This window comes from Trachinotus anak, unplaced genomic scaffold, assembly GCF_046630095.1.
Source record: "Trachinotus anak isolate AG129_WGS33_773 ecotype Australia unplaced genomic scaffold, CSIRO_AGI_Tana_v1 ptg000033l, whole genome shotgun sequence".
NCBI lineage: Eukaryota > Metazoa > Chordata > Actinopteri > Carangiformes > Carangidae > Trachinotus > Trachinotus anak.
Genome location: NW_027273884.1, coordinates 3,465,069 through 3,753,426, shown reverse-complemented (window position 1 = coordinate 3,753,426; position 288,358 = coordinate 3,465,069). Strand labels below are relative to the sequence as shown.

The window sequence follows — 288,358 nt, the reverse complement described above, 5'->3', positions numbered from 1 at the left end:
ACATTGTTTGGTTGTGTCTGAACAGGTAGAAGCCTGTAAGTGCCTTTGCCTTTTGCATGTGCTTCATTAAGTGAGATAACATCAGGGTTATGATCAAGTAATATTCTTTTACTAAGTTCACATTTCCAAACCGTTTCCAGTGCACTAATGTGAGATTGTTAACATTTGCGGGTTGGTCAGTTCCTATCAGTTCTGCAAATTCTCTCCTCTCGACCCCCTGCTCCTTGTGCTGCGGCTGGCTCTGGCTGGTCACGCCTCATCAATCTCCCACTGCCAGTCAGGAAATAGTCCTCTTCAAACAAGAGGAGTTTTAAAGTTCAAGTTGATCAGCCTCTCCTTGTGTGACCTCGCAGAGTGAGTGAGGATAGAGCTCATGTCAGGTTTTCAGCTCCTTACTTCTTAGGGTGATCTCCTTTATCAGTTATAGTGTATATAGGCTGATTTAGCACAGAATTATTCAATATCATATAACTTATTAAGGCAGCATGGTGGTGCAGTGGTTAGTGCTATCGTCTCACAGCAGGAAGGTTGCATATTCTCCTGTTGCCTGCGTTGGTTTGTGTATCAGCCCTGTGATAGACTGGCATCTTGTCCATGGTGTTTCCCTGCTTTTTGCCCGATGTCAGCTGGGATAGGGTCCAGCCCCCCCACAGCACCAAAGGGATAAAGTGGTATGGCTAATGAATGAATGAATTATTCAATATTAACTTCACATATTTACCCCATACCCCCATACCCCAAGACCTGAGGTGCCCTCTGAAAAATGATCTAAAACCTGAGGACTCTTTTTAAACAACCTCTTCAAACCTGAGGGTTTTGCAAATGTTAAAATTAAACAGCTCAACCTTTTTTTAACCTTTATTTTTATTTTTTTTTAAATGATAATGAACATTAGAATAAAGGCAAAGAATTAACAAAATACATTTACCATAATGGATTTTACGAAATGAAGTAATCATACGCTATGTGTGTGCGTCTCATCCAGAGAAACACACGTCTCATCCAGTCTTAATGGGATAATAAATATTGAATGTAAATGTAAGCTTATGAGTTACTTATTCTCATACGCTGCCATACCAGGCAGCTCCAGTTCTGGTGATTGGATTCATCACAATATGTGTATATACGTATGACTATGAGAGATTCTGTGTTAATAGCAATACTAATCCTAATTAGAGCAGCTTTAATAATTTGAACTTTTATATATTTTGTGACTTGCACAATTATTACTCAGTTTGTCATTAAAATGAATATGCATCTTATTTCTGACATAAAATAAATGAACAGTGGGACATTGCATCTCTTGATTACAGCTTACTGTTTCATAATTATGCCATTAAGTCATAATTATCAGTTATCAAGCCTTACCTGTCTTCCCTCTGCAGGTCAACCTTTAAAAGTGGACACTAGTTAATGACTATAAGCTACAGTAAGTCATAGTTTCAACTTCCTATGTCCTAGATGTGGGACACTCATATGATTTCATCTTCTTCACAGCTACATTAGTACACAGGCCGAACAAGAGATGAGAGTCTTGCACATCTGTAAACACTCTGTAGGGTATGATGAATCATGCCTTTCAGTAATGAGCCTGTCCTTGCCCTTGTTGGTGCTGCACAGCAGTATCTGAGAGCAGACAGGTTCCCTTGCTCCATTGTTGTGCTCGATGGCATGATGTGAAGCATTGTGTGGAAAATTGCCTGCACTGCGGCTGAGGAGGGATGTATTGTTATGATGCATGCCTCTGAAAAAGACTGAAAATGGGATTCAGCGTTGTTGACAATGTACAGAATGGTTTATACAGAGATGTGTGCTCTTGTGTGTGAGAGACATTTATCTGACAGATGTCTGAATGCTGCAGCTGAAAATGTCTCACGTGAAATTTCATCCTCCTGCTCCTCCAGAGTTGAGAACTTCAGCAGGATTCTGGTGGAATAAAACCCAGCTCTCGCCTTCCCAGTGAACACAGACAGGGATGACTTCATCGTCACTGCTGAAGTTTCACGTCTTTGTTTTGATACATCCGTATGACTGCACATATATTTTGGATATGTTACATTACGTACTGCTCAGTTCACATGAGAGTGGAAATAATATAAATTAGGGCTGTCAGAATAAACTCCTTAACTGCGATGAGATTAAGGACCGAGCACTATTTTGACCCTTTGACGCACCCTTACTTGTTGTCAGGCAGCCACAGACACTTCCTACAAAGATTTTACATGGCAGAGCAAGATATTAGCTTCTAGTTCAGACAGACTGATGGTTATGTTTTGTCAAGCAAGAGAAAACAGTTCTGAAATGCTAAATAATAGAATTTTAACCCTTTTTTACCCTCAAAACAAGAGCAATTATGTAAATCTAGAAAATAATAAGAACTATAAATGTGCTGTTGTTTCTTTGCTTGGATGATTAGGGTAGCCAGGTTGTCTATGTGCATGCAGTAAAATGAATCATCAGTTTCACTTTTTCATTTGTCACCAGTTCTGGTGACAGCAATGACATTTAAACATGTCAGAGTTGACAGTGTGAATGTGAATCAGGACCTGTTTGAAAAAGTAGTTCCTGTTCGGGAGTGTATTTACCAGGTGACATGTCTACGTCCCTGCAGGATGCATGAGGTGCCATTCATCCCCCACTCCAGCATGGCTGCCTATGTATTCGTGCTAATGGTTATAACAACAGTATATTGGCTACTGCCTCTCATTAACTTCCTGAACTGCAGACTATTCTCTAGAAATTTAAATCTGCACTGTGTGTTGTTGGCTGCAGAACAAATTCAGTTTTGAAGGCTTAAAGGTCTTTATGATAGTACAATGCACTGTTTAACTAATTAACTAATGAATAGGAACATATTTTGCAGCAATTCTAAAGAATTCAGTTATGAAATAATTATTGTTTAGTTGGAGTCATTTGCATGGGGTTGTGTGAGGTACTGATCTATAGTTAGTGTGTTACCTGCAGTAGATTTGGATCAGTGTGCTGCCAGTTTAGAGAAGCAGCAGTTGAGCAATGTGCTGCTGTGAATGGGGCATTGCAAAGACGTATTTTAGCCACTTTAAAAAAATGCCCACAGGAAAAAAACTAATATGAATTTGAGTGCACACTTTACTTTGAATATTTTCACCACTCTTGTTGTCAAACAGCCCTTTACTTTGGAACTACAGTTTGTGAACCATTGAACTACCATGTTACTACAGAAGCACACTGATGGCGAGCATTGTAGTTTCCACAGATTTAAGTCGGATAAGCATAAGCGCACGCTTATGCATAAGAATATGGTAGTTCAACAACTGAGAAAATATTGTCCCACAGGCTATATGATATATATCTTTTTTCTATAGGTATTTTTTTAAGTTACTAAAATAAGTTTTTCTGTTGACCCCGTCCACAGCAGCACAACACTCAGCTTCTGCGCTCCTGACTGCTTCTCGGAATTGGAAGCAGGCTGATCTGAATCTACTGCCCATGATACACAGACTGTAAAGTAGAGAGACTACATACTATCCCACACAACCCCATGTCAAATCACCCCAACTATCACTTTAATAAAGTTTTGGGTGGGCAGCTCTCTGTCTGGTGAGTCATCAATCATCAAGTCATTACTGTAGCCCCTCTTTCACTTTCTAATAAGCCATCAAGTCTGCAATAGTTAATAGTAATAGGCCAAATAATAAATATGGTAAAAACACTAAAATAAGAAAAATAAATAAAAATAACAAAAACAAAAAAATCTGATGTTAATTATGTATTATGTAAATAAATAAGTCTAATAATGTATTATTAACAACACAGGTTTCTCACATTTTCCAAAAGGAGTACTCAAACAACTTAGAGTTGCACCTTCATGAAGCTAAACTCTCAAACCGATAAATAAATAAAACTGGTAAAATTGATGTTGAATCTTATTCTCAGCTGGAGGTTTTGCTCCACATACAAGGGATCTTACATTTCAGGCCCCTCCCTGTCTGGTAAATCTTTCAAACTCCAGAAACCAGGCTTTTAGTTAAGTTAGAGAACCAATGATGACATCACTATGCCATCATCACGGTTGTTCAAACCTGACAAAGCTCCTCCAGAACCACATGAGAAATTATCATAGAGCTTAGATCACAGGCTGAGTAGTGCATCTCAAGACAAATCTACTACACCTCAAGTTAGTTATAAATGTTAATGAGTTAATAAGAAAGTGCAAATCCACCGAGCCTTTAAATGGAAATGTTAACAAGTTATTAATAAATTCATTTTGGTCCAGATGCTGAGCAGCCCTTTTCCAGCTGTGCAGAAGGTTTACTGAGGCAACTACGATGAAGAAGCAAGTGTCCTGCTAGAGGAGGATAAACACCCTGCCAACCCAAAATGTTCTTATCCATGACTTATAGCTGATGTATACAGTATGTATTAGTAAATTATTAATTAACATTTATTATAGCTTATGAAGCCTTAAAGGATATCTAATTAGAAAATGGTGCCTCACACAATTTGCTGCATTAATAGAGAATTGGTGCTCGTCAGTGTTGCAGCCATACTTAGTTATTTTGACTGATATGACATGAGTATGAGTCTTGCCTAGTGAAGCGTAAGAAATGAAAGAGGTCGGTCAGGTTTTATTTGGACAATGGGATAATAGACAGAGAGAGAAACAATGGGAGAGACATCAGATGTAATGGTCCTGCAGTGTTTGCAGAAACAGCCTGTAGAGACATTTAAGACCCTAACTCTATTACAGAGGATGCCAAACTCCCTAAAATAATAATGATACATGTTTGAGTCTTGACAGAAATTCGTGAAGATGATTGCACTTGCAGTCTGCACTGTGGCCTGTTTATCAGGTAATTTCATGATAACGAGCTTAATCATTGCAGGATAAACAAACATATTACAGTTTTCTACCGTAGTCCCGTTCCCTCTTCCCTCCTCATTCATTTTTATAAAGAATATATTTTGCAAAAGACTCATACACATAACACGGAAAAAAAAAAGTCTCGAGATCACATCTTTTTACTCCTGACTCCCTTTCAACTTTGAGCACTTCCAGAGAAAGGCCTCTGTGCTCTGTTTAATGCTTTATTCTCTCTACACACAAAAGACGAGTGTTTGAGATGATATGGTGATTTTATTTGACGTTGGCGAGATGATCCAGTCGTCACATACTGCCTTAATGAGTCAGATGATGTGTTGTTTGGTAAGTCGTATTGGTTAAGTATTTAGTCTTTGTCAGACGAGACAGATTAGCAATATTAATGTGCAAATTGGCTTGTTGATGAAACACAAAAAACTGAGATCATACAAGAGAAGCTTTAAAAAAAAAGCTGCAAAGCCTTTTAACTTATGAATCAGCCCTGGTTTGCCAGGTGGAAAATACTTCTCAACAATAAGAGCAAACAGATGTTCGATGGCATGAAGAAGTGGCACTGCAGTCTAATTGAAATGAGCTTTTACTTTCTTGAAATGCTCCTTAATGCTGCATCGCTAGCTGCTGTGAAAACCTTATATTAAACTGGCGAAAAAGAAAGAACTGCTAATGAAAACAAATTTGTACTGCTGACTCACTGTGCGTATATTGATTTGCATGCACCCTTGGGTCTCTTTTACTTGTCCGTGGATTTTCATTAGAGCCGGTGGAAGACAGCAGAGGCGCCTCCTGCATCAAGGCTCCATCGCCAGTGGTTTTCATGGCCTGAGGCGCTGCTTTAGCCACACAGGCTCTCAGACATGTGGATGGACCTCAGGCCAGGATTGTCCCCAGTGTAAGGAGTGAAAGGATGGGGAGGGTCAGGACAGTGCACAAGCAGGATATCTAGGAAGGCGTAGTGTTTCCCTCCAGCCTCAATAGCTTGGCCCAGCGGGGAGATCTGATAGCCTGTCCAACATTAGTGACCTCAGCTCCACCTCAAAGTAATGAAACGGCTGGATGTTGGATCAGCTCGGGGGGAGAAGTCTATACGAGTGAGATGAAAAAGGAAGGAGTGGGGACTCTTGTGGTGTACAGCCTCCATCTGTGTTTCCCTCCTGCACCTGTGAAGGTACGTGGTGTACCTGCTGTTCTTCTCTACTCTTTTCTTTCACTGCAGAAAACTCTGTGTCCACAGCTTCTGTGGGGAAACTCGGATGATGAGAGCATCATAAAGAGAGGTAATAGTGTGCTTGTATCTCCCTGGGTGTACAGTAATTGTTGCAGCATCATAATGGAACCTGATGCTAACATGTCTCTGGTGAGGGGGACATTTTGAAGGACCCTAATGTCATCATTATCTCCTGCTGAGGTTACCCCTGTGTGTCTCCTCAGTGTCTGCTTGTGTCGTATCAAGCCCACATGAGAGGCGTGTTGGGGGGTGGGGTGGGGGGTTCGTCCTGCAGCGGAGTCCCACTGCTGGTCTCTCCTTTCGGCTAAGGAAACACACACTGGGTTGCTCAGTGAAACCAGATCAAAGAAGTACAGTTGTTGTTATTTCCAGGATAACTTAAGACCACTGAGAAATGTCATCAATTGTCCTGCTAGGGATACTCTACATCAGGGGTTTTCAAAGTCTGACCCTGTGGCGCCCTCTTAGACAAACTTTACACATGAGACTGCACTCCCACATGGAGTTATGGACATTCAAAGGTACAATATGCAAACTTTCCACATTAAAACGTCTAAAAATGACTAGACTTATATATTTTGTGAGTTGTGTACTTAAATTATGGACCAAACCTTGTGAAGTCTGTGATTTTAATCAAGGTAACTATCTGTATCATTTGGTCGTTTGTCAGGATTTGTGCATGCCAGGACACCTCAGTGGATAATAGCTGCTGGTAAAAACCTACCAAATGTCTCATTTATAAGTTATCAAAGAAACGAAGCACAGCAGTCTCAGCCTCCAACTATTTCGAGACGCCCTGTGGCAAATCATTAAATTTAAAGTGAAACAGCTTTATTTGTCATTTCCTTCAGTCTAAATCCCCTGGTTTTGGAGAGGAGGACACCTCTGTAGATGATTCTGCTGCAAATAAAAACCCCCCGAACGTCTGGTTTATAACTTATAAAAGAAACAATTGAAATTTGTTTCAAGCTTTCTCCAATGACTCTAATGGTTATAAACACCTGGTCTGTTTGTTTTGGAGAGAAGACCTCTGTGGAAAATTCGGCTCCTGGTAAAAACCTCCTGACCTACTGAGACTGAAAGAAACCAAACTGGGAGAAGTTATGACAATGATAGTGAAGACAACAGCTGCCATGATCCTACCCTATTTCATGATGTCGCCCATGATATTTTTGTTTTGATTGAGAGACCCTGAGCAACAGGAGTTTCATACCGTGGGTTTAAGTTATCAGAGAAGCATCCTGTGTAATGTTAGTGGCAGCTCGGCTCCCTGATGTCCTGTGCCCACGGACAACACTGATTTTTAATGCGAAACTGCTTTATTCAATGTTTCTAGCACTTTTAATCCCCTGGTGCCTTTGTTATGAAGAAGGGGAGACCTCTATGGATAATTCAGCTTACAGTAAAAACCTTCTGAATGTCTGGAAGTTATCAGATGGGGGACTGGGTTAGTAGCCCCAGGGCCCATGATACTTTAATGCAGCCTTGGCCCCAGGGCACCTGCCCTGTTTGCCTGGTTGGTAATCCAGCCTTGGGTTCTAATGGTTTACCTGACCATTAAAAGAACAAGGGTCTTTCTTTATCTGCACTGTAAGTACAAACCTTCATTTGCACGTAGTGAAGCATTTTCTGTCTGCACAAGCACTCTGTATTTTATGCTTTTATGCTGAGTACCATTTATGTTTTCTGTCAAGCTATTGACTCCTTGTCAGATTTTATTAACTAGAGTGAATATTGTAGCAATTTGTTATGCATATAATTGTACTTTTATGTGTTTTATTGTTCCACTAAAGTTTTATAGTTTAATTATGACTCCACTGCAAATCTCATTTGCGACACAACCTTCCTTACCAGGCAGTAAAGCTTGGACTGATCTTTGATGCATATCTAAGCATGCAAGCAGTTTTTTTTTTTTTTTTCTGTCTGTAAGCTCCACCAAATATAGACATGAGTAATATCTTAGGAAATGTATCATCCTAACTAATTGTTTAGAACACAGAGGAAACCATCCAAGTTTAATTGTGTATTTTGAACAACAGAATCAGGCTCTAAAAATGTGATTCTGCCAAAGTAGGGTCCACTGCTGCCTCAATAATGTATTATTAGCCAGCGTTAAGAATGTTAATGCCTTTGAATAATTCAGAATTGGCAGAATATATGAAGCATGGGGAATAGCAAATGCAAGGTCTGCCAGCACCCACCTTCTCCAACAAACAGCATTCATCTAAACTCACACCCTGGAGACCTCCACACATACGCACATACAAATGCACCAAGCACTACAGAACCCTACGCCTCCACTCATGCGCTCGTGTCCGGTGACTGACAGCACTGTGCAAGGTCAGGTCAGCCAAGGCTAACGATTGATCTCTGCGGGGAGATTTCTCTATTCATGAAAATGTAAATGCAGGTCGCATGTAGGGACGATGATCAGATGTAATTTGTAACAGCCGTGACCTGTGTAGAATAAACAGCGACTGATAGGTGGGATGATCGTGGAATCGCTTCTTTATATTCTTTTAATTAAGGTGACAGGGTGAGCGAGGGGCTGCTGGTTCTACAGTCCTTTCAAACAGTCCTTTGAGATTCTGGTCCATGTTGACATGACTGCATCACACCTGTTCTGCAGATTTGCCGGCTTCATATTCACATATCCTGCTTTGTAACACGGTGTACCATCATGCTGGAAGTAGCCATTAGAATATGAATAAATTGTTGCCACTGGTCCCAGCGGCAGGTTGGCTCCATGGATTCATGCTGTTGATGCCTCAGCAGACAAGATTCATCACACTAGGCTTCAGTCTTCAACTGCTCAGTTTTTTTTTTTTTTTTTTTTGGGGGGGGGGGTTGTTTCTGAACAGTGTTTCCCTCCATATAATTCCGGCTCTCTTATTTTCTTTTTCCACACCTCTCTGAGTAAACTCTAGAGACTGTTGTGCATGAAAATCCCAGGAGAGCAGCAGAGGTACTTAATACCAGCCAGCCTGGCATCAACAATCATGCCATGGTCACTGTCATTTTTTTTTCTCATTCTCATATTTGAAGTGAATACCAACTGAGGCTCCTGACCTGGAGCTGCTGAATTTTATACTTTACAACGCTGCCAGTTGATTGGCTGATTAATTGCATGAATCTGTAGATGTACAGGTGTTACTTGGTGAATTTATTTTCCCCCCACACATTTCCTTTCCCTCACCATACTTACATAAAGCATTTAATACAGCCATGATTGGTGCTGGTTATGAGTGTAGTGAAACAGCAAACAGCGCGTAGATAACTATCTTAAAGTCTGGATTATCCGATGTGGGGTTGTGTGTGGTTGTTATCTATATTCGGAGTATTACCTGCAGTCCATTTGGATCGGCACACTACATGTTTAGAGAATCGGCTGGGTGCATCGGCACAGTATTTACTACGCACAAGTGCACTTATCTTTCTGACTCAAACAGCTGATCTGCAGCGTAATACAGTGCGAGGTAGATGCACTTGTGCGTAAGAATACAGTAGTGCAGTGTTCTGTGAGTTCCAAAGGAAGGATCTGTTTGACAACAAGATAAAACTTTGAAAATATTCAAAATGAAGTGTACACTTGAACTGATATTAGCTTTTTTCAGTGTGTATTTTTAAAAAGTGGCTGTAACACATTTTTGCGACTGCCCCCCTCCACAGCCTGTTGTGGAGCCACTGTAAACAACAGACATCATCATGTTGTATTTGCATTCGTCCTAGTGTGTCAGCTGGTTTCAGCCCTTCATCTGTTTGCTTCTCTCCTCTCTGTGCTCACATTTACAGTATTTTAATAAACCTCCTCTCATTTACAAATGTTTCTTTGTCAGACAACAGAACAAGTTTGAAAGTAGTGACTGAACTGTGGCCCCTTAAAACTACATCTTAACTTCCTGTTCATCGCTAAGCTGCTGCTCTGTAAAATCTTTTTTTAATAACCACAGGATCATCTGACAGAACCACCAAACACAGAAATTAAAGACAAAGACTGAGCTGTGATCTCAGACACATTTACTTGTAAAATGATCGCCTAGAGAGAAAGTTAGAATTTCTTTCTGTCTCTTTTTTGAGTGACATAAAACCCTCATAGTTTAAAAATTCATAATACAAGGAGTAATATTTGGCCTTGTTTGCAGCTCATGTGTCCTGCCAACAGTTTTTTGACAACAGGATGTCTCATCTATAATGGTGGTCTATGGGGAAAATGCTTTTTGGCCTGCAGGGGATTTTTTTCCCTGTGGTATTTCTGTTGGAACAAATTGGCAATTGAGAAATTGGCAGCGAGGGTTAAGTGGTGGCACCATCATGCTGCTCAGTGTCTGCATGGACATCTCGATCTTATTATATATGCATAAGGAAAATTGGAAAGGTGGCAAGAAAAAAGAGATGTGGTGAGGAAAAGAACATTTTGTGTGTGTATTATATTTCTTTTTACAATCCATTTTAAATATTTATCTCACAATGAATTGATGTATTCAGATGTATTTGCCCCTCGTCTGATAACCTTTTACCTGACTGTGTAGAGTTTGTATATGGGCTCCTCAATCTACAACCAGGGACGATAACGAAAGACTGATTTCCAATAGAGCTGTGTTCAAAGATTTAAATTCTCGACATGAGCTTGCTTGACATGCCGGTGGTTTCAGTTTTACCCTGACTGACATGGTAACATGCAGGATTCCTCGCACAGCTCATTCCACACAACACCGCTCATCCCTCTCAGACACTGCCAGCCCCACCATGCAAAACAGAGGAGGAAGAGGTTCAGCCGCTGACAGACAGGCACAGCTGGAAAATGGAGACAATACTTTTCTGGGGGCCTGTGGTTGGTGGCTTCAAGACTCTGAAAAATGCTGAGACGTAGAGTCAAACTTGTATTGATCTGCCCTTGTGTCAAAACATGTCTTCCTAGTGCTCTTGGAGGTGAAATGAGAAATTGCCTTGCTTTATTGAGAATCAATGACAGAATGCAAACGTTATGTCGAGCACTTGCAGCTGATTTCCAGTTTTACAATTTGATGTTGTAGAATAAACCCCATGAGTTGATAGTAACTTGAATGATTCATCACTTTATCAAGTCAACTGAGAGTTGGAAGAGCTTCTCCCTGTTTCCACTTTGCTTTCTCACTTGTGATATTTTTTTGTTTTTCATAAAGATTATATTGTAAAGGAGATTTGCGATTTATTTCAAGGACCTGGAGTTATGGGATGATAAAGTTTAAGACTAATTCTAACTGACAGTGCAGGTGCTCACCTTCAGCTTTCTTCTGCAGAAAACATATTTCACACTTTGTTGAGTGCCAGGAAAAGTAGGACATGAGATACACAGTCGGCTGATGGCTCTATTTACAGCAGTTAAAGGAGACTGTTGTACTTCCGTTTACTTTGATTATGGATCGATGGATTTTTTGATATTTTTTCGATCACAGGTCAGATGTAGAAACAGATCATTTTAACAGTCCAAACAGAAAATCACAGATTAGCATAATGATGACGTATGGAAAAGTAATTCTCAGATGAACTGAGTAATTATCTGCACAATGATTCACATTAGTGATGGACTGTCTTGTAATACGCTCTGTCTCACTTCAAAGCTCACAATGTACTTAGCATAATACAAGAAATATGTGTTTCATCAAACTTATTACGACAACATAGCCACACATGCAACTCCTGTTGTTGAGAGCAGCTCAGATGTAATTTAGATTTATGAATTTGATGATAAATCAAATGTATATTTCATGCAGATGTCTGTAATCCTAAGATAAGTTATGAAAACGTGCTTCTTTCATCAGTTTTGATGCCGTCTCTAATCTTGGTCAGTGATGGCTGACAATGATCCTTCAGCATTTTAATACAGAAACCCTGACAAAGTTATTTTGTAGCAGATAAATCAACAAAGCAAATCTTAATACAGATTAGTCACATCATCCTGAGTCTACTTTTTTTTTTTGCCATAGCTTGAATTCCATAAATTATATTTCCTGCTCTCTCTTTGTGTTTGAAAAGGGTTTACACCTTTATTCCTTCATCTGTCTTTGAATTCATCAAGTAGTAAAATGTTTTATCTGCTAAGTAACTTAACTCATCTATAACCATAGTATATAGATTTATGCTTACTTTGGTATTTTATTTCTTTAGACCATTTTTAACTAACAGTGTACAAATCATTTTTAGTTTCAAATAGGCACAATTGGTTTATTGTATTGCTCATGATGACCAGAACACGCAAATATATTGTCAGACCATGAGAGGCTAATGATACACAAATAATCCCCAAATTAACTTGTTTGAGAGAATTGAAAAAAAAAAAAAAAAAAAAAGGAGTTGTGGTTGTTCTAAACTGGATCATGGAGGCCACTGTGCTCTTAGGCACCTTCAGTGCATTGTAGCCTTTCCCAGATCTGAGTCTGGGAGCTCTGGAGGCAGTTCCCTCCTCCTCATGGCTTGGTGTTTGTTTTGATATGATAAATGGACTGTGCAAATATAGCACTTTTCTAGTCTTATCATCTGCTCAAAGCACTTCACAATGGAAGCCTCATTCACCTTTTTGCACACACATTCATATTTATATTCACATATAGCACTTTTCCACCATACATGTACATTCACGCAGCAGTGATTCAACGGGACAATTTGGGATTCAGTATCTTGCCCAAGGGACACTTCAAAACGCAGACTGTAGGAGCCAGGAATCAAATCACTGACCTTCCAATTTGTGGGCAACCTGCTCTGCTTCCTCTCGCTGAAAATTCAGCTTTGGGACCTTGTATAGACAGGTGTGTGCCTTTCTAAATCATGTCCAATCAGCTGAATTGACCACAGGTGGAGCAAAGAGCAGAAACATTTCAAAGATGATCAAGAGAAGCACTTGAGCTAAATTTCAAGAGTCATGGCAAAGTGTCTGAAAACTTATGTCCATGTGATATTTCATTGCAAAAATTGTCTTCACTTTGTTATTAGGAAGTAATGAGTGTGGATTGGTAAGGTTTTTTTTTTTTTCTCTCTTCTTTTTGCCATAAGGCTACATGATAACAAAATGTGAAAAAAAAAAAAAAAAAATTGAAGGAGTCTGAATATTTTCTAAATGCACTGGTAAACAGACAAACTATTGGTTGTTATATGCAGAAGCAATTTAGTTTTTAACCATCACTCAAGTGTAGTGGTTGTCAAATATTCTTCCACAATAAACAGATGGGTGTTATATTTTCTTTAGTCTGTAGTCAGGGCTATTATGTTAAGTGACTTATTTATGGCAAAAGTATTACGGACGCTCAGGTATTAAATGTTAATGTAAACACAGTAATCCAGATTTAACCAGATTAGACCAAATTCTAGCTTCCATATGGCCAGAAGGCAGGTAATCACTGCGTCTTATCCCTCCTTAGGAATGGAAATTTCACAAGCCAAATAAAACTCATCATTCTGTTAGAGCAGGATTTATTTTTACTGTTGAGGACATCTCTTGGTATTATACTCACTGCTGCACTAATTAATATTTTGGTTCTATGCTTCAGATCTACATAGTCTAATCCCTGATCATAAAAGGCACAACAGTACAAGACTCACCTTGGGTTTCTGTGGTTGTCAGATCTGGCTCTGTTCTTCTATATTTGTTATGATCATTTATAACTCCCCAGCCTAAAAATGATGTGTCACACACTTCATTACCATGAAGACTAATGGGTTCTGATACTATTGTGACTCTTTTCAAAGGCGAAATCATTACACCCCCCCCCCCCCCCCCCCCCCCCCCCCTTTTGTAAAGTGGCTCTGCCATTCAGAATTCTTGACTTGAATCCAGCTGGAAATAGCTGCAGATGACGCTGCATGATATCCCCCACAGTGGATAAGCACTTGCTTGCGCCTTGGATTGGAATGGACCACAATAAGGCCAAAAGGCAGTATTAAGATAAGGGCCTGCCTGCAGGAGATAAATGAAGTATTCAGAATGCTTTGTTCTTTTTTTCCCTTGTTCCACCTGCCAGAATCAAGCAGAATCTGCTTCAAAACGTCCCCCAGTCAGCCGTTTGAAAAGGTAAGTGGCGCTGGACCTATCTAGGCTGTCATGCAGTGTTTTTTTTTTTCTTTTCAGGAGACATTTCAAAACAATGTGGCATTTCAAAATGCTGCAGATTTGACTGCTGCTGTCTCCTGAACATATGCACTGTGTTAGACTAACAAAGACACTGCTGCCTGCTTATTTTTATCTGGGTATTTATAGGCAACATGGGTTGGTCTAGTGGTACAGACAGTGCCATCAGATTGAAATGAAAAGCTGTATTGCAATTAGGCACAGTAAAGACAGAGGAAATACATGAAATAAAATAAGAAGGTTATGTTGCAACATCTGTTGTGATTCAGGCATTTACAAAAGTCATTTTGCCTTTTGTAAAACTCAATAAGCTCAGAAGAAAACCAATACGAGCCCCAAACAAGCAAACCAATTAAACGCTTGTGGTGAAGCAGATCCCAGGACTGTGGGAGTTTGGCTGCTCCTGAAATATAAGCTGTGGTTAAAATAAAAATAAAATGTTATATTATATATATATATATATATATAAACATTTTTTTTACATTAATATATGTGCAATCATTTTTTTGCCCAATTTCTCTTTGAGTTGGGCTGATGTAACATTTTCCACTCATGTTTTTTAGATGAGTAGCATTTTTTGCAGCATGCACAATAAAGTTGCTCATCCATCCAGCAGCAGTGAGGCATTGCACCTGATGAGCTTTATAATCCACTGGTGAGGACAAAAATGTGCTTATCTGTAATTAAAGCACGTGTGTGTTATGTGACTCTCATTGTAATTCTCAGACTTGTGTGCTGCTGTAGCTCCAAACATTTCCCCATGACGATGTCTTGGATGTGAATACTGTCAGTGTGTCAGTGTTGCCCAGAGCAGTGGTTTGATATTCCAACAACCCCAACTGCTTTTTGTGCTATCCAGAATCAGTTACCCTCTGTACTGGAGTGCTTTCCAATGCGTCATTAGCAAAGAGCAGAGAATAGTCTGGCTACCCCAGTTATAAACTATAAGGCATCAGACTTTAAAGGAGGAACTATTATTCTGTAGTTTGGAAGTAGTAGTTTAACAAACTCAAGGTTCACTTATCAGTATTTTCCAGACCTTTCAACTGCATCACTCTGTCTTTGCCAGTGGAAGGAGTTATCACAGAGATGCTTGTTGATCATAGACTGTATATGAATATGCGCATGTAGCCTCACATCACCCACAGGTTTGTGGTTTTGAAGCTCAGAGTAGGCTGCTCTGCTGTCGCCATCAAGTGCCCGACTGACTCTGCCTCCCCGCTAATCCAAAAATGGTGTTGAGCCAAGACTTTGGTGCGAGGTGGTTTGTGGAATGAATACACTCACCCACCTGTTTCTCAGAGCAGCACGCCCTCAATTATTTTATCGAAAGATATATATAATAATTTCAGGCTAATTCAAAAATGGGGGGAGCTGAGACTTTAGTGCATGCTGCTTTGATAACTGTGGCAAGCATACGCTCCTGTGAGCATGGTTGGCACAGCTGGATGACTTGCTTGAAGGCTAACCCAAAGCTAATTCATTACCTACCTACTGCCTAAGCTAACAAGCTAGGTATTGTAAGCACAGACTCCAATACCTGCTAATTAGTGCTTACATATAGATAATTCTAGAATTTCACTCACCTCAAAAACAGGAGCACAGAGTCAATTTGCATAGAAAATCCTCCAAAAGGCACCAAGACCACAAATATGCTGAGCAGACACTGAGTGGGTGAGCAATTGTGACGACACCCACCTGTCAGTGAAAGTGGTCCAGCCCCCAGTTATGCATAGCTTTAAGTCTTGATAAAACTTTAATGAGTGAGTTATATAAAATGTCACCTCCTGTACAGTGGCATGGACGGGGAAATTAGCTATAAAAACCAAAAACTATTTTTGTACCAGTCTGTAAACAAGTTTATTTACTCAAGTGACCATTCAGAAACGTAGTTCTTGGCACTTCCATGTCAGTTTCATTTTTCAGCCCTGGAGGCTGCTGCTTTTTGTTCATATGTGTTACGACCCTCTTAAGAGAATCTCCAGGGGAACACAGGGAGTAACATAAAAAGTACAGGCTGAACAAGTTCACACTGACAAACTACAATCAAGAGCATAGCAAGTTGAGTTGGTATTTATTGCCAAAGCAACACAGGTAACAAAAGAACAACAAGACCAACACAGAAACGTCAGGGTCTCCAAGGCCAAAATAATAACACCCCCCCATAAGCTAGAAAATAAAACTCAGGTGACCTACACAGGCAAACAACAAACCAACTCTGACCTCCCTGACTGTCCATAAAACATGAGAAAAACTTAGGTAAAGGAAAAGGCAGAGAACCCCTACAAAAAGTTCCCTTACATTATCAACTTGGCTTGCCCAGCAGACATACCAGAAATATACCAGGACATAGACAGAGCCTAGTTTACAGGATCCAAAAGAGGGAAGAAAAAAAAAAAAAATCACCACAGCAGCAACAGGGTAGCAAACAGCTTGGTGGCCAAAAGAGAAAAGAGAAGGGAGGAGCTGCAGTTCTGGGAGGCTGATATAGGCGTCCACTGATGAGGAAGCGACGAACAGCTGACTGATCTGGCACAAGCTCCAGGTGAGCTGGTTCAGGCAGCCAATGAGGGACAGAAGAGGAGGACGGGGCAAACCTTCAACGCACTTGGAGAAGAACACACACACACACTCACACACACACTTTACGACATCAGTGGATGTAACAGTGATCTCAGTAAATAATATATTTTTATTAATAGTGCTTTAAAAGAAAAAAAAAAAGATCATTTTATACTTCCGTTTCAAAGAGTGGACAGTGGAGTGGTCACAGGAATTAGTGCCTTGTACCTTGATTAAATTCAAATTCAATTTAGTCTCACTAGAAGTTTCAATTTAATTTCAGTGTGACCTCAGCTGCCTTCTACAGATTGCTTACTGATGCAGTTAAACCTGGGAGGAGTGGAGCTTGCATATGCTTTCTCAGATGCATTTCCAAGTAGCCTTTTTGAGATCGGCTGGCAATCAGCATCTGCCCAGCAGGGTGCATAAAGAGACAAAAAGGGGTCAATGAGGGCAGAAGGAGAGAAGGAATGGCATGCCATGCCATAAAGTGACAGTATATGGGATGCATCTTAACCACTAGGCCACCGGGATGCCCTATCCATTACACTTTACAGACCTCCACCAGTCCATGTTAAGCAACAAGGTTAATTCTTGACCTTACAAATGTCTGAGTCAAAGTGATAGTTCAGCTTATCTGATGTGGGGTTGTGTGAGGTGCTTATCTATAATCAGTGTATTACCTGCAGTAGCTTCAGATCAGCTCCCAGTTCAGAGAAGCAGCATGAACACTGGCAAAGAAGCTGAGCGATGTGCTGCTGTTGAAGGGGTCAGCAGAAAAAACAGGTTTTACCCGCTTAAAAAGATATTCATTGAAAAAAGCTAACATCAGTTAAAATGTGTGCTTTATTTTGAATATTCTCACCACTTTATCTTGCCGTTAGTCAGCCCTTTTCTTTAGTACTACATTTTATCAGCCACTGACCTATCGTAATCCTAAGCACAAGTGCACCAAACCAGTTGATCTGCAGAGTAACACAGTGTGCTTGTGCGTAGGAATTCTGTAGTTCAACGGTTCACAAACTGTAGCTCTAAAGAAAAGGACTGTTTGACAGCAAGATGAAGCAGTGAAAATATTCAAAATAAAGCATACACTATTTTTTTTTCTTTTCTTTTCTTTTTTTCTGTGGGCATCTTTTAAAGTGGCTAAAATGCACTTTTCTACTGACCCCATCCACAGCAGCACATCACTCAGCTTCTGTGTCAGTGCTCCTGACTGCTTCTCCAAAATGGGAGCGTGCTGATCTGAATCTACTGCAGGTAAAAACATTGTGCTACAGCCAAAAAGTCAAAATAATCTCCTTTCCTAACCACTTTTCCTTGACCTGAGGTCAAGAGAGGATGAGAAGGATAATTCATGAGGACTTAGGAAAAGTGAAGTTTCAATAGACTTTTTTTTTAAAACCAACTTTATTTATAACACATGGGAGATAAATATTCCTTTCAAAAGCACAAAAACTAACAGGACTAAAATGTTGAAATAAGATAACATTAAAGGAATACACATGCAGAAAAAGTTGATCCATTAAAATAATAATTAAATAAAAATAAAGAACTGAGTAAGAGGTCAGAATAAATTATATTCAGACATAAAAAAAATATTTAAGACATTTTTACACATTTGTTAAATGGAGAAACTTGATTTTTATTGTTTTACACAATGGGAGGAGATTTAGTGAAATGACATTTAGTATTTTGTTATGATGATATTGTCAACTAGAAATCTGAACAGATTTGAAAGAGAATAAATCTACAGTTATGGATTTGGAGCTCAGACAAGGATTTCCATCAGTTTTGGATTGTGTCAAAATCATAAAAAAGATTCTCTGTTGTTTCTATGTTTATGTGGGTTATGGTCTGTCCAATACATCCATAGGTGTGTTGCTTTAAATGTCGCTGCAGCAAGGAATTGTGGGACGACATCTTCTCCTTTCCTTTCATAAAGGAGGGTCCAATGTTTCCTCTGCTAAAGGAGATAAGACAGGAAGCACTGAAGCTCCTTTCCTTATTATTTACAGAATTCGAACAGCTCTTATCATGGCTGCCGCTTAGACACAGGAGGACAAAGTACACAGCTCCATAACTTGAGTTACAGTATAGGTACTCCTGCTAAAATATTACTCTAAGTGAAAGTTGTTCAGTCAAAATTGTGCTTGAGTTAGAGTACCCCTTGAATATTCACTTTGGCTCACCTGGTAGAGCATGTACCATCAACGGTTAATCCTAACCTGGCCTGGGTTTGAGTCCAACCTATGGCCCTTTGGTGCATGTCATCCCCTCTCTCGCCCTGAATTTCCTGTCTATCTCTCCATGTGGCTATCAAAATAAAGGTAAAAATGCCCCCAAAAAATACTTATGTATACAATCGTACAACTTGTCAACTCGTATTTTCTAAACAACCAACTGAATGACTGACTCACTGTAGAACCTGCGGAATAAAAAGTTTGTACAATATGATGGACATAAAAACAGAACTGAATCATCAAAAGGAGCCATTTTCGTTTTCATACTTCTTTTTCTTTTTAGGCAGTGACGAAGTTTGGTCGTGATGAACACAGCAAACATTTAAAATGAAAGGAATCTTTCTCATTTCTAAAATTGCAAACATGGACTGAAGATAAGGTCTGGGTCTTTCATGAAGAATCTTCCGCCTCATCTTTATCTGTTTAGCCGTAACCAACGCTGCCCCCCACCGTGGAATTAACCCTGTTTCCTAGTGAAAAGATATGCAATGTAGGCTGCGTGGGTCCTGCGGGTCACTGATCGCTGGGAGCTAATTGGAGCATCTGATTCCCGACCTTCGCAGCAGCTGAATCACCCGGATGCAGAAAGCAGCTTGTGACAAATGGGGGCTTGTCTGGGATAACCAAACCCATTCAGTCAGGATATATAACACGGAGGCTTGGTCTGTTGTGAATTGGACAGTTGGTGTTACAGACCATTTTAGTTTGTGACCATTGTGACTTATTAATGCTAAATGGAATTAAGTGCTTTTTAGCAGTGTGGATCAAAGTGCCTTTGGTACTTTATTGTAGTCAAGATATTTGGGGTTGATACTTGGGCTCTGCTGTGGCTGTGAATTCCATACTACTTGTACTTGAATTGGCTTTTGTTAATGAGTTTGTCATGCTAAACATTCAATGGCGAGTGTTGTAAAATCTGTATCCATTATCTGGTTATGTGTTAACTTGCCTTGAACCTATCATGCCTCAGGTTATCCAGGCCTAATGGTACAATTTGTTTAGGTAAGTGAGGATCAAGAATTGCAGTGAGGTAATGGTCTGCTTCAGATGTTGTGTGTTCTCAGTTTGATGGTTGGGCCTGGTAGCTTTGTAAACATAAGCACGACAGCTTGTGTTTTGCTTGTGAGCATTGTTGTAGCTTGGTTCCCCCTTTGTGTTTCGTGCCTTGGGGCAATTTGGTCGTTTAGTGAGCCTTTGGCTTTGGAGGAACCTTTGGGTTTGCTACTTTTGGTGTGGTGTGAATTCCAGTTTTGTGTGTTTGGTAGCTGGAGTCTTGTGTGGTCAGGGCATTGAGTTGCTCTTTCTAGCTACCAGTCATGGTTTATTGGACACTTGATGAGCTTTGGTGCTCATTTTGAGCAACAATTTGATGAAATACTTTGGGTAAATAGCAGAACTTGCTCCTCACTTTCCTGTGTTTCTAGGGAACACAAATCTGCATTCTGAGGTGGGTACTATTTAACATTATACCCCATGGATGTACACAGCAAATTCTATTGCTATGTACTAGTTGATAGATAGACAGACAGATAGATAGACTTTTTATTGTCATTAAAACTGTACACCATACAGTGCACATCAGAACAAGATTCCGTTGCAATGGCTCAAAATAATGCAACAAGTATGATTGCTATTTGACTTGTTATTTGCAATTCAATCGCCTTGTTCTGCTAATTGTTTCTCATCCTTAAATTGCTCTTTTGGATCTAGATCTGGTAAGACTGGGTACAGTGATTGATGTAAAGCTCTATATTCATATTGCATGTTTGGGCGTGTGACACCCCTGGCCGTTGGTTGACATAGGAGGGTCGTCAGCTGATGCAGTTCACCTGGGCATTCTGGACTATAAAAGCTGACCCAGGTGCTTACCTGTCCTCATCCTTCCAACTACTGACATCCACTTGTTTTGGCATTATTTGCTTTTGCACATACAACTACTCCACAGCACATACACCACTAACATGGCTAAACTTAATAATTACCACACCCCACTGCTTATTTGTGTGGCTTTTTGGTTATAATAAATTGTTTGTTTTTACTTTAACTTTGCGTGGACTCCCTTCTTGTCACATTCACTGTGGGCAGAGCGGATGTGTGAGACAGCTCGTCTCGGTACCTCGTGGGATTGTTGCAACGATTTGTTGAGATCTGTGTGACTTGTGCTGCTGCGACATTTTGTACTACTGAGGTACTTAGCTTTGAGGGAACTGGGCTAGTGAGTGTTTGCTCTAGACTGATTGCACCACATAATAGGTTTCTGTTGTTGTTAGTCGTCACTAGGAATAGGGGTGCTGCTTCGTGTCCTTTTGTTTAGATAGGGAGTGTAGATAGGCTTTTCTTGTTTTGTTTTATTGTAGCTCTGTGTGTGAGACCTCAACTCAGTTAGTGTCCTCTTTCTGTTTTATTCTGTTCTTTGATTTAGCAGCACCTGTTTTGCCCTGTTCCCCTCTTTCTGTTCATACTCATCATCAATTGTGTCTTTAATTTGTGTATGTACAACTATTGACACATCTTGCCACTAATAGATTTGGCTCAACCAATACCACCGGTTTTATGTTGCTTCCCCTTTCCCCTTTACCGAGCTGGGTTGTAACATTATCTAACAGCATCGTTGGGCCACTCCCAAGCTGAAACTGATCTGTTCATAAATCCAACAAGCACAACATGACTGACAGTGTAAGAGTTGGCTGTAATTGTTTTTTTCTCCTGTGACGAACACAGCATATGGTCTATCACATTTTGAAAATAAAAGAAGTCATTCCACTGACTAAAAGTTCTGCTTCAAAGTAAGAGTGCAGTGGAGTCAAAAGTACAAGATTTGTTTGTGTGTAGTGGAGTGAAAGTCAGTACTCCACTAGTGCTCAAGTAAATGTTCTTTGTTACTATTCACCTCTGACTATTGATAAGTGCTTCACACAACCCCTTGTCAAATAACCCGAACTATCACTTTAAGGTTAGCTTACATATTTCAACTTAAAAACAATATCTGCTGCGGAAGACCCTGTGAGATGGTGGAAAGCAAGTCAGTTCAGCTACTGAGCTCACACCAGATCCATCTTAGAGGCACCTGAGAAAACTCCATGTGCTGATGAAGCTATGTGATACAGTAGAAAGTTGTGGAAAGATGGTAAGTTGACCTTTATTTGGGATTTAGTCACATGTCATACCTATTTTGTTTTAGCAGAAAACTAAGAACACTTTAATATCTAAGTAAAACTATACTGTTTGCTGTCTGATGTGCAGATACAGAGACTCAACTGCTTATTAAAAGAAAATTTAAAAAAAAGAAAGCGTGTAAATGAAATTCACATTCAGCCACATGCTTCTCACATGAGTGTAATTAGTTTTCACCTTTTTGGAACAGACTATCAGAGAGCCATACAAACAAATAAATAAATACACAATGGCACACACACCGTTATTTATTGATTTGCGTTCTGTTATGAACTCCTGGTTTGTCAAGACATAAGGATTACTGTGAACTTATGAACTCCTTGTTGCGCAGTTGATATTAAATTTTCTTTTTGCAAATGTCACATTTTTTTTGGTCATGTCAAAGGGGGACTAAATGCTGACTGACAGCCAGGGATTTTCAGAGATTAAAAGGAGAGACAGAAATACAAGAGAAGTCATGCATCACTTAGAAATGCCAAGGGCAATTCTTTTCTGGTTTGATATGGAGAGCCGATGAAATCCTTTTGAAGTGGACTGTGCTCTAAGTGAAGCCTTTATGGGAGAACAGAGGCATATAATGAAATCTGCCAACCGAACAGCTCACAAGAGCAGTACAATGTTTCATTTATTGTCATTGGTGCAATTCATTAAACTCACATTGAAATCATTAATGTTGTTAATTCATGATTCTTTCTTTTCCCTGCATGCTATCTAGAATAACATGTCAGAGTGGATATTAACATGTGTATAATGACATGTGTGCAAAGCACCACTTTCCTTCTGCGAGAGCCATGCGTGACCCACAGAGACGATCCTTTGTGACAGGGACCTCGGCTCTGTGCAGGCCTTGATAAAACATTTATGGGAGCCTGGTGGGGTCACCTTGAGATCGCTGCTCGATGTCTGCCTGCACAAGCCGACTCCTTGTGGGATTGCATTAACATCACTTTTTCATCACGCGGGTTCATGAACCGTTGTAAGTCTGATTCTGAATTCTTAAACAAGGAGCTAATGGACAGAGGTGCAAAAAAAGGAAGAAGAAAAAGAAAATACAATTTTTGTCTACTCGTCTACTCTTATCTAATATCAATCATTGCATTATTATGTAAATTAACCACCTAACAGTCAACAGTCAGACAGCATATCAATGTTAATTTTGACAAATTAATAATAAACAATTTTTTATTTAGTCATAGTTCAGTTTTAAAAAATGACATCAGGGCTTCTAGTCATACTTTTTGCTTTTACTTCAATTTCCTGGTTTAAGATAGTAACCACCTCTCTCAGCTCACTCCTGGTACTCATTAATACTCCCCCCCCCCCCCCCCCCCCCCCCCGCCGATTCTGTCCTTTCTCCACTGGTTGTATTGACATCTTCCTTCCTTTCCCTTCTCCCCTCTTCTCTCTCCTTTCCTCTGCCTATCCTCCTGCCACACTATGGCCAGGGCATAATTATAAAAGGATTGTTAAGATTTTGCATGGATATGAACCTGTTTGAAACCCTCAATTTCTGTGTAACTTCTATGAGAGTGTGTGTGTATATGTGGTCCATTTTAGCTGGATGGTCCAGCTAAAAAGGACCAGCACCTAAATTGACTTTTTAAATTTCAACTTTTTTATATGAAAGGGCTGTCAAAATAAATCAGAATCAGAATCAGAATCAGGTTTATTGCCAAGTATGTTTTCACGTACAAGGAATTTGTTCTAGTGAATGGTGCAGAGCGCACCAAAACACCGAGGCAGCCATCTGCGGCGCCATTTAAAAAGGAGGAATGGGGAAAAAACAAGTGGAGAGGAGAGGAGAAAAAATAACAGAACCCAAACTATACTCCTGGGGGGGGGGGGGGGGGGGGGTACAGTGTGGGATTCGGGAAAAAAACCTCAGCAACATAGGCATATATAAACAAACACATCTTACAACACAGTGACTCAAGACAATTTGCTCCAGGGGAGGGGGGAAAGGGGGGAGGAGGTGATTCCAGTGCAGACAGGCAGCCAGCCGCAGCCGCTGCCATTAAGGCGCAGCTATCGGACCCCGCCCGCCGCGCTGGATGGGAGGAAGTGGCGAAGGCGTGGGATGGGGTTGGGTTGTGAGTTGCATATATACATGTAAGAGGTGTCCGTGAATGTGTGTGTGTGCATAGGCCTGGGGAGTCGCTTCGTCTAGTTCACAATCAGTGCCTCAGTTCGCAGGGTGTCATCGCGATAACACAGCAAGTTGCCATGGAGACATCCTTGATCGGTTCCTGGACGGAGTCAACAATCCACAGGTGTCCGTGGAGGGGGGGGGGGGGTAGGAGTAGAAGCGTCTCACTGCAGCGATCTCGTGGGGGAGTTGTTCCAGCACCGGTCTTGGCCAAGGCCGGTGCTGCGGGGGCCGGAACGCAGATTAGATTATGATTGTTTGGGTTAGGGCGAGCAGTCGTATTTCAATAGACACGGCTTACTCTGTTAGTCCATTCTGGTCATCTCCATCCATTCTCCTTTGCAAAGCTGCAAGCTTCTCCAAGATGTGACCCATGTTGCGATTTATGACCACAGTCTGAGCGTTAACAGCTCCTTCCAAGGTGGTTCCCAAGTTGCGGTTCACAATCACAGTCTGAGTGCTTACAGCTTTACTCACTCCATCAATTATGTCGGGCAGCGTGGGGATTTGGACTGCTGTCACCGTCTTCCGAATTTTCCGATACACCAGGGCAATGCCTAATCCAATCAGCAGAAAGCCTGATATCACAGTTCCGAATATATAGAGATCTTCGATGTCCTCAACGGAAAGACTCGCCAGGCACACGACCCTCCAGTCCTCCCAGGAGTCCCTCATGTAGCCAGCGGGGTACGTTCCGCCAGGGCAGACAGGTTCCCCCGAACCTGGGCTTCTCGTCGAGAAGATCCTGTCAATTGCGTTGAGAGACCAGTTGACCAATTCCATGATTTTAGATTTGGAGAACAGTGCGGAGAGAGGCTTCCAAGGTTTAGACAAGACAGGACGAGACGTGAGATGCAAAGCAGGGAAAAAAAGGGAGAGGAGAGAGGGGGAAGATGCGTCCGCCTTCGTTGGGAGCCGGAAGAAGAATTTATGAACATTTTTCCTTTCTTGGTAAGTTTACTAATAATTGCTTTATTACCCTACCCGTCCCCATTGGCTTAGTCTCTGATTGACAGCTCAGTGCCCTGGACATTGTTCAGTGCAGCAAGCAGTTGTTTCAGTTTTTGCTGACATGGTAAATTGCAGCACTGCATTTCTACTACTCACCAACTTTACTGGATCTCTACAAGAAAAATAAAGTCTAAGTATTGATCATGTTTTCTGTGCTGTACTAGATGTTTGTATTAAGTTAGAAGTAGCTTTGGGAGTAGCTTTGCCAGAGACAGTTGAGAAGTGAGATGGTTCACTTTCAGTTATTTCCTGTACCTGTGTGACGTGGGTTTGTCTGCCTCCCCGCTCCTTCAGGAGACCAGCAGCAGGTCTGAGTCTGTTCAATCCAATGGGAGAAGTAAACGTGATTACAGATTATGACCAATTCTTTCTCCTTATACTCACAGAAATAAACATTGGATAAATTTTTCACAAGCCACAGATCTTCAGAAAATTCTGATGTCAAAATGTTGTTTTTAGACTGACTGATCAGAAGAAAGTTTACTTTATTCAAGCCTGTCTCTGGTCTGGTTTCACCGCAGAACCACAGACATTTAGAGTGACTTGAAACCATGAAAGCATGAATTAAAAGGACGTGTGTGCCTGACTGCACCACCTGTTTTCGTTTCAGGTTGGCTATATGAGAGTACTGTATGTAATGATAGCTTTTATTTAAAAAAAAACAAACAAAAAAATAAACATGCTAATATTGGAATCAGTGGAGGCCCAGTGGAGTGGTCTCATTGGTATCATCTCCTTCCTCTGTAATGTAACATAATGAGACCCAGCCCCAGGTAGGCCAGTATATGGTCTACTATAACAGATTATGATCCAGGAAATAGATCATAATGTCACAAGCACTGTAAGTTTCTGTCTATAATCCAAATTAAGAACTGAACAGAACTAAGGTGAATAAATAAATGTATGACTTGCTCCCTGGTGTAGTTTATGGCTGTTTTTTTTCAAGTTACTGAATTGAATTCTGGGATTGACAACTGAAACCTGTCCCTAGACTTGTCTCCCCAACACCTGTAGTTTCGTGGGAATACATCAAAACAACATTCAGGAACGTATCACAGTAAATAATCTTAAACAACAAATTGCTGTGGTTGGTATTGACTGATAAAACACAATGCTTTGTAAGGGTCCTGGTCAAGCTATGAATATAATGTCTTCTGTCTAAGGAGGTTGACACATATGATGCACTATTATCAAGGCTAAACTGATTCATATTCACTCTCCAGCGAGGCTCTGCTGCTGAGTCTGCCAGAGCAGCTGTACAGAGCATGCTTTCATTTTTTGAAGCAGTCGCTGGACAAGGCCAGCACAGATAAGAGTCAGGGACAGGAGTTTGGAGCAGTGCCTGAGCATAGATCAAGAGCATTTTAAATCATAATTCTTTAAAAGGGCCTCTCATTTACCTTTATCAGGTTTCTGTTGGTTATCACAACTGTCAGTCAATTACCATGGTGATCCAATCATGTTATGTACATCCAGGAGCCACTGCCGTAGCTTCTCATCCCGTTCACAGAGAAACAGAAGATGAAGAGTCTGGAACTTATTATTATATCATATATATATATAAAGTGTGGTATGTGCAGAAAACCTAAAATAACTCCTATTATTCCACTTTGGAAATCACTAGTGGGGTGTGAGTGGATGTACTGTATGTGGTGAAGAAGCTTGACCAAGAAATTCTGAACTTCAGCTCTATCGCTGTCTTTTACTGGACATCCTGCAGTGTGTGTGAACTCTGTAATCAGCTATAGTTTATAACAGGAGATGGCTACATCAGCCAGCTGTTCATATGGGTGAGAGCTTTCTAAGGCTAATTTTCAATGATTAATAAACACTATGTAGAGTATGTAACACCATGACTCCAGAGAATAACTCTGTATTATTGTAATAGTTCTCAGAAAAATACTATCTTATTTTTTGTTACTGATTTTCATAATTAACATAGATTTTATATTTTACAGGAATAAATGAGGGTGGTACTTTCACCATTTCACGATTATAGTCATATACAATAATCTTATATTATACTAATATTTTTCCTTGATGTCTTCTTCAGGATATATGGTGTTACACTTAGCCACAATAATAAGCAAATTCAGTATACACAAGAGAGATACAAATTCTAAACAACTACCAGGACTTTCAGCAAGAGCTTGAGGGTAAAAGTTGTTAATATCATAAAAAGAAACTGGGAGATAAATCTGTCTTTGCTGAGACTTACAGTTTACAATCATTGTGTGAAGACTATATAGTATCAGACAGAGGATCCTTGGAGTTGGGGAAAGGGGTGTAAGTGTGCTTTAGCAAAGGACACATACACTCTTACTAATATTACTGTGCTTGGTTCACAGTTCATGCTTATACACTTTTATTCTTTGTTCTTCCACCTAAATTTTGCACTGCTCCACTTTTTAACAGTTTAACCTACCAGTGCCTACTATATACAGTGCATCTGGAAATTATTCACAGCGCTTCACTTTTTCCACATTTTGTTATGTTACAGCCTCATTCCAGAATGAATTAAATTCATTTTTTTACCTCAAAATTCTACACACAATACCCCATAATGACAAAGTGAAAAAAAGTTTGCTTGAAATTTTTGCAAATATATTAACAACTTGATTGGAGTCCACCTGTGGTAAATTCAATTCATTGGACGTGATTTGGAAAGGCACACACCTGTCTATATAAGGTCCCATAGTTGACAGTGCATGTCAGAGCACAAACCAAGCCATGAGGTCCAAGGAATTGTCTGTAGAACTCCAAGATAGGATTGTATCGAGGCACAGATCTGGGGAAGGGTACTGAAAAATGTCTGCAGCACAGTGGCCTCCATCATCCGCAAATGGAAGAAGTTGGGAACCACCAGGACTCTTCCTAGAGCTGGCCGCCTGGCCAATCTGAGCAAGCGGGGCAGAAGGGCCTTAGTCGGGGAGGTGACCAAGAACCGGATGGTCACTCTGATAGTGCTCCAGCGTTGCTCTGTGGAGAGAGGAGAAGCTTCCAGAAGGACAACTATTCCTGCAGCACTCCACCAATCAGGCCTGTATGGTAGAGTGGCCAGATGGAGCCACTCCTCAGTAAAAGGCACATGACAGCCCGACTGGAGTTCGCCAAAACGCACCTGAAGGACTCTCAGACCATGAGAAACAAAATTCTCTGGTCTGATGAAACAAAGATTGAATTCTTTGGCCTGAATGCCAAGCGTCATGTCTGGAGGAAACCAGGCACCGCTCATCACCTGGCCAGTACCATCCCTACAGTGAAGCATGGTGGTGGCAGCATCATGCTGTGGGGATGTTTTACGGCAGCAGGAACTGGGAGACTAGTCAGGGTCGAGGGAAAGATGAATGCAGCGATGTACAGAGACATCCTTGATGATAACCTGCTCCAGAGCGCTCTGGACCTCGGACTGGGGCGAAGGTTCATCTTCCAACAGGACAACGACCCTAAGCACACAACCAAGATAACAAAGTAGTGGCTTCGGCACAACTCTGTGAATGTTCTTGAGTGGCCCAGCCAGAGCCCAGACTTGAACCCGATTAAACATCTCTGGAGAGATCTGAAAACTGCTGTGCACCGACGCTCCCCATCCAACCTGATGGAGCTTGAGAGGTTCTGCACAGAAGAATGGCAGAAACTGCCCAAAAATAGGTGTGCCAAGCTCGTAGCATCATACTCAAAAAGACTTGAGGCTGTAATTGCTGCCAAAGGTGCTTCAACAAAGTATTAAGCAAAGGCTGTGAATACTTATGTATATGTGACTTTTTTTGTTTTTTATTTCTAATATATTTGCAAAAATTTCAAGCACACTTTTTTCACTTTGTCATAATGGGGTAATGTGTGTAGAATTTTGAGGTAGAAATGAATTTAATTCATTCTGGAATAAGGCTGTAACATAACAAAATGTGGAAAAAGTGAAGCGCTGTGAATACTTTCCGGATGCACTCTATCAGTGTTACCATTACAACCTCTGCTACCATTACAGTATTAGTTCTGCTGCTGCTGCTACTACTTGGTACTTCACACAGGCACTTCTTTCAGAGAGAGATGCTTTTTTTATGTTTGAAAAGGATGTAAAAATATCTCGTAATTATTACACCCAGATTTCTCAAATGTTCCTCGCATTTGCCTGACACTGTATGAAAATAAATATGTGGAGTCTATGGGCATACAGTAATTTACCATAAGTGGTAGTGTGCAGTGCTGTATGTTCTCTACTTCCCTCTTGTGGTAGGTCGGTGGATAATTTGGGGGGGAGGGGTGACTCACTACCTTTGTTTTGGGTTTGGGGGCAACTCTTTTTTTTTTTTTCTGGCTTGTGATCAAAGGTACTCTATAACAAAAGATGACACATTGCAAGGAGCGCCAGTGGTATGAAATGGTGTACACTTCCTGTCTCCTAAGTGAGCATGGTCGTGATTCAAGTCATATTGTTGTTATTCAAGCATAACAACAATACAAAACAGTAGATACAGTATGAATTTGCACCTGATTTGCACCTGATTTGCACCCGACTCGTTTTTATCTGCTGGCTCAATATGTGTCAAGTTGTGTGGGTGTTAAGTTTCTTCAGCTCTCCCCAAACTTGAAAATGGCTTGTTCAGCACAAAGATTCAGAGACAACTCAATTCCTTTTCTTTTGTTTTTAATTTTTCTAGATGGATGTTGAATGGAATAGGTTGATAACCTTAAAGTTAAACAAAGAAATAAATAAATATATGTATATGTATATATATATATGTGTGTGTGTGTTAGTAAATTAACATAATCCATGTATTGTTTAAACTTAAATAGTCCAAATAAAAAAGGTACAATTTTACTATTGCACAAAAATTAACTACATTCAGCATTAATAAATATGATTAAAGGGCCTGAAATGAAATGCAGAGTCCAGCATTGATATCCTCCTACCAGCTGTGTCTTCTGTGCTGACAATGAGCTGTTTTCTCTCTTGCCTTCCTGCCAGGAGTGAATCCATATGACTGACCTCCACCAAACATTTCTTCCCATGCTCTCCAAAACGGTGTGCAGGTGAACTCAGTCCCCCTATGAGCACTGGCTGCTGTTTCAGGTTCCACTGATACTTGTTACTTTGCCCCCTTCAGGCCTGGAGTACATTTGCAGATTGTGTTCTCTGGTTTTTAACACAACAATATGTGATCAAGTCAGCACAAGATCATATCAGTCTAACAATAGTCTCTCTTTTCCCTCCAAAAACAGTATATAACAATAATAGTATTATTAAGCAAAGAAAAACTTAATTTTTATTTCAGTTTTGACTTTTAATTCATGGTTTTATGCATAAGTCCCTCTAAACTTCTCTGGCTGGAAAGTGAAACCAGACCAACACTGACAAGAGAGAAGAGATCTGTGTCGCGAGATCTCGCAAGAGTGAGTTGCTGAGACAGAGAATAAAGTTAATTTTCTCCTGATCTGTTGGTCGGATGTCTGGTTGTCTGTTGTGATGTTAAAAAAAAATAAAAATAAAAATAATGCACACATTTGTGCTACAGAAGAAAGGAATTGTCCATCACTATTTTCTTGCAGTACGAACAAAAAGTCAGGCTGCACAGAGGAGAGCAGCTGACAGTGAGGGCAAAAGTCTGATCGGTGAGAAAGAAGCAGCAGGAACTGTAAACAAAAGGACATATTATCAAAAAAGTAAAAGACTAACTATTTACATGATTACACCATCATTTGTTTGCAACTTATGGGTTTTACTTTTGAGATGTTTTTTTTTTTGCTGCAGTGAGTTTTATTCTCTCATTGTTAGCTGGCTTGCTTTTTTTCTGTGGAACTGTAGATGAATATACATATTCCACATGATTGTGTAGTTTTTATTTCTCAATGAAAATTCCATTTTATCATTTCATTGGTGACTTTTTGGTTTTTGTCTTAGATTTGTTGTGTATAAAGGTTGTCAAGAAGTATTTTTTGTTTTAGTTCATTGACAAAATGAACACATGAAGCTGGTCAGTCAAGTTTGTTTCTCACAAAAATGTGAGGTTAAAAGAATAAACAGCATGAGAAAATAATTGTTTTTCACAACATAATCCAGTCAGACTAGGCTTTGGACTGACACAAAGTTAAGGGTGACAAGTAAGGGCAAGTTAATCAAACTGAATTATAAAACTATTATAAAAGTGCTGACAGCCCTCTTTCTTTACATAACCTTCAATCCAGCTGGTGCACCTTTAATCACATTCTCAACTATTTGTCAGTTTCTAAACTAAAAAGAACTGTATCTTATTCCTGTCAGTGAGTGGCCACCTGAACAACCATCCTTGGACCATAACAAATTAGCACACACCACAGAAAATGCCAGGTTTATCTCACTGCGTGCGGCAGCAAATATCAGTTTCATTTCAAGGCCACTTTCACTCCAGCAAAGTGGTGAAATGAATTGAGTTCTTATTAAAAGTCAGAACTGATTTAATCAGTAATATCATACACTGCTATTAACCTTTTTTTCATTTTTCTCTTCTCTGCTTTGTGCACATGTATTCACCATATTTATTATGCAGCAGTGGATAATATACTCTTTTCTCTAAAAAAAGACAGCAAAACCAGTGAAGTAAAAGAGTTTAAAGTGGCAACGAAATGTACTGATGCGTGAAGAGAGAATATAGCCATTATTAAGAATTTCAGACTGATGTCTTATCAGGTAAAAAAAAATGTATAAATTAAATTGAAAGAAGTCAAATTGCAAATTTTTGAATATAAATCACATCTTTTGAGTTAATTGTTTTACTCATTGAAACTTTATTTTGCAACTCATACAACTGTAGTGTATAGAGTTCACTATTTCTTCATTTATATTTACTTATATCAGCCTAATATAATCTGATTTTCTTTCTGATACATTGAACACTAACTGGAAGAAGTAACTTCCTTTAGTCTGCACTGGTTTCCTGGCAACCTCATGTTGACACTCAAGACTTCAGGGAGTATATTGGTATAGAGTGCTGCAAGGATGACACATTGTTGTAGGCCAACCTTGAAATTAGCATCACACTGCTGACTTTTACATCGGCTTTTGGATTACTGCAGAAAATAAGATCTGCGACAAACAAAAGTTCATGATAAGTGCACGTTTTGGTCAGCAGGATAATCAGCATAATTGAACACAATTTTTATGATTTTTGAAGCCTTAATACAATCAGAAATAGTAGAAAGCTAATGTTAGGGTATAAACGAACTGCAAAAGTTTGCAAAAACTTGAGTACAAACACAACGGACGGGTGAGTAGATCGACAAGATGATGTTTATTGTGCATGACAACCTCTGTAGTCTCATTTAGCTACGTCTTAGCCACCAATCTTTTTTTAAGAGATACAAAAGCTTAAAGAAATCAGGACAGGAGTATTCATTTACATATTTTCTGTCATAGAATACAATGTGAAAATGTCTTGAGTCTGTGTTAACCACAGACCTTATTTCTGTCATCTGGCAAAAAACCCATTCAAAAAAACTCCATAGACTTTGGAATGAGAGAACTGGAAATGCTAAAATGCTAACTTCTTTCCAGGTTTTAAGACTCATTCCTGTAGCACTCTATTGGCCAGGAAATATGGTGGGACATTACCCCTAAATGTCTGTATCCCGGGAAAAAAAAAAGAAAAAGAAAAAGGATTAATTAGTAAGCATTGTAGAAGAATCTTCACATCTCCCAAAAATGTCAAACAAGTCCTTTAAAGCAGCATTCATTGATTTTCAGCCACTTGGGGACAACATAACAAGCTGAAAACACAGTGTCTACCATGTTATCCTGTAATTTGTTATATTATAGCAAACATGTAAGCAAAATCCAGCAGCTACAAAGCAGCATCAGCATTCATCTGGAGTCATGTTTCTGTCTGGCCAACCAATGTAAGTCCATTAATGACTCTCCTTTTATGCTGTTCTGATTTTCACCAACTCCTGAGGGGAGTATCTGGCTGTTTAGCTGCTAAAAGCTCCATTATGTTCACCAGCTAGCCACTGATTTTGATGCCGCAAAGGTTGCAGTTTTTCCCTGAAGACAGCTGCCTGCTTCTGACAGAAAGGTGGTTGATGAGATCAGAGATTGCGGGCCAGCAAATCAAATGAATAATCCAAAATATACTAAAAGGCTGGGTTCATCACAAGCTACTGCTTTCAAAACTGCATTATTCATCCTTTAGTAATATAAAACATATGGATTAATTGACCTTTAAATGGACTTTCATTATATTTTAATCCTATTTCCTTTTAACACTCAGAGTAGATCAGTGTTTCCCACAGGTTGAGAATTGAATTGTGGTGCTGGGTGGCACCTTGTGTGATGTGTATGCAGTTTATAGAAGGAACGTGTAGGTTATTGTCTGTAGGTAGAATTCACAGACGTCCTTTAAATGCCACATGTGAAGACTCTCGGTGGATGACACCTCACATGCGGGCTATAGGTGGATGCTAGGCAGCTGCACACAGAGAAGCCACTTGTCCCCACTTAGTCTCTGCAGCACACACAACAGTTTTAAAAGAGTGAAATAAGGCTTTCTAATGTAAGATTTACCAAAGTTAAAGCCGAGTGATTTTAGATACCTGAATGGGTATTAATCAATCTGGGGGCTGTCCAAACAGTGTAATTGCATTGCAACTCCAAATCAGGTCACATTGCACAAATGATTACAGCTAATAATGAAAAAAATATTACGCAATCAGTGATGAAAATGCAAATATGGCACTGATTATTAAACTCAAAATGTGACGATGCCTTAATCAGCAAGGCTGCTAATCTTGAACTGGTCAAGTTTTATCTACACTCACACCACACAAATGATATTATAACAAGGTTTTAAAGCTGAGTAATAGTTACGTCACTTAAAATAGGCTTAGAAAGAAGAAACCACAGCTGCAAGCACTCTATGTTCAACCTTGTCCATACAGCAAAATGCCCAAATCTGGAGAGTTTTGCAAGCTCAAACACAGCAGATAGAAACTCAGCCTCTCCAGAAGTGACAGTACCGCCTGACAAAAACTGTGCAGCTTCACTTCTCAAGTCTTGTGTAAATTTGTGATTGCTGTCTGTAGTCTGTAGTTCTTACTGGCATGACTGAGGGCTGACTTTTTTTATGTTACGTTTTCTTTAAAGACAGCAAGTGTGTTTAGTTTGTAATAGTTTTTTTCTTTATTTGGAGGCCAATGTGTGCTGAAAGGCTCTTTTTATTGTATCTGTTTTTAGCTCTGTCTTCATAACAGCTTCTTCTTTACACTTTTTTCAACTATCCATCTTGTTCCAAAGTTTTGCAGACAATCCTACACTAAATAATTCAGCTTAGGCCTGAATAATATGCAAAAAACATCAAATTTCAATTATTTTGGCAGATATGAGTCACGATTTCAAGTGGAATAGTCATTTTTGCTTTTCATTTTCACTGATATAAAATTAAAAATGGTGATGATGTGATTTTTGCTGGGGCTTGTGCCAAACAAGCATCTTCTTTTACAACTGGAGAATATGACTTGTAGGCTTGGGCATCTCTGTAGCACCACAATGCTTATTTATAGTATGTCGTTTGATTGTCAGCAAAAAATAAATTGTTGCTCCTGCTGTTTGGATATTGCACTTGGCCATATTGTGATTTTGATAATATTTCAATTAATTGTGCAGCCCTGATTCCTGATTCGGCTGGTTACATGAATGGCATATGCATTAAACCAGTAGGCCTTAACTACCGCTGGCTTCAAAAGTGGCCTGTTTGAAGAAGAACGTGAGTCTGTTTATACTCCTTAGGGCTGACAAACAGTAATGTTCACTGCGATAAACAGCGGGGCTATGGCTATTTACTGACACTTCCCCCACAAACACTCACAGTGGAGAGCCTATCAGCCACAACACAGGTACCTGCACAGTAACTCTCTCAAAGGGACATAAATGAGGTTATTGTGACTGTCAAAGCTGCACCAGACTCCCTGCGTGCCCATCAGAGGAGAGGAAAGTCCAACAGTAGTGTCTCATGGCTGCTTGTCTCTGACTCTACTCGTGCTACACTGACCCGTGGTCAGTCTCCCTTTGTTCCCTCAGCCTCTGTGTCACACACTACGTAGCCACAAGGCCAGGCCTCCTGCAGTCGCTGCCCCCCTCCCTCCTCTCTTGCATTGCTACTCTAACAACATTAACGTTGTTGTTGTCTTTTGTCTGCTCCTGTGAGGAATCACCAAGCGGATGTCCATCTGCATATTTAATTTGGCATAGGTTTTATGCCATTTCCTGACACAGCCCGGGTTTGAGGGAGCCGAAGATTGAACCACCAACCTGGACAACCTGCTCTACCACCCCCCACAACTATACAAAAATACAAGGACATTTTAAACCATAAAATGTATCAAATTACCATTAATTAACGATGTCAGTTATTTCAATAAACATCATGTGATTTACAAAATAAATGTCGTCTTAGACTCTGTTAACAAAAGTATTGTTGCCATGAGCTTATTACTACTACTCATAATACTCAATAATAATAATAATAATAATAATAATAATAATAATAATAATAATAATAATGGAATGGGTTGAACACTTTGATGAACATTTAGCCAAGATGTTCTGTATCAACATGTTGTCTGATATGATAATACCAAGCACAACAGACATTATTTTTCTTACAATAAAGTATCATAGTTGCTGTTGGGCCATGTAATCGGGTGGCTTGGAGTTAAAAGCTGGAGGAGGAACCCAGTTGGTGACAGTGGGCTGTTCGGCAGCTTTGAGTGCTGTGTGTGCTGTAAACAGCTATGGTGTACCGGGTTCGGTAGTTTGTGACTTGAGCTTTACCTTGGTCTTGGTTCTCAATTAACACCTTGTTTTATCTCCGTTGCAGGCAAATCGGCCTTTTCCCTCCGAAGAAGTCCGTTTTCCGTAGGTGTTTCTATTTTTTGTATACCTCTGCTTTCCTCCTCTCTTTTTCCCTGGGTTTCGATTTGTTGTGTGTTACTCCCCACATCCCCTGGCCACATCGGGACATAACAGTCTCATATGAATAATAGTCTTCACTACTTCGCAAAATGCAAAACATGAGACACACTGATTTTATGAAAAATGTACTGGGTGGGTTGGTCCTGTCAATAAAAACCTGGCTGGTGGTGCTTGTTGGTCTTTATCAAGCTTGTCCAAATAATCCTTGTTTCTCCACTAACAAACAGCATCAATCTGAAGTTAAACATGTCCTCTTAGGGATTTATTTCAAGACTTTATTGAATTCTGGATTTATTTTAATCTTCAAGACTTGGCTAGGTTCTAAACCATACATCAGAACTATTAGTCAACAGCCCATGTGTTATATTTGTATAAACCTAGGCCTGCTGCTGTCAGAAACCTCACTAAGCACTATTATATATGGTGAGTTTGGCGTGACAGAGTTACATCGAGCAGGGCGATCATGCCATTAAGTCAGAGGCAGATGTGAGTGGGGGGATCGTACAGTATGTTGTTATAAATTACTAATTTCATTTTGTTGGAACATTGGTTCACATGAGAACCTCATACTTAATGCATACTGTAACATATACTAAAGGAGCTGTGGGACAGACACCCTGAGAAGGAGAACCCAGATTTCTCTGTTAGTATTACTGTTGTCAAAGTGGTTATAATTTTGTAAGACTACATAGTGTAGATGTGTTTGTATATTATGTCAAAGTTTTGTAGTTGTTGTATTTTACTTTTCCTCTTGGGTTTTCATGTGTGAGACTGGCAGAGCTGCACAAAACCAACATTTGAACTCCTCACTGCGCTTCCACTGTGACTTTGGTAATGGCATGTTTTTTTTTCTGGCTTTTATATCAGTGTTAATTCAATTATAATATTGAAATTAGTTAGATTATGACATAATTGTGAGGCTCAAAGGATGAGGCAAAGACAACCCAAGGACCCTCCAATTCAGTAAACAATGTTATTCTTGCAGAATTTCATCTTTCTAGAGTGAAATTCATCCATAATTCATAATGAGATTCTCTCTGATGCCGCGTAGTCAGCTTTTCAGACATATTCCATCGGAGTAATGAAACATTCAGACAGCTCGCAACACCCTGCACACTCACTGAAGGACACAAAACACTTACCCTGTGTCTCTGTGTTGTTGTTTGCACAACACACATGTAGCTTATCAGTGCACATGGGCACACAGTGTGTTTGGGCATGTTTGTGTGCATACAGTGCAGAAGGTGTGCAGAGCAGTAATTACTTCATGGTGACATTATTATTCAGAGTTCTATAAGTGTTACTATACAGTATATGCTTCTGTGCTGTAAAACACAACCCACGCAATATGTAATTCCTCTGACTGTAACTCCATTAGTATTGCTTAAAAAAATTATAAATGAAATTACAGTGTAGTTATAGTCTGCAATACAGATTGTGTTATCTGCTGAGATTTGACAATTGAAATTTGGTCTCATTGTAAAGTTCTCAAAGGAGTTAATAGGGTCAGGGATCACGATCCAAAAATCATGGAGGCCACTGGTTTAATCTTAAGCAGTGCATTGTGTGTTATAACCTTACCACATGTTTTATGTAGAATCCTAATGTGTGATTATAGCTGTCAGATAAAAGTTGTGGAGTAATTAGCACAATATTTCCCTCTCAAATGTAGTGGAGTAGAAGTATGACACTTCATATAGTAACACTTGTTTTGTTTTTATTCAGTATTTCCACAATTTAACACACGACACAAAAGACAACACAAAGTGAGGCTAGAGAAACACATTTAGCAACACTTTTAAATTAACAACATTTTCCAGTAGACAGCACATTTTAATGAACTAAATTAAGCTTTCCTGAACCCTGCTTCACATTTTGTCATTGTAAGCTTTTGTATTGCACTGTATGATAAAACAATGCAGTAGAAAATCATGTCAAACTATATGGTGACCATTCTAAAAAAAAAAAAAAAAAAAAAAAATACCTTCCCAGCAAATGGAAACCCTAAATTGTAGGAACTTCTTGGTGCTCATTCACATTAACCAGGGCTGTTCTCAATCTGGATCTTTTCCCTTAGAAATTTTAATGGCTCACCCTGAGACACCAATTTAAATTTGCAAGTATTATTTGAAAATTAATAACAGCTATTAACAGTGTCAATCTGTTCACTGGCTGTGTCACACAGTGTTACATGAATACTGAGCAAAAGCTGAAAGAAACAAAATTTCCTGTCGCTCTATGAATAATTGGAAAATGTCAGCGCTCATACACAAACCATATCCCACTCGCAGATGATTGAGATACTCTCCAACGTAATGTAGATGTTAATGCCCTTTTAAGTGCAGAATTGTGGTGAGTAGAAATCGATAAACCCAGCTACGTGCCTGTCCAAACCACTTCAGCTTGATCCCTCTTGCTAAGGTTACACTTAGATTTACAAACTCTCTGTGCTTCACGGGAAAAATTTCAAAGTAAAACTACTTCCCTGTCAACTGTTTATGTTTTGGGAATTGCATGCAGCCAGCATCAAGAAAAAATGTTGTAATCTCAGGTTCTGGACACAGCCTTCCTCAGTGCGTTTTATTCAACCATATTCTCTTTGTTTATTATGATTTAGAGATGTAGTAATATGAGGAGCAGATTTTTACTGTCTCATAGCTAAAGAGCAATGTTTATTTATAGATTGCTCATGAACTGAACAGATTTCCAGTATGCAATTATCACGGCCCCCACAGGACTATTGTAAGACTAAATGATTTCTAAATTGTGTTCTGTGGACTAGGGAGCATTTATCATGTTAAAAAGATTGCTCTCTTTCATGCTTTCCCCCTATAATGGATATTTGAAGTTGAGGCAGTCTTTTACAATAATGTCTCCGTCACTTTCCATCTCCTCTGCCAGATATTTATGATACCCTGTGAGATTGCTCATAAATGTAGTTGTTTTCATGAAAAGTCAGTTTGCCTTCATCCCAGAATGGCTGTGAGCAGATGTCCAGCCGCATTTCCATTAAAGACCTTGGTGAGCCTCTGACATTGTCATTGTCAATGTCTCCCTAATCCTGGATTTTATAAAAGATGGACTCCTCACTTCTCCTTCCTCATGAAGGTTATTCACTTTTTTTATGTGGCAGTTACTCGCAGATTCAGTGATTCAGCAAAAATGGTGAAATAAAAATGACAGTAACTTACATCACCTTCAAGCTGTGGACCAAATGCTTCCACCAGTGCCATAATATTAAAGGTTAACTTTGATCATGTCATCTTGAAACTCCGCCAGCAAAGCTACCACCTGAATCCCATAACACCCCCTGTTTTATGAGGGTGTCAACAGTCATCCAAGTAATCATTTACTACTGAGTGTCTGAACACCTCCATGCAGGAAGACAAGGGGTTCAGAAATGGACTCATTAGAAGATAAAGAACTTACCTTTCCCAGGCTGACAGGATAGCCTTTCAGGGGACGTACCTATCCGTCATTGTTCAAATATTTTAACAAGAGCCTGTACAAGTATCTGCAGAGGGCAGTGCTTCCACTGACTGTATGATTAACATGCTTTTTTTGCCATTGACAAGGTCTGAGATATGTAAAAAAAAAAAGTACTAATAGTAAACAGTACTTGAAGCTTTGCAGGGAGAATCTTCTAATTACTTGGACTTGGACTTACTTGAGACTTGATTTGAACCTAGCCTGAAGTACTTTTGTCTTTACTTGGACTTATCTCAAATCACTTTAGACCTGACCTGGACTGAACCAATCATCAACATCATCATCATGATGTTGAACAAATACTGAAGGTTGTGGTTAAAAAAATATAGTCTACAAGCTTGAATTACTGGGAAGACATCTCACTTTGTTAGTACGAACTAAAGATCACTCAGTGAGTCACAAACTATCTTTGGCAAGTGTTAACGGTGTTGTGCTAAGGATACACAAACTGACAACAGCCAAGTTTAATTTAGACCTGAAGCTGCAGGTAAAGTTTTCTACACTTATTTGCTAATGATTATTAGAATCGGAGCTTGATGAACCTGCATATCTTTCCAAAACTGTTCAGAACTCAGTCAGTCACAACTGCACCCAATCTTACTGCCACTTGTAAATTTTCACTGCCTTATCCAGTGGGATAGTACAAAAAGCTGGCGGGTCGTCTGGCCTGCTTTGATCTCAGCCAGCAGTCCACAGCAGGACTGCACCTCTGCAAAGTTGTGTAATTGCGACTTTATAACATTTCACAAGAATCTGAAGAAGTGGCAGCAATAATTTTGCAGCGGTGGCCCACTCAGATCATCTCAGATGACTTGAGACTTGGCTTGGACTCATCACAGATAAAGTGAGTCTTGATTTGAGTTTAGTGCAGATGACCTGGGATTTGACTTGAATTTAGGACTGTGCGATATGGTTAAAGAATTAAATCTCAATTTTTTTTCCGTGTTCTGGAGGATTCACGATTTTATATCGATTTTGCTCTGCCTACATGAACTCAAGAGAAAACATTGCTCCCATTCCAGCGGATGCTTTTGTCACAGGTGTTGGAATAGGTTTGGTGTTCTGCCACTTTTTGTTTTAACAGCACTTTTACAAACTCTGCACAAGCACGGTAGTCTGTTCCAGGTCAGACCTTGCAAAACCAAATCATGTCCATATGACTGAAGTAACATGAATAACTTCTTTTGGTATTTTTTTGTCGTCTTTTGCAGCTGCCATAGCTCACACTTCTTGTTTGTTTACCCAGAGGAGCTCAGACATACAGGGGTGTCTGGGAAATTGCACCAACCACTGCGCTGTGGTGACTCCAGAGAATTACTCACGCTGGCTCATAAATGACAGAGGAAGCATTAATCTCGATTTTGCGATTTAAGCATTTTAAAAATCTTTTACAAACAAAAACTGGAATTAATCAAATTAATTTGATTTATTGCCCAGCCATACTTGAACTTATCTAAGATGACTTGAGACTTCATTTGAATTTATTTCAAATGACTTGAATCTTGACTCTGATGATTTGAGACTTGAGTTGAACTTATCTAAGATGACTTAAAATGATTTGAACTTCTCAGATGACCTGAGTCTTGACCTGGACTTACCTGTCTGGTTCAGTTTATAAGTATTCTGCTGAGCTGTTATGAGTCAGTTAAAATGCTCAAACTGTCAAACTGAGTGTTTGACTTGGTAACTCAATTACTACACTGAATTAGTGCCAGTATTCCCCCTGAACTATAACTGACTGCAGAACCTCATTCCTATGCTGAACAAGATATCCACTCTCTACCATTCATAATTCATGCAAACATGATGTGCCTGCACAATTTCCACTGCGGAACATACTGTACAAGCAGATCGCATTTACTTGTTGTTTTTTTCTTTCAGCTAATTTTAAAGACAAGCCACCAACATCAATTACTCTAACTTATACATCTACATCCATAAAACAAAAGCTTCCTCTGGCTCCTTTGAATTAACTGCAGTTAGATAAACTTAGCCAAACATACTTATGAGAACATGCATTATGTCTCAATCACTCTGGTAGGAGACATGTTTAGTTTACACAGGCTCAGAAATAATTTACAAGTCAACAAAACCATGGCTATAAGCAGTATTTACTCTCACAATTAGCCTACCGCTTGAGTCATGCCTTTCACTGGTAAAGAAATAAAACTGCGCTCAGCCAAAACCTTTTTATTCACGTTAGTCTTTCAACATCTGAAATTCACTGACTGGGTGAGCAGGTCACATCTCTTCAGTGACCCGTGTGTGATTATACTGTACCAAAGACATGATGCTTATAATGCTCATTCAGACTTGCGACACAACCACACCAATAATCACAACTCTTTTTTTTTTTTTTTTTAAGATATTTTTTGCCTTTATTGATAGGACAGTAGAGAGTGACAGGAAAGGGGCAGTGAGAGAGGGGGAATGACACGCAGGAAAGAGTTGGGCCCATCGGGAGTCGAACCGGCAATCAGCTGCTAAGAGCTTCCTAACCACTCCGCCAATAATCACAACTCTTAATTAAATTCCACATCAGGTGTCATTAAACAGCTCTGGTGGCTCATGTTTCTCATAAAAAAAAATGTTTGTGTTCATTGGAAAATATAGTGGCTTTATGCATGTCATTCTTTTATCTCTTTGAAGTTAGTTTTAAGGCTCTTAACTCTGCATTCCCACACATTCTCCTGTGGCTGCGTTCACCCACATTTCAAAAAGCTTTTCAACAGCCTGCTTATGACTTTTACTTATTCTGAAGCAACATGCTGAATATTTATGTAGTCTTTCACCTTACTCTCCTCCCACTGAATATCTGTATTGCACCTGTCCTTCATCTTTCCTCATGAGTTAATGCAGAGTCGTAACAAATGTAATATTGGAGTAAAGGACACATAGATCCAACACAACTGTTCACACAGGAGTCACTTTTAGAGCTACATTAAATAAACAGGGTTAAATATGACGCGCAAAAGTCAGATTGGGCTCATTTCCTCTGCTCTGTGAACATAGCCGAAGAGATGAGCAGGCAGTCTGCCATGCAGCATGTGTTGCCTGAGAATGATATAAAAAGCCATTATATAAACTGTGACTTTCATTGACCTCTGTGGGTGACCAGTGGGTTGCAACACCATCCATAGATCTGTGGCCCAGTTTGCAGTGACCTGTCTTTAACACACTCAATAAAGTCAGAATGGAGAGGCTCATTTCAGAAGAGGGCCAGATGGAGTGTGGCCAAAACACAGCACACTAACTCAGTGACTGCTGAACGAATGTGTCATGATTTTATTTAACCATTTAGGAAAAAAGGATCTCTAATATAAACTGACTGGAACTGTCTAATGCAGCTCAGTGACCTTAGAGGCATCGTGATGGTGATCATAAGAGAGTCACAGTGCCAACACTTTCCCTCAAGCTTTGAGCTGCCAGCCAATTAGTGCGCTGCTTCCCATGCACAGAACCTGTTGACAGGTTAACCCAAAAATAACTTCACCGTGAAAGGACAAGACAGGTCCTTTAAGAGATAACGGCTGTGCAGCATGTGAGTGGAAGTCAGTGTGAGGAGATCATATACAGGGGCTTCAGACCCCTCCACCTTTTGCACATTTTATTGCGTTGATTTAAATGAAAACAGATTAAACTGACATTTTTGCCCACCTTTTGAGACAAATTAAGGAACCCCAGCATATTAGCAGGAGACATTTCACAATTTTCTGTTAAAATCCAAGCAGCAACTTGGACTGAAAAATGAAGTCAACACAAAATACTAAAAACTGCAGTTCTTCAAATGTCTCCAAAAGTGACTCACTGCCCATGGACTCTCATATTAAAATGTCAACCTCACAGCGGAAATAAACATGTTTACAGCCTGACACAAAAAATGATTTTAGCCTCTAGAGCTAATTTCCCCCTTTGTGACAACTGTAGTGGGGGATGAATTTTTAAATAACTGACCTGTTTAAATTTCATCAGGGCTTAGTTTTACATAATTAAGGTTGTGGCTGCTTTCAGTGACGGGTGGGTGAGCGTATGTTTGCCACAAACCAACATTCACCGAAGTCTGAGCTCCACACACGCCCAAACCTCTTTGCTGGGTGTTAGACGGAGTCAGACACTGCCAAGATGGCGACAGTGGAGCAGCCCACTCTGAGCTTCAAAACCACTCCTCAAAAATCTATGAGTGATGTCACAGAGGCTGCATCCATCTTTATATATAGTCTATGTTCAAATCCTAACTATACAGCTCCTCAGGTGAGCCTCCGACGGAAACAGGAAGATTAGCTCAGGCCTCCTAAAAAGCCCACTCAACCAATCAACTTACAGGTCTGTAGTAAATAAGAACTACAGACCATCTTGTGACGGGATCTCACCAGCCTGTCAACATGTTAAAGTTCCGACCCATAGGTGCCCTGGTGGCTCACCTGGGCTCAGTCCTTACCGCAGTGGCCTGGGTTTGAGTCCAACTCAGGCTCTATGCTGCATGTCACCCCGCATGCATGTCTTTCTCTCTGTCTCTATCGTAATAAAGCCAAAAAATAACTTCCGACCCGTGAGTATGCAGCAGTTGTTCCTACATTAATACTACAAATACTCAGCACTCATGGGTCGGACAACACTTATCTGTGAACTCAGCCGTCTTGTTGATCTCCTGTACACACCTCTAAAGTTTCCTGACTGCATCGTTCATGTAAGCGATGCTATCACGGTAACAAAATGTGTCCGTATACAGACATAGCTCCTAATTAAGCTCAATATAACCTCTTCTGTCTGTAATCCTGGGCCACAGGTGAGTTTGCTGTAACAGCGTGCATGTGCAAAATGGAAATGTGCAGTGTTTAAAACATTGTGTTCAGAAAGACCTGCAGCTTGTTTTCCAGGGACGAACACTTGACCCAAATCTGAAGGTAAGAATAAATGTGTCACAAGTTAAAAAAAACAAGCTGTTAAAAATTGATCATGAGAGTCCTTTAAATAGCACACAACTTATTAATGAGCTGACACTGTTAAAACTCTACGGGGAGCTCATCACACGGCTTGAAAATGAAGACGTTAGTGCACTGGTTGTTGTTCTTGTACTTGAACATGTGGCCTTGTCTCGATTTATATTTTAGCAAATGAAACTGAACATGATTATTATACATAAGTGTTAAGGATAAAATATGAAATACTTTATTAACTATGTACAGGACATACATTCCCAAAGAAAGCACAGTGGGGCATTGTGCATATTCATCAGAACAAGGCTGGGTGTTCTCCACCTCCACAGCCTCAGCACTCTCATCTGCATTAGTCATGACTGATGCTGGAGAGGAGACTGAATTGGGCAATTGTACTTTCACATGATTTAATGAAGCACATAAAGCATAAATGTTACACAGATATCACATTCATCAGAAATTGGATAAAGAGTTCAAGGAGAGAGGGGGTCTAGTGGGATCTGGGCTCTCACTGCAGGGGAGGAAGGATAGAGGAAATAGTGACTTTTCATTTCCATAGATGATTTGTCTGGTAATGGGTTCGGTGGGACTTGATAGTGACAGCAGTGGAAGGTCATCTCTGATGTGCTGAGGATGTAGCAAATATTTGGTTTTAAAGATTGTCCAGGGATCCCCAGGATGAAAAAGAAGAGGACGTCTGTGACTTGTTTCACTCAAACCCACACGTGTGCTTCAGAGTGAGGAGGTCAATGATGTGTCAGTGCAGGAAAAACAACATAAAGCATGTGATACAACACTGCAGCCAGTCTGCAGACAAGTGTAAACCAGGGAGTCCTCCGCTTTCTCTCCCCGCTTTGTCTCCCATTTTTTATACTCACTAATCAAAACAAATCAGGATGGCATTCTTCAAGTTGACAGCATATAGCACTCAGGAGAGTTGAGTCATTTGATCTGGATGGCTGGCTGTCCCTCGCCTCTGCCTGTTGCTGGTGGCAAGAGGCTCACAAATCTCATTGTATTAACACTAGCTTGTGTGAGAGAGGGGATTTAGGACTCCGAGCAGAATTCACTATTGACTCTGAGGATGAGAATCGTATACACTGTTTGGGCTTAGCAGACCCCGTGGAGAGATGATGGTCTGTAGGGAGAAGACAGTAACTGGCTGTGTTGTATAGCGTTTAAAGCTTGTTTCATTGAAATGAATGTCTGAAAGACCAGAGCATGAAAAGCAGGAAATACCGTGAACAGACAAGAAACACAACCTTTTTATGGTTTTCTCAACCATCTGGTAAAAGCTTGCTTTGTTGAAAAATGTCTCTAGTGTGGCCTGTTTATAGAGGTTCTCAAAGGTTATGCAATTTATTGGATATAAATACATATAAAAATATCTGACAACTTCATAATAACCTCTTACAAACTATTTTTAAAAACTGTCAGTGTATGGTGAAGTGTAAAGCAAAGGAATATAAAGTTTTCTCTTTATGCAGTGCTGTTAAAATCAAATATGAATTAATATAAAGCAAACTCCACAGGGCACACTTAAAGGGGCTATTTGTACGTTTTCTCTGCCGCTGAATGTGGTTTCATTCCTGGAGCAGGTGGTGGTGATTGTCGCTTGACAAGAGCTTCACCCATTGTTGTGTATACAAGACAAGAGTTTATAATACACCACCATACACTAATAACAGGGCAGATTGGAGGCTACATTTAGCTGCTACTGGGGTTAGCTGGTACTAACTTAAGTAGATAAAAAGACATGATAGAGACAAGTGTTAACATTTCCATTTCAATTGCTGGAGACAGCTCTTGGTGATTAAAGGAATGAAAGGAAGGAAAGTTTGATGCTGAACATTTCTGCTAGACGGGTAAGTAAACAGCTGTTAATGCTAACGCTGGCTATGTAGTAATAGCAGAATTTATTTCTCCTATAGATAGAAAATACTTGGTTTTTCACACACAAGTCAGACCTCTGGTCTGTGGTGCTGCTTGGTGTTTTCAACTAAATGCTAACATTAGCACGTCAACATGCTCACAATGACAAAACTAATTTGCTGATGTTAATTAGGTATGATGTTTACAATGTTCACCATCTTAGTCTAACTTTTGGTAATTACCACAAAACACAAATAGGAATTTTGCAGGTATGTTGGTTGGAAACAAAAGAACTGGACAATTGAAATTCTGATTGATTGAAGTATCTGTTCTATGACCTGGATTTCACTCAAAACCACAAAGAGGAAGCCAGAGGATCACCGAAGTCAAGGATTCATGGCAGTCCAGCTATAAGTGTTGAAATACAGTATTTCATTCTGGACCTAAGGGGGCCAACAGACGGTGTTTCAATACATAGAGCCATGTTGAAATGCATATGGTTAGTTAAAAAATTAAAGCTTGTTTCTTTTTTGTTATTATGTCCTTAGTGCAAAAAGTAGATTATCATATGAGGTAACACACTGGTGACTGAGCCTATGGCCTACTTATGACAGTATTCCAATATATATATTTCCAGTATTGTGAACAGGGTGTCTGTTGCGACATTCCCAGAAAAATCACTGCATTGAAGTACTGTATTCGCAGGAAATGCAATGTCTTTGCCAGTCACCTTAGCATTTACATACTAAGTAAGACAAAGGCCATTTTCAGCATTTTCTGACATGATTTTAAGACTTGTGACATGAAATAAGATCATAGTTGCTCAGAATTATGGAAAAAGTTCAATTATTGTTTGACTTCTTCATTTAAATGATAATAGTTTGTTTTGCTGCCCCAAGAAATGCGTTACCTGTTGCATTAAACCACATTTTCTGTTACCACCAGTAACTACAGGTGTCTTCCAATCAGGACTGAAATCTTTGAGATTGCAAATTTAATAATGCATAGAGATGGGTGCAAATGTCATAATGTTTTGGTAATTTTATGGGCTACTAACAGCATACTGTACATGCAGTGAGAATCCTGTTTTGGCTGATAGTAGAACTCTAGGAGAGATTATGGTGTACGCATAGAGAGGAGACAATGTATATATAATACGTATAAAATATAAAATGTACTGGAGATCCTGTACACCAGTTGTGCTATGATGTAGCATTTCAATGCTGTATCATAGAAGTGAGTGTTTGTGAAAGAAAAAAAAAAAACAAAATATGTCCAGGTTGTGCAGTAAACACGCAACACATTAATAATAAATTCAGACAGATGCAAATGCCATTATATTTTTATTTGTGTGGTGTGTGTAAACAAGCCTAGCATTAACTGACAGTACACTGAGGCTGCACAACTTTGCATTATTCAGCCCCTCTGAATGCATGCATTTCTTATCAGAGTCTAATTTGTTGTAGTTTAAATAAGAAGTGGCTGAAATAGCTGTGTTTAATTAGCTCATGGTCTGTGGGTAGGCTACTATAAGTAATTAAAATGACAGAGTGTAATTCAGACTTAAAGGTTATCTGAAGACATACATCCAAATTTCATTAATTACTGGCCCACTGTGTTCTGAGAGCATCAGCTGACCACATTTATTTAACTTCGCTGTGTTTCTTCACACTGTCTCCTTCACAATTAATCGCTGCGGTTTAATTGTGAAGCATATCTGCTCATCTTCACCTCCTGGTCTCCAGTCGTCAAACATACATGGCTGCTAATGTTTTAGCTTTCTGTGGTCTGCTTTTCAATTAGCAGCGAGCAGCCCTGCGAGCGTTCCACACAGCTGAGCGCTTGGAAGATATGATTTCAATGAATTAATGATGACTGGATGCTAAAAATGTCAAACGAACTACATCAAAGGAAAACACACGGATCCTGATCTCACGTCGAGATCTAAAAATGGTTACATAAGGCGATGACATTCAGATGATGCGCATCATTTTCCAGCATCAGCATGAAAGGTGGAGGAGGAAAAAAAACAACAAAAAAAAACACATCAAAGTCAAGAGACCTTTAAAGCTAATTAATTTGTCCTTTCAGAAGGGATTAGTGATTAGGTGGTTTCCTACTCGGATTATTTTTAACAACTGTTTCATGAAACAGCATATTTAGATTCAGCACTTGCATCAGTAGCACACCAGGCTAAATCCAATTGTGTCCAAACACTGACTGTTAAAAATAGAAGAACATGACATGTGCATAGAGGTTAAATGAAAAAATAATTTATAGCTGAAAGTAGATATTAAAGATTCAATAACCATGAGTGTAATTTATTCTTCTTAATCCACCAGTGGAAATCACACAGTGGGGAGACAAAAAGATAAAATATCACATATAATGAAGTTTTCCTGTTGATCAGCATGGCGAGCAGAGGTCATTCGGATCCAATTAAAGTGCATGATGCTGCAGTTTTGTTCAAACTCTCAGAAGACGGTTTTAACTTCTTGTGATGATCCATGAAGATCCTGTTTCTGAAGACTGAAAAAAATGTCAGGCTGAATCACTGGGGAATGGATCTGACATAAAAATAAGGACTCTGTGCTGTGTCTCAGTTCCCATACTTCCCTGCTCACACTTGCTATTTTGAGTGCTCACATTGACAAGTACAACAACATGCAGTGCACTAAGAACCTGGATGACGCAGTCAAAACAGAAAAAAAAATTACTGTAAAACAATGAACAACCCTGAATGGTTATGTAGCGTGGAGGGGGGGGGGGGGGGGGGGGGGGGGGGGCACCTGCATATTGTTCTACTTGTGAAACAGGAACTGAAGAAGGGTGACACATGTTTCAGGGGGCTCACACAGGAGAGTGAAACTTTTATTTTCAAGTCAGTGTGAGCAAAGCAGCCGGCAGGCATGCAACAATCATGGTCACATGTTGCGGTAGTCATTTCTGGTGAGAGGACAACGGCAGCGTGTGATTTGGGACAACATTATCCATCCATCCATCCTTCTTTTGATGTTAATGATGAAGCCATAATAACATGCTGTTTGAGGATTTCACTCTGAATACATGATCATTCCTTCACATTGGAACATATACGGCATACGGTATCTGAAAATATACAATGACCTTGAAGCTACTAAATACTACTTTTAAAATCTTGGATTAAAGGGAAACTTCACATGAAACTCTATTAGCCATGAATCACCACTGTAATCTTGTGCTAGGATCACATCCTGGTCAGAATCACGTTTGCCGTCTGGACTTCCTGTGTAGTCTTGTAGCAGTTGAACTGACTTAACTACACTTTGTTGGTGATGAAATTTGATACAGAGTCATATGTTATCACTTCTTTCTGTCAAATGCTGCCAACCATTTACCTGTATTTGTAATTTAAATTTTGTCACACAGAATAATGCTCACATCTTTTTGAAGACAGAATGAGTCTGCAGTGACAGAGCACAATAGTTTCATGCTGGTATGTGCTGCAGCACATGGTGCAAGCTTTGTGTGGCAGTCTTTATACAAGCATCAGATTTCCTTTCTTTGCTCTTGAAAGCTTTTTAATCAGAAATGTTAGCAACAACACTGGTTTTGATGTTTACTAAACACAATAGCAATTCTTTTGCTGACACAAAAGAAGTTCAAGTTCATATTCAGTGTTGCAAGTTGCATGTATGCAGAACGTCAAGTCATAAACAGGCAGCTATTTAACTGTAATCTCTGAAAACAATGAGAAAAAAAATCCTCCTGTAACTTGTAACTCATCAGTGTGTTGTTGCTGCACGGCTTATTCTTGAAAGTCTGTCACATCTTGTATATAAATTCCCCTAATTACATTTATATTTCTGCATGAAATTTGATGGCTTTTCCCAGAGGCGTTGTTAGGATCTTGAAACTGTGGGGGCTTAGTCCCCAGCCTTAGGTGTGTGTCTGTTTGTGTGTGTGTGTGTCTGTGGGAGGAGGAGGGGATTGGAGGGCAGAAGGAGGTGTGCATGAATGCAGCATAAGCACCAGCACTGACGTTTACGTTGCATTCATGTAGGAGCAAACCCTGCACAGGTTTTGTCTTTGATAACATGACCTTTTGAACAAGAGTCTACAGGCTCTGTTATACAGCACAAGCTAAATGCTAACGTCAGCATGCTAACATGCTCATATTCAACATGTTTAGTTTCGTGTGTTAGCGTGTAAACATTTGCTGACTTGCACTAAGGTACAGCAAACCTGGTGAGAATGTCATTAGTTTTTGTTAATTGGACAAACTGAAGTGTTGTCCAGTGAAAATAACAACAGAACATGTAGATGTGTTGTTTCAGAATATAATCTGCCTCCTTTCACAAAAAGTACGAAAGGTATCTAGTTTGCCTGAGATGAAAAGTAAAAGTAAATGATTTGCACTTTGGTACAGCATGATGCATTTATAGCCTTTCATTAAAAAGACCTTTATGTATGGAAATTTGTCACTCACAGAGTCACAGTAAAGCTTGACTCTTCTGGTTCACTTTGTGATTTTCAGTGGACCATCAGTGGATTCTCTCTACATAACCTGCTCTAACGGTAACAAAACATGCTCAAATCACATTCACCTGCTTCAAACACCCTTAAATACAAATCTGTGCAGAGATACAAATCTGTGAAACCTCACAGATAATTACATCCTGCCATTCTTCAGAAATGGCTTACCTCTGCAGGCACCACATCAGAACTGAAGATGATGAATAGATTGAACAAAAACATATGGGCTGCGGCACGAATCTCCCTCTTTGATTTGGCTTTCATGACTTGTTTTGAACTGTGCAGAAAAGAAACTAAGAGTTCTGCTTTTCACCCTTCACACTTTATAATCACATTTCCGATGTGATGTGAGACTCGCAGCCAAATCCTGCAGGATGCACGGAAGTTTACTTTGGCTTCTGTCCCGATGAGCTTTTGTGTCCACTCTCTGCGCTAGGTGAACCGTCTCCTAACTCTAGCTCAATATCTAATTGACAGACATGAGAGTTGTATTGACTGTCTCATCTAACTCTTTGCAAGAAAGTGAATAAGCATATTTGAAAAATGTCGACGGGGAAAGTGATCCTTTGCAGATAAAAGAATCCCTAAAGTGATTTCAAACCGTAACGGCTTAGCAGCTGACCTCAGCCAGTTCACACAGCGATGCCAATCTCTAAAGCTGACATATGGCTGTTGATTGATGACACCGTCTCCAAAGACACCGTTTCCTGCCAAAGGAGCGTCTGGGAGCTCCTGAAAATGACCAAATGTTTCTCTCAGCAGTGATTCTCCCTTCAGCAGAGAAAATTAGGGGGGTCTGTGTGGCTCAGAAGAGGGCTTGGCCAAACAATGAAGGTTACGCAGGAGCCAGCGTAATAGCAAAGGCCAGTCTATTTAGTTATGCTGGGGATTTTCAGAGAACAGCTCTCCTGGGAGGAATGACTTTCCACCGTGTATGAAACACACTGCCAAGCCTGGCGACAGACAATGCACTGCAGAGATGCGATATGTATAATAATGGAAGAAAATCAAGCCGGGACTATTTTTTTGCCCCTTTCTCTCTCAGCTATGAAAACACTACAGGGGAGCCGTTAACCGGAATCCCTCTCCACTCCAAGTTCAACAGTTTTGTTCCAAAGTGACGCTAGGGATGTAGGCGAAAAAAGCATCCCCCTGTTTTAAAGCAATTAAATTGTTTCGGGAAGCTTATTTGCTTTAAAGGGAAAAAAAAGAAAAGTATATTTTTGTCAGTTTGTTTAGCATGTGTAACTCTGCATCTCTTTGAAGAACAGAGTTTCGATAGCTCCACTGAGATGAAGGTCCCTCAGATCATTTGTTCTTTCACTGGTTCACTCCACTTAATGAACTTATCTCTATAGGTTTTCCTCGCCTTCCTTGAACGCCTTCCGTGTTCAATTCACATATCTATTTGGGCATGTAATGACATAAAGTTATTACTGCTATCAAATAAGTCAAGCAATGTAATGAGAGCAAAAATTATCTCAATTTATGTTGTGATTCACTAAATTGAATTAATAACTGCGACAAAAAAAAAAAAAAAAAAAAAAAAAGGAATCAGAGCACTGTATTTACATACAGATGAGTCACATTGTGGCACTGTCTACGATGGGGTGAGCAGGTTAAATGTGTTTCATTGATGTGTCTCTAATCTGATCTTGTGGGGTCCTTAAGGTTGTCTACACATAATTTATATTATCTTCAAGATGAATGGAAGGCCAGAAAGTAATTTTGAGCATAATAGGCAGCTGTGGAGGTGTAATCTGCCACCTTGTACCAGCCTTACAAACTCCAGACAGATATTCTGACTTACAGAGAGGGTAAGAAGCTGGGGTCATGGATGTCGCATCAGGAAGACAGGTCTGTCATTTCATTTCTTAGAATTAACATCATTTGTGCACAATAATTTGTATAATTAACATGGAGCTAAAATCAAGCTCAGTGCAGACTGCATAGCTTCAGGATTTGCCTATGCCAAATGAATTACTAATGTCTGAGGGAAAAATATTGATATTTTTCAAATATGTTTGATGTGATTGGAGTTAAAGACAACATGTGCTTGTGGTTGGATCACCTCAGAGAGAAGATGGGAGAGCCTTATTAGCTAGAGGTGAGGAAGACATCTGAACATTTTATATTTGTATCACAATTGTGATTAAAAAACTGTGATTATCCAAAGTGCCCCTTTTTTTTCTGTTTAGGCCTAAGTATGTTTTAATCTACCATAATGGATGTCGGCTTATTAAACAACAACACCTAACAACATCCACCCTACACATTGAATGAACCCTGTAAAAGTGGCAAAAACCCGAGGAAGAATAAAAAAACACAACCTCTTAAAGCCTGAATGCTGACAGAGACTAGCGGTGAATCAGTGAATAGTTTCTGGGGTTGTTTGCAGGAAGTACTGGGCAGGTGAACCTTAGCTCTTACAAAGACTTTAAGGAAGTACCTATTTCAACCCAAATCATGATCTTTTCCTAAACCTAAAAAGGCATGGCTGTAACCATGGCAACCGAGGTCTGGTATGTCTGCCGCCATAGAGCCACTATATAGGGTGAAGGACTTATTAACTTTTTTCTGACTGGTTTCTCAAAAAAGGATCATGAAGAGACCTTCACAACAAGCAATTGTATTATCTGATCTAATTTAAGCGATGTAGAAACAACTGCATTTGACTGATCAAAAACCAAAGTAATTTAAATTGCAAACATGATAATGATAAGACAAATCACAAACAGACATTTTGCTCACATTGTTAAGCCTCTGGTTGTGGTAACACACATTGACGTCTCGTCTTTTTGTAGAAAATGTTGATCATTTGCACCAATCGCAGATCCCTTCAACTTGAATAACATTGTAATCAGTGGTCTTGTCACCTCTATGTCAGAGCATGAGCATTACAGCAAGGTGTTGTAGCTTTAAGAGTAATTGCTTTTTAATGTTGTCCAGCATTTAGTGAATTTTTGAAACTTACACTTCAAACTTAAAGTTGATGCACACAGCTGTGGCTCACCCACACAGGATTTTCTTCACTTATTTCACTTGTTACTCCTCCTCTGCTGTGTGGTGGGTGTGTTTAACGTTTCCGTCACTCTGCTGTTAGTTTTGTAGCACCTGTTAGAACTGGACAACTCACACTTTTATCTTTGTTATTGGTACATGATCTTTGGTGATCTCATGTAATTCCCAGTGCAGTTTTGCCCAACTTCAACCTGAGTAGAGGTTTAATCAGCCAGTGTAAGTGAAATTACTTGAGTCTGCAGGACCCTAAGAGTATAAGACAAAGGAAAAAAAAAAGATTTAAAATGACAGGTTTTTATTTCAGGTTCTTTGTGGCACTGTATCCTTTTTGTTGTCCCACTCTTTTTGTTTTGGAAACTAATTCATGATTTGGTGTCATATGTTATATTTCATGCCTCTAATGTAAAATCTACAAACATATATTCGTCTGGTGTGTGTGTGTGTGTACACAACTTATGTATAGATAAATATGAATGTAAATATATATATATATATATATATATATATATATATATATATATAGAACATTTTAATTTTAAATGTGTTATTTTACTCAATGTTGAATGTAGTAATATGCTGTATGTAAAACAAAATCACTTCAGCATCAGAGTTTTACATAAGTTTGAACCATATCACAATAAAGACAAGGATAAATGACACACAAAATTACATGCATACCAGAGTAACCACTGTGTAAACCACAGTCATGAAAAGAAGCAAACATGGCAGGTCTTTTGCGGCTGTTTGAACTGTGATCAGACACGGTGTGAGTGAGAGTTAGTCAGACAGAGAACTTGCATTTGTACATGTGTGATGGGAACATCGGCTGTGCACATACAGCATGATGGTGTGTGCACGCGTGACTACCTGTATATGCGTGCCGGCTTCAGGCAGAAAGTGATGCAATGGTCCCGAAACCTTTTTCCAGACTTCTTCAAACAAGCCAGTGTAGGTTTTCTCACTTTTAATGCACCATTCAAGGGTGTTTGATTTACAGCCCCCCCCCCCCTCTGCTCCACTCTGATGATACTCAGTGAAACGTCTACAGGATTACTGGTATCCACTTCCTGACGATAGGGAATGTCTCGGTGCTATTTCCTGTGAGTTCTTCTTTCATATGATTGCAATGATTCTATTATCTAATGAGTTTGTTGTTTTGTGTTGTTGTGATATTCAAGAAATTCCTCAGTATTTAGATATAAAATATAATTGTTTGTTTAATGTTTTTATAATGAGATGAGGAACATCAGTCTCATCTGTTTGCATTTGGAGTCAGGTCCTGGTTAGATTAGCTTAGCATAGTAACTGGAAACAGATGGGAACAGCTGTTTAAAAATAATGCTTTCACCAACACCTCCAAAGCTGACTAATTAACATGTTTTATCTCCATACAAAAAGAGAAATGAAGGTTGTGGTTTTAAGGGTAATTGCATACTGAAAGTGTGTTATCTGTGCAGAATTGAGCATAGGCAGGCCAAGGTGAGCCTGGAAGCATCCACTTGAAGCTCGAGCCCAATCACTTACAGGGCTTCTAAGACACATAGGTTTACATCTGAATGAATACATACCATTCAATGCAAAACTCTTACTAAAAACTACTACTGGATGATAGGTCTGTTTCCGAGTGGCCACATTCACACTTTGAAAATGGTCTGCAGTTCATCTTCACCATTAACCTCCTCTGTAATTTACTCACTCTGTCTGGTTGACTGTATGATTTAATACAGCTGCTGTATCAACCAGCTGTGTGTGAGCAGTAATCAGGGAGTGCTAGGCTACTTGTTTATGTGCATTCACTATGTTGTGTTTGTGCTGGTGTCTGGAATATGACTAACTCGGGTCACTGGCAACTGTAGTAATAGTTGTCTGTTTTAAGCAACAACAACAAATAAATCTTCCATTCCTGAGTCACAGCATTGAGTAATGGCCAGGAGGGTTTCTGCAGAACATTATGGTGTCACAAAGAAGACAACCTTTGACCGTTTGGACATAAAACTGTGTCATGATTAGCATAAAGATTTTTGAATTACAGCCAAAAAAGTTTTGTGAGGTCACAGTCATCCTGACCTTTGACCTCAGACCACGAAATTGTCAGTTTGTCAAGTAGTTTTTGTTTGTTTCCTACGTTCTTTCAGTGTCTCAGCTTTCTACTGGTGTTTTGTCTCCTGTTCCCTTGGATCCCACTGCCAACAACTTGTTTCAGTCTAACCCTTCTCACTACTTTTCTAAATTCAGCCAAAAATTACATGAGAAACAGGCTGACAGCATCAACTTTAAAAAGCTTAGATACAGCCAGGAGTCTGTTTGTCTTATTCTGTACCACTATCAGCATTTAGACCGGTACATATCATTACAATCTGTGCCCTCATTTCATGCTCGTCAGATGTTTGCCGCCTAAACATTATATCCAGTATCCAGAGTACTGACATGAATTCACTGCCATGACAGATGTTTCCGTCCCATGTTGCTCACTCTGTTCAGCGATCCAACAATAAGGTTATTACTTAAAGGCATAAAAAAGGCTTGTCCCAGTTTATGGTACTCCTGGTTAAACCATTTCCCTCTTCTATAGCTGCAGTAAGAGAGAGACAGGAAAGTTAGGGAGAGAGAGAGAGAGAGAGAGGGAATGACATACAGCAAACCACCTCGGGCTGCTGCTGAAAGGTATGCACACTACTGGGTGAGCTGCCGGGTGAGCTGCTCCGTGACCCCATTTTCAGTGTTGTGGTTTGTGTGTGCCGTCAGGCCAGCAGCTTCAGCTGGTTGAGGGACAGTCTACACCGCCCCATCCTTCCCTTTTCCACAGCAGCCTCTGGCTGAGATGACTCCAAGGGCAGGCTGAGCACCCTAGTTGGCTCAGTGTAGGACAGAACAGTGGCGCTCACCTGGTCCGTAAGCCTTGAACAGAATATCTGGATCCGCAGTCTCTAATGACAGCAGCTGCCTAATTTTCTGGAAGTGTTTTCATCCACCCAGGAAAAGTCACTGTCAGTCTGGACCTCCGAGAGGCCCCCTGCATCAGAATTATCACTGTCCAAGTGCTGACACATCTCCAAGCCCACAGCAGATAAGGAATAGAATACCGCAAAATTCTGTGTGGTCAATATGATCATCTACGGCCGAAACAGGTGAAAAGTAAAAAGCCAGGAACCAGCAGTGCTGTATTTTTTCATTTAACAAAGTCATTACACATGTAAGTTTCAAATCGATCAAAATGACCGTCATTTCTGTTCTAGTGTTAATGACCACGTGAACACCTTCACTGATCCTTCCCAACGCACACATGATTTAATTTTATTTGCCATGACGTATTGTGTGTTCACACATCGGTGACATTAACATGCAATTTATGTTGATCATAAAAACAGCACAGCAGACCTTTGCAGAAAAAAAACCCAAAAGTATTTTAAACAGCCATGTTTTACTCTGTTTTCCAAAGCCATTAAAAGACTCACGTCCACCATACTGCCTTCACTATTAATTTACCAGGATGAAAATATCCAGAGGGAATATTCAATGAAGTTTGAGTGACTGAGTAAATTTACAACACCTCCCTCATAATCTTGGATGCATATTACATTTATTGGCAACAAAGAAAAGAAAAAAATAACACGTTTTTTTTTTTTTTTTTTCCTTCTCTTCACATATTTGCATTTATTCCAACAGTTAAAGTGAGATTTGATGGGCTTTACAAGCTGCTCATTATCCCCCACAAGAGCATTTATTTCACTGATTGTGAGTCTATTATAGTCTTTAGTAGGCAAATGTTTATGATGAGCATATTTTTATTTAATTCATTTACACTGTGAGCAGACTGTCTGATTAGGAAACTTCCTCAGTGGTTATTAGGAGAGTAGATTCTTTTTGTAATGTATGTACAGACCTTGATATAAATCTACTGAATTGTACGACTGTTACATTCAGAGATCATGTGTCTGTCAGTGAATATTTAAGTTTTGTGAAACTGCCTTTTACTTGATGCCAAACTAAATCTCTACACCTGCTTCCTCACCGCCCTGTGACCCACAGCTACCTGACCCTAGGATTACCTTGTTCCAAATGTTCCAAATTTGATTTGTCTCCTATAGACCTCGTAAAACAGAATAAGAGCCAGTGAGAGAGACCACTAGCAGGATGAGGCTTGTTATTTTGAACTCACACAGAGAACCAGAAGAGCTTTGAAGACCTCAATCGACCCCAGGAAGAGGGCTTTTAAAAATTTGAAAAACTCTTGTTGAGCATATTGGACATTCCTTTGTCTGGACTGCTTTCAGCCCCCCCACCCCCACCCCACAGGAACAGCAGTGAAATGTCAATGGTCACATGAAGCATGTCTTGAAATTGTGTGCACACCATACTTAGGTTTTTGTCATAGCCCAGAAGCGAACAAATGGTCTCTAACAGCTGCAGCTCATAGAGGATAAGAAGCTCCCTGTGCAGTATTTTGTTCGGAATGATGATAAAAGCTGGAGATCTGCGCAGTAGAATATACATATACAATCTGCTTTACCACAAATCAATGATTATGTTGTTTTTAAAATGAGGCACATTAGTATTCCTGACTGCAGATTACCTAAAGGCAGAACACACAGCCATGAAAAAGATTTTCTGACTTTAAATGTTGCCTCTCAAGCATGTAAAAGAAATGGGTGTAACTGAAATAATGAGCAATGGGCATTTTGGATGAGATTTCATGGAACTCCCAGATGCAGAAGGGGGTGAAGCAGACACAGAAATATGCTTTTTTTATGTAAGTTCTCTGCAAAGTTTCTCACCTTGATGTGACTGTGTGAGAATGTAATAATAATCACTGCACTGGATATTCAGGACGCTCGTGTTGGTGATCAATATTTCTTATTCCAAGGATAAATGTGGCACACAGTATCTTGTTATTGATTTCCTTTGTTCAAAGTGAGGCAATATGACAAAAAGTAGTGGAAGGTTATCAGACAAGATCTAACTGAATACACAGGGACAAAAAAAATAGTTTTATTTAACAGTAATTAAATGAATGGTAGAAAAATTTATTTTTAGCTAATAAGCATTATCCAAAATATCTTACCTAATACCCCATAAACTAAGCTAGCTAATGCTAATTGTAACATCAGAATGCTACATAACATCTGCATCCTGAAGTGCATGTGTCCTCATCCAAGACACAATGGATATCTTGGACTTCAGTATGTCATTTTAGAGATGGGTGTGATTTAAATAAAGCCATTCACCATTTATGTGTGTGATGTAATGTCTCTTTTCTCTTAATGTCTAAACTAAAAACTAAGTAACTTAGTGTTTGCTAACCATTAACTGTCTTAACATTAGCTGTCTAGCTAAAATGATTTAGCTACTGCTATAACACTATACAGTGATGATAGAGACATATGCAGCACAGTACAAGCATGATAAACATTGCACTTGCTGTTATAAAGATCTAAAAGGACATATGCTTTCTTGGCTGTAACTTAGACACACCTTGATGTTGTGCTTAATAGTATTTAAAATGATATTGAAAACTTTAAGCTGTAGCTCTGACCCAGACCAAAACAAACAGACATCTTCAATTTACCCTCCCCCACCAGATAATGTGCTTAAAAAAGATTTCTGTCATGGGTTAACACAAAGACTTCTTCCCATTCATCCAGGTGTAGACCTGCATAAGAAGGACTATAGCAAGCCCCCATAGCACATTGTCCTTAAAATGTCATTAAATGGTATGTTATAAACAGTAGGAAACACACTGAAGCATTTTCATGCCTTTTTACACAATTCAAAACTGTGTTGCTCCTTCCCTTTCTCATACATTTCCTCCTGTATCCTCTCAGCTATGAGGTGGGAAATTTCATACCCTTCACAGCCAATCAGCATCAGCTCAGAAATCCCCTTGTTTGATCTCATTCAACAGGACAGACACCTGTCTTCAAGATAGAACAACTGACACAAAGGCAATAACCAATAGCAGCACTTTCTCTGACTGAAAGAACCATGTCATTGTTTTTAGGCCCAGGTACATTCGCTGTCTCCATCCAGGCCCCCTGGATTGAAATCTGAATGGATCTTTACAGGGAGACCCCTATTTTGTAATCAGAAAGTGAAGGACATCAAGCATACCCACTTGGAATACTTTTATTTAAAAAAAAGGAATGTAAATAATTGCGGGACGGACAGACACAACCTGTTCAAAAGTAGGGAGTCACCACTGCTTTGCTGGTTGTGGATACTCTAAATGGTCTAACCAGGTACAGCATGTCAATATTAACAAAAGTGTAAACATTTACACCTTAAAAATGTAATAAAAAACTTAGAAAAAACGTTGTAAATTTGCAACCAGGTTGCTGGCGACCAGGGGGATTTTAAGAGGCTAAACTGTCTCTGTGGTAGTTTCCACCATCAAAAGTGAATTTTGCTATTGAGAACTTATTCAGGGACAGGCATCCTGTAAAGAAAAAAGTGAATTGGATGCAGCGTCTCAGTCACTAGAGTCTCACCGTCATGTAACTAACATTGAGTTTTTTCCATGTCTGACACATAATCCAAAAAACTAAGTCTCTCAAAATAGAACTGAGAGAGATCCTCACAGAGACAAAAGAAAATGGTTGGGTTTCTGAAGCCTAAGTAAGAATGCTACTTAATGAAAATCCCCAAATAGCTTCTTCCTACATGCTTCTGAAAATACCTGAATGTGTTGAGAATCCCCCAGGTAGACCTATGATATCAGGCAGCGACAGCCTTACTGAACCAGTGTCCAAGTAGCCTATTTTATTCAATCATTCCTTCCTGCTTATCTTCAGGACACTACTTGTGAGGAAGTGTAACCTTGGTAGACTGGTGTGGATTGGTACACCATGGTAATGATTCCAATATCTGTTATCTCTGTTTCACTATTACTGTCAAGCACGCTGTGTATTAAAAACAGACTCATGATGGGAAGAATGATAAACAGTTTAAATATATCCTAGGGCAGCATGGTGGTGCAGTGGTTAGCAAGAAGGTCCTGGGCCCTGTGTGGAGTTTGCACGTCCTCCCTCTGCCTGTGTGGGTTCCCTCCAGGTACACAGCCCAGAGACATGCACATTAGGTTAAATGGTGACTCTAAATTGCCTGTAGGTGTGAATATGAGTGTGAATGGTCGTTTGTCTCTATATGTCAGCCCTGTGATAGACTGGCGTCCTGTTCAGGGTGTAAGCCCCCGCCCCCCCTTTGCCCAGTGTCAGCTGGGACTGGTGCCAGCCCCCCCCCCCCCACCTTTTGAAATACGGATGTTGAATCATGGTGCACAACCACAGACAACAAACAGGGCCTAGCAGCACACAGTACTTGGCCAGAGTCTGAAATGCCACCCAATGATTTCTCACTGTCACTGACAGCACGGACTTTGACTAATAACGCTTTCATTTTTCAGGACAAAGTATTTAAACTGATAAATGTGTGTGCTATGGGGGCTTGCTATTTATTTATTTATTTGGATACCAAGGTAGCAACTCTTCCTGGGGTCCACTAGTTTTTCATCATTTGTTTTTGGCACGCAACACAAGCAGGAAAATTAACCAAGTAGGTAGAAGTCCATCTTTGAAACACTTCACTTCACACATATCTGCATTTGTAGAACAGCCAATAGGAATTGTCTCTCTCTCTCTCTCTCTCTCTGAAAAGACCTGTGATTGGCCAATGTCTCCTGATTTTCTAGATAGATTTTCTAAAGCCTGGAAATAGAGCCAAGAGGAGGTGCAGAAGTCTAGATTGCTCTCAGATAAATTGAATTACAATACGGTGAAAGGTTTTTATGGGATTTTTGCTCCTTGACGCCAAAACATTCCTGCCTACCCTAGCTGTAATTCAACTTTGATAAAACACTGTGGGCCAAAAATGATGCCATCTCCTTGAGTTTTTTTTATGGCTAAAGCCTCTCTAGGCCATAGCACCATGTCAGACAGTGTATTTTAACCTTTTGTCATATAAATGCAGCAAGGCTCTTGGCGGACCATTATCACCACCACCTCCACCCATTCTGGCATGAAACCATGTTTGGGGCCAGAGAAAACTTGCATATAGTACCTTTAAAGAGAAAGTATAAAGCTTTGCGATTCTTCCTTAAAATTCCATTTTAAGTATTTGACTCGTGTTATAAATGAATTCATTCATTCAGTCTTTTTTTTTTTTAGGAATTATGAAACAATGACATATGTGAGCAATTTTTAAAATTTTTGTACACTCTTGACATATCGTAGTGGGCACGTGCAGTGTAATTTTTCACTTTCTGATACCTAAGCTGTAGCATGGACTTTCTCCGTATTGCATATGATTGGACAGGCTGTCAGGCAGCTGATGCAATACTGGCAAGTCTTAAAGCTTAGTTCACACACACACTTGTCAGAAGAGATATTCATACAATGGCACTTAACACACTGCAGCTGCTGGAAACTTGGAGTTAATTTACTTCAGTCAAGTTCTGTGCACAGTGTTATCACCCTGCTGCATTAGGTTACATGTGTAGCTTTCTTCTGCAAATATTTGCCCTTTTGGATTATAAAGACAGGACTGAATTAAACCAGTCTTCTGTATGAATAAAATATGGTGTTATCTTACATTACCAAACAGTCTGGTACTTTCTGATGGTAATGAAGGGAGTTAATTAAGACAGAATGACAAAGAAATCGTGTGCAACATTATTTGCAATTAATGATGAGCTCTTTACTGACTCAGCAATGCAAAAAAAAAGGACTGAACCATTTTTTCTTGATCAACAGCTACATCCACAGCTTGCCCCTTGAAAATCTCTGAAGCTGTTGTAACAAAGTCTTCAGGTTAGTCTGACATTTTTCTCAGCATGAGTTAAATTTCAACTGACAACTCTGATGTTAAATTTATGAATTTTAAACAAAGACAATTTGGCTCAAAGCGTGCCTGTAGCTTAACAGATAAATCTGGGAATATTGTATATTTTTCTAGTTGTGAATAAATCCTATGAAGCTAGCAAAAGCAACAGTGAACTGATCATATTAAAAAAGTATTGTTAAACACACAAAAGTATTGTTAAACACACTTCAGTGAGCCACATGCTTAGACTGTGACATCCACTCATTACAATGAACACACTGTACAAGTCATGTGTTTTAATCTGTAGTTCCCAACATTTGCACTGTTTGTGATTACTTAACCATGTTTTTTAATGAGCCTATTCTGCAGTGGACCGCTACCTGCAGGGCAAGGTCTGGCCCACCTGATTATTTATTATAATCATATTATTTGAGAATATGATTTGTTTTCAGGCTGACAGTCCCACATGTAGTTATAATGTCCAAAGGGAGAATCTAACCCCTCCTGAAGATGCTTATTATACTTTTAGCCATGTTGAGATTGAATGACAGACACAGTCACATCAGGTTGCAGCATGAATTGTTGTTCTGGTGCCAAAATACATCTCTGTCATGACATTCGTGCCATAGTTACCCACAGATTCATTTCATCTTCAGTGATTTTTACAAAATAAATGAGAAAGTTTGTTTTTTTTCAGCATTGCTTTATTTCAAACTGTTGTGAGAGTTATGAGATAACTGTTACTTATTTTAAGTAATAACAGGAAATTCCAAAGGTTCTGTTGCTTGCTTGACAAACTTTTGAAATAGTTGACATATAATGGCAACTATTTGCATTTTTATTATTCAATTTTTATTAATCAATTTTCTTAAATCAGCCTTTGATTATGTTCTGGCCCGCCATCTAATGAATTAGAAAAACATTGGCCCAAGGCGAAACTTGCTTGCAGACCCCTGCTATACTGTTTATCTGTGACATAATTTTAAAGGTCCTGAAATCTTGATTTTAAATCTCAAAACTGCACTAAGCAATAGATTTTATCCTACCAGAGGTTGTTTGTAGTGATGAACCTTCAGAGAATTGGCACCCAACTCAGTTGGACTCCTCAGCTTTGGATCTGCACCCAACATTACTTACTTACTATGGTGGTTCAGTCTCAGCTTTCTCATATTTTCCTTCAGGAGTGGAGGACAGAAACGTGACTACAAATGAGTGATAATGATGCTATTGATAATACGTCTGCCTTGTGCAACTGTTTGCTCATGTGATTGTTATATCAACTTTATATGGTGATGATATGTCAGTATTACATTTACAACTTGTTGCTGCCCCAGGTAGTCAAAAATAATTGAATACCCTTTAAAGCTGTGAGAAACATAATTACTTCTGTATTACATTAAACAGAATATGTTTAATATTTCAGAAACTCTGTTGAATTGCTTCACCGGGATCATGTGGCTGTGGTTTGGTCAGATATGACAAACAGTGGCCTGGAAATATGAGCAAGCAACCCCACTGCTATCATCACATTGAAACTCAAATATTGCTGAATCCTAATTTGTGCTCTGACTCATGTTGAATCAAATTTTCCTACTTAGCCCCGCTCTCTTCAGACCAGCGAGATGGGCAAGGACAAAACACAATTTGATATAACCACAACTGTTCTAGCTTTGGCAGAAAATTGTGTGCTCATGTTGTACCCCGTGAGTCACAGTAAAAAGCTGATTGGGAAAACAAGCTTTTAGTGCCTTTAAATATTGATGCGGTCAGTAGAAATGAAAAGGATCGGGCTGAGTGCCAGACAGGGAAAAATGATTAAGAGACAGGCTATTGTATTGATGGTCTCATCGCTATGTTTATTGACCATAATAAAAATATAGAACAGTGGTTGCATTATCTGGAAACTTAGATATCAAATATGATATAAATTCAAAAGCGTTTTAGTACTGCATGTATTACTGCATTTTATCAGTTTGACATTACAGAAAACTTAGAATTGAAGTAATGTATATTTATAAGAATAGATTTAAATATAGCATATGCAACCAGCCATATGACGGGTCTATAATAGCATAGCCATAGGAATTCTTGGCACAGACTATGGAAATAGCAACAGACCATAGCACCTATCCTTCTCCCATCAGGGATCTTCTTTTAGCTCAAGTGTCATCTGCAGTTTGCCAGTGCAGGTACTTCCTGCACACCTTTGAATGGCACTTGCTAACAGATCCTGCTGTTATCTGCACAGAGATAACACTGAGAGAAGTGACAACACCTTGGGACTTGCCTGTCAACTTCAGAAACATCAAAGGTCCTGACACCCGTCTCTGGCTCTCTAAGCATGACAGATCTGTGGGAGAGGAGGAGGCTGAGATTCAATGAGGGCTGAAAAATCACAGGTACATTATGATTTACATATAAAAGTGAGATTAAAACCAATTATCACCTTTAAGATTTTTATTTTGAGAGGATGACACCTCCAAGTTCCCTCTAAATGATCACACTACAAAGGTTAACTCTTACATTTAAGGATTAGTGATGCTTTGATGGGAATATGATGTGATGTTTGGAGGGAGTGAGTGGATGTTTGTGCGCTCTCAGTCTGCCAGCAATCTTGCTGTGTGTCATTTTTTCTTATTTGGTGGACAAAAGGCTGTGAGGAACAAAAGTACTTCAGCAGCTTGTCAGGTTCACCTCTATTGCACAAACCACCCCTGCTGTGACAGACAGAAAGCTTTAGATTGAGGGCAATACTTTCCTTTGCGCAGCCCCCAGGAAGCAGGTATGCCATCTTTTATTGTGGAATGTAACATGTGGCTTAATAGATTAGATGCTTGCACTCACACAGATAGAAAATGAGTGGGAACGTGTTTGGATTATTCTCTGCATATGCCTGTGCTTTTATTTTCACATTCAAATGCTGGACACGTAGAGAGATAATAATACAGGTGATTAGCAGCTTTTTATAAACACATCCTGATCTCGTTCTATGAAAGCAATCAACGCTGAAGTGAAAGTAATGAATGTATTCAAAATATAATAAGTTTTATTATTGAAATAATAAATATTTAATCATGGGCCTTGTAGTATAAGATGAAATTCAAAACTTGATGGGTGATAATAGAAACACTTTACACTTTAGTCCATAACAAAACCTAATTTGAGACACCCTGTGAATGTGTGTGTATATATTCATGTCCCCCTGAGGATGAAACCAGATGTTGCCTTTAGCACTACCATCAAGCCAAACCTCAACATGAACATGAAAAGTACCAAAATCTGATAAATTTGACATTTACAAAATTTCCATCCACCCTCACCAGAGGATGAACAGTTTCCATTTTGGACACTTTGCGAGCTTTCCTCCATTGCTAAAATATCAAATGTCCATGCAGCAGATCTCATAATCTGAAATGCAGATTAACATTAAATGTATTTAAAATGTTCATTCTCCCAAGAGGATAAACCCATGTGTTTTCAATGTGGCCTTTTTTTAAGCGCTACCCTTAAGACAGACTTAACATTTTTCCCTACTAAAAGCCACAGGGACAGCAAAACACCACCAGCTGTCTGCTCTGAACCATAATATTACGTTTAAGGGGATTTCTGTACAGCCCCAGGTCATTAGCAGAGCTTTTATTCATACTCACTGACATGCTGTTTTTAACTAATCATCAGTGAATATCAGTCAGTTCATTACTTGAAATAGAATAACTTTTTCCATGCTTCATATCAGGATGTCCACGGATGATTTCTTGTGATGGATTTTGACATAGTGCACTGACTTTATTTAAGTGCCTTGCAATCTCTTCACTCACAAATATTCCTCCCACTTTTATGTCAGATGCATTTATATAGAAGCCAGTGAACAGTTTTGATAGGAGAGTGTCATGCCCATCAAGATAAGCACGAGCTGTCTGCGCTGCTATCATAACTGTCTTTTTGGTTTTTACATCACCTGTCTTCAACAGCTCCTGCTGAAATTAAGGAGAATTAATATTGCAGAGAAAGTAATTACCTGCGCACACCCACACTGTCTTTAATTACTCCATGGAATTTGGATGAAAATTAATGAATGTGAAATTGCAAAAGGTGAAATGATTTTTTATTTAGGCTTCATGAATTCATCAGGAGCCCACAGAACACTTAAGAGTAATATATACTGTACGCTGTTCTGTGTGGTTTGTGGATGAAATGTTTAAACTAATTTTTCTGGCACTGTTTTCCACAGATCACCAGTCTTTCAATGTGTCAGTGTATGATGGTATAGTAGTTACCCTGCAATGGGCTCCAGAGAGATTTACATTTTTTGCTTTGAGACATGATTAATTCATGAACAGTGACACTGGACACCTGAGTTAATGTAATATCTATTTTACACTTAACATAGCAGTCACATAGGCTTTGGGGAAATGGAAAGAAGAACAATTATTCAGTGATGATTTGCTAATCAGTCTACCCACAGCAGGAAAAGTAACTCTTGCTTGGATTGACCCTGTCTGCTATAAATTAGCTCCATTTTGCAGTGTGCAGTTATAAATCAGCTATAAATCTAAACCTAGACTATAATCACTCACAGACACTGAACCTCAAGGTTCCTCATTATCAGTCACTGTCATTGTTGCAGTACAGTTAGTTTAGAATTTGTGTCTTGATGACGCCACCAACTGAAGCTTGCTGGTAAATTTAAGTAAGTCACTATGTCATATTGATTTTATTATGAACCATGAGCACATATACAAAATGCTGGCACTAGAGGAAACGTCAACAGATCACCAGAGTCATTAGGATTTATCATCTTGGCTCCAGGAAGATCTGTAATGAATGTAACAAAATGGCAATCCATCTAGCATTTGTTGAGGTATTTCAATCTGGAAAAAAGTGATGGATCGACTACCCAACAATGGATGTACTCTCTCCTTTAATTGTTGGGAATTGGGAATGAGGTGACATTGCTGCAACAAAGTCCAACTGGGCAGGAGCAGGAAGTCAGGCAGCTTATGTAGGCTCATTGCTACAAAAGCTACCAGACCTAATGCATTCTTACACTTACCTGCAGATACTCTGAAATATATGAGGGTGTATTAGAAATGGACTGAACATTATTCATCATAGAGATAAATACCACTATGGCGTTCCAAACCCCAAGCCATAATAACTCATAGGTAGGTTCAGTGAAACATAAATTGTTGTCAAGACGGTTAAAATATTATAAACTGTTAGGACTGAGTTAGAATTTTCCCATTTCCTTTACTACAATGAATAGAAACAGACCATAGACAAACCTCAATTGTTTGCAGAGAAGTAAACTATAATTACCACTTACAAAGATTCATTACAACCTATAACAGCCAATTGGAGGTCAAATGATTTGCTATGAACACCCGAACTGCAATGCTTTGCTATTAGTTGGTCAGTCACTGTGGTAAATGACTAAGCACACTGATACACACTGGCTCTCTCTCCTCATACAATTTGCATTTTCTGTTTTGTTTTGGCTTTTGAAATGTCATGAACAGCAGCCATGCTGATTTGTGTTCTTAACCTTGAAATAGAACCAAACTCATACAAACACAGGAAGGCAGTTTGAGGCAAAACATTAAATCATGCCAAAGCTATCTGGGATCCAAGATGTGAACCCAAATGTCTGTTTGTCAGGATTAGAAATGCGTTCTCAAAAAAGGAGCAGGTTGAGACACTTCCAACTTTGGACTTTTTATGTTTATCAGAAACCTGGTTGAAACATGACCACAAGGGGCTTATGGGGGTATATAACTCAGGATATCTCAAAGGAGTTTTAAATTGAAAACAACTGGACTTGGTTATTTGTCTAGGAAGACGTTTCACCTCTCATCCAAGAGGCTTCATCAGTTCTTTCTCGCACCTGACCAGGCTGGGACTGGTCCAGTTGGACTGGAACCAGTAACTCCTTTGAGATACTATGACCTGGACAAATGAGAATATTCACAGGCTTATAACTCAGGGTATAAAACTTTGAAGGAAAAGAAAATTTTGTTATCATCAAAATAACCTCCAGTTTCAGTGCAATTCAGATCTAGAATTGTTAATCAAATGATAAACAGATAATCACAAATATAAACAGACCTGGTGCCTGCAATAAACCAAAAAGTTTAATAAAATCATTTAATTCTATTACAGGAATCTCTGATCAAAATTTAAAACTGTCTAAGTGGAGCTCCATATACAGTATCAATAACCTACAGGTCTGCTGTAAAACTTTCTCTAGACAAAATAAATATACACTATGAGACAAAGGGATTATTCTCTAAAATAAGCCAGTCAGATCATAATGCTGATATGCTTGTTTTTAAAAATCTTGGGACTAAAACTGTAAATAAAACTGCTGTGGACTTTGGATATTAATCTTACACTGTATGCTAAAGGAAATTTGCTTTGTCATTAGCTTTGGAAACACATTCATATCCTGACTGGAAAGGAAAAGAAGGGTCCTCAGCATCTTTAACAAAGTAACACAATATCCAAAAGTAATTGCAACATCATTTAAAGCTATCTTTTTAAGTCTACCTTTTGCTGCATATGCAGTGTTAGCATTAACAGCTGTTTACTTGCCTAGAGGAAAAATTGCAAGTTCAGCATCAAATTTAATTATTCTATTCACCAAGAGCTGTCTCCAGAGGTGGAAAGCAACGCCAATGTTGACTCTATCACTCTATCTTTTCTTCTACTGAAGTTATCACGCTAACTAGCTAGCCCTTGCCCATCTCATCACTTTCCCAAAGCAACTCACTGACTTTGTCCTGAAGATGTAGTGCTACTCACAGGGCGTATTATAACATCTTGTTTTATAACTCTAACAATGGGTGAAGCTCTTGTCAAGCAACAATCACCACCACCTGCTCCAGGCTAGAAACCACATTCAGTGGCAGAGAAAACTTGCACATAGCCCCTTTAATGCCTTTCTTAAACAGTTAATCAGTTGGTCTCCAATCTGTTGGCAACAACATATGGATCAAGAGATGCTCTAACTAAATGTCCAGATTTGGTGTAGTTGGTACAATATGTATTGTTTTAGAAAAAGGCATTTTATAAGGCGAATCAGGTCTTCTTATCAAAACCGTCACAACATATTGCACAATGAACTAGGTATCATTCTATTTAGATATCAGACAACATGGCACTAGAATAAATAGACACCAATCTTATAGACTGCACTTTAGGGTACTTCAAGGGTCTATTTTAGGAGCTCTGTTTTTTAGCATCTATATCAATGATTTGTCAGTCATCTGTGTTGATGTACACAGGGAAACCTATTTCCCAAAACATCAAATTATTCCTTAACAATGCTCATTTTGGATAGGGGTTAAATTTAATATATAAAGTTTGTAAAATAGCTGCTAGCTTGTTGCATGAGTGTTAATCCTGACAATACCCTCCTCTTAAACTCAGAACAGTCTCTGGATGCTTGAGCATTTCAGTTGCATCTGAGACACACAACGTTCCCAACACTCCAACTGTTGGAGCAAGTTTTTCAAAACCTGTGTCTTCATGTTCCCTCAAATCAACATGTTCCTCCCTGTCTAACACCTCCATGCATTTCCCATAGGGCATTTTGGGGGTTTGTGCTTGAGAATGAAAGCGTACAGCATTTGAAAGGTTTAGGGTATCAGTCTCTCAGTGATTGAAAATCTTCTTTTCGTTACAGGCAAGAGAGTAAGTAAGGAGTTTTTTTGCTTTTTTTTTTTTTGCTGTGTTTTGTTTTTTCAGTTCAAAGTGAGTGTTAAAGTCCCAAAAAAGTTTTCTCCTTCCCAGTTTTGTAGTAGCAAATAATACTGTGTACAGATACAGAGATATCAAAATGTCTACCAAGGTCAAGAGACTGTGACATCTTTTTGTAATGTTTTGTAATGTTCATGTCATCCTCTATAGTATCTACGCAAGTTACAGCAAGAAACAGTCAGTCTCACAACACAAATGCTCATGTAATTTTCTTAGGCTTTTCTGCTGAACTTTGAACAATAGACTTTTATTTGTTGGCTAAAAGTCATGCAATTTTTTCAACTGCGATAACGGAGTGAGCTTTGTAATGGAAATGAGAAAAAGAAAAAAAAACTAAAAAAAAAACCAGCAAGGCTGTTATTCATCTTCAAAGTTTCTGTTCACAAGTCAGTGTCCTTGTCCTTTTCTGGAAATAGAGGATTTAAATGCACAGAAAGCTTAGATCTGCAATTACTTTTGTATTCTCTTACCATACCTTTGGGGGCACCATGAGAGTCTTCACAGCAGTGTGAGACAGAGTTAATGCTGAAATATTTAGAAAACCCTTGTCAAGGATTGCTCTGCTTTTCTTTAGATTCCAATGTCTGGTTTCCCCATGTGGATTTGAAAACAGGATGTGGTTACTTAGACAGGTTTGATCAGCAATAAAAATAACAATGATAATAATTAAATGGGGATAAAGCATACAAAAATCAAGCTATGCCAAAACTCAGATGCATATTGCTGATGGATATTAAGCTTTAGTCATTAACATCCCTTTATTCTGTGCATTATTCCAGCAATATTCCGGTTTCACATTTGTATGACTCATCAATAAGTCTTTAGTCATCTGGTGCACTACTGGATGCAGTCTCTCACTGGGACCTGGTTTGGGAGCTGTAGGCAGAGTCTGAACGTTTCGATGACCATCTTGAAAAGCTCAGTTGGAAAGCAGCCTTCAGTGGACTCCAGCTGTCTGATGGGCAGCTGTGGGTCAGGCGGTAGGGTGGGTTATCTGTTGCTCACAGGGCTGGTGGGTCGATCAGACCCTCATGTGACCTCACGTTGTGGTGGCCTTGGCTTTATATGGCAGTCCTCTACCATAGTCCTCGGCTGCAGATTTAAAGGACATAACATGTTGTCAGTGGTCAAATAGTGTAGTGTTAAGGGAGACTTGTTTGGTTTTGAGAGCCCCAAAAGATGCCTTGGACCCAGCAGGAGTTTCTGAAAGAGAAAACAAATATATATTAGTGTTAAACTGATGAAACAGAAAAATTAGATTGGAAATTCTTCCCTCCCTCTCACACAAAAATAATCTTAGTTCAAAGCTCTATTTAACTATTAGCTTCAACTAATGAGCTTTTAACCACATCTTATGGACTTCATACAGTGAGCTGTCCTGGCTATGGTGTCATCACATGATCTAAGTGAGAAACCTTGGTCATGTGATAAAATGTTTTTTTTTTTTTATGGGGTAGAGATCGTAACCTCTGTCTCTGCTCTTGATCTGAGAAACGGTCCCAGCATTGATTGGGAAGGGTTCAAAGTCATAAACCAGGAGACAAACAGAAAGCTTGTTTGTGCTGAAAGAGGATTAATATAACTGAGGAAGGAGATCAGCTTACACCTCTGATGCACCAAATCATATGACACAGCATCCCCATGAATGACAAAACAAGGTCTGCATTTCAGAGGAAGGAGAGAGACATGATCATTTAATGATGCCCTCAGGCTGTGACACATCTGTCCCAAGCCTCAGCTAAAACAGTACAACATGTGGAGGTAACAAACATAGTGTCACTTCCAGTCCATAATTAATCTTGACAAACACACCTGTTGCTGAGCTCCATAAAATATCAATAATGGAGCTGCCAAATCCTGCACTAAATCATGTTTACCAAGCTGAAACTGTTTATATCACTGGCCCTCATGGCTGCTGAATATAAATACCTCATTTTGTCCTCGCTTGGACTAAGTTCTCTAGATTTTATTATGTAAGACTCCCAAATGGACAGATACTCATTCCTCCACATTTTTATCATGTCATTATGCTCTCACCGTTATCAGAGGTTGCAAACATTTCAAAAACCCCTTTAGGTTTAGAACTGCAGCTCTGTAATGGCCAACCATGGGAGAGTTTGTGATCTCTCGTGAGAGGTTTTACAAACTGTTATCGCCACAAAACTACTAAATGACTTGACTTGCCAGAAAAAAACTAAGAAGCTCCGAGATGAAGCTCTTCTCTGTGATCTACCATTGTCAACAGAGCCAATTTTGATATCTTTATTTGTCAGCAGAATGTTTTAAAATGTATGACTACATATTAATTCAGTTTTGTGGAAAAGTTGATGGCAAGGCATTATAATGAACACAATAAAGACATACAAAATATCAAGTGCAATCTCAGTCTGCTTAATAATTCAGAACCTGATTAGTGCTACTTGAAGCTTTTAAAGGAGCAGTGTGAACATTTTGGGAGATACTTTTTGACAGAAAATATCTATATTATGTCTGTCCCTTAAGTACAGTGTTAGACCCTAGTGTCTCATCTATCAGCTGTCATTATCTATTTTTTTTTTTTTTTTTGGTGTCAATTATCCTAGCTTAGAATAAAGACTAGTGAGCAGTGGCCAGGCACATTTATTTCTTGATGTCTTGTAATGGACATGAGGACTGCAGGCAAACAGCAGAGACATGGGGAAATCATTGAGCCTGCCCACCTTTCACCAAGAAGTAGTTGCAACACAGAGAGCTTTACAGGTATGTATTTGTGAACTTTGGAGAGAGTCAGGCAAGCTTCTTCCCTGTTTCCAGTCTTTGAGATAAGCTAGGCTATTTGCCTCCTGATTGGCCTCTGCCTAATGGAAGAATGGTATTGATCTAATTCTTGGCAAGAAATCAAATGAGAAACACAAAATACCAAATAAGTTCCCTTAGCCCCAGTCTAACAAATATTTTATATTAACAATGGACTAAGACTGTTTGTTTTTCAAAAAATAAACTAAACACAAGCAAAATAATTAGACTTGAAATGTGGTCAAACCAAAGAGAATCGTACAGAGATGATGGGAGACAATTTCCTTGTTTTTTTTGTAGCGATGATTAGATGTGTCAGCGCACAACTGTGTGCGTGTGCTCACCTTCCTGTCAGGTCATGTCAACACTTTTCTTTCCTTTTATTTGGATTTAGAGTTGAGGGAGGGTAAGGGAACGAGAGAGGCCAAACGGATGGTAAAATAAAAACAAAAAATAGCATTAAATATGTTTTTCCTTACAGATAAAATTTTAGTTGGAATCCCATCATGTTTACATTGAAGTTTACTGGTATTTACCTGATTATAGTCAGGCTGAACAGACTCTTCCACTGAGCAGCATATTCTACATCATATTCCCAGTGGATATACCTGCTGATCTGTTTCTGCTCCTCTTCATATTTGCCTGAACATGACAAGCTTGTGCACAGTATAATGTAAATGCACTGAGAGCCTCCCTCTGCCACACGCCTCAGCAACCAAGAGGATAGTGGCTTCTAATTCTTTTTTTTTTTTTTTTCCTCGTGTGGTCTGTCACCATCAGTGTCTCCTCTTGTGCGTATAATACAATTCAAACTGTAGCTTGTCTAGAAAAAGCTAACCACCATAACCACCACCACACAGCGTATGCAGTTTTGTTAACATCATGGGCATGCATACACCCACAGGCTGTGTCTTCAGCACTGCTGATTTTGCCTGAGGTTCATCAACAGGAAGGGAAAGGCATCTGTCATGTTATGTATGCAATTCAAATTCCTCTAATGTCAGAGGGATTTCCTCTGATGCTCTACTCAGCTCAGTCCTGCAGGAGTTATCTCTGCTGAGACACTGTGCTGATTCCTGACTTTGATTTAGGAATATATTACTAGTTTGCTGTGCATCATAACTTAAAAATGGGGTCACTGATTTCCAACATGTATTGACTCCTCATCACATAAGCCCCTTTCACTGCTCAAAAAACTCACTAAGACCAGCTATCATCTGGCTTTTGTTGGCAATGGAAAAGGCTACAATCTACATTTAACACCCGGGTCAGATGACTCTGTAGTAGATGCAGGTATTTATCGGCCCCAGCTCCAGTCGGACTTGATGTAAATACAGCATTGTGAACACACAAATTTTCATCCCTGTTCTGAGCGGTGAGGTCTTTCCGAGCGTAAACACTGTAAACACACCTGTCAGCTGCCCTCACGGTGCTGTTACACAAAAACACTGCAGCGACACTGCGCTCGGGATGAAAGAGTGAGCTGCAGCCCCAGAATTAGTTTTAAAAACACACAATCACCGATTGAAGTGTCTCACACGGAGGCTCTGACACTGACCCGGGAAACAACCAAGGGATGGGACCCTACAGATCCATTGCTCCTTGCAGTTGTGTGTGTCCCCAGTGCAAACAGAAAGGCGAACTCAGCTGGCAGTGCAAAGTGTGTTTTTAGTGAGGTTCACGCACATTTAAAAGATCTGCTTATATGTGCTAATTTTGTTGTAAACAATACAGGACCCATTGTTGTCACTTTTTAACATACCCCTTTAGCATTGTTTTTAATCTGCAGAGTGCACTACAGCATTATTACACTGTCAACTTGTCTCCTATAAATGACCAAACAATTCAATACAACTAAATTGCATGGATGGATTATGTTTTTTTGGAATGTACATACAAAGCACACGACTGTCACAGCAGAGAGTTTTGTCTGTGGTTAAGTTTTTGTACACACAGCAGTCGGTTAAGGATAGCAGAAGACAGGTCTGGTTTAATCCAGAAAAAATTCACTGTGACTTAAAAACCATAATGTGGTCTTGAAAAATGACAGTAAACCAGTACCCAGTGCATTATAAAGTGATGGTAAGGGGTCCTGACCCAGTGTCTGTATGTGACCACTTGGGAGTGAGACTGCCCTCTGATTTCAGGATGTCTGCAGCCTGTTGTGTTTTGTCAGTGTCATGGACAATGTACAGTGTGCAACGGGTCCCTGGCTTCTAAGCCTGTCAGAGGGAAAGAGCGTGGGATAAATATGCTGGCCTCTCCCCAAGTCTCTCACCTGAGGAAATGCTCCATCATACAGAGAAAATAGAATAAATGGACTCCAGCAGCTTTGGGAGAGGATGTATTACAACAATTTGGGTCAGAGTTGGACAGCTCCAAAAACTGATGGTGAAGTAGAAATGTGTAGCTGGCAGTGGGGCACTAATAATATTACAATATTAAACATATCTAAAGTGATCCATTGAAAATGTTCCTAATAGCTAACTCATGTTCTCAAGCTCTTACGCTGCAGCTTTGGCTAAGATTTCACCTTCCTTTCACTAATGGGATAATACTACAAAAGCAGGAAGTGGCCCAGGAAGGTAAATGGCTTTGATCTGTTGCCTGGACAAAACCTTTAGCGACTGAAGTGACAGCACAAAGGAATAAGACTCAACCTCTTGAATAGATTTACAAATCTGTGTGACTATAATGGTGTGGTTCCATCTGCATGAAATTTAAGATAGTGCTGCTGAGTGATCACAGTGTATTTCATCTGTGGGTTTATCTTGGTTTTAAGGCCACGACGCTGTCAAAAGAAGGCAAGTAAATATACTGAGAAGGCATCAACGAAAGAAGATTTTCAATGACACCTTTTCTATGAGTTTGGTTTGGAATTGTCAAAGATTTGGGTCAAAAGTAATTAAAATCAGCAGTACATAACACAGACAAAAAAACCCCCCAAAAAACACAAGCACAAGCAAGTAATGTTTAAGATATAATCAGTTACAGGTACCCTGTTTTTCACCTGTAGAAGTGCAATGGAGCAGTGATTTTAAAGGTGGGTCCCCAATTTGCATGTCTCATACACAAGTAAGCAGGTGAAGTGATACACATACATGGCACCAGTTTCAAGCTGTTCTGTTAAGTGACAGTCTGCAGCAGTATCTGCAGCAATGCCCCAGCAAACGCCAGTTAAAAGAGGACTGCAGTCAAACATGGATGTAAACAGTTTAAACTATGAAAATCGCTTCAATTTTACGAAAAAGTGTGACAATCACATCGGTGTTTGTTGTCCGGGCTGTGGCGGAAGAAGACAACATCTCCATTTTTAATCCCATATATATAACTCTAATTGGCTTGACTGGGACTGGGACCACACCACCAGATACTTGAATCAATTAAGATGTAGGCATTAATTCAGCTATTCCTATCTTGCCATCTGATCATCCCCTGATATTCCTTTCTGATAATTTTACTCTACTTAAAACTATTTTTTAAAGCTGGAAAATTTGCCTTTATACACCACACACTAACATAATGTTGCTACTCGAACAACAACAATCTATAAAAATAACAATGATAAAGTTACAAAGTGTCTACCAGCTCTACAATTGAATCTGGCTCTGGTCTACTTCCACCTCTGGTAGTAGAACTGGCGAGCAGTTTGACTGCAGCAGCAGTTGATGAATGGTTCAAATTATCCCACACATCAGAATATTTTCTCCTCTGTTTTTTTAGACACAGTAATTATAACAAATGAAGTCCGGACAGAGTCAGATTCTTTGCTATTCTTCTGCATATGGAGAACAATTAATTCTTAGTGAAGGGTCCAATTCGAAGACAAACGACTCGACTTTACTTTCCTGTACACATAACGCTAATCTTTGCCAAAGAATTAATGTGATGCAAAGAGCTGCTGAATGCAGGATATTTATCTCTGCAGCACAATGTTGAACATAATTTGATTTTGCTCGCTACTTCATGCTATTGTTTCTAATAAAATGTGATCTTATCTGACAGTAAACAAACAGTGCCACGCTGGCGACATGTCCATATCACAGTGATCTCAGTCATTTGCTCTTTGTCAGTGTACATCATGAAAATCTGGTTATGTGCAAATAATGTTATCAGTCATGTTATTGCAGAAGTAAACTATGGTGTAATTAATACTGAGCTACAAGTCCACATACATTGTAATATTTTAACATTCAGTTTTATGAGGAGGGCAGATTTGATAAACAACTCAACATGTATAAAATACTAGTCAACAGTACGCTCCTGTTTTACATGTGTAAACCCAACCATTACTGATCAATTCTACATTTTTTTTCCACGTATTTATCAGTAATCATAAAGACACCAAAACTTCTCCTGGCACTGTAGAAAACACCAACTACATACACAGTGTCCAGAAGAATGGAAACCTTTAACCATGCTAGCTGCTCAACTACTGATCTTTAGCATATTAGTATTCTTATTTTCACATTCAGCTCAAAGCACAATTGAGCAGCTGACAAGTCTGGGGACAAACTTTATTTTTGCCTGAGTAGTCGTAAGACTGGACAGAAAAGATTAAAGATTTCCTCCATTTTTTTGTCCAACAATTTTGTTTTGTTTTGTTTGAGCATTGCAACCTCAAAGTCACTATCATCACCTTTTAAGTTGATGTGACTGACATGCAAGTGTACAGATGCTGATTTACATAAAAAGCAGAATATGGAGTTTTTCGCTGTTTTTTGTTTTTGCCCTGTTCTTTGTCTCTACCAACTCCTGAGGGAAATGCATGACCTGGTTTCCTGCATTAATTGTTCATAAAATAAGATCTGATCTGACAAACACAATGTGCTTAAGACAAGGTTTTAGGTTTCTTTTGCCCCCTTCTCTTATCTGCAATGATTGTATTCAACTCCAGTAAACCCTGAGGGGAAAACATGGCAGTTTGGTTAAAGCAATCTAAACTTTTTACAGAGTGAGTTTGTTAGCATTAACAGCTGTTTACTCACCAGTCTTGCCAAGAGCTTCTGCCCTTGTTGCATCTATAATTCAAGAGGTTACAATGCATCCTCTGAGCAGCACTACCTCTTCAGGGCAAACAGATGCTACAGTGACTCAGTATCGGAAAGTAATGACACAACTAGACCAACTAGGCTGTATTTATCAGGTCAACATGCTAACTTCTATGGAAAACAATAAATGATAGAAATAGAAGCAAAACAAGAGTTAACATTGGCATTGCTTTCCACCACTGGAGAAAGCTCTTGGCAAGTAAAGGAATGATTAAGCAATAGCAAAACTTACAAATAGCTCCTTTAAACTGCTTTTATATGGCTGGCAGTTCGTTGGGTAACATAGAGAAGTGAAAGCTTTTGTCATTGTCAGACTTTAGAGAAGAAGGATATGTTTATTTCCTGGAGGCAACTCATAACAAGATTGCAAAGATTAGTTTGCTCATTATGGGCCAGTGCTAATACTTTTGACAACCTACACTGTGAATGTTTGAAGGATGTATTCAATATGGACAAGAACAGTGCAATGATGTGTGAATTAAAGTTGATTGTATTTGTTTCATTTACTTGTCACTGTATCTGGCCTCTGGTAGCTGCTAAATGCTCTACTGTGTCCACCAGCTTGTCTCTGATTGTGTCTGTCTACTGTTTAGCAGGTAGTGTACAGTGGGTGAAAACAGCTGCCTGTTATGGCTGAAAATTACTATTGAGCGGTGAGAGTGAATCAGAACTGTTAAGCTGTAGGTCAGACAGTTAAACAGTAAACTTACACTCGCTATAAAGCTGCATAAAGCTGAGGGGAGATGCAAATTCGGTTGATAATTCTCTGCAGGTTCACAACTATGAGCAAACCCTTTCACACATTAACACATTATTTTCACACTGGCATTTGATACATTTTCATTATATAAATATTGACCATAGTTGCTTTAAAATCTTATCACCTAATTTAACAGTATTGTACACTATGAAATTGCATTTTGTTGTTTTATCCAGGGTAGAATTTCCTGTTTTTATCTAAGATTAGACAGGCTCACAATGTAACGACCACGGAGGATCATCTTATTGTTTAAGTCTGGCAGCAGCTGGTACACTTTCTATAAGCAGCACACAGACTTTGGCACTTCAGATCCAGTTAGCAGTGAAATGAAAACATGAAAGTGTTCAGGCGCTGGCACCAGTGTGCACACACCCTGCCAGTGAGCCAGGAACTTCAACAGTTGACATGATCAAAAACTCAAACTGCTGTTGGTTTGCCACAGCCTCAGTCTCTGTGGATCTTTTGACTGTAGATTCAACTTAGCAGCCTGTCTGGGTCTGTGTCTTCCTGTCCACTGACATATCCATGTCAGTAGATGTCAGTACTTCTAATTGGACAATTTTGCCAGCAAATATGTCATGTTTTTGTGATGTTTGTCCCTGAATCTCCATATTTGAAAAGATCTTTGGTGTCTAGAAAGGCCTGTTATTTTAAAGTGATAGCTTTTCAATTTTAAGGGACTATTTATCAGTGAATTTATGTTGTATTGCATCACATTCTATTCATGCCATTCAGCGTAATTTATGCAGCTACAGGTGACTCGATGTAATGGATATTTAGAGATTCCACAGTGTTTGTTTCACATGCAGCCTGGATGTTATATTTATACTATATACTGACACTGGCTTCGGGTACTTGTTTAATTATATTTATATATAACTTCAAGACCTTAATTTCAGGTGGAGGGCAGAAATCTTACAGAAACTATACTGTTATTACATTAATAAACATTTAAACTTTAATCCTATATTTTTCATTATTTATTTCCCCAGATTTTCTTGTAAATGTAGAATAAACAATATAGTGGTATTTCAAGGTGCATATTTAAAATAAATGTTATTGGACCTTCGTCAATCTTGAATATTGTCCCATAACCTTGCGACATATGGAAAATAGAAAAAAAACCAAAAACATATGCAACAGGCCTTCCTCTTCCTCATTACATAATCTACATAATGATAAATGTGTTAAACATGTTATATTTTCTTTGAGTAGTAGTAGTGGTAACAAAAAATACAATAAAATATAAAATTACAGTGCCACATATACAAATGTCTGTGACTGACTGACCTAGTGAGTGATAGAAGTGAGTGAGTGATGAAGCTACACCATTGGTCAGCCAAGTGTAGGACTTTTCCCAATGGCTCTTGCCCTTTCAAAATGATTTGGTGCAAACAGTTTCATCAGTTTCATCAGGGGGAAACAGTTTTCCACTACTATATCTCCACAGATAGTGATCAGAGCCTTTGTTAACCTCAAACAGACTTTTATTTGAGGCGGGCTTGTATTAGAGTCAGGCCTTTATTTCTAGTTGCCTCTGTTTGATAACTATAATTGGTCAAACCAGTATCTTAGTACAAAGCCTTGTTTTGATCCGCTCCCATTTGTCCTATTAAAGTTACTGCGTTATGTGTTAATACAAACTCAACACTTCCTGCAACCACTAATATATTAGTGGGGAGAAACTGCAGTAGCAGTTTGTCTTGAAAGAATTGGAAGAAAAGACAACTATGCTGTGTGTGTGTGTGTTTGTGTGTGTGTGTGTGTGTGTGTGTGTGTGTGTGTGTGTGTGTGTGTTACTCCCCACAGCACCACCAAAGAGGGTGGTTATTTCTGGGGAAACTTCGGGTTCTGCCTGGCACAGTTAAATCCCACAGTGACATTGCACAACCTGTGGTGCATTTGTGTCTGTCGGGAAAAGGGGATCTGTGTTCCTGTTTGCCTCAAAGTCGAGGTGCCATTTAATAGAAGAGTGCACACCTAGGTGAAAGTTTTTGTCTTAAGGAAAAAGTTTGTTGCTTGATGTTATGCAATCTTAATATGCTAAATTTTAAATGTTTTCAAATATTAAAATGCATTTTTATTGTTTTTAAATATAATTGTAATCATCATCTTTTATTAATTTTATTCTTTTATGTTTTATTTTTTTATTTCTTTCCAGAATTTCTCCCAATAGTCCTGATGGCCAGTCCACCTATGGAACAAACTATAGTGCAAAATACAATGAAATCAGAAAGTTCTTTCACTGTCATTGCTCATGCTCCTGTGACAACAGCCTTTATACAGTATATTTTATGTTAACAATGTGCAATTGCATTTTGAGATTATTTTCGATTCAATATCGAAGTCTATAAATAAGTGTTTTGGCACAACTGAAGCACTCTGAGATGAGGACTAAAGAGATTCACACACTTCATACTAGGGAGTTGTTTTTCTTGTTAAATTCCCCAGCCTTTTTTGACAGATGATAAAGAATTTGTTATGTCTCTAATGATCACTTGTGATTCTGTGGGCTCTCTCAGTGCTGTGGAGGAGATCACAGTGTCCTAGTTTTTCATCCAGATGTCAGAAGTTTAATGGAACATCCATCAGGACTTCACCTGGTCATTCATGCTCAGTCTGTGCTGCTCTTGCTGCTCTCTCCTCTGTCAAGTTCTCTTCCTCCCATAACTCCTTGTCATCGGTGGACATGTAAAGGCTTCTTTCAAAAACGAGTTGCTCCTTTGAAGAATTTGACACCGCTTAGCTTTTGCTGCTTTCATCCTCACCAGCGATCTGCAGTATAACTCAAAGAATCTTGGGATTATTAATGCATTCTGCTCTAATTACTGAGTTCTGTTATATAAAATATAAAGTGCACAGACTCTCGGTTGGAGTGGGACATCATTATATCATGCTCCAATGTAGCAATGTTAAATGAAAGAAAACTGTCTGACCTTTATAATGTATACAATTTTTCTCCTGCTTGAAGATATGTAGTCTACTAAACACAATAATGTTGTTTTGCAATAAATCTTTCAGGAGGAATCTTTTACTTGTGTTTAGACAGAGATTGTGATTTGCACAGATTTGGCCACATGTGCAGTCCATGTTGATTCACCCCAAACTGTGAATAGAGAGCTGAAATTATAGCATCACTTTCTTTCATGAATCTTTCTGAGAAAATCATGTGGTTTTCCTTTACATATTGTAAGATGAAATGGCATCAGCCACAGTGCTGCTATTGGAAACTATTGTTAGCTATTGTTAGATTGTTTTTCAAAAGACTGCCATCCTTATCAAGACATACAACCAGCCACACACCATACTGTGGTTGCTTTTAATCATAGTGTAGTTAAAAATGACAAAAGGATTTTTTTACTGTGAAACAGAGGAGCAGAGCCTGGAACTTTGGGACTGACTGCGGTTCTCTATGTGTAAGACCTCACAGATGTTGCACTGCTATGTTAGCTGTCTTTGTGCGTGTTTGTGTACCAGCTCAGCCTCAACCTCCAGTTATTTCTCTCCAGTCTTTCTCTCCTTCTTGCTCTCTATACATTTATTCAGGAAAATTCATGAATCCTCAAGCCCCCACTATTGTTTGCTAGAGTTTTCAATGCACATGGATGCACCTTAACCTTAATTTACGCTATTGACTACAATTGTTAGCTTTTTTTATACTGTTTTATACTGCCTGCAAATAGTTTACCAAAAGTCATCAGCTGTGGACTACAACATTTAGCAAGTTAGCAAACATTAGTCTGCCTGCCCAACCAGATATGTTGCATTTACAATGGTGTGGATGGTAAGAGGCACAAGAGAAAGCACCTAAAAGAAACCAAGAAGCTTGTTATCAATTATATGTGACAAACTATCTCGGTACATGGACCAGATTCACACCAGTATGAAGCCAGCAGTTACTGTAGAGACTGTCCTCCAGTACAAAATGAGGTCATAGATCATTTGTGCAGCTGGCTATTATGACCCATAGTTTTGTTGATAGGTAACATCTAATGGCCATAGTAATTAGTAGTAGTAATAAAGAGCAACAAAGTCTGTGTCTGAAGGAGAGTGGGATGGACAGATGGGTCAACAAAGCAGAGTACCACACAGGAACGTAGCGTTTGATTCCCATGTGAGAGTAGTAATTTATGTTGTGTCTTTTATCCATGAACGTTCGAAAAGGTTAATCATGTAGGTGTTAATGGAACCATGACAACAAAGATAGTTGAATGTTGAGGAAGTGCTTATTCTAACCCAAACCATGATCGCTTCCTAAACCTAACCAAGCCATAACCAAAGCTAACCATAGCTAACCATAGCTAACCATAGAGATTAACATCCATTATGCCGCTGTCAGTACAGTCCACATTTTCATTATTGTAACCATGACAACAAAGGTCTGGTATGCCTGCTGCCACAGGGGTGCTATTTCAGGAGACACTCCTATGGGTCGTATCAGAAGAATGAAAAAAAATGACCTATATGTTTGTTCAGAGTTCTGTTCTGACAGACTGGTTGTTATTGTAGTAGCACCACAGTCAACAAGTTGATAAATTGTATGTGACAGAGAGCTTTTCACATTATATTTGGCAATATCTGAAGAAACTTGGCTTCATTGTAACTGACAGTTAGGAAAATGAAAATTCTCCTTCTACTGCATTAGCGTATAATTAATTGATATATGAACTGTTTTTTTTTGTTTTTTTTTACCTTATAAAATCTGCAATTTCCGCAGAACATGATGTTAGAGCGAAGCGAAGTGCGTCCCAGAGCTGTTAATTCATGCTCCATCTTACCTCAATTCCTCATCTGTCAACATCCGTTTCTGATTCCTCACCAACACTTTTAATTGAATGTCAGTCAGAATGAAGAGGAAGTGTTCAGGGAATGTAATGGTGTGTGGTACAGTGAGTTGGAGGTGGATGTGGGTGGATGTGGAATCGGGCTTTCAGTCCAGCCTCTAATCAAGGAGTGATTTACACCTGGGAGCGCAGGTGAAAGCAATTAATCTGCTGGCGGGAAAGGAAAAAAAAAAACAGTAGTCTGGATTCCAAATGACTGAAATACTGCTGTAAGGAACCTACGCGCTATGTTATAACAGCAACCTTGAGGTCCCACTGACCTCATTTTGACAGGTCACATTAGGAAAAGCACAGGTCCAAATAATAAAAGGAATGATGACTGAATTCCACTTAGCTGATTCCACTTCAGGGTCCTTGTATTGTTCATGCTGGCTCACTGTCTCATGGTCATGACTTACTGGGACGCTTGAATAAAACCAAGCAATCTTTCATTTTTATTAATCAGACGAGAAGAAGAGATAATGTTATATATAACACAAAATTATTTTTGAAGTTTTTGATAGTGATAAAGAAGGAGCCAGATCCAATGAAATAAGTGCTGATCCCAATCTGAGAGATCCTGTTCTGGCAGGATCTGAAACAAATTAAGGTCTGGATAGGTTTTGCACTTAGGTTTAAACTGTTCCAACATAAACCTCTGTTATCTGAATCTGTTATATCTGATGTCAATCTGTTATATGTTCATGACAACTTGCAACCAACCTGGGTGAATTTTTCTACTTGCTTCTTTTTATTGACTTGGAGCACAGTTATGCAAATGGATCAATGTGCAAGTAGCATTTTAATGTTGGCGGAGGTGGAGCTACTTTTAAGTACTTGGTATACAAACAGGTAGCTTTATCAGTCTTTGCCAATTTTGGGGTGGAGCCCTTTCAGAGGGCAAAGATAATTCTGGAGGGCTGAGGAAATACTAACAGGGTAGGGGAGAGGAAACAACAAAATATTGTGAAATTAGTGATTTTACCTCTTTGATCCTTGAGCAGTTATTTAACTGAAACCATGTGAGAAGTTATGAAATGTGACACGGAGCCCCAATTAGACCCTGGTCTTTTGTTTTTGTAAGGAGACAGAAGCCTGACAGCTTAGGAACCACTGCTTTGATCTTTAACAATACATTGTACTTATACATTGTATTTTTACACTGTTTTTTATGAAAAATATAATTTTGTAAAGTATGTTTCAATAGCTGTCAAATTAATGGAGTGAAGTAAAAAGAACAATAGTTTTTTTTCATTAAATATAGTAGAAGTATAAAGTAGAAGAACATGGAAATACTCAATATATAATTACCTCAAAATTGTACTTAGGTACAGCACTTAAGTAAATGTGCTTGTAGTTAATTTCCACCAATTAATTAATTTTTGTAAAAGCTTCTTTCGAGGTCTAGAATTTAAAAAAAAAAGGTTTTCTTGGAGTCAAACCCTTGTGAATGTGTGTGTTGGGATTTTATTAGAGATATGCTCTGATGAAATATCCTGCAAAATGTATTGTACTGTTTAAAGACTAAATAAAACCAAATATTGTGACATTTGCCATCTACTTCTTTCTTAACAAATGAACTCCTTAAGTATAAAAGTATAAGTAATGCTTGTACCAGGATATTAACTATACTTTGGTCGTCCATATACAGCAAATTAATGTACACACTAAACTTGTATGGCAGCATTTGTCACCACAAGATTGAAGAAGTAATTAAAAAGCAATAGAGCATTTTCATACACTTCTTATCTGTGGAATAAACACTACTCTGTGGTTAATAAGACCATGGCCCCAGTGAGACATTTAAATCCAGTCTTAAAACTCTCTTAATCACTGTTGATCTGTTTCATGCAAATGTTTGCAAATGCCAAAAACACATTAACCATATAAACACACACTGTATGCATCAATCTGATCTGAAGCTAAAAAGTACAGTGTCAGAGCTGCTAGTGGTTCCCCCTGACTTTTATTAGGTGTCGCCTTGACAACCACTTACTGTGCCAAGGACCTGAAACCTTTTATCTCCAGTATTGTTTACTGTTTTCCTCACACTCACATCCTGGCTCATCAGAGGTCTTATAGGCAGTCCTGGAGTTGTCTCATCACCACACGTGGCACTTGGCAGAGGAACCAAGCACTCTTGGAAAATTGGTCTCTTTTCTGACTGGGATGCTGGTCAGTGATTTGAGTGCGCTCTCCATCTCTAGTGCCTCAGTCATTTAACTTTGCAGCCCGTGTGCAAGCACCAAATCACCTGCCCATGCCATTCTGTGGAGTTTATCTGACATGGTGAGCAGGCGTAATGAGTCAAGGTGAAGAGGAGTGCTTGAGGACCCCCTCAAAGACCCACTAGTGACACTTTGTGACGTTGCTTCCTGTGATTGTATTTTGTGATTTTCAAACAGACTGCTGTCTACATTTCAGTTTAAAGAGTTTCTCTTCATTCTTCTCAATTTCTACCCTTAAAATGTGACTTATCCTCTGCTACTCGCTGTGTGATAACATATAATTTAGGCCTTTCTTCTTTTTTTCAGTGCTTTGTGTCAGCTGTTCAACTTTTGCAGATGGGATGTGTCTGCTAGATATGTGTCTGTCAGTTAGAACAGCTCCTCTCTCCTAATGTTATTTAAATAGGACTCCACATAGTCTTAGCCCCCGGCTGATTAGTCAGTCTGTTAGTGTTAGCATAGCCTCATCAGCAGGTGGTTTGGGGCATAGGAAGCATTGAAAATTAGGGTTGACAGCAGGGGCTGTGGGGGTCCTCACCCCGAATATTTTTCAACAGACTAAATGCCATTTCCTCTCTTCTGGTGCTTTTAACACATGTTATTTGATCGTTTCATCTGGCTTTACTAGGATGAGAAAAATTATGGGCACATTTTGTAATTTCATCCAGAGGGAGTACTTTGCCCCAAGTCACATATTTTAAGATATTAAAGAGCTGAAGGTAAAGAAATCGATTTGATGATGATGATTCAGAGCCATCTTTAATAATTACCACTCCTCGTTTATTTAAATTTAAGGATCTGTTTATACTTGCATTTAGTTGCAATTTCTGTGCTGTTTCTTCAATGTTATCAATATAGTGAATAAAGTGGAGAGGCCAAAGGTAGTCAAAGCATCCCTATGCATTCTCTGATAAACTAAATTCATCTTCCAATCATTTCCATAAAGTTTCACCTGGACCTGAGGTCTCTGTCTCAAAGCTGTAATGTTAACAATGAGTTGTGTTATGCTACATCGACATAGTTACTTGACTGTACAGTATAACACACAGAAAGGGGATGTAGTGGTATCAAGAGTTGTGTTATTGGACAGACACACATAGTATCATATAGAGTTTTGGTTTAAATAAAGGTTACTAAGTGGAACACAAGGAATCTGGTCCTGAGCTCTAATTCCTATCCTAACATAACAGATGATAGAATATGCAGTTAGCCAGCTTTCTAGGTGGCTTTGTTTGCACACATAACCTGCTGCTGAGAAGCACTCGACACGAATATTTAGAGTGACATGTCATGATAAAAGGCATGAATATAATAACCATTGGCCACCTTTCATGAGAAGCAACAGTCTTGAATTTATATGTGGCACAGATTTGAGGAATGTGTGTGAGCAAATCCATCAAGGTAGCTGGATAACATCATAACAGCTTTGTGGCAGAGGATCTTAATGTATTTTGGTCCCAAAGTATACTTGACATTTCAAATGGCAAATAACTGAAAAAGGACAAATTATGGCCATTTTTAGTTTTTATAATTTTTTCTTGGTGTGGTGGAAATCTCTGTGAGCTGGAGAAGAAGACAATCACCAGGAGTCCAGATATCTTAGGCACAGGCATTTATTGTAAGCCTGGCGCCAAGGATAAAATGATGAGCAGTACACAGTCAGCATGTGAATCAGAGTGGTGCCACATCAGTTTCCTGAAGATGTCTTCTCTGACCATGGGTATATATTCCCAGATCTCATGGTTGCAGCACTTAACCACACCTCACTTCATGTGTAGATGCTATTGGACACCAAAATCCGCAATGCTACATGTTCTTGCCTAATTAATATTACATGTGTCTCGTCCTTTCACCTACTTAGCTCATCCTTGACACTAACTAGATTTGAACAATATTCCCTATGTTTACTACCACCTTATATATAAGACCCTGGGTACCCCAGCTGTGGAGGATAGTTGTGGCTCCGTCTGGACACAAACAGTCACAAAAGAAGCTAAACAGTGAGACATTGAAGGTTTTTATGGCCTGAACTCTCGAAGTGTGAGTAAAGCCTAGGAAAACAAGAGGAACACTGGACGTGAACAAAATTTCTTTCACGACTGGTGCCTGCTAAAATATATTTACCTGCTTCAATGTTCCAAAAAGACATTATTTTTTCTTATACTGTCTTCTATTCATCCTCTGTCTGACACTGCCACAACTGCACATTCTAACAAGCGGTCATGGCTTTTACAAGGGCGTCGGTTCTGCCTTATCAGTTTTAGACAGAGCCCAATCTTGAATAAGGAGATGGTTGACGTGATCTAACTTCGCGAGCTAGACTGGAGCGGGAAAACCCCAGGCAGCAGTGGGTGTGCGGGTGTGTGCCATGACTATTTCAAAGGTAAAGAGGCACCACTGCTTCGTCGTTTCTGTTTCCATCGATGGAATCAGCACAGACAAATGCATTGGCTGAGCAATGAGCAATCGCCTGCGACTCAGTTAAACATCACATATCCACAAATAACAATGCAGACTTACAGGGTGTGGTAGAGTCTCCCATATCGCAACATAAGATGGGACCTGCTTGGCCTTTACTTTCATTTTGGTCCACCTTGCAGGTGGGTGACACTGAGGGACGTGTCAATAGGTCAAGAAAATGAGGCATGGACCCCAACGACACATTTCAAGCAAAAGAGAAAAGTGAGATATGTACTGAAAGAGGTTCTCCCTTTTGGGTGTAGATTTAGTCTTGCATTTTTGCCGACATTTTACATGCACAAAAATCTATATAACAAAATATAGGAAAAGGAAAACTTGGACTTTAAAATCCAACACACAGAACCCAAAAATCAAATGAAATGTTGCAATTCGTGTGACACAATTAATCACAATGACTTTATGGTCATGGGTTTATGCTTTTTGCTGTTTTTCATTTAATAAACTCCATAACCTCACAAAATTACCAGTTGTGTCAGTTAATGCAATGGTTGCACTGCGGTTATATAAACTAAAAGCTTTCTCTTCATTTAATCCCCTACTCTCTCCTTTCTCTCCTTCTCCTCTCTACTCTCCTCTTTCCTGTCATATATCCCTTCTTCCTACCTTGTATACTCTCTGTGCACAAGGCTTCCTGTCTTCCATCGTTATATCTTGAATAACGTCCTTGTTGCCCTCCTTCATTTTCTTTTCTTTTTAAGTAGAGTATGTCCTTCTTTCTGTGCATGTCTGGGTTCTTTTTTTCCCCATTCTCAAAATTCTCCTTCAGCATACTCCCTACTGTTTGTAACAGCTAGATTGTTAAAATTTTTTATATCTTTGGTATGACATTGAAAAAGATTAAAAACAATACTTAGTCTAAAAAAGCCCCCCAAAAGATACCTTCTATTATCATCTGCAGGGATAAAAAGATGGCAAATCTGATCAAGTTTGTCTTGCCAGGTGTCGCAGACACCCGGACAGTTCAAACGATGTTGACTTTTCTTAGGGCACTAAAACCTTGTTCGTCTAAAGCCAAGGAGCGTGGCACTCAGAGAAGAAATCTAACCAAAGACTTTACTTATACAAATGTAGCATGGACTTCACTGCCTGTGATGGTGCTGGATGGAGACTGAAGCTGGAACTGAAGCCAGCTGCACCGTCAGTGAATTGCGATTGAGGTCTGGGTAAAAATCTTTGTCTACCTTTCCAGGGACTAGCACTCTTTCGGACTTGTTGAGAGTATCAAAGCTAGTATGGGGAAAGCACTTGTTTAACTGTACATCAACAGCAGTGCTCTTCAGTGGATGCTGGTCAGTCTCTGAATTTGAGGCATCTGGAAGATCTCAATGCCTATTTGACTGATCATGTCACACGTTGTTGCATAAATCCAATGGAAGCTTTCATGAAACTAACCCTGCATGTTTGTTTTTTTGTTTGTTTTTTTTTCATGCCATCAACTTCAGGCCATCAAGAGTATGACACTTCCACCCTTGCTCTGAAGGGAATGGTCAAGGCACTCTAGTTTTTTGAGGACTTTAGAGGCAAGTAGAAGACCAAGCAAAGTGACCCCCTCTGAAAGCACTCCAGAAGTTCTTTTGTAGTTGTCCACATCTCAGAGGAGCCAGATGCAGCAATTTCCTCCAGACTAAGCGATACCTCTTCATACCGTCTAATGACTGCCTGAATGGCCACTATCCTCACAAGCCATCATTTCCAGATCTCCCTGCTTCAGACTGGGAAAGCTCTTCATAAAAAATATAATAATATTTTCCAGACTGGTGGAGGAGAGTATTGACTTTGTGGAGCAAATTCAGTGCATCAGAAACAACAAGGGGTTAGCCACAGACTGTCTGAGTCACAATGTTGACGCAGTGAGGACAGCAATGGACATAAAAAGCAAGTGGTTGCTTCTCTCTGAGAACTGCTTGAACTCCTTGGATTTCACCAGACCTGTTTGCAGCTCCATCATAGGTCTGCCCTTGAAGACAGGACAACTGCAGGAGGACATCTCTGTCCACCTGAGCCAGATCCTTTCCTGCTGTTCAACACACCTCATATAGATGTATAACATCTGCATGAGGGGCAAGATCATGATCCACATAATGGATACATATGGCCAATAATAATGGAGTACTGCAGTGTGGGCAATTTTCCTTGATATTCAAAATCTCATTTTGAATTTCAGCACTTCAGCCATCTCTTCAGCACATCATTATCCTCTAATCTGAATTGCAGAATCTGCCTTAGATTGTCTTCATCAGTGTCGTAGCAAAGCAAGGAATTTTGTCATTTTAGGGCCAAGGCCATTTGGGATAAAAAAGCTGGAAGATGCAGTCTGTTATCATGTATTGAGATGCACCTTGTTATCATGTATCAATTTACCAGAATCTATAAATATATAAATGATTTCATTTCAGAGAAACATATGACTTTCAGCAGATCAATGTAAAAACAGTCTTCAAGTGTCAAAAATGATTTTGCACAGTAAATAGTGCAAGAGAGAACTAAACAAGCTAATTGCACTGTGATTTATCATCTCTGTGCAAGATCTGCTGTAAATTTGAGAAGTTTGAGACAGAATATTGTAGTAGAATAGGAAGTAGAATAAGTAGTGCTCCTTTCAGGAATACCTGTATGTTGTGTGTGTAGCAGGCAAGAGAGAGAGCAAGAGAGAGAGAGAGAGAGAGAGAGAGAGAGAGAAGTTAGGAGTACAATATATGTGCACAACCAGTCCAAGCTGCAAGGACTGCTGCAGTGAAGCTTTTAAAGCAACCTGAACATTTTGACGCTAGCATGAGCACAAAGGCCATAGTGTGTGTAGGGCATACAATGATTTTCAGTGCATCCTGCAGGACCCCTCACACCCTGGAAACGCCCTCTTCACCACCCTCCCCTCAGGTGGACTGAGCACCCTCAGCACAAGCACGAATAGGTTGTGGAACAGCTTTTTCCCCAGGGCCGTGGACAGGCTGCAGAAATCACAGCACCACCCCGCCAAACACACACTCACACACAGATGAACTGTCATCCCCAGACCCAGTGGAATAATGGACTTAGCGCATTAATGGACTCTGTGCAACAACTGCGTATTCCTCTGCCCCTTATTTCTATATATATCTTAGAGTATTTATTGCATATTTTAAAACTTATGGGTATGAATAAGTAAGTGGTCATGGGTATGGGTGAGATGTGCTTGGGCTGTGTGCGTATATATATATATATATATATATATATTATATTTATTTATTTATTTGCTCCAACAAAGTTTCGTTGTATGATCTACAATGACAATAAAGATCTATCTATCTATCTTTCGTGGCCAGAAGGAGGAGCGATGACAGCTGTGGCTGTTGTGGCCACCATGAAATTCCCACCCTGGTCGTAGCCACGCAGAGCAAGACCCTGGCGAGCAAGAAAATGAACTGACTTGCTTATTCTAATCAGACATTATTTTGCCTCTCTTTGCTGCTGCTTCCTGGCTATAGGTGGCTGTGTTTCAATACTTCTTTGTTGGTATATGTGTGTTGTGATGGCAACTTTGTGTGTTTGACCCAGTTAGTATTTTCCAATTACTAAAACCAGTTGACACAAATGCTTGATTTTTTTTGCAAACATGTCACTGTCTTTTGAAAGCTTCTATGCAATAAAACCCAAACACCATTTTTACTGGGAGAATAATTAAGCTATGGATAGCCCCTGAACCACTTTTCCTGAATTTTATTTTTTATTTTTTTGGAAGTTGCTGGTATGGAATGACTCTTGCGTCAGGCTGATTTGGCTTGTTATATATCTCAGCTTGGTTCTCACTCTCTTCCCTGTCTAATCTTGCCTCTTTTTCCTTGAAACAAATTGAACAGACCTGTCATATTTTATACTGACAAAAACTTCATATTAAAGAACCCATGTGTAAGATTTTTGGCATTTATAAAACATAAAACCATCATCTTGTATCATATGTTAATGCTGAGCTGGTTACCTGACTTCACTCTGTCATTTTGTTTATCGCAGCTGGTTTCTTATTTGTTGTTCAGGTGCGCCCAGTACAAGCTCAGAGGCTGGTTCATGATGACATATGATGATTAAATGAATTAATATGTGACAGAAGCCTTGTCCATGATCTGGATGACCAGTATTTTTCTAACACAGACTTAATTTGGGCTCACTGGACCTATTTTGAGGACTCACCGAAACTTTTAAAGGGCTGCATTAATTTAATCTTTGGCGTAATGTGCAGGTAAGATAATCATTCCGATTTTTTGAGTGGTCTGTGCTTTTAAAATCAATGACAATAGATTTGATGATGAATGCAAGTATGACTGACTCTAAGTAACCAGCCTGTGACATTGCAAATTTAGAGTACCCATAGTTCTGAGCACTACTCCAAAATTACACCTCAAAAAGCAGGATATTAGTCAACCAGCACACAAGTGTAAGGGTGCCTTTAAAAGAAATTGAGGGCGCATTGGTTTGAGGGTGCATTGAAAGGGGTTCAGCAAGGAATTATCTGACACTGTGTTATCAAACTTTCGAATGAATGATGCTCTTCTCTCTATGTTGGTCATATGGTGCACCTTGACTGAAGTGTTTCCTATTCAATAGCCCCGCTGATTTCCATAAAATTCAGGGAAGACAGTCTGCACAGTTTATTCTAAACTGTCAAATCCTTTTCATCACTCACCTCAGCAATGGAGCTGTCTCCACTGTCCCTGCACTCTGCCCCTGCCTCTGAAGCAGTCTGAAGTGTTGAGATGTGAAGAGAGGTGGGGCAGTGATAATTATGCTTTATCTTTAAAGACATAACAAGAATGTAAAAACAGTAAAGAAATACAACAATATAGCAATAAATGATGAATGAGTGCTTCCAAGTTAATTTACTTTCACAGTGCTCCAGAGTTGACAACTATCTACTGGGAAAGGGTGATTCCTAATTTCATTCACACATCATTCCCTTCATTATGCACAAGAGAAGCTATGCACGTGAGCTGAGCTGAGCTGTCACTTTAGAGTTAATTATCTCGTGTGACAGAAATTAACACTGCCTTCATGGCAACTGCAAACAATTTTGTGACCTAGTTTATACATGGGCCAGTGGCCAGGCTTTTATTTGTCAAAACATGGAGCCCCTACCCATTAGAAGACTCAAAAGTTAAGTGATAACTACCAGCGATGACTTATTTTCCTCTTCTATGTAAAAGAGCTTCACATGTCCATTTTGTCTGGGGGAGCAAACATATTTAACCAAGAGTTCCTCAGCCAAAAATAGACTAGTTTACTCTAAAGCACCAATCAAGTGAAAACTAGCATCCCTCCTAATCTTTTCACTATTTTGACAATCTAAATCTTAACACCACCTCGTATTAGTGTAGAGACAAAAATGAGAATAAGAAGCATATAAGCAACAGGCAAATAAAACATGAACATTTAGTTAAATGCCAAGCTCTGATTTTTGGTAAGTTAATTTACTTAAATATATTGTAGTGGTAGTGTGTGTGTGTCTCTGCCTTAACTGTGTTACCTGGCATTTGGTCATGTACAGATCTGAGTTGTCCACCATAGCTAGGTATGGCAACACCCCTGGGACAAACCAGATCAGACTGTGCAGTTGATCTGATAATGAAACACTGACACAGCGTTGTGAGTGGATAGACAGTAGATGCACTGATTTTCATCATGGTATAAGAGGGAGGGTAAAAACGGTTGGGACTTGTCTCATACTCATATAATGGCTGCGATGGTTATATCAGATCACTACCTTATCAAATTTAAAGCCATGGTAGCCTGTTGCCGTTGATGCATTTACCACCAAACACATTGGACATTCATCATTAACTACTTGTGGTAAGATATTGCCAGTGGTTCTTGCTCCTTTCAGTGCAGTGACAGGTCCTGTTTAAAAGAAATGCACCAGTGACTTAAACACACCTCTGCTAAAGAGGTTTACACCATAGTTTACTGAAGAAACAAGTGCCCTTAAGCAGGCCTGCAGGAAAATGCAGGAGAATGAGCACAAATGGCGACAATCGAAACTAGAAGTTTTTTGTACCTCCAGAGGCATGGGTGTGTACTGAATTACAAGCATGCTCTGTCCCCTGCTAGAAAAGCATATTTTTCTTGCTTAATCAGTAAAAATAAACACAATCCTAGATTCAGGGCTCATTATTTTTTAGACTTTTTCTGCAGTAAAATAGATTAGATACAAAATTTTCTACCTTTTTCTGCAGAACCATTCAAGCATTATGCTGAATCCCCCTAGGCCTGTTTTTATAAATTCTTAAAACTAAATCTCTGTAGTCGATGTCAAAGTTGGTGTTTATACCTGTCTGTTTGGCTCTCTACCAGCAAGACTTTCTAAGTATCTCTGTTTTGGGAGCTACAATCCACATTTGGCATCATCCCAACTGACTTTAAAACGGCTGTGGTTAGACTGTTACTTGAGAAGCCACTCCATAATCCAGGTTCTCTTAAAACTTATTGACCAGCTGTCTAACCTTCCATTCTTTTCAAAAATACTAGACAGAGTTGGGCCTCGGCAGCTTTCAACCCACACACGTATCGGACAGTTCATCTCTTTGAACCTTTTCAATCTTCAGGGCCTGTCACTGCACTGAAACTGCACTCACTACAGTGGTAAATTATTTTCTGCTTACTATGGATTGGATTCTACCTTTGTGTTTCTCTTACTCAATCTCAGTGCAGCCTTTGATATCATAGATCACTGCTTACTTCTAGACCAAGTGGAAAACCAACATGCCGTCTCTCACGTAGCAAGTTTTACTTATCTAAAGGAACAGTGTGATTCAAACAATAATACTGCATCAGTATTTCCTGATGTAAAATGTGGAATACCCCAGGGCTGTATTTTCCTGTAAAAGCTGATCACCCTTCTTAAATTATGGCCTGCTTGTCTGCTATGAGATAAGATAACACTGAGATGCTGGCCAACATAGACACTAATTTGAAGTATCTGAAACCCACAACAACTTTGCACTTTCTCAAAGTCTGATAGCCAAGACCCTTACTTTTACATTTGATCCTACCCTCTCTTTTGATCAGCACATTACAGACATCATCAAGAGCATCTTTTTTGACTTGCGTAACAGGGCTAAAATTTGGTCTTTTCTGTCCATGGCAGATGCTGTGACCCTATCCTTACCTCTGTGACATCCAGACTTGACTATTGTAACAATTTCTGGTCTGCCATGTGATCGTTCCAAAAATCATCAACTGTTTCAAAAAGCTGCAGCTCCAATTTTAACAAAATCCAGAAAATCTGACCACATGACAGAAATTTTAGCTTTCTCCTCATTCGCTCCCTATCCATGTCAGACATACAATGATAATGACATATGAAAATTGTAAATGAGTGGACACCTTCTTACCTGTCTGATCTCTTTAAACCTTATATTCAATCCTGTGCTCTTGGCCTCTGTCTGTCCTTTTCCTATCACACACCCTTCCTCTGGAACAACCTCCCTGCTGACATCAGACTGTCTGACTCTGTTGAGGCCTTCATATCTAACCTTAAAACTTGTCTTTATGCCTTAACTATCAGCTATTGGCTTATTCTTTGATTACTTCAGGCCTAATACATGTTGCTATTCTCCCAGACAAGACAGTCGAAGTTTCGATGAATCTATTAAACCCAGGATGTACGGTTTAGTCCATGTTGTCTTGCCGATGAGATGACTGTAAACTTTCTGATAACCACTGTTTGTTTATTCCCTCAAGCACATGAGCAACCAGGCTGTGTGCCTCTCCCCCTGCGTGTCTGTTGTCTTCTACTAGATGTGTAAATAGTGTGCATGGTTTTGCCTCTTGTGTGGTTGTGTAGTCTGTCCTCTTTCCTGAGGCCTGTACTATGAAGCATGATTTGAGGTTAGCAAGGTAACTTCAGGTTTAACCCTGGGTTGTCAGAACCATGATGGTGGTTCACTTCTGACTGGGATAAATCACCATGGGAACTTATGCTGAACTCCTTTGATTAGAAAAATGATCCACACGCTGTCAAATATTTCCCGTTATTATAAACCTTTCAGTCAGATTGACCTCAACAGACATGAACTACTTCTCTCCTCTCTGCTTTGGCTGCAGAAATAGTCTGACATCACTTTTATCTGCATCACATGTTCAAAATAGTTTGTTCATCATCAGACAAAAGAGGGAAAATACTCACTCAGTAAGAAACTTAATGGTAATTCATGCACTTATTTACAGCATATCTTTAGCCTGACTTTAATAATTGGAAATTGTGTGTAGTCTTTCTTTTCTATTCTATGTGATTATGTTGTTTTTATCACTTTTGGATGCAGCTGTAACCACATTTACTGACAGGTGTTTCTTCTCATATCATATTAATTACTTTGGTTAATGGTTTAATTGATTAATGGTTCTGATGATCTAGCCCACAATCAAAAACTTTTTCACATGAACGTGCTTGTAGCCGGATAGGTAAACTGAGGTAGTACAGGTTATCCAGGACGGCCAATGTTAATTTAAAAAAAATACAGGCCTCAGGTTTTTATTAGGGAGAGGGAGTTGTGTGGCTCAGGTCATATCTGTTGGAGGCACCTGGAAGCTGCTCAAGGTCCTCCCAGATCATATTCCTCATTGATGTTTAGTCTCCATGATGCTGTATTCCTGGTGGTTCATACTATAAATCTACTGGTTGTACACACAACATCTATTGCATGGCTGTCTATCCTGGAAGAGGCATCCCCCCTCTTTTGCTTTTCCTGAGGTTCCTCTCATTTTTTCCCCATTAAAGGTTTGATTAGGGAGTTTTTCCTTGTCCACTTCAAGGGTCAAAGGACAGAGGATGTCATAATGCCGTACAGATTGTGAGGCTATATAAAATTTGACTTGACTTGACTAAGAGGTTATCTACCAGGTGTAATGATAAGGGTCAAATCTTCAGATATAAGATATAAGGTTTAAGCATTTCAAATTCTCTTTCTGATGAAGAGCGGGGGATATATCTATCCTGGACTGTGTTTTATATTTCAAGAGCAATTCAAAAGGTAGGATGAGGTTTTTATGAGACCTCAAATGAGCAAGGTGAGATATTTTCAGTGTTTATAATGTAGTGAACCTGCATGAATCTGCAAAGAAACTCATCAGGCATAGATGAGTAAAAGCTGTTTTCATCTGGATCTTGGAAAAGCGGCAAATAATTTACTTTGTCAGGTCAAGACATTTGCATCCACATTGCTGTTGGTTGAGTGAGAAATGAATCTGTCAGTTCATATATGCATGAGGAAGCGAACAGAACTGTGAAGAGAATTTTACACATCAAAACAAAGTTAATGGAAAACATTCATGCAAACAGAGATGGTAAATCTCATTCAGGACTTCTGGCCCTTTTTTACACAGCGATGTCAGTGTGTGCAGAGACTTTGGCTTGTGGTGGAACGTCCCTGAAGCTCTAAAATTTAGAGCACAGTCACAGAGGAGCACCCTGAGCAAAATGTATTACAAAACGTACAAATATGTTGAGTTGTCTTGACACCACTGTGAACATTTACTTATTTCACCTTCATAGCCAGTGCTGAGAAAGCTCCAGAAGTGCTTTATGAGCAGTATGAGCGGTAAGATATAATGACCCTGTTTATGTCTAGACTACAGTCCTCCACTTGGAGCAGCAAATTACAGCCACACCTGATGTTTTGATTATATGCAGAGTATTGTTTCTGTGAATGTTTGTGCCTTGAGCCGTGATCACTTTGCATTCTTGGTCGTGATTGCAAATTTTCAATGACCTTGCATTATTGCTACTTGAAAGTTAGTGTACCATGCCCCTCATTTAGTCTGAGCGGCAGTCAGAGTCTACACAGTCAATTATTTTTAGAACAGTATCTCACCGGTAACCTTTAAATCTGCAGAGCAGCCGGGAGTGTATGTAGACACAGAGGAGACTGTTAGTGTTAGTGCTGATTCATATTTCCTCACTTTATTAATGTCTTCATTAAATTTTTTAACAGCATAAATCAGTGTGTTAATGAATATATACAGTACTCTGGTTATTCCAGTAGTGTTTTTTCCCCAGTCTGTATTCCCATTTCAGCTTTTTCTTTAAACAATATGTTCAGTGTTACTGCATATGGAAACGTGCATGGCAAATTCAAAACACTTGTCATTGCCCGTTGGCTGATTTCAACCACAACTGACCCATAATCAAAAGTAATTTGTTTTAAGCCTGATTTAAGATTTTAATATCAGTTTTCTCAATAGCCTCACTGTTAGCTCCTGCAGCCTTTTAGTTTTAGTTACTTTAGTTGCAATTAAAATGTATCAGCCACCATTGGATAGATTGCTGTTAAATTTGACGTGAATTTGATTCCCCTCAGGGTGATTTGGAATAACTTTGATGAGCCCTCAACATTTCATCTAGCAGCATCATCAGGTCACTTTTAATTTGTCCAATACTTTGTTGAAGGGGCTATTTGTAAGTTTTCTCTGCTGCTGAACGTGGTTTCATGCCAGGAACAGGTGGTGGCGACTGTGGCTTGACAAGAGTTTCAGCGATTATTGTTTTAATAATACAGGAGGTCATAAGACACTGTCCGAGTGATGCTACGTCTTCAGGACACATTCAAAGCTACATTGAGTCGCTATGGGAAAGGGACAAGACAGGCTGATATGGGCTGGGGATAACTGATTAGCATGCTAATTTCAGTTGAAGTTGTGAAGAAGTGAGTGAAGAAATGAAGTTTGATGCTGAACGTTTCCTCCGGACTGGTGAGTAGCTGTTAATGCTAATGTCAGCCATGTAGCGACTGCAAAACTAAGAGTTCCTTTAATGGCCAAATCCCTGATTAAGTGATGACATTTCCATCAGCCTCAGTTATATTTTGTGCTTCTAATGTTGCCTTGCTAACATGCCTACAATGACAAGGTTAACATACTGATGCTAGCTGCTAACGTGCTAATGTTTCTTGTCATGTGGTTTTGTTATTGGGATACATGAAAAACCCAGTCATCACCTAGAATGTACAGTTAATTTTTTTTGTTTGTTTCTTCCGTTTCTTGTTTCATCCAGTCAGTGCCAATGTTTTTAGAAGAATGTTTAAAAATGTTGGTGGTTCTGCCTGGTAAGCTGTGACTGTAACGGTGTGGTTATAATAAGGCAGCTAAAACATGTGGTTTGGAATTGCAGTTATGGTTATGGAGACAGAAGCTCCGGTCTCCCACATGACAGTGCTACATCCACTGCCCTTACTAAATAGTGTGTAGAATATAAATGTAATCCCTAGATTTACTGGACTGCTTGGGACACTGCGGTTTTGTAAACCCACTGGTACTTGGCACTAGTTATGTGCTTAGGTTACCCTCTTGCCACCTGCTGCAGATGCCAGAATATTGTGTCCGTCAGCATTGTAATGAGCTGAAAAAATTCAATTTGCAAACTGGAAACTGGTATGAGAGTTTGAAGGACTTCTGGACGTGCAATAAATTCACAGGCAGGTGACGAAGGTCAAATGTTCCTATTTCAATTTATATGAAATATTAATTTATTTCAATTTCATGATGAAATGTGAGGAAATCTGATGCAAGATCGTCAGCTGATGTGATGGTGGCATCAGGTGAAAAAAACCCTACCTGCGAATTTTATATGGAGAAAATGATATTAATATGAAGTGTATATTTATTTGATCATTGCTCAAGTCTGTGCACCAGCCTAACTAATCTGTTTTCAGTTTCTTTATACACACAGCACTTGACACCCTTTGCAAAAGTTCTTTTCCATTTAACAGTGTGACACATTAATCAACCGCACTGTATGAATATTCACTTCCTCTAAATGTGTTAAAATAAGATCTGATGATTGCTTGTTGATAAGACCTCACTCATTACAGGTTCTGAGGGTGCACCAACACTCAAGGCAATTTGTCACTCTCTAAAACTAAATTGAGTGGGAGAACACTTGACAATACTCCAGTCTGACTTCTGTCGACATGCAAACTCCTTTATTTTCAATGACTGCAAAGGTGTTCCAGCAGACATTCACCCTCACTGTCTTTCTGACTGTGACACACCGAATGCTGACACACTTTTATGCACAATAATTAAGCATTCCACTCCACAGTGACCACAAATAGCACAGGGCCTTGGCGGAAAGCTGAATGACACACATCAGAATAAATCAGATTTAGTGGCTGGATCCTTCCTCCTGCAATAACTTTATTTTACAGTGATGGGAGACTTGTGTTTACCCACAACGTGCAAGTTTCTTGAGACGATTCGCGGCTCTCACTCATAGTTGTTCTCTTGTTTCACGTCTCTGTCCTTTGTTTATGTTGCTCCTTTCAACCTCTCTAGCTTTCTGTTTCAAATGTTCAAGAATAGACCCCCTATATGTGGCTTCCAAGTTTAGCTCTGCCAGGCTCATTTGAAAGTCAAATGTTCGCCTTCACTTTTCCCACTACACTTCAAGCGTGGCACAGTGGCTGAAAACACTTAATCAAGCCTCTGCCACAGTGCAGCAATCAGAGATAACAGGGCAGGAATATGGGTCATCCCATGCTCTGCACTGAGTTTACCAAGTGCCAGCAGATGCACACTAATGAGGGAGACCCCACCTTCGCTGTCGTTGTCAACACTGTGCTTCTGTCAGTCATCTTGGCTGGGGTCATCACAACACATCACTGAAAGACTGGAAAAGGAGGAGGAGTAGAAATGGAAAAATAAATCATATTTCATATTCGGTTACTGCATGTCAGAAGATTACAGGATTGGACAACATTTACACAGAATATTTTTTTAACATAGATCATCATACCAATGAAGACTTGGAATTATCTACAAATATGTTTTTTGAATATGTAATTGTTGGAATCACATACACAGATCCACAAAAAAGAAGCAAAAAAGATACAACAAATACACTGTGAAAATATGCAGCTTTTTCTAAAGATAATAAAACATTTATTTAAAGCTGCATCAATTGATGTTTTTTTTTTTTTTTTTTTTAGCCTCTAAGTGACAGCAGCACAGTCTATGGGTCCTGGCAAACATTATTTACACATCTAAAAGACACAGAGCAACATTATCATTCTGGCCACTTAGTGTATATAAGTCAAATATCTCTTTTTAGCTTTTTTTTTTTTTATTGGTCTTGTTGAAAACTTCTAATTTGAAGAATAAACTCAGACTCCAAAACACAACAGGAGAGAGACAGCATTCAGCAGCAGCAATGACACACTTCTTTGACAGCCAAATATGAAAAAACCCACCTAACAGATCAGAGGTCCATGATTTTATAATCTGACCAAAACAGGATAAGACTGGTCCTTGGCAGTATCCCCATATCCTGTTTTCCACCATAGCAACGTGGGAGTGACACCATGTCTCCATTCAGCCCTTCTCCTGGGGTCATTCATTTCACTCTTCTGGGATGTTCTTGGCAGTTATCAGAAATTCACAATAGCCAGAACACCACACCCCAGGTCATCATGACCCAGGTCATCACATAACCTATACACACTCACAAACATTAGTCTATTGTGTATATCAGCTTTCCACCAATTTTCCACCAGAGTCTCCACCAACTCCTGAGGATAATATCTGACTATTCAGTTGCTAAATGTTCCACTGTGCCAGGTAGTTAGCCAGCCAGAGGCTAACTTAATTACTAATGCTGTAATTTTTTTTGTTATCCTGAAAATAGCTGCCTGCTACAGCTGGAAATGACTTTGATGAGGACGATGACAGTGAACCAAAACAGTAAACTTTTGGGCCATAAAAAAAAAGAACAAAAAAAAAATGCAGAACAAAGATGATGAAAGGCTCCAAAAAGCTGTGGGAACTGCAGAGTTGGATAATCCTCAGTGGGTTCTTCACACATACACTAACCCTATTTATCTTTTTTAATACAAAAAAGGACCCTTGAGTGTTGAAGGCTTCAATTTGGCAAAACTCTTTAGATGTGACTGTCACAAAGTCAGCATTAATGTCAGACACAAACCCTTTTCATTGCTTTAAAATGACACAGTGTGACAATGCAGCATTAACTTGGAAAGAAACCCAGTGCATGGTGGCAAATAGACTCCTGACCAGGACTTTACTCTGTTGTACTCAATGTATCTCCTGCCTGGACTACAGTATACAGGTCAGAGCCATACAGGCTGGTTATCATCTCTTATACACTATGGCTAACTGTACTAAGCCTGCCAGAGCTGTGGCCATAATAGAATATAGATTTGAATCAATATGATGTATGTTAAATCCATAATATCATTTAAACCAAATTTAACCTGAATTCATATATTTGAGGAGCACAACTTAAAAGAGGTGTGAGATGCTCTGTGTCTCTGGAGGAGCTTTCTCAAATCTGAACCCTAATAAGGTGATCAGTGATGTCATAAGTGATGTCATCAACTTGCTTGGAGAAATTTTTCACAGAAAGATTTGGGGTGTGACATTTGAAAGATGAGGGCACTTACCAGGCAGAGAGGGTCTGATGAAAGCATGTCATAGGCTGTATTATGGGAAATGTAGTAATCTAGTGACCAAATATCAAGACATTCTGGCCTTTTTTAAGCTTCAATTCTGCTGAAAGCCTGGACCGGAGGCATTATGTTTTTGGATTGACCTTACAGAACATAGTTTCGGCCTTGTGAACGTGATATCTCTATAATACCTTGAGTGATTTTCTTTAAATTTGGCACAAATGTCCACTTGGACTCAAGGATGAACTGTTCAGAATTTGGTGGTCAAAGGTGACTCACAAATAATTATGACACAATTTACCTAAAATATCTACAAGAATAAAATGAAGCGATAACATTTCATATCCAAAAGGTCAAAGTTCAACTTCACTGTGACATCATAATGTACTGCAAAAACACTTCTGGCCATTAGTCAATGCTGTAACTCAGGAAGAGGAGATTGTGACCATATTTCCTGCAACTTGGCTGGTTGGTGAAGGCATTCAACCCAAGGCGGTATATATATTTTAATCTGTGTTTCAAACAATTGAATGTCTCAACCAAACAACTAATGTAGACCTTCTGCAAAAACCACAGCCTACATGACTTGTTGCTGTATGGATCTGGAAAAGTCAAATGCATGAATTTCAGCACCAGAGGAAATGAACAGTGACGACAGACACATTTACACACACACAGAGGGATTGGAGATGAAAAGTTTAACGATATATAACAAAATGCAAGGATAACGCCATGCCAGGTACACACAGCATGTGCTGGGTCAGGTGGAGTGTGGTAAGTGCTAGATTGGATGAACTGGGGGGGGGGCACTCTGTGATTGGTGGTTAAAATTAGGGGCAGGGGCCTGACAGCAAAAATGAACCAGCAGCTTAGTCTCTATGGCTGATCCAACCTAGAACCATTCTGGAGTTCAGATTAAATCAATATAAATTTGGCCCCAACTGCAGACTTTGGCACATGAGTGCTCAGCATTCTCCGTGGACACTTGGGCTCAGAATCACCCATGGTTTCGGTGCCTGTGTCTGCAGGTATGACAAACACAGTGGACTCAAACACAAACAAACAAAAAGATGCCACCCCGTGCATCTGAATAAGTTCCTGTGATTTTTTTTTTTTCTGCTGAAGGAAGAATACTTCTATGTTAAAGCATACCTTCCCTCCAAGCTTCTTTCCCTGCTTGTTAAACGCCATAGGATATCCATTAGATTGTGTAGGCCTGTAGAGATGCTTTGAATCTACATTCAAAGTCCACACAAGCAAAAATATCCACTTCTGGAGGAGCAGCGGGCTCTGTCCCCTGCTTTGTCTTTGAGGGCATGTCCTAGGGGGCTGCTGTGCTCTGAGGGGAGCAGACAAGTAATGGACAAAAAAGCAGTTTGCTCCATTGCTCCATTGTGAATGTGAAAGCTTTGACATGCGTCATGTCTCACAGTGGTTGGGTTCTTTATTTTCTTACCACTAGGCATTTTCCCGATCCAATTTTCTCTCTTTCTCTGATGATCCACATGATCCATTCCTTCACTGGCTTTGGAAAATTGTAAGAACCCAGTTTCAACTCAAAACAAAACACATTGATCATATTTCATTAATGTTGCTGGAAGAACTCAGGTGTAAAGTGCCTGAGAAACATCGTGTCGTGGGTGTTTAATTGCAGTCTTTGGAGCAAAAAAGTGAACCATTTCTATATTTATCTCTACTGTCACACAGTATGGTCACTGTTATCATGGACTTTCAACTGCACTCTCCCTGGAGAGGACAGAATAAGTCCATCATATTCTACACAATCATTTACATATTCACCTTCATTTCCAATCCAAATCCTGACTGCAAAAGAAAATAAGGAAACCACAAAAAATAATAATAATTGAAAGGACAATTTATAATCTAAAAAACATTGGTAAATACACTGAAAGTAAAGTGAAGGTAATAGGTAGAAAAAAATCTATCATACCTGCAACTGGCAAGAATGTTAAGTGTGACAGAAGAACAATAAAGTACAAATATCCATGAAAGGTGGATGGAGAGTGGGAGAAAGAGGGGAAGGGAAACAGGATTACCTGGGGCCAGGGCTTTACTTGCGTTTCTGTGTTAAGTATCTGTAGGGATTATAGTATTATTTGCAGATGTTTGCACTAAATGTTCAAATACTTGTTTCGGAAGTCCAGTGGATGGTGGGTTACTGAATCCTATTCCATCTTAAAATGAAGAGTTGAATTATTTTTAGGTGTTCTTGTTCCTGCAGAGGTTGGATCAAAATGCACACAATTAACATGTGGAAAATAGAAAAGCAGACCTTGCTTTTGTGTACTTTCTTAGCTCCTAATGCAGTTTCTTTTTTTGGGTTTGTTGATCTCTGCTGCCAAGACCAAGATCTTTTCATCATGAGATGTTCTGTCCTGGTTCCACACCACTAAATCACTGCCCACATTTCTGTTTGTTTTCAGTGATTCTAACATGTCTTGTGTTAAATCCATTGATTACATTTTCATTTAAATGAAAGTTGCTGGTTAAGCCAAAAGAAAAAGTTTTCCAGCTCCCAGGTTTGCTCCCACATTGTGCAGCACACTGTACATCTTCATTAGTGTTTCGTCCACTGGCCCTTCCTGTGTGGTCCTGCCCAGCCCATAAACTTCACATTGGGATGATCTCATGCACATAAAAATAGGTTTTCTAGGCTCTGGGAAAATTTTGCAAAGATAAAAGCTTTTACAGATGTTTCCTTTATAAAGGTGATGTATGGGGAAATGCATTTTGGGCCACAGGGAATTTTCGTTGCAGTACTGTAAGTGGCCACTGGGACAAATTGGCTGCAAGGCTTAGTGACACTGTTGTTGTGACCTGCAGCTTCCTGGAGCATCTAACCACATGATAACTGGATCATGAAAATTTAGCCTTCAGTCCAGGATGGGGCAGGTCACACAGCTTTCTAGATAACTAAGAGGTGATTTCAGACATGGTTTTGTTGCTGGTCAGTTTGACTATTCAGTTGACCCACTCATCATGGTGTGCGTCCCATTATTTTTCTTTTTCAGTGATGAAAGAGAAGTGCTTCTGCTCACAAGAGAGCAGGTGTCCACGGGCCAGACCTGGCTCCACTAAAACACCCTGATTGAGATAAACAGAGGAAAAACCTCCAGTGGCACAGCCAGTGAATAATTTACCTGTTGAAGGTAAGCTGGCTGATTTGTGTTGCACCTGTTTTGGCTGTGGCTGTGTTGGATCATTTGCCACCATTGTTGGCAGAGCTGTGCTGCAGGGTTGCAGAAACTGGTGCTTGGTGACATCATGCTAGTTTCAGTATTGAATTTCCCGCAGGAAAAAAAATGAACTTGAATATCTTGTATTTTTGTTACTTGTTCTTTTGTTTTGTAACCCTTTGCACACACAGCTCTGACTTTGGTGCACCGCACTTCTAATGAGTTGCTCTGTGCTACTATACCAGACATCATGCAGGGAGAGGGAGAGATCTCCTTTGCATGTTTGGACTAAATCGTAGATATTGTTAAATCATTTTGAAAGGTTATTTAGTGATTTTCACAGCAGCATGGGCTGAAAATGGGAAAGGCTGACATATTTGAGATGACCTCGTGTGCACGCACAGAAATTCTCCCAAACAGGCAGGCGCATTACTGTGTATATCATTACATGTAATGCAGAAAGTATTTGTGAGAAAAGGGGTTTTATTTTTGCCTCTTGTCTGTAAAAGGTTGAGATTTGCATATAAATTGACCATTTTATTTCTCCCACTGCAGCCCTTGCAGCTTTTATTTAATTTGTGGTCATGTTAATGAGTTCTTCTAGTGTGGCACAATGCGGGTCTACTTATGCAGTATATTTGAATGGATATTGTCTGTTTAGGCAATGGCTTTGTTACTACTACTGGGTTCAAACATAAGTAAAACCTGCAGGTTTTGCATCTTATCTGATTTTTGTATGTGAAGATTTGAAGGGTAGAATTTATGTTCTCCAAATATCTGGCCATAAGCAACACATACTGTACAATTGCTCCAAATGGATTTGCTCGTTGAGGTTTTATGTAAATTAAAGCAGATGTTTGTTCAGTGCAAAATGCAGCTGTCACAACAACAATTTGCCTGAAGCATTATATTGCGTAATAATGCAGTCATCATATCTGTGCAATGTCCTCATGTATGGAGGACTGAGACTGCTAAAATAAAAAACAAATTAACAAATAAATGACTCAATAAAGAAATTAACATGCCATTAAATGCACAGAAATTATTATTAAAAATAGAGCCATTAATTAAGTAATAATGTGACATGAACTGATATTTCTTTTTTTGAATGGCCTCTGTATGTATTTACCTTTGTATTAATGGAAATTAAAATTTCCATTTTATTCATTTATTTATTTTTTTCAATTAATTGTATTATAATTTGGACACTGGTCTGTCAGGGCAGTGACTGTCTGCTTATGAAAAGACAGTGTTCTTCTTAAAGAATGGAGTGGATGCGGGATCTCATCCCACTGATGCTATCACCAATATATGTCGGTTGAAGGTAAATTAAAAGTTCAGAAATACTGTTAATCCGCTCATTGTAGTGTTTAAACCCAAGATGTTGCTGCGATCGAGGGCGTCATCTCGTACAGCAGTCTAACACTCGCCCTATTATGAGATGCTTCACTGAGATATTTGCTACATGGCTAGCTAGCCATGCAGCAAGGTGTGTTGAGCTAATTTCTGATGCTATTTAAAATGTAAAGTGTAGCAGATGTTTGAAGTTTGAACCAATGGGAGACAAGAGTCAGCACCCCTAAATCTGAGGCCATGATTCTCTGCCAGAAAGAGGGAGAATTGCTCCCTTTGTAATGGAGTTCAAGTGTGTCAGGGTCATGTGTATGAGTTATGAAACGATTGATTGTGAGAACAAATAAATTAATTGGTGGAGTAAGGGCACAGTCATACTTCACTGTTCGATGGTCAAATGTCAGAATTGGGGCGGGCTGTATCAAACAATTTCTGTGCTGTTCTGAAACTGGGAATACAACTTTCACACCTATTTCATGGAGTAAATTCATCAGGTGTGTGGAGGTGAGAAAGTAGCAGGTTTGAACCTCTGATTAAAGCTTTCCTTTTTTAATTCTTTTGACAACTCTCTCTGTTTCTGGCACTTTTTGTGTGTGCAAACAAGTGCACTTGTTATTTGGTGGCATAGTCCCACTTTCAGGCAGTTGCTGTACTAGACTTATGTAGTGAAGAGGAAGCTAAGTTTGAAGTCAGCACTGTTGACTTACCGGTTAGTCTATGTTCCAGCTCTCACCTGTGTTTATAGGCTTTTAGTCAAGCCTGAAAGAATGAGATTACAGATAAAGCAGCTGAAATGAGTTTTTCTTCACAGGGTAGAAGAGCTCAGCCTTATAGACAGGATTAGGGGCTCAAACTCTTGAAGTACTGCTCCTCCTTTGCATTGAATGGAGCCATTTGAGGTCATTCGGGCATCTCATTAAGATGCCTCCTAGGCCCCTACCTGTGAAAGTATTCCTGCTATTCCCAACTTGGAAGAGACCCAGAGCACAGCAGAGGGATTACATGCCCCATCTGACCTGGGTATGCCTCAGGGTGTAGAGGGCGTTGAGCAAGATTTCTGCTTGCTTACCTGTTGCCACCTCAACCCTGAGCCAGGCAAGTGTGGGAATATGCAATGTATATAGTAAACAAAGTGAATAGGCTCCAAAGTCTTGCAGGAGAATTTAACAAGAAAAAACTGTTGGTGTGAGAAACTCAGTGCTCTGTAATACTGTATTATTTTTCAGTGTTAGACAAATTACTGTTGCAGGAAAAAAAGAATCTCATGTGTTCAAATGTGAAACAGAGACAGGCATCAGAGGCTGATGAGCATAGACACAATAGACCACTATCCAACAGAGACACAGAGATGATTTTGCTGCCAATCCTCTCATGAAACACTGGATATGGTGACTAATGGAACAGAACTCAATGCGGCCTTGTAAACCTTTGATCCCAGTCTGAGAAACTACAATCAAAGGACAAATGAGGCTGTGCATTCCCACACTGGACACTATCAAATACACTGACCTCATTTCAAAAAAAAAAAAAAACATCCAGAAGTGTTTTTGTATGCAAGGCACACCTCCTTGTTTTCTATGGTCACACTAAGAGCAGCAGCATAGCAGAATGAGTTGTTTCTGCTCTTGGAAGTCCTCTTAAAGCAATTATGCAGCTTACAATGTTTGAATAATGAGCAATCCATAATTTACTCTCGATATAAACACTCACAACCTTGAATGAAAGTGAAGGCCCCTGAGACACAAAATGGAACAAACTGAACCGGTGCATTAACAGTGGTTGGCAAGAATTTCCTGTTCGGGCTTGTGCATTTTTTTTTTTTTTTTTTTTTTCGGGCTGCTGTCATGGTCTTCTTCTCAGCTTAGTGAAAAGTACCAGCCCCCCTGTGATAACTATAATTACACTGTATCTGTATTCATACATGTAGTTGACATTAATCATGAAGCACTCAGGATCAGGAGCAGTTTGCTGGTCAAACACAAAGGCAGGTTTGGATCCTCAAAAAAAGTAGCCAATTTTAAGTACATATCATTAATTAAGTCACAAATGCTTGAAAAGGAGGTCATCTTGACTCATCAGTCCTAATGTTCTTACAGAGAAGTGAGTATTTTACAAGACTTACTCAAAACAAAGGAAACCTAATATTTATACAATATTATAGAAAGAAAAGTAACTAATTCAAACATTAAGAGTGCATTAACTCACAGCATCAGTCTGCTCTCTTCTTTCTCTTGTGTGACTCTGCTGAGCCTCATCTCTTGATCATTAGAAGTCCTATAGAAAGTTTCAAAGAGCTGATGAAACAGCCAGACCCACAACATCAACAGGCTTTTATCAGCTTTTATCAACAGACTTTGTTTTTTCCTGTTAAATGGGAATTGTTTTTTTCAGGGGATTTTTTCCTTATCTGAACATAGAGGGTGATGTCTGCTTACCGATAGTAAAGGCCCCTCAAGGAGTCTTTGTGTTTTGTGATACGGGGCCATATAAATAAAACTGACTCGACTTAAACAATCATAAAACATCACCTTGTTGTGTGTGATCACCTGCCTTGTTTTGCTTCCAATAACTCACCATTTTTTTATCCATTTATGTAAGTGATGAGTGTGTAATGGACGTGAAGTGGGTCGTACACCTGGAGAGTGGAGAAGTATTCACAGGGTCTCTCTGTGGCAGTAGATTGCACAATAAAATAACTTCCTGTAAAAAATAAAGCACAGAAGATTCCTAGGAAAGTGAACAAATATTTATGCCCATGAAATGATATTAAGAGCACTTCGGGAAAGACTGGTAAAATTGGTAATAAAACACCTAAAGTGCTCACATGTCACCTTCAAAATAAAAGTCCCTCTAGTCTCCCTTAAGTCTCTTTAATCCACATAAAAGATTTATGTTACCCTGTTCAATACATAGCACAGCATACATGATACTGTACTGTACTATACTAAAAAATATACAGCTAGTTTTTTTTCATTATTTTATATTCACTACAAGCATTTAATATTTAGTTGTAAAACATGTTGTTGTTGCATTTTGCACTCAAAGCCATTTTTCACCATGTTTCACTGTGAAAGTGGGAGCATTAAGCAGTTTGGCTGTGTTGCTATTATGTTTAGAACTTGATGGTCATAATTACCCCTTAGAAGAAAAGATTCTCAAAGCTTCAGAGAACCACCAAATTAAGACAGTAATGAAAATGGATTATCTTTGCAAGTGCAGCCATTAGAGTAACGCAGATAGTGAACAATACAAATACTACAAAGCTCTAAAACTGATCTTGAAAATCCTTGAAACCTTGTGGAGACAAACAGTGTTGCTGTGAAGGTTTGTGGAAATGGTTGGATGACCTTGCTTAAATTTCTTTCATCAAATTATAACACCCACATTTTTCTGTTTACCAGGAAAACCTGAACTGGATTTAATGAAGTAAAGTCTGTCTTGTAATCTTGTAGTGTGTTTGTTTTTTCCTGATGTGTAATCATAATTAATGTGTATTCTAGATGTGAACAAGAAATGTACATTAACATAACTTTTATTCAAAATTAATTACTTTTTGATTTTTAATTCAGATACATGCACCAACCTAATGCTTGCAAAATCCATCTTACTGCATACTATATAATGTATACAATGTAATACAATGTACTGTCTGATACCATGTATGTTTTTGTGTGTCAAACTTTAAGTGACACACCTAAGTGTATGCACTACCAATATGCAACATTCAGTACATTCTGAGGTAGGAAAAATCCAGTCAAACACAGATTAAAATTGAAAGCACACAGAGGCTGAAAACTTTAAACATTAAATTCTGCAACATAAAAGTCTAAATGGCAAAATGAAGATTTTTCCACCCACTCTTGGCAGCACCCTGGGGCTCTGAGTTTCACATGGCTCTGCTCAGCACTGTAATATAACTAAGGGCTTTATGCCATATTTACAACAAACAGAGCACATGTATAGGGTGTATTTAGAAACATAATACTGATGTGAATATGATATTTTCCCTTTGTTACACACACTATGTGTCTGTGCTTTTTGGTCCAATATCTTCAAAGAAAGAATAATGATAATAAATGTAAGAAAAATAAAAAAAGAAAACAACAGAGTGATGACCAGCAGTAATAAAATAAACAGACATTACTGAATTTACTTCCCTGGCAGTCTCAGGATCAGCACCTTGCACAGTGGTCGGGATTCATCTTGGTGCAGAACATTGTAAATGAACAAGAAAACAGACAGATGTTGCGGACTGTAGGCTGATTTACATATAGTCCTTATCCCCCAATACCCCATAATAACAAAACAAAAACTGGATTTTAGAAACGGTTGCAAATTTATAAAAAAGGAAAAACTGAAATATCATATTGACATAAGTATTGACACTTGAAATTTGGATTTTGATATTTACTGATGAACTAGTGGAACATTTTGGGTCATGGTGTTATAGGAGGAAATGTTGGGACCAAACAAAAATATTAACATTGATTCTATTGCAATCATGAAGACTCATAGCAAATGTGATGGTAATGTAAAATTCATATGTTTTTCAAGCTGTCATGGGCCAAACAAGGCCAAATATACCCATACCAAATTTAATGGTGATCTGGCCAGTTGTTATTGGGATCTTTATACTCATTGGCTACCGGGGTAAAATGAAATATGGCATATGGTATAGATCTTACACATTAAAAAAGGTGACTGAATAATCTGTGCAATCTGTTAGCAGGTAATACAATTAACAAAAGAAAAATAGACAGAGATAGCTAAACAAGACAGAATTTACGGCCATGATTCAATAGCCTACTTCAATTTCAGTCTGGATCAAAATGGACTGACCCTCGTTAGATGTTCCCATCCATGGACAATGCATTACTAAAAATAAATACTAATGCATTGTCTAAGATAAATGGTTAATTTAGATGTAAAAGTAAGTAATGATAAAGTTTGCAAACTGTCCTTTGAGCCATAATATTTGTTCTAACAGAATCCAGGATGGGGATATAGATATCTCAGCACCACAGCTTGGACAGAGACATCTAAGTGAAAAGTGACAGAAGCAGATGGAGCAACATCTCTGAAGCGTTCGGCCTTGCAGCAGATAAGCAAAGAGATGTCTCATGTCAAAGCGAGATGTGTCAAAAGAGTTGACAGAAGAATTTGGGGGTCACAGATTTTTGATTTAATGGTACTGCAGATCAGGGTTACTTTTCTCAGATATGACAAAACTCCTGCAGAGAAACAGAGGACATTATACAACTCTTTTCCCAGACTGAGTTCTTCTCCTGTAATCTGTTCTTGAAAACCAGTGGTGTGTTTACTTAGCATATCACAGCTAACCAACCAGACAAACAAGCCAGCAACATGTTTTCTGTTCATGTTTTTTAATAATCTTTTTTAGCCGTAGTTATTATGGGGATAGCGTACAGTCACACCACAAAGTGACATTAGGTAAACCATGCAAGTACTCACAGGGCTAGTGCTGAAGCACTGGAGCTATTGAGATAACCATTAACTCGCCAACCAACCTGAGCTAGCACGAGTCAGTCACAACAGCTCCTGAAACTTCTGTTTATTTACTCCCTGCTGTTCTCTTTACTTTCCCCGGGCATCCTGTGAACCATTGAGCATCATTTTGTTCAATAAAAAGTCATTGAAAAGGACAAATAAAGTTCCAGCTTAAGTAGCTAACAGTCACCTAGCAAACACGTTAGCTTGTTAGATTAGCTCAGTAACTAATGGGACAATAAACTGACAAAGTTTATTGAAAAGATTTATTTGTAGTATTGATCTGATCCTATAACTGTCTGAAAACTAATTTTCTTTTGCAGAACAGTTTTTAAAGACATTGTCAAATAAAACTGGATCCTGCGTCCCCTCAAAGATTAGGTATTAGTGAACTGTGCAAATAAACATTGAACTGAATGAATGGATTTTGCTGGGAAGTTTAGGCTATAAATTTTAAATACTTTTTGTTTATGCCAATTTTTTTCATTTGGCCATTCCTTGTAGTTACAATAACAATAATAAAAGTTAACCCATCTATCCACACCATGTTTTGGAAGTAAAAATCATGGCAAACATTTATCAAGGTTTGCAGCATGTGTGATAAAAGTTGGTGACGGGGTCGCACCAATCAACATTGTCAACCAGTCACCAGTTTGAATTTACCACCCAGAGTTTAATTACACCTCAGCAAGAAGAAGTGGTTCTGCACTGTAGGATTCTCTTAAATCAGTTTAACAAAATCTTAAATGTCTAATTAGCATTTCAAACATACTGTTCCAATTGTATGAAAAGCACATTGTATCAGCACACTACACATATGTATTGTAATTGAAGCTGTAATACTTTCAGGGAGAGCAGAGGTCTGCCTATAGGAACAAAGTGTGTGTGTGTGTGTGTGTGTCTGTGATGAGCACATAACAGTGGCTTTGTAGCATCACGTTACAGGTTATTCTGTGTTGCAGTGATTATAAGATTCAGCCGTGCAGCTATCAGGCTGAATTCCTCATTAATTCACTTCCCTGATCCATGCTGCTGTTCTGCTGGGAATGTTTTGACAAGATACAAATCTCTGAGGCAAAGACAAAGGCTGGGAGGTATTGATTCCAGGAATGACTGACATGCAGTAGTTATGGTAATTATTGTAGTGGTAAACAATAAAACTGCCATATTCAATTGATTCAGCTGATGTGCTGTAAACATCTGTGTGTCACTGCAACACAAGCAGAACTTTTTGATTCATGTTTATTCATTACAACTTTGACTATAAGTAATTAAAAATGACAACCAACGTGACTACAGTGAGCACTGACACTAATTTAAATAATATTACTGTACTTATGTTGCAGACTTTTAATTCAGATCAATAACAAATGCAGCAGAAATGAGAGTTGCCTTTGGCTGTACACTCTGTTGCAGCTGAATTCTTTGGGTTTTTTTTCTCTATGATACAACATATGTGTAACCTTTGCTTGCATGTATTTTTTCACTGCTGTTTTATTCTCTCTGTTCTTCCACCTGACAGGCTGTGTACACTCGATGCATCTCAGCCACATCATTCAGTCATCTGTCTGATGTTTGTCTGATGGATACCGGCTCGACTGTCAGAGCTGTTGTGACCAGTGGAAGGGCAGAAGGTGTGAGCTTGAAGGTAAACCAATGCACACAACTGTTCACAAAATCGACTGGGTTGTGCATCACATAAATATTGCAACAGAACCAGGACATTTAATCATTTTCTGGTCAAAAATATTCAAGGGGAACACCAGCAATTTTACATTTCAAAGTCAGCTCAGTAGTCATGAAGCTTAGCGAAAGGTCTCATCATGCATGAGTTCTAAGTCACAAGCACGCTTCCAACTATCTGCAAGCTCCACCAGCTCATTCCCGTCTTCATCCAATCACAACCTGACAAGTCAGTCTTCCAATCACTTGTAAGCTGTCAAACTTTAAAAGCGTTCTCTCTCTCTGTTGTCATTTAGCACCACAAACAGTCTGTGACCTCCAACCCTTCACCTCCTCCACCGTGGATGCCTGACCATCTCCAATCAAACCATCTGGAAAACCATCGCAGAAGTTTGGTTCAGATAGTTGGTTCAAACAGAGTAGCACACCATCTACTTTACTTTTATATTTTTGTAACATTTTCTTGGGGAATTTCCATGTCAAAATTACTTTTTCAATGTCAATTCAACTCTAATCTATCGATTGGCAAACACATATTTCAGCAAACATATTTAATTCAAGTAAACTATCTACAGTCAGGCACTTTATGCTTGTGTGCATCCATGCGCAAACATGTGAGTATGAGAAATAAGAGATAGAACAAGTGTGTTCCTGACAAAACAAATGTCCAAAGATAAAACCAAATGCACGGCTTCGGCTTGGAGACAGGTGACATATTTTGAGACATGTATTTTGGGTGGATCGGGTGGAGTTAGACATGTATCGATACATACATATAGCCTACATCAGAATAATGGACTGGCGACAGAAAGGCTTTGTGTGCAGGCTGCTCAGCCATCATCGTGACCCCACCTGCGTGACCAGGCTAATGTGATCATTATTGGCTTTAAATGTTCCACTCCAGTCACTGCACATAAAGCATTATTGGTAGCCTTTTTTTAAATAAAGCAGCTTATCCACAGTGGGAATGGGTAATTAAATTTCTGGTGATTATGTATTGATTGGGAGCTTAAATGTTGTCAAATATGGGGTGTTCAATCAGTCGGGTTTGTCAGTCACTTGCTGTTTAAAGGGCAGAAGAAGGTGAGGAGGGGGAGGAAAAGGAAGAAACGAGGGAACAAAGAGCTTTTTTTCCCCCTGAGAGGTAGTAGAGATAAAGACAATGTAAATATAAAGTAAAGCATTCAAATGTTTTCTTAAAGCTATTATGTACTTTGTTTATACTAACAATGGATCAAATGACTCCTGTATTATGTGAAAGAGGTCGGAGAATTACAGAGAATTATCACTTGACTCTGCTGTTCCCCTTAGCTCAGTGGAGTGTATTTTCCCCAGCTCATTATTTTGGTTTTATGACCCACAACTTTACTGTTTTCTTTCAGTTTCACCACTCTCATCATCTCTGTTTCAAGCTTGAACAGGCAGGTGTTTTTGGCAAAATAGCTCTGACAAACCCATATAACCTTACCTACCCAGCACCAGAAACAACAGACAAACTAAGCAAATAGCTCCTGGCAATAGTGAGGGAGCAATAGAACAACATTTTTTTCAGGAGCTGGAAGAGACCAAAACAGAGCTAAGAGGAAAGTAAATATTGGACTATCTTCCTCAAGTGGTGAGAAAAATGACTTGAAGTGAAGGCTAATGTTTCTCTGTGTGTGAGACAGCCTGAAGATTAAACTTTTAAATGTAAGTATCGGAGCTCAGTTGAGCAGCTAACAGTACAACTGCTAACCAAACCAAAGGCCTTAAAACCTGAAGGTGTGGCTTTGTGACTCAACGGTAAGGGTGGGCACAGGTGGTGATGCAAAGTGGGCCAGATATGGCCAGACTGTCTCATTTCGGTTTTGAGCTATGACGGCAAGAAGGCCACACCTTCGTAGACCATGTCCTTCGATGGATGAAGCCCCTGAATTGGGACACAGCTATTGTATTGTGTCATGTAGTTTTGAGGTCCAGTTGGATGACAGCCAGGTGACATGACATGTACCACAATTGGTGGGTGTTAAAAGAGAAACCGCACATTTCCTTATCTGTGGCACACATGTGTGTTGATGAAACGCTTCGCTAGTATTCCAAAGTACATCTGCATTTCAATAATGAGGTTCCTCTCTCCTGCACCACAGCTGTTTATCAGCCATTGCATTTTCCACAGTCTCCTATACCATATTTCATATACAAGGATGTACAGTATTAGTCTCTCACAGCAGAGCCATTGCACAATGCCCTGTCAGCATTCAGACCTGAGGAGGTAATTGCCATCTGCAAGAAAAGCAAATGAAATTTGCCCAAAAGATGCTGAAAACATTGTATTGTACTCCCCTGCAAATCAGGAGTGCTACTGAAAATCTGCTTAAGTCGACAAATGTCTAAGTGATAATCTGACAGCAGCTTGAAAAGTAGCTTTCACGGATGCTGCAGAAAAAAGAAGATAATTGTAGGAACTTTTCTTTCACATAATCTCTCCAAGCTATGCCTTAAGGAGGACAGTTAACTCTGGTGCTGTGTCTCAACACTCGTACACTCAATGATCTGCTGTGTAACATATTCATAAAGCAATATTCCTTTATTTTCAAGCTAGGTAATGTGTTTATGCTGAACACTCAAAAATCCATCAGCAAGCAATGCATTATACCCAATCGTTTTGATTATATAAGCCTGTGTGGTTGAGAAAGGGTCGAGTTCAAACTGTGGCCTTTCTTTCCGCAACACTGACGTATACGCCACAGGAAGAATGTAAAATACTCATAAAAGTCACACTGTCTTCAGCTATAAGCAACACAGATAATTACACTGAACTCTTTTCCTGCAGCCTCCAGGAATTATAAAGCGTTTTGAAGATCTTACATACAGTATTGTGCAGTAAATTAATCCCAGACACACTTGATCAGAAGTGCTATATACATTACAGGTAGAGGTAGACAGTGTTTCTGAGAATACAGGAGATAGAAACCAAACCATAACACTGAGAACTAATGAGAAAATCAACTTGAAGACTTGTGTTTGTGGTATTAAAATATATGAAACACATAAATAAATATAAAAAGAAGTACTGTAAGTCTCCTGCTGTTATTGTATCTGGCAATCTGGTCAGAGCCTTTAGGTGAGAGAGGAAGAAACATCTTTTAAGTTAAGACACTGTTACCATGTGTTTTAGCTGACTACCTTAACTGACAGTACCGACATAAATCATCTTGCATATAGTATTTAGTGTCAGGTATATTTTGATGTCATACAGCAGAATGTACAGCGTCTACATCTAGTGCTAACATTGGATAAGTGACAGCAATGGTGCATTTGCATTCATTCTGGAAACAGTATGTTAATTGTCTGTGGTTCGTCTGTGAGATATTGTCAGTGTCCAGCTTCTGTGTGTTTAACCTGTACTACAGACACACACTTCATTTGTAATCACCTGAAAGAGCTAGCATTGTGTTTTTATATGTCAGCTTCAACACTGCTATTGGCTGCCATTTCTTACATCAACATGTGACATGCATTTAAAAAGGTTTAGGGTGTGAGGATGAGTGTCACGTACAGATTTACCTATAATAAGTCATTTTAGTGGTTTACAGTAAATGAAATACAGCAAGGTATATATAAAAGATTCAAGACTCAAGATTCAAGATGTATTAATTGTCAAAGACATAGTTGAACAACTTGAAGTGAAATGTAAAATCTGGTTCCGCCTTTACTATGCAGTAGTTAGTAACAGAGAGGCAAACACAAGCTAATAATGTCCATATTCAAGGGTTTCATGATGCTGTGGCAACCCGTTTTTGAAACCTGGTTTTTGGACGGACTGAGAGCAGTGAAAAACTTCTTTCTCATGTGTGGACAAGGTCTACAACACCCAGTTTTTATATCTCTACCATAAACCAACCACCAAGGCTGCTTTCTCCAGTGACTGGCCAAGAAAGAAAAGGTGTAAAAAAAAAAATTAAAGGGCAGAACTTCAATTACTGCAGATTCCTTTTCTCCACTTTCTTCCAATTTTTGCTTGATCCTTTGTCGTTGCGTTGTCTCTAGTGCTACCTTCTCGACCCTCAGAGAAAAGACGGGAGGTTGAGTGAAATCTGGATCTGGAAGTGAAGATCAGTGAAGAGGTGACTCCAGGTGACGGCAACTACCCTGTATTGATTTCCTTTATTAAATGATACCACTCACAAAGGAGAACATTTAGAGAGAAACAGAGATAACATCAGGAGCTGATGATTTCAGAGTAACCAAACTCAAACTAAAAACTCCTAGATATACTTCAGGGACCTTTATTATTTCTTCACAGTCTAATCTGCATGCCACACTGGGTCTCTGTCTGTTGCCTCAAAGCCCATGAACACATTTTCCCCGGGGATGAAGTGGTCACTGATCAGTAAATAAATCAACTGTCATGAGAAGACGGGTGTCTCTCTGTCTCCCCAGGGTGGCATATGGACTGATTGACTGATTTGGGCACTGACTGTCATCTGGTCGGTTAATTCATCATTTTCAGGCAAATGACCCTGACTGCATTTCTTCAATAATTGTGCATATGGCTGAAAGAGAATGTGTGAGAGATTTATCAGCAGCATGAGATAATGAAACTGGTGGTTTGAGTTCACTCTTTTAGAGAGAAAATTGAGTGGACGCTTGCATTGACCTAAAAATGGGAATAGTCTAGACGTGTAGGTGCAGAACCTGTTGACATTGACATATTATTACACTTAGATCATTCGATTACAGGGTGTCATCCAAGGAACTGGTTAGTAGAGGTGGTAAGTGCTTCAAAGCTTCAAAGTGACAGGTTACAATTTGATTCAGCTGCAATTAGATTTAACTTATTTTTATATATTTTCTGGTTTTATGTGAACTGTCTAGACAAGTACTGGATGAACTGCCGTGACACACATTCAAGTTAAAGTGAGGTTTATGAGCAAATACCTGTTTAACGTCTGACATTCCCATCAGCCCCAGCAGTTGTCAAAACAACTGTGGGTTAGCTGTGTTAGAAACTGAACAAGGTGGCTTGAGTCAGAAAAGTAAGTTAAGGTGCTTTTATTTGTTCAAAAAAATAGTGAGAACACAACTTTGGATGTCCTCAGCAAAACAGGAAAAAAAAAGAAATATATACAACTTGCAGAAGTCAACTACCTGTTTTACAGCCACACTCAGAGAGCCTTGCTGGCCGAGGTTTATAAATGCTGAACCCCTCCAACTAGACCAACCAACAGTGTACTTAAATCAATTATTTTCTATTCCCCCCTAATATGCAATTCTACTACCAGTTCTGATGCCGAGAAATATACCTTATCAAAGAAAACACAATTTACCAATTAAATTGCTTAAACAAATTGCAAAATCTCACTATAATTTAACTAGTTTAGGTGAGCAGTGGTAAAATGCAAATGTAAGCATGCTAACATGCTATACTCTGGTGATGACAAAAATAAGCTTTATACCATTAGCATATTAGGTGTATCATTGTGATTATGTTAGCATGCTTATGTTAGCATTTAACTCAAAGTTCCATTGAACCAAAGTATATTCTCAGAGTGCCACTAGCATAGCTGCAGACTTGTCAGTATTAAAAGTATAGCTAAAATAAATACATTTACTGACATCTTAACCCTTCCCTGGGGTAAGTTTTCTATTACAATGGCTGTGGTTTACCTCAACTTCTGGGTCAGTGTAACAACTCTGAATTTGGTATTTTCAATTTCACAGTCCAATACTGAAACATGCCCTGCACATCACTTGCTTTGTGTTGAAAGCTACTTTAGCTACACTGAGTTCACATTCTGACAGTGTAGGAGCAGCAATGTTTGAGGCACCACAAGCACATTTTTGGTACACTGGTGGATTTTGAGGACAATGCAGTGTACAGATCTGAGACAATGTGGTAACGTTGCAGATGAAGGAGGTGTATGATTGGAGAACATAGCATCCATATAGCCACAGATGCGCCTGGCACACCCAGCATAATCACAAAAAATGTTAACTGCAAAAAAAAAAAAAAAGCTAATTAGCTGGGTTTAGCCCTAGTGATTTTATTTAAAATGCAAAAATGTCAAAACAAAGCTCTCAGGATAGGTTTTTTTTTAATCTTTTTTAAGAGGCAATGCATCAGGAAAGAGGAGCAACAGACAATAGCAGTCAGAAAAAAAATAATTGGGAAAACTCAGACGCTGACAGCGGAGATGCTTCTCCATTCTCCATCTGCTCTAACCCAAAGCCAACTGCTCCAACCACGACTCCAAGACCAAGTTCAGGCCCCTCTAACCCCGTATCAACTGCTACAGCCACGACTCCAAGACCAAGTTCAGGCCCCTCTAACCCCGTATCAACTGCTACAGCCACGACTCCAAGACCAAGTTCAGGCCCCTCTAACCCCGTATCAACTGCTACAGCCACGACAATGGGACCTTCAGCCCTCCTCTAACCAAAACTGTCTGCTCTAGCCAATGCTCCTGGACCAAGTTCACGTTCCTCTAACACAGCATCAACCACTCCAGCCACGGCTGCAGGACACTCAGATACTGCTCTGACTGTTATTATCAGCAATAGATGAACCTGCGTGTCAGCCTAAATCACTCTCAGTCCCGCTCAAAACAAAAGAAACGGGTAAATTAGTTTAGGCTTAGCCTAAAGAAAACTCATGGTGTGATGTAACCATTGCAATTAGAAAATCTGATGTGATATAGATGCATGTTCAATGCTGCAGATGTTCAGTGGGTAGAACATTACAATCACCACAGCGCCAGGTTTGACATTGCCTTTATGCAACAGTTGTGCTAAACTGTTACTTGGGAAATCAGTTTAGTATTAAATGAAGAAATAATGCTGCTCCGTCACCTTATTTCTTGAAAGTATTACATGTTGCCAAGCAACAGTAAACAAAACCAGCAGCCCGCTGCTGATACAAACTGATAGTAGGCAAACACTGAACTGTGTTTTCATGAAATCTTCAAGTGATAGTTTGGGTTATTTGACATGGGGTTGTGTGAGCTACTTAAACATAGTCGGTGCATTACCTGCAGTAGATTCAGATCGATGTGCTCCGAGATAGGAGAAGTAGACTCAAGCACTGACACAGAAGCTGAGTGATGTGCTGCTGTGGACAGGGTCAGGAGAAAAACTGTGTTAAAGCTGCTTAAAAAATGGTCACTGAAAAAAGCCAATCTCAGTTGAAATGTGCGCTTTACATTAAATATTTTCACAACTTTATTTTGCCATCAAATAACGCATTCCTTTGGAACTACATTTTTGAAATAGGTTGCTGTATTCCTACTTACGTGTGCTTCTCCCTCTCTGACTCAAACAGCTGACCTGCAGCAGAACACAGGCTGCCCCTTTACATTTGTTTTCCAGCTTACTAGTTATTACTTACTTTTCACATAATTATTTTAAATACGAGCATATTACTTTGTAAAAAATGATTTACCTAACAGTATACAGAGTTAGAATTAGTTTCACCTTGAGAACATTAAAAGGCTTCTTATATTGCAACCCGGTTTCCAAAAACGGGATGCTGTATAAAATGTAAATTAAAACATAATCCAATGATGAGCAAATCATGTAAACCCATATTTAATTGAAAATAGAACAAAGGCAACATTACAAATGTTGAAACAGAGACATTTTAATGTTTTATGAAAAATATATGCATGGAATAGGGTTGTATACCAATAATATATAGAGTTAAGTAAATGTATGTTTAATGTAACGCTTGATTTGCCTTACAAGCACTTTTACTTTTGATTCTTCAGTAAAATTGTGCAGGTTATTACTTGTAATTATGTATTTTTATACTTCATACAGCTATGTTTACTTCAGTGAAAGAACTTAATACTTTTTCCACTACTGCTGATAAATCACTGAGAAGACAATGTATTGTGACTGATCAGTCACTGGCTCAGCTATCAGACACGTCCTAATGCATCTCATTTCATTATCAGTGAACTGATCTCACTTGATGATAGTTCAAACAGTTCAAACTCACTCTTTAAATATGTGGCCATTGCTGTGTGATGTAGAACCACTGCTCATTTTCCCTGAAGCTTAACATTAATAGCTTAAAATTACATTTCATAAAAGTTTAATAATTTCTTCAGATGTTAGTGTGGAGGTACCCCCACCACCACCACCACCACCACCACCAGAAAACTCTGCAGGGAACCTTGATTAAAATGTGTATTTTCATTTTAATTCTCTCAAATTAAAATGAGAATCACTTTGAATCATCTGTTTGTAGTTTATTTGATGTTAGTATAAGAGCAAGTCATTAAACAAAGGAAACGTCTTTGTTCTCTACAGAAGGAGACATCAGAAGGTCAGTCTGTGAAATGACAGGACAAGCGACCAAGCGCACATGAAGCACAAGCTGTAATCTTTTACAGCTCCAGTGCTACATGATTACAAATAGATAACAATTACATCATCTTCCCATCACTCATGGTCTTGTGATCGTATGATGTGGTAACAGTGAACAACATCAATCAACTGATTTTACACACTTCATGAAAGCTCGTCTGGCTGATTGTGGCAATGACACAATTATCTGTGGTGACCATTAAATTAGTCATGCATTTAATTTATTGAGTGTTTTTTTTTGTTTTTTTTCCATTACTATAACCGTGTTTTTAAGTGGTTTATTCAGTTACGTCGTCCCCACAGAGGACAGTACCCTGACAGCCAATTGACTGAGTGTTTCAAGACAAAAGATCAATAGAAATGGAGTGACAAACTAAACTCTATCCACTTCACCTCTGATGGATTGTAACAGAATAATGAAGGGTCAAGGCCACGCACCTTCACCATGATGTTGTCAGGCTGCCGTAAAAACACGGAGGACAAAGACAGTGAAGGGAATCCTTCTCCATTTTCTACTGACAAGCTGTGGGAACTGAGATGCAACTCATCTAGTGTATGGTGCTCTGCTGTGGTGACAAACAAGCAGAAAACCTTGAATCTTGTAGAGGCTAGAAGAAAAGTGCAGCTGTGGTTTTGAATTTGACTAAGATTATTATTATTACTATTATTATTATGACTATATTTCTTAAAAAAGATTGCCATAACAAAAAGATAACATAACATAAAGATCATTGCATAGTGGAAAATGAAGTCTATCCATAAAAAGGAAAAACAAACCTCCCCCAGCAGGAACAGCTTCTTTTCGGAAGTGCCTTGAGATAATGCAGGTTATGATTTGGTGATATGCAAATAAAATTGACTTGAATTGAATTGAACCGAATGTTGCATTTGAGGAGGAAATGCCAAGGCACATTATTTGTATGCTTGCATATTTAGCTAATAAAAACACATTCTCTGAGCTTCTGGTTCTCTAAACAGTCTATTAAAGTGACTTGTAGTGAGCTAAGTAAAAAGTTACAATGCAATTACCACTTATTAATTACAATTATCCACTGCAAAATCCCAAAAGTCCAAGGGTAGGAAAGGTCAGTGCCTTTGAGTGCCCTACTTGTGTGTACCTGAACTGAATGTATATGGGGAAATAATTCACTACAAGTAGGGGAATAATGAGAGGAAGGAAAAGGAATTAATACGTCAGAACAGCACAGGTGGGTTTTTTTCAGTGAATGATGAAAGATGAAATCCTGGTGTAGATAACATGATTTTGATCCCACGTCAGTTCCTTTTAAAGGCTTAAAAGACAATATATTACTTAAATTGCTGAATTTTGCAAATTAAGCCACTGAAAATGAAGGCACAATTGCAACCATACCATGCATGGTAAGGCTAGCGTTACTCTACACTGTACTCACTGTTAACCACTCCCATGAGACCTTGACCAACAATCCATTCATTCATCTCTTTGTAGTCTACTTTGTGACCTTGGCGGTGGCACCCAGCCAAAAGCCCATTAGTTCCTACATAAATCTTTTAAAATGGCTCAAAAATATCTATGAGCATGATGTACATTTTCTCACCACCAGTTCCATCAATACAACAACGTAACAATGTCACACTTTCCATTCTGTTTCCCTTTGCTCTTCTCATTCACTAATGAATTTCAGTCAGTTCCATGTTGCAGTTCTTTTGTTTGGCTTTAAGCTACTTTTAACGCTTCCTGTGCATGGAAGAGAGATGACACATTCTGCACTCTGAGCTGCTGGAAGGCTTTTTTGTGAAACAACTGTGAAGGAAAACAATAGGTAAACATAATATATATATATATATATATATATATATATAAACATATAGATTTGTCATTGTGACAGAGCACAATTACAGTGTGCTGTGCCCCAGGGGTCCACTCTTGGGCCAATATTATTTCCTACATAGATCAATGATTTACCATGTGGCCAACATAGTTTCTCTGACAATCTTTGGAGATAAAAAAATTTGGATGTTCTGGTTGCAAGGTTCAGACAGTTTGTGAGGTGATTTTTTGTCTGTAGTCCTGATGGTGGTCTTTCAAACATACCAAAAGATAACATTTTTTGAGGATTGCTGGTGGAGGACTGCAGTCCCTGAAGAATTTCTAACTTGATAATTTTCTCTCTCTGATCATAAAAGATACTCAAGCCATCATTTCAGTTACTATATTGCATGTACTTGTAACACAGGTAACTCCTCATTATCTGTAATTTCCTAAAACAACTGGGTACTGTCCGGGGTACTTGTGCATTTCTGGGGACTACTTGCAGTGGCGGATTACATGTATGAGAGATTTAGTCATAATAAATTACAGTGACTGTGTTCATCATAATGCAGGAACATGCTACCCAGTTTAATAGTGTGGCTCACAAATGTGTTTTTGAAAAACAATGGATCTTTATGGCACAAAGGCATAAGACATATCAGACTGCACAGTACGAATTGGTTTGACAATTTCATTGTTGGTTTTGTGCTTTTCATGGTAATGGTTGACAGTAAGGAAAATAAAAGTATTCCAGTCTTGTCCTTTACCTTTTCATGTAGCATATTTTTGAGTGTACACGGAGGCTCTCAGGACAGAAAGTGCCTTAAAGAGTGCATGAAAGTGTCTCAGTCTCTCTGAACAACTTCCATCTGAGCTATTGGACTTCTCCACTCAGCCTACTGAAAACTGTAATCACTGCTGTCACTGCTGCCCACTTGCTGATACTGCATTTGTCTATCCCATTATCCCTTATTTCCATGCCTTTGTTGTCATGCCTTTGTCATGTTTGCTGTTAAGTGTACATACAGTATGAGATAAATCATGTTGTATCTTGTTTCTGTGTTCTTTTAAATTTTTCTCCACAGTGTGTTTCTGTTTATTTTGATCAACTGTCTGACTGTGCAAATAGTATTTTGATAGTTTGGTCATGAAATGTGCTTTAACTAAATGGAACAGCCCCTGCCGTCACTTCCATTTACAGAGGGGCACTTAGAGCCTGCTTACAGCATTTTTGCTGTAATTTAACTGTGGCTAAAAGCCTTGATTGGAATCATAATTACTATATCTTTACAGCTCAAAGGCTATGCACAAGAGGCAAAAGAACCACAGCTGTGTGTCAAGGTGAAATAATAGACAGTCTGGTTTATTAACCTTTTCACCAGTTTCATAAACCATCATGAAATGAGCGCAAATTTTGAAATGATGCTTGTGTGCGGTTGACACAAAACATATTGTTCCCATAGAGTTCCTCCACCAGTACCTGCACTGTGACAGACACTTGAACTGCAAAAACTGCAAAAAACATTTGCGCTACAGTGGTACAATTTCCTATACGCCATGGCTGTGATCTATTTAAACACCTGTGGTGTTTACATAATGCATAACACTTGCATATTTGTCATCTTTTAAAAGATAATAATAGTAATATTCCCTTCAGAGATATTTGAACTAATTGAAATGAAATATTTCAGCCCTCTGAATGTTGCTTTACGGGGATTTGAAAAGAAGATCTATACACGGATCAATGGCACAGTGGGCAAGAGTTGCACATCGTTCTTGTCTCCCACTGTCTGCATCGATAACAAACAGAGGGAAAGCAAAAAAAGGAAAAAGAAGGGAAGGGAGGCACTTCCACTCCACCTACAGAATCCAACCACTACAAGATAGCTGCCAGGGATCTTTTTCTGCTCAACAATAAAGTGAAAAAAAAAAAATCTTACTTTATGCCCACAACCAGTGTATTAACTTCAACTGGAGTCAATGGAAATCAGAATCAGCAACAAAAGACAAGAACAGCTCTTTATAGTCATTTTTCTTTCAACCTTTTTCAACCACTAAATTGAGTCAGGTTGTGGTGGCAGCAGGTCAAGTAAGGTATTCCAGGCATCCCTTTCCCAGGCAACATTTTCCAGCCCTGCCTGGGGGCTCCCAAGCCTAACCTGTGCCAGATGAAATATAAAATCTCTCCAGCATGGTCTCCTACCAGTTGGACAAGCCTGGAACTGCTCCACTGGAAGGCGCCCAGGACACAACCTATTCAGATGCCTGAAACACCTAAACTGCCTCCTTTTGATGCCTAGGAGCAGCAGCTCTACTCTGAGCCTCCCTCTCTGGATGTCTGAGCTCCTCACCCTATCTCTAAGGTTGAGCCCAGCCACAGTTTCTTGTATCTGCTGTCTTATTATTTCGGCTACTACTCAAAGCTCACAATGTAGATTGGCGGGTGAATCAAGAGCTTTGCCTTCTAGTTCAGCTCCCTCTTCACCACAATGGTCCGGAACAATGCCTACTTCACTGCTGACAGCACCCCAATCCGTCTGTCAATCTACCTCTCCATCCTACCATCACTCAACACCAAAACCTTGAGATACTTAAACTCCTTCACTTAGGGAAACAACCCCCCCAACCCAGAGGAAGCAAAGCACTGTTTCCCAGTAGAGAACCATGGCCTCAGACTCTCATCCCAGTCGCTTCACACTGGGCCACAAACTGCCCCGGTGCATGGTGGAAGTCACGATCTGATGAAGCCATCAGAACCACATCATCTGCAAATAGCAGAGAGGCAGTTATGAGGTCCTTAAACTGACTGTGCAACAATCTTATCTCCGACAAATGATGTTTGATTCTGCTGATCGTGTTTTGATGGGACTTGTAATTTCTGCCTGGATTGCATTCCTTGGCAAAGTTATATTGAGTAAAAATAATGCTACATTTTTGTACCGCAGCGAAGTGACAGAGAGGAGGTCAGTCACAGTAGACACAGGGCTACTTAACACTGGCAAGTGTGGGTCACATCTCAAATTTATTTGCTGGTGAAAATATGAAAATGTAATTCCTAGGGGACAGAGTTAAAAGGAAGTGAGCATTAAAGTTATAGTAAGAAAAAAAATGTTTGACAAAAACCTAGGTCCATTTAATATAATTTTCCAGAGCTTTCTAATGCATTATGTGGTCCTCCTCAGCAGATTGCTTTTATTCAGTTAACATTAAGTAACAAGGTCAAGAATTAAGTTTCAAAATGAAATAAAAAATAGTTTTATGACACAAGACAATATTTCATGATGTGAAAACACATTAGTCTCATGATACAAAAGTCATTGTTTGACAGGGAAGTTTTCTGTTTATGTTTCTGTTCTTGCTTTTCTCACAGGTTCAAAGTGGATGAGCCCCACTGGTCAAAGGTGATGTCATTTATGGCCGTGCTCCAAAAAGAATTTAGCAACATTTGAATCAAAATGCGATGACATGCAGAGCTGTTGAATCCAGCTGTAAAAAATGAAATGCTGGAATAATTCTTGTGTAGCTGTTTGAAATAAAGTTGGTAAGTTTGTGGAGGAGCTTCAACATGATTATTAAAGAGTGACGGACCCATAGCTTGGTGTCTATAGCTGACATATAGACGTCACTATTACTGCATGTGGCCTGAATATGATGATTGACTCACTAAGGTGGAAATGATCATGAAGTAATGATGCAGCTCTGTGTGGTAACACCTCAGCGTGCTGCTCAACTTTAATGGAGAGGAAAGGAAACTTTTTTTTTTGTGCTAATTAAAGCTTGACTTAATCAGAGTTAATCAGAGTTAATCAGAGAACAGTTCATTGAGAACGTGCAGCCAGTGCCCCATTTCATTTATTTCTTGTCAAGTGGTCATGAGGTCATGCAACCTCTGAAAACCCTCCATGTTTTTCTTAATATTTAAATTGTCATTCAACTGTGAAATTATAATTTCTGTCTACTTTATCTTCCCACACGATCATCTGAGTATTTCGAAGCTCTTTCCTCAGTGCCAGATTGTAATAGTGGTGCAGTCACTTCCAAATTTGATTTAAATAAAAGTCAAAGTACAGAAGCAGCAGAGGCTTTACCTTTATTTGCAACAAAATCTACACAAGGAGTCAAATGTAAAGGTACTCATTATACAGAATGGCCCCAGTAGTGTCATTATATTATATTATTATATTTCGTCTACAGCAGTACATCTTATTACATCATTTTACAAACTAATCACGTTTTCTGCAGCATGTAAACTCTTACTCTGAAAAGTAGCTTGTAATCTATAGCTGATGATAAAAGTAGTGAAGCAGGAAGTAGCCTACAATATGACCCTCTGAAATCAGGTATAACGTACTTGTGACGTTACTTGAGTAAGTTACTTTCCACCTCAGTAAAACATTGATTAACAGTCTGTTCTGAAGTCACTTCATGGCTTTATATAGGCCTACTCCTCAGTTCAGTTACCGAGGACCTCATCATCGGTTAGTTCCTGTTTGGTCTTTCTTCCTTCACTTCTCAGGAGCTGTGTCCCTTCCTGCGAAATGTCACAAACGTGGAAGTGAACCCCTGTGATTTTTGAAGGTCGAGCACGATGCGAGCGGCAGTTTGAGGACTGAACGGAAACGGCGTCCGCACAGCCTCCTGCGGGAAACCACGCTCTTCATTTTCAAAGGACTGACAGACAATGTAAGAGCGAGATTGCCCACAGCCCTGATAGGCTACTTTGTTGCTGTGAACGCTTAACACCCCTAAGCACACACTAATCCGTGGTCGGTCCTTAAGCTCCTGCAGACAGCACAGCACACACGTACGGACCGTGCCAAAGTGGCTTTTTACGCATAATCATCGCTACAGTCTCGCCCGTGTGTCCCTTCCCGTAAAGGCGCTGTGGTTGCGGCTGACCTGGCTGCATCTGCCCCCCCCCCCCCCCGCCTCTCCTCCCAGCGGGCTGCGCGATGCTCCACGGAGTTTGTGCCATCTAGGGTTATCCGCCGCTCCGTTGCAGTCAGTCGAGCGCAGAGACTTCGCACCGAGTGTCTCCGTCTGCTCACCCCTGGACAAACAAATAACTCCTGAATTATTGGAAACAAAGGAAAACAAACTTTCTTTCGGATCTACTACTTCACATTTTTTTTCTCTCTTTCTCTTTCTTTCGTCTTCAGTCAGCGTTTAGGAGCCAAACTGAGGAAAACCATATTGTGTGGGACATACTGTGTTTTCACTGACAAGTAACTATAGGCTACTGCACCGCGGGAAGAACATAGAGAAGCGCCTGCTCCACTCTCTAACAAACCCGCCTGGAAATATATAGAGGAGCCCACACACCAGCGAGCTAGTTATTTTTACTTGAAGGGGAAGCTACAGATATGCTGTGAAGCTCATCGTCGCAGCTTGGCTCCCAGCAAAAAAAAAGCAACAAAAAAACCCGCACGTTTAGAGAGCATCTGCTGGTGAGGGGGGAAATTGTCAAGAAGAAGAAGAAGTAGTGCGGGAGAAGGCGCGATGTGCGGCTGGGCAGGCAGCTGGTTTTGCAGTTCGTCCCCTGGAATTAGTGGATGAATGGGAAGGGAGCGGCTGTAGCTTTGAACCAGGGAACAGAATATACTGTGTCGAGCCTCTGTGGTGGCACACAATGGATACTCGTCCGTCTCTGAAGGTAAGGAATAACCTCAGCTGTCTGATACATGCATGACTTGTGACTGCCATGCAGTTAGTAGTTTATTATGTTGCTTTTTCCATGCATATGTGGTGGTTATTTGGGTTACAGTTCACCTTCTATTGGGGGTTTCAGCGAATTCTAATGCACCAATTTCGATTTAAATGACATCTATTGTCCCTGAGGTTCAACACCAACGTTGGGTTTGAATCACCTCTAATGGAAGGCGGCGTGTTAATGGGCTGAGTGGTGTCTCACACTCCTGGACAATTACAGGTGCAGAAAGTAACCTGTGTGGCGAACCTTGCCACTTGCGACTGTTGTTTTGTATTCACTTCTGTTATGTTATTTTATTTTATTGATATATTTATTTATTTTTGACCGTCGCGGGAAAGATCATGCGCTGCGCGGAAACCCAGAAAGCTGAGAGGGTGGAGAGTTGTGTCCGACGCATACTAATCCTGGGTGTGTATAGACGTGCGCGTTTTTGTGGGTCTGCCAATGTGTGTGCTGTTTTCTGTGCGTGAGTGTGTGAAAGACGGAGGGAGGGAGAGAGAGAGAGAGAGAGAGAGAGAGAGAGGAGGGGCGGGAGGGAGGGAGGGAGAGATTAGCTTACTCTTTCCAAAATGTTCCCTTGTGATTACAGTTAGGATAAGACGTTTATTAACTCGCTTTAAGTTGCACGGGTGGACAGCTGTGCGTGTGTGTGTGTGTGTGTGTGTGTGAGAGAGAGAGAGAGAGAGAGAGAGAGAGAGAGAGGGAGGGTTATATCGCAGGTCCCTTACGTGCTGATTATTCTCACTCGTCCACAGAAAATATAGCCCAGGTCTGCACGTGTTTGGTTAAGGAGTGGATGGCCGCCGCGAGGCCCCACGGGCGGCGGTGTCACGCCGCCACCCACTGTAATCACCACCCTCCTGTGGATTACAAGTGGTATCACGGCACTTGCGGGATCTCAATGAGGAACCCGAGTGTGGAGGCAGGAAGTGGTGCTCGGCCGGCGAGGACAGTTCAGCACCATGGACAGCGCACAGAGGTCTGCAGCTGCAGTAGGAGGGAACATTTCCACTCCCACAGTGGGGCTTTAATCGGCATTTGAATGCCTGTTATTCTAAAAATCACACTGTGAAGGATTTGGACTCAGAAAACAGAGAGTCCAGCAAGGCCCTGTAGTTTATTAAAGAGATTCAACGGTGTTTGTTCATGGGAACAAAGTCATTCTGACGCAAAGTGATTCACTCTACAATAAATCCAAACCTTACCAGGTATTGCCATAGCCATGTCAGTCGGCCTCACTGTCCAGCTCTACAATGAGTCTGCACAGACCAAAAATACCTCTTTTATTTATTTGTTATTAGTTTTCATTATTTGTATTAATTGCTCCCAACACAGCAACAACACACATACTTTCTAATTATTTGATCTCTATTCAGTTTCTTAAAGCAGCTAAAATCAATATTTTTTATAATAGCAATCCATCAAATAACAATGAAAACAGTGTGATAATGTGAAAGGGTTTAATCATTGCTCGCGGTAAGAACCTGAACAATAAGGTTTCACAATTGAAACAGGATTTAAAGGGTCACTGTGATTTTACAAGCCAGGTTCAGTTTACTCACAACAAGGAGTGCTACTCAGCCTGTGAAAACAGTGGTATAATGTTGTCTGTTGCTTTGGAGGTGCTTGCCAAGTCTCAGAAAATAACTGATGATGTCGTAAGGAGCATGATGATGTCATTATAGTTATGTTGGACTGGGAGACCACAAACCTTTAGTTGAAAGACTGTGTTATAAAAGATTGCATGGAGTTTGAAAAACACATGGATTTACCCTGCAGATGTGATCTAATGAAAAATGCTATGCGTTGCATCATGGGAAATGTAGGGTTCAGTGCATTTGGGGCCTGCTAATGTGGCTTAATGTGGCTTATTGACGACCATGCTATTCTAGCCAGAGAACAAAATGAACAGGAGCTGTTTAAATGACTTCAATTTCATTGGTATTCATTGTTATTCAGGTCATTAGTTTCTCATTGCTAAGAGTCACAGCACAGTTGTCAACAGCACTCACCAGATGTGTTGATATCACTAGCAGTTATTGTCTGTCAATGCTTGAAGCCTAAATAACATTGGAGGGTTAATGCCTTCTGTTGAGACTCTCAGTGAAATTGATAGACCTGCTTTGACAGATGAGATAACCTGCAATCGCAGGCAAACGCAATTTACGGGTTTGGCAGATGGATGCTGAGGATGCAGTCAGAAGTAGGCCAGTTTTACCTTGGGGAGAAGCTCGACATGCACAGAAGGCTCCCAGGGAATTTTAGAAAGTTCTTGTTTTGCGAGGGAAATTATGCGAGAGAGGTGGGAGGAATGGGAGGACTATTTTATTAAACTCCACACAGAAATAATAGAAAAGGGATCAGTTCCTGTTCAGCTCTGCCTCACATGGAATAGCTTGGATGGAAGGCAATTGTAGTTCAAAAATTAAGTGGAAAATAACTTGGGATTTAGCCTTAAAGCCTCTATGGTGTCCCTGCACAACTCTCGTCTCCAAGTCTGCTGTTTAAAAAAAAAAAAAAAAAAAAGAAACACTTGGAGTTGGTTCCGTTCCAGAAAAATCTCCCTTATGGCTTCATTCACTCACCTTCACCAGGCGAACGAGCTGCGCACACTGAAACACATAGCAAATCAACAAAAACATTCAAAACAGAAGCTAGGAGGAGTCAACATGCAGGCAGTCAGATGCGTTTGATCTGTTGTAACACGGAATAACACCTCTTGTGAATGGAGCACAGCTGCAGGGAATTTTCATGTGCTTCTTCACCTCAAATTGCCATGCATTGGCGGGAGGCATTTCCCTAATGAATTTAATCATTGCTCCTGTTGTCATTGAGTTGGTCTTTTGTTTGCATTCATGCCCGCTGACTACGGCCCAGCTGCTGGAGTACAGCATATGTCTGACACTTGAGGCTCCATTTAGAGAAATCAGCTGCTTGGGTGGAGCTCCAAGCTTTGGAGGTATGGACGTCATGTTAAGGGTGGATTCGCTAAATCACTGAGAACTGTAGGTCAGGGCAATTTCTTTCTTTTCCATCTTTTGTTTTTTTTTTTTTTTTTTTTAAACAGTACAGAAAAACACAACATAGACCCACCCACCCCCCTCTTTTTGCATATCTTCTTCCTATTAGTACATATTTGTATTTGTAGGAATTTGTTGGTGGACATAATGATTTAAATGATTTATTTAAGCCCTGGATTGTAAACCTGCATTTAAGGAGAAAAGAAACCATATTGTAGCTAAGCTAATGGCGTGACTCCAGGGATGATGATGTAGGTGTGTCCGTTGGGCCACCGCTTTGGTCCAGACTGAAATATCTAAACAACCATTGGCTGCTATGACATTGGTGCAGATGTCCATGGTGCCACAAGGATGAAGGCAAATGACTTTGGGGATCACCACCAGAGATAATTAAGCAAATGTTAGCATTACTAAAATGGTGAATTTAGAAAACATTACATATGCTAAACATCAGCATGTTTACAATAGCTCTGTTCTGTTTCAAGATGAGAACAATTACCAAAAAAAAAAAAAAAACAGTGACACAGTGACTGGCTTTATACCACTGGCTCAACTATTGTCCCTTTAAGACAATTTCTACTCTCCATGCACCTTGAAAGTAGGTTAAGTAGTGCCAGAAATTCCTCCTCTGGATCAGTGGGTGGTGAAACGTTAGAAACACAGTAGTGTAGAGTGATTATAAACCTGCTATTACAACTATTTACCCAACAATTACCTTAAAATAGTGACAGTCTAATGAGTTTCTGAACTCTTACACTCATATTTAATTTCAGCCAACATGAGCTCTTGTCATTTTCAAAAAACAAACAAACAAAGTTACAAACACTCTCTCTGGTCCTTTGCCTTTGGGTAGCAGCTTAATGTTTTCCAAAGAAGCATGTTGGCTGGTGTTAGTTCACCTGCCTCCGCTGTCTCCTGCCTCAGCTGGCAGTCCTAGCAGGAAGCACTTGACTCCAGGGTATGTCAAAGTCAGCTGCAGACTCGGAGGGCAGGGCCACTGTGGAGCTCTAGAAAGAGCCTCCAGGAGTTTACATAGGCGACGGCTCTCTTCCTTTGTGAAACACTAGTCGGAACATTAAGATGTCACTGCTGACTGACCAATATGACCGTGGGGCCACAGGCAGGAGCAGCTACACATGTGAAACTCGAGAACAGCTGAAGTCAATGGGAAGACATTTTCTGGTGCAATAATTATTGAAGCCGTATGGCCGACAGTGTGCCTGAGTCATGACTCAAACTCTTGTTACTACCACAAAGCACTCTAAATACATTAGGAAAAATTATACTGTGAGTCAGATTACAAAGGCTAAATTCACCTTCCCCTCTTTTATGCTTCATGTTCTTTCCTTTGTTTGATTTGTGAATTCAATAGGCCTGTGAGCACTGAGAGCTGGCATTCTAATTTCACTGTGACCCTGTTCTCCTCTCCCACACAAATTCCCTGTTGTTGTTGTTGCTGCACTTTTGAAAACAGTGGCATTTAATGGCGAGATCATTCATCATAGTCAGCAGTTCCTGCCCACTCAGCCCTACTGTATTTCAACAAACTTTTACAATTTGAAAGCCTCGGAGTCTTAGGCTTTCTCTGCTCACAAAGCATTCAGCACAACTGATAGACTGCGAGCAAAGGGCAGTGATTTTGAGTGTCATGCACTCAACAGAAATATACTGCATGACAAATATCACTGAAAATCCCTGAAATTACTATTCTGTCTATAAAGATGGTGCACAGGTAAACATTCTTAGAGACATTATATTCTCATGCTGTGAGTCCTGAGCTTTCCCATGGTGCACTGCTCTCCAGATCATACACCCTAGTTGGCTTTGACCTGCCTTCCTGACAACAAACTCATGGTGTGATGTCCCCCCGCCTGTTACAGTAATTTACAGCTCTCAGACTCATGGATCACAGCCTGTTGAGGAGAAAGGTGACATGTCTTCATGTCAGTGTCTGCGAACTTGCGAACTCGCAGTGATTAGCTCAGATACTGGACGCAGTTTTTGGTAGTTATAGTAGAGTTTGTGCTGTTGGTTTTCACACAAATGTTCCTCCTTCTCCTCGTCTGACTTGTTTACTGTGGAAAACCACAGCTAACTTTAAAACAATTCCACAGCTTGACAATCCTACCTCCAGACCTGCTGACATGGAGGCTCAGTAGCTGTTATGATCCCATCCACTGTCAGCACATCTCATCTATGTTGGCCTAAAAGTTAAAGAGTAACTCAATAAAAAAGCAGCATTTCACTGATGGGTGTGGTCAGTAGTGTGCACTATTGTAACTGTGACCACACCCAGCAGTGATGTCATCGTGTACTGAGACACTTTGGAGTATACCTCTACATCACTGCAGCAGCGTGAGAAATTAAAACACTGGATGGATTTTAACAGACTTGCAATCATATCACACAGTCTCCATTAGCTGCCACACTTGACTGGGCTGGTGTTTTCCCACACACTATCACCTTTTAGGTTGATATGTCAAATGTGTTGCTCATATGTTCATCCAGCAGTGACATTATCATTCATTTAGAGTTGTATTTGTGGCCATCTGGCAGACATAAATCAAATAATCACTCTTTTTTAGCTCTCTTTTTGAGTTTTCTTTGACTCCTGATGATAAATATTTGGCTCTGTATGTGTTAAATTCTGCATTATGTTCACCAGCTAATCTCTGATGGAGTCATCTTGTACAGTGGCTACAAAGGTTAAACCAAGGGCAGGTGATAATCGGGTGATAATTCTTTGTTGTCATTTTATACACTATCATTATAAAGATATCAATTATATCTTTAATTTAACCAAAGTTAATATGGAATACTTTATTAATCATAGAGGGAAATTGCAGCGTTAGAGCAGCCTGTTTACACAAAACACAAGGGCAAATTGTAGAAAGTAAGATAAAAAGCTCTAAATAATAAAATAAAAAATAGAATAAGAAAAGTAGAGAATATGTACTGAATACAGAATATAGTGATAGTGGAAGGAAAATGGTATGATGACTGCTGTACAGACACAGAGCCAACTACATTGAAATGTCTTTAAGTTCCTATGGGTAAATAAACTGGGGAGAGACCTATGTGTGTGAACACTTGATGGGCAATCTGCCCAAAAGATCGACAGTCTGTTTGGGTAGAACTGCAATCCATGCTCTGAGTCACGATCTGCATCCTGTTTCCACTCTGATTTTATATTGAAAGTCCTGCCTGGAAGTTGTGATTCATATCTACTCTTCATCCATAATGCTGTCTTCTGTTCACAAATTGTGTCACAAACAATAACACTTTTTGCTTATTTCATTTGTATTGAGTATTCATTTGGGCAGTACTGTTATGTGTGTGTGAGGTACTACAAATAAATGTTTTAATTTGAAAGTTAAGCTGCTGCTAACCAGCTGGACCTGGCTCGTCCTGCCTCCTGTTTCCCAGGTCCCAGGCAGGTCCCTTGTCCCATGGACTGTAATTCCACCATTGTACTGTAGCTGGTGACGGTTGGTTTTGAAATTAAATATCTATCTGAATAAGATCATCAGATTGTCCACTGCTAGTTCCATTACTTCACATACTGCAGCCATTTATGCCACAAACACACAGTTGCAGGCTTAAACATCCACACTTACAGTAATTTCAATGTCTTGCAATGACAATACAACAAACACATACTCACACAAATTGTTTCCCATGACCACCCCACACTTTTCCCAGCTGTGATGTTAGAAAACACAGCCATTGCTTAAGTTATCACTGACAGCATGACAGCAGCTCTGTCAGAGCGGCTCCTCTTACCCACTGATGTGCAGTGGGCCCCAAGGTTAGCAACAAAAACTGTTTAGCTCCAGAGATCTAAAATGGAGGGCTCCTTGTGCCACTGTGGAGTGATAACATTCAGGCTCTGCTGGGGATGTCGCCACTGTGAAGCAGCTGTAATTTAGAGAAGGGCTGGAAAAGCTTATCTTCCTAAGCCCCTGAGCCAAATAAAGACATAGTGGGGGGAAAAAAACACAAGACAGAAGCAATGAGTCACCGTCGTTGGCAAATGGGTAAAACTGTCTCGATGAAGGTTCTGTGGTCAAAAAAAGATCAGCCCCACTTATTATTCATGAAATTTTATGTTAAGACAGTGAGATTCACCCAAACTGGATCCAAAAGGTCAATTGCCACTACACAAAGGTGACTGTCTATTCTGCTGCAGGGCTTACTGCAGTGAGAAATTAAAAAGTAGACGAGAAATGAGATATTCCGCTTGTCTTGCTGTGACAAAGCTGCTGGCTCACTGGATGTTAAGTCAAAACCTGACTGTGTCAGAAAAACAACATAGGATATCTAGAGCATATGCGAAAGCGATATTATCACATTTTGGTGCCGAATTGGTCGCGCTAACAACAGGTAAAATTCACAAGGGTACAACTATAAGTGTTCATTATAATTGGCTCTCAAGATTTCAGCCTCAGAGTTGTGCATGCTCGGTTATAAATTGCAGTCATTAGGCAGAAAATGTCCCAATTCTGCTTTAAAGTTGAAGTTCCCTCTCAGCAGCATCTCTGATAAATTGATAGCAGGTCTTTTAATCTCACCGTACTCCTTTCGGGTCCTCCCCGATGATTGCTCTGTTGATGGCTTCTTTGCAAAGCACTGTCCTTGTCTCAAAGCAGCCAGTTTACATCTCTCGTTCAGCATGAGCCCACAGTATGCACACAGTAATTCCCTTGATGCTTCTTTTGAACATCAACCTTTTCTTTTGCTTGTTTATTATGGATTCAAGTGAGGAAATTATACACTGAACAGAATGAATCTCAGCAGTTGTTAAAACACATACCAAAACCCTCACATGTTCTATAAACTGGGCATTTAGACTTAGGCTTAGCTAAACTAGCAGCAGGGGTCTATGGCAGTGTTGGCTGTTTTGCTCCATCACTCTAGTCAAGAGAAACTACAGAAGGGCATTGACTACTTCAATGTCCGCCTCGCAGGCCTCCCTTCAATCACAGTGAAACTCCTACAGATGGTTCAGAGTGGGGCAGCCCGTCCGGTCTTTGATCAGCCTAAAAGGGCACAAGTCCACCTCAACAGGCTACTCAAGCCACTAATGCTGCCCACAGAGTGACTTCTGGGTCTGCACCCATCTACTTGAACTCAATCATACAGCCTTATGCTTCTGCTGCGTTCCTACAAGGAATATCACCTGACGAAAATTGGGTGGATTGACATTCATGGTCCCCAGAAGGATGAATCCTAACAAGTTCACAGTTACCTTTTCAGAGAGAAATGTCTCAACAACTGTTGGATTAATTGCCATGAAATTCATCAGAGATGTTCTCGTTCTCAGAGGATAAACTGTAGCTTTCACACAGAAATGAACTACGTCATGCAAACACTGTCATGCTCACAACAAGAGCAACCTTCAAAAAGCACCACTCTGGCCCATTTTTACACCCACTTCACATCAAAAGCAAACAAACAAAAAAAAAACCTTGAATCTTCATCTAAAAATGTGGTCTTCTGTTTAGTTGGTCATAGAGTCTTCCTGAGCTGATAGTGTGGTTGTTGAGTAATTGAGCTTGATTGCTGTGATTCTAACATCGGAGCCAGTAGCACTTGTTTCCTTGACCTTCAGTTTGTTCTCCATGTCTGTCTGCTAATTTCATATCCAACATGTAGCAGTGGGAGTCTTTTGGCAGTGCAGGTTTTTAGTATGCAGCATCTTCACACTACAAAAGTGACAGAATGAAGTATACTGAGAACGCATGCTAAATATGGCCAGTGCTTGAGTCTGCTGTTGATGGACACTGTCCTGCCATAATGCAATAAAAATAAAGTGCAGGTGGTGGTGAAAGTTGAAGTTTAGAATTAGCCATTTGACTGCTGAAAATGGTCAAATATGTTGATATAAAGTCCTAAAACAGCTGCTATGATGATTGGTTTGTAACATATACTGTATAGAATTAGTTCATAGTATGGATTAGTGACACAGCTACTGTCTGGACCTTTGAAATTGTACCAAGGATAGATGTCTTAAAAGCAATTTTCCATCAATTATCATATCGTGAGACCATTACAGTAGAATTAAGACTGAAATAGAGCTCGGATTGATGCTGTAGTTTTATTATTTATTTCTATTGTCAATAATTAACTGAAAAAACCACCATCTGTCTTTGGCTGCAGATTTGTGGTGCTGTGTGTGTACACGACAACAATACAAATTCCTGGAGAAGCTCTCTTTCTGTGTCAAGCTACTGTTGTGATGCTTGACTGTGATCGGCTCAGCTGTCTCACAGCAACGAGACCAGTGATGTGATTAGTTTCCAGAGTATTTATTTATCAATCAAAGCCCCCTGTGAGTCTAATGTCACACCGTGCTGCTGCACATAGATAAATACCAGGTGCACTTGGAGATGCCCTCATAGTTTGTGTGCCTGAGACGTGCCGTTGTGCTCTGGTTGTTGTTGTCCTTGTGCCAATAAAATATGGTCCGTAATCTTGCTTTACTTTTTTTTTTTTTTTTTTTTTTAGGAAGGTCAGAACAACAAAAATCAGCCCAGCAGTTAAACGAACAGGAGCTCGTTCAGCTTTTGTGCACATCATTGTTAGGCACTTTCAGAATAACACAGCTAGTATGTTGGTTTCTAACTGATAAATGACTCAAGGTACCTCCTCTCCAGAAGACTCAGTAAGGTATTCAAATGAATCAGATGATAAAAAAACAAGACATCCTTGCTGGGCTGAGCCTTTGGTTTGTGCAATATGTGAATTATTGTTTTGCCTCTGTGAATCATGTTTCATTTAGTTCTATCTCTAAGCAGCTATAATACCAAATCTATGCTGACAAAAGTCTAAGATTACACAGATCGCAGTGTGACATTAGTCCATATTGTTGTTGTAGCACAAATACAGTAATTTAGTTGGCACCCTTCCTTTTAGCAGTAACTAAGATGTGTTGCACTGCATGGCTCGTATTCCACACGATTACATGAGGTGGTGTAATTGTGCTGCAATTAGTAATTTGTAATAAGCCCCTGGCAGGCATATCCTGGGATGCAGGGAAAACTGCCAAAAGTAGGGAAATTAGGTGAGAGTTTAAAAATGTAGCGCTGTGGGCCTCTGATGATCATTTTGTGCATCTGCAAATTCCAACACAAAACAGCAGGTTTCACAGACCCTGTGAAAAAAAAAAAAAAAAATCAGCTCACAGCAGAAATCATTCGGTGCCAGAGCTGAATATGTGATAGGAGTGCCCACTGTGTCCCTGCTAATCCCATCTGATGAAGCGGCAGTTGTGATCTGTCTCAGCCAGTGTGCATAGTATGCAGTGATCACTGTTTTGAGATGTTGAGTTTTGCTCCCAACAGAACATGCGTGCCAGAAAAAAAAACCTCCAATATCTTAGTGTTTTTCGTTTTTTTGCTGGTGAAGTGAACACACAAAAAAAAGCCACACAGCCTGAGGCACTGAGCCCATATAATCCCACAGCAGGCTATCCTTTTGATGTCAACAGTGGCAACAAAGCCGCAATTTGTAGCTTGTATGAAGTGGGTGCAAAGGAATAAACAGAGACTGCCACACACACACACACTGATGAAGATAATGCAAAGGAGTTATTTTAACAAACAGTCATCTTATGAATAGTTCACAATGATGAGTCTGAACTCTTCTTTCAACCCTCTTAGGCCCACATTAAGACTTTTCTGGGTTTTTTTTCACACCTTTGTGCTTTTAAAGTTGTCATTTTTAAAAGTTTCAGATTCAGAATCAGCACAACCTCAGCTGATTAATGATGTCACTCAAAGGATTCCGCACTCTGTAATTGGGATTAGCTGCACACCAAAATATGATGAATTATTTTATACATAAAAGCTGCAAACCATAACAATGAAAGAAAACTTTAACACAGAAAGTTGGAGACATTTGTTTGGACTGTGCTAGAGGTGATTTAAAGTTTCTAACTTTATCTTTTCTTGAGTTCTTCTCATTCTTTTTTTTTTTTGTTTTTTCTTCTTGAAAAATCAGCTCTGAAGCTTCTGCTGCACTAAATATCTGACTGGTCATGTCTTTCTGTCTTTTCTTCTGTGAGTACAACAAACTTAGACCAACTTCTCCTCACTTTGAGCTCAGAATAATACACTGCTGCTGCCATTTACTTTGGGTATACAAGCAACCAACAGTCAAGCTTCTGAATCAGACACTGAACCAATAGAAGTGTCCGATTCATGTGATATTTGGGAGCGTATATGATCCTGTGGGAGAGTTAATGCAACAAATTAACAGTGAAATTTGAAGTAGTATATTAAAGTATTGACATGTTGTGGTAACAGAGGGTCAGTATCTGCTATCTGAGAGCCTTGCTGTAATGTTTCTGCAAAATATGTGGTGCTAAGTGCTCATCAGTGTAGTATAGTGTCCTTCTTAAAGCAGAGTAAGTATGTGAGAGAAGCTTTATGAATATAGCACTTGACCAAACTAAACCAGAGGCAGGGATGAAGGTCCATAAAAAGACTTGCCTATAAACATGGGCTCCTAAAGGAGCCCAAAGATTCAACATATTTGATGGGAGAGCTTGGGATAAAACAGCAAAGGCATAATCACCTTTTGTCTTGCAGTTGGAGCAGCAAGGGTATGCAGTGCCTCACATGTAATTAACAAGATCTTCTAGCATTACTTCCCACCCTTTAACATAAATATACAAAAAACAGCCAGGACTCTAAATGAAGACTATGAAAGACACAAAAACAGAACACAACAGCAACACAAAAATCCAGGCTGAGAGGCAACCCCCCACCCCCCCTCCCCGATAGAAGCCTCTCCCTTTTGATGCAGGCACCAGAGCTTTTAAGCACATCATTCCCAGGCCAGAGCAGTGGTCGAAAAGTTAAAAAAAAAAAAAAAATCTCTTTCTCTAACCACTATTCCTTCACCTCGATGGAGAACGTCATGAGGTCAAGGAAAGATATGAAAGAGAATTCATAAAGACTGATGCTGAAAGAAGATAACATGAAAGGAATGAATATACAAGTTGAGAAAGTTGGGCCATTAAAATGATAATTAAATAAAAATAAGGAAGGGGCTAGAATAAATTATATGCAGACATTTAAGTGCATAGCATTTCCTGGCATGGGCACTTTTGACCTTTTAGAGTTGAGCAAATAGAGAAACTAGAGAAACTAGAGAAAATTCATTTCCATAAGTTTTGCATCGTGCAAGAAGCATAGAGTAGATGTTTCCAGGGTTAATCTACAATGGTGCATCACTTTAAACAAGGAATTGTGGGATGCCATTGTCTCCTTTCCTTTCGCACAGGAAGCTCCAGTGCATCCTATGTTGAAGGAGATAAAATAAGAAGCACTGAAGCTCCTTCCCTCAGCATTTATCATGGCTGCCACTTAGATACTTCCAGGTCATTTCACTCAGTTAGGAACCTTCCCAAGCAAAAAAGATTTTTCGACCGCCACCCAGGTGCACCTCATGAAGGACTGATCAGGAAGCACCTGGGCAGAGCTACAGAGAAGTCAGGAGAGGAAAAGAGACAAACCAAACACCAGGGACACCTACAGCCGTAAGAAGCAGCTTGACTGAAGCACATGTAGAGGGAATTACAAAAATCTGGACAAGAGAAATGAACTTGTAAATTAATAGTTCGAGCTCTGTAGAAGTAAAGATGCATTTGATTTTAACAATATTTCTTGTCTGAAGGAAACAGGACTGGACGAGCTTGGTAACATGATGGTCAAAAGTCATGTACTGATCAAAGGTAATTAAGAAGTGATCTGATCAACTGCATCGGCAAAGTTATTAGGTCCAATTTAAAGAATATCTGTTTTGTCAAGGTTTAAATGGAGGAAATGAAGGGATGTCCACTCTTTGCTGGCGGCTAAGCAGTCATGAAGGTGTATCATCTCTGTTTCATTGGCATAGCAGTAATTTGTCTTGAAAGCTGCATGACAGAGGCATTAATCGATTGACTGGCAATTGGAAAAAAGGCAGCGGCAGTTTGCAGCATGATCATCTTTGAGAGAGTTGTTATGAATAGAGGAAGAGGACACACATGTGCCTCTGTGTTTGAAAGGATCTGGAGCGAGGTGAGAGCAAATTCAGACAGTAAAATAGGGCAGCTGAGTGGGGCAGACGGTAAAACAGTCAGGGGAAAATTGGATCTCAGATCATCGATCTCGCCAGCAAAAAAAATAAGTATGAGACTGGAACAGCAGGAAGACAGCTCTCGCAACTTTAATAGTCTGGTTCAGTTTAAACAATAACACCATGATATGTAGGTGGTGAACTTCAAGTTTAGATTTTTTCCATCTATGTTCAGCCTTCCTGTATACTTGTCTTTGATTTCTGAAACTAGGGCAATCCTGGAAGTGTATGAAGCAGTGGGCAATGTTATTCTAGTGGGTAAAGGTAGCATTTAGCACCTAGCATCACTCTCCTATAGCATTGTCAATCGAACCAAAACCAGCGATATCATGCTCTTTATTTGCTTTTTTTTCAAAACATGGCGGCCTACATTACACACAATGCAAATTGACTGCCAACAGTTGCGCTGGAGATTTGGGTGTGGTATGCTAATAGCGGATAATGCAGCTTTGCAGCTATGCAGCTTTAAAAAGAGATGAGGAGTGGGCTGCAGAAGTCTGGTAAGCTCACTTCTCTCTAACACCACAACCCTAGATTCTTATACTTTGCAGACTTGTAGCCTTCAGCTCCAATCAGTGCTGACTCAAGTGACTTCACACAGTTCCATCTGGAGACACAAAAGGTTTTATACAACTTTCTTTCACATAATGCAGTAGTACTCCCCAACTCATGGTAACAGGCTTTGATGTGCAAGATTTACATACTTTTCCCAGGACACCAGAAAATGTACAATATAAGCTTTCATCATCTGCAGCTATGTATGCTCTGACTATGGCTCATGTTTGCACAATGGAGAGAGAATTGTAAAACACATATTTTGTATAGGACGATGTTTTTCAGATTTGCTTTCACCTGCCTGATTCAAAATGAAGCACACAGCTGCTATAGATTATGTCAGATGACAGCAGTGGGAGGGCTCTTGCCAAAGGTCTCTAATGATTTCTAAACAGACATATACTGTTACTCTTATAATCCATTTTTATTTTCTCAAAAGGTTGAATAACACTGTTTCAAACTTACAGTCAACCATGCTATCATTGCAGGTACAATCACAGCTCACACAGCTACTGTTGGTAGTTTGACTACTTCTGTCATTATGTGACAATCATCTTGCACTTCATATTAGTCCCTCGACTCTCCACGTTACCAAATTTAAAAGTGCAAATGAAAAAAATCGTGGTAACCCTCTAATTTGCAGGCCATTAATTATGTAGTAATTATGTGGTGATGTGAAGAAATTGCCAAGAAATAACAGCCAAGTAAAATCAGTAAAATCAGTACAATGACAAGCTGTAGTAGTGTAATTCCCGGGTATCACTGTAAAATATGTGTAACTTCAGAGTAAATTGAAGCAGAATAAAGAGGGTTAGACTGTGATTATATGGGAATTAATTGTTATAGTTAATAGTACAACCCACATACAGCATAGGACATTTAGGTCATTTCAACACACTGCAATAAGGGAGATTAATGCCAAAGATATTATAAACTACTTACTGTAACAATGATATTATTATATATGATATAATATATAGTGTATGTGGAATTATTACTTACTTATTTCTTGTAAATTTCTTCACATTAATACATAATTGCAACATAATGAATGACCTATAAATTAAAGGTCCTATGTTTTACACTTTTTAGTTTTGGTTCAGTTTTATTTGATATCCGTAAGAATATATCTCTCAAAAAAACTGTGAGCCAATCAGAGGAGAGACTCAGAGAGGCTCTAAGCCTCTCCTCTGATTGGCAGACAGTTTTTTTGAGTGAACAAATAACAATATAGCAGATTTCAGCAGATTTTTCAACACTCAGAGAAACCAAATCTTGTAGAGTTAGATAGTGGGTCCAGGTGGGCGGGGCTTGGGGCATGGCTGAGAGCGGGGACTGCTTTGTTGTGACATCACAAAGTTACAGAAGTCCTGATGGCTTGTTTTAAGGCTCAGTTTCTGAATACAGGCTGTGTGCATTTCTCTGTGGACTGAGGCTCTGATGCTTTCACAGTATTAATATAGAATCTGGATCTGCTTGATACTAAAAAAAAGGGTTACCAAAAATGTTTTGTATGTAATGACTGGTCTCCTTCTGCTGTTCATTTCAATTGTTTACCAACCAGTGGAGAAACCAGTGAAGTAGTGTCAACAGAGTTGGATTTGGGAAATGATAGTGAGACAGTAAAATAACATTTTTGAGGGGGCAGGACTGTCAGAATAAGAGAAGCAAGAAAGTTTTCATTCTTTGTATGTTTGTGGTTTGTGTGGTGGAGAGCATCTATCATATGGCTCCCTTAGAGTAACTGTTTCATCATACTTTCAATTGATATCATTTTTCTAAACAGCCTTGAGCTCCATATATTATTGAGCTCTCCTCCATAAAACATCTCTGTGAACTTACCAGGAGATAATCAATGAACAACACCAGCTGGACCCGCGCTGAGATCCGCTTTGTCCACATGATTCAGCATCACTGAAAGGCAAATTATCCAAGAAACTGTTGCTCCATTCTTCCGCTTGAATAAATTGCTTCTTCTCTGTCTAGCAACAATAGCTGTCTTGCTGACAGAGACTCAGCATACTCACAAAACAAAAAAATGTGTCACTCAATGTTCCTCTCCCATCTATCATGCAGCTCACTTTAGGGGAACGATTTCTCGCCTGCATGCTCTTTTCTGCATGGTGCTGCATATGGCATGGCCCTGTGGCGTCAACTGCTCCTTGCAAACAAGGCACCCACTGATCTTAGTCAAGTGCCAGTTCCAGTCTGTGTAGTCAGGCTGTCACCCAGCAGTGATGCTGAAGAGTGTGCACAACTGATAGTGGGAGCATTAGCAAAAAAAAAAAAAAAAAAAAAGAAAAAGGATATTGGGTAATCAATTATAGTTCCTCTCTAGACATGCTAGCAGCATTTCCTTTGTTGGTTTGTACATTTTCAAATACACACAATAAGACAATGAGAGTTTTACTGAATAAGGTGAAAGTAACTAAACTTAACAAAACTCCCGTCAGCTGAAGTTGGCACAGCCATTATTAGCAGCTGTGCATCTATGGAAGTATATCAGAACTTAAAGGGAACAGCAGAGATTTAACAGCTGCATGGTTAGTCCTACTCAGCCTGTAAAAACAGTATCAGTGCATGTTTTTTTGTCTCAGCAGGAGCCTTTTCAAGTCTAAGAAAATACACATAATGATGTCATCAGGGTTATTTATCTCAGCTCAGGCTTGGAGACTTCACAAGAGTAATCAACGGTAACAACAGATGGAAAGGAGCATCTCACTGCCCTCTTCGTTTGAAGGTTTCAGGTTTGTTGCAGTTAGACGTGTGCTCTGTTGTTGTGCTCATTGATGCCACTGTGTACTGACAAACCATGGAGTACACTGCTGCATCACTGCAGCATGGTGAGAAGATAAACCCCTGGAGGTCAGCACAGAAAGATTATGAGGGGGTATTAACATATTCTGTAACAGAATATTTGCATTGCAAAAAGGACATGTGGACTTTGAAAGACATGAGCTTTTTTCAGGCAGGAGGGGGCCATACAAAGATGGTGGCTTTATAGGAAGTGAAGGACTCAGCATTTTTGGAGTTTGACCCATAAAGATACTAAAAATCAGGATAGTCCAGGTGTTTAGAGATGAGCTGCTTGAAGGTTGAACTTTAGTGCAGCATTTAATCACTACAATGACCCTTTAAAGTGCCCTAAAACACAGTTTTCCTCTATTGACTTATCATTGTAGCAATGGAGTCTTAAATGGGTACAAACATTTCTGCCAAACAAGTGTCTAAGGTTTTTTGTTTTTTGTTCCTTCAAATGAAAATGTTCTGTCCATGCTGTTTCATCTGTGCTTTTCTTGCTGCTTTGAAGTGGGCATGTGTCAAATGAAGAAAGGCGACGTCACACAGCCCTGATGAAAGTGCTCGTGTTGTGTGTATTTGCATTGCATGTGTTGTCAGATTGATGAAGATGTCTGAGTTTACCTGTGTTTTGTCTATTTGCATGTATTTTCTTAAGTTGCAGTGCGTTGAGCTCTCGGGAGGAAACCGTATCTTCACCTTCCTGCACTCCTTCCTGGCTGAGGGAGTATAGAGACTTTTCCTTCAAACTGACACAAAACTATCAAATGTGCGGTGCAGAGGAAAAATATCTGAAAATTGCTTATAATCTTCAGAATGTTTACCATCAACTGACAATGACACAGTCCAGGGACAATGCAGAATCCTGTATTTCCCAGCCTCAGCATTGGAAACCTTCCAGGCTCATTGTCTGGACTATAATTGGGAAGCATAGGGGATAAGCAGGAAGGTGACTTGGGTCTTTTGACCTGGAATAACCTCAAGTGCACATACATTGCACTGCTACATTCACAGCTATAGTGATAACGCCGAACTCTCTGCTCTGGCCACCAGCCTCTCTCTCTCTCTCTCCCTCTCTCTCTTTCTCTGGCTCTATCGCCCACTACACACACAACACAACTGTGATTAGTAGCCGTAATCGATGACGTTGACACTGAAAATGCATCAACATCAATAAGCAGGGCTGCATAATCACACACACACACAAACACACACACACACACACACACACACACACACACACACACACACACACACACACACACACACACACACACAGGGAACAGCAGAGAGGCTGTGGTGGACACAGAACCACATGAGGTAAAGATAAAAAGGAAAAGGCCAGTAAACAAACTATCTGTTGAACAACCATTTAGAAAATCAATATTTTCAACTGTTTCGTCTGTGTTCTCCCAGCATGTCTTATACAACCAGCTATTAGTGAATTGTTAGGAAGACGCTAAAGCTGCCTGTAAGTCTCATTGATAATCATACTTTGCCATAAATCTTAATATGTGGAAAAAATGTTGTAAACAGAGCCACTGGCTGAGACTAACGTATGCACAAATGTCCTAAAAATGCTGCTCCCCTCTCCGCTTGACAAGCCCCAGCCTTTGTCAACAGGACACAGTCACACCCGCAGAAATAACAGAAACTAAAGATACAAACAGCTGGAAGTCAAGCTGCTGCTGCCACAAGTGGGCAGTACATTTCATGGTGAATACAAACATGCAATATCAGATCCTTTAGGGGACAGAATATCTGTTCTGAGATCTCTTCTGAGATCGCTTCCATTTCAATATCGTTCTAATTGATGTCTATTTTTAACTTTAACTGGGCAAGCACTGCTTCCCTGGTGGCACAATGGTGATATATCTTGAACTGCAAGGTTGTCATGTATCTTTAAATTTCCAAACAACTGCTGGGGAAGTTAGAGATTCAGTTCAATCCCCAGACCAGCAGGATTAAATCAGGTGTAAAAAAAAAAAAAACAGCACTTGTCATCAACTCTCATCAAGTCCACTGTGGTACCCTTGAGCAAGGCCCTTAACCCCAGCTGCTCCAGTGGAGCCGCTCAGTGGACAGTGGGTCAGACTGTCGTTGTGCTGAGCAGCTTCCAGATGTGAATGTATGTATTAATGTAATCAGGTTGTTCCTGTATGAGTGGCTGCCCCTCAGAGAAATGACCAAATAAATAAAGGTAAAAAAAAGAACATACCAACTAGAGCTTTCTGAAAGAGAGAGAGAGAGAATGAAATGGCAATACACAAGTAAAGCACATGCACTTGCAAAAATGTACTAACTGTTCATCACTGCCTGAATCATATTTTCAGGCGCGGTCATTGCTGGAGAAAATTACAGCCTATATCACTTTTATGGAACGCCTTAGTGGGGTGAGAAAATCATTAGAGGAGCTTCTATCAAAGGTCGGTGTTTTTCAGAGGCCACAACCAACCCATAATGCTAAATGTTACTCAAAGTGGTGAGCAGCCTCAGACAGTATCATAGATGACTGTGACATGTTTAAAGATCGACAGCAGTAAAGCTGTAGACGTACTTTCATGGCCGTGGCACCGGCGACCTTAATGGCTGCCGCGGCTGCTTCATCCTCCATGTCTGTGGGCCTGGACAAAATCAAAGAGAGAGCTGTTATTCACTAACAAACATTTCAGAGTGCCAGCTCTGCCCAGACCCAGCCACAAACACACACAGCATCTTTGTGCCCAGACCTGAATTGATAGCTGTGGTAGTTTGATTTCTGACAAGGCTGATGTCCAGCTATCTCAATGGTCCCCTTCTTTCACTGGCTCTCCCCCAGCGGCTGCTCTGACACCCTCTAACGTGCTTAATGCCCCTAGCATTTATGAATGGTAAGAATGACCTTTTAGATTGTGTCGCAAGTGCTTCATAATGTTTATTCAGTAGCTGAAAATGTTTGTTGGGAGAGAAAAAAAACACAAAAAAAAACACGAAAGGCAATTTAAAGGTTACAGTTCCAATCAAAATGTATATTATATGAGCTGCAGTTAACACTTTTGAGGCGATATTTTTACAGCTGTTGAAGTAGCAAGAGACACCTTACATCTTAATTACAGTTACTACCCTAGTGCTGGATATGAAACTTTAGTATCATTTATTACTGTAAACACTATACAGCTTCAGCCGACACTTGTTACATCACCCGGCAGGTGTATTTCCTCTCAATTAGTCTGAGGTGCATGTGTGAACATCGTCCTGGGGCGTCAATTTAAAGATAAGAAAAACAGAACTGGCATGTTCTTTATAACGGCTGCGATGATGGCTGTTTTTCTTATATTCGAGTAAACAAGTCCAGCGGTGCCGGTGAAACAAAGAGAATCCACAGATCTCCTGCTATGTCAAATGAGTGGTCAGAATGTGATTAGAAGTCAAATGAGTTTTCACAGGGGCCGAATTAGCTCAATTACCTGCATTAATGAGACCTAGTGGTGATGGTGGAGATGGATTAAAGATGGCCTTTAGCAGATGCACAGCAAATTATCTCTTTCAAGGATACTGCCCAAAGCATGGATCCCTTTGTCCTGTTGGGATAAGATGAGGACAAAAAATATTTTATCATAGTGATTGTGCAAGAGCCTCTGATAATAATAATATACAGTAATAATAAACTTTATTTGGATAGCACCTTTCATACAAGACACCTGAATATTCCCCAAAAATAAACACCTTCTTCCGTGATGCTGTCAGGGGCTAAAACACCAAACACACAAGTCTTTTCTTTTGAATTTATCAGCCAACCACTGACATCAGTGCTTAAAACAGCATTTTAAAAGAAGTGTGGCGCAAAGGGCCAATTTTCAGACCTGTATCAGGAAAGTCACAGCTTGTTATGTTTAAAGTGAAGAGATAAGCTTTTAGCTTTCTTCAGAAATATTTAGCGAGCTGCTCCTCTGATGTCTATAGGCGGTGTGTCCATAGCTCTGAGCCGTAACTGACAGAGTCTGCATCTCTGATTTTCTGTTGCTGTTGCTGGGAACCTTCAATAAACCAGCAGTAGATGATCTCAGTGTTCTAGGAGGTATATAGTTAAAAAGGGAGTTAGCAGTATAGCTTGGTCCTTTCTTTGTGTAGGAAACTGGACTAAGGTGCTCTCTCCTCTTGGTTCTGGTAAATAGCTGAGCTGCAGAATTTTGATTGAACTGAAGTCTCTCGGTAGTCTTATTTGGGAGGTCAGTAAAAAGTGCATTACAGCAATCGAGTCGGCTTGAAGTGAAGGCATGAGTCAAGTTTTCAGCATAAATGGATTTACTTTAGCTATGTTGTCGTGCTTAAGCTTCAGGTCCCACATCAGCGGGGTGGGAAAATGATCTTTTCATCACCTTGTTGATGTGGGACCTGAGGCTTAGATCTGCATCCAAGAAAATACAACAGCTTGTAACCTCAAATTTAATCCAGGGAGTTAATTTCCCCAGGTTATTGAGCAGCCCTTTGAGGATTTCAGTTTTGTCCTCATTTAACTTTAAGAAATGATTGTTCATCCATTTATTTATCACCAGAGGACAAGAAGCAATGGAGTTCATAGATACAGCGTCATTTGGTACAGCAGAGATGTACAGTTGTGTGTCATCGGTGTAACTATGGAAACATACATTGTGCTCTCTGATGATGTCACCAAGTGGCAGCATGTACAGTAAGAATAATAATGTACCAAGGCCCCACAGCAGATCACATGATCTCCAAGACTGATGTCAAACTTTCTTCCTCTTATGTTTTGATCCGGTTTAACACACAGTCAGAAAGATCGGCCAACTCAAGACGATCATTTCGCTTGTTGGCTTAAACGCTGATTGTTTTAGTAAGAATAATTTCAGTGCTTTAGTATGTTCTTTCCGAGTATCTTACTAATAAATGGAAGGTTGGATAACAGCCTATAGCTGATCAGAGCATCACTGTCTATGTTGGGTTTCTATAGTACAGGTTTTATAGCTGTCTGAAAGGAATCTGGGAAGATGCCAGTTTGAGGAGATGTATTTATACATGACTTGAAAAACTGTCAAACACCCATGTCAAAAATGCTGTAGCTACAGGGTCACTACATGAGGTGGAGGAGTTACACTCTGTGACAGTCCTGCATAGCTTGGTTCATGTAATATAGGTGAATTTTCCCAAGGTTTTTTACTGAGAACATCTGTGTATCGAACATTTCAGATGTGTCTTAGTTCAGTTTTACTTTGTTTTGAAACCAAATGCGCATGAGAAATTTGTTCAACACCAACAGTTTATCTATATTAATAACCTGCTTAACTGCAAGTAAATTTGCCAGTTTGTAATGCCATTATTATATTTAAATATTTTTGAGTAATACAGAGTATATCATGATGTAAAACCTTCTAATGTGGATGCGTTATGCCTCTGTGAAAAAATTGTTGTTTATATATATATATATATATATATATATATATATATATATAAACAACTATTTATATATATACAAACCACGAAGTATAAATGTTTTCCTCCAGTAGTTCAGCTCTACGTAAATGATAACAAAGGATCCCTCCTCAGGCTCCATTCATTAACGGCGGCCAGCACCCACAATACAAGGACCCTGAAACTGAGTCGTTTTATTATTTCCACCTGTTCTTCTTCTACTGTGACATGTCAAAATGTCCCGAGTGGAAAAGCCCTATTTGGTTTAGTGTGGCATGAGTAGTTTGACTGTAACCCACCAAACCCACTGTCCAACTTCAAGGATCACACTGCGGTAATGTTGACTTCTCCTCTGCTTTAGTTGATCTCAGCAAAAGATTCATGAAGCTGGACAACAGCTGTGAAGCATGTCAGTGGTTCTTCTTTGTCAGAGCTCTTGTTAAGCTGTTGTCAGGGGGAGCTGGGGTTTATGGGAGCATCCCTGAGTTCATCTTGTATCCGACTCAACACTGTTTCCTGCCATTCATATTAGAAAAAGTGAAGTGACACTTTCTAAGAGTTGACTGACATTGGAAATTAATTTGTGTGAACATTATGCGGATGTTCACTTAAACTGGAATTATTACCACATTCAATAAACTCAATAAATTTGATAATATTTTGGAGTTAATATCACATTTTTGCACATTTTGGTTTCGTGGCAGGAATTCATGTCTTTGAAAGGGCTGGCAAAATGGAGAAGGATGAAACAAAGATCAAAACAGTTCAAGGCCAAATCTCTTCAAAAGCTTTTGTATAATTAAATCCTTTTGAAATTTAGTGTAGTATAACAGTCATTTCAGCACAAAAAAAAAAAAAAAGTAATAATAATAATTTTCACAAGGATAAATTGCCTGCACCCAGAAACTGGTGTCAGATCTTTTAATGGATGGAGGCAGGGCATACCTGTATCAGTTTCTGTCAAGCTGAAGACAAAGAGATGAACTGACCCACCACAAAACCTGGTGTGACCTCATATGTATGATGAAATGTTTAATTATACAATGTGTAAAAAGTAGTGGAAATAGAGAAGACTTATAACTGTCTACTAATGGCAGTTATACAGCGATCTCTCTCTCTTCATTGGCCAGATAAAAAGGTTATTTCTTCTTTCAAAAGTCACATTTAAATGACAAAGACCACATCAGTGTCACTTTGTCTGTGAATATATTTCTTCAGCTCATGTCTGCAGTGCAAAAATTAAGGGTTTTTGTAAAGAAGAGTAAAGACCACAATTTAAAACAGATAATAATCGTTCACCCAGTTCTACGAGATTGCATTTATCCTGGTCTTAGCTTTCACCAGATTTTCTGATGCAGGCCTCGCACCAAACGACTTTTCAAGAGATTTCACTGTTGCCAATGTCGGAATAAAATCATGAGAGTTTTGCTAGAGTTGCGGCGCGCTCCCCTCATCTTGATCGTTTGGTGTAAGGTGGTCGTCTGAGCTGTCTTAAGTCAGTCATTTTTTGTCTTCACGATCCTTCAAAATCAAACATGTTTAATATTATTATAAGGTTTTAGTCTCTCATGCAAATAGTGATGTTCAATGAAGCTTTCTCCAGGACCAAACAAGAAGCAGCAAACCAAGTTGATAGTGAGCATGGAAGTGTAAGTGTAAGAGGTGTAAGGCTGGCATTAAATACATGAGGACGGCAAGGGTAACTGGACACAAGGAAGATCATTTCAAAATAAAACAGAAAATCATAAAAACAAAGTCCCAACAGTCATTTCAGGGGCAAACAATGACAATTACAGTGTTGAGTAACTCACTTTATATGATAAGAATAATAATAGTAACAATGATATTGTAGAATATTAAAGAGAAAAAAAGACAAGAAAACAAGTTTTTCTCCCAGTCTCTCCCACCAGGAGCATGATGGGAAATAATCTCAAAGCAGTCTAGTCTTGCAAGTGGTTACCCTGCAAGATCCCCAGTCTTGTAAATTGAAATTAGAGAGTTCTTGTAGAATGAAAATTCTGTGACTAATGACACATTGTCTTACGATGTGAGAGGGTGTCGGTCTTTCCTGTGTATGGTAGGCATTAGTCATGAAAATCGAGGATTCTCTTCATGGACTCAACTTTCCTAATGCTGTGTATACTACCACAGCAGCTCTGTCACAGGTGCATCTTCATGTATCAACCGTTTCAATTAAAGAGATTTGCCAGTGTTGTTGCTACACCGTACACTCGATACATTGAGCGTCATGCAGCCACATTGTCTTAAATCCTTTCTTATAATTTCTTTTACTTTTCTATTAAGACAAAAAAATAAGAAAAGTCAACTTCAGATGCACTAAATCTTCTTCTCCAATCTGCTCTTACCCTCGTGTCCTGAATGATGAATCCCACTTGGTCATAAACTCAGGGCACATGGCTGATTGTTTGTTATTAGCACAGGTAGGATCATCTAAACACTGTGTGAGGGCAGGTGTTGTGCCGTGTGCAGATACTATGGCACATGGCCAAGAACTGGATGGATGCCACCAAAAACAGACTGTAAGGAGCAGAACCTCAGCTGTAATGAAATCAACATACTGTTAAATAAACTTGGACAAAAACGTGATTCTGTCAGTGTCGGTACTGATGTTACAGGAAATTCATGAACTCAGCAATGGAGAGGGACACATGGTAACTGCAATCAAAAGAAATGAAAAGAACCAAACAAAAAACCAAACAAAAAAAAAAAAAACACATTGCCCATCAATGACAACTTGATGAGCAATGGCAACTGTAGGGGGTTAGGAGGAGGTAAGACTTCAAGAAATAATTGGAGAAGTGGAACTGACAGGTGTCCAAGCCGCAGCGATGCTGCACCACGAGCATCAGATTCTGAAGCCCCCGACACAGTGATCCACTGCCCGGCACATCAGGGACCCGCCCCTCCCCAGTGAGGCATTTACACACAAACCAATTGTTAAATGTTCATTTTGAATGGACAATGATCCAACAAGGATATTTTAGTCTTAATTGGGATCAACACACAAATTAAAAAATCCTACTATTAATCTAAATTTGATTATATGATATTCATGTTTTTAGTTGGGTTTTTTTTGTTTTTTTTAATTGTTATGTTCCACAAATTTGAAACATATGTTTCCAATGTTGAAACATTTTTTTTTCTTATCTTGGTAAGAAAATGAAGAATCAAAAAAGAAAGAGAAGAAAAAATAACAACAAATTGATGGATAGGAACAAAAATAAGAGGAACTTTGTTTGTACATTGCTTCCTTCATGAGGCCTATTATGAGAACACTGTGTCCAATACTCACTACGTGCCAGAAGGACAAGCCTGGAGCTGTGCCAGGTCACTACAAGAACCACAGTGACCCCGCCCTTAACGGTATGTTAGATACTGATTCCATTGCTATTTATAACTGAATGCTCTGTCTGGGAACAAAAAAAGTATGACTCTACCTTATGGATTGATTTTATTGCACAAGCAGACATTATTTGCACTGCTCATCAAGAGATCACCTTTGAATTAAGGGACTGTACCCAGATTATTAGGAGTAGGTCAGAAGGGGTTGGATTATATGTCTCTTTTTTTTCCCCAGCCGGAGGACAGAAAAAGGTTGTGTTATTTTTCTTCATATTTAAATTCCACTGTCACATAAAGTTGGCTGATGTTACAATTGAAGTGTAGCATCTTGTCTTAATTCCACTTGTAATTTGCACTTCTGTGGCTGATGTGAAAATTATTTTTTTTATTAAGGTTAAAATTAGGCTACACCATCATAAATTATTTATGCTTTGCTTTTTTGTAGTTATTTTTGTTGATCAAGGGCTGTATGGTGAGATACTGGGGAAGGATTTTGCTTTTTTTTTTTTTTCTTTTTTGCAATCCTAAAAATTAAATTAACCCCACCCCATCCTAATTTTCATCCAGTCCCTGTGTGCCATTTATTCAACTGAATGCTAGCTGGTAAAGAAAAATGACAAGAAAAAGATAAAAATGAATTTGAAATATGTTCAAACTGCAGGGGTGATACTATATAATGGCATGAAAATAAATTTAAAAAATACATTCAACGTGATCTCCTGCACTCCTAATTAACAGTTAAAGTAAACACATCCCTGCTAAACCACTCTCTTTAAATGTCCGCCTGGCCCCACTACTTCTGAGAGTGCTGCCGTGTGTGAATACTGTGCAGAGCAGCATGGGAGAACATTGATTTTTCTCCCTTGGATAACCAGGCTTGACCGACTTGGGTGCTTGCCTGAGTTCGATTGCTTCCTCTCTCTGCTGGTTGTCTGCACAGTTCTCAGATGTTGGCATCAAAATCCTAAATGTCATCACGCAGCTGTGGATTTCTTTAGAGAGAGACGCCCAAACACGCTTTGACTGACGTTGTTCAGTCTTCAGACAGGTTGATTAATAACAAAGTGTCTGATGTTCAATCAGGCGGACTGGATGAAAGAGTAAAAATTGGGAGACACACTTCTGATGTAATCAGCAGGCGCTTTGATTGATTCACTTCTGCCTTTTTACAGCCAAAATGGGTTTTGGAAGTTTTTGACACTTTTAGAAAAGTAGGGACTGCAGCAGCTGGGAACATTTCATTACAGCATCTCAAAAGAGGAAATTCAGCACTGTATGACATGCGCCTATGCTGTAGCTGGACAGTCCAGCGCTTCATTCATGTCATTTTCTACCCTGAAACAACGAAAGGAAATTAAATTTTCATTAAATTTTCTTAACAAAATTGAATTTTTCTTCACTAGTTTCACATATTAGAGCTAGCTTACTTGTCACTTAGCCTGTGGAGACTGTTGACTGAAGAAAGAGAATAAAGAAAACAAAACAAAAAAAAAATAAAAAAACAAATGTCAAATGCCATCTGGCACCAGTAAGGAATAATAAATAGCACCAATTTATTCAGATACCTCAGTTCCTGTTCATTCATTATGGTTAACACTGATTCTTGACTTTTTTCTGTTCCTGAAGCAAAGGAGGGAAAATGAATATCGCAGGAAGTCATGACAGGCAGTAATGCTATTACTATGTGTGTGTATGTGTGAGATCATGGTAGTCCTGGAGACTCCTACTGCAGCAGGAGCCAGAGATCGAGAGAGTACAAGAACATTTTATTTAGAAAAAAAAATACTGTTACTTAAAAGAAATTTTACCAAAGTAGAAGTAAAATTACTTGTGTAAAAATGTGCTCAGATAAAGGGAGTGGTAAAAACTGTTGTATGGTGATTATAATAATAATGATATATGATAAAACTATTAAAGAACATCTTTAGGCTTTTTTATATTTTTCAGTATATGCAGTTTTCACTGCATATACCATTGCCAGATGAGAACCACACCAAAAGCAACTCATTAATTCAAGTCAGGTACTTTGCAGCCGGAGCACAGATAATTGCCACACCCCAGCAGGTGTCCATAGACTTTATGTAGCCATATTAAGCTACATAAATCAAATAGCTGCCACTTCTTATAGGATTGACAGCAGAATAAAGCAGCAGAAAATACAGAGATGTCTAAACAACATGAACTCCACAGCAGCTGCTGCGAAAAGTAGAAGTAGCCAAAAAAACCTGACTTTGTTAAAGTCAGAGAACTCAGTAGTGAGAACTACAGCAGAGGTGGTTTTGAGGACTTTGGCAGGTGTTTGTCTGTGGACAGATTTTGTTACTTAAATAAATTACAAAATGATCCATTAGCATCCAAGCCGTGCAAGACACAGTCAGGATACAGGTGTGGTCCGACCCATGAGCGCTGATGTAATAATGTAGTAATAACTACTGAGCACTCATGGGTCAGAGTGTCAACATGTTGACGGGCTTCACAGCTGGTGTGATCCCATCACAAGATTGTCTCTGGGTTTTTTCAATATTTGTTTCAGAAGAGGAAATAAAATGAACCGCGGCCCTGGAGTTTCATATTGGGTGAAATGGAGGCCCAGAGATGAATGTGTACACTTGAGATATATTTGTGAAATCTTATTTAGCTGTGCGGTTTCCCTCCTTGTGAGCTTTTACAGGCAGCAGGTGCTTGTTTTGTGTCCAGACTTATTGGTTTGGATCTACCTAAAAAAACAAAAAAAACAATAGCCATCCTGCTAATCAGATCCCACCTGCACAGGAATGGGTAAAAACAGTCAACAAAGGAAACAGCTGCACATGATAATGTAGCTCATATTTAACATGAAAGGCCTGTCTATCTTTTATTTCCTAAAAAACAAAAAACTCTGATGTGCAGTTTCTTTTTCAATCTAAACTTCCTGTAAGAAATAATGTAAGAGGCTTCAATCACATGTCAGAGGTGTGAGGAGGGAGGCAGGCTCATAGTGATAGTCACGCTGAAGCCTGATACACACAAACACATTATACCTAAAGATAGCGTATGAACCAGACTGCTGGCTGTCTCTCAGCACTCATCTTCCCCCAGAAGAGAGACCAAGCATGTCAACAGTGTACTGTACAGTGGATTGCTTGACAACAGCAGAGTGGTGTCATCTGTCTGTTTCCCAGCATGCCCAGCGCTCAAATCCAGTCAGTCAGTTCCTGCAGCCTAGATGTGGGCTGTTATAAATAATAGAAAGCCCTGCGGATTGGGAATACATGTACCAAAAACAATGGAGGAGCCACACTGTTTTGGCAGCGCCAAGTTAACATCATGTCATTACACATTAATGAGGAGCGGGGCTCATAACCCGCTCTTATTCTTTGAAAGCTATTTTATTTTTTCATGAGCGTTTTTGACACTGGCTGTCTGTGAGGAGGTTTTTCTGAAGTTCTGAATTGACTGGCAGCTTTCATCAGAAAGTGCTTGATATCACAATAAAAGGTCAGCTTACAGCATGCAACTTTTATGGCTGAGGCCCAGGCGTGAAAGATATGGTTTATAGTGCATTTCAAGTTCAGAGAAAGAGGGTGAGCTTTTCATTCAATCTGGGTTGTAATTACTGTCATAATATCATAAAGTAGAGTAGAATCTGAAGAGTGGGGGCTTTATATTATTGTAACAGAGGTTATCATCTCTCACTTTAATTAGGTGATCTAAAACTACCCCTCTGTAAGAGCTGAATGTTTCAGTTATTGTTATTTTTGCACTCTTAGCATCACGTTAACTTTTGTTTGAATAAGGAGGAGCTGTGAAACGAATGGCCTCGGGAACACAGTGGATGCTTCATGAATTAGCCATATCTGCTTTGCCCCGTCATTACACACTAATGAGGCTAACTGTCCAGTGTTTATCGTTGGTGGGGATGTCTCACCTCTGACTGCACAGCTACAAATACAGCCCTGTTCTTCCTACATGCTGAAGGGCAAAAGCTGTTAAAATGTGCAAAAATATTAAGTAAGCAAAAGTGACACATAATATGGGTGTGTTATTACTGGTGGTAGCCTAATAAGTAAACCTGACATGCCTGCATTTATCTATAAATGTGTTTTCAGGTCGTCATCAACGCTACAATAATGATGTCTAAAACACTGTCTGTTTTAATTCATGACACACAAAGCATTGTAATTTTTTTACCCATAGTGAAGACAATTTTTAAACATTCACAGCGTGGGATTTGATCCCTTCGGCTAATGACAGCAATGAAAGCTAATTGGCCCTCCACCTCCAAGAAACGACATTCAGCAGCAGAGAAAACTTAAAGATAGCCCCTTTAATGGCACAGGGAATTGAATTCTAGTCTCAATGTGCCCACCTAAGAGGACTGTGATAGAGAAGATCTGGTCCATATTCAGCAAACATTAGTTAGATTAGATTACGTGATGAGGACCAGCCACAAACTGATGGACAGGCAGAGACAGCAGGTAACTACAAACAAGTAGCAGTAAATAGGAGTCCACATAATGAACAGAACAAAGGTAAACACACAGAGGCACTAGCAAACAATGTCACAACTGACTGGGGAAACAGGACTAGTAATATAAAACCTGACATTAAGGTCTAGGTCAGTACAACCCATTGTCTTTGGTTTGAGTGGTTGATTTATGTGACACATGCAGTAAACAAAAGCTTGAATTAATCAGGCAGACCAAGTGGTTATTTTCTCAACTGCATCAATAAATGCATCTATAATATAGGCATTTATTTCTTCAGGGTCTTACTAAACATAATATAAATACAATACAAAACAAGCCATTAAACAGTCAAATGATTCCATGAAATATTAATCACATAAAGGTTTAAAGGGAAATGCTGGCAGGCATAAAGGGAGGTGTTTATGTAACTCCCTGGGAGTGCCTCATAGTCCTCATGAATGTCTTTGCACATAGTCAGGTGTGGTGGAGATTTGCAATTAATACTTACCCTCATGTGTACCCCATTATGTAATTGTACAACAAAAGGAAGGACAGAAAGAGAATACAGTTTTCATTTAAGATGTTTATCAAAGATATAGATGGATGGTATTAAATGATGAGAGTTACAAGCCAACAAATAAGAAGGGCAAGTGTAGCTAAGCTAGAGTCTACCTTCTAGCTAGAACGGTGCTGTAACTATAACTCTCTGTCTTGTGTCGAATGCCTTCACCCTCCTCTGAAATCCAGCCTGAGCTGACACTGATTGACAGGCCTGCACTCTGCAACTGCAACCTCTTTTTACCTTAAATCTGCCTATAAGGGCTACCTGTTTTAATTACACAGATTCAAAAGTGTGAAGTGTGGCATTAAGCAATGTAAAATGGCATCTCTGCCAACCTGGCAAACAAAAGACTGACCTGTTCTTGTTGTTCTCTTTATTTTCTTTGGGGGGCTGGAGGAACCATGGGACTTTCCCAGGAGGAACGAAAGAATGGAAACAGAACAAGTGATTTTTTTTTTTTAATATGAGAAGAAAAATGCAAGTCTTTGCAGGAGAGGATGCTTTCTTATGAGCGTTGACAATAGCTCTTGATGTCATAGCCTGAACAGGATATGAATGGATGAAGCATGAAGCATATCCAAAAGCATTACACATAATGAATAAATACAATCATGGCTAGATAAGACAAAATACCAGTTGTCCTGCATGTAGTATTTTTTCTCCCATAATCCCAAAGAGTTTTGCTTTCTAGTTTGCCGATTTGCCAGGCATTTTACAGCAAGGTGTACCTGAATATATAGAGTTCATCTACTGGTGATGGGATTCCTTTTGGCTATTTTGCATCACTGTAAATGAGTCGACCAGATCAACAGTCCCCATCTGTTTACAGTATTGTAGATCCACAAATCATCATTGTGGGTTTGGTGGTCTTGTCCCAGTACTGAATCTTCTGAGTTCTAGAGGATTCATTTATTGTTTCTGTAGTTTTTCAATAAACCTGAGTTTCATATTTTTTACAGACAGTGCAATGGTATAAAAACAGTCAAACACTATGCCTGAGATTCCCCATACCCAATAAGTGTGGTTCACCTTGCATGCTCAATTCAGCTAAAGTTTTGCCTTGAAGAGAATCATCATCACATCCACAACTTTTGTCTCTGAATGAATCAGGCCTCTGTATCAGACATAATGTGACTAGCTGTGTCTCCTCTGGCTTAGTTTATAACTCGGAGACCATGTCTTCACAATGATATTATTCTATGTTTTAATGGCACCAGCAATATAATTGCTTTCTTAGACAAAACAAAATAAAACAAAGAGGAAAGATCAGCAAAAGAAATTACCTTATCCATATTATAGCCAAATAAAATGTTATAGACCTGACCTGAATATATCATTCCCTCCAGATAGAAACAGTGCTGGTAAATACATAGGAATTAGTAGCACTAAGAATTCATAATGAGAGTTCATATCAGCAAGTACTCAACTGACACATAACAAAAAAATGAAAGAGAAAGAAAACAGAGAAGAATGATTAACAGGAAGTAAAGAATTAACAATTTCGCTGCCAAAATAATTTTGTTTATTTCACAAGATTTAGCTTATGTAATTGTTCCTAATTCCATAAACTCACTTTAATCTACTTATGTATAAATGTGGTCTATTTATAATTTTCTAGCTAAGAGCTGTCAGCCTCTTTGCTTGTAAAGTACACATTAATTAATGTGTACTGGCTCTGGTTAATGTTCACATCCTTAGGTGATAAATTCATAATACATTTTATGGGCTTGAAGTGAAAGTGCATTGAAACCAGCTGGTCAATTGTGTGACAGAAATTCCTTACCAGCCTGCAAGCAATAAATGATTCAAATGACTCGTTCTATTAAGTGCAAGTGTGGGCTATGAATAACAAATTTGTACCATACCTACCTGTACATCAGACAGATGTACTGTATTAAATTTGGAGAGTATTTATTTAAGATCTCTATCATCTATTAATAAGTTTCTGTGTAGAGTTCTGTCCAAGGGCACTTCAATCACAAAAAATAAAAAAAGAGGAGGTAAAACCTCTCCCCTAACATTTGGGATAGATGACAGTTTTGGTCTCTTTGGTTGGTTGGTGTACCACTTTTGTCCAGGTGGAAATATCTAAACAACTATGAATAAACTGCGATGAAATTTGGTGCAGATATTCATGGTCCCAGGAGGATGTATCATGATGACTTTGGTGATCCCCTAACTTCTCCTCTGGCAACCCCTGAGATTTGCGGGTTTCAAGTATAAAGCCCCTTTTTCACTTGTCATAAAAACCTGCTAAGACCGGCTAACATTTGGCTTTTGTCAGAAATGGAAAAGGGTCCAATCAGCATTGACACCCAGGCCAAATGACTCTGCAGTAGACGTTTTTTGGCTCTGACCTGTCACCATCCCAGCACGGTGCTACTAAAACAGACACACCACAGCGACATTGGTCAGGCATGAGAGAGTAAGCTGCAGGCCCAAAATAAGTTTCAAAAACACACAATCACCAATTGAAGCTTCTTACACAATGGCTTCAACACTTAAGTAGCACCAACCTGGGGATGAGGTTTGTGTGTGTATGCTCTGAAACTGCATGTGATGACATTGTTCCCCGCAGTTGTGTGTGTCCTCTCTGAAAGGCAAACTCAGCTGGCAGTATAAAAGAAGTCAATTGGTTATTTTAGTGGGTTTACCCGCATTTAAAAAACGCACTTACCTGGTAATTTTGGTATAAAAAAGGCATTATATGGAGTGTACTACTTTGGTGTGTCATGACATTTGGTACACACATTCATGTTCCCCTTAGGATCAGCATGTTAGCATGCTGATTTCAACCACTAGTCTTGTTTTAATATCACTAAAGAGTGGACAATTATATCTAAATATCCAAAATCTATTTTCACACATTTGTCTCTACAAATGTACAACACATTGTACAAGTGCTTAGCTACACTAAAATTAACTTTAGAAATTGGTCTTTTGCTATTCAGGACAGCTGAATTAAGCATGTTTCAAAGAGGGACCAAACACTTGCAGTCTGGGAATAAAATCCCATTAAATGAATGCTCACAACAGAAAACAAGCATGGTCTCATAGATCAGTCTTCTAATGGAATTGTGCCTATTCAAAATGAATATTTTTTCAAAAAGATGTAAAAATTGGTTTGATATTAAAGTGAAAGCAAGAAGCTCTGAAAAATATACTCACACATTCATTTATTTCTTTGTCCAGTGAAGGTGTTCTTGAAATATTTCTGGTCATCTTCTTTTACAGTTGATCAGTTTAACTTTAAAAGATAATGGTACAAAAGACCCAAAGTCCAAATCTGTTTAAGGCATTATGGGCATTTAGCAAGGTGGATGAATAGGAGCTGAGACAAAGGGACTGAACTGGAATCAGAACCTTAACTGCTGCAGCACTTCACATGTGGAGGTAACTGCAATTTTAAAGAAAGTTTGGTTTGGTTATTGCTTGCCTACAGAGAGGCAGTAAGATAGAAGGGCTTCAGCTTGAATTGCTCACCTGCAATGGAGAATAAAAATAGTCTCTATCTGTCTAGACTGTTCTTGAAAAGACTCCACAGCTAGCCACATAGCTTCTACAGGCAGGTAAGAGCATCAGCAATGTGCAGCTTTTTCATTTTCATTGTTTCATAGTGAATGGGAGACCTCAAGGGCAGATACACTCTGCATTTTATTCAACTACTGCAGACAATCTGGCTCGTTTAGAGTCATTTATGTGCTCTCTTACAGTCAGCAGATGTCTAATTGAGGTTAATGGAATTATGAATGAATAAACTAAGCCTTGAGGGAAAACACACATCTCTGGACTGGGATTTGTCTACTAGGTATAGCCTGTTGGATCTCAGCAAGAGCTCACTGGTGTATGTTTAATTCAATAGTGATCGCATGTGCTTGTGGAATGCAAGTGAGGAGCGAAAGGGAAGCTTTCAGCTTCGTGTTGCCAGTTTATTCCACTGTGGAGGTCAAGTCAAGGATACAGGACTTACAGAGTTGTGCTGTGCAGGATTAGAGATGTGTTTGCTTTTGCAACAAAGGAGTGAGCTAATAAGCTAACACTTAGTGATTGTGTGAGTCAGACTCACTTGCAAATTAAATGTACCATGATGAGTGTTGATTGTTTACCGTCAATTATTTAAAAAAAAAAAAAAAAAAATATATATATATATATATATATATATATATATATATATATGTATCCTTACAAACCTTTATTATTTTGTAAAATATTTCAAAAGTTTTTCTTGTTGTATGATTTTGAAAACATTTGATATCAGCTCGTCCTCCACCTCCAGCTGTTGCAATGCATAACCCCCTTGTGCACTTAGCAAAACTGTGTATCACCTCTGTGCTCCTGGAAAGCACATCACGGTGCACATGCTATACCATGTGTGTGCTGATGGAACGTGAGACAAAGACAATAAGGGGACCCTCTTATCACAACACTGCTTCATGAACCACAATGGTACAAAAAATCTACCTGTAAACTTGTTGTGTAAGAAAATATAAGCTAATATGATACTGCAACTTTTGTGATAAGTTTTGATTTAAAAAAGATCAATCTGTTTTGACTGACATCTGAGAGGCAGCCTTGCTGTCAGCACCTGTGATGCATTGCTGACTGGAGCACATCATGCTGTGTAGCCTAAGAATGTTGATACAAGGTCTTTTCACCTTTTATCACCAGGCCTTCAGCTTTAAGACATTCAATTCAATTCAATTCAATTTTATTTGTATAGCGCCAAATCATAATATACATTATCTCAAGGCACTTTACAGGGTAAGGTCAAGACCTTACTTTGTTACAGAGAAAAAACCCAACAGTTCCCACAACGAGCAAGCGCTTGGCGACAGGGGGGAGGAAAAACTCCCTTTTAACAGGAAGAAACCTCCAACAGAACCGGGCTCGGGGTGGGCGGCCGTCTGCTTCGACCGGTTGGGTTTAGGAGAAGATAAAAAGAGGGGGTGGGGGGAGGAGAGAGGAGAGAAGAGAGAGAGACATATCAGCTTCCAGTCAGAAAATGAATGCTAGCCAACTAGGCAAACTCGATTCCACGCCCTGTATAAAAGTTAGCCTATCTTGCTTTGCTAATGCTAGCAGTCCCACTAGAAATTTGATTTCATTTATTTCAATATCTCTGTGGCAGCTTGTGTACACTAATGCCTGCCCTCCAATATACAGAGGATTGGGTCCCGCTAGCATAAGCTTCTCTTTCTACTCCTCTATCTACAGAATTAAGTAATGTAGGAAGTGCTCCTATCACAGATGGGACTAAACACAGGCTAACACTGTTGTCCCCTAGGCGGATGAACTGCCTCTATGGCCATTGAAATTGAAGTGATATTCCATAATGTTGTATGGAATATGTTTATTGCCCACCTACACAGATTCACACCCAATCAAGGGTGCTATCACTACAAAAAGTACACCACTCAAAGCAAACACCAAGCATATATACAGACCAAGAAGAAACCTCCAGGGCTAAAAAATGAAGCCAACACAGAAGTGCCAGAAACTGCAGTTCCTTGATTGGCCAGCCTCAATTGAGGCTTTGTGTAACTTAGTAACTATCCATTAGCCAGCAAATGAACCTTGGGTTCGCCTTTGAGCAAGATGCCCTGTTGTTCTGACAATGCTAGCAGCAATGCTTTCCACACTTATTAAATTGGCCTGCATCAGAGTCTCGGCTCCACACACGCTCCACCTCTTTACCCATTTTTGGATTAGTCTGGAGTTAGTAGGGCAATGCCAAGACGGTGATGGCGGAGTACCTCACTCTAAGCTTCAAAACCGTTCTTCCAAAACCTGTGGGTTATGTCACAGATGTTACGTCCATCTTAATATCTATGATATAGATGGGAGGCAAATTAAAGGAAGAACGTGAAAAATATGCGGAGAAACTAAATGGTTTGATGAGTATGAAAATGACATGACTCTAATTCTGTTTTAGACAGTGCTCTCCATCATCAGAAGAATGGTGTTTGTCCCTCCAGGAGATTTCCAGAGACTTGTAAAATCAATGCCAAGGAGAATTGAAGCCGTTCTGGCGGCACACGGTGGTCCAACAATTTATCACCCATCTGTATATTTATTTCTTAGCAAAAATTCATTTTATTGCCATTGGCAATATTATAGATGATACTACTAATATTAAAACATAGTTTTTAGAATTGTTTCTTCCTTTGTACAAAACAGGTGATTGAGACACCTGAAACAGGAACTGATATTTTCATAGCCACATTGTGACAATAAGCTGGCTGCCCTCTGTTTCAGACAGCTAACACAAAGTCACTCTGTGTGAGGGAAGCTAATGAGATATCTGACATTTAATAATGGATAAATTAAGAATGGTAAATGGGCTGCATTGATATGGTGTTCTAGACTAGTCTTGTGTTCTAGTTCTAGTCTTAATCGCCACTCAAAGTCACATTCACACACACATTCATACAGTGCTTCTATATGTACTGCACATCTCTACCACACACACACTCTTACACCAGTGACACATGAGGGGCAGTGTGGGGGTCAGTATCTTAGCCAAGGACACACATGCAGACTGGAGGAGCCCGGGATCAATCCTTGGGGGTCTAAAGAAAGTTAGTTGTTATGAGGTTGCATTATGGGGAGTGTAGTATCCAGTGTTGCTGGAGCTTGAACCATACTAGGGACTAAGAGTCTAAAAGTCTAAAAGTCAGGATATTTCTGCCTCTGGTGTTTGGAATTTGATTAGTTTTTCTGTCTCTTGCAAGTCCCCAAAATCCATGGAAGAATAATACTAAATCAATGGAGCACCCCTTTTCGACACACACAGAGAATTATGTCCATTCATCCAACCACCAGCTTATCTTCTCTAGTAATAGTGCAAATTTCCACTGAGAAGATCAGGCACATGAACATGTAGGTATGTGGCCAAATGGGTAATGAGAGGTTCAGAGCTGAAGCAGCTGACAGGTGATGGTGCTGAACACTAATGACCTCTCATACAGCTGCTTCGCTCTCTCTGTAAAAGGTCACTGTCCAAAACTTCCTAACAGACAGAGCACCGTACCACTTTTAACTTCATGTTTAAAATATGAAAGGACGAATGTGATATATATTTTTTTTTATTATTCATAGTCTTAGTTATTTATTTATTTATTCATTTTTGTTTTATACTATAGGTGTAGGGGACAGATGGGTTCTGACATTAAATTTATATTTGTGCTGATAATTGTGTGGCAGTTTTAAGTTCTGTGCCACCTAAATCAGATCTAATACAATGGATGCAAAGTAATATAAGCATTAAAAAGTCAACAAAGTACAACAATTGTATAAACAAGTTAGTAAAAAAATATGTTATGGTGGCCTGGAGCTCTATGATTTTCCTCCAGGTAACCTGGTTTCTTCCCACAGACATGCAGGTTAGGCTGGATACCGGACATTGAGTGTGAAATGATATCTGTCTTCATGTGTTAGCCCTGTGAAAATATGTTGACCTGTCTTTTGTGTAACCTAACTCTCGCCCAGTGTGAGCTGGGGTAGGGTCCAGCCCTCTGGGACCCTGCTGGGGATAAGTGGATTTAGATAATGGATGGATGTTTTCAGGAGTCATTAAAAAAAAAAGCGAGTGTAGAAACTGCCTTATCTCCTCAGGCATTGTGCTCGACTGATACATTGAAACCTAATCAGTCTTCATTGTCAGGCTCAATTTACAAACTGCGCCTTGCCTGAGGATCCTCAGGCTGTAATTTAGCTCAGAAAGGAGAAAAGGTCGGACATAAAGCTCAATGATATTCCAGCACAAGCCTTGCGGTACACCAGCAAAATCAGTTCTAACCTAAAAACTATTATAGAAAAGTTCATATAGTAAGTTCATACAGTAAGAACAATTTCACACATGTTGCTTTAGGACTTGAGGAGGTACTTGAGGAATTAGATATGCTAAGGTCAAGAATGAGTGTCAGGAGTAGGAGACTTTAGGGGCACTGCCAGTTCTCTGGGGAATGGAAATTTTCTCAAAATTGCTGTTAGCACATGGTCCACACCCCAGTTTTTAAACAAACTTGTGGTATAAAATTAAGACTGGGGCTATGTCCGGGTCATCCATGATTTATTAGAATGCATTTGAAACTTAAGCACATTAGATTTGATACACTTAATGATTTATTAGGGCACATGAGAGTGAAGGCCAACTTTCCTCAAATTTAATCCCAGACAAATGTCAAGGCTAGAACTACCAGCCAGCAGGGCTGGAAAACGTCCAGAAGCGGAATGAAAAATCTCTCTGCATTTCGAATGCATCTGAGTTGCACATAACATTTTGTTATATTAATGGAGACAAATGGTAAATGGAGGGCAACTTGTTTTTTTCCCATCATTTTTCATCATGTAATGTATCACACTGATGCTCGGCAAATTTCATCCTCCTACGTGCTGTTTGCAAATAATACAGAAGGATATGTCTGTATGATTTTCATAGACAACAGTGGAAGTTTAGATACCATGTAAACAGCTGATAAAACAGTTTCATCGTATGATTTGCTGAAGATATACCCAAGATTAAGGATACACAAAAAGACTCATCTGAAGCTTTGAAGACCCTGATTGTGGATGATTGATGTCTAACATACTAGACACCAAGACAGTGCTACAGCACAGGCCCACCATGCAGGCTTCAGGACATTATGCCAGATTAATATCAGAAAGATTAAAATCAGAATAATAGAGGACAAAATGGGTAAATTAGTTTCTTCTAGAAAAAGGATTATATATTAGGCCATCAAATCTCTCCCAAGCTCTTATGGAATGATCTGATATTGAGGTCTTTTAGAGCTCTTTGCTAAGGATGAAAAAAAAAATCACTCATTGATTAACCACTTAGTTTAAGTGAATCCAAGAACAACATGGATTAAATTAAATTCCCATAGTCCCAAGATGTCTGAGGAGGCTCAACAGTGTGACTGTGGGAAATGTAGCAACAGATGCTGTTCATGTGGGTGGTGTACTTACAGTTTGCCAAATAATCTTACACCTCACTGAGTGAGAAGTGAGAGGAAGCATCGTGTCAAGTGGCTTTTAAAAGCAACCGTAAGCAGGGAATTTTTGTTTAAATAAAAGATGTAGTGTGTAATTATTACATGACATTACATTACAGTATTTCTGGTAATCATATTTCTCAGTATGTTGAATCAGAATCAGAATCAGAATCAGAATCAGGTTTATTGCCAAGTATGTTTTCACGTACAAGGAGAGCTGTGGTTAAATGTTAAATGCTGATGGAGCTTGACTGCATTGCTCATAATTTGACTGTTAGGAGAAATATTTGCATTGAGTCTCTGTTTTCTTGGAAGCAGCAGAATTTGTATTCTCTGCTTGAAAAATGATGCAACAAGTTATTCATTAAAAATAAAAGAGTAAAAAAAAAAAAAAGCCCCCATGAAATAAGACAGAAAATTCATCAGCCCACGTAGCACATATGCATCAATTTCCTAAACAATAAGGTTCCATACTGTCACTCATTTCCCAGAGCGAAGCAACTGCTGACGGGTCCAGACTGCCACACACATCACATACACAAGCAATGGCGTCAGCGCTGAGCAAAGGTCAGAAGATACAAGGAAGCAGTCTGCACTGAAGGGCACTTAATGCTGGACTCAGTTGGCCTTGGCCACCATTCAAAGAAAACTGTCAAAGGAAAAAACAAAAAACACTACAGCTACAGGCAAAGAGCAACTGGGCAGAAAGGCTAAAGTCATTACATGTTCATGAATGTTTTTAATTGTGTTTTCAGGCATTCTTTCCATCATCATCAGGGAAAAAGACAAACATAAATCATTAATGAATGCCTTTCTTCTTTTTACTATATTCAAGCCCTTTGTTTTATTTGCCAGGAGGTAGAAGAAACAAAGACACACAATAATCTTATCTACAGTACCCGAGCACACATCCATCCTTTCAGGAACTCAGCTGACTGAATATCCATTCAGCCAACTAGAATAACCTACAGAAGAAGCCCTAAAAGAAAGAAAAAAAGAAAAAAAAGGACTTTATTTCTTAATATATATATATATAAATCTTACTTTATAAAATAAAATAAATGAATAAATAAAAAAAAATAATATTTCACTTGCCTTTCAGGTCTTCCGTCTAAGTATTGAATATTGAAATTTTGACCTGATGATGAGGTAGATGAACAATTAATGCTGTAGGAGAATAGATCTCTGTGACAAATTTCATGCAAATCCATACAACAGTTACAACAGGACAAGTCAGAAGATTATCAAAGTCAGGATGCATTCTCTGGGGACCATGAATGCCTATACGCAATCCAACAGTTGTTAAGACAGATGAGTCTGAACCAAAGCGGTGGACTGACACCCCAGCACTGTCCTCATCCACAGCCAGCATGGCTAAAAAAGTCAAAATATCCTGGCTTTCACTTCTGGCACATAGCAAATTTCTCAGCCCTTTTCCTCTGTTATTTGAAGGTGCTATAATCACATGGCAGCTTCAATTTTTATGCTCAGTTGCCGAGGTAAAACATTTTCACCTTGTCAACATATGCAGCCGATCAGAAAGGTTTTCTGCGCAGATTGTTATTCAGGACATGGCTGCACTTTATGTAAAGAAATACCCAAGGTTGCAGAGACAAAATGTTCAGTGGTGCATTTGTGTCAGATGGTGGCGTATATTGTTCTCTCCCTTCCTCTTTGCATGAGAAGGTGGATGTTGAAAGAGCTTTGAGTAATTGTGCAACAGTGAATAGTAAGAAACAAAAGGCAGTGGGATTGTGGTGCACGCATTAAGTGCCTGCCGTTGTACTTCAATTAAGCGTCATGTGTTAAGTCTACTCTTAAAACACCACACATGTACTAACTGGGAGAAAAGAGGGCACTAGCCTTGGAAACATGCCACCACACCTACCCTCTTTGCTGTAAACGCGCTAGGGTGGTAGTGAAACGCACTTGAGCTGCTTAGTGTGTGTGGTAGTGAATTAGCTGATTAGCTTGATGCATGCTACTGGAGGAGGCTGACGTGCATTGTATACATACAAATAAGGCGAACGAGCGTGGGACTTGGGTTAGGTTTTATCTCCAGAGGTTGGAAGAATTTAAAAAACAGCTCATAGGGAAAGGAACACGCACGGCAAAGGCCACAAAAGGATGTGGGATCATACATGGAATGCATTACTCTCCAGTGGAGGTTCATTAATTTCAAATGAGAGAATCCATTATTCCCGTATCATATCTGCAGATGCACTAAATCAGAGTGACAGTGTTGCACGCATGCACTATTGCCAGCAACGTTTGGCTTATACTTAAAAGAAAAAATGTACAGATGGATGACAAATCAAAGAAAAAACCTGAAAAAGGAGTGGGGAAACAGGATGACAGTGCCTCCATCCATACGGCACAAATCATATGCCACTTCGCAGTCACCAGATCTAAACCCAGTTGGTCACCTGGGGTAGATTTAGGGCTGTTAGACAGAGAACTCCACCACCAACTTTAAAACACTAAGTGAGGGAATATAGTTCAGAGACTTTTACAATTTATGCCAAAGGGCACTGGTGCTGTTGTGGCGGCACACAGTGGCCCGACACCTTACTGAGACATTTCATGTTGGTTTTTTCCTTTACTTTGCCCATAGTTATGTGAAAAGTACATTTTGTCTGTACAAGTTCAGCATATAACACAAGCTGATTTTTTTTTCCCCAAACACATTTGCATTGCATGGCTTTAAATAGAATTCACATGAAATTTGCATGCGGTTGGTTAGCAGCATAGATCTATTATAGATATATATATGTGATCCAGGCATAATGTTGTAGGTACATGGTACAGTATGTGCTTTTGCCCTCTGAGATACCAGTATGCCTCAGGCTTTGTGGAAACATATTTCTGTTTTTGATAAGCAAACTCCAGGATACACCAGCAGCTTCCCGAGGACACACCACAGCTACGTTAGCAATAGGAGCTTTACAGCCCTCACACATGCTAACGTCTCTTCCTTAAGGGAAAGGCCAAGCGGTTGACAGCAGTACAATATAGAGGGAGGATAGATGTTGCTAACCTTAAGCTTCAACAGCTTGTTACATGATGTGTTGCTTTTGAAAAAAGGTACAATCTCATGTTAGGGGTTAAGTGCAAGGTTTATGTTAGCTCCATCACAAGGTTGTCGCTTCAATAGTGATGTGGTTCACATCCAGGAGAGATAAACAGTTAAAGCTCCTCATTCTGTGCGTGCGTTTGAGAGTATGTGAGAGCACAACTGTGTACATACATGAAAATTTATGAGCGTCTTCACACACAGCATGGAGCAAAACATCCATGTGTGAAACTACAAAGCTCATGTTGCTCATTTTGCGGCTCCATATTGGTCTGTGTTAGTCTCTGCTGTGCAGCTGGAAGAACACAGTGCCACATATGATGACAAAAACAAAGTCTTGACCCTCACAACCCCGGCTGGAGTGGCTTTGAAACATTCTCCATCCCATCCACGGAAAGAAATATCAGATTGCAAGTGACCCTGGCCCTGCTGCTCGAAATCCCAGTGCCACCATAAGAGGCTTTACTACCGACTAGAGGCGGGTGAATAGGGATAATTTAATGAAACATTAGACGAGAGCACTCCACAGTCCTTTAACAAATTGCTTCTCTGAATGCCAAGCTCGACTCAGTTTGGGTTTCCTGAAGGAGGAGCTACAGTGAGTGAACACACGAGAAAAGAAAAGGGAAGTTATTCAGCTGCAGTGTTCAGGGGTTGAATGTGGTAATGCCCCCCAAAACAATTCAAACATAGAAGACAAGGCTAATTTATGATGGCTAAGCCTTGCCTAGAAAGTCTGCCCCTGAATTCATGAGAACTTTCCACAGGATGGATTAAGTGTGTCAGGAGGCTGTTGACTTCTATCCAGGGAGAGCAGAAGGCTCACTTCCTTTTATCCACAGACACCTATGGCCATAAACAGGTGGCTGCTGGGTACTGGCAATGCTAGGTTCGTAAAGGCTGGCCTTATTAAGATATTGGCAGTGCCTGGAGAAGCATTTTTGTGGCATCACAAAGTAGGTTCAGCCTTCATTACCTCTTTGTGCCACATAGTGTTCTTTAGCTTGGGATTTAAAGCTGGCCACTGAGTAAAGCCTTGAATTAGCTTAATGAGAAGAGCCAGGCACGTGACTTAAACCTCACATGGGGAGAAAGTCACAGACAGGCACTTAGAGCCAGCGTGATTGTTGTCTGTGTGCTGCATTCACAGGCGTGGATGATGTGCGAGGTTAAGAGAGTGGTGACTTACAGTACGTGCAAGAGTGTATTATGTCCATGTGTCGCTGTGTGCTTCTGCTAACATGACTGTAACTGGGACTCAAGCACATTGATTATAGGTGTCTCTGCAGTGAGGACGAAGAAAGACACACAACCATCAAACGCATGTCTCAGTTCTGTGTTGTTGCCTTTCATTGTTCCCTTGTGGGTGTAAAGTAAGATCTAACATTGTTCAGAAAACATGGAAAGGGCAGGGACACGTACATTTATGTATTCTTTTGACATCTTCTCTTATAGTAGAGGTTAAGGTTATTTTCTGATATCAAGACCTGTTTCACCCATAATGTATACATGTATACATCTACATATGCAATATAATTTATAGTATTGTGATAATTTTTTTTCTGCAGCACAACTCATGAATGACACATGTTGTACGTACAAGCTTGTCTCCACAAAATCACATGAAATCTAATAGTGTTAGATTTGATTTACACAGCATTAGGGGTTCTTCCTAATCACATATATAAATCATGTTTAAGTGGTATACATCCATTAGGGCTGAAAAATTAACTGAAATATTATCGAAAGTGCAAACATCCATATCGCAGGAGCTGCAATTTTTTTTGATAAAGGTAAAATGTGTCACAACAAACCACAAATGAAGCATTGTGGTGCTGCAGAGGTGCCCCCAGCCTACAAATCCTGTTCTCCAGATATAAAGGGAACATACTCATTTGGTACAAGATAAAGGAAAAATCGCATCATCACCATCATTCTTATATCTTTCCAGTGAAAATGAAATGCAAAAATGACCATCCCAACTAAAATTGTCACTCGTAATTTTTTTTGCATATCGTTCAGCCCTAGTATTCACAATTGTATGGTGCACAAAATACTAATTGGATTGACTGAAAGTAGACAAGATGTGCTGCATAGTCATTTGTTCGTTGCTAGGTTGACAATTTCAGACAAACACTGGGATGGAGTTTTGCTGTAGCAATCTCCAACAACTGTCAGACAAAGGCTGCTAATGATTAGCTGCCAGCAGCCAGAAGCAGTGAGTTCTATGTGTGTGTTCGTGGTTCTGCGCGTGCGTGCATCCGCAGGAGTGTCTGTTCTTTGGCGCACTCTGCAGAGAAGCCATTTAAATGAATTCTCTGACCTCAGCTCTTGATCAAACAGAGGGACCTGTTTCCTTTCCTTCCCTCCTCATTATTCTCCTGCTGTTTCCTCCCTGCATTGTCTCGCTGTGCGCTGGGACACTGGGACAGCACAAAGAGGTTAGAGTTCCTCGTGGCTTGACAGTTCATTGCAGGTTGTGAGCAATTGCCAGAGCTCACAACACCATATTTTTTAGTCACCTGGCGTTTTTCATCCTGCTGACAGAAATTTCATTTCATGATAGGAGTTGAGCGACATTCCAGAGAGGAACATAAGGAGAAAAACAAGCCGGTTGGATCGGGTTCAAGCATTGCAAGATGTTCATACTTTAGACTGAGTTAAAGCGAGAGAGATAGATGAGCAGAGGCCAGGTCCTTGACTGTGATAAGAATTTGAGCCGTGACCCAAGAGGGCACATGCGGAGTCAGTGACTGTAGTGGTTCTCAAGCAGTTCTTAGTATCACCCGTGTCTTAGTACACAGAGTAACAGTAGCTCTGCGAACAAAGAATTGGCTATTGGCTCATAAATCAGGAGTTGTAAATCTAGTTCACTACAGCCTCTACCTTTGCACATGAGCTACCAAACCCTTTCAGCTTCAGTAAACGCTCCCAGCCCTGTGGTTTGTCTGTACATTCACAAGCACTCTTCATGGATCAGTAGTATGCATGATCTAAATGAGTCCACGGGCTTTTTGTCAGGTAATGCTGACAAGCAGAACATGGAAATCACATTAAGCCCTGCATGTGTCATCAGCGATGTGCATGGCTGGCTGTGTAGACAAGTATTAAAGCCTCTCTAAGGCAGTAGTCTTGAAAACATACCTTTGATCAAGAAACATCCAGGAGCGCAGTAAATCCACGAGCAGGTGAATCTCATTCAGCCAAAAACCAAGAAGACTGAAGTAGTAGGTTTGGACAACCATGGACCTAATGCTTTGATGAGGAAGATGTACTGTATGTCCGACTCATGTTGAATAATCTGAAGGGCAAGCAGACCTACTTTGGTGTCCTTCTTTTATTCTTTAAAGTAACTGCCAAGTTTTTAAAACACTGACCCATTCACAAACGCTCCTGTAGCTCACTGTAGCAGCCTAGTTTACTTCAGGATCTATTCTGACATGAGTGGATGGAGGAAGAAGCAGAGTGTGACTGACATATGTTTCTTTACACCTGAGGGCTGTTGCATCAGTGTAACTTCCAGTGTGGCCTGTCATAGTTTGTGTTGGGTTCTGTTGCTGACACCGTTTGTGGGGGGGAATGAGGCGGTGTAGTGTATGAAAACCTTTATGAAGACCCCAATGGCACAAGGAACAAAATAACTTGTATCTGTATTATCAGATGTGTAATAAAATGTCATTTGGTGGAGTAACTGCTAATGCAACGGTCCCTCAGCCAATACAGAAATGTTTCCCCTTCGCTTCCCAGCTGCTGAGAACCCATTATCGCATTATTGTAGCTGTGCACGCGATGTCTATTGTTCTTGTACATTTGTCAGGCAGTAAGAGGTGCAGGCAGATGTGGTAAGGAGCTTAACCGTCGGGTAAACATGCTCATTGGCGAGTCTGGCTGGTCTGAGGGTTTGCTGTTGAGGACTTTGTGCACGGTGCATAGTGGTGTATGTACTGTGGGTAGTGCTGGACGGGCACTTTCAGCAGGCTGCCAAATATCCTGTCAGTAGTGGACTTTACAGAGGAGAATATATTAGGTAGCATTTTATTAGGTACACCCAGCTAAAACTAATGCAGTCTAATACAAAAGTCCTGCGGCAAATCCTCCCTTCATGAAGGTTATAATGAGGCTTTCATTCAACTGTGTGGTCTGATATGGGGAATGCAGTCTGTGGTGCTGCTGAAGTGGAAGTCAATAAGCTGATACAAGCATCCCCTCAGCGCTCTGCCTGAACTATATTCTTCTTTTGTCCAGCTGTGCCCAAAACACAAGTGACATTGTAGTTCCTGTACTCACACTTGCCATTTTGTATGTGTTCACAATGACATGTATGGCAACATGCAGTGAACTACAAGCACCTTGATGGTGCACCTAAAATGAGGAAAAAGTTTAGTGTAAAAAAAATGGACACTTCTCACCCAACACCCACTCAACAGTCGCCATCTTGGCTTCGTAGCAGAAGAGGAAGGACGACCAACATATTTTCAAACTTGTGAAAACGGCATCTGAGGAAGGATGATACATCGTCAGCGCAGATGGCAGCCTAATTTCCATGAATGCATGACATTAGGACACACACACACACACACACGGAAAAGTTCATTTTCAAGCAGGGCTGCAAAATTAATCAAAAATATAATCAAAATCGCAATATGGCCAAGTGCAATATCACAAGTGCAAAATCACAGGAGCTGCAATTTTGTTTGATAAAGGTAAAATGTGTCACAAAATTGCTGGGCATTGTTAGCACCAAAAGTGTTGTGGTGCTGCAGAGATGCACCAGCCTACAAATTATATTCTCCAGACATAAGGGGAATGTGCTTGTTTGGTACAAGCCCCAAACCAAAATGATCAACATTTTTATGGTTTTTTTTTCAATGAAACTGAAATGCAAAAATGATAATTCCACCTGAAATCGACTCATGGCACAATCACAATTTCTACCAATATAATTTCAATGTGATTTTTTTTTTTCATCATTCAGCCCTATATTCAAGTCAGGAGAGCAAAGCAGCTGGAATCATTTAGAACAACATTAACCTATGGAAATTCACCCAGTGTACACAGTGTACTGCATGTGCGTGTACTAACTGAAGTACCCAACTTGAGACACAGCAACGGTCCAGTGCATCATGCTAACATGTAGCATGCAGTGTTCTGAATGTGAAGGTCTCAAACTAAGTTGGACAGCCCCAGACATGGCAGACATGGCTGACGTTTGTTTCCCCACCTTTGATTGTTGCCTTTCAGCACAGGTAAAAACACACTCATCACAGCTTAGCTTAGTTTTAAAACAAATCAGCCTTATGGTACCAGAATTATTTCAGTAATGACAAAACACGACCTTGTCTAGGGTCAAAAGCTGCTTGGTGACTAATTCTCCATAATATAGCTTATAGCTATAACTTTGTGTATGTTTTGTTGTCGGTGTTGTGTGACAAATACACACAGACAACCTCTATTTACAATTTCAGTTTGGTTCTGAAGCAAGAAGTTTGAAATTTAATGTGTTGGACAACAAAGTTTTCACTAAATATTCAATATTACCTCTGTGGGGGAGAGAAAAAGGAGAACTATGGCATTACCTGCGGGAGTAACTAGTAAGTAGCAAGTCCCTGAGAGTTGGCACACACCTGCAGATTTCTCAGAGAACCTTTTTGCTAATGGAGTTGCAGAACCCACCCAAAGAGGGGAAAGAGGCTCAAATGAGGCAGTGGAATGGCAGGCAATAGACTGGAAAATATGAGAAAGGGAGAGGGGGATGGACTCAAGCTGATGTGTTTTTGTCACCATGGGTGCCCAGCAGATATCTTGGTGGGTGAACGCATTTTAACTCCCCCCAATTTATAAAAAAGTAGACACAGCCTGTCATCTACCATAACAATCTTTCCGGATCAAACACCCCCTTTAGATGTTGTGTGTTTTGGTGTTGCTCAGTTCGTACAGGGCTTCAAAAGAAGGTTTGGAGTAAAAAAAATCAGTTACAATGCAGTTAACTCTTTTATTTCCCTCCTTCTTCAAAGGAAATCATGTTACATCTGATATCTCTCTGTACAAACAGATGCATTTCTGTCCATCTATATCTATCTGCACAAACAGATGCATTTTTCATCAGTCACTGTGACAGATGTTGTGGAGTAAATGGACAAGGTCTGACAGGTGGGATGACTGTGAAAGTGTGATCAAGGACGGAGGTAATAACTAAAGACATGCGGGATAAAAGATAACGTTAACAGGTGTCAGGATGCAAGCTTAAGATTATTAGTTTCGTTGCCAAATTGCTGCCATCAGCTTTTTCACAAACTCCACGCAAGCTAAACTGTATCATAAAACTCACTCCCGTCATGACAGCTTGACGTTCTGGTCTTGTGTGATTAACACAACACAGTCAAGTCTTTACTCATCAGTGAAATAATCACACAAGATCATCTGTTGGCAAAAGCCAGAGGAATTCTCCCTTGACCACACTTTTCAAAGGAAGGATGTTTCATGATGTTGTTTGCTGAAACTACTCAGGCTGTTACTTATCAGGAGAAACTACCACTGAGCTACAACACAGAGCTAATGTATAGCATATTTAAAAACCATCGACTCTGCAAACCTTGACAAGATGATTCATTACATTACACATGATTGCTGACTCATATGTTCATGATGCACTGAAACATGTCACCCTCCTTATTAACCTTTCTTTCCTGTGCTATATCAGAAAAGCTGTCAGCAACCTAGAGGCTTAAAGACACACACTGCACCTTAGGTTTTATAATTAGCAGTGGCTAAATGGAGGTTAGCACACTGGGAAGGTTGAAAAGAGAAAGCTAATGTAAATTCTTAGGTTGAAAAGTCAAGATAATAACTGGAAATTTAAACTTTAAAAGAGACAAAAAAAAGTTATAAAGGCAAATGCTAGGATTCAGGGCCTGAACAAGTTTTTAATTAACTGTTTTAATGGTGCTCTCTTTTTTCGCCACTGAATGATACCACATTCATCAAATACATGTGAAGTGTATATACATCACTTGAGCATGAAAGCAGCTAGTGGAGAGAAAATGCACTATTTCTACAGTATTTTTTTGGGGGGGGGGTATTCTGCACAAGATCGAGGCCAAAATAGAGAGGGTCATGGAGGGACTGTCAGTCCACAAACAGATATATGGTTTCAAATATCTCAGCACTAACTCCAACACCCCAAAGCATTTACTCTCAGCCAATGGTTTACAGCTGCCATTTTGAGAGAGGAATAGCTGGTGTTGCTCCGGCTCACAGGATGTCTCCTCCGCTGGATGGTGAAACATTATAAAGACTATGGAAGGGCACTTGAAGAAATGAGACTTCAAAGGAGCAACTGAGATAGAAGCTGCCCAATCAGATCTCACTTTAGCAGGATAATAGTATTCAGATCCCCAGAGGCAGAGATGAGGATGTGTCATAAATTATGAATTTCCATGAGAACAGATATGGATGACGGTGTCATGCAATAATTGGCACAGCACTTAGCTCCAAGTGAAGCTGGCTGGTGGCTGAGTGATGTACGCTGCAGGCACCTGGCTGGAAAGCACGCCTAGGTGGTTTGCAAAGTCAGTGTGACACAAAGAGGCGCCCCCAATTATCATGTTGACCCAAGGCTCTGTGGTGGGACAGCTTCATTTCATGACCTGCAGGGCAGCATTGTGGGGAGTGACAGGGGATTCAAGAGGCTTCCTGTTGAAACTGCACTCAAAAATGTTTGAATGTTAAAAAAGCACCTGGTTTATTCAGCTAACCTGCAGAAGTGGAGGTGCAGCACTGTAAGTGGGGTCATTCCTGTCACTATACACATCATTGATTTTATCCACTTCAGATGGTGGTTTGGTCATCTGATGAAATTCAGGGACTTTTCTTGTTTTATATGGGGATTTCATGATTTTGTTTTTAAAGACACTTTCTTGAAAGAGACAGCTCACAGAAATAAAAAAATAATGTAATAAAGGTGTTGTCTAGTCACACAGATAACTGTGATTCATTTGCTAGGGCAAGATTTTCCAGAAACAGTGTCTCAGTTCTTGACTGTTTTCTGAGTGATTGAATAAAAATAAAGCAGATTTCAGGTAAACACTCCAAACCAAATCCTGCAAGGTTGGATGCTGGGTCTGGGGGACAGGGCTTTGGGGATGGCAGAGGGCGGTAACTGTTTGGTTGTGACATCACAAAGTTACAGACATCCTGAAGGTTCATTTTAAGGCTCAGTTTCTGAATATAGGCTTTGATACTTTCACAGAATCAATATAGAACCTAGACCTGCTTTATAATCAGAAAGACATGGAAATCTCACTTTATACAATATAGGACCTTTAAGTGCAAAGGTAAAGGAGGTAGGTGATTAGGTTAGCTTAACAAGAAGACTGGTAGTAGAGGGAAACTGCTAGCCTGACTCACTCAGACATTTACACACTACACAAAAACACCTCTAAATCTCACTATTCAACATGTTGCATCTCATTTGTTAATGTATACAAGCAGATATGTAACAGCTTGTGTAACTACAGCATGTGGTGTTTACACTGCTGTGTGTGGAATAAAACAAGATAAACAGATTCCTTTAACATGAACTCAACCAACCACTGCATTGTATGCAAACGCTTGCAAATTTTGGATTTAATTAATTCAGTATTTGCAAAATATTGTAAATCATTCAAATTAAATGTGTGCGGTAAATTTTGAGTAATTGCTGCACCATACCTCATTTAGCAACCCAATTCAGAACAGCTCTTTCAAGCCCCACTAAAACCCAAATGCAATCATAAAAAATATGTCAGTTATATTTCCTTGTTATGCATCTATTCTTCCAAAAATAACACCGACCATAACAGAATCTAAGTGCAGACCTCAGCCAGGGTTTGGGCATGAAACCCTTAGAAGCTGCACGAAGAGCGGTGCCGTTTCTCATCCTCACCTGCTGCCTGCCTCTCTCCTCATTGTTTTCCTGCAGGTGAAAGAGTGAACGGATGAGGTGGAGGACTTCTTCCTCTGCGCACACATAGACGTCACCTCGCAACGTTCATCCGTGGGAGGAGGAGAGAGGATTGTTTGTTGCCTGCAGGAGGAATTCAAGGTCACTACACAGTGCGCTCACACACACACACACACACACAGAGGGAGGCCTGAGAACAAATACAGTAGATGGAGAGAGGGAGTGCCTTCTTTTCTGTTGGCCTGTTCTGTTGTATTAAGAGGAGTGGAGTGAATAGATATGACCTGCATCACCTTTGTGAACAAATATATTAGATTTTTATCAAAATCATGGTTCAGATCAAACAGGACAGTTCCCATGTGTCTCCTTGTCACTTTCTTTCCGTCCTTTCTTAGTTTGTTTCCTTCATCCTTCCTTCTGTCCTTTACCCTGCTTAAAAAAAAAAAAAAATAGAAATCTTCATATATGATGAGAAGAAAATCACTAATAAACACTTCCAAACAAACGTTGGGCTGTCCAAGGTTTTTTTCCCTGTGAAGTCCACACACTGTGAAGAATTTGGATTTTAATTGCTTCCCCACAGATTCCTGCCTCGCTGAGAAACTGGGTTAATTGCATAAGAAGAGAAAGCCACTTGTGACCTTCAATGAATGCTGCCAATTACAGTTACTGCAGCGTACATACTGCAGCGTTGCAGGTTATTTATCCACAGATATGAGAAAAAAAGGTGATGGCCTGCATGTCTTCCGCTTTTATATGAATGTTGACATCAGTTTCAGAAAGCTTTGAAAGTGTCAGTCCTGCAAAGCTGTCCTGACAGGATCATGTTTACCGTGTCGCTCCACAGCCTACATGTGTCAGCGCCGGGGCAGCAGACACATGGAGCTGTGCAGTGCTGTGAGTTGCTTTAATGGGAAGAGTAAATGGAATTCAAAAAATTTAAAATGTCCAAGACGATAAGTGCATCAATATTTCTATGCTTACTTATTGTATTTACAATCATAATAAACAGTATATAACAGAAGAATAACAGGAAAAAATGTTTTACTGTTATAATTCTGTTACTCCCTCCCTTCCTTCTTCCCATCTTTTTTCTTCCTTCTTTCCTTCCTTTCCTTTTTGCTCTTCTTTCCTTCCTTTCCTCTTTCCTCTCACCACCCCACTCTGCTGTTGCCTTCCATCCTTCCTTCTCTTCTTCTTTCTGTCTTTTCTTCCTTCTCTCCTTCTTCGTATCTTTTATTCCTTCCTTCCCCAAATCTTCTCTCCATTTTTTTGTTCCTGTCTGCCATCCTTCTGACTGTACTTCCTTCCTCTCTACTCTTTTTTGTTCCTTTCTTCCACTCATCTTTTATTCCTCCCTTATTTCCTTCCTAAATTCCTCCCTTCTTTTTCTTCCTTTCCTCCTTCACCCTGTCTTTCCTTCCTTCCCCTGTCCTTTGTTCCTTCCTTTGAACCTTTCTTGCTACTTCTCATCTTTTATTCCTTCCTTTCTTTGTACTATCTTTTGTTCTTTCCTTCATGTCATCCTTCCCTCTCTACTGTCTTTCCTTCCTTCCGTTCTGCTATCATTTGCTCCTTGCTCCTGTCTTGTCTTTTGTTCCTTCAGCCCATCCTTCCTTCCAAACACTTGTCTTTTGTTAGTTTCTTTATTCCATTCTTCCTTTCTTCCTTCCTTCTTTCCGTCCTCCTACCTGTCTGTTCGTTTTTTTCATCCCATTCTGCTTTCCTTCCTGGCTCTGGCCTACTGATTTCCTCATGATTTTGTTCATTTCAGCTGTGCTTCCTGGGGCGTGTGAGCAGCTCACAGAGAGCCAATGATAGCTGGAGGTGAGGTTAGGGCTCTAACATTCCCCTGAGGACCGATGCCTGGCACACAGTCCTTGTAGAATATTCCACCAAATTATGTCACTAGTTGAGGATAATAATACCTGTTTTATAGGTTGAGAATCCCAGGGCACTGTGAAGGACAATCAGCATCAGCTGACAGCGCAGACAGACTGTAAATTGTGTTTTATTGCTGAGGAGTTGTGGTATTCATTCAAATGTTCTGTGTGCAATGATTCACAGAGGGTTCGATTAGATTCTATCATGCTTACTCATCTTCCTGAATAGCCCTAATAATTTACATATGTTTGTTTTCCATTCGAAAGTCTCATTCAAGGTCCTCGCTTATGCACTGAAGTCCTCACAGTGGACATGAGCATTGAGTAACACAGGATGGGAAACAACAGGAACAGCACATGGAAACTGTTGACTTATTCAACAGTTTTGAACAAGCAATTTGATCCTCTTTAATATGTTTTCCTCTACTAACATTAGCAGCTACCCAACCAGCTAGCCTCAGCCCGTCTCGTCACTTTCCGATAACGATTCACTGTAGCCACCACTTAGCCCTGAAGATGCTGCTCAGAGGGTGTATTATAACCTCCGGTCTTGTTAAGAAACGTGTTCAGCAACAGAGAAAACGTATAAATAGCCCCTTTGTGCTTTAGTGGTTAGTTTATAATGTTCTACTCATATCTTGCCAGTACAATATCTTGGAGGAAATTTGGACTGCACAATACCATGTCTGCCTGACTTTTATTGAGTTTGCTACCTTTCCCTGTGTGTCCTCTCCAGGGGGACTCCTAAAACAGCGAGGAGAGTTATTATACGTTTGGCTGTCAAATGTGTACTTGTAAGGCACCAGTCAAAGTTGAACACTTTTAGATGAATATCTGTCACACATCCAAAGATGCTGTGAGGAATGATAGTTAGAGGAAAATATTGTTACCATAAAAACAGCACTAAGACATTTGTACTAGGGATAAATGATTATTCTTAATGAATACAACCTATATAAAGACAAAAAATTACTGCATCATTTGTGGACAATTAGTGAATATCAGTAATATCACTAAATCAATAATTCAGTCCTTGAGGTGATATCTGATCCTCCTGCTGTATCCTGTCTGTCTAGAAACAGACTCCTTGCCTGAAGGAGGACACTGTTCCATCTATCACATTAAACACAGACTAATTGATATGCCATATAAAGATCCTCCTACACTGCAACCACCACTCCACCTCACACACACACACACACACACACACACACACTCCACCCTCCATAATATGAATTTTAATAATAGCCAATGGAATATTGATGTGATCTCAATATGTCACTCCTCAACATATTGAGTAAGTGAAATGTAGCTCTCGGTGCACTGATTGCATTACACTATAATGAGCTGGGGCTATTTGATTAAGCGGATGTTTCAACTTTTTAACTCAATTCAAATTTCCACTTTTGACTTTGTGGAACACTGTTTGGCAAAGACTGCATTTGACATGAATTATAGACAGAAATCTGCTTGACAACTGATTATATCACCGTGATGTCAGAAAGTAGTGAGTTTAGTTGATTTCCTGCTGAATGTAAGAGAGTCACTCAACTAAGGAAGTGTTTTCAGGGAGTATGGTTTTAATGTAGATGCTGCATGAGGGTAGCTGTATCACAGCGGATTAAAGCTCTAATGACACAGCCGCTTATTTGCTTTGGTGCTGAAATACAAAAGTCCAAAACCAGCTTTTTCATTCAACTTCCATAGATAATGCATATGCATGGCAACTTACAGTTAAGCACAGTTCGGGTTCGGGCAATAAAATGAAGTGAAGCCCATAAGCTAGGTGAGGTAGTCAACTTGAAAACCTGAGCATCCTCTTACATTCACACTGAATACAGATTCTCTCTTCAACAGCAGCTACTCCTAAGGGGAAAGTTGTTGTTCTCATTGTCACTCCCTGCTGTGCTGAGCTCTGTGTGGGGAGAAACAGGGCAAAAGCCTAGATGCCAAATGTAGGTGTTGTGCATGCATTCACATAATATTACATTAAATGTGAGCTGACTGACTGGGCTGTGGCTAAGGTATGCTTAAGATATGCACTATTTCCTGCAGTGGCACTGACTGTTAGCACTGTATGGAAATTACATGCTCCAGAATCATCCAACATAAACGTACTTCCAAATAAGTGGGCTGGTACTGCTTAATGTCGCTTCTTCAGCTCACTAGCTCACTACCTGGAGCATACATCAGCTATATAGTGTAGAATACTGTTTGTATGCACTGTTAAACACAGAGTACAAATGTATATTGTCAGGAGGTAAAATGCCTAGTTTCTGTGACAGTAAGAAAATAATACTGTTGGGCACATGACCCACTGCAATGAAAGTGATGTGCCATCAGTTTTTTGAATAATGCAGAGATGTGTTGTTTCCTCTGCAGATGTCTTTTGAGTGTGGGCGGTGCACTGAAGCCTTTTCTAAGCGATCTATAAAAGGAATATGGGGAAATATATGATGTGCTCTAAACATTACCCAAACAAATTGAGTTCAAAGAACTATCCAAACTTGACAGTCAAACAATGCCTGCTACATCCCACAGTCATGCAGATTATATAAAAAAAAAAAAACTGGCTGATGAAACTGTAGGAGAGAATCTTCTGTGCAGCAAAATGTTTTTTACCTCTCTTCGCTGAGCTTTGATCAGAAAATGTCTGGATGGTGAGATCCCTGAATAGCTCAGCCTCCTACAGCAGCTGTTTATGAACTCGTCCCAAAACTGTCACCCTGGTTGACGAACAGTCGCACAACCTCCAAGCGATGGAGGTTTGAGAGCAGGATCACATCAGCCTCTTCATCAATAATCTTTCAATGGCCCCAAGTGCTCCTCTCTATCAGCTGTTCACCGCCCGGAACTGCCGGGTTTGTTTATCCGGTTCACCTGCCTCACATGTGTGGATGAAACTGTAAGTCAGCCATGTCATCAGGGATGTTTCTCATGCTTGCGTCATTACAGTTGAGACAATGAAGTGCTGCAAGGTTAGAAAGCGTCTAGTGTTTTATCATATGCCGGTATCCAGGAATACTTTCGATCGTGTTTCAGGAGGCTGTGATTTAATGAAGTACTACATGGAATTTCAGTTGACAGTTGACAGATGCAGATATACACTAGTGATGAGGTGAGAAAGAATGGGTACGACATCAGGTTTGATGCTGATGTACAGGAAATAGAGTGGGTCGTCCACTAAGCGACAGGTCGGTGGTGAAGACGTGTCCCTGGGCAAGACTGAGTCGCATCTTGCCCCCAGTGTATCACTGGTGTGTGAATGTGCGTGTATGGTAGGAAAGTGCTATATGTGTAGGAAAAAGAGCTGTATGAATGTGCGGATGAATGGGTGATGCAGCTCTCATTGTAAAGTGCTTTGATTGTGGTCAATGTAGCAGCGATCATGTGGTGAGATGAATTCTGTCCCTGGCTATCTTTAGGAGCAACGGACATCTTTAGCCTCTCTTACAGTATGACATAGGACCACCGTTTTAGAGCCACACCCAAAATATTGCCACATTGCTTCTTGCAATGGCTAAAACTGTGACTTTAAAGCCTTACAACTCTACTTTTGAGTTCTAAAGACAAATATCTACTGATAAAAATTATTTGACTATTTTGAGACCAACAATTATTCCATGTTTCATTTCTTCTGCTAATGATTTTCATCATTTCAACAAGTAAAATGGTGTTTCCAGTCCTCACCCACATGGAATCAGGAGTAGATGACCATTCATGAGACTCCAGTTTTCATTTGCTTTTAAGACATATTTCTGTTTTATTTTGTGACTTTGTTATCCCTTACATCATCTTTATAATATACCAAGAAGAATTACCAGAGTCTTACTTTAGTGGTCTGACCAGAAAGTGTTACAGTGAAAGGCGAACTTGGTGAACTATTGTACCTGGAGGGATAGAAGCTAATATGTTTGCTAGCCAGGAACGGGCTAATACGAGGCAGTCAAAATCATGTAGCTCTCTAACAAGCTGCAAACTAATGGCCAATTTGTACCTTGTTACTTTGGTTGCTGTGCAGAAAATAAATTCACATCTGTATTTATCCACTGACAATCAGGACTGCCTACAAACTATGATTTATTTTGTCAAAACTTTTAAACTTGGGCAGATGTGGATTAGTAAAATCAAATGGTGCAGCACCTTTCTCCATTCTAGACTCTCCGACTCCTCATTTCCATCAAAAGTCAGCACCTTCCGGATGGTTTCTGATTCTGATCAGTATTAATCAGTGTGGATCAGGGAATTAGTAGTGGGGGTGTAACGGTACATGTATTTGTGCTGTGCCGTTGGGTACAGGATGTCCGGTCTGGTTTTTGTTGTGAGCCAAATGAATATAATTTAGCTTTCACCATGCACGTCATGTTCTGACGGTCAGTCTACGCAAATACAGTCATACAGTTACATCTCGTTAGTGTCTGTAAGAAGTACTCGTAAGAAATTATCAATGTATTTTGTAATTAGTAGGCTGCTGTGTATGTTTTTTTTAGCGGTGACATGACTGCAGCTTTACTTCGGACTCAATGTGTAACAAGGAAAAAAAAGGTGAAAAACCTTTTTTGGAAAACTGACAGAGGATGATCATGGAACACTGAACATCTCAACCAAAATGCAGAATAAAAACAATTGGTTAATAAAATGTATTTATGTAAAATGTGCTAAGAAAATGTGTTTTTATTCCGTCTTTACCAGGCTGATGGTCAAGCAGGACCATTGATCATATTAAGGTTTCCTGCTGATTTTTGCACGGTCATAATATCCATATACAATCTCAGCCAACCCAGAATATTGACATTAATTTTCATGCATCAAGAAAAAAAAAAAAAAAACTGTGAGGAGAAATGAGCAGCAAAGCGATTAGATGAACAACAGGAATACAAACAATTAGAAGACATAATTACACATCAAACTTATGAACAACAATTATCATCAAACATTTGTTTTGTCATCTCATCAACCTTTGCCAGTCCTGGATGCAGGCTGTCAAAATGTTTTGTGTTGATGCATTCCGAACTTCAGAGAAGTGCCAAGTCATTTCACAGTGATGTACTGAAAATGTTCCAGGGGCTCCATAATGAGGCACAGAGATGCCGTTCATACTCTCATATAAAAGTCTTAAAAGTTTATTCCATAGCAAGTAGTATTGAAGTGTATTGAATAGTATTAAACTTTAATACAAGACTTATACTGTGCTATTTTTTTATTTATTTATTTATTTTTTAAATGAATAATCCCAAAATTTCCAGTTTGTTTCAATTTCTAGGTGCAAAATTTGAACATATCCACCAGGAAAGACGTGTGTGATGGTATGAAACTAAACCAGTCAGTTATTAGTTGTTCACTGGAATTTCAGATATGGTAAGAGCCTCTCTGACAAGCAGGATGGATCCCACTGATTCATAAATGCATCTCAGCACACAGCTCACAATCACTCCTGATCCATCATCCTATCAAAGACTGACATGTCAAATTAGATCATGAAAATCTCAGCGTTAACCCCTCTTCGAGAAGGAAAAGTTTCTCTGCACACAGTAATTGTCAAAAGAGATGGAAGGCGTCTGAAGAAAAGAAAAAAAAAAAAAACACCTTGATTAAAAAAGTATTGATTGAGAATGGAGAGGCAGCTGGGCTGTTTTCTGTAAGTCATGGATTAAATGCAGGGCAGCCAAGTTCTGCAAACTCTCAGCCTTCTGTTATTTTATGACCTGCAGCTTCTGTCTCACCTTACTGGAAAGCCCGCGGCCTCCTGTGGTAGACTTGGTTTGCTGACAGTCTTTGACAGATAGAGTCATCAGTGATTTTCACTGTGAAGCCACTTGAATAGAAAGTTGTTTAACACTAGCGTTTGTGTCTAGTACACTTTGATTGTTAAACCAGCGTGGGAATTTGATTTTTTCCTCATCCTTGGCGGAAGTAAAAACACAATAATATGAGTCATCACCAAAACATCGCTACACACAAAATGGGTGCATACAAGAGGAATGGACACAAACGGTACATTCTGCAGCCCACACAGTCTCTTGACTTGAGGTTTGAGTAACAGTTACTGTATGTGTAGTTGACAGGAATTGGTGAAGCACTCATATGACTCACACCTATCTTGTTCACGTCTATCCAGTGTGTTAAATACGTCTGATGTGTTGGGGCTGATATGTGCTGTCGTCTTTCATCTACAATTGACTAACACTTGGTTCAAGTTAGAACACTTATTTTCTGAGGACGTCAGAAATCTAATGAGGTTATGGCTGCTCTGGCTGGCCTTCATGTTAATGTTCATAGTGTTTCGTTCAGTCGTTCACATGTACTGTGACAGAAATAGTTGTGCAAAGAATGAAGAAAGGAAGCTAGACAGAGAAGTTGAGAGAAGTGACATTTGGTGGGGGAATTTATGATCTCCACAGGATCAAATGCTTATCCTCCTTAGCACCACCTTCACGGCAAAATATTTACATGTGCGCTTTGAAATGTAATGGGCAGATTTACTGACAACATTCATGGTCTCCTCCATGGGCTTCTCACTGTGACAGGAATTAATCTCTTATTATTCTTGTGCAGTTTCAACAGTCAAGTTTTAATATTCAAATATACAGCTTTTGTACACTTGTTATGAAAGAACACATTTTAATTCAAGCACTTAATCTTAGTTGCTCTAATCTGGTTTTGTTCAACTCCATAAGGGACCTTGCAAACGCTTCCTGAAATGTTTAAATTAATCTTTGTAGATGCAGCAAGGGGGAGCGCAATCAATATAAAATGCAGGCGTACACTGACATTGCATGCTGTCCTGGGAACATTTCAGCAAAATGGCTTCATGGGAGTTTGTATTACACTAACTACTGTAATGAGAATAACATAACTTATTTTGTTCCCCCTTAATCTCCCTCTCAGACTCCCATTTGGGTTAATTGCACTGTATGTAAAGATTATGCTATAATGACTGAATTGCAGACTGATACAGTGCAGTATTATCTGAAATGCTGCCCGGGCTTAATAACGTACAATAGTTCTCAACAGCAAAAGATCATTTCATAAACACTGATCAACGCAGCAGGTGACTATTTAGATTACACGCTGTTTATTCAACAAACGGTATTGCTTGTGGAGATCTGAGTTTGTGAGATTTGAGAGACGGCGACACATGCGACAAAAGGATTCACAGGAAAGGGTTAGGGTGAGAGAGACACAATACTGATATTTTACAATATGTGATTAATTAGGCTCTGGCAGAGCTGTATCATTTAGAGGAAAAAATGGCTACAGCACATAAAACCATCTTGCAAAGGCTGCGGGGTTAGAAAAATATGTGATGATTAATACAAATTATTGACATAAAAAACAAAGCACTTAGCCATTCTTCACGCTTAATCAAAAACAATACAGATCTGATCAGAAATGTGGAGGAAATCTGCTGAAAATACATTTTTCCCATTTCAAATATATGTATATATAATAAGTAAAAATAAAACAGATCTTTTTTTAGAGAGTCACAGAGCGACTGCTGACAAAGCTTTTCATGTTTTATTGATCAAAGCAGTTATTGATAGACGGATGTGTTTTTCTCCATCTAATTAACTGATGACATATATTGTGCTGCGAGACAACCGAAGACCCACGTCATGCAAATGTGGAGCAACTTTTCATTTGCCTCATCAGAGGAGCTCGCTCCGCGCGGATGCTAAATATAGAGCCAGCCAGCTCCGTTTCTTCATCCATACCTCTCTGGGGCATTTCGGGTATTTTTGCACTTCAGCATCTTGTTATTGCCATCAGCAGCTGGTTCGCAGGATCCTGCAAACAGAATGCAGCGTGTTATCAACAAACATGACCGTTTCATCAAAGAGACGCCGCTGCAATTCAGTCGTATTTCACTGACTGACAGCGTTGTGAATGTTTAATTGAATATTTTATGTGTGTTTTGGGGAAGGTAATCAGATGTGGTGCAGACAGAGCAGCACCTCAGTGTGTCCTCCGCAGGCCAGTTTGTTATAGATGCTGACATGGGATTTATTTCAGTGAACTTTGTTGAACATAATGTGATTTGCAATTCAGCTCATAAATGAAGTGATAAAATATTTGACCAGCAGCAAACTGACTGACAGCAGTTTTGAATCCAACATCCATTATCATAGTCTTGAGCCATTTATTTGTTGCTTCATACATTTATGCATTGGTTTGCATATTTGAATAATTCATTATTGATTTGTCAGTTATATAATATCAATAGCTCTTTTAGAACAATAGATCCTAACTCATACAGGGTCATAACATACATCCAGTGGGTGATGATTACTGATGATGATTGCTGTGGTAGGAAATCAAAAATAAATTCATTCATTCATTTCTAGGATTATTCTCTAATCTTTGTGTTTTCTTTGAGAAACACTGCATGGATCTCTGTCAAAATGCCTCTGAAAATCATTACAATAAAACAATCTGTAGTCCCATCTGGACAGGGTGGACTTGGGTCTTGGTGTGAAATTGCAGGCTGTGCTCTGTGATAGATCTGAACATTCAGCAGGCAAAGCCAAATGCCTTCCCAAGCGGGAGTGGCAGAGTTGAAGGTTAAGAAAAGATACTAAGATGTGAGGGGAATTTGAGTCAAAAATTGATTTCCTGAGTCATGACTCACAGTCGAACCCACATACATGAAACACATATTGACATCATTCAGTGTATTTGATGAGAGTGGAGTTGAAGCACAGAGTGATTGTTGCTGTGATAACTTATCAGAGATGTAAAATCCTGTGTCAGAGTGATGTGAACAGCTATGCAGACTTCAAACTCATGAATCTGTGAGTCAAGACCAGCCTTCCTGAATCTTCTTCCATTTGATTTGATTTTATAACAGTCAACACTGTCTGTACTGTTTTTGCTCTGAACAGCTGCCACAGGTATACCATGGATATCAGTTTATTTCAGTTCCCATGCACAAATGTAATATATGTACATATATTGAATTTCCATATATGTCATATATGCACATATAAAATAAAAACATGTAAAATTATATAAGAAACCTATGAGAAATTGTATTAATGTCATATATTCACACACATGTTTAACCCATACAAATATGTATGTATGTACGCTACATAAAATATATATCCATCCCAATAATATAATAATGTTGATATTAAATACAGTGAGTTCTAAAAGTCAGAAAAACATATACAAGCATATAGAATATTTATATGTATGTTGTTTTAATAATATAAATATCAAATATCATTAATGTATATGGGCATAGCACATTATACCATATAAATAATCATCATATGTATTTTGTTAATATATGTACATGTACAAATTTTACTATGGGCATTTCATATATGTTATAAACCTATATCTTCATATATCCAGAGGATGTATATATGTGATATTAATATAGGTGATATATACGTCATATACTGAATAACTTGACAGTACATTTTATTGTAACTTACATAAGTAGGTACAACAAACCAGTTTCTCTATCTGTGTGTCCACAAGTGAGTAGCTTTTACAGTGTTACAAATTCATGGTGAGTCTGGTGAGGTACTGAAAATGTCTGTAACAAAATAAGTCGGCAGCCAGAAACACTGTCTGGTGTTTGTTGGCAAAAAAAAAAAAAAAAAAAAAATCTTTGTGTGTCACACAGAGCTCAACAAAGACAACATAATTACCAGGTATTACAATCAGACATGCAGCCATTACAGCTAACAGGCTGAAAGCTTTAATTGTTTCTCCTCAATTATGTAACTGCCGTACTGTACTGCATGCAGGCTGCTTGGCTCAGGAGACCACAGCTGTGTTTCAGTGCAGAGCTCCAGGGGAGAAAGGGCAAAGAATTCCCTTGTCTGACATCCATTTTCTCCTTGAACAATTTACATTCAAAAAAGCGTCTGTCACCACATGAATTGAAACAGATGGTTGTCTGTCAGAGATGTTCAGGTGAGCAACACCTGAATTTTCAATCTGAATTTGAACCCTGCAAATATAGTCCAGTTACTGAAATGGCAAAGGCTGCTAAAAAGAATTCAAACCACATAAAGTCAGACACATGATTTTTAATTATAGTAATAATATCATAATTCAGGGGTATTTAAATTCCAACAGGGACACTCAGTACTAGTTTAACTTCAAACATACACTGTTGCTTATCAAACAAAAACATGGCCTTTCTTTGCTTCCATAGAAAATGAGCCTGAACACAATACTGACAAAACTTCTCCTTAAAACCCAAATCCAAAGCAGTGATCTCTCCTGGTTGCAAGTTTGAGGTATTTTGATTATTGTTGGTAAAGTTACCAGTGCAATAAACCACAGCCAACAGTGATGGCTCCACGTCACTGCAACAAGGGGAAAAAACCAAGCCACTGAGAAATTAAGCCAACACAGAAGTGCCAAAAACTGCAGTTCCTTGAATGGCCACTTGAGGCTAACTTCAAAAGAGAGTCAATCCTCATAGACTCTAGTGTTAAAATGTCCCAACTATACAGCTGAAATAAACATGTTTACAGCCTGGTACAAAAAACGGATTTGGTCTTTACAACTAATTCCCCTTCATGACAACTGTATGGTGGTTCACCATACAGCATATGTATAAAACCCACCTGCTTAAATTCTATTAAGGCTTAAAGTTATACACAATTGAGGGCATTGCCACTTTGGGTTACAGGTGGGTGAGTGTATGCTTGCCACAAACCAACATGCCCATTTGCCCATTTTTGGATTAGCCTGGAGTTGGATGGAGTCAGGCACTGCCAAGATGGTGATGGCAGAGCAGCCCACTCTGAACTTCAACTTCAGAAACCTAAGGAGACTACATCCATCTTTATTTAAAGTCTACAGGGAAAAAAAAAAAACCTTCCCTGGAGGCTGGCAAACACAAGATTTCAAGTAGATGCAGACTTGGTCTTAAAAGATTTTCAAAAAAGCATACAAAAGGTATAAGAAAGGAGTATGGGGAAAAAAAAACAACAAAAAAAAATGTTTGCTGTGTTGAATGAGGCATTTTCAGTGATTTCAGGATGTCAGCATCAAAATGTGACAACTTCCCTCATCATCTGCGATTAACCCTGACAGGAAGCAGAGTCAGGAGACTGGCTGTCACACTGAGGCACTTAGCATCCGAGATCAGTCCACAGACATCGACAACTGTACTCGCAAGTTAGCACCATGACTACAGACCAATTTACAGTGAATCCATCCATTACTCAACTTATGCTTAATCCATAAATGTGACAGGACTTAACCTTAATTATACATTGTGTTTTTATTAACGAATAACAAATGGCTTTTGAGTTAATAAGCTCTAGATGTTAATAAAAATGTCTTGACTGTAATTAAAATCTGTCTTGATGACAAATGCATGAGTCTGTCAGTGTGAAGGGCTTTCAAACAGACCATCTGATTTGAAGTTAAGCTGTTGTTAGGCAGTTGTCAGAGGATACTTCCAGGCAGCCAGCATCATGCAGACGCATAATTCACTGAATATCTCTTAATACTTTGGAAATGTTCTCTGAATGTGAAGTGTGTATAATACAACACCAAGACCATGTGGTTGTTTATTGATTTGCATATTACTTTAACCCACTGGTTAACTGCAGGAGAAGACAGAGCAAAACTGAATGGAGGTTGAAAAAAATGGCTTGCTGTGTATTCATACAGTATGGACTGACCTTTTCAAATGCCATCCTCTGTCATCAAGGACTGACCCTCCAACAGTGTCAAGAACAGTGTCACCACTGCAGCACCACCTATGTGCATGGATTGTGCATCTTCTGAGGTAAATGTACCTGAAGGTTTAGTGATAACATCTTGAGGGATGGTTTAACAGGAAGAAGGCGGAAATGCTGTTAAATCGATGTTTCACACATTTTTTTCAGTGGAATGAGGAGAAATGGTGTAAAACTAATCCACAGCCAGTGGATCTTTTTCATGCGAGTGAATATCACTTTGTGTAAACAGGGAGGATAATGCACAGCTGCTTTGCACGGGTGTATGATGGGAGATAAAATGATGTATTATTAAGCTGTTTTTTTTTTTTTTTTCTAAGTCTGTTTTGGACGTAATCCAGTTTACCATTTACATCCTGCATACAGAAGCGAGTACATTACAACCTGACAGGAGACAAACACAGGCTTCAGGCTCAGGGTCTTTATGTAAGCCTCATCTCAATATTCTCCCAAAACAGGTTTTACAACAACAAAGAATTTTGGAATTTAAAATGTGTCATTACCCTTGCATACATAATGCATCCCCCTTTGTGTACTTGTCATGAGCTAAAATATTTCATCTTGCGTACGGCACTGGAGGGTTCAACTTACACAGTCAATTACTGTATGCAGCTTCATCATATATCTTGTATGCAAATGAGACTATAAATACACCTACTCATCTCTTAGATGCATCACCCTGGCGGGGTGTTAGACAGTGTGTTGCAACACACTGTAGGTCTCTTACTGTCTTGTAGTTCTTCACCATGTCTGAGTCTTATGCTATGAGAGGTGCAAACTTAGTTTCCTATCATGCAGCGTCAGACATTCAAGCAGCAGTAACTATACAGGTTTTACAGTTGAGATAAAGGAGGCTTGATGTTTCCATGTTGGTCAGCAAACTGTCTAACAGACAGGGAGATAATATTTTAGATTTAACCTGAATATTACATAACAAGTGCAGATACTGCAACCCACCTTTGCATGATCTCTAGGGAATGTATGGAGGGGGAAAACAGAGTATCTAAACAAGGGATCTTAAATCTCTGTTTTGCTATGTCTGTAATTTTTAATCACAACAAGACACAATCTAATTTACTATATTTTAAATGTGACGTTTATATTTCCTTTTAAATGTGCTGAATCAATAGTTTTAGTGATCATACTGGATGTAAATGGTAGTGATGGTGGATTTGTAATCACATTGATAGTTGTCTCAGCTAAGCAGGAGATATTGTAGATATCAAATTACAATTTGGATGCTGACAAATGTTTTTTCCACTGTGCTGATCTTAGTAATAAAGGATGAGATGTGAACGTGGCATTAGCTGTGTAGTCCTTGGTCTCTGTGGGAAACTGCAGTAAACAAACTGCAGTTTTTTAGCCCCATTTTGTTGCTACTGCAAAATTAAAGTGCTGTTTCCACACACACACACACACACACACACGACATTATTTTGTCTTTTTGGGTCGCAATCCATGATCTGAATCATGATCTGCATCCTGTTTCCACTCTGATTTTATTTTGAAAGTCTTTCTGCAGTTTTGGTGCTTCATTTGGATGTTCATCCGTTCACAGCTATTTTTCGCCCACAATGCAGTCTTCTGTGTACAAATTGTGTCACAACCATTCACACTTTTTGCTTAGTTCATGTGAGTATTTGTTTGGACATTGCTGTTATTTATTTATGAGGTGTTATATGTTGCTGTAAGTGTTTTTATCTGAAAATTGCTAACCAGCTAGCCTTGCCTGCCTTTAACTCCACCATCTTAGACTGCAGCTGGTGACGATCATTCTTGTTCTGCTCTGATGGGAACTTGAACATGTGTTGCTACGCCAAGCTCAGAGTAGTTAGCTGTTTAACAGTTGACAATGGTCTGGTTAGCAACAACTAAACTTTCAAAATGATATATCTAATTATAGCATTATATATATATATATATATATATATATATATATATATATATATATATATATATATATATATATATACATATATATATATATATACACACACACATATATATATACACACACATATATATACATATATATATATATATATATGTATATATATATAGTCCATAATATAAGATCTTCAGATCGCCCACTCCTAATGTAATGTACTCAAGTAGCAACCAACTGAGGTCACCCATTGGTTTGTGAACTGCCGTTTTGAAGCCTCGAGTTTGTAATTTTGCTGCCGTACAAATAAAACCAAAAGAAATGAGAAGGTGGAGCTGAGGAGGAGTGAAGGGTGGATCGGACCTGCTCTGTACTCTGTACTCTATCCAGATTGTCAGGTCGGTTGTGTGTGCTGCAGTCTGTCAGTCACACGGCAGCCCCGCCCTAATGCATCCCCTGTTTTATTGTCTATTTTCCTCTAAATGGGACCATAATTTAAAACATGAACATCATGCTGTATTGAAGAAGACTTGAAACTAGAGATTGAGACCATGAAGACTCATTAAGACTTGTTCAGAACATTTACTGAGGTAATAAATCCAGTGAGAAGTAGGGCCATTTTCCCATAGACTTCAACACAATCTTATTTCTTTTTGCAACAAGTGGAGTCGCCCCCTGGTGGTCATTAGATAGAATACAGATTGAAGGTACTTCCACATTGGCTTCGCTTTTCAGATCCAAAGTCTACGTCCATTTTTATATAGGCCATGAATGTACTGCATTTTTGCTTTGTACATTAATATACAATGCATACTCGTCCTCCCAGCAGACCTTAGCATTTTCAGAGCCATAGAAATTCATCATATATTACAGTTGCTCATTGTAATTATAAAATATATGCTTTCAAATGTCAAATATAAAATATCCATGACTTTTTCGGCATCCCAACACTACACTTGAGCTGCTTTACACTCCTCCAATCCCTCCACACCTCCACTCTCTTCTCATGAGAGGACATGCAGTGAGACTGGTTGCAACTGTTTAGCACCCTGATAATGATTAAATGGCTGGTGGTTTGAGCCAGGGTAACATTAATTCATTTCAAGCAGATTTTGCTCAAACACAGATGAATAATGTAGCAAAGCCCTACACACAAGCTGTGTCAACCATGCTGCGGAGCTAAAGATAGAGCCAACAACAGGTCAGGTTCACCTCCCCTGCACTGAGTCTACAGTGTTGTAGAAAACACAGCAGGTTCAGTGCAGAGGAAGTTCAGAAAGCCACAACAGCATGTTTAAAGACTTGCTAGGCTGTCAACCCTGTCACAGAACGTAGATTATGCATATAGCAATGTAACACTGACAGAATGCATGAAGCAGTAAAAGAAGTGATGTATATTATTAAAAAAATGGGCCATTTGCACTGGGAAAATGGCAATTTAAGTGGGTGAGACAATGTGTTGGCTTGTGCGCTGGGTTGTCGAGAGTGGAAGAAAAGGTAACTGAGCTCTGTGTCACTGAGAGTTTGATCAGTAACTTCTCTAAAGTGCGCTTTAACATATATTTCTACTTTGTTGTAAACTCATTCTATTCTGTTCTCATCCAACTGTACATCTCTCATGTTTGCACAACTGGGCTGTACTGGCTGTTCAGCTCAATCAGACTAAGCTACAGTTGTGTAAGTGCACATGTTCCTCATGGTGACTTTGCTGAGCTATGAGAATGCTTTTCTTGCACAAGGCTGCAACTTTGATGTTGTGTGAAGTCGTCCTTTACATCAGGCCCAATAGTGTAAGGTGACATTAGTGAGTGTTGCCTCTTTGAAGACATCATTCATTAGCATTCAAAGGGACAAGCCCAGTCCACCCGCCCAGCTCTTGGATCAAAATGCTTCCGAACAGCAGGGCAGAGGGACGTGCCAAGCATTCTTTCTGACCTCCAGTCTTTGAGACACCTCATATGCGGCTTAGGTGTCAAGTGCAAATCCCCCCAGATAGATAATGTCATGGTATACTAAGCATCATATCACGTTATTATGACAGGTCTATTGGCACAGAGAGATTGGATGTGATTTAGAAGGACAGTGCACTTTGATGATCCAGATCTAGGTGGTAATCATGATAAGAAAAAGTGTATGTATAGAGACTGGGCAGAGTCTTGTGAAAGACAAGACAAAGAGAATGGAAACTCTCAGGACTTAGGAATTTCCTCACAGCTATAACGTCGGCTTGTGCAAGAGTTTTACTGACTAATAAGGGCCTTATGACTCACTGTGTGAATCTGTTGCATTAAAGTTGAAGAGCTACTCCAACAATTTCACTTGTCAAGGTCAATTCAGTGCTCATGGTTAGTACTGCTCAGTCTGGGAAAACAGTTGTATCATGTCCTCTGTGCGCTCTAGAGGAGCTTTGTCAAGTCTGAGAAGGATTTAGGCTTGTAAACGAACTTTGAACAGGAAGTCTGCATTACAGATGTTGCTGTTGGTCAGATAGGGAAGGTTAAATAAAAGACACTACTGAGTTGTATTATGGCATGTGTGGATCCAGTTTCCACATTAAAAGTCACCATATTTCAGCCAGGTGGTGTAGAATGGCAGTGTCGGTCAGTCAGTCACTTTGACTCAGACTGATATGTCTCAACAAGTTGATGAATTTTAATGCAAACCTTCATGGTCCCTAGAACATGAAAGTTATTGACTGCGGTCAGTGCTTGACTTTTTCTCAAACAACACCATGTGCATTACCCTTCTGAGTTTGAATAAAATATCTCCAGAACTGTTGGATGGGTTGCTGTGAAATTTTGCACAGATCTTTATACCCCCCTCATGTTGAATTCTAACTTTGTAGGTTTAACTTTGTAATAACCTTGGTTAGTGTAAGTTAACTTTTCAATTGGTGCCATTATCAGGTAAAAAAAAATCACTGTGTCTAATACTTTGGTTTGTGTTGTTTCTTGGGAAATGAAGGCTTCAATAAGTGGATCCTTTGTGTTCCAGCCTATTCCAAGATTCATTGTACGCCTCTGATGAATCACTTTTTAAAAGGGAAAAGAAGGACAAATAAAACAGCGAGAGAATAAATGGGGAAATCCAGACCGCCTCATTCAGGTTCAGCCTTTGTGGTCTATGTGGTCCACAGAGGCCACACCATCAAGTTGGGACACACTGTTTAGTGTGTGATGTTAGCATGCCAACACACTGAACTAATATTCTGAAACTCATTATATCATTATATCAAATAAACATCAGCATGCAATGCCATCATGAGCGTATTAGCATGCTGACATTAGCATTTAGCTTCAAGCAGCACTGTGGCTAAGGCTGCATCTAGCATCTGATGCTGACGATATCTCCCACAGCAAACTGTTGGCTGCGAATGTACTACCACTCGCTGTTACATCAATATATAATCCAGTTAATAATGATAAAATCATTTTGTTTCATTTTATAGGAACAATGCTCTGTTTGTATCTGGTTTCATTTTGTAACAAATTACAAATTACCTTGAATTAATGCATTAACGCATCCAAGTATGGGATACCAGGGAGAGTTTTTTTTTTTGTTTCTGTTCTGAATAAAGCCTAAGTGCACCCTCACAGAGCTGCTATCACAACTATAGACTCTCTTATATTTTTAGAGTACAATAACAGTTCAATAACACATATTTGAATCAGTGAGAAAAAAGAGACTTTAGATTACATGAATTACTGAACTTTTTCAAAGTAAAGTTGGCAGACCAAGATCTTTTTCCAGCAGATCAAAATAACAGTGAGCAATGTAATCATCATCCATGAAACAGTCTTCTAATTACTATGCTAAACAATATTCCAGAAAATTCAACCCCTTGATTTTTGAATGACTATTGACTTATGATAAATTTGTACTTGAGTTCTTAGCAGACTTCATGGACACCAACATATGTCCATGTAATTGCTATGTATATAGCAATTTCACAGCCTGTTTGATCACTGAGCCTTTTTTTTGTGTGTTTGTGCATAAATAAGTGGCCAACATGTTTTGCACATAAACTGGTCTGGTCGGAGGTATTCCCAGAACACCAGAAGCAACACATGTTTGTAAGATGCTCAAAACAAACCTAATTTCCTCTGAAACTAAAGAAAGTTTACATGTAGATCTGGAGCATTTCCTCACTTCTTTTAAATACATGTTGCACAGGGGAATGCAGCAGCTTGCCTCCTCCATGTCGAAGTCCAGTTGTGGCTTTGATTTGGGATCAGATGTGTTTTCTGTGGCTTAGATCAGATGACTAACACTTTTTTTTTTTTAGTCTGGTTAAATCAAACCCAGGTTCGTTTTCCCCCTTGGTACCATTAATTTAGTCAGGTGTGAAAACAGTAATTGTTCTTAGGTGTGGGCCAAAACAATTGCATCGAAACCCTGTTCAGGAGGTGGTCTCGGTAGCAGTTTGTTTTTTGAACTTGGTCTGATCCCACTAGCAGGCGAACTCACAAGTTTGAGGTAGACAGTTAAATGTGGGGGTTAGCATGTCATTGTACATTCTCAACATCAGCTTATTCACAGAATCTGAATCTGAACAGCTTCATGACGACGTACCAAAGCGAATTCTACATTCTTGGATAGTATGTAGGTAAATTGCTCAGTTACATATTAGAGCTTTGAAGAAATATTATTTCTGGGGCTGATCCATGTTGCATAGGATTCCACAGTCATGGATGTATCATCCACGGTCACAGTCCAGGGTGCAGGACCTTCTTCCTGTGTTTATGTTCCTGCTCCTACCAGACAATCTGACCAATAAGCATGGCGTGAATGTTCTTACGTGGTTTGTAGTGATGCTTTTGTGTACACTTGAATTTTTCTTTATACAGTATGAAAACAAACCGAACCCAGGGGAAAAAGTTTAGAAAATTATCAACTGAATTGGACTAGGTGAAACAGACTTTAGGTGTGAAAACGCCCATAAATATGGAGCAACAGTGTGTAGGTCTGTTTGCTGTGTGGGTGGCCATCTGTTTCTTATCTTTTATGGCAACATAATTAATGTGCTATAGACAATTGTGTGTATAAATCTGTGTTTGGTTTACAGTATGTGTTTTCTTGGCATGTAGAAATGTCTCGATGACTTCTGGTGTTCTCATACTGTTGAATGCTTAATACAAATCAGACCCTGACACAAGGAATGTCGGCTGATCCAGCATCCAGTAACTCTGGGCTTAAATACTCTACATTTAAATGATTTCTTGGCATCATCCATCCCCCTTGATTGATCCCTATAGAGATAAATGACAGCACGCATTCTTGATTGATAGCTGTGATGCAGCTTTCGAAAGAAGTGACCACACAACTCAGTTAATTTGTTTTTAGGCACTCAGGAGCTCACGCTTTCACAGGAAATACATGGAACACCAAAGTGTTCAGTATGAAATAAATTGAGTACCGTATCAAAGTCAAAGACCTCCAGAAATATTGTCTGCTCATCAATGGGATATTGAAAGGATATTTTTTTAACTTTTCAACTGTGACATGAAATAAAAAATGAGAATGAAATAAAAGACTCCTGCAAAATTCTACTATTGTGAAATGACTTAATAATAACTAACAGTTGAATTATTTCACAATGTTTTGTTTCATTCATATATTTTGTGTTTATTTTATGCTTTTTTTATAATAAGTTATTTTTTCAATATTTTCCACAGCATTTGGGGTGTATAATGAAAAGAGCCACAGGGAACAGTGTAAGTTTGTGCGTTATAACCTTAAGGTGGTCATGCCTGTGTTTACATATTCATCGCCTTCCAAGGCCTCCTATCTCCTTGTGTAACTTTAGGTTGGTCTGCATTAAAAAACAACATGAGCACGACCACGAGGAGGTAAAAAATGAATCAAGAACACGGAATCGACACACACACTTCGAGAACCCCTTTTCCACTGTGCCATGTTTCAGTGTGTTACATCAACCGTAATATAGAGCGACAGCAGTTGATGACCTACGCGACACGCATGCCAACAGCAGCATCTCAATTATACAGCGTGAAATTGTAACTGTCTGAATTCTGGTTGAACTTTTACAGCTTCATGCCTGTTTGCACTCGAACAATGTGAAGCTCACCACAAGGCAGTGTGGGCACTCAGGCTCCTGTACGTGGGTATAGGGAGGGATGGAGAACACTGCTCGCAGGCTCTGGAATCTCATTAAGCGTATTTTGTTGCCAGAATCAAAGCAGAGGTGGACTTGGCAACAGCTAGCTGCTACAACCAGGGAAGTCAGGAAATCTCTGTGGCTTAGTAACACCCCACATTCCAGGAAGAGCTCATCAATGGGATTGTGGGAGGATATTCTACAGCTTTTCAACTGTGACACAGGCAGAAATCACATGGCACAATAACATGAAATCATGTCTCAAAAAGTTTTTTTTTAATTTTTTTTTAAATCAGTTCATCTCATTCTAATTTATAAAATCCAGTTCCAAGTAATGCAACAAGCATGGTTATGAGGGGTGGTGTGTACTCAGCTGTCTCAAAGGGTCACTTCAACCTTTCCAAAACAAACCAGCAAAAATAATGAATAAAAAAATAAATAAATGAAATGAAATTGTCTCTTTCTTCCCCTATTTTTTTTAATTAATTCAATTATTTTAGTTTGTTTTGCAAATACTGAGGCGACCTTTTAAGACAGCTGAGTACACACTGTCCCTCTTAGCAATGCTCTGGACACGACTTGGAATTGGAGTTGATGAATTAGAATTTAATCAAGAGGTTTAAAAAGACGACAAATTTGCTTCTGCCACAATGACGATCTTAATGCAACAGATATATTTGCCATTACTGTATGGTTAGGGGAAAATAACAACCATGACCAAAGAGAAAACTAAAATGAACACAATGTCAGATTGAATCATGACGTGGAAGCCCAACGGCAGTTCGCTGATGATCAGGCTTCTCGTGTGTGACCATGCAGATAGGTTTTCATTCATTTTCATATATCTATCTCTGTGATTTCTATCTCCACCACAAATAATGAGATGTGCACTTATTCATTTGTGGCACTTCAAGCAATAAACAGTGATAAGCAATAAACTCAATAGCAATGTGCCTTCTTACAAACAATGTCCCAGTGTGTCTGCATGAACCATGACTTAGCTGTGAGGAGTTTTAATTGCTTAGGATCAGGAGCCCACTTAAATGGAGAGCAGGTAGCATATGAAGCAGCAGGTATGACACTGAATTGCTATCAGCAGACAATTAAACTGCAGCTGGTTACGGGAGATGCTGTGGTAATTGTGAAAGTGCATTTTATGTTTCTTTAAGTCCACAAACAAAACAGTGAATGTAGAATCCATAGGAAAAGTGTATGTGTACACAGACGCATATGCAAAATTGCAGATTCATGACATATGCTCCCAATCAACTTGAAAATGTGAGCACTTTGGCGAGCCTTATGCTGTGCCCAAAAAATAATTTGCATATCCCTCATGCATATTGATCTACATATTATATACAGAATGGAGACAGTGTTACAAACAGAACAAAGTTTGAGAGGCCGATGGCAACAAACAGGACAACTTCTAAGATTATACAAAGTGATCAGGCATTGAGGTGGATGCCTTGAACCCTTTGTAGCACCTTCAGACTATGGAATGACCTGGAAGAAGCTATACCTGAGCCTTGGTATTTGTTAAGCATCTATGGCTATAGACGGGTACAAACTGGATGAAATCACATACTAAACATGTGCAGTAGAAACACATTAAATACAACTCTGAACTCCCATTGTCACAGTTGATTATAAATACAGGTGATTTCAGGTGAGGTGGCTGCAGAAGGCAGAGGGTGTGGCAGCCACCATGGTGTCCAATGCACTGCGCCTCACAGCACAGTCATGTTGTCACAGCAGCGATTTTACACATAAAAACAATATGAAAACTAAACTGCACTTGGTGATATGTGCACATTGTTAGACAATATTACTAAATTAGCTATTTGTAAGTTTTCCTATTGCTACATAGCTAACAGCTGTTTACTTCCCAGCATAGAAGAAAATGCTGCGAGTTCAGCATCAAACCTTTACTCACCAAGAGCTGTCTCCAGAGGTGGAAACCAAACCTCTTGTTTTGCTTTTATTTTTTTCTTTCTTCTTTTCTTCTACTAAAATTAGTATGGTAACCAGCTAGCTCTGGCCTGATTGGTCTGTCACATTATTTTCTGATACCGACTCACTAATGCCAACGCTGGCTATGCAGCAATAACAAAACTTATAAATAGTTTCTTTAAAAGCTATTGACTCTCTCCTCTGCCATTTGTTCTCTACAACAGATGATGATAATTTAATCAGTTGCCCTAGTTAATGCAGCTGGGGTGAAAGGGACTCAGTATATTCAGACTTAATGTCAGGGGAAGGCAGAAGCCAGACTTCCTGAATCCTGGCTCCTGTCACATCCTGGAATCATCCTCACATTTCAGTGGCTGCAGTGGCTCCACAACTGCCAGGATTTGTGATGGTGAGACAGCGGCTGATGAAACACTAAGTAGAATTTCATTTGAGATTTGAGTTGGTTCATATCTTTTACATTTGAAATGTGCTTATAGCACAAGCACAAATAACACTGCTAGCTTAAAGTGGATCTATAAGTGAGAGTGATAAAATGTGACGTCTGGCTTCAATTTACCACCTCACCATCTGCAGCACCAAAGTGTTTGCAAGTTCTCTTTTATAGACCCTGACTTGTGTGGGTAAGTGGCGTCTGCTTCTTTGTTATGCCAGACCACTGCTGTGTGCTTATTATGCAGTATCACACAGACACCTTTTAATATGGCGTCTCTTGTCCACTGCCACGACACTGCAGCTTCTTCTCTTTCAGCCAGTGAGATTTGGTGTCATTTTGTGTTCCACCCTGGCCGCGTGATTTGGCAAAGACAGACGTCTGGCAGATGCAGAGCTTAAGAAGAAAGCTATATTGTTCTGTAAAGAGAGCACTAATTGCATTGAGACTTCCAAATTGCTTCTGTTTATTCACCTCGGTCGCCGCTGCCTGGAGCCGTTTTTTACCAAAATAAACATTATGAAACCTCGTTGTGTCTACCTTTCTCTCTGTGTGTGCTTTTATCTTCTCCCACAAGGATGAGGTGCAGCAGTGAGTTCTGGGAGGACATGTGCTCTGACATTGTTGCAGAATTTTAATGAGGAGATGTATTAATGCTGCATTATTAGACACCAGCTCTTTCCTCCTTCCTTAAAACTAAAAAACCCGAGATTTTGTCATAGGATGCCTAAAACCTAAATCTAAATAATGGGTTTCAATCTATCTATCAATCTGCCTGACCCGATGTCCTTATCTTTGTTGTTCCCTACAAATAGACTCACCCATCCTCTGATTTGACAGACAAGAAATCAAAGACTGACGAGTGTAATTACCAAGCTGAAAGCCAAAACACTTTTTCTGTCCCGTCCCGAACTATAAAGTGTAATTTGAATGTTTGATGCTTTAATTCCACTGTGGTCATGGCCGACCATGTTTTTGTACCAGATACAACTCATGACAAGCCAAATAGAAAAAGAGGCAGTTTTTTTCTTTGTTCTGTTTTGAATGTCACATCTTTCTGTATTTAATACCCTGAAAATCCAAAGATGCCACAGTTACTTTTGTAGAAAAATGTACTTTCAGAAAACACTAACGATAGAAATTATGAACTTTCCTTTCAAGTTTATTTCAGCTTGCAGGTTAACCATTAGTTCCTTTCACTAACTGCACTCCTCTGCCCCTCTCTCCTTTAGGTGACCTGCTAAACCCAACAAAGACAAATGTGACAACTACCAAGTGCAACTGTTGAAACAAATCAGACCCCACCTTCTTGCCATGAATCAATATGTGTTTGCCTACCTGACCTGACCAAACAGCTGATCCTATTACTGTGAGTACCTTAGGTCTGAAAGAGAAAGATGGCATATTCACACTGACATTCATTCATATACATGCTCATGTTATTATCTCAGACATCATGCAGCATATTCAGTGGTTTTACAAATCATCTTCCTCTTGATAAAATGTTATTGAGGTACAATCAAAACAAGCTATCTGGCACAACTTCACCTTCTTCCAAGGTGCATGGAGAAAGGAAAAGGTCTAAACGGGTCAAAACACCAGCAACACTTGTTGTTAGTGGAAGAATTTTATTTTTAAGCTGAAACGTGTTGGTCAAATAAATAATAAATAATAATTCTTGTGTTTACTACAAGTGTTGCTGGAGTTTTGATCTGTTTAGAATGTTAAGGTACAGATGCCGCCATCCAAACCATGTTTCCAATCTATCCTGCAACTTCCCATTGCTTTTGTGTCATTCACACTTATTTCAGACTGTTTGCTTGTTTATTCTTTTTTTTTTTTAACATCACATCTTGCTTAATAAAAAGGGAGCACACAGTGGTTTTATTAGTTATCCATAAGCATCAGTCAGTTTAGATGCACTTAAACTGACTGTAAATTATATTTTATATAATAACAATGTATTAAATATAATATGCACATGTATATGCACTGATCAGCCACAACAATAAAACAGGTAACTGGCTTTAATGTTAATCTGCGAAGCCAGTGATCGGCACAGCCATGCCCCCGACCCGGCCAGCCGCCAGGCTTCCAGTGCACCCCGACCCACAGTCTGTCCCTGCAGGTGGCGGGCCCACAGGGAGGTGGCTCCATGTCATTTCTGGCCCATTCACCATATGCTTGCCAGCAAGCTCCCCTGGTCTGGCTCCAAGAGGGTGCCCTTACCCGGGTGAGGTGATGCAGTCACAAAGGTGGCCTTCCATCAGGTGGTTTTTAAATCACTCCCCTGGGACCAATCTGCCTTGGGAGACACAGCTCCCGGGACAACTGAGAAACACAAACCCCTCCACCACGTTAAGGTGGCAATTCATGGTGAAAGCCTTTTGTTGGATGTCTTCGAGGCACTAGCAGGAGTTCTCAGGGTAGACCCAGAACACACTGGAGAGATGATATATCTCATCTGGCCTGGGGACAGCTCGGGACCCCCCAGGTGCAGCTGGAAAACATTGCTCAGGAGAGGGACATCTGGACTACTTTGCTTGCTTTGCTTAAATGGAAGAAAATGGATGGATGGTTTTAATGTTGTGGCTGATGTGTATTTTTTGACTTGGAAAATAATTGAAACTACAAAAGTTTTTAAATGATGGTTCAGAATCAACTCTTTCAAAACAGGCTACAGACTTACACCACAATGTTAAAAACTGTTGCCTGTTTTAATTAGGGCACACACACAACATTGGACATACATATAGAAACAAATCTATTTTACTGTATCAAATTATATATGTATCAAGTTATCAGTTATTACTTTTTCAACATCTTTTTTATCTTATTTCTGATAAACAGGTGTTTTGAAAAGTCATCCATCCATCCATTATCTATACCACTATTATCCGTAGAGGCTCTGTCTATGACAGAGCTGACACATAGAGACAAACAGCCACTCATGCTCACATTCACACCTACAGGCAATTTTGAGTCGCCAATTAACCTCATGTGCATGTGGGAGGAAGCCGCAGTACCCAGAGGAAAACCACGCAGACACAGGGAGAACATGTAAACTCCACACAGAAAAGGCCATGCTATCACATATCTTCTGTGAGCATGTGTGCTGCTTGCCCCACAATGATTGGATGATACAAATCACTTCAGTGGGACAAGCACTCAGCAAAACCTAGTGCTTTCTGATTTACAGAGTTGGATTAAGGTCTGAAGCTATCTCCTCAAACTCTTCTCTGCCTTTCTCGTTCTACCGCCCTCTCTCTCTCTCGCTCTGTGAGAAAATTGGCATCATTTACTGCTGCCACCGCAGGGCTCATTGTCCCCCATTATCCCTGGGACAAAGCTGCCATGACATTGAGTTCATCCGTGCTTGTTTCAATTTTGCTTTGGGGGGGAAGAAAACAGATAAGGAGTTCAGGTAAGCAATGGCAACGAGGCGCCATACTGGAGGCAACACGGACTACGATGATTGGGACGATTAAGAGAAAGATCAAATGCAATCTGCCAGGCAAATTGGGTTGATTTCCTTAGAGAGGTCATGGATGCGTTGGGTTTGCCTGTGAGGTTTTTTGTTCTCTCTCGGATTGATGGAAAGCTTTTCTAACACTGAAAATTGCTTCCAAACAATGTCAGACACGCTTTCTGTACAAAGAAAACGGTGGTTAGACTAAAATGAGCATTTGCTGAAATCTAGGGCAAGGAAACTGGTGTGTGCAGAGACTTTCTCCCTCATCAACATCTTCATAATCATCACCACCATGAGACATAAGCTAAAGAGAAAAACACTGCAATATGAGCTCAGTCAGAAGCTCCTGGAAGGACAACTGTCTGTAAACCAATTGTCCTGTCCTGTTCTGTTCTCACACTGAAAAGTGAAATGGCATCTGTAAAGCTCACTTGTGTCTTAGATAAAGCTCTTTCAAGGGGTCTAATTATAGAAAGTCCAAGTCATGCGCTGCATTGTGAACCTAGACTAAGCTTATTTAATTACATCCACTGAGTATAGCTAAGAGAACAGAATTAGCTGGAAGAGAGAGACAGAAAGATGATCCAAATATGTCTGCCAAATAGAGCCACTCTTCCAGTCTTCCAATAAGATGGTGCGCAGTATGTTATTCAGGTTTTGGTGTTTAAAAGGTCTTGGTTACTTGCTGTTTTTCTCTGGCATGAAAATATTCAGAAACCGGACATAACCTTAGCGACGTCATCTTATTTTGTCAGTTATTTCATAGCTGGTGCAATAAATGTGTTGGTCTCCTGACTCTCTGGAGGAGCTTTGTTAAGTCTGACAAAATTATTCAAGAGACATCACAAACATACCATTGAGATGTATTGTGGGAAATGTAGGATCCAGCACTTTTGGTGCTTAATCGATACTTGTCAAAAAATAATGACCCCTGGAGGAATGATTTAGATCAGATTTTTTTTAATTATCTCTGTTTCGCAAGTTTCAGTGTATATTCAGTGTTCCTACCATTCTGCCCCTGTCATGTACAGTATGTAAAAAAACGCCTTTCAATATGATGTAGCCCATTGCAGCACTACCTGACCATTATGAGCTTCATAAAAAAAAAGTGTTATGGCAGGGCTGTTGTATTTGATGTATAGCTGTTGCTGAATAAAGTGGCCACTGAATGTATTTCATTACTGGAATTCTGCTTTAAGCATGTCCAATCAACAGTCTCTTTACCTTCAGGTTGCTGGGGAGTGACTACACCCCCACACCTCCATTAAAAAAATCATTGAAGGCAGCTACCAAGGAAACACTATTTTTAAGGCCAGCATTGAAATGGAAATATTGTGTGGCCATTCTAGTGATATCAATTCAATTCAGCACTGTTGCTGAATTCCATACTCACCTTCAATGGCATACTTTATAAACCTCATTTGATGAGTTGAATGAGTTGTATGAACACTAAGAAATCATGGATTCCATTCAACTCATCATTTCACGTCAAAGAGCTTCAAGTCTGGTGACCTCAAGTTTGTAAATTCCAATGTGGTATGAAAATAAAGGGTAGTAAATGTGTCCTCTATATAGATAGTGTCCTCAAGAAATTCGCAATGGGATGAAGAAATTGTGTTCATGCCATGTTCACTGCTTTCTGCTACACTCCCACTATGCAAGTCACCACATCTTACAGATCCAGAGTCACAGTTGTCAGTGATATTACAAAATGATCAAAAGTGTCCGAAATCTCAGTCTGCCGCTCACTATGAATAAGCTATGGGGTGTCCAATACTTAGGGAGCAGTAAATGAGTGAACAAAGGAGTGATTTCAAACAAAGCCTATGACTGTGATTTGACTAGCATGTTCCAGGTTAGCTGGTAGCACGCCAGCAACAGTAGCTCACCAACTAAGCCTTTCCTGAGAGAATGCTTGAATGACCTTCAGTGTGCTACTTTCTGCTGTGACCTGGCCATTTATAAAATATATTGACAGAAATGTAGCACTTGATGTCAGTACCTTGGCCAGCCTCAAATCCGATTCAGAGATTGGCAGTTTCGAAAGATCAGTATCACCACTTCATGGAGGAGAACACAGCACATGAGAGAAATACAGAGATGGTACTTAAAGCAATCAACAAGACCTAATAAACAAGACAAATATATCACCATTACTCGTCCTTAATACAGAAGTCTGTCCCAAAAAATATACATATCTTTACCCATCTGTCCCATCTGCTATTATGGGAACAGTGAAATAGTAAAATGCCTCATCATAGTATATTATTGGCAAATTAAGCAATTAACTAGAAATAGATTCATGATGCGCTCTCAGGTCACAAAATGTTTGTGCTGAAAAATTAATCTGGGACATTTGCAGTGTGGAGTAGACAGATCCCATTTGTTGAAGCTGGGAATTGCCATCCTACTCCATCCCATCTCAGTGGGATATCAAAAAGATGATAGCGAGTTAATATCAGCATGCTATCTATTGATTGCACTTGTCAGCGTTTACAATCTGGGCTCATCTATTGGTCTGCAGTCCCCCTGTCTCATTAGAGTTTGCTGGGAGCCGAGGTGAGCCTGTCCTCTACCTGACAAACTGCTGCTCCCTCATCCATCCAGCCCTCGCCGTTCCCAGCCTCACCACTCCTCTTACAGCTGCACACAAGAGCACTATCATGGTTCACTAATACTCCTCATTAAGCCAGGCCCCAAGGCTCTCGTTACTGTACATCTATTCCCACATGCCTTGTACCAGACTCATGGCTTTCATCTTTGGCAGCATGTGCAGATGTCATGAATTTGCCATGTGCAATATAGTATGTGTGTCAGGATTTTGATGTCTCTGTCAGCTGCAGGACCAGATAACACAGGGAGAGGCAGCTGCTCTTGCTCCAGCTTGGTGGAGGGAAAATTTCATGGATTGCATGCACAATGCTTGTTATAGACCTTCCTCTATCAATGTTTCCTTTTTATAGTAAAGTTGACCGTTACCACATTCTCCTACACTGGGGATGAAGTGTTTTTCTTTTGCACTCAGGTTAATATCTTTTTGTTAGCTTTTCGGACCAATATGAGTTGCAGGAATAGTCATGATATCATGTGTGCATGCTGCATTTGGCACTCCAGGTTAAGCCTCAAGGTAACATCCATCTCTGCATTTATTATTCTTTATGTTTTGTCTTATTGACGTGTTCCTATACCAAATTTGCTCTGAGCAGAAAGACAAATGTGCTTTTTATAGCCTGAAAAAGTGAGTTTTTCGTCACAGCAGATAATTCTGTCCACTCTTCAGCTTGCGTAAAGGTTGTGGCAGAGCGGCAAATGCTCAGGGGATCTATATTAACTTCGCTTTGAAGTTATTCGTGCAGCCCGTGAGCTCTTAGGATTTCCTTATTAAAAGCCGCTCTGATTCATCTTGGAAACAACTGAGACCAATTGGAAGGTGCGTCGTCAGGGGCTAACCTGCAACTGAAAATCCCGCAGATGCAGCACGCCCATCCAGGCGTGTAATGTCCCCTGACAAATGGTGCTAAAGCTGCACTGACAGGGAGCGTGAGATTGGTCTGAAGGATACAAATCATCCGCTGTGAGACTGAATCACAAAGTTGAGCAGCTTTGGCTCTCTATCAGAAATATGCTCTGAGTGATGGGATGTTCTATTTATATGTGACTTGTAGTTAGGAGGGGTTTTATTATCCAGGAGGGGGAGGGAAATGGGTGTGTAATACTGTACCAGTGAGGGGAATTTAATGTGTCTGACAAGGTATTAAAGTGAAGAACCAGGGGTGGCATATGTGATAACGGCTAAACATTACTCAACTGTTCTGCATCATACATGGCATAAAATGTAGCATGTCATTTTTGTCGTGTGGAAACCTTGTAACTCCAACTTTTGGTTTCATAAAATATAAGATAGCATTAATTAGTCCCACAGTGAGGAAATTCATATTACATGACTTCTGTGGATACATTAAAAAAGATCACAGTTGCTAGTCTAAGAATAAGGCTGTTTTACCAGTCAAGTTAATACTGTGTAGTTGTATGGCTCAAGACAGTGCTTATGTACAGTGTTTTTTTTTTTTTTTAATTCATTGTCAATGTGCCAAAGGTGAAGAGAAATAATTATTTATTCCATTTGTGTTTTATTAACAGCTTATCATCCAGTCCTACAGGGAAATCATTACTCTAATGTTTCAATAATTTTCATGTTTTTGTCCATGCCTGCCACTTAGTCGTAGCTTGGGGGCTTGGCAGCGTGGGTGCCAGTGTTGGTGATGAAAGCCATGACAGACGGCTTATCACATTAACAGTGCATCCTGTGGGGTACATGGCCGCAGAAACCTTTACTTGTACCTTTACCAGAAACGTTTACTTGTATTAGTTATATTTGTGATTTGAATAAGAAATGTAATTAAATATAGAGTCAGTAGTATGTACATACAGGAAAGCTGATGCAGTGAAGTAAGTTTTAAGGAAACTAGAATGACCACCTCACAGCTGTATACCTCCACCACTCAGACTAGTTTCAGGTCACATCCCTGTTTATCCCGAGTCATATAAAATATTAACCATTTATTTGAAATTTTGTCATAATTGTTGTGTGAAGTCGTGTGTAATGGGTAAAAAGTGTTTTGTGAGGTGACCTTGATCTTTGACCCAAAACCCAATTAGTTTGTCCTTGAGTCCAGGTGAGCGTTTCAAATTTGAAGAAATTCTCTCAAGGAGTAACTTAGATATTGCTTTCAAAAGGCCTAAAACTACATTTTGTGAGGTCATGTAACCTTGACCTTTGACCACCAAAAACTAACCGTTTCATCCATGAGTCCAAGTTAACTTTTGTGCCAAATTCGAAGAATTTATGTCAAGGTGTTACTTAGATATCATGTTCACGAGCAAGGAGTGGACAGATGGACGGACATATGTTCATATGGACGGATGGACAACCTGAAAACAATATGCTCCTGGCACTGGTTTTCACCAGCGCGGAGGCATAAAAATGAAAACAGGTGGATGGAAGAACAAGCAGGCAGATGAATCAATGAACTGGCAGGGAAACAAACATGAACAGGCAAGAGAATACTTCACACAACGTCCACTGGGGATCAAAACCAGAAAGGAAAACAGATGATCTGACAAAGACTGGGCACCAAGAGCTGGAGTTATGTAACACAGGGCTGATTGGGAATGAGGGACAGATGTGTAGATGGGCAGGACAGACAAAAGTCTGAGGACATTTGAGGATGAGTAGAGGAGGGCAGGTCTGTGGAGATAAGGGGAGAAACAGAGTCTGGATACATGGGGCTGAGGGGAATGTAATGCACCACATTTTATAAATGCAAAAATTATAGTTGTGTGACTCAACAGCTGTCAATTATTATGCAATTATGATCATCAGAGAGTGTCCAAAATCTCTGTTTACCTCCCCTGTGTCCATTATGTACAGAGTAGTGAATGATTAAACAAGGCAGTGCTTTCAGTCACAGTTTAATATTTACATCAGACTGAAATTTGTTTCAGGGCGAGACATACCCGCTTCTTGGTCGCAAACAAACAAACAAAATTTATAGTGGGGCCCATCATTACCAGCTGAAGTCACTGGTGTTGTTAGAGACTGCCGTCTGTTGTGTTGGTTAATTCCTGTTTGACAAAGGATCTAATAACACAGACATCATGTTTGTAGCGCAAACTGTCACATCACAATCCTCTGACATTTTAGCCACACCTTTTCTCCTTTTGTCCTGAGTCTGGAAAGTGACAGGAAATAAAAACATATGTTGACAAAATGACATTCATGTCATGGGTTGTTGGTAAGCTCGCTATTATCACTGTCCTATAAATGTCACATCTTGAGCTATTATTGATATTAAAGGAAATCTTTCTTTTTATCATGCTCTGGCAGTGTTTTCATGGTGACAACAACATAACCCCAAATATCCTAGGTATTTAGATTCCTCATAAATCTCCATCATTCTTCAAATCTCTGCTCCTTCTGTTTTAATGATATATATGGGAAGATTTGTATTATAACAAAATGCGAAACATTAATACTCAATCCTATGTATCACTGCCTTTCTTTATTTATGCTCGGTTACATGAACTTGTTTTCCACTGACATGTTGCCCAGTCAGGTTTACTAATTTATATGGTTTTCAGTGTCAGAGTTACATTTTTGACAGCCCTTGTTTGCAGTGCTTGGCTGTAAAACAATGTTAACTTATAACCTACATGACTGCATTACAATGTTATTTATATAACGTGTTTTTCAGGTAAACTCCCTGTACTTTACATCAAAAAGCATGTACAGCCCACAGACATCCACAGTGGAATTTTGACATTGTTGACAGTTGACAGATGTGCTCTCTCTGTAACACTCAATTCAGAAACCAAGTCTTTTAATATTCATGCTGCTAATTTTTAAGCGTGCTTCATTTAGTCATTTTCCCAGCGTGTACCCACTACAAAACATAGTTAGCATGAAGTGCCCAATTGTAAAAAAAATAGACCTCATAATACCTCATGAATGAAAACAAAAGACGAAAAAAAGAGAGAAAGAAAAATACAGTGCCTCGAGTATGACTCTTCGACTTTTATTTTGAAATGAAAGGTAATTTGCAGGGACAGGACAAAGTCCTTTACAAAACTAACATAAAAAACATATTATATAAGAATTAAATTGCATTTTAACCAAAGCAGAAAAAGACTTTCCATAGTTAAAGGGGCAGCATCTAAGTATTTTGGTTTAAAGGATCCATTTTTAAGTTTTGCTATTGGCAACATTAGTATCAACATCCTCTGAGCAGTACTACTTCAGGGTAGACACTTCAGTGACTGTATCAGAAAGTGACAAGATGGGCCACAGCTAGCTGATTAGCAAGCTAACTTCAGTGGAAGAAAAGAAGAATAGAACCAAAATAAAATAAGAGGCTGCCAAATATAATCTTCAGTCTTGTCTAGCATGTTGCTACAGGTTCCAGTGAGAAGATGAAATACAAAACCAGGAAGTCTAATGTAAAGGTTTATCAGACACCAACACAATGCACAGCAGTTTGTACTCCTTTGAGGCAAAGGTACCAATTTTCTCATTTGTCTAGATTCTTGCAAGGTATTTTATTTTTAACAGGTTAACAAGTTGTGAGGTATTCTACCAGATATTTGTGCTTGCACATAATTAATAGGTTAGTGCACTGCATTGCTGAATGACACTGGGCTGGGCTGTTGCCGAAGTTGAGTATCGCAGCTGAACAAACACAGTGGTATCATTGATATGAATGAGAAGGTTGTAATCATTTTACACCACAGTGCTAGTGTTAGTCTGAATGTGGCCTTTATCATACTCCTACCAGACGTCTAAGTTATTTCTTGGATAGTGTTGTTTATAGATGGAAAAAAATCATTTATGTTATTAAGAGTAGTTGTCCTTAAAGTCTTGTCTAACATTTTTATTATTATTATTAATATTATGATATATATATATATATATATATATATATATAAATTGGCACTTTTGCCCCTATTTACTATTTTCTACTTTTTGACCTTTGGCAAGTTTGTGTTTTATATGGCTGTTGCTGTAATGTTAATATATAATAACTAGAATAATTAATTTGTATGCCCATGTGTTATTTTCTAATCTCGCCATAAATTAATAAATATTCCAGCAGTAAAGTAGAATTTGTTTGCCTGTCAAAAGTGCCAGGCTGTAGGACTCTTTACATCCTCTCTTCAAGCTCTTGTGGTTAGTGAGCCTTTATTGAAGAGAGCACTTGTCAATACAAATGTAAATGCACATACAGATGACTGTTTTTCTAGAGCTCTGGATCGTTGTTAGATTATCTTTCATCAGGAGGGGGATAAATCTAAGAGGCACTTGAAGACAGGAGAACAGAGTACTTAGACGCAGTGACGATAATATGTAGCTGTATATTGATCTTAGGAGAAGTGTTACACTGACAGTAGTTGTTGTCCTGCCAAATGAATGAATCAGTTGGTGGCATTAGGCCACGTCTGCCTCAGGGATGTTTTTCCCCTTCAAATTCTCAGTCCTACTTTGTGGTCTTCTTGCTTTTTTTATTTTCAATTTTATATTAGATTTTATTTTTACATTTACAAGCTCATATTGTTTATTATTATCTGCTCAGTTTCTGAAAGGCACTGTGTACCAAAGTAACATTACCTGGGGGTAGAAAAATGGACAAGGGACACACAATAAACAAGCCATAACCACCGTCGGACATTATTTAAACTCTGCTTTACTCACCACTGGCCCACACATCCACCAACCTCCCAGTGAAAAAAGACACCAGATGGCCAGTCGCCTGTGTCATCCAAACCAGAGTAAACATACTCACACTCCTCCATATTAGATGGCAGCGATGGCACAGTTTGTAGTTCTAAGCAGGCCAATGAAATGTTAGCCCACTTCTTCAATGTTTTTGCTTTAATTTGTCACCCAACCATTTCAACACACTGAGAAGCTTTTGTTTTTGCCCTTGCAGCTACAGATTAAGTTTGAAGAAGAGATTCAAGTGTTATTAGTTAAAGTGTAACTTAACAACCTTTGAACCAGGGTTTTGTTTCCTTGTCCAACAGTAGGTATATTTTTTACTTTTCTTTTATAAGGGAACTGATTTTTCACACAAATCTCAGTTAAGCCATCATTTGAAATACCATTCAGCCTCTAAACAGTTGTATAATATGATGTGTGACTCTGGAGGGAGTTTTTCAAAGTCTGACAAAATTAACCTGGTGATGTCATCAAGGTTATTTCACTTGGACTTGGAAACTAATATATTCCTATTGAAAATCCTATATTACAAACTGGAGGTCTGGAGTTTAAAGGATGTAGCTGTTTACCAGGCAGTGGAGTTTAACAAAAGCCACTACTGAGTGCATTATGGGAAGTGTAGGATCCAGTGTTATTACAGCTTAAGCCCTCGTTGGGACTAAAGCCAGGATTTCTCTACCTCTGCTGCTTTGGTTTCATTGTTTTTCAGCTACACAACGGGCAAGGCTCTAGGGATGGCAAGTTTGGTCACTCAGTCCACTCTGGTCCAGACTGAAATATTGCATGGATTTTCATGCAAGCTTCTACAGATACTCATGATACCCAGCACATGAATCCTACTGGTTTTAGTGATTTGATGAGTTTTTATCCAGTGCCACCAGCAGGCCAAAATATTTACTTATCTTGTAAAATATCTCAAAATGGATGGATTGCGATGGCATTTGGTACAGACATTAATGTCCCCTTCAGGATGAACTTCATCTCCTCTGATGACATCATCAAGTCAACATTTAATTTGTCCAATATTTGGGACCAAATACCAGCAAATACCTGCAAAACAACATGACAACAAGAACATTCCCATCAGCCTCAGCTGTACTTTGCAGTAAGTGCTAATTAGCAAATGATATCATGCTAACATTTTAAACTTAGATGGTAAACTTAAACATTATACATATTACACAGCCGCATATTAACATTGTCCTTCTGAGCATGTTAGCATGCTGACGTGAGCATCTGGCTCCAAACACTGCTGTGCTTATGTACAACCTTCCAGAGCCACTAGCATGGCTGTAGACTCTTGGTCTTGTTCATCTGCCTCATGCAAGTCCCCAACTTCAAGAAATATTAAATTGTCATTGTGTGTAAGATCTATGTCTCTTTGTATTTATAAATGATCCACTCAGGTAGTGCACCTCAGTTTCATTTTATATACCAGATACAAGGACAAGAAAGAAATTATAACAGACACCAATCATGGAAGCTGAAATGACAACTACTCAATAAAAGTATAAAACCATATCAGTAAGTGAGAGTATAAAAATAGAATAAATTTGTCAGATTATTGCTTCAAGGATTTACTGGATGTAGTTCTACTATTAAAAAATAAAAAAGACAGCCAAATGCAATTCAGTACACATCCCCAATCTACCTTGTAATTTTCTTCTGTGTGTTATCTATAGCTCCCAGCATAACAACAACTTTGTGTGTGTGTGTGTGTTTCCCAGCCTTCAAGCTCTTTAAACTGCACTGGCAGGATATAAGTGGCCTCAGATACAGAGAGAAACCACACGGACTGCGTAATGACAATGTCTGTGAATTCGATAAACCCTTTTCTCACGGGCTCTAGAACCACCCTTGCGGAAAATGTGATTACACTTCTCTACGGGAGGCGCAATGTGGGACATTGTGGCAACTTGGCTTGTCATTGAGACCCCAGTTTGTCTGTTGCCTCATGCCCACTAACAACTTTGACACGCATGTAATGTCCAATGAGGCCTGTGGAGGAGGCGTTTGTGTGCAGTTTCTCCATCTGCTTTTGAGGCTAAGCGTGAGCCAGTTGCTAATGACTTGATGATGCATAATATGGGCGACAGCACGCATTGTAGCCTCTTTCATGTAAACTGACTATTAAGTTGAAGGGAATTGAAATATGGAATAAAACACCAACATAGTGCGGTCACGACATGGACAGTTTTCAGTTTGAGCCAGAATGCAAAATGTCTGCCAGCTGCCAGAGGCTGTTGTTTACCGACTCATGACTGATACATATTTTACTGAAAAAGAAAAACAACTGAATTACTCACTTACAATGCACTAGAGGAGTGATCAGGCCAGTGGAGCAGGCTACGCAGCCCACTGAGGTTCTGTGCGGCTGTCATCTCCCTCATGCACAAAAAAAAAAAAAAAAAAACTGTGGCTGAGGAGGAAAGAAATTTAATTCCAGAAAAATCCCAATGCTTCAAATAGTTGTCCATCCAGCAGCAGTAACACCTCTTCCTAACATAAAGCCAGTGAAAGAACTGTAGTGGATGGAGCACGAAAAATTTTTGCAGACATACAGTACTATGAGTGATGTAGTGTGATGAGGGAATGAGATGTGTTTTTTTTTTTCTTTTTTTTGCACAGCCAGTGATTTCTCCTTCTGAAAACAAGTATATTTTTGATAATTTCCTCAACTAGAATGATTATTTTTTGTAATTTGCATACTTTTATATTTTATATAGGCTCATTATACAGACGGCAAGTAGGAATGGACGTTCTGACAATCTTATATCATGGACAATCTTACTTTGGCATATTATCTGCTTTCCAGATGAATTGTACAGATTGCATCATCAAAAGGTGCAATATTTAGATATTTAATTTTAAAAGTTAAATCACTGCTAACCAGACTATTAATGGTTAAACAGCTAGCCCGCTAACTGCAGCTGGTGACGGCAGTCCTTGTTCTGCTCTGCAGCCTCTGCGAAATCTCCAACGCAGCAGAGCAAGAACTAACATCAACAGCTGCTGTCCAAGACCGTGGAGTTGCAGTCAGTCCCTGGGACAAGAAACCTGCCTTCAGGTCTCACTTTCAAGATAAAATACTTGTTTATAGCCTCATAAATAGATAACAGCACTGTCCAAATGAATACTCCACGTGAACTAAGCAAAAAATGTGATTGGTTCTGACACAATTTGGAATCAGAAAACAGCATTGTGGGCAAAGAATAGCAGTGAGCGCACAACAGGACTTTCGCAATAAAATCCACATGGAAAGAGGTTGCAGAGATTTGTGAGTTGGGCCTTTAGTCTTGGGTTGAGGTGACAGGCTTTCTGTCCAGGCAACCATACACACAACTATAGTATGATTATGTGATCATGAGTTCAACTAAATTTGCAGGAAAAAAAGCTATTCTTACCGTGGCTTGCGATTCTACAAGATCACCAACCCCTGACTGCAAAGTGATATAGATTAACTGTCAGTTACTGTCAGTTAGCTATTGTCAGACTAATGGAGTTTCTTACAATCTGACAAAACATGTTTGTGCTTATACTAAAGTAGGCATGACTTCCTCCCACTTCCATCAGATATGCTCAAAAACAACCTTGGAATAAAGGTTTTGCTGACAATTTAAGTTCATGGAACAGGCTTTTGTAATAAGGTTGACCTTTGCAACATCAATGTCCTGTCCAACTGTCCTTGAGCATGACCCCTACCCACTCATATCATAAGTTGTGTCAAATTAAAACAGGAAGAGGAACTATGAAATAGGAAACAATACTTCAAATTGATCTCTCTACACCAAACAAACATACTGCTTTTTGCCTGAGCTAGCAGACTAATAATTCATGCCAGTGACTAAGCATGACCTGAGTATGTTGTACAGAGACCAGATGCATTCAGTTGGTCAGCAGTAGCATGGTAAGCAATAGTCTGAAATAAACATATCAGTTACAAGCACTTGCTACATTGAACCCATAAGGTTGTATTCTTACTGGATGTCCCCTGGAAAAGACACATTCACACGTTCTATCCTAAAATTATGAACACTGAAACAGCTTTTACAAACTTTCATTGTCCCTCCTGTTCAGTTTGGCCATTGAAAAATCCTTTCCTAATATAAGTTATGGGGCCCCAAATCTACAGCCCTCATTAAGTGCAGAAATAATTCAAAAGTTTATCTGAAGTAAATTGAGTTTTACGCACCCTGGACTTGTAACATTAAGTGGTTATCTTGCCTTTTTATTATAAAATTCCCATTTTTTTCTTACTGTGCTGGCACCACAGCTCAACACTGTCCAGGGACACACAAAGAGGGAAATTTTACACAAAGACTACATATCTGGAAGATACCCACATGCTTTGTCTAAATTGGACTGTTGAAGAATCAAATTAACTGCAGATAAACTTTGGACTATATCTTTGCAAAGAATGACAACTTTGGATTTCGTCCCACATCAGTTACACTGAAAGCTTTGAATGGCCGGTATGAACAGGAGGAATAATTACAGCAAGCAAAACCTGTTCAATGTTCATAGAGACTGTTGTTTTCAGACAGACTTTAGAAACTGCAAATCCTATCCTTTCACCTCACCTAAACAGGCTGGATGGGTCAATAGAGACTTAATAAACCACTAAATGTAAAAGCAGCTGCTTTTACATATAGATTAAGTTCATGTTGGTAAAGAACCCACCTGTGAAGCACAGTGATGCAGGATGTCACAAACAAATTCCAAATACATTATGAACATTATTAATTGTAATGTTGTTACAATGAGACAGCGCACTCTTGGTATCTTTTGTAAAGTCTCAATTCCCTCCCTCATTTTGTTAGCTTGAATGCAAACCACAGCAGGTTATTGCTGGAAGGAGTGTCTTTAAATGGAATTTGAATGAAGACAGCTAATGACAGTGGATGAGTTATTTGTATTCTCTGGCTGCTGCACCTTTAAAAACTAATATGATATATAATGAGTTCATGAATGGGCAAATCTCAGGTGATCAGCATCAAGCCACCATCCACCTTATCAGATAATTTCATCTTAAATCATCCAAATATGTTTTCTTAAGTGAGCATGCAGTGCATCCTGTTGCAGCTGTGAACAATGCAATTGACAGGGTAAGCCCAGCCAGGGACCTGCTAAAAACCGAGGCTTACATTATTCTTTTGTCGAGCTCTCGGTCAACAGAAAAGTCATAATGAGAAAGATCTGCCCCAGAAATCAAAGCACCGTTGGGGATGCGCTTGCAAGTTTTCCAATCATCAGAATGACATGCTCTGCAAGAGCATGAGGGCCTGGAGAGGGAGGGCAAACAGGAAGACACGGCAATGATTCCAAACCTAGAGAATAAGGTGTGTCATGACTACCCGGGGAGAGGCATGGAGGGAAGTCTATGGCAGCATTGACGAGAAAGGCTGGATAATGTGGTTCTTGTGTGGGAGAGCAAATGCATGAGAGAAGCTGCACACAGACACCTCAAAGGATGAGCACTGAGTGGTGTATAAAGATGTTTACTATCAATGGAGGAAGACACGAAGGGCACCCTGTCATTCATCCGACACTGACTACAACAAGGCCACATTTTTGGACTAACATACATCCTCAACCTTGTTTGGCACTCTAAGGAAACATATGTTTCTTCTCCTTTTGTTCCATGTTAAATAAAAGAACCACCATTTGTACATGTTTGACCTTGTAATTTAAGCATATTTTTCAGTTGTGTATACATGGAGCTGAGCACAAACACACTCAGACGACTACACATGCACACCCATACTCCTACTCCCACACATACTGGCAAGGCAAACAAATAATACAGCTCTCAGACTGCGTGTTTAGAAAGGCAAACAGCTTGTAGTGATGACTGGCCACAAGAATGAGAGAAAAGAGATGCATAATGTGCATTCAGTCATTGCTTGAGATTATAATGTCACTTGGGAGCTGTGGCCCTGCACAAACACCCTGCTGTGCTCAAAAATTTTCCATAAACCAATCTCATCTGCCCTCTCTCCTTTAAGGAGATGTTTATAGGCTTTTGTTTCAGAAACAGATAATTCCTTTCACGTGATAATAGCACTGCCTGAATTGTGTGAGGTTTTGTGGTTTAGCAGCATGATGGGATCACTGCAAATACATACTGTATGTACTAGCACCTGGGCATTGTTTAGCATGTGTGTCGGATGGCCTTGTTTCAGAGCATGCCGCAGCGCAGAGGTTAATGTGTTATTCATGCTGTCACAGAGGTTAAATCTGTACAGATGTGGTGCGATTCTTCATGGAAACCATTTGAACACATGCTGTATTATTCAGTGCAATATTTATCTGAAGAACTCATGTGACCTCATATGACCTCTCTACACTTTACATAATGGGAAGTAACATCTTCGGCACAAGAAAAGAAAATAATAATGAAGCAGATGAGCTTTTAACTGTTTTCCCTTTTATTATCTTTCCATAGGCTGATTGATCATCTTGCTCTCTGAGTGTGAATGTGTGGGCTTGAGGTGTTTCCGAGGGACCATATGGCACAATACCACACGTTATAGGTAAGATTCACCTTTCTCACTTTTTTTTTTTTTTTTTTTTTTTTTTAGCTTACCAATAAAATAGTTTGAGGCCTGAAATTAGCCCAGAAAAGTCCTTGACATTTCTTATCCAAGCAACCTCAGGCCTGGGCAGGATATTCACTGCTTAGATGACTTTTAACACGATAAGTAACACAAACCTCAGGGGGAGGCCAGACGGTTTGGTAACAACCTCCAGGATAAAAAAAAACATTCAGTTTCAATACCCTGTTTTTATATTCACAGTAAGTTAAAGGGGCTCTCCACCAGTTTTGCACAAAAAGGTTGTAAACAGTTGTTTTATATGTTCTGTGGTTTTGAAGGGAGTTTTTCAGCATCGGGTTTATCCTAGCTTGGGTACAGACTGGAGTAATGGAGTTTGAATTCATGGGCAGTTACCAGGCAGGTAGAGTCAAAGGAAATGATGGTATTGGATGTATTAGGAGATATATAGTAAATCACATTTGCATGTTGCTCAATTTATTATGGAATTTATTACACATGAAAACAACTCTGTTTCCTCAGACTCAAGGTGCTCAAGTGACATCACCTAAACAGTGAAAGATGCTGTTGATATTATGATTATATTGTTTATTGTCTTTTTCTTCTTCAAGTTGACAATCTTTGAACTTTTTAGAAAAGCACTGTACCAGCGGCAGGTGTCATAGACCTTCATGGAAACAACAATACAACTGAAAAAGTGTACTAGCAGTAGGTGCACTAGGTCTTCAGTATCATGGTAACAAGAATAAACACACGGTTGGGGCTGTGGAACCATCATAATTTGGTTTGGTTTAGGCACAAAAAGATCTTGGTGAGGTTTAGGAAAAGATTGTGGTTTGGGTTGAAAAAAGCACTTTCTTCAGGTTATATGACCTTTGTCATCATGGCTACTATAACAAATACATGGTTAAGGTTGAAGTTGTTGCCTAACAATGATGGGTTGTAATAAGATACTTGCACAGAAAACCTATAGTATCCTTACTAAGACTGATTGTTTGGTCTTGACCTTGAAACACTTTCATCCACACAGCAGCTGTTGGAGCTTTTCATTAAATCTTCCTCAGCAGTGACAATGTTTAAAAGAAAAAAATAAAACATCTTGGTGAATGATATGATATTTAAAACTAAATGTATGAGATCTCACAAGGACTTTGCAAGTGCAGCAGCTTGTGAAGGCGATGACGATGATGATGATGATGATGATGACGATGATGGTGATGGGTTTGATGCTGTGATCGTTCATGATCGTTGTTAACTGCCTCAAAATGAGGCTTCAGCTGCTGGTGATGATGTCACTAATTCAGACTCAGTGGAAGCCATCCTACATTCTTGACACACTCCTTAAATCATCAGATGGATTTAACGTGATCAAAAGAGTGCTTTCATGCTTTTGATGCATGATGCATGTTCACTCGGGAGGTTTTTGAAGGTCAAACTAATGTGAAACTAGAAAATGTGCTCAGTAGAGCGCATACCTCCACCTAGGCCAATGTCAAACAACATACACCATACTTCAGAGGAAGAAATTTAAATTCATAGTAAATGATCCGGATCTGCCCTGAAATTTAAAGGGCTCTTCGCTGACACATGCTGGGGGTGTGGGACGATGGATGTTCAGGGAAGTTCAGCATGTTTAGTGTAATCCCGCTGACAAACAAACCAACCAACAAACAAAGAGACATGGATACAAACATTTGATAATTTTGCTATTTGATAATTTTGCACTTGAAAACAACACACTTGTGCCTTTCTTGTTCGTTACTTACACCTGTTTCGCCTCAGTCCCATACTGAAGCAACACAATGTTTGAACTCAGGCTGCGGGGAATTTATTTTGTATCTATGTACATCTAGTTTAGCAGTGTTCCCCCAAGGATTGTTATACCTACGTGCAAATATTACATGCATGTTGAAGCTGTGTGTCTTTTTCAAAGGTTATATTACCATTCCTAACAAAGGTGGAAGTTCACACACATTAGTCAACTATAACTGACAACACGATCAATGTTAGATTGACTTCATGAGTAGTTTCATCATGTTGAGAATATTACAAGGCTGTCATATTTTCATATGAAAGCATGTTTTGCAGGTTGATGGTAGTTAGGGTAGAAAAAGTAATTTGATTCACCGTCACTCAAAGGCTACTGGTAGCTACCAGTAACTTTGACCACACCATTTGTTTTTAATGGCTCCTCGCATGACATATGCTTTTGTGATGATTGGATCTTCAGGCACTTAGATATGAAGCTGAGTATGAATTTAAAATGCAAACTGTGAATATTCTATTTCCTAACTTGCAGAAAAAAAGCAGCATTACACCTGTGTTTCTGAGGTGAGGCCAGTCCCTGCACACACATGCTCTCATCCTCACCCTGGATGACATGCACAGAGACCTAGAGAGACTAAAACTTTATGGATGTTTTGACAATCCACCAGCCCACCAATGTGGTGACTTATTTACTCTGGTATACCCAATGGCCAGTCCAACTACGAAGGGTTTTGTTATACCTGGGTGGTGTGCGGGTGTAGTACACTGATGGCTGGAGTAAATATCAATAGATAATAAAAAAATCTATCAAACTTAGTGATAGCTGTCCATTCTACCTTTTCTCGCTCTTGTCTTTCTTTGTCTTGTCTTTCTCGCTCTCCTTCCCTCACCTTGGCCAGGTATCGCCACTTCATCCATCATTTCAAATTAAAAGCCCTCCGCAGAGTCATGTAATTGTGGCTTCGTGACATTGCAGCAGCGGCAATAACTTCATTTTATACATGGGAAAAACTGTTTGGAGTGTACAGTACTCGTAAAGAGTGAAGTGGTGTCTGGCTATTGTTGGCTTGCACAGAAAAATGAAGGATATGAGCCAGGTAATGAATGGATGAATGCAGGAAGTCTCCCTGATGGTTCATAAAAGCATCTTTTATAAGGTGGAGGGGGAATGACACATATTTTCATTAACATCGGATGTTGTTGAAAGGATGAACCCGAGGGTAAGAAAATAAAACAGAGCTAGATGAAGATATATTTTTAGACCAGACTGAGTGAAAGCTTGATAAATCATTTTTGACCTGCAGAAAGAAGATCTGACAAGCTCAGACTCAATAAAGAAGTTGCTTTCCTCTTAGCTGTGTCTCAGGAAATCAATCACGCATTGTTTCAATTAGTTCCCCCCTTCTTCCGATGATTCATCAAGCCTAATATCTTAATGAAATCATTATGCACTTGCAATGCAGATGTAGACTTTAATATTAATGGGCATGCTTAGTGTTACAGGACTCTGTGTCATATCTAAGATAACATCCACAATTTGTCTGCTATTTGATAGTTTTTTTTATATCGCAGGTATTTAAGATTCACACTGCACAATAAGAAGAATACCAAGGCCTATAAATCTGCAGTATATATTCAAACATCTTATGAATGTATGTGTTTCGGTGATCTGTTCGGCCACCTCTGTAGGATCCCCTGTGAATCAATGGCAGAGATGCTGCTAAGGGGCTACTGAATGATTCAGAGGGCCCTGACTTGGACCTGTCCCCTTATTCCAGCGGCTGTTGAATATTTGTGTCAACCTTAAAGGAACTATAATCATTGTTTTACTATTAACAATGGATCAAATGACTACATGTTGCTCATACTGACAAACCCACAGGGATCATAACGCTACTTTGCGGTTCACCTCAGCTCAATAAAGCGTTGTAGCATTTTTCAGCCCATTGTTTTGGTTTTACAACTTCAGTGTATTGGTTTCATACAGCTATTTTAACTGTAAAAGCCGTAAAAACTGAAAGTAAGCTACCTGTCCAACAACATACAGCAGACTGACAAAGCCGGATTGTGGAGGAGTGCTGCCAACTAATTTCAACTGAAAACTAGTTAAATCTTTTTTGAAAAGCCGGTAGATGTCACTGGATTAACAGTCTGAACAGTCAGCCACATGAAAACGGAACAGAAAATGTTCACTAGATTAGCTTGATGATATGTGATAATGTGTCAATATTGTTTTTACATTTGTTTCTGCTTCTGTGAGGTAGCCAAAAATCACTTATTAGCTGTGCATCGAAGAAAAGCGAGCCAATTTTACTGTGAGTGAAACATACCTCAGTCTTGTTGTCACAGTAAGGTTACGAAGTTTGGTACCACTGTTCGTGTACAGGGACTAAAACTATAACCTGTGCCAACTTATCATATATGGCAACCAGCACTATAGTCAGAGACTCTGCAAAGGAGTACTATGGTTGTTGATCAGGAAATAGCTATAGGTAGAGGTACAATATAGAGAACTCCTAATACAGAAATATAGTGAAGAAGCATATTTCCCAAAATGTTTCATTTATTTCTGTAAAATCAAATCTTTTACGTTTGTGTCTGCAGTTACAGTTCAGTTATGTTCTTTCTCTTGACAAATGATCTGTAATCTACAATGAGGATCTACACATTTACTGTAGGTCTTACTTGGGGTAATCCCTCTTTGAATGGCACTACTGAAACCCTCTGTAACACACTTGGTGTGAACACACTTTCAGGTTTTATGTTTCACAGCTGAGGTGCCGCCACATGTATGGGCAGGAAGAGAGAGGCAGGTGTGATGAAAGGAGGGAGGGCATCTGGTGGTGGTGGGGTAGGGGTGCTGATCAGGAAATGGTGTAGGGAAATCTAATTTATTTTTCATACGCTGCTGAGATGGAATGTCATATATCATGCTATGCAGCAATTTTGTGCCACTCTCAGGCCCACAAAAGATGAAAGAATAGTGATCAAAGATACAGAGGCAGTAGTCAGCTGCTGGAGTTGCTATGGGATCCACTTCCACTGAAAACAATGTAAACTGTGCTGAAATAGTCATCCAGTATACTGTCACTGCTGGTTTTCAGTGTAGGACAACTCACTTCATACATCTAAGACAGCAGGCAAAAGGAATGAACTGTAGCCTTTTTTTTTTTTTTTTTCATGAATACATACTTGGACCTTGGACTGAGTGGATACACTTTAAGTACCTGGACTGGCTACAGCTTACACAAAGACAAATTATCTTGTTTCCCTTAAATGCAACTTAGCCAAACTAACCTTTTAAAATTGCATATACCCACTGAATGTGGATGTCAGTGAGGCACCATATACCATAGGTTAAAACAAAGAAAATCACCAACTGTCCAAGTTGTACGATTGGAAAATTGGGAATATAAACAGATAGGGCTGGGTATTGCATCTGATTTCCTGATTTGGTTCAATTCAATTCAATATTGATTCACTTAAGAGATATTTCAGTTATAATATAATATCAATTTTGTTTGGATATGAATGAGAATGCGATCAGAGAACTAATGCTGTAAATTGTACCTGGTGCAGTATTATAAGTATGAATTTATATTAATTTATTTAATATAATTAAATAATATTTAATTTACATGAGCAAAGTGTGCATTAACACACATGGTATCTTCTTCCAAATTCATGGAAATTCATATGGACATTGTGGAGATATTTCAGTCTTGGACCAAAGTGGTGGAGTTACTGACTTACAGATGAACATTACCACTCAAAGATCAATTTTATGGAAGGCTGACAAAGAAGCAATTTAGATTTGAGACAACAGTTTTTGACTTGGCTTGAGACTTATTGGTCTGAACCAATAAGGCCTTGGGATCTGACACCATATGTCATAGCCAATACTTGAAACAAACTTGTGACTTTCTACAATACCTTTGTCCCAGTTCTATTATTTTTGTTTATTGTTCAAGGGCTGCAGCCACAGTACAGTCTGAGCTCTCCACAGATCTGCTGGAGGCTGGTCTGATCTAATAGCAGGATAATCCCAAACTGACAGCATTTTTTTTTTGGATTGCAGGTTAGTTAAACAGCAACCCCTGAAATGCAAAGAGAGACATCAAATCTAGTTTTCAGCTTTGCAGAAGAGCATAGCACAATTCACATGTACTTGCAGGTACTTTCAACAAAAGCTTGTTTGAGAGACCTGGCAAAAAGACCCTTACAACATTGTTGCAATCAGTTCAACTGTTAGTTGAGTTGTACATATCTCTAGCTACCCAAAGTGCAATACAGTGAAGCCACGAGGACCATAGTGTACTGCAAGAGCTGAATCCATAAAGTGGTTAAACCCCAAAAGCAATTAAAACATTATTGCACTGTGTATGTAAGGTGCAAATGAAGTAACATAGTTGTATATCTGCAGACCTCGATTAACAAGGCAGAGCACATGCAGCAACTCTCTGGGGAATTTTATGAGAAATAGCTGCATTTATTTAGAAGTCAGCCCCTGTACTTCTGTGGATATAAGATCTAGATACCCTACAGCTCTGAAAACTAGTAAGTAAGTAGAAAGTAGTGTTTGCAATACAAATAAACTTATGACTTAACTTTCAGAACTGAATGTGATTTTTTAATGAATTTAAGAGTCACTGAACATTTCTAAACCACTGCTTTTGTATCACATCTCAGTCTTGTCAGTATTTGGACTTAGGTGAGAATAGTCACAACCTGTGTTGCATGCATGGTTGCATGTCACTTCATGGCGTAAGTTGATACCTGTATTCCCCAACGAACAATGGTGCAAAGTGAATCAATGTAAAAGGTAGGGTACCAAACACAAGGTTTACTTGTTTTGGCTGGACTGCAACAACAGGTAACTTTTTGTTATGGGCAGTCTAAGGAGCCACTCTGGTTTCCTGGCTGCTTGGGAACTGCAGTAAAGCTGAGGAGTACTCCCAATACAATGAGCCTCACCTCCATTACAGTATATACAGTACTTTCATTACATGTATCATTTTAAGTAAAGGAGGTAGAGAAATAACTAAACATCTGACACACTGAGAGAGCAAGAGAGAGGGAAGGAGAGAGAGAAGTCATCAGTAACTGCTAAAGAAACTAGCAGATCTGAATAACATGTGAACAACAGAAGCACCAGCAACTGGGAATGAGACAGTACACTTACTGCAGCACATCAATAAAAGCCCTGTGAAGAAATAAAGGGTTTCTGCCACTGAAATGCTCGAGGGCTTTAACTTTGAAATAATTGCAGGAAGTGTTGAGTTTGTATTAACATGTAATGCAGTAATTTTAACACAGCAAAAGGGAGCGACTTAAAATGAGGCTTCGTACTAAGATGCCACTATGAGCACTTCTACATATAAAACCGAGGGAGTTAGATATGAAGACCTGCCTCTAATAAAAGTCTGTTATGTTCTGGAGTTGGAAGTAAATAAAAGCTAAACTATTGTGGATCCCAGATGGAGGCTGTGTGAGAGACAAGTAAGAAATATAGTCTGTCTCGGGGCATCCCGGGCAGCATCTTTGCTGCATGTCATCCCACTTTCCTGTATCTCTCCCTCTCTCTCTCTCTCTCACGACTGTAATGATGGCAAATAAAGTCCTAAAAAAATAACGATAGAAGAAAGACAGTCTGTCTCTTCTAACTTTCCCTCTGAGTGATCATTTTATAAGTAAACATGGCTGAAATCACAGCACAGTCTTTGGCTTGGATTTATGTGTTTGGTAATTTGTCAGAAGAAACTGTGGTTATAATATTAGAATTTGACCATCCAGCCATATACTAGGTTTTGACCTACTCTTGTTATAATTCAAATGAAAATGGTCAAATGTCCAGACTTGTTCTGTGGCGAGCTAAAATGGCTAGTTTAGCTATTGTTACACAAGTAGACCAGCTCCTTTCAGGAATAGCTCACTATGTAGGATGTGTTGTTAGAGGTAAGAGAGAGAGAGCAGTGTTTGTAGAGTAAGTAGAAGTTAACAGTAATAACATGACAGTGCAGTGTTTATGCACTTCAGCCTACAACTCCTCATGACCCTACAGTCTGGATGATGAGCCAGGAATGGTTAACAACTCTAAGGCTGGCTAAGTTTAAACTGCAGCTTCTGAGAATGATGCAATGAAAGACCAAGAAAGCAGTTTTAAACTTTAAATTGTGGCTAAGCTAATGGCTCAAAATAACCACATTGAGTTTGTAGTGTTTGCTCTGAAAAATATCAAGAATTTAGAGCAATACAAAACAAAGCTAAAACTCAAACCTGAAGATATTTAACTTTTACTTGTGTCCACATCATTGGATCTGATTCTACCAAGCTATTAGCTGACACAATGTGGTGACAGTGATTAAAACAGAGAGAGAAAAAAATCATTTTCTGCTTCATTTATGCTCCATCAACTGCACACATTGTCGGTGTCACAAACTCCCTCTTAGATAAAATTTGTTGTTGTTTTTGCATCAGTCATTAAACCATGACTGATTTTGCGATTCACCAGAAGCTTTCAAAGCTATAAAGTTATTATGGCGTTGGCTGTGAATGTTCATAGACAGACACATCATAGTTTTTATCTGTCCTTGGCGTGCTTCATCTGGTCTGTCATTTTTTTTTTCTTTCCTACCTTCAGCTCCTATAAAAACACTCTGTAAAAGGATCATATCCACTACAGTGTAACCACTATTGAGTCCACAACTTAACTTCTCTTGGAGCATATACAGTGTTAACTCAAACACACTATACACCAGTGCTTTGTAAGCCGGGAAAAGGTATATATCAGTCAGAGCATTGTCTTTCAATTACTGTTTGATTTTTTTCTTCATTCACCCAGCCTGTCATTGATTGGCTGTACCAACATGGCCCATTTCCTTTTTTTTTTTCTCCAAGGTATGAGAATTTCCACCATCTTGTTATACACCAATGTATAACATCAACTAATTACAGTGTCTATATCAGGCTGAGAAGCTGTTTCTACTTCACTGGCACCATGGAAAATGTTCTGATTCGTACCATTTTGTTCTTTATGATTTCCAGAGGAAGTATCAAGCAACATGTACAACATAGTCACTACAAAAATATCTTTTTTAGCAGGCCGTTTGTTCTCCAAAATATTGTTATTTTAACTTCTATATAATTTGCTAGTGGGTGTGTTCTTATCTTCAAACAAGAGACGTTGATTTGCATTGAGAACAAGCAAAACCTTACCCCAATGGCAGATACAATTTATCACTGAGGATTTTCATACTCAGCATTAGATTAATTGACTAACTTGGATTTTTTATTTATTTTTGCAGTGCACCATACAATTATAGATCTAATTATCAAGATACAACACTCAGCAAAACCACACAGCACTTGTCTTTTGCTTCATGAAGATGAATACATACTAAATTGGTGAGGACAGTGGGTGGATGTAATGCTTGTTTTTGCATTCTCAGTCATTACCGCATTAATTTGAGCTGCTCTGTAGCGTTGAATATTTTGCATGTCTGAGTGCTACACAATCAAAACTTTTGAGTATTTGCAAGAGTGAGATTTGTACTGAGCTCAAAGACACTAGGGGCTCTGATTTGGTAGGAAAAATGGTCACAGCACCAGGTGCATAGTTGAAAGGAATGTACTTAGTCTCTTAGTTAATCATAGGTGTGTTTTGGGTATAACAAGGAATAAATCAATCAGAATGCCATCTTCTATCTCCCTTTTAAAGCCACCTGTGCTTGGACCTTGGTGTATTGCTATATCATCCTTTTCCCCCTCAATTCCCCCATTCCCTGACAAAAATGGAATTAGGGCAGAAAGTTTTATTTGCAACTACAAATGAAAAGCAGACATGTAAGACATATTCTGTCTGTATATGATCTCCTCCGCTCCGTTGTAGTATCAGTGCGAGTGCAATGTGAGTGTGCATTTCAGCGTGCTGTGCACCAGCCTATGTAGGCACATATTACTCTCTTAATAATGTGCCCTTAAAATAACAGTAAAATACACCACTACATGGACTTAAGACCAAGTTTTGGTTGGTCAATAGAGCTGTCGCTTTCCGTTGCCTCAAGATAACAATGCGCTGACAATGCACCTCATTTAATGGCTGGGAAAATATCAGCCTTGACTGTCTGAAAGCAGCAAAGACATTTGCGTTGCACTAGACCCTAGGTGTGCTTCAACATCAGTTTGGGCAAAGTTAAGATGAGTGATTCAAAATAATATATTTACATGAATGCTGATAAATATAAACTACACTGGAATTAAGTCACAATTATTCAAATTAGAATTTCAGTTTGCTGGTCCATTATTTTTTTAAAATGTGTGAAAAAAATACTTATGAGGAAGGAAATATCTCACATAAGACACTACTGAGTTATAATATCCAGTGTTTTTGGATTTTGAACCATAAAAGAGACAAAAAGTCATCTGGCTCTTGCAAGTCTCAACTTAATGAAAGTGCAGTACTATTACATACTAATACGTTTGGCTAATGCTACTCTAATAGTCAAACAAACAATGCAAAAATGAAATCTTGGTTGAACCATGTTATTAAAAATCATAATCAGGGGGCTTTAATATTTAATAAAGCAGTAGAAGAAAATGTAAATCCTTTATTTTGTGTAGATGTACTGTATTGTATATTTTAACTTCACAAAATGAGGCTTTATAGTTCAAACTGCTAGAAGGGAGGCTGAAGGAATGAGAGGTCGTGGTTAATGTGGGTGAAATTTGTTCTCTTTGGTGATAAAGGCCATTCTGTGCATTGCATTAATGTTCATGTATACATTTTTCATTCATGTACACTTTTAACAGCATTAAAATAAATAACTTTAACCATACGTCGTCCTCAGAAAATTGATTACGACAAACAACCTATAAGTAGTAAGGCTTTACATAGGTGTGGCAGGACTTAGAAAATTACTACTAAAGTTTTTAAAGCTACATTAAGAGATTTAAGCTAACTTGAATGCTATAAATGATGTGGGCCAAAACACCAAAACAACTGCTGAGAGAGGATCAAATGTGCCTTAAAGCCGAGGGAAAATGCCTTGTCAGTTGATCATTTTCTTCGGGTTTGTCACCATGAATGACCTCTTTCACCCACACACACATAGTCGAGGGCAATGGTTGCTGTGCAAATATTGGTTAGTGCAGCTTTAAGAAGTGTCTCTAAAAATGCAGAGGCACAGTTGTGGAACCCAACATCGGGTCTCATGTGTAACACCATGTGTAATTATCATAATTACAAAGCAGTAATTAGCCAAAATTATATCCATAATGACCTGACTTTAGTTTAGCTCTAGCCTGGAGAAGCCTGTGCTGCAATCATGCCCACACATCTTAAAATCAGTGATCCTGTGGAGGTGCTGAGAACATGAGGCAGGTATTTTGTAAACACTCCCACACACTGGTTCTATGTGTTATGACATTTTTATGTTGTAAGCTGACATTAACTGTATGCACCAGGCCGTGTGATATATCTACGCATTATGTAAGTATGAATCAAAAATCTCCCACATTGATTTTTTTATTTTGAGCCCAGCAGGGATCCCTCAGCCCAGTGATGGAGAAATCACAACCTTAGTCTTAAATTCATCAGGTCAGATACATCAGATAATCTTAATGAATCAGTGATAGGTTGTGTCTATCAATGCAGCTGAATATTATCATTGCAGTATTCAACTACAACAAATATCTTTCTTTATTTGCCTGGTTTGATTGCCTATTAACTTGGGATTACTTTGTTTTTGCTGAGTGATTTCACATGATAATTAATCAGTTTCAGTTCACAAATGAAGCTCCTCCCCAACAGAGCCCATCAGCTAAACAAGCTTATATGAAGCATTGCAAACTAGGCCACATCTGATGCTCGTTGCACACAATGCACAATTCCTTAGAAAGGAGAGCATTGATCTGCGCTAAAGTTTTCTATCCCCAAACAATTTGATGTGACAAACCCAGTGGAGCTGAACTAATGTCGTTAAAAAGCTGCATCAGCTACCATGTGCTTTCGTCTGCTGTGTTTTCCTTGCTCGCTGCCACGGTGGAGGTAAGAGATGCCGTCTTGCAAGTGAAGGCAGATGCAGAGTCAAAAATCAGATGAGCTCGACCTCGCGAAGAAAGATCTCGTCTATCTTTTTTTAAATCCCACCCATAGAAGCACATCAGTTTTCTTCCTTCATCTGTTTGGGTTATCATGTTGTGACCTTCACCTCTTTTCTTCCTCACCTGTCTGCCCTCTGTTATTAGCTGTTTCACTTTTATTACAGCATCAAGGGTAAAGCTTTTGTGGACAAGTATGAGGATAGGAGCACATTTCCTCTCATTGCATCATGACATCAGCATTATTTTCATGCCTTGGAAATGTTTTAAGAGGGATTCATCAGTGCAAGGTCCTCCGCTATCCTGCAGAATGTGTTTTTAACAAGTATGCAGCAGGAAATATGAGCACCGAGAGAAGCCAGTGATTGAAGTGATAGATGGAGTAAAAGAAAAGGTGTAACTGTGGTTTTTATTTATTTGAAGCTCAGTGGCAAACTGCTTCTTAGAATATTAAAGTATTTTTCTGTCTGTCGTAGGCTATAATTTTCGGATGTGCTTTCTTTATCCATCTAGTTGGGTATGATTACTGGTTAGCGGGCAACATAAATGGTTTTGGTACAGTAACCCATTTTACCTTACAGCAGAAGTAGAGCAGGTCCATTTGGTATTCATCAGTCCGAGTCCACTTTAGGAAGTTATATTTACACCTGGGACCGGATACATAGAACTCTGTGTAGATTCATGACTGAAACTCTGTGTATGCCCAGGACCAGAAATATGAATATACATTCTTTTGATCAGAATGATAAAGGCGTGTGTGCGCATGATTCTGTTTTATAAATTTCACTCATTAAGAAATTGGGTGCACGTGCATGGGCCTCATTTCCACTCTCACAATTAGCATAAATCCATAAATGGATGAAGACACTCATCACCTTAATCCATCGGTTTTGAAAACAAAAACACTGTCAGTACCACAAATTATCAGTCATGGCATAGAAAAGAACGACAAAAAAAGAAACACAACTTCAACAATTGTTGGTGGGATTACAAACAGGAGCTCATCAGTTAACTTCAGTATAATAACTCCAACTGTAAAGTCCTGTTTTACTTTTAACTTCATCTGTCGACGTCTTCATTAGGCTTCAGACAGGCGTTCAAAGCTGTGATTAGTAAACATTAAAATAGTCTGGAAACGGTTTACAGAATGACTCACAATAAATAATGAGGACTTAATATTAAACTATTCTGAAGGAAACATTTGAGTACACTAACCCAATTAGTTCACTTTATCAATTGTCAAATAGCTTTTGCTGTTGAAACAGCAAAACTTGTAATGATAATATTGAATTCAAGCTCAGTGAAGTTGTCTGTTTTGTTTTATGTTAAATTCTTCATTTTGAATTTTCACTGCTCTGTATCTAACTTGGCCCACTCTGAAAAGCCATGTGTACGCATGGTGAAAAGAGTGCATGAGGTGTGCACATTCTTACCGCACACTCACATGTTCATAAATACCGATTCATGCACAGGAAATGGCGTATGCATGGTTTTTGTGTGTATGCATTATTTATGCATCTGGCCCCTGGTATTAACATGTCTGTGTCTGGATGGCTCATTCGGATAAATAAAGACACATCACAAAGTATAAATGTAAACAGGATGCACTGTGACTGGATTGTGGTTGGACTGGATTGTAATCAGCCAGGTGTAAATGCAACCTGCAGAGTGTGACCACTTAAGAAAAAAATCCATGCAGCAAGTTGAAAGGTCATCCACAATGCCTATTCTTGTTAGCTTAAAGCTGCAGTAGCAGATGGGCATCTATTTCTATAATGACTGAACAATGTGAATTCACTACTTTATACATGGGTGAAAAGAATACATGTTTCTCTCCTTGACATTTTTTTTTTGTTGTCATAAGTCTATTCTTTTCTAGCTGGCTCCTCGTTAAAGTGATCACCTCTTAACATAAGGTAAAGAAACCACTTTGTAGTTACTACCACTGTTCCTTGACCTTTCAGCATCTGCTTTGTGTCCGTTGCTATGGGAAACCACTTAGAGATACAAGGACATATTGCATATGTGGTTTCATCTATGAACCACATGATAAAACATAGTTACAGTGTGAGTCATCTGCATCGTTGTGTTGTGAGAGCATGTGGGAAAATATCACATCAGAGGGAGTGAAAAGGAGAAACTTTAAAAAAAGCTATATTACAAAGCAATACAATAATAAAAAACAGTTCTGTGCCAACCATTAATATACATCTTAACATTAAATGCATTATGAATACATTCTTAAAGGTTTTATATGTACGTTTTTGCTATCGCTACATAGCCTGGCCTTAGTTCATCATGAGAGGATAAAGAAATAAGGCTTCCCAGAGGGTGTATTTTAACCTCATGTAATCACAACAATGGCAGATGCTCATTGCAAGTAACCATGTTTGGCGGTAGAGAAAACTTACATATAGCACCTTTGAAGTCTTTGACCACTTCTTCAAAGAGCAAAACTTGAAATTACAAGAGATACGGAGAAGAGACACAACAGCTTAACCTATTTTATTTCCTCCTATTGTAGACTGAGTGTGAAAGTTTATTACTTTTGAAGTAAAATGCACCTTCATGTCCTTTTGAGGATCTTACCTTGTCAAAGAAAGCAGTGAGCAGCCGGTGGTGATCGATAGATGGATTTCAGGACCCTGCAGAGACACAAGGCTGAGTCTGACAGTACTCGCGTCTCTTTTTCTCACATCTCTCCTTGACTGTTATGTTTCAATCAATGGACTCCAGTGACTGGACAACTCTGGTCATCCTGATGACCACAGAGCCTATCAAGTTGCTGTGAGAGCACCATGCATTCTGCAACAACAATCCTAAAACAAAATTTGCATGTACAACAATAATAATAATAATGATAATAATACACTGTGTATGAAACTGAACTAAACTGGGATTGGCTCTCACCCCCCCACAATAGACCATACTCTTTATTGTAGTAAAGAGTATGGTCTAGACCTCCTCTATAAGAGAAGTACGTAAGAACGCTGAGATAACTTCTGTTTGGCACTATATAAAAAAAACATGCATAATCACTAAACCTACTGTGCAGTGTAAGTTAATTTACTGTCATTTTTTATCTTGAAAATATTGAATTTAAAGCTGCACTAATCAATATTTTTAGGTATGATAATACTCTGAGTATTATCACCCAACTCTGCAGTTTCCCCTCAGTGTTTCAGGTCATTGTTTTGTTTTATGCCCAGCAACTTAAATGTACAGTACCTGCCCAGCAACAACCAGCAGAGTAGCTGGTGAACAGTGATTTGTGAAACTTTTGGCAGCTAAAGAGACAGATAGTTTTCTCAAGAGTTGTTGGCAAGTTCCACCGACAGAGCTAAAAAGAGAAAATTGGATGTATATTCTTCAGATTGGAGACAGCTCCAAATAAATTCTAATGTTACTGTGTCTGCTGGGTGTGTTAGTGGGCAACCATTTACTAAAATGACAACTACAAATGATACTTTATCAGGTGATATGTCGATATGATGTTTAAAGCTTGTTGTACTGCTCCCAAATTGCCGAAAAATAACTAAAAGCAACGTTAAATGTTTAATCTAGACTTAGAAAACTTCCACAAGTAAAACAGTCATGTTACAACTAGACAATGATAAATGGGACGTTCTTGGAAGGTTTGACACAGAACAACAGTGCAGTAATAAGAGCTGTTGACCAGGTACCAGCTACAGAACGTAGCTATTCTTGAAAATTAAAGGAGCCCTATGGAGCTTTTTTGTAAAACAACTGAAACCAAACAACCGAAATGATCCATCTTTCTAATATAACATTTGAGAAGCTGTTTTTGTTTTCTTTATATAAAAAAAAAAAAACTAGCAATGTGCACATCCATGTTTACTTGTCTTCTTCTCTCCCACCTCTGCTGGTGTGCTGACCACTGTGCTTGTGTTCATGCACAAGAAGCAAAAAAAAAAAAAAAGAAAAACAACCTAGCAAAACACAGGGAGCACACATAAAAACAATGGTCCATAATGCTACGAGCGGTCAAAAGCTTTGCCTGTGAAATGACATGACTGACTCTGGACAGTCCCTTGGATTATCCTGCAAGTAAAGTTGCTCTACATGCAGTTTTTCTGGTGATCTGAGCGTGCCACACAGCAGCTGACAACACCTCCAGAGATTAGAGCTATTTCCAAACATGACTTGAGGCATGAGTTTAAATGTGCTCCTCATCTGCTCTGATTGTCTTGTCTACTGCAACATCGTGAGAGCTGGGGGCAGACCGAGCTGGATTTTAATGGGTGACAAGACCGAGACAAGTCCAAGATTGGTGTTCTTCTTTGACTGGTTCTGTTTTTTGTGCCCATCACAACGCCACAGGATGACAAGAAAAAAAAAAAAAAAAAAAAAAACAACAAGAAATTTCCCGGTCAACCAGAAAAACAAAATGCCACATGTCTCTGCTGTTTCCAGTATCACCAGTGGGGTGATGGAAGCCCGCAGAGGTCAAAGGAAGGATGGACTCTACCACTGAGCTTTAGTGTACAGCTTCAGCAGCCTCAGCACGCACTCAAGAGCTTCACTAAGCACTATCAATTACCAGCTGCCTTTGTTGTACAAGTCTCCGCTGATGGGAGCTCTTCTTCTTGTCTTTGGGCGAGTAGTATGACAAATAGAGGCAACAGCATCTGCTCTGTGGCAGCGATGGCTTCTGCGCAGAATATGCAGCAAAGTGTATTGCACATCAAAGGGAACATTCAGTATCTCCAAATCACTGCCTACTTTAATCATGCATCACTTTGAGTGCTTTTATTATCAAAATTTCTGAAACTAATTAAAAGGGACCCTTATCAGGCTCTGAAAGCAAATCACGTATTGAGCAGGAAACAAAAGTTAATCCTATTATTGTAACCAGAATATTGGCTGACTGAATCACATGCGGATTATTTTTTTTTTGGTTTGATTTGAATCTTTTCTATCTGCTCATCTTCAAACGAATTTGAAACATACTGCATTCAGTCCACAAGGGAAGCCTCACATCAGACATGTTCCTGTTTGACAAAAAGCTGGCTGACAGGCCGCTGATTGGTTCCGTGCCCTTCATATTCCCTTCTCATTGTGTATCCCTGTCCTGGGCATATTTCTCCTGAATGACTTCCTCCTGTCAGCCATTTTGGGAACATGCAGGCACGCTGTATATGACAGCAGTATTTCAAAGCTGCTTGTCTCTCATTCAGGAAGCATAAGCTCTTTAACACCTGCAGTATGAATTATATAACAGTCCTCCATATGGACAGTCCTCGCATAAACACACACATCTTGCTTGCATTCGCACTGTGCAAATGGAGACTAATCACTCTGTATCATATTGGACCCCCCCCCCCCCCCCCCCCCCCCCCCATCACTGGTAGCTTTAACTCAGTCTGTGGACAGACCAAATTTATGTTTGCCAACAGTTTTCTGTGTTTGTTTTATGCATCTTGGAGTGGCAGATGGGTGGAGTTCTTCTGATTGTTTTGCTCTTTCCCTCTCTACATTCATGACATGGATCATACAGCCAGTGTTGTGCAAGTTCACACTTGACAAGAGCCAGCCCAGAGTTCAGTTCACAAAGAAGTTCACATTCAGTTGTTCCCTTTTTTTTTTAGTAGAACCTCCTCCCACCCATCCATCCTCGGCCCCCAGTCACAAACTAAATGAATTACTGTATAGAGTCACAGACAGAGATCACTTTTACTTTTACTTTCAAAGATGAGAAAACCAGTGTGAGTAAATGTTTTATGTGTATCTGCTGTGAGTTTGACTCAGGTGGAGGAACTTTGGGCTGCTGGCTCACGGTCTTGCCATTTCTTAATGATTTCCTATAATAATTTTTCACGCTGGATGCTTCAAATCCATGTGTCATTTCAAATTCCTTACTGACGTGGCTGTTTTTTTCAAAACTGTCGAACGCAATTTATATAAAAGTGTGAGTTTTTTTTTTTTTTTTTTTCCATTGGAATCTGCACTGATTTGTTCATAAAAGTCTTTCACTTCTTCATACGAGCTGAATTCAGCAGCACCAGTTTGTATTGCCAGCACTAGACATCGCACCGAACACATGCCAGGTGCTGTAAATCCTTCTGCACCGCTGAAAAAAACAAAATACGGTCCTTTCCATTAACTTTGCATGTAGTCTAAGCACTTCTCTTTGCACAACTAAGCTAACGTAAAGCTAATGAAGTGAAACCTGCAAGTGAGCTCATATCATATAGCCTTCTTTTCTCACATGCCTCCAGTGCACCTTTTTACATGATGGCAGTCCACACAAACACACACAAATAGTGCTTTGCTTACTTGTTTGCTGCCACACCACTCACCTGAGGGCCATGCCGTCCCTCACTGCTTCCCCCACTCTGAGTGTCGTGTCAGAACCTAAACGCAAAACATCATCACTGTAATCCTCTACATTCACGTGACAATCCAAGTGAGTTAGCTGACTGAACTTTCTCTGTACGTTAAAATCTGCTTCGAACAAGAGTTTAGGTTTAATGTCATTTTGCTGATGGGTCACGTACAGTGAGTTGATTAGTAGATTAGTGAACTGAAAATTAATCATCTATGATTAATCAGTGAAGTCATTTAGAAAGTGAAAAAGCAAAAAGCATATGTTCTAGCTTCTTTGCTGATTTCTCTCGTATAACACTGTAAAATGAGTATGTTTGGAGTTGGAGTGCCAGCCTATGAAAAAAGATATTTGAAGATATCACTTTAGCCTCTTTGAATTGAGTTTAAAAACGATTAATTATTGCTAATCAGTCCTAGACTGATGCGTCAACCAGTTCCATTTCAGGCCACTCTCTCCCCTCAAAACAACCACATTAAGCTCTCTCTCCTTTTTTTTTTGGTTTTCCATTCTAAAATTATGCTTTTATGAGGCTCAGTGCTTTTCACGAAGGCTTCTTGTATGTCCTTCTCTCTCTGTCTTTCTCTTAAGCTCAAACATTATGCTGCTCACTTGCTCTGCTGGCTCTCCGCTGTTTGTTTGAAGGACGACCGGTGCCGGTAATCAGCTTTCACTGGCAGCCCAAAAGAGAAGTTAAGGCAGTGAGCAGCTGCCAGCCATCATGTGTGCATGAGTGTGTACGCTGGTGCATCTGTCAGTTGTGCGTGCATCTCAGTGTCATCGCGGATACTTGTCTTTACACAGAGCACATGAGAAAGTTAAACAAAATACTTAAAATGGAATCACAGATGACTTGATTGGACTGTGTATCTCACTCTGGTAAAAGTGTCTCTGCTTTCCACATGTAAAATTTAGAAAGCTTCCACCCACTGTGATAGACAAGCCTGTAGGCTTTTGCATACAATGTGTGTGCATGAGTGGCTTCGCTGCCGGGCCTGTGCTCTACATTGAAGCTGTAACAAGGGTGATGGATGGAGATTGTTACTCACAAGTGATTTGCATCATCTTTACTGCTGCCGCAAAGCTGCCGTGGGAATCATCATAAACCACATTTTTTTCCTCCTTTTTCTTTGTACCCGATCACACTCTGTCAGAGCCCATCTAAAGTTGTTTCTCCTTTCTTTCCTCTGTAGCCTCTCAGACATGGTGGGGAAAATAGAGATCGGTTTTTGACGCTACCGATCCACTTTTTTTCAGGCCTCCCTCTGCTCCAATTGACCCTCCTCCGCATAGTGATCCACTTTTCCTTTCGAATGTTCCCAGGCTATATGTCTCCTTTTTTTTTTCCCTCTTCCTCCCTCTTTACTGTATCTCACTCTCTCCCTCGCTCTCCCTCCCCAATGCAATGTCTTCGTGTTGCGGTGCACCTTCAGGCTGTATGTGGGTTGGTGTTGTGGGCTGGCATCTGGCAGCCTCTGATAAGAGAGCGAATGAGCTGCTATTCCTTTTGAGATGTTTGTAATTTTTTTTTCTTTTTGGTTGTCCAGTGGGGACCATTGGGCAAGGTTTTTCCCTGTGTGAAGGACCTTGTAAAAAAAAAAAAAAAACATTGTATAATAGACTCAGACCACAAAGCTAACACAGTGACCAGATGTAGCCTCCAGCAGGAAATGCTTACATATATGGATATGTAATTATTTGTTCTTTTCTCATGTGCTCCAACAAATTTTAAAGCTACATTGATTTTCTGTCCATGTGGTGAAAGCAGAACAAGACGAAAACACAATTTATGACATTTTACCACATAAAATAAAGAAAGAGCAACGTTAGCATTCATGTGGAGATGTGTTTCTTCCAACTTGATAAATTTAAATCCAATAGTCACTCTCATTATGACACCATTTTAATCTCTACTAAGAAATTATATCCCATAACTGGAGTTTTAACTGCTAAATGCTATGCTAAGTTCACCATCTGGTTCCTAACATTATGTGTGAGTGACTGCTGCTGATCCAGTAGTATACAGCTAATAACAGCTGCCCGCTGTGGCTGGAAAACCAAAACAATGAGCTAATATAGACTAAAGTTTGGTAGAGCTGAGGGGAACTGCACAACTAATAATTATTCTGTAGGTTAGTCACTGTGATTCACTAATATTACACTTCATTTGGTCCATTTTTAACATAAATATATTAATATGTGCAGCTTTAAGTTGATAAAATAAATGGCTAAACAGCAGTTATTTTAAATCTTATTTCTGGCTAAATCCAGTACTTGCCCTTTAGCTCTTTTTGGTCTCCACCAGCCCCTGATGGAAATATTCGCCTTCCATTAAGTTTTGGAATTTATAGCTTACTTCAGAGGATAAATACCACAACAGCTGTATATTAATTTGACTCCCAGGCCTACTTTGTTGAGCAGCGTACATGCTCTTCTTAATGGAAATATATCCCATGTTCACTTCATCACTATAGCTTAATTATGTGTTTGACCTGGGGGTGTGGAAGCGCAATATACAGGACAAACGTTATTCACTCTGCAATTAATTCCAAATGTGACTCTAGGGAAAGAGCCAGACACACCTAAATGCTATAATCCTCCTCCCATTTCATAAAACCCTATAGCATTTTCTAAGCTTGGTGGTTTTGGTCTCGCTCAATACTAATCACTCTGTAGAATATAGAAAGAAGAAAACATTTATTCAGGGCATCACTTATGCATTTTAAAACACTATTCTGTGGGTTCCAATGGCTGTATTTATTAATGATGTATCAATAATGAAGTTAAAAGCAGTAATAAAATAGTTTGTCTATAGGTCCTTGGTCAAGAGATGAGGTCATTATGTGATTGGCAGCCCAGTCTTTATTTTTATAGTAATAGTAATTGTTAAATGTTCCTCTGGACTTTTGCAGGCCTTCACAAAGAATAGATAAAATGAAAATAAATCCATTAAATACGCCTTGACAAAGGGCACTTGTGATATGAAGGGGCAAGGGGACTCTCAGCAGCCTCAGCCCTGCTCTGCACATGTGGATAATTTGGAATATATGACGCTGAAATATCAGTCTGTGCCCAGAAGACATAACACAGAAGTCCATTTTCACTGGGCTGCTTTTATTATTTTGTTTTAAAACTAAATTTGTAGGTTACGGTATTTTTCTAGTAGTGACCCTCATACAAGTCACAGTATATAGGCTGTAGCTTCATTTTGGTCTGATGTTTCCTTTATCATTAAACCCTTGGGCTCCCAATTTATTCTCAGTCAAATCACCATAAAAGGAACATTATCACCTCACAAATACACTTCTGGAGTCTTTATCCATCTCTCATCCTCAGGCCTCCTTTGATTCTTGTTAGACATGAGATCAAGCACTTCATGGAGCACACAAGCATGCACACACACACACACACACACACACACACACATACTTGTACTTCCATCTTTGTGAGGACACTCATTGACATAATGCATTCCCTAGCCCCTTACCCTAACCTTAACCATCACAACTGAGTGCCTAACCCTAACCCTGACCCTAACCTTAACCTAAACCTAATTCTAACCATAACTCTAAAACCAAGTCTTAACCCTCAACATGTGATTTTAAGGTGTCTCAAAAAGTGAGGACCGGCCACAATGTCCTCACTTTCCCAAAATGTCCTCACTCTGTTAGTAAAATACTTTTTTTGGTCCTTACTATGTAGCAAGTACAAGTACACACACACACACACACACACACACACACACACACACACACACACACACACACACACATGCATACACACACATACACAATCCTGGCCCTCTGTATCTCACCCTTGCTCCATCTCACGCTTGAAAGGTTCAGAGGCTCTGGCCGGAAAGTTCAGCAGTCAGGAGCAATACAATGCACCGGGCAGGGAGCCAACCAAATATTAAATGAAGAAGAGTGAATAAGTGAGATGCTTTAACTGGGTAAAGGGAGCAAAGGCGGGAGTCGTAGGTACTGACTTATCCTTTGTCCATTTATGATTGCTATAACACAGAACCTGTGACTTGCCTCTGGAGGTGTGAGTGGTACCATGTGACGGATACAGCAGCGTATCTGGAACTATATGAGGTCAAATTTAAACTCGATTTCTGCGGGAGCTGTCTGAAACAGTACAGGAAGCTGAGTCATCCCAACATTTTTCTCTTTTCTTATACTGTAATCTGGTTACATATGTGAGTGGAAGAAAAACTAATTTATTGAGGTAGTCAGTACTTGAGTGGCCCATGAACCTTCTTTAGGAACTCAGAAACCCTGCTGGAGGAACTGGAGTGAACCAGGCAAAGTTTTGTTCCTGGGCTTTAGTTCCCGGCTTCCAAAAAAGTCGCTGCTCTGGTTGCACTGGGTGAAAACAAACCTCAAGGTTCATACAACCTGTGCCAGACAATCATTGCTACTCTGGAGATAGCCACTCTGACATTTTTTGTATCTTTCGTGCATGTTACCACTACCTCTTTTCCAAATCTGAACCACTGTTCAAACATTGGGGAAGAATTAAATATTCATTCTTCAATGATCTGTTCAAAGTCAACTTTTTCAGTGTTTGCAGAGCTTGCTGTGCTAACTCTGGCTTCACTGCAGATGGAAAAAGCCGTAGCTCAAGCTGGGATTATACTTCTTTGGGCTGCATGTGGGCTAGTGTGTATGGGCTCACGTATTCTCTTTTACTGGTATGTAGTATATTATGTTTGTTTTCATCTCCGTTTGGAAACTGAGTCCTGACAAGAGTTGAATCAACCACTCAGCTAGCTCGATGTGCATTCTTGTTCACCATGGCCAAACTAACCTGTAACTCCATCCTGGTGCAATGTTTCCCTCTTTGTGGTGTGTGTTTACTTCATTCCTGTGATGCAGTGAAGTGCCCTGCACACAACAGCCTTAATATTTGCTCGGAGATGCATGAAATAATCGCTACTCCATGGTCGCATAACACCTTACCCCACAGTTTGTGGTGACTGTGGTCAAGCTCTTTGATTTTTTTTTTTTTTTTTTTTTAACCACAAGACCCTGCACAGGTCAGGGACTAAATATTACAGTAACTAATAATGCAGGACCTGCCTCATCCGATGTTGTACTTTTACGGTGCAAAGTTTCAAGTACACAAATTAGCAATGAATTAATTAACACTTCGGGCCAGATTTACCGAGGTTGTTGCATCTGTTTGACACATTCTGCCACAAATGCACCGTGTGTATCAAACAGCCTCAGCAAGAAGGGATGAGTGTGTCTGCAGTGTGCATCTCACTGCATTTAAGGGACGATTGTGCAAATAATAGGAGGGGTCGTGTTAACAGAGGATGTGTATGGATTCTGCTGTATTTACTGAAGTCATGCTATTTGCCACTGCAGAGACAGAAATGAATTTGCATTGAGTAAAGGCTTATAGCAAAGCGTGATTCGAAAAAAAAGCAAAGCCATAGGGCAACACATTATTAATGAACACTTAAGACATTTAAATTAGAGTTTGGCTGCCTTTAACTCAGTATTAACATCCATATCAACAGCATCTCCACCTCCACCTGCTCTGAGCTGCTGGACCTGCTCCATCTCTCTCTCTTGCTCCTGCTGTGTGTAACTTGTGTGTATGTTGTGCGTCCTTTGATTTGTAATATACTTAATTTCCTTTTACCATGAATGTTTATTGCTGCTTGCATGTTTTATATGTAATATATTGCAAATTAGACATATGCTAAAGATTATATATAATAATTTTATAAGTAATTTTTTCAGTAATAGTGACAGTTTTTCTCAGGTGGAGTTGAACTGTGGCCAAAGTAGATATTTTGTTCATATATGGTAATGAAAGGCGGCAAGGTCCTGGGTTTGAATCTGGGGCCTTTCTGTGTGGTTTCCCTGTGGGTACTCCAGCTTCCTCCCACAGTCCAAAGGCATGCACAATTTAAAGTTAATTGGAGACTCTAAATTGCTCATAGGTGTGAATGTGAGCTTGAACGGTTGCTATATGCCAGCCCTGTGATAGCCCTAATGTCAGCTGGGACTGGCTCCAGCCCCCCCCCGAGACCCTGCACAGATGTGCAGTTTAAATAATGGATGGATGGACGATATGGTGGTGAAGCTGTGATGCTGTCTAAAAACATGCTTGTAAAATGGATTTAGGTATAAAAAGAGAGAGCACATGTAGTTTTCAGTCATCATGTTCATTCCTCAGTGTCAGTAGCAGTTACACAGTAGGTCGTTGGAGGAACTGGCAGATATTAAAACTTTTTTTTTTCTCCTTCTGTTCACTTGTTCTCTGCCTGATATCACTTACAAGTGCTGACATCCGATTTGTTGCAACAGCAAAGCAACACACGCTGTAATGTGATAGCAGTGGACAACCATTAACACCTGCTAACAGTCTAACTGTAGCGTTCAGCAAATGGATCTGATTAATTAAAACAAGCAAAAATGTCAGTGACCAACAATGGCTCGAAAATCCGGCTCTAGCTGTTGACATTACGGAGGCGTTCCGTCAACATGCAAACAAACTCCAGATGGCTCGAGCAACCTGCACCATTATACAGTGGTTAAAGAGAAAATAAAACCCAGTCAAAGCCCGATTCTCCATCTGCAGGATCCACATCTTAATCATGCTCCTGGCATCTTTACTGCAGAATATCCCTGACAATTCAGTGCAACCTGCTCAGCTCAGATGATTCAGCTTACCTCCACTGGCACATTTGCTGCTGAATATGAATTAAGCTCAAGTCCCAGACATCCCAGACTGCCAGTCCACATTGTAATATCATCACAATGAAGCTCCCTCTTACTTTGCTATTAACCTTAGATTTTGCAAACTCATGTATCTTAATTTTCCGTACTTTATTTTTCATCTGAAGGTCACTGGTATCCCCTGATCACTTCTCTGACCTTAACACTTCCATTCTAAATAGCTTTAGAAATCTTTGTAGTCTAATTTCAGCAGAAAATTGAAAAGAAGCACTGGACAAATTTAAAGAATGAGGTGCATTCAGGGACATAACATAACAGCCACAACAAGCTAAATATTATGCCAGGCAAAACAAGAAAGATAAGTAGACACAGTCTAATGCGATAAAGGTTAATCAGGTCGGTATTGGTTAAAAAAAACAAAAAAAAAAACAACAAAAAAAAACAAAAGAGAGAGAACGATGTCATGTCTTAACTCTAGGCTTCAAGCAGCGTCAATTAATTTGATCCTGTTCCAGGCTACGTTATTATGCAAGGGAGGCTTTTATCAAATACCAAGCAGGGTTGTGAAGTGTGGTTCGGTTAATCAGCGAGTGTGGCAATGTGTGTTTGCAGTCGGATGTCAGAGGCATGTAAGTAAATAGCACAAGACAAAGGTAAACTAGAATGAAGAAAGTACACAGCCTTAACATGTCTGACCTTTCCCTCCATGACGGCTCGTGAAAAGAACAGCTTTCTCATTTAATTAATGAAAACATCACGGATGAACAATGAAACAAAGTGTCAATGAAAAGTTCATACATAATTCTTACATATTCCTTCTCATACTGTGCAAATTATACATATTTGTTCTAAAGATGCCTGTGCACACACAGAATTGGTTCATATTTTCAGATTCAGGGGATCTTACATGACAAATAAATGTAAATCTGCTTAGAAATCGGTGGATGAAAAATGTTCCTTATACTTTCAGAACTTGCCTGAGAATCATCACATTTTTAAAATTTGCTTCAGTATCAAAGAAATCCAGGGAAAGCTGTCTGTACACTCCTGGTTACATTGCAATTTAGCTGTGCACATTTAATTGTGGCAATTTGCCAAAATATAAATAAACACAGGCTAAAAAACGGGGCTCAAGTTGTCAGCCCACAGCTAAAATACTAACACTGAGCTTTCTGGTGTTATGAAGGATATCTGATGTCAAAAGTTCAGCTCTTTCACCAAAAGCTATTTTACTCCACTAAGAATATAACCATGGCCTCGGTTTCATCAAGTTCTCTTGTTAAAAAGTGCAGACAACATTACAGCTGCACCTTGCACATCACCACTCAGCTATATCAAGATGGCAACTGGGCCGCCGAGGCTGTAAGACTGTCAAAGACAAAGCATATTTACCCGCAAACTCAAGGCTGATTATAGTGTATTGAAATGTCTTGTGGAAAAACAAACTCTGCTATTGTTTGTTTTCTTTCATAGGCAAACATTTTGGCTCTTTCGGTGATATTGCATAATACACAGACTTTGGATTCTTCTGAATAAAGTCTGACTGTGACATAAGACAGAGAAAGACAAAGAAAATGCACTGCTGCAGGTTGAGAGTTTGCAACCTCCAACCCACCTACAGTTAGTGAATAGGTAGCAGCTAAAACTGGGCTTCGAAAAACATCAAATTGTGGAGTTCTTGTTCCTGAACGAATCTTTCCATCCTGTAAATTTCTATTTCTCTTTTCTTTAACAGTTTTCTTAATGATCCTCTGCATTGAAACACAGGAGGAGAAAATTCTGACCCGACGCCACAATTTATATTTCACATTTTAGTGCTAATTAAATTGATGTTTCCTTGGACGTGCCCCAATTTACAGTTAACTCTGTTTATATGTAAAAATGAACCTTGAGCACCTGAAATAAGTCTTTGTGCACTGTAACTCTTGTCTTGTGAGAAAAGAGCTGACCATGGTGCTGAACCAGAGGTTAGCGTAAGTACAGAAGTGTTAAAGTCCTAATAATGACCTGCCTGTGTACTACTCACAAAACACTGGGCAGTGATGAAATCTCAGATACAGTAACATCAGTTTATCTTAACAGCCCTCAGAATTACAGCCTCTCTCTCTACAAACATCACTGCAAACTCCAGTGCTCGTAGACAGCCTGTCTTTTGTGGTTAGTCTCCTTGAACAGACTAAGACTGAGTTATCCTAGAAGCTTCAAACTGATAAAAGTCTGCATTAGTTTCGTAGCTTCTGAGAAGCTTGTCAGGAAGCACAGCAAAGAGCCAAGCTCACAGCTGGTTGATGTTCTGGAAAGGCAGAGCCATTCAGGTCTTTTCTGATCCAGCAGAAGACAGACAGTTCTGTACAATGTGTGTTTGTGTGTGTGTGTGTGTGTGTGTGTGTGTGTGTGTGGGGATATGTGATTGAACAGAAAGATTACTTTGGTTATTATCCAGGCAAGCGTCAGGTTTCAGCAACAATGTGCTGCCTCCATTTCCCACTCTGATAATCTCCATCTTTTGTCAAGATTTTCCATGTTGGCAAGATTCATCTTACAAAATCCTGCAAGCAATTTCCCACGTACACTTATTTCAACATGTGATTTCCACAAAGATGCCAGATTGTAGGTGAATCACGTGAAAGGATAAGAACTGCATGAGGCAACTATATACACGCTGGCTCCCCCAAATAGCAGTGAGAGGTAACTGTTGTTACCACTGTGAGCGTCAGCGCCCGCGTATGATGCAACGTGACATCAGTGGATTGCACACAGCACACTCACGTTTACCAGGCTGTCATCCCGTGACACGTTTTATCAAAGCGGAGCAGCAGAAAGACAAAGACGTGACGTTGGTGAGTCCAGCTCTCTGTGCTCGCTGCTCACTCCATGTTGCTCAGCAGACGGCTGTAGAGTATTTCGCCGCGTGCGTGTTGGAAGATGAATATACGCCCTCACTGTTGCAGCCTCAGTTTGTGATATCGGACATTGAAAGATCCAAACAATTCACTGGAGTCTGCATGACATGACATTTCCACATTACTGCCTGAGACTGATAAACAGAAGCTACTGCTTTGTTGGTGCCACGGGGAGAGGAGGCCGTCAGAATGACTGTCCTCTCCCTCAGGGCCCACACTAACATGTAGTACACTTTTTGTGGAACAGATGGCAACACAGCTGTGCAGGCATGTTCATGGGAAGGTTACCCTTGTTCAACAGACTCCCACTCACAAAGCACACCTTATTTTTGAGACCATCTCGCTGTCCGCCTGCCATGCCTGCCTGTCTTTTCTCTGCTTGTGTTTCTTTTTCTATCTCACTCATGGTGCGCAAAAATAAGTTCGCACACCAAAACACCAAAAACAGGCTGTTTGTCATCACCTTCCAAAATGGTATGACTGTTTCCTGATCTGTCGGGGCAGTAAAAGTTAAGGTTTGTGAGACATTAAAAGAAATAAACAGTGGCTGCCGGTAAGAGACAGGACAGAGACTCTGGCCACCTGTATTTCTGCCTTTGCCTCTCAGATGAACCCTATCTCCTAGAAATGACCTTTATACAGCGGTAATTTGCAACAACAAACATGTTTTGAAGGAAGGGTAATGGCATCGGGATTGTTATTATTATTACTCCAGCAGTTGTGGTTCAGGATGTTGTGTGGGTCATTCACTAATCGGAAGGTTGGTTGGATTAGTGGCTCTTCCTGTCTGTGTTTCTGGCTAAGAGACTCAACGCCTCACAGTGTGAATGTGTGTGGTAGAAAAACACTGTGTGAATGAGTGACTATATAGACTATATAAGTGCAGTCCATTTACCTACCTCATCTTTTTTAATCAACATAATAAGGAAATGTTGTTAAATGTGTTTGATTTGAAGTGTTGATATCCATAAGAAGATATATTTGTGGTTTTAAGAGCCTAAATCCGTCTCAGAGTAGTTTTACATCTCCTCTCTCAGGCTTCTATCTGGAGCTCTGGTAACAACAGGTCAGTGAGCCAATCAGAAGAGAGGCTCGGAAACTCTCTTCTGATTGAATAAAGAATATAGCAGATTTCAGATAAACACTTTGAGAAACCAAATCTTGTAAGGTTGGACCAGGTGAGCTACTGCTTTGTTTTGACATCATAAAGTTACAGACGTCCTCACCGCTCATTTTAAGGCTCAGTTTCTGAATACAGGCTGTGTGCATTTCTCTGTGGAGTGACCGCTTTGATACTTTCACAGTATTAATTTAGAACCTAGACCTGCTGTATACCTACATGGAAATCTCACTTTATACAATGTGGACCTTTAATTAACATTTAGAAATGTTTATGCTTTATATGGAAGCTAAATAATTATTTCATTTGTCTTCCCTACATCATTTTTGGTACCTACTGATAAAAATAAAAAAAATTAAAAAAAAACTTTTTATGGTTCTGGTAGATACTTACAGCAGTTTGTTAAGGTTAGAGAAAGAATGCGGTCTTTGTTACACATTCAACACTGACTTGAAGCAAAAGACACAGTGCCCCTGATGCTTAAATCTAACTACACATGGACCTCAGGATGTGAACCTCGGTCTTCAATATTATAGTCTTGCACTTTGTCCGCCCACCATCCATATACTCACCACTTTCTTACAATCTGTGTGTGGTACATAAACATAGTGCTTCATGTAACTCACCATTGTAACTCTTTATAAGGTTGCTCAGACAGAACAGTCACATCCACATCACTTCTATGCATTTAAACAAATGACCACTGCTGTCATTTTACTGGAGAGGGAAATTTCAGGTGTCAGGAGGTTTTAAGATCCCTTATTTAATACTGAGGACCTCCAAAAAATCTCAACATCCAATGCTCAGATGTTCTTACAGTACATGGTTTTCATTTATCTATACTGTAAAGTTTATTTGTAAAATGTAACATATTAAAATATAGTATTGTTATGGGCTTTACTACAGAGTTGACAGAGGCCAATTAATATGTTTAAGACATTAATGTTTATTGTTATGCTAATCCTATGCATTGTATATTAGAACCCCTTCTTCAAGTCTTTAAAGTGAAATAAATTTCAAGAAGTCCTGATGCAATATAATAGAAGCTTTATGCAAGTGTTCTTTTTTATCCACAGAAAAAAATAAGACATCCTTAAACCGTTCTATTATCACAAACACATAGAAAATATACGAAAATACAATTGTGTTTTGCCTTCACATCATTTCAGAAAAGATCCTAACATTTCTAAACTCTTGTTTTTGAATGTTTTTTGTAATCTTTCTCATTTTTTCATGCCATAGTTTGATTGTGATGGCTGATATAAAGTAGGTCTACTCTGTTTTGGAAGTACTGCACGTAGCTCCCAAGTGCCACATGCTGTCCTGCACACTGCTTAAGACTTGTTGGAAGTCCACACAGGCTCTGCAGAGCAGTCAATCTGCCAAACCTGCTGGTCGACTCAGACCAGTTGACCAATCAATGTCCATCAACGGTCAACAGTCAATAAGATATGTGTGCTCTGTTCCTACTGACAGGGAATCAGTTCCATAAATACATTTTCCCTTTCAGGAAATGGACAAAGAAAAATTGATCACTGTATTCTAGAGTTTCTTCAAGCCCCTGTATGTAATATGCTTATTAGATATAATAAAATCTGTAACAGCTCATGTGGAGATTGATGTGTGAACCCTTAGTCAGGAACTCCAACAAATTCTAAAATGTTGAGTGGCACTGTGAATGTTTTGTTGTCTCTCTATGAACATTTTAATGGTGTGATATCATTCCATATCATAAAGCCTTTAAAGTAATGAGCACCTTTGATTACTCGTGACTTTTTTTTCTGCCCATGCAATTGACTGCAGAACCTAGAAAGAAAAGATGTCAGCTGAAGCTTTAATATCCAATCGAAGCATTCTTGTTGAATAATATCTGTATTTGGAAAAGAGATTAAAAAGCTTTGATGGAGAGAACTTCCGACTGATAATCCATAGATGTGGAATATAAACAAATGTGTGTTTACCCTTTTTATATTGCCATTTGATTGGCAATATAAAAACAATAAGTGATTGAAACAATGGCCAATTCTTGAAAGCCTTTATATTTGCTGGTCTAAACATCTACTGAGAATTTTTTTTTTCTCCTTGCTCTGCTGAGAAAGTGATGTGCTTTTATTTTAACAGAAGAAACAACAAGACATTTTATTTTATGTGGATTAAGAAAGCAGAATGAATGTAACCCTGGATGCACTGAATGCCTATTATTCTTTTTGGGACAGTCTCTATGCAGTCAAGGAAAAAAAAACACAAACGCAATGAAAGTTGCTGTCAAAATCAAGAAAAAGAGTTCATTCTGTTTGTTCATTTGCATTTATTTCATGGTTTAATGTGTTTTAAAATATCTTCTGGTCAGTTGTATTATTCAACAGCATGCAGGGTTTTAGAAATACAGAGGCTCGAAAAATGAGCTTGCTAAGGCAGTTCAAGGGCATGCTCCCTAAAAAACATGTAGATTTCCCTGAACTACATATGTACATTTAAAGACACTGATGACGATGGGCAAACATTGAATAACAATAGCTTGTTATTATAGAAATGTGAATCAAACAGTAGACAATATAAACAAAATGTGTTTGATACACTAATATATATATATATATATATATATATATATGTACAATAATACTATATTTGACACTATAATTATGCAAAGTAATTATGCTTAGGTTTTTGCTGTTGTTAAACCGAGTTTCCACTGCAATTACCAAAGAACAGTGTTAATGAAGACTGCGTTGTTTGAATGTGATCAGGTCAGTCAGTTTCTGTTTGTGTTTAACAGCACACAAACATAATGCTAATCCTATCCTGGGCACTGATAAAATTCAGCTCTCAAAAACAAGAACAAATGCAATAGAATAGGATACATATTTCCAAAATCACTTAATGCTTCCAAAAGGCTGTCTGACTGACTTGTAAAAGGTTATTAAATACGCACTTGGTGGCTATATACATGATATTGAGCTAAAAGACTGAGCCTAAAAATACAGCTGACTAGCTGATGAACCATATAGAAGATGTGATAATAAAGAAGCAGCATTGCTTTCGTTATGCATAGTATAGATAGCCCAAGTATTACAGTGCAATAAGGAAAGTGTAACACTATACTGTCATTTAGGTTATAGATCAAATTTGTTCTAACATGATCTAGATCTCATGGTCTGGATGGTTAGCTTATCAAAGTAAAACATAGACAAGCAACAGAGATCAAATTTATGCTTTAATGTTTATATTGTCACTTTTACAAAAGAAAAGGGTTGAGACTAACTCATGTGTTTGACAAAACACTATGTGGGTCACAATTTGGCTGCAGTTCTCAAATACAATAAAAGGGCAGGACAGAGTGGCTAATGTTAGCCTACATGCTCAAATTTCCAGGTCCTGAACGGGACCTGTATCCCAACAAAATAATGTAGTTTAATGTTTGCTTATGATGTGCTCCACTGCCTTTGTTATCAGCACGCAACATTGGCATTTCTAGTGTAGGTAGTACACTAGTTAGTTTCACATGCTAATGATTGCAGCTAATGTTGAGTGTAGCATAGAGAGTAGCCAAACACTTAAATGAATGAAGGAGTGAAAAGAAACAAAGACACCAAACTCCTTAGATATTCAGGATCATTCTAACTAGAGCCCCATGCACACTGCGTCAGCATGTGGAAAAATCCAAGGCTTGTCAGGCCTGCTGTGCCTGGTAACAGAGCTATTATTGGACATCACCGTTAGAGAATGGGTTTGGCCTCTTTCAATTGCTATCATATACTGGTACCACAAAAAGTGATATATATATAAATCTTATGAAATTCTTTTTACACTGCATTTTATAAATAACTTATGTAAGCAGTACTTATGTATGAAATGCTGAAAAAAATAAAAGGCCCAGTAACCTTGTATTACCACAGATGAGATTAGGGCAAGCACAGTAATCACTAAAGAAGCCACAGGGTCACATGAATTCAAATGAGTTAAAAATTTATTTCACAGTTCTGTATATCACCACCACTAACTTAGGAAGTGTGTAGACTGTGTGCCTGCCTATTTCAACAGCATCTGTACATCTCATGACATCGAACGGTGCTGTAGATGGTATTTCAGGCTTGGTAAAGGCCACGATTAAATAGATGTGGACCTCTCATCTCTTTGTGACTTAACCTCTTCTGTCCCTCAAAGGTCACCGCCGCCTCTCCTCTGCTGAGTTTTCTCCGCCCAGTAACCACAATACTACCCACCGACAGCACTTGATTTAATAGGACACTGTTGTTAGATTGGAAACTATACTGAACTTTTCAACTGAATCCAGTCAGCGCAATGCATTTCTGCAAATTTGTGTATACTCCCCAGTTTTTTGAAAATGCTTACTCCACCCACAATTGTCCCTTTTCAGAGGAAAAGAAGATCAAAAGAAAACTTTAAAAAAGGCTGCTTATTCTGCGTTTGCAGGGCTTTTCATTTGGTGTTTCTAGATGCTGTCTATTAAAATGAGTCCATGAGAGAAACTGTCTATCATAACTGACAGCTCTCAGCATGAGGCCTTGTGGGGATTTGATCCAGAGAGCTGAGAGGGTCAGAACAGTGCGCATCAAGTCTGTGATTATTTGGCTAAAATAAACCTTTTTTTCAGAGGTTTACACATATTTCTGCAGTGCGGATTCGATTTTAATGTAAAGAAAGAAACACGACTACATTTCTAGTGTGGTCATTTGTCAACACCAACCATGAAAGCGAGACAGCTAGCTCGCTTAGACCCCCTCCTTTGTGTGACAGGTACAACAGTGAGTGTACAGGATCTGCCAATTGTCCAGTAGGTGTTTACATAGCATGCACAAGTAGTGTCTCAGTGCTAATGTCAGGCTGGGCTAACTAGCCTGCTGATGTGGAAGCTAAGCTCTCTAGCCTCTACTTTCCAAGTGGAACACAAACCCAAAAGTTTCTCACAAATCTGAAAAGTTCAATTAGTAAACTGTAAAAAATGCACCTTTGTCAATTCAGTGCACTCTGGGGTTTTACAGCTACAACCTGCTCTAGCATTTATGGTTGCCAGTGTTAGCTAATGGTAGGAAAGTTTGCATCAATATTGCTGTGTAAGGGACATTACTGAGTCAGTTTACTGACTCCTCTCTACCTGTGCTACTATGTAACTTGAGCAAAAATGACATAGCTGTGCTTTAAAGTTTAACGTTTTTAGGGCTAAGTTGAGCCAATAACTTCTTGTGCCTTTAAGTACTTGTTGGATGACTTAGACATTTGTCATCCTCCTGTTTTTATTTTTAAATGGCTTTCTTTTCAGTTTTGCATTTGGCCTTTAGCTCCTCTTTATTTATGATCCTCTGTAGTGTATTTCTAAGGTTATTAAAAAGCTAAGAAGTAGTACAATATAGTGCAGACAGAATTTGGTCCCATCATAAATTTGGCTAATTTTATGAACATGATGTTTTCTCCACTGTTTTATATTAATTTCCACAGTTTTAATGATTATTGCAGAGTCTCTGTGAATTACTATTTTTCCTGCCTGCCATTTCATTCTAATTATCTCAGTGTAACACAGTTACACTGCAGTGGCACTTCATGATATAATTGCAAACTGGTATTGAAAAGGAGAAGGGTCATTTATAAATATTGCTTCTTGTAATTATGAGTTATTGAAAAGCAGGGTCTACACATGAAGGGGTCTTACATGCAAGTCAGAGATAAGAAGTCCTCATGCTGCAACCAGCATCTCAAACACTTATGAATAATAATGAATGATAGTACAAACATTTGGTCAACAGTGAAATGCTCCAACTGTGCCTCCCTATGGTTCAAGTGAGAGCCACCCAAAGTCGAAGACAGAGCTTTCCATTTATAAATGTTGCTGGTGTAAAAAAAAAAAAAAAAAAAATTAAAACGATGATTGAAATTGATTTTTAGGTTTTGAGTGTATTAGGAATTAATGATACAAATGTCTGGGGGAATTAAAAGCTCGTTGGATGAAGCCAAGTGTGGCCATCCATTCAGAGGAGTCAGCCAGGTGTGAGGGCTGTTAAGACGTTCACAGAGGCGTGCTGATTTTGTCAGCCAAGTCTGACGAGACTAACACCTGCGGCTTGTGGAATATTTTTTTTTCCAAATTGAATTGCATCTTTTGCCAAAATGGTGCAGAGACAATAGGTAAAGACATATACAGAGATACAGAAAGAGGAAGACAGTGTAAATACATATAGAAAATACAAACAGTGTGAGGGCATTTTAATCCTGCAAGTCTCATTTCAATTAACTCATCCATTGCCTTTTGCATACACATACACATGCCATACACCTGAACTAGTATCCACTGCATGCATGCTTGTATATCTGTGATGACCAGCTTATTAACATGTGCGTCATTAAAAATTGCTTCTTAGCGCTGTTAAATCCTGATCTCATTCAGACAGTCCTCATGTGATTTCTCACCTGTTCTTTGCATTGCAAAATAAATGCAAATTAATATTACAATGGAGAATGTTAATGTTAAAAATTATCATGGATGATAATCAGACCACCTCAGCAAGTGAGCAATTTATGCCTACATGACTATACTGAGCCACTGGAACTGAAATTATCATACAGCTGAAAATATGTAAAGTGGTAAAAACTTAAATGATCATATTCAATTTCAACTAATCATTTGTTTTTTTTTTGTTTCTTTTGTCTCTGCAGATCCCCTTTCTATGAACTAACATGGAAAAAGTGGTCATCAGTCTCCTGCTTCTGGGAACCACAGTTACGATGGTCCATGCATGTCCAAAATACTGTGTCTGCCAGAACCTCTCAGAGTCTTTAGGAACTCTGTGCCCCTCCAAAGGCCTGCTGTTTGTCCCACCGGACATCGACCGGCGAACTGTGGAGCTCCGGCTGGGCGGCAACTTCATCCTCAAGATCACCACTCAGGACTTTGCCAACATGACAGGTCTGGTGGACCTAACCTTGTCCCGTAACACCATCAGCACCATCCAGCCTTTCTCTTTCATTGACCTGGAAACCCTGAGATCCCTGCACCTGGACAGTAACCGGTTGACCGAGCTGGGGCCGGATGACCTCCGAGGGCTGATCAACCTGCAGCACCTGATCCTCAACAACAATCAGCTGAGTCGGATCTCCAAAGCAGCCTTTGATGACTTGCTACTTACACTGGAGGACCTGGATTTGTCATATAATAACTTGCGCAGCGTGCCTTGGGAAGCCATCCGCAAGATGGTCAACCTCCATCAGATGAGTTTGGATCATAACCTAATCTCCTTCATTGCTGAGGGGACTTTTATAGATCTTGATAAACTGGCCCGTTTGGACCTCACCTCGAACCGTCTGCAGAAGCTCCCTCCAGACCCCATCTTTGCACGCTCCCAGAGTAGTGTTGTGATGAGCACTCCTTATGCACCTCCACTTTCTCTAAGCTTTGGTGGAAACCCGTTGCACTGCAACTGTGAAGTGCTTTGGCTTCGAAGGCTGGAACGTGAGGATGACATGGAAACCTGCGCTTCTCCTGCCAGTCTAAAGGGGCGCTACTTTTGGTCTGTTCGTGAGGAGGAGTTTGTTTGTGAGCCCCCTTTGATCACACAACATACACACAAGTTGCTTGTTCTAGAGGGCCAAACAGCTAGCTTGCGCTGCAAAGCTGTTGGCGACCCAATGCCAACTGTGCATTGGGTTGCTCCCGATGACCGTTTGATCAGCAACTCCTCCCGAGCAACGGTATATGAAAATGGCACCCTGGACATTACAATCACCACATCTAAGGATTATGGTACCTTTACTTGCATAGCTGCTAATGCTGCGGGGGAATCTACAGCCTCCATTGAGCTATCAATCATTCAACTCCCCCATTTGAGTAACGGTACAAACCGTACCACACAGTCCAAGTCTGGGCTTTCAGACATAACAAGCTCTACCAAGATCAGTAAAGGGGAGCCTAAACCTCTGCCAGAGAAGGTGGTGTCTGTATCAGAGGTGACCGCTGTCTCTGCTCTGGTCAAGTGGACTGTTAGCAAATCAACTCCAAAAGTCAAAATGTTTCAGCTTCAGTACAATTGCTCAGAGGATGAAGTACTCATTTACAGGTAAGACTGATAATAAAATTCAATTATTTCCAGGTAGGAGTGGAGACCTTTCTGGTCAAAGTCTATAATGTTTAACTTCAGAATAGTCACTGCTCCGCCTCTCGAGTCGATTGCTAATTGTTTGCTTAGTGAATGCTAGAGACAGTCATTTTCTTTGAAGTGTTACTTGGAGATCAACATTCATTTTTCCTAGACCTTGATTTTTTTTTTTTCTCAAATTGACAATTGGTGGGCATACTGCTTTCACATTTTCAAGAAACCCAAAGTGAAATCCCCACCCTGAACCATTAATTAGAAATCAAAGAAGAAAAAGGGATTATAGACCCTCATTTTAATGTATCCTTCTAAAGCTGCTCAAGTCCATGAAGTGTAAGCTTGGAAACTGCAGCTGAAGATCTCCGGGCTCTGTGTAATCAATTTCCTATGTCAAATGAGACAGAGAATTTGGAGACATTAAAAAGGACCAAACATATTGGGCTGTCTTGTAAGAGCAAACAAATGGAGCTACCTTTTCATGAATCCTGCATGTGAATCTTTATCTGACAGCTTGAAAACATTTTGTGGTATTTGCTGCATATAAGATATCGCACTTTTTTAAAATTTAGTATCCCCTTGGGTTCCAGAGCCTCAATGCACCTAAACACATTGATGGGTCCCTCCAAAGAATTACTACCTCACGTATGCTAAAGGTGGTATTCAGTCCATCAGAGTAGTCGAATTGGTAAAGTTTGTGCTTTGTACAACACCTCATCACAAATTATCAGAAACCTGTCCAGTAATTTATTCTGTGCAATAGTCCTACACAGTGTACCTGTACTGTACATTCCAGCAAGAGCCATTTAATGAAAGATAATTGACAGAATATGACAAGGCAAAACAGCTGGTTATTAGCTGTGAATAGGAGATTAGAACTGTACAAAGCAATGACGAGAGATATTACTTTGTTCAAACACTGTGAATCCAACTCACCATCTCTGCAAATTCAATAACAAGTTGTTTATCTGATTTCCTTGCTTGCACACTCTGTGTCAGTTTGTCATGCCAGAGAAAAGACAACAAAAGGAATTTTTAATAATTTTTTTTTCTTGCCAGTGACAGAAACATTGGATGACTCATCCATGTTCTCAGTAAATGCTTTATGAATTTTCTTTATTGTACAAAATTGCAAACATAACACTGACGTGTACTTTGTAAACTGCTTTGTTTTTCATTGGTCATTGATTTACAGCATCTAAATAATTTATAGGAAAAGGGATTATTGTTCATTCTCATAATCATTGCTAACAGAAACACAGCATACATTTTTGAATGCTACTTTTGAGATATTTAAGCAAAACATACTTAATCTCCCATTTGTTTTGTTATTTTCTTATTTGGGTAATAGTGTTTTGATCCTCAATAGCAATTAAGGTTGGTGACTTTCTCAGTTCCTCACTTTCATGCACTACTGGTAACTATTAAGTTAAAAATAGAGTGCTAATGCTAAAGTTGTCTTTGTCATGTGATTTAGTCCTTTAAAATGGTTTCTATTTCATACTCGGGGAACATGGAATGAATTAATGTGTAGGAAAATGACCCAAAGCAATAGATTTACGTGCATTTATAAAATAATGCCTGTGCAGTCCTTTTTCATGTCAGAAGACAAATTAGGAGCTAGGAGGAAAAGATAATGTGCATAGGGAGGCCAACTACTGTTTTTGAATTAATATTGATATGACTTCATTGCCTGCACATGCACACCTACTGTGCTCTAGTTGGCTGACACAGTTTCCCAGGGCAGCGCCTGCACTCAAGCAATAGCATGATTAAAAATCAATCACAGCCATGTGGGGGAGGAGAGAGATTGCATGAGTTCTCTCGAACACGTGAGGCAACACAGCTTCTTCCTGGTTATGGAAAAAGGCAATTAAGGATGAATAATGGACTGCAGCCACACTGGTGTCTGGGCTCTGTGGTGGAGGCGCTTCAGATGCATCAAGCTTTGGCTGCTCGTACTGTAGGAGAACAGCAAGCCAACAATGGATGGATGACTGAAGGATATATTTATAGATAACTGTTAGCTTTCTATTTCAGCTTTTTCTTGCAAATCTCCCCACTGTGGAGCTAATAAAGGCTATCTGAATCTTAATCTTAATCTTTTTTCCCTGGTTGGGAAGCACTGATATATAGTATTTAGTGGATTACTGTTTTAGTGAAGGTTTTCTTAAAAAAAAAAAAAAAAAAAAAACCTTGTCCAATCTAAGGATTATTGATGCACACACAACCCTACTGCAAAACAAAAATTAAAAAAAGGAAAAACTTTCTACAATATCTGCACATAACAACAACAGTTAAAGTTTATGTTAAATTTGTGCTTATGGCAAATAATCTCTGGCTAAGGTATGTTTCAGGGTAGGAAACTAAAACACTCGATTAAGGTCTGGATATGGTTTGCATCTGGTAGTTAAAACTGTGGTTAAGTGGTTAAACTTGTATCTGTAGTCAATGAAAAGGCTTGACAGGCTTTCCCATTGTAGATATGTAGAGACATAAATTTAGATTTTTAGATGAGTGCCAGATGTTCATCTATTCCATCCCCACTGCAATGCTTGAGTTAACCCTAACCCTAACTCTAACCCTATTATGACAGTGACAGTCTTTCTTCAAACTCCTAAATGTTGTCTTCATTCTCAACAATCTGCATCAGAAACCTTCTCAGAGGAAACACAGCCTCTTAGTAGCCACCGTAAGCCCATAGTGTACTAAATCCAGCTTAAGGTTAGGGAAATATCATGATAACAATTACTAAAAAGGCATACATTTGCCATAGGTAGAACACATCTAGTGCATACGCTTCTTGCATTGTCAGTGCAAAAGTTAAAATTCGTCCAATATAGGTGTTATCAAAGTGGCAACCTCCACGGCTGAAAAATGAGGCCAACGCAAAGTACCAAAACCTGCAGTTCTTTGAACAGCCACTTTAGGTTGGCTCCAAAAGCAAGTGAATTCTTAAACTCTCATGTTAAAATGCTCAACTTTACAGCAGAAATAAACATGCTCACATGGTACAAAAAATTGTTTTGGTCTCTACAGCCAATTTCCCTCTGTAAGGTGCTGAATTTTTATATAATTCACCCATATATTTTATAAAAGCTTACAGTTCTGCATAATTGAGGGCTTGCTGTTTGAGTGACAAGTGGGAGAGTGTATGCTTGCCACAAACCAGTTTTGGGATTAGTTAGCCAGCTCAGCTTCAAAACCTCTCCTCAGAAACCTATGGATGATGTCACAGAGGCTAAAGCCATTTGTATTTACATTCTATGGCGTTATCCCCAGGAATATTGGGCTGTGCATATAGCCCACTTTAGTTTGACTGTCAATGGTGCTCCATTCTGTTGTGAAAAGAAGTGGTCAATATACTGTAGTTAACTACACTTAAGAGAGAACTTACAGTAACTGTCATGAGGAGAGGCAGTGACAGCACTGATGTAACTGTCAAAACACAGCATCTACAAATCAGCTTTAGCTTTTGTTGGAAAGGGCTTTCATATAACCTTAAGGAAACAAAGGTGTGAATACTGTCAGATATCACAGCATATTGTGACAGCTCCAGTACTTAATTAGATGTGTGTGTGATCTACCTTCCAGACAGAAGTGTTTGACGGGTAAAATCCTCTATCCCTGCATGTTTACATAATGAAAACAGAGGTTCTTGCAGCATTTCATTGATTGCCAATACATCTTGAACAATTAACATACTGCCGGATCAACTTTCAGTTTCAGTCAAAGGCAGGGAGGCGTAGTATAATAACAGAGTTGAAACAACTTAACGAGTGTTAAATGGAATCTACAAGAAATTATGTTTAGCCAAAACAATGTACAAAACGTGGCCATTCAATTCTTATCTCATTCCTCTTGCTTCATGCATATCAAATGGAATAACACTGGGACCAATGAAGTCATCTTCTTGAATTACTCTGTGCATATAAATAGCTACTTAGCATGCTTCATTTTGGCATTTTCTTTGATCTGCCCCAGCATAACAAATGAAGCCAGAGTTGCTTTTAACACTAGCTCTCTAGCCTTGTCTTGAACTCCCATAGCAAGAGGTCTGTATTGTTAACAGTGTTTCTTTCTGTCTCTTTGTCTTCTTGTAGGATGATTCCCATGACTAACAGAGCCTTTGTAGTCACAAATCTTGTCCCAGGGATGCAGTATGACCTTTGCGTCTTGGCCATCTGGGATGACACTGCCACCACTCTCACTGCCACCAACATTGTCGGCTGTGTCCAGTTCATTACCAGGGAGGACTACCCACAGTGCCAGTCTCTTCACAGTGGATTCCTGGGGGGCACCATGATCCTGGTCATTGGTGGCATCATCGTGGCCACACTGCTGGTGTTCATCATCATTCTCATGGTGCGCTATAAGGTGACCAGTGGTATCCAGGCTAATAAATTACCAACTGTGAGCAACACGTACTCGCAGACCAATGGGGGGCTGAACAGGTTCAACGGCGCCCCGCCACAGGTCAAGTCTACAGTGGTGGTCATGCGTGAGGAGATGGTAGAGTTCAAGTGTGGATCACTCCAGAGCAGCCTCTCCTCATCCTCCTCCTCCTCCAACTCGTTAGACAGCCACGCAGGAAGGGGGGCTGGCGACCGCTACAGCATGCAGGGCAGTGAATGCAGCACCCTGCCCAGCAGCAAATTCAGGAGGCATGGGCACGGTGCCAAAGCACGGCCAAACCTGGACCACCTTTTAGGGGCCTTCACCACGCTGGAGCTGCGAGGGGTAGCAAGGGACCACCAAGGGACTTCTGGCCCCTCCACCACTTCCAATACTATGATGACGGTGGCTACGGTTCCCCCTTCTGATAAAGAACCCCTGCTAGGAAGGGCCGAGTCCACTACCATGCTGGGACGTCTCCTAGGGCTTCCTCAGGAGGGTAAGCCCAAGAGGAGCCATTCGTTTGACATGGGTCACGTAGGGGCCACACAGTGCCGCAGCAGCTACCCTCGCAGGATCAGTAACATCTGGACTAAACGCAGTCTGTCTGTGAACGGCATGCTGCTGCAGTATGATGACAGTGAGGACGAGAAGCCCACTTTTGAGAGCTCGGAGTGGGTGATGGAGAGCACAGTTTGAGTGCAACTGGTCTAACTGTGAGGTCCATGGCCAAAAAATAAATCTATAGCAGGAACTACGGGAACATGAGTGCAGAGTGAGGGACGTTCCAGTGGGAATCCACCTTTGGGTTTTGCATGAAGTTCATCCATGTGAATACTGTCTAAGTAATTATGTGCAAAAAGACACTCAAATCCTGGCTGTGATCTCAAATCTTTGACAGTCTTTACCTGTATTTGAAATTTTTTTCCCATTTGAAACAGCACAGAATCTCGGATTGTGCAGATATATGGCCCATATGGAGTAACTCCCAATCCACAGGGTATGTGAGCGCATCTCTGAGAAAAAGGAGGGAAAAGTAAGATGAGAAATTCAAAGTGGATTTGCTACATCTGTATCAAAAGAACACCAAGAGGATTTGCCTCGACTGTGGTGAACTGAACGTGCATCACAGTGTTGTGGATCCTCAGCATGAAATGGGACTACTGCAACAGTAGGACCAGAGGAGTGAATAGAAAATTAAAACAAAGTCATTTTTATTTTCATCTGGGTTTTTCTATCATTTTTACTATTTATTATTTGAGGTGAGTCATCAGCAGGCAGAGCTCTGTAATGAGGTTGTAGTTGTCAGCGATTGAACACACACACGCACACACACACACACACACAGAAGCTAGTGTCCCTTCACACACAGCCATTTTACATCATTTAACAATACTTTAAGTCAAATTTCAATTAATCACAAATGGACAAAATGACATATTTTCAAATAGAAGTCCTATTCTCTAGATAACAGTAACACTGAACCATAACAAGCCAGTCTTGTATTTCTACCTCAGGTTATGTATCATATGAGGTTATTATTATATCAAAGTTAATGGAAATACAACAAATCCAAATGCACAAGATGGATCACAAACACAAACCACAAAGTTCCTTAGTTATCTGCAAAACCTTCAAAGAATTACTTTGTCCCCAGCCAATCAAATTCAGTATGTTTCCAGCTCAGGTTTGAAATTCCCCTCACTGGTTAGCACTGGCAACAGTGGTCCCTGTAGGCTAAGAGGCCATTGATGTAAACAGAGTGTTCTCTCAGGGTATGGTTTCAGATGCTATCAGCACATATGACAGTAGCCAGACATGAATGGTCTTAGAAATCCAGCAGACTCTCTTAATCATTCGCTTAAACACACAGCGGGACATGTTATTCGGCTTTAATTCTCTTTAGGCAACACAGACAAGAGATTACTCATTTAGCCAGGTTAAATGGCAGAGTCCAAATTGATGTTTATTAGCCTGATAAAGGTCATTATGGCGCTTAAGGGAGGACATTAAGTGGAGAAAAAGGGGAAGAAAGATAACTTATTAAGGGCCAAACAGCTGAAAAGTGGATTGGACAATACAAACATAACTGTGGTTTGTTTATGCATTATTTGAATTCATTCACCAGGTCAATCATTTCTCTTTCATTCTCTTTCACACTGGGCTGTACATTGCAGTATAATACTTTGAATTAGTGGCTGTTGAGATTAGTGATCAACCAGGATATCCACACACATTTTGATGCCTTTCTAAATACCCTGTTGGTCTCTGCTGCATTTCAAGATGTGGGGTGGTCATCGTGTTTGTTTTTTTTTTTATGTTTTATTATTATTGTTTTATTCCCTAGATGTATTGTTCTGTATATTGGCATTTTTTTGTAAAATAACTGGGTGAGAATGTAAAAGCGGGAAAATCGTACAGTAGTACTTTTATTTTCATGTGAAGCAACAGTGAGAAGGTGCTTTTCTGTGGTGTACCAACTTGGCCATTGTTAGTTGGCTCACTGGAATGGTATTTTACATGTTACAGCAAGTAGACAGAAGAGGATGACTAGCTGTTTTTAAAGGGTCAATTCACCCAAATTACAAAAAAGCAGATTATCTATTTTACCTCTGGTTGTACTCCCCATGTAGATAATCTTGGTTTTCTTTGCGGGTTTTGGGATGTGCTTATGTGAGATTTCTACCTTTACTGCAATACAGTGAGGTTAGGATGTTACAATATGACAATGTGAGACAGTGTTTTGCCATAATGTTTATACAATAGTAGCTGTCCCTTTAATATCTCTGGCTGAAATAAATCTTTATGGGAAATTTTGCAAATCACCAAAGGAATATTGGATATTTATGTGATGTTTGCATCAATGCAGGTAAATACATTAAAAAAATAGGATGGCAATATTACATATTTTATTTTTATTGTCAACAAAATCCTATTTAAAGACCAATGATTTCATCCTAGTGCCAAATACTATCTCTGTTTCCAAACCTTGACATATCTTATTCCCCCACGTAGCTCCATTGTTTCCCAAAAACTATTAGAAGCACATTAGTGAGGCACACTGCTACACTGGGTGACATTTTTCTTCATTACCATGAACACATATGCTGTAGTTTATTTTGAGTCAACCCAACATACACAAAATAATTATGTATTATGTAACAAATTGTATATTATTGTGCAGCTGCAAATAGTCCCCAACAAAACTACAGTTCCCATCTGTTTTAGGAAAGTACTAGTTGGTTGCAGCTTTTAATATTGTGTTGTTATTTTTGGTCTTTTCATGAGATTTGTTGTTAACAAGAATAATTCAGAACATCACCAGCCTCATACTTTAATTTGGCAAACAGGCCAGAGACACCCCTGCCCCCACCATTTATCCATAAACAGCTTTTCAAATGATTTTCCAGAAATCATAATGCCTATTGATATTCCCAAATAAAATTTAATTTACCATGTGAGGATTTTATCCATAATGGCCACTCCTGGAGGAGAATGAGGGTGGAGGTTTCCACAAAATCCATTGGGGATTCTGAGTTTATGATCTGCCTGAGTTTTGGAATCAGTGACCGAAAATAGTTCCACTCAAAGCTCTCTGCAACCAAGTCTGTGGGTGATGGGAAGTTGTTTCTGACTCAATAGGTGGTGACCGTCTCAAAGACAGAGATCTCAAAGCCTGAACAAATGAAACAAACTATCTTGATGGTAGAGTCCACCAGAGGTAAATGAAAAAAACCTGTATTTCTTGTAATTTGTGTGAATGGACGGTTTAACCTGTTGTCTATGCTTGTGGCATCATGTAAAAATCTGTTCTACACTGCTAACTAAGAACGCCATTTAAGTGTGTACTTGACTCAACATAGTCATGATTCTCACCTGAGGTTCTAGGACAAAAAAAAAAAAAAAAAAAAAAACTGTTTCTGTGTGAAAAGATTTTGCTACAAAAGAATATAAAAATATTGATTAATTCCTATGAACCAAACTGGCTCATTTGTGTTTTCTCTTCCTGCAACATCTCACAGATACACAAATTAACTTTTTTTTAACTTATTTTTAATTGTGTGCCTTGCAGTACATTACTAATTACACCTTTCTGAGCTGAAACTGCTGCTTTATTTTACCCACTAAGTACAAATTAGTTAATGGAGTAATGGAGTGTCCTTCCCCTCTTGGTGTCTTTGTTTACCGTGGATGAGCCAAGGGTTTTCCTCCTGAGGTCCAGCTGCTGTAATCAGGCCAGTTGCTGCTGACTCACCTCAGCACTGCCCTTGTTACAAATCACCGGTACATGCAGCTCCTGGCCAGAGCCCATAATAAGGTCTTAATTCATATAATCTGTTAGGCAAGGTGCTTACGGCAGCACAGAGTAAATATAATCTCCACAAGGGCCAAGCGTTACATGATAAGACAGCGATATGCACCTGCTGAGGGCTCAGGGGGAACGTGACCACTGGATGTCGCATGTAGGAGGATTATTGTTGTTGAGCTGTCATCATCATCATAAAGAACATATGCCAATGACTGAAAAAGACAAAGTAAATGTGTTTATTGAAAAGTGTTCTGACAGTAACCACCAGTTTTATTTAAAAAATACTTTCACAGCAGTGGCTGAATCATCCTCTTTGGTTACTGTGTGTCAGCAGGTGAGAATATCAGTTTAAACTACAGGTCTATTTACTAAGCCTGTCACCAATTACCGCCAAGGTCACAAAATTTTGTTTCAATTTAGCGTGTTACTTCCCAAGAGTAAAGATTAACAAGAGCCCAGCTGCAGGACGCCTGACTAAAGTGCTACTAAATAAGACCTGATGCTGGGCTTGTGCATGTCTTTAGAGCAATGGATCACAAAGGAAGTGTTTCCTGCTGCTGAGCTTGGAGCACTGGTTCAAGAGGAAATATCAGTGAAAGTGTCTAATGTTGTAAGCTTAACAGAAAGATCACTGTTTTAATGAGACATGAAAAATCAACATGGGAAATGTATGGTAAACCTTTTAAACTCTTTTGGTTTCTTCAATGTTATTGAAACAAAAAGGTAAAGTGGTGCTGAGTGGAGAGCCCTAGGAAAGTAGCCTCTATTAATTTACGTCTCTCTCTCTCAGGCACTGACTTGACCTGACTTCAGTTTCTTTCTCCATTTGCATCTGATAAAACAGTGCAGCAGGTTTTACCCCTGCTTCTTTCTGACATGAGATTTCAGACCCAGTTTCCTCTGCTGAGTTGTCAGTCTTTAATGATAAAACAGGTGCTATTTGTATAAATTTGAAATGCCTCAGAACAGGAAGCTTTTAAAATACATACTGCCTATACACACACACAACCTTGGTGCTGTCCCTGATAAATAAGGACACAAGCAATTTAACTATTCAGTTAAGGACTACAAATCCATAGTAAATATCTGCTATGACTCTACAGCCATGTTAGTGGCTCTCTTATGTGGCTGTACTTGGGCGCATTGGGCTAAATGCTGATGTTCTGCAGGTATAAAACATACCATGTTCACAATGTTAGTCTAATGTGTTAGCATACTAACAAAAACAAATCCGCACTAAACACAAGGCACAGATGAGGCTGTCAAAGGTAAAGTGGCAAGACAAAGTATATGAAGATTTTTTGAATTACCTGTTTTTTTATGTATGAACTGGTCATGAAATTAAAAATGATCTGACAAACACAATGTGCTAATAACACACAAACAGTTGTAATCTTTCACGTCTTTGTTGAACACAGTCATGAAACATTCACAGTGCTGCTGGGAGAAGTAAGTGCACCCGTGGATTTAATAACTGGTCAAACCTCCTTTAACAGCATTAACCTTAAACCAGCTCTTCCAGTAGCTGCTGGTCAGACCTGCACAATGTTCAGGAGGAAGTTTGGAACATTCTTCCTACAGAGCTGCTTCAGATAAGACATGTGGGATGTCTGGTGTGAGCGTCTCTCTTCAGGTCATCCCAAAGCATCTGTACTGGATTAAGGTCTGGGCTCTGACGGGGCCACTCCATCATTGTCCTATTGCATCACCCAACTTCTCCTGAGCTTCAGCAGGTATATAACCACACAGACATTATCCTGTAACACACCTTGATAAACTTTGGAATTAATTCTCCCCCCGTTGATGTTGAGCTGTTCAGACCCAGAAGCAGCAAAGCCACAAATCATGATGCTCCCTCCGATCTCTTTCACCTTTGGATGCTTTCATGTTGGTATACAGTGCGCTTTTTACTATATATACAGAGTTGTGTGTTCCTCCTCATCAATTCACCCTCAGTTTGGGGCGCTCTGGAAGCTCACCTGGTCGAGCACATACCACACGTCAGCCCTGATTCCTGACTGCAGCGGTCTTGGCTTAAATCCAGCCTAGGCCCTTTGGTGCATGTCATCCCCTCTCTCTCTCTCTCTACCCCATCTTTGTAAAAAAATATCCTTGGTTTCATCAGTCAACAAAATATTTTTCCATGGTGTCCTGCTACGGACAACATGCAGCCATGATTTGCATGTGGCTGACTCATAAACAGAGATGTTGCCCAGCTCCAGTGATTCCTTTAAGGCTTAGTTGTTAGCCTGAGCTTCTTTTTTTATTTTTTACCTCACTGAGCATCTGTGTTGTGCCTTTGGAGTCATCTTAGCTGGACGCCTACTTCTAGGGAGAGTAGCCACAGCAGTAAATTGTTTCTGTTTGTCTGACTGTGAACTGACGAATATCGAAACCTCTGTGAGATTACTCTTAAACCCTTTCCAGCTTTATGCAAATCAGCGATTCTTGATCCTAAGTCTTCCGAGATTTTTTTTTTTTTTTGTGTGAGGCTTGGTTCACATGAGTAGATGTTTTTTATGAATAAAAAACTCAGTGATTTTATAAGTTAAAGTGGCTCTAACCCACAGCTCCAATCTGGTTTCACTGATTGGACTCCAGGTTTGATGACTCCTGACTCAATTTTTTTTTCTTTTTTTTTTGATGCCATCAGCTGAAAGGTTCATATACTTTTTTTTAATGTTTGGATGATATTTTCAGTATGGAAAAGCCCAATATAATGATTTGTGTGTTATTGTTCAAACAGATTGCAGTGGGACCTGGTGGGTACTTCACCTTATTTTAAGTAAGAGTGATATGAATGTCATTTGAAGTTTTAATGTCAGGATGGTGAGTAATGTAAACAACAATGGACAAAGGATAGGACCCCGTGACAACCCGTTTCTAACGGTAAGATGGCCTGACTGAAAACCATCAGCAACAACAGTCTGAGTTCTCTCTGGAGGGAAAGAGTGAAACTACTTCAGGTGGCGTCATCGACCTGGTGATGGAAGATTATCCTTTTAAGGGATCGCCAAGGTCCATGGGATTTATCCTCTCTGTATCTATTCAAATGTTGTCACAACATTTCACTAGAAACCAAAAAGTCAACCTCATGGCGTTACTAGAGAAAAAGCCAGAGCGCCACCACCTTTTAGATTCATCCACTGGGAATCATAAAATGTCATTACAAAATTGTAACGATCCAGCTCGTAGATGTTGAGATAGCCTATTTTCTATAAGATGAGTGAAAACTGCTGCTGGTACTAGATGACAGGATAATGATCACCAAAGTCATACAAATTCAGTATCTTTCTTCATTAAATACCATGTACAAGAGAAAACGATCTCCTTTGGCATGAGGCAGCTGATTTGGCAGGAATCCTGTGGACAAACAGATTCAGTGTCATCACTTGAGTGAAATCATTAGTTTGTTATCCTGTCTGCTTGGACACATCATAAAAAATACTTCATTGTTCACAGCAGATGTTTGATGCATAGAGAAAAGGATAGTAGAGTTGTTGACTATTGTTGGTGATTTGACTCCACTGCCTAATGGGTACATTCATACTAATTATCTTGCTCTATCGCTTATCTCTGACACCGAGTGTCTTTGTTTTATTACAAAAACTACGTCAAAGTTGTGTTTTGCAGGGCACTAACCCCTTTTAGTTTTTGTGAAGTTTTTTTTTCTTCCACTTTAAAGTAGCTTTTGCAGAGCAGCAGCCCCGCAGAGCATCTATCCATCAATTTTATGCCTGATCACAGCCTGCAGCAGTGTATTTTGTCATTTTATAGAGGCAAAGCAGATGAAATTGGAGGTCATGACAGAAGGTTTGCATAGGGTGGAGTTTGCTCATATTCCCTTTAAAAATGGCTGTCCATTAAAGAGAACTCTGGGAAAGCAAACCTTGTCTATAGCCTGCTTTTGCAGCCTCATCACCACTTTCATGGGGATACTTCAGTCCCAGAGTCCTATATTAACAATGTCATTATTAGAAAAGGCTGAGGGAAGGCTGACTGGGTGTGGGTTTGTTCATTTCTGAGACAAAGTAACCTGGGTGGAGAAAAAAATGTACAGCAGGAATGGAGAAATTCTGCCAGTTAATTTTGTTGGTATCCTCTCACTCAGTCTTACTAAGTATCTCATTTGCTGTCACTCCTTCCCTCTCCCTGTAACCAGCAATTAAGTGATACCTGCTGGATAGTGCAATAGTTTGTCAGAATGGAATAAAATGCACCTCTGAATGGCTAGAAAATGCAATCACATCTCCACATTATATATTTTCATAGTTGAGTCACATATTTTTAACTGCTAATGTGTGTCAATCAAGATGTACTCATGTCTGGCATTATGTGTGTGTAATGTTGCAGTTTTTGAGACATTTTAGTGAATACGTTTACTAATCCTAAATTGAAAAAAAAAATGTCTGCTGCAGGTTCATTCAAACTTTTAATTAAAGCTGCACTAATCAATATTTCTTATATCAATAATGGATTAAATAACTGTGTAACATGAAAAAGGTCTCTTGTAGTGACCATAAACATGGATAAACATAACCCACCTTGCTTTAGTTTCCTTAAGTTCTCCAGAGGATTTTAGCATCTTTCAGCTCATTGTTTTGGTTTTACAGCCAGCAACTGTTAACACCAAAATAACTCACCAGGTACACACAACACACAACACCAGATAGTTAATAATCAGCTGGTTAATACAGTGGAGCATATTAGCAGCTAAACAGCCAGATTTTTTCTTAGAAGTTGTCGGAGACCCATATATATAGTATATATATTATAATGAACATAATTAATATTATATATTACTTATGTAAAATCACCACTTTGTGAGTTTTCAGAATCATAATCCAACCTGTGATGCACCTCTATTATGCCTTAATTTGCCTAAACTTTTCCTGTTAGTTTTCAAATATCCAGTCATAGTGAGCCTTATGTTGCATCAACACCTCTCCACCTCAGGTGATTCATTTTTCATGACCTCCAGCTTCTCATCGCTTCTCCTGAACATAAATCCAAGCTGAAGGAGTCCTGCAATATTTTGGGTTTGACCCTTACTTCACCTTATACCTGATGAGAGATTTAGCACTGAAATCACCTCTGTCTGCTGTCCAGTGTGGGGAAATCTCTGCCCAGAACACATCTGAGGCGTGAAGAATTCCAGGCAGCCAGTGTTCACATTTAAAGACAGATCAACGCTTCGTGAAGAATGCAGAAGACAAGATCAAATTTTAAAAAAATAACTGCTAATGGCCCTTGAGAGCCACATCAGAGATTCCACAGGCCCCCCTGGAGGCAGGGGGCTGCTGCTGTGCCATGACCGCTGTTTAACCTCCAGAACTTGGTACAGAAGAATGGAATATTTTCCAAGGAAGGATGAAATCAGCTTCCGTAATAATCTAATAATATATATATTATATAATAGTAATCTAAATTTTCCACCACTTTTACCAGCTCATCCCAGTAAAGGTCACATATTGGTTTATTTCCCTGTTAAACTCCTGTCATACAATCATCTATTTGTTCCCTGTAGCATCATTGTTTGTGTAGTTAGTGTTTGTTGTGTTTGGTGTTTCAAGTTCAGGTTAATTTGTGTGATATAGAGAAAAGCAGTTGTTCAGTTCATTGTGCTGTCTCTGACATTATATCGCTGGTCGAATAATTACAATGGTTGCATATTATAATTCTAATTAACACTATATTTCCCTAAACTGTGCTACATTTTTCTCTACACCACTCAATACAAGCCACTAATCATCACCAACAGGCATCCTGCAAAACTAACATATAAATCTCCAGTCAAATGACCTTATCACCAAACACACATTGCAACAAGTTAAAGCCTGTTTTCAAACTTTATCTTTTCTATGGTGCAGTTATGCACCTGTCAAAACGACCTATAAATACTTGCCAAATTTCTTGCCTCGTACATCATTCACTTGACTGCTGATTATAGCAATCAGACTAAAAGTATTTACTGAATGTACCCAGGGGGAGGATGAAGTAAAAATCAAAATTTAATTCTTTTCATGCAGAGTTGAAAAGCTTCTGGAAGAAAAACTGAAACATTGGACTCTGTTGAAACTCTTATGAGTCACAGTGAAACAGCATTTGGACAGCATGTTGTTTTCTGAATGTTTTGTTTCTCCTTTTGAAACGCAGAAGTAATGCGGGGAGGCATTGTTCCACAGTTCAAATCAGTGAGACATCAGTTTTTGTTTGAGAGAAGCAGAGAGAAAGGATTGCTCCAAAATCTTTCACAGTTTTGTTTTAGATTAAAATATATTCTGGCAGAAATATTAGCAAATCTGGCAAAAATACTTTGCTTTGACCTTACTTTTTTTTTTTTACTTAAAGCTGCATTTATCAATATTTTTATATGAACTCTGGATCATATGACTATGTATAATGAGAAAAGGGTCGCTCATAGTGATGACCTCACAGGGAATTATCACCCAATTTAGCCCAATGTCTTTTTAATTTAACCAGAAAGAAAATATTTGCAAACTATCCATCATATTAGCAGATGGTCAAAAATGTGATATGGCAGCGAACGCTTCCTGCTAAAGCACCTGATGACAAGGCCACAGAACGAGACACACAATGCAAACCATAAAAAAACAAACATTACCTGAGGTTTTATTGGAAAGGAAAAAGGAATGTTATGTATTGACTCACGTCTGAGTTGTACCTCAAACAGTGAGCACAGTATAATGGAGCTTAGTGTGACATCTGAAGCTCGGTGTGATGCATCTCAGCAGCTCACCTCAGCACACCTCTTAGTAGAACATTGTGTAAATGTCACTCAGTAAATAGAGCAGAGGAAGTGTGTGTAACCTTGAACCTTTTCTCTCGCTGGCTCCCGTCCCCAACGCAACGGCATCCACCTCCATGTCACCCAGCTGGTTGGAATGATGAATGGGACTAAATTATTGCATCCAACTGTGGCAGGTATATGTGGTAAACTTGTTTGCAAATCTCATGCATGAAAATTGCCTCTGTAATTGAGGAGAGAGAGATTTTCTTTCGCAACAACAAACATTATGAATATTTTATGGCACACTTTTCAAGTTGTAAATGGTACAGGAAATAAGCTCCATCCACAAATTGTATTAACCGAAATGATATTTTCTCAGACTTATCTGCCAGGTAAACAGTCATCCTCTGGTTATATCTATTTTGTTTGCCTTTACCAGTGTGGAAATTGGACTGAGACCAGCAACTATTCTGATTTATTCTGGTGTTTTCACATATTCTCCGAAGAGGAAAATGAGCAGGAAAATGAATTTGAACCAGTCTGTTTGATGTGCTCAGGTGAGATGAGCCACATTTCCACCATATGCTCTCTCCTCTGTGTTTTCCCTGTGATCACCCTCTCTTTTATGACTGTTTTTCATCGGATCATGGATACTACATATAGTACATATTTGAGTTGTGTTAAGACCAGAATCTGACTTGACTTTACTGTGACAAATTAGCCAAAACAATGTTTTCATTTTTATGACACCAGCATGCAGTAGCAACAAGACCTAAAACCATTGCTGCACTTATAGCCACAGTTTGCCCGAAAACTAAAGTTAGTTTTTGGGTTTTTTTTCTTTTGGTTTTTTTTTTTTTTTTTTGGGGGGGGGGGTCATTTGGATTAATCTTCCATCCACTTGTCCAAGGTAGCAGGTGTAAGGTCAAGCCCTTACATTATTATAGAGAGAAATTAGACCATTGACAGGCGACTGAATGAAATGGATTTACCATGATTAAAGTCACTGTTTCTCAGGTTTGAGAATTGCTAGCATTTGGGATAATGTAAGTACATAAAATTTGAAATTTAACCAAAATTAATAAAATGTATAATATAGGTCTTGTAATTTTTAGACATTTGAATATGGAAAAGTTATAACATTTGCAGGAATGTTTGTGTGTTGTGTGCTGAAGAGCAACACTACCCGAGACTAAATAGAACTAAACACATTCATGTCTTATTCTATGTGATTTGTAATTTCTCCATGCACTCTAAACACAGGGTACATATAGTGTGTATTAGGTAGATATGTGCCATTACTGTCATTTCTTCTTTTGGCTAGTAATGTATTTTAATCGGTAAAGGCTTTCTGCCAGAAACACCTTAGGAAGTCGGGTGAGATACTGTAAAGAGTAACAGAGTCCACATAATGAGGGGGTAGTAACAAAAGGATGGGTCACAAACAGCACTTTCACCCAGAGAACTGTGGTATGCATCTCTTATGAATCTTAGTTCATATCATATTTTTTCAGATTTTTCTTTATTTTTATTTCAAACCTTCAGTCTGGCATGATCCAGGCAAAAAAGAAAAAGAAAACCTCTCGCTTCTCAGGGCTTGTTTACATAGATGAAAACAACTTTAAAAAATCAATATAAAAATATCCTCTGTATATTATATTTATTTCAATATAAATATTAACAACTGAAAAAACAGAGAAACAAGTTTATTTCTCGAGACTTCAAATTAGGCTCATTTGGATCTAACTAACGTTGAAGTGGTTTTGTAATGTATCTACATTTCTCGAAGATGCATCTTCCAGGCAAACGCTGCTGTGAGATAATGATTGAAACACAAACAATAACTAATGATCCATTTCTGTATGCAGCAAAATGAGCGCTAATGAAAAAAATTACAAGATGCAATAATACAGTTTGTCTCAGTGTGTCAAAGAAATAAAGACATAAGGGTATTAACACACACATACACACACACACACACACACTGCAGCACCATATGGCCATTGTTTAGTGCTTTTGTTCGCATCATTAACCTGCAGCATTTAGCTACAGCCGGCATTTATACAGTACATATAGGTAATTAGTGATTTGATATTTTCTTATTTCAAGTCAAGTAATGAATAACGTTCTGTCTTCTTCAACTTCACATGGTGAGTGAATATACAGCTGCACGTACAGGCAGTATTTTTAGAAATGCACATCAGAAAACTACCCCCGTGTTTTACTCTCAGCTGAGGAAGTCTTGGTGCACGGAGTAATAAGCATATCAGTGGGGCGTACATGAATAATCAATCCAAATATAGCGCATTCAGCATACAAAATGGTGTGATTTTCCAGAACAATCATGAGGCGAATTTCCAGGAGCTAAAAATGTCTCCTGCAAGACCTACAAATTTTTGCATAACAGAAACAGATGGAAATAACTTTTAACAATAAAAAATCTAAAGAAAAAAAAGATATAAACTCTGTAACTGCCTACCCTGTGTCTAGCCAGTATCAACCCACCAGCAACAGTCAGATGTACCAACCCCATGAGACAGTAACAGAGGTTAGGATAGTGTCTCCCAGATAGATATGCAGCTTGGGTCTGAGTAAAGCTGCCTGTACTTTCTGTGTCCTGCAAGCATAGCCTCTGGCCATGTCTTAAATCCCTCTGGACTACCTGTGGAATTTGCTGACAAACACAGAGGATAAGTCAGAGAAACAGGGCATCACTTGGATGGGAAAGGTGGAATTACAAGGCTCAAAGGCCTGCAGAAACTCACTGTGGAAAGTGCACTTGCATTTCAGTTGTGTCATTATTGACGTCAAGGGCACATAATTGCACTTTTGCAAAAAGACCTACTGACATGCTTATTCATTCATTTTCTATACCTGCTAATTGGTGTTCAGGGTCATCTGAAGCAGGATGTGGTTCAAACAGGAATTTTCCAGTTATACCACCTTTATGTTATTAAAGGAACAATAATGAGCCAAGCACATGATAACCAGGATTCTTCGGTGGGGTTAATAAATGAGTAAATTAATATCAGTGACTCAAATAACTTACTAAATGCTGGATGAAAGAGACTGGTATCTGATCATAGGTTGAACTTTTGTGACTTTGAACCACCTGCTGCTGCATGGCATGCATGATTAACAAGACATATACTTTTTATTTTAAAGGTGGTTATTATGTGGTAAGAGCAGTAAAGTGTGGTGTGTTACTAGAGAGAACTTTTGTTTTTAATTTTTACCAATGATTTGGTATACATTTTTAATGATATCACTAATAATGCATAATATACACATCTGTGGCCACACCTGGAGTCCTAGGAACAGTCTTCAATGAAGAACTCAACTTAGTGAATATCACTAAAAAAATTAGTTCTTAATCTGTATAGTTCAAGAACACACAACAATATCAATATTGGATGAATCTGGATGATTCACATTTGATATCTATATTTCACACATTGGTTTCTACTGATGCTCATCTTTTAATAACAGTTACAGTGCAGTTTAGGTTAAAGTGGCATATAAACTTTGTTCAAGGTATGGTCAGGGTTAGGCAACCAAAACATTAAGTAAATGTTTGGAAAGACTGTGTTTAAAGTTAAAAAACTCAAGAATTTCACAGTTTCATGTGTTACTGTCGAATCAGAGGAAACCCTAAGGAATGAGGCAGAAACAATAAGTGTAAGTTATTTGTTCAAATGCCAAAGGTAATAGTCGACATGTTGACATTTACCTAACAAGGGTCACTAGTGGTTGTGCAAGTGATGACTCTTGTCTATCGGGTGAATATGGGCAGCATAAGTATGATGGTGTTAAAGAACTGCAAAACCCTTTCAGAGAAGAAGCCGGAGAGCATCACTTTGACCCCGGAACACTGTGCACATTGTCTCCTTGCAACTTTGGTTTCTTTTAACCATGACCATATGTTTTCATAAGTTCAAGGAGCTCTTTGTAAGTTTTTCTACATGTAACAGCTGTTTACTTACCAGTCTAGTAGAACCCCACGAATTCAGCATCAAACTTCATTCCCTTACTAACCAACAGCTGTCTCCAGCAGTGGAAAGCAACACCAATGTTAACTCTTGTCTCTATCATGTCTTCTCTTCTACTGGAGATAGCATGCTAACCAGCTAGCCTGTCTTGTCACTTGCCAATAGTGACTTACTGTAGTCTCCAATCTGCTTTGAAGATGTAGTGATGCTCAGATATTCAGTATTGTAGTCTACTTGTTACGCAGGTATACGCTGTATACCACAAAGAAAGCTGCAGAATTCCCGTATAACCACTTAAAAATGCCCAAGGATACGTGACAACATAGTTTCGTGACAGAACTTTCCCTTCAACAATTTGTTTATGTAAAAAAACAGGTGCTGTGAATCATGTAATGTCAAGTGAAAAGTTCATCACTGAGCAGTAGACTGACGAGCTCCGTGTGCTGTGGTTTCCCTCCGCACTTATGAATTACAGTATGATGTTGCGATGGCTGTCAGTGGATATTATTAAAGCTCCGTTCAAATCTCAGCAGTGCAGGTTTGAATCCATCCTGTGGCCTTTTGCTGCATGTCCTCCCCTCTCTCTCACTGTGAATTAAGAAACAGAGGCAGACATTTTCAATCACCCATGGAGGGATGTCTGATCTGAAACAGCAGCTGATGATACTTATGTACCCATAGCAGCTTAAGAGCAGACTGCAAGGTGTGAGTGGAATCACTCAATTCCTCATACCCCAGATTTCTGCTGAGCTGGACATGGTATAGCCTATTGTTCAACTGATTATATATTGCCAACTGTAGCCTATATTATAGTCTATGTTAGCCTATATTATACAATAACCAATATAGGTAACAAAGCAATAATCAGCAAATCATGCTAATATTCCATTCATCCACTTAGATTTTTGGGGATGACGGTGAGGATACACCTTTAACCCAATTTATACAGTGCTGGTTGTGCACAGACACTTAACCAAATAATTAGTTGTAAATCAGTATCAAAAAATGCCAGGGGGGGCATCCACAGTATACCCACTGAAACAAAGTACACTACACAAGTGTTGCACCTCACCATTGCAGTAACAGATCTAGTCTAGAATTAGCTACCCAGTTAAACGTCAAACATAATTTATGGCTATCTCAAAGGTTTTAATTTGAGTAAATGTCTGTTAAGTCACTATCTGTCATCGAACAAGAGAACTGGATGGGGTTTGATCCTATGGCCAACTGATGAAAGTAATATTGATTTATATTCGTATCATTACTGCTGCAGTTTCACATGACAAACATTGAAGTGTTTTAACGTGAGCTGATTTTTATCATGATCTAGTCACAGGAAATGCATGTGTTTGCCAGTTAGCTTAGCACTCCACCTCGATGGTTCATCAAAAATGCATTTACAAAAACTAGACAACAGATCCTTTTCTGAGAGTGAAATTATTTTTAAATATTGCAGGGAGTTATGGGAGAAGAGGGAGCAGCCACAGTGAGCTGTTAGATGAAGAGCTGCATGGATTAGCTGCACACCTCCAACTTCTCAACAAGGTAACCAACTCGTTTCACTGCACCCTGCTGTTTGCAGGCGTGTGCCCTGTGCAGCATGAAATCAGATCATGGTTGCTCACAGAATGATGGAAAAAAGCCAATTATTGACTGACTCATTTATTAAAACGTCAATAGTTTGTTTTTCAAGCTCCAGAAATCTGTGACCTGTAGCATGAAACTGCAGTTTCTGTTACCACCAGTAACTAGAAGTGTCTCCAACCATCAACCAGGACTGAAATCTTTAAGATTACAAATTTAAGGACACAAAGACCTGAATGCAATTTTCTGCTATCAAACTCAGACAAACCTGAAGTTACTGTACTTGGTCTCAAGCCCATCAGAAAAACATTATCTAATTCTATAGTTTTTCTATTGCCCTGACCTCCACCACCACAGTAATGAATCCCACATCTTTGATCAGGATATGTCTTTCAACTCCCACATCAGAGAAATTTCAAGAACAGCTTTTTCTGACCTATGTAACAGACACATTCTGTCTCTAATAGATGCAGAAAAACTAGTCCATACTTTTGTAACTTCTAGGCTGGATTATTGCAGTTCCTTATCATCAGGCTGCCCCGAAAAGTCTCTAAAGGCTCCAGACCCAAACTGCTGCAGCACGAGTACCGACAGGAACAAGGAAACCAGAATATATCTCTCCAGAGGTGCATTGTGAGCAGGCAAAGCAGGCAACTGCTTGGGGCCCCAGGCTTCTGGGGGGACCCCGGGGGCTGACAAATTATACTCTACAGCAATGTCTCAAAACACAGCTCCTCCATCTTGAACAACCAATGTATGATTTGCAATGACATCTAAGTAGCAAACCTACCTAAAGCGGCCCCATGTAATGCCCTGGACAATTTACAACAACATCTCAGGAGCAGTGCTGTCAACTATTTTCAGTAAAGCCTGCACATACATACAAGAGTTTCTTTTTAATTAAATTACACTAAAGTGATTTTCACTACTTAGCTTTTCTTCCAGCAGCTCCTCAATGTGCATCTAAATCTAACACTAATATCAAGAAAATTGTTTCATGCAGGCTGTTGCTCAGACTGTGTAACTGAAGTATCATGAATAGAGCAGTGAAATAAATTCACGAATGTGAACTAATCATTTAGAATAATAGCAACGGGGATCAGTTATTGGTCATTAGGTAAGCCCACTGACAGCTCATTTACATCTCTGTGTGACTGCTGATTGGCTGACTGCTCTGTTCCACCCACTGAACACTGTCAGTCCAGAGACCCACATGAGAGATTATTCTCATAAGAAGTTATTTAGTTATTTATTTAGGTTTTTATTGTTCTTTATGTATCTTTATATTTTCAAAATTCTAATAACATGAACATTTGGCATAAAAAAAGTTTGATTTCATACATTTTTTGTTGATGTCAAATTATTTATTACATTATGGTGATGAACGCTGGTTGGAGGGCCCCCCGTGGCTGTTTTTGTTCTTCTCCCATGTAAAATCCAGAATAGAATTTAAAATCCTCCTCCTCAAATACAAAGCTCTTAATGGTCAGGCACCATTAAATCTCAAAGAGCCCCCACCAGAGCACTGCATGGGCTCCCAGGATGCAGACTTACTTATGGTTCCTAGACTCTCCATAAGTAGACTGGAGGCTTCAGCTGTCAGGCTCCTCTACTGTGGAAACATCCTCCAGTTTGGGTCTGGGAGGCAGAAACCTTTTCCATGTGTAAGAGCAGCCTTAAAACTTTCTTTTTTGATCAAGCTTATAGTTAGAGCTGACTCAGACTCACCTGAGCAATCCCCTATATTTATGTTGCTATAGGCCTAGATTGCCATGGGATCACCCACTCCTCTCCCTCCCCCTCTGTACACGTCATACCCCATTAATAAATGTTACTGATGTAGCTTCTTCTCTCTCCTGTAGTTTTGTGCTTTCTCCTCTCTCCTCCTGTCACTTTCTGCAGGTGTCTCTGCCTCCAGAGCTGTAAAGTCTGGATCTGTGACTGTAAACCATCCACTGCTCCCATGATCCTGCTGAAAACACCCACTGCTACAGCTATTATCATTGGTCTCATTATTCTTCTTTGTTATTATTATTAGTCCTCTTATTATTATTATTGCTGTTAGTCATATTATTAATATTATTACTATAATACATCTCTATGTAGAACCTGGATTGTCCTATGTTCCCTTTCCTCCTGCTCTCTCTCTCTCTACGCTTCAATTACATTTTTCAATGATGCTTTATTGGCACGAATGTCAGATGAACTATACTGCCAAAGTGTCAAGGATAATATAATTTAACAATGAAATGAGAAAAAAAGAAAAAAATTCCTTATGCAAAATAAAATACATAAATAGGTAATAGTACGGTGGCTATGAGAGCTCAACACACTGCCAACTTAGACAAAACATGCAAATAGGAAGCGCAGAAAAATTCTGAAAGCGTCTTCATCAGTTCGACAACACATGTGTAGCAAATACTCACAACACAAAGGAAGTGTTTCCAGGGGACACAAACAAGTGATGAACCTGGCTGGGAACTGTTGTTCAGTGCTTTGTGAGGTTTTAAGATAAAAGCAAGGAACAAGTACACATATTATTATTATTATGCTACATCCATGCAAGTGTGTCCCAGTCAGGTTGATCACTTTTTGGTGCCCCCTTGAAACACTTCTGTGGTGTTGTGAGTGTTTACAGCATGTTAGTGCATTTGGCTGTGTAATATTTGGCTATTTTCTTAAGCTGCAGTTTGTTGAGCCCTTTGAGCCACAATATAATAGAAATTGGCAAAAAAAACAACTGTGTGGGTATCTGTAAAGAGTACAGTCTAGACCTGCTCTACATGCAGAATCCTTGGGATATCTTCTGTTATGATTTGGCGACAGATAAATAAAACTGACTTGATTTTGTACTGTGCAATTATATGGGAGTAAGCAGACCAATAGTGTTGTCATATTGACAGTGACATGATGCAGTTTCAGGAAACAACTCACCTCAGGAGATTTGGTGCTTACAGTTTTTTGCGATGGCTTACACACTCATTGTAGAATTTGGCTCATAATGATAAACACATGCACCATTTGAATTATTCTTTCAAAGCAGCAACAACACACTGATGAACTTAGCACAAAAACACTCCTGTCTTTAGAACTTTGTATGTCATTTTAATTTTGTCATACAGGCTTCACACAACACAAATATAGAAAATAGCTCATTTTCCCAGTGCAGGTTTTTACAGAACAGTAGAATTTACAGGCTGCAGCTGCATCAAAGTCCAGGACTGTGGAGCAGAAAATGCATCCGCTGTAGGCTACTGTGAATATGGTGTAAAGCAAGTCTGGTGTAAAAAACACACAATTACAATGTGTACTTTTTCACAAGAGGATGGGGCTGGGGGTGGGTTGCATCAGAGGCAGATGCCTCTACAGACACCACCTCCAGAATGGGAGCACTTAGTCCCTTGGTAACGTACTACCCTGTCTGAATTCTGCAACACCACACTATCTACAGCCACTTACTTGCACATATTCATAGCGAAAGTCTTTGGTTTTGATATACTGAAAGGTACAGTCGAGTAGAACGCTGAAGACCTGTTCTCCAGTCTAAATGTCTGTATTATGGATGCTACTGCGAGGTGACTGAGTTTGGGCTGGACCCTCCGCCCAGCCTCTCTCTCATTGTCAGACCATGATTTATGACATGGATCCACCAAAGTGGCCCTAATGTCATCTGAGGTATGTGTCCATCTATTGCCAGGTCTCCTTTGTTCTGGCCCTCGTCCTCCACCTCCTTACTGTCTACCTCTTCCTCTTCCTCCTCCTGTATTTGCAAACTTCTCACAAAAGTTCACCTGAGGTCTTCATGTAGCACTGAGACACTGACTGGTGTTAAAGTGTTTTTAGGTGTGCACTTGGGTGGTGCGAAATTTGCAGTTTGAAAAAGGGTTAGTATTTTCTTTTTTAATGATCGCAAGTTTTAAGTCTTGAACAAAGTGTCTAATGTAAGAAAAAGTTTGTAGTGTTTTTCCAGGTGTGTGATTTAGAGTAGCAAACAAATTGAAAAGCAGAAAATGTGTTTGCACCTTTGATTCTTTAAGGCATGATTTCAAAAGTCAGTTAGACTTGCCAATTTCTTTCAGCTTTCACTACGTTACATTCCTACAAAACACAAACACCACACTACCACACCACGTCAAACTACTAAAACATTTAATGTTTGCAGTGTGTCTAGTTTGAATATATGTAAATATGAGAGAGCGAAACGTCTCTTTCTGCTTGAATTGAATCCTGGAATCCAGCTGTTCATGATTTTTTTTTTTGTCTCAATGTTTGATATTAAATTATTGATCGACAGCACTAATGGCTCACATTAATATGTGCATCACACATCTGTCTTTATTCTCTTTCCTTCAGGAACCAGCAGACACTGGTCCCCAGCAGCTGAGCATTAATGGTGCATGCTGGGAAAACTGTGCAGGACTGAAACCACAGGGGGCCAAAAGATACTGAGTGCCTTTATTGTGAAATGTTATCCTGCAGCAGCATGCAGCATATAGCTTGGTTTTGTGGATGTACCCGTGGTGTCTTTATGTTCTACAAAGCAACTTTTCCCTCCACCAGTTTTCAGTGATGCATAAGATAGTGTGGTATTTCAGATCACTTTTCTCTAAACTGAAAAGAGCAGGTCACATTCTGGATTTTAAAGTCTTGCACAGGCATTATGTTCTCAAGTAAAAGTTCAGCATTTCCTGACAGAACTGGGACAAACAAAGAGTAAAGTATTATTTTGGCATACTGCAAGCAACCCAAGAAACGAACTCATTGCTACAGCGAGTGTGTGCTATTTAAAGGCATCCCAAAAAAATGACAAAAGGCCAGGAAAGATCAGTTCAAATCTATATCCTAAATGATGCTACTTAGCTCTGCAAGCTAAGTCATTTATCAAAAGGTCAATCCAGACATTCATCTGAGGGGTGTTTAAAAAAGATCAATGACAAATTAGCATATATTTGGGGTTGTTGAGGAAAACAATCGATTCTTCAATAAAGCAGTTGGAGTGGTCTCAAAATGGGAAATAAGAAGCACTAATGAGCAATGAATTTAAAAGTCAATGAGCAGTCACTGGCTTAGTCTCTCAGTGTGTGTTTACTAAATTAACCTTCAAGACACCAGCACTGTGGGACTGCTGGAGTATGCAATATGAATATATAATAATAATAATAATATGTAATATAATATATAAAATAGATCATGAATCAAAACATATTTTTATTCATTTTATCTTCTGTGGTGCCTTTAAGGTTTAATGAGATCATGTCTACAGAAATCATAAGATGTAGTGCTATACCAATACTCATGCATTTAAAGAGCTTGGAGGGTGGTGTCTGATTTTTCTAGGATTTCTAAAACCAAAACCACAAGAGCAACAGTCTAAGTGTAAATGGATTAAACCGTATGCTCAAACCTAAGCTGCAAACGTTAGCATGTATTATAATACTTGACCTACCTAGCACTACATGGCAATACAAGAACAATATTGTGCAGCATACCACTGTCTGAAACATTGTGGAACAGTATTTATTTATTTTTTTTCATTTCTTCTCCCACAAGGATTTGGGAAAGATGAAATATGATATGTGAGAATTCAGTGATCAAGGTTTAATGTTTACAGAATTTCACTGGCTCATTGTTGTTGTTGTTTTCCTGTTGAATTGGTGGTAACAGAGTGCATCAAACAAAAGCAGAGGGAAACCTTCACTCCCACGCGTCACAGCTTCTCTGTTTATGATCCTACAGCGCTGAACACTCAGCTCAAGCAGCGTGAGTGTTTTTTCATCCCCCCCCCCCCCCCCCCCCCCCCCCCCCCAACTGCTGCTCTCTATGAAATAAGAATAAATTGAACTCCAGGCTAAAGCCCTTTTTTAGCCTTGCCTAGTAATGGTGCAGAGGGGGAAAAAAATATTGC

General features: G+C 39.5%; 1 protein-coding gene and 1 long non-coding RNA gene across 2 annotated transcripts; one reads left to right on the top strand and one right to left on the bottom strand.

Moving 5' to 3' along the window:
* Positions 1–22,132: 22,132 nt before the first annotated feature.
* Positions 22,133–30,453, bottom strand: LOC139614162 (uncharacterized). The gene is made up of 3 exons (XR_011686913.1): positions 30,235–30,453; positions 25,579–25,639; positions 22,133–23,174 (listed from the first exon to the last, which is right to left on the bottom strand). It is a non-coding gene; the product is annotated as an uncharacterized lncRNA (long non-coding RNA).
* A 99,213-nt stretch (positions 30,454–129,666) lies between these two features.
* Positions 129,667–269,933, top strand: LOC139614206 (leucine-rich repeat and fibronectin type-III domain-containing protein 2). Its single transcript, XM_071471386.1, has 6 exons — positions 129,667–130,744; positions 182,111–182,233; positions 207,329–207,465; positions 224,286–224,373; positions 259,996–261,392; positions 265,529–269,933. The coding sequence occupies exons 5-6, from the start codon at positions 260,017–260,019 to the stop codon at positions 266,517–266,519; spliced, it is 2,367 nt and encodes a 788-aa protein (XP_071327487.1). The 5' UTR covers positions 129,667–130,744; positions 182,111–182,233; positions 207,329–207,465; positions 224,286–224,373; positions 259,996–260,016; the 3' UTR covers positions 266,520–269,933.
* The last annotated feature ends 18,425 nt before the right edge of the window (positions 269,934–288,358 follow it).

Coding starts and splice junctions, on each gene's coding strand:
- LOC139614206 (XM_071471386.1), top strand. CDS start 260,017: ATGGAAAAAGTGGTCATCAGTCTCCTGCTTCTGGGAACCACAGTTACG. Junction 261,393..265,528: donor GATGAAGTACTCATTTACAG/GTAAGACTGATA, acceptor GTCTTCTTGTAG/GATGATTCCCATGACTAACA.